Here is a 271,285-nt window from a genome sequence, read left to right as displayed (position 1 = left end):
CATCAACATGAATTTGCCATGATATACACGTGTTCCCCATCCTGAACCCCCCTCCCACCTCCCTCCCCGTACCATCCCTCTGGGTCATCCCAGTGCACCAGCCCCAAGCATCCTGTATCATGCATCAAACCTGGACTGGCGATTCGTTTCATATATGATATTATACATGTTTCAATGCCATTCTCCCAAATCATCCCACCCTCACCCTCTCCCACAGAGTCTAAAAGACTGTTGTATACATCTGTGTCTCTTTTGCTGTCTTGCATACAGGGTTATCATTACCATCTTTCTAAATTCCATATATATGCGTTAGTATACTGTATTGGTGTTTTTCTTTCTGGCTTACTTCACTCTGTATAATAGGCTCCAGTTTCATCTACCTCATTAGAACTGATTCAAATGTATTCTTTTTAATGGCTGAGTAATACTTCATTGTGTATATGTACCACAGCTTTCTTATCCATTCATCTGCTGATGGACATCTAGGTTGCTTCCATGTCCTGGCTATTATAAACAGTGCTGTGATGAACACTGGGGTGCACGTGTGTCTTTCCATCCTGGTTTCCTTGGTGTGTATGCCCGGCAGTGGGATTGCTGGGTCATAAGGTAGTTCTATTTCCAGTTTTTTAAGAAATCTCCACACTGTTCTCCATAGTGGCTGTACTAGTTTGCATTCCCACCAACAGTGTAAGAGGGTTCCCTTTTTTCCACACCCTCTCCAGCATTTATTGCTTGTAGACTTTTGGATAGCAGCCATTCTGACTGGCGTGAAATGGTACCTCATTGTGGTTTTGATTTGCATTTCTCTGATAATGAGTGGTGTTGAGCATCTTTTCATGTGTTTGTTAGCCATCTGTATGTCTTCTTTGGAGAAATGTCTGTTTAGTTCTTTGGCCCATTTTTTGATTGGGTCGTTTATTTTTCTGGAGTTGAGCTATAGGAGTTGCTTATATATTTTTGAGATTAGTTCTTTGTCAGTTTCTTCATTTGCTATTATTTTCTCCCATTCAGAAGGCTGTCTTTTCACCTTGCTTAGAGTTTCCTTTGTTGTGCAGAAGCTTTTAATTTTAATTAGGCCCCATTTTTTAATTTTTGCTTTTATTTCCAATATTCTGGGAGGTCGGTCATAGAGGATCTGGCTGTGATTTATGTCGGAGAGTGTTTTGCCTATGTTCTCCTCTAGGAGTTTTATAGTTTCTGGTCTTATGTTTAGATCTTTAATCCATTTTGAGTTTATTTTTGTGTATGGTGTTAGAAACTGTTCTATATTCATTCTTTTACAAGTGGTTGACCAGTTTTCCCAGCACCACTTGTTAAAGAGATTGTCTTTTCTCCATTGTATATTCTTGCCTCCTTTGTCAAAGATAAGGTGTTGATAGGTGCATGGATTCATCTCTGGGCTTTCTATTTTGTTCCATTGACCTATATTTCTGTCTTTGTGCCAGTACTATACTGTCTTGATGACTGTGGCTTTGTAGTAGAGCCTGAAGTCAGGCAGGTTGATTCCTCCAGTTCCATTCTTCTTTTTCAAGATTGCTTTGGCTATTCAAGGTTTTTTGTATTTCCATACAAATTGTGAAATTATTTGTTCCAGGTCTATGAAAAATACCATTGGTAGCTTGATAGTGATTGCATTGAATCTATAGATTGCTTTGGGTAGTATACTCATTTTCACTATATTGATTCTTCTGATCCATGAACATGGTATATTTCTCCATCTATTAGTGTCCTCTTTGATTTCTTTCACCAGTGTTTTATAGTTTTCTATATATAGATCTCTAGTTTCTTTAGGTAGAATTATTCCTAAGTATTTTATTCTTTTCATTGCAATGGTGAATGGAATTTTTACCCTAATTTCTCTTTCTGTTTTCTCATTATTAGCATATAGGAATGCAAGGGATTTCTGTGTGTTGATTTTATATCCTGCAACTTTACTATATTCATTGGTTAGGTCTAGTAATTTTCTGGTGGAGTCTTCAGGGTTTTCTATGTAGAGGATCATGTCATCTGCAAACAGTGAGAGTTTTACTTCTTCTTTTCCAATTTGGATTCCTTTTATTTCTTGTTCTGCTCTGATTGCTGTGGCCAAAACTTCCAAAACTATGTTGAATAGTAGTGGTGAAAGTGGTCACCTTTGTCTTGTTCCTGACTTTAGGGGAAATGCTTTCAATTTTTCACCATTGAGGATAATGTTTGCTGTGGGTTTGTCATATATAGCTTTTATTATGTTGAGGTATGTTCCTTCTATTTCTGCTTTCTGGAGAGTTTTTATCATAAATGGATGTTGAATTTTGTCAAAGGCTTTCTCTGCACCTATTGAGATAATCATATGGCTTTTATTTTTCAGTTTGTTAATGTGGTGTATTACATTGATTGATTTGTGGATATTGAAGAATCCTTGCATCCCTGGGATAAAGCCCACTTGGTCATGGTGTATGATCTTTTTAATGTGTTGTTGGATTCTGAATGCTAGAATTTTGTTGAGGATTTTTGCATCTATGTTCATCAGTGATATTGGTCTGTAGTTTTCTTTTTTTGTAGCATCTTTGTCAGGTTTTGGTATTAAGGTGATGGTGGCCTCTCAAGAGACCCACCTAACAGGGGACACATACAGACTGAAAGTGAAGGGCTGGAAAAAGATATTCCATGCAAATAGAGACAAAAAGAAAGCAGGAGTAGCAATACTCATATCAGATAAAATAGACTTTAAAACAAAGGCTGTGAAAAGAGGCAAAGAAGGACACTACATAATGATCAAAGGATCAATCCAAGAAGAAGATATAACAGTTATAAATATATATGCACCCAACATAAGAGCACCACAATATGTAAGACAAATGCTAAGAAGTATGAAAGGGGAGATTAACAATAACACAATAATAGTGGGAGACTTTAATGCCCCACTCACACCTATGGATAGATCAACTGAACAGAAAATTAACAAGGAAACACAAACTTTAAATGATACAATAGACCAGTTAGACCTAATTGATATCTATAGGACATTTCACCCTAAAACAATGAATTTCACCTTTTTCTCAAGTGCACATGGAAACTTCTCCAGGATAGATAACATCCTGAGCCATAAATCTAGCCTCAGTAAATTCAAAAAAATTGAAATCATTCCAAGCATCTTTTCTGACCACAATACGGTAAGATTAGATCTCAATTACAGGAGAAAAACTATTAAAAATTCCAACATATGGAGGCTGAACAACACGCTGCTGAAAAACCAACAAATCACAGAAGAAATAAAAGAAGAAATCAAAATATGCATAGAAGTGAATGAAAATGAAAACACAACAACCCAAAACCTGTGGGACACTGTAAAAGCAGTGCTAAGGGGAAAGTTCATAGCAATACAGGCACACCTCAAGAAACAAGAAAAAAGTCAAATAAATAACCTAACTCTACACCTAAAGCAACTAGAAAAGGAAGAAATGAAGAACCCCAGGGTTAGTAGAAGGAAAGAAATCTTAAGAATTAGGGAAGAAATAAATGCAAAATAAACAAAAGAGACCACAGCAAAAATCAACAAAGCCAAAAGCTTGTTCTTAGAAAGGATAAATAAAATTGACAAACCATTAGCCAGACTCATCAAGAAACAAAGGGAGAAAAATCAAATCAATAAAATTAGAAATGAAAATGGAGAGATCACAACAGACAACACAGAAATACAAGGGATCATAAGAGACTACTATCAGCAATTATATGCCGATAAAATGGACAACGTGGAAGAAATGGACAAATTCTTAGAAAAGTACAACTTTCCAAAACTGAACCAGGAAGAAATAGAAAATCTTAACAGATGCATCACAAGCACAGAAATTGAAACTGTAATCAGAAATCTTCCAGCAAACAAAAGCCAAGGTCCAGATGGGTTCACAGCTGAATTCTACCAAAAATTTCGAGAAGAGCTAACACCTATCCTACTCAAACTCTTCCAGAAAATTACAGAGGAAGGTAAACTTCCAGTTGTTTTAAATATGCAAGACCTGGGAGACCTTAGGTGGAAGCTAGCCACACAGACATTGATGACTGTTGTGCTGGGGAAGGTGGAGAAAGGTGAAAAGCCAGGCTGCCCTCCTGAGTCAGAGCACAGTGGTGAACAGAGCACAGCTCTTCATACCAGCCTGGGGCTTTGAGACCATCTCTACGGCTTAGTGGGCTCCTTCAAGCATCCACACCAGTGAAGAGGCATCCACCATTCCTAACTTGTTGTCTTCCCACTTTGGTCAGCGAAGGAGCCAACCTGCTGTGTTTTAAATATAGTTTCCTCCAGTATCTGAAAGTAGACCATTCCTATGAAATACAGCCAAAATTCACAATCACTACCACTATTATCCCCATTTTATAGATGTGGAAACTGAGTACAGAGCAATTAGGTCATTCGAACAAGGTCATTCCTTCCTTCGTTCATTCAGCAAACATGCATTGAGTACCTGCTTGTGTGTCCAGCATTGTGAGATGCTGGGAATAGAAATACTCATTATAAACTAAAATGTGTTTAATACTTACTCTTTGCTAAGTACTCTCAAGTGTACTTAGTACACTCAGTAAAGCCCTAAGTGAATCAAGGGCTTTACAAGTGTTGGCCTGTTTTTCTTTCCACCACCCTGTGAGAGGGCATCCTTGTCCTTGGTCAAGTTTTTCTCATGAGGTAAAAGAAGCTCAGAGAGTCCAAGTAATTTGCACAAGTGACACAGAGTATGTGATGAAAGCAATGCAGTGGTTTGCTTCGAGAGCCTGTGCTTCAAAAAAAAAAAAAAATTGCGGTGACTTCCCTGGTGGTCCAGGTGGCTCCGGAGGTAAAGAAAAAAATCTGCTTGCAGTGTGGGAACCCAGGGTTCGATCCCTGGATCAGGAAGATCCCCTGGAGAGGAAATGGCTACCCACTCCAGCATTCTTGCCTGGAGAATCCCATGGGAGAGGAGCTTGGTGGGCTACAGTCCATGGGGGCAAAGAAACGGACATGAATGAATGACTAACACTGGTGGTCCAGTGGTTAAGTCTTCACCTTCCAGTGCAGGAGGTATGGGTTTAATCCCTCTGGTCAGGGAGCTAAGCTCCCACATGCTTCAGGACAAAAAAAAAAAAAGACAATAACATAAAATAGAAGTAATATTGTATTAATAACAAATTCAATAAAGACTCTAAAATGATCCACATTTTAAAAAAAGCTTTATAAAAAGGCAAATTTTATGTTCCCATCAACAGTGTATAAGGGCTCCAATCGTTCCTAGCCAACACTGGCTGTTTTTTGCCATTCTAACAAGTATGCAGTGGCCTCTCAGTGGGGTTTTGACTTTCATTTCCGTGTGTGCGCGCGCGCGTGATTTAGTTGCTAAGTCATGTCTAACTCTTGTGGCTCCATGGACTGCAACCTGCCAGGCTCCTCTGTTCATGGGATTTTCCATGCAAGAATATTGGAGTGGGTTACCATTTCCTTCTCCAGAAGATCTTCCCATCCCAGGGATGGAACCTGGGTCTTCTGTGTTGCAAGCAGACACTTTACCAACTGAGCTACGAGGGAAGCCCTTCATTCCCGTAGAGCCTGTATTTTTCAGCACCAGACTCGGTCTCCTTGCAGAGAGGTCCCTCATGTTCCCGGTCTTCAGGGTGCTCAGTGGATGGGTCTGGTGATCAGCATGCAGGGGACTTTTACACGAAGGACCATGGGATGAAGGTGAAGAGCGACGAAGTACATGTGGAGGGTCAGGAGGGTTCTCTGCAAGGGTGGGGCGGTGACTCGCTGAGACCTCACCTGCTTGGACCAGGCTCTCGGTGTCATAGTCACCTTCACCCCCCATAATAATGGGTGTCTGTCTCCTGGGAGAGGAGAAGGGGCTTCTGCCCAAGGCAGCAAACCACTTTCGAGGGCAAAGCCCTGCAAAAAAGCAGGAAGCAACTGAAAGCAAGCTCATGTATCAGTTACAAAATGTCCCCTTTCCAGAAGTGATGGTGAATTATGGGGTCACCCCGAGGTGGGGATATGAAGGTCTGTTTAGAAGGGTGGCTGTCCGCTAGAATCGACTTGTAATTGGGACAAGAGCCTGTATCACACGGGCTTTAGTGACACCACCCAGCGCAGCCCATATCCCAGCCCGGGATCTGAGAACCGCCTGACAGTGGCCTGCTTGCTGCACAGACAGAGGGGAACTTAAAAGCCAAGTCTGCGCTAGGGACTCCTTCACCAAAGACACTCTGTTTCCTGGGGCTCCTGGAACCAAGCCCCACACACTGAAGGATGGAAAACATTCTTCCTCTCAGCTCTGGAGGCCAAAGTCCACAGCCAAGGTGTGGGCAGGGCCCTGTTCCCTCCAAAGGTTCTGGGGTGGGTCTGTTCCAGGCCTCCCTCCAAGCTTCTGGAGTTGCTGGCAAGCCTCGTTCTCCCTCGACTTGTGGCGGCATCTGTCCAGCCACCACCTCCTCTTCTCACATGGCCTTCTTTCTCTCTGTCTGTGTGTCTGTCTGTGTGTGTGTCTCTTTTCCTCAGGACCTAGTCCTAGTGGATTAGGGCCACCCAACATCCTCACCTGAACTCAATTGCATCTGCAGAGACCCAGTTTCCAGATAAGGTCACGGTCACAGGCCCTAGGGGCAAGGGCTTCAGCCTATCTCTAAGGGACACATTTCTGCCCATCGCAGGGACCTTCACAGAGATACTGTGCCAACCGTGGAGGAGGCGAAACTGACACACAGCTGGGAGGGGCTGGGCTGGCTCCACCGAGGCGGGAGGGGGCAAGCGCTGCGTAGTTCGGATCAAACTCGACTGATCCCCAGAGCTCTAGCCTCCTGGTGACAGGCTGGGAAACGAGCTTTGGGGATGTGCAGTGGAGCGTTCAAACAGGCTAAACAATGATAACAAAGATGTCACTTCGAGTTCCTTGACTCTACAAGTGATTTTTTAAATTTATATTTTCTTACTTTTCTAGCAGTAAAACAGCTTGACATGACTGTAAACGAAGAAAAAGCACAGTTGATTTTTAGGAGATTGCAGGAGGAGCTGAGATATGAGCGATCTTCCATCAAACATGACTGTTTTGTTCAGTGTTTCTGTAAACTCTGTGTGTGCGTGCGGGGTGTGTGTGTGTGCATTCGCATGCATGCACCTGTTCTACAGTTTATTTGTGGGGAGATATAAGATAGAGGAGTCCAATGGGGAGATGTCGCCTTGAGGGGTAAGTGGGTTTGAAGGCTAGGTGTGCAGGTCAGACAGATGGACTGAGATGGGAAGGTGCTTCTGGATGGCATTTTGAAGGACAGAGGATGGGCAGACTGAAGTGGGGTGAACTGGTCTCCCACAGTGAACGTTTTTTCTGCCCCCTGAGAGTCAAGAACCCTCCTGGGAGCTGTGATGGGGTGTGGCCTGTGGTCCCAGCATGGCAAACACTCTCCGGGAGGGAAGTGGTTCCCAAAGGCTGGTGGAGACCTTCACCCTGCCTCATAGTAGGGGAGACAGGTTGCTTTGCCTGAAGGGTATTTCCTTAACCAGAGACACATCTACATTCCACTATGCAAGACATCCTGTCCTTTCCTGGGGGTAGTAATTTGGGGAAATTTGGCGGCAGAGTGATGTACTATGGCCTCAGGCAGAGGAGAAGCAGGGCTCTCAGAGGAAGTGAGCCTGGGTTCCTCGCAACAAGGCATTGCTGTCAGAGGGGGCTTGACTGAAGGCTTTTAGGAAACACTTTCCCAACTGCTTGACAGAGAATAGACCTGTGGGCTAGGATGAGTGCAGCCTCCTAGCAGGGACGCTCTTGGTCAAGACCAGGAATCGGATTGACGTCATAGACTGACGACCCGCTCCAGTGTTCTCGCCTGGAGAATCCCAGGGACGGTGGAGCCTGATGGGCTGCCGGCTATGGGGTTGCACAGAGTTGGACACGACTGAAGTGACTTAGCAGCAGCAGCAGCAGCAGCATAGACTGACGTAACGAACGTCATTACGTAATGTCTTTGGGGCATCGCAGTGGGTTCCGCTTCAGGCTCTCCAGATGCCTGACCTAGCGGCCCTACAGCCCAGCCTCGCAGTTCTGCGTAGCTCAGAGCCCCTTTACCCTCGCTGGTCTTTCTCCACTCGCGGTTTCCCTGGACGGTTTTCAGGGCCCCCCAGAGACTGCCCTGTGGCCCAGCTTCCTCCCAGAAGGGCTGTATTTTGGTAGACAAGGCCAACTATCTCAGTAGTCGGCTCTGGGATCCTCTCCTCTGGGACGCAGGCCCACGCATCCTGACGCACTTGCGCTCCCCACGCCGACTGGTCCTCCTGCACATTTGCCTAAGCCCAGGCCACCCCCAAGCCCAGGCTTGCCGACCACCTGGACTACTGATTTCTCCTCCCATCAGGTCTGGCCTCCAGCTATAGGCGAAGATCCGTCTAGCCAAAGTTATGGTTTTTCCAGTAGTCATGTATGGATGTGAGAATTGGACCATAAAGAAGGCTGAGTGCCAAAGAATTGATGCTTTTGAATTGTAGAGCTGGGGAAGACTCTTGAAAGTCTTCTTGGACAGCAAGGAGATCGAACCAGTCAATCCTAAAGGAAATCAGTCCTGAATATTCATTGGAAGGATTGATGCTGAAGCTGAAGCTCCAGTACTTTGGCCACCTGATAGGAAGAACCGACTCACTGGAAAAGACCCTGGTGCTGGGAAAGACTGAAGGCAGGAGGAGAGGAGGGTGGCAGAGGATGAGATGGTTGGATGGCATCACCGACTCAATGGGCAGGAATCTGAGCAAACTCCAGGAGACAGTGGAGGGCAGGGAGCCTGGTGCGCTGCTGTCCATGTGGTTGCAAAGAGTCAGATAAGACTGAGCTACTGATCAACAACAAAATGTTCTGAGTGCTTATTGTGACCTAGGCTCTTAGTTAATTCTCCAAAGTCCCCTTGGCTTATCCCCATTCCACAGGTAAGGAAACAGAGGTTTATCATGCTTGAGCACTTAGGGATGTGAGGGCCTTGTCTCCCCAGACCAGCTGGGGGCAGCTCCAGGGCAGGCCATCTTGTTTACTATCTGGATTCCCGGACCCACCTCACTGGGTGCTTGTTGAGCTGTGGAAGAGGAGCACACCCATCTGTTCTCTCCTGGGAGCTTTGGTGCCTAGAATCCACCTTATCAGTCAGAGCTTCGACTAAGTCAGGGTAATAGCCAAAGCACAGATCCTGGAGAGAGAATGAATATTCAGTGATCCATTTCCCCCTTGGCTGCCAGAATGCTTAAAGCTAAATTTACTGCTCAAGTGCCACTCTAGGAGATGTCTGGTGTAGCTCACATACTTTACGTTTTACTAGCCGTATGGTAACATATGGCCTTTGTTTGTCATTCCTCCAGATGCTCTATACCTGCCGTAGCAGATACAAAGACAGGCACACAGACACAGGGGAGGAAAGAGCCTCACTTGGCAGAGGGAACCAGAAGGGAAAGTAAGAACGCTGGTGTTGGAGGAGCCTGGGAATAGACCAGTGGTCCTTAAACTTCTGTGGACCACCAAGCAGATGGGTAAGATATTTGAAAACTCTCCCCAGAAAAATGTGCATAAAAACAGTAGACTGGAGACTCCCTTGGTGGTCCTGTGGCTAAGACTCTGAGCTCCCGATGCAGGGGGGCCAGGTTCGATCCCTGGTCAGGGAAGTAGATCCCACATGCTGCGGCTAAGAGTTCATATGCCACAACTAAGACATGGCACTGTCAAATAAGTAAATATTTAAGACAAACAAAACCAAGAATTTGCGTGTAATTTCAGAAGGCACATGGATCCTCCCACCCCCACCCAAGCCCACTCATCACCTTCAGAGTCTCTGAAGCTCTGAAATTTTAACCCCTCATCCTTCACATATAAGAACAAGTCAAGTCAAGCTACTCAGTCGTGTCCAACTCTTTGCCACCCCGTGGACTGTAGCCCACCAGCCTCCTGCGTCCATGGGATTCTCCAGGCAAGAATACTGGAGTGGGTTGCTATTTCCTTCTCCAGGGGATCTTCCTGACCCAGGGATCGAACCCAGGTCTCCCACATTGCAGGCAGAGGCTTTAACCTCTGAGCCACCAGGAGAGGGGCCCCTGGGGCTGAGGGTGGGAGGGAAGGAAAGATGGAATCCGCAGTTTTGCCAGGGCAGGCCCTACTGGCAGGTGTCCGGTTCTCCTTGTGACCCTGGGCCTGGGAGCACCCACCACAGGAGGGGGGAAACTGTGGGGCCAAAGTAAACAGCTCTTCAGCTCTGCAACACTCTTCTTGTTCAGCAGGCTTGAGAAAGTGGGGTATGCAAGCCTACAGCTAAGTGGGCTGAGACTGGGACCAGATTGAGAGTCTCCATTAGCCAGAGGACCCTGAGACCTCGCCCCTGGGCCCAGATTGAAGGCTCCCCCTACCTGGCTGGGCGTGGAGGCTGGAAGTACAGCCTGGGAGGTCCTGCTTGGGTCGGAACCAGGAAGCCCAGGGCCTGCCTGCCCGTGAGTTACCCCTTCCTCGTGAACAGTCTGATGAGGGCTTTTCATTTCACAGCTGCAGCAGCTGCCGGCTCCACCCGCTCCATCTCATCTGGCTCTGTTGTGCTTTGTTTCAGGAAGAAGAGAAAGCAGTGATTACTCGCCCCCATTTCTATTCTCAGTCAAGGTCACAGGCTTCTCCTCTCCTCCTGGGGTCAGTGCTAGTCATCTCTTATCAGGGTTTCGAGAACAGTCTTCTGAGCTTTCCACAGCTCTGTGAAAGCGGTTGTTTGGGGACCCATCGCTGTGGGGTCAGGGAGACGCTCAGGAACTCTTGTTGTCTGTCTGAGTTCAGGTAGGCACTTGAGAGAACCTGGGGGAAATCAAGGGCTTTTCCACTGTCACCATGGGGACCTGCCTTTTGCAAATGTATCTGGTTTATCAAATGAGCTGCACCGGGTGGGTAGCAAGCAAGAGGCAACTTTATTTTTTCTTCCATCATCATGTTCAACCCCCTTCTGTCAGACCCACCTTCTTTACTGTACCAGATTTCCACTGCTGCCTGATTATCACCGACACCGAGTGACTGAAAACAACCACCTCTCACGTGCGCACAGTCCTGCGGATTAGCAACTTGAGACAGGCCCCGAAGGACAGCTTTTCGGCTGGTGCCACCTGGGGTCCTTCATGTTGTTGTTGTCGTCTTGTGGCTTTGAGGCTCGATGGGGCCTGGATGGCTCCAGATGGCCGGTCCACACATCTGGTGGTTGGTGCTAGCTCAGCTAGGCCCCCTCCTGCCCCAGCTTTCCTGCTGCTTCATTCACATGACACTGCCTCCATGTTTTAAAGGTCCCGCTGTCACCACTGGGGGTTCTGGCTGCAATGCAGGAGATGCAAGAGATGAGGGTTCGATCCCTGGGTGGGGAAGATCCCCTGGAGGAGGGCTTGGCAACCCACTCCAGTACTCTTGTCTGGAGAATCCCATGGAGAGAGGAGCCTGGCGGGCTACAGTCCATGGGGTCACAAAGAGTCAGACGTGACTAAAGCGACTGAGCGTGCACACACACTGCCACCATCAATCAGATGACTGACTGGCTTTCTCAGTTCCAGTTTCCTAGAGGAGAACATGGGACAGGCTAAGTTCAAGTCAAGTTTATTCAGGTTTGATCAGCCATGACCGGGTGGATGCTGTCTCGTGGTTGTTATACGAGTGTCATGTTCTGCTCTGTTTATGGCAGAAATGGAAATTCCTAAGGAGACACGTGGCCATGGGCTCCTGGGCTGGCCAGACAAGCCCAAGAGGCGTGTGCTGCAGTGGGCACTGCGACCAGAACCAGCCCCGAGCTGACCACTCATGATAACAGCTCCCACAAGCCCATCAGGCTGATTAATTCCGAAATCATTGGTGGTTACTTAGAGAGCTACTTCAGCAAAGTGGTGGGAGCAAAAAGCAGATTATGAGTGGCTGAAGGTAAGTTGGAGCGAGGAAGTGGAGGCAACATTTACAGACTGTTTGAATTCATAGGGTCAGAAAGTTCACTGGTAGATGCTGGGGGCTGGTGGGGGCGGTGAGGAGCGGGGATGGGTACTTAGTGTTTAATGGGATGGAATTTCAGTTTCAGAAGGTGAAGAATTCAGGAGGTGGATGATGGTGAGAGATGTACAACAATCTGAATGTACTTAGCGCCACCGAACTGTGCAGTTAAAAATGGTTGAAAGAGTATGTTTTAGACTTTTGTTGCTGTTCAGTTGCTCAGTTGTGTCCGACTCTGAGACCCCGTGAATGGCAGCACACCAGGCTTCCCTGTCCTTAACCATCTCCCAGAGTTTGCTCAGACTCATGTCCATTGAGTCGGTGATGCCATCCAACCATCTCATCCTCTGTCACCCCCTTCCCCTTTTGCCCTCAATCTCTCCCAGCATCAGGATCTTTTCCAGTGAGTCAGCTCTTCACATCATGAGGCCAAAGGATTGAAGTGTCCGCCTCAACATCAGTCCTTCCAATGAATATTCAGGGTAGATTTCCTTTGCAGGATATTTCCTTTTCAGGGCTTGATTGCCTTACAGTCCAAGGGACTCTCAAGAGTTCTTCTCCACCACAGTTTGAAAGCAACAATTTGTCAGCGCTCAGCCTTCTTTATGGTCCAACATCTGTACACAACTACTGGAAAAACCATAGCTTTGACTGTGCAGACCTTTGTTGACAAAGTGATATCTCTGTTTTTTAATACACTGTCTAGATTGCCATAGCTTTTGTTCCAGGGAGAAAGTATCTTTTAATTTCATGGCTGTAGTGACTATCCAGAGTGATTTACCACAGTAAAAAACATTACCAAAAAAAAAAAAAAAAAAGATGTTCAGACTGCTCGGAATAGACATCTTTCACTCATCCAGCATATCCGTCCTTCTGGGGAGAGCTTCGCCGTTACTCCTCCTGCTTCACGGACGTGGCCGGGTGGAGTTGCCATGTACTCACATGGTCCTGCTCCCTGTAACAGTTGGATGAGGCCCCCCCAACTCCAGCTGGGCCCATTGGAGCCCTTCCGCAGGGCACAGGACTTTGCACCATGAGTGGGGAAGCAGAGGCCGTACTTGCCAAACTCGGAAGCTTCTATAGGACATTATTTTCTTATCATGTGGACAAGACCGGTCTTCAGTGAAGGACCATGGAGGTGACCACAGAGAGGAACGGGACTGAGAGATGGAGAGAAATTTGGCATCCGATGAACCATAGATTCCGGACATTTCTGAGGCCACATTGCATTCAAGGCTTTCTGTGGCAGCTATGAGATGCGCCTCGTGGTTTTCCCTCCCAAACCAAGGCCATTCCATGTGGGTGAGTTCGGCCCGGTCAGCCTGCTGCTGCCAGTGTCTCCAGAGTCCCCTTCAGCTTGTGAGCTGAGACTCAGCTCTCCCCAGGAAGTCCCTGCCAACTGGAGGGTGGCGGTCACTCAGGCCTGGCCTTTTCTGACCATGTGGACTCAGGCGTTGCCGTCTGAGGTCCCACCTGCACGATTCTGTTCCCCCACTTTCCTTTCCGAGGTGTCAGAGCCACATTGTGCCTGAGACTGTTTGCTCCCTTTTAAAAAGATCTTCCAAAGGAATTGGGCTTCCCTGATAACTCAGTTGGTAAAGAATCCACCTGCAATGCAGGAGACCCTGGTTGGATTCCTGGGTCAGGAAGATCCCCTGGAGAAGGGATAGGCTACCCACTCCAGTCTTCTTGGGCTTCCTTTGTGGCTCAGCTGGTGAAGAATCTGCCTGCAATGCGGGAGACCTGGGTTTGATCCTTGGGTTGGGAAGATCCCCTGGAGAAGCGAAAGGCTACCCACTCCAGTATTCTGGCCTGGAGAATTCCATGGACTGTATAGTCTATGGGGTCGCAAAGAGTCAGACACGACTGAGCAACTTCCACTTTCAAAGGAACTACTTTCCAATATATCTCTTACCCCCGCCTACGCCTGCTTTCAGAAGGGCTTATCTGACACCCCTTCCTATGAATTCAATGAACCAATATAGTTTCCCTTTTTATCTTGGCTAGTTGAGTTGGGCTTCTGACCTTGCAATCAAAAGAACCCTGACATTCTCTTCTTGGCTTACACAAGCAGTATTAAAAACATGAAGTGGGTTCCTCAGCCTCTTGCCCAGGACTCCTGCCCTTCCTGGAATCTTCTCCTCCCACCACCAGAGGACCCAGCTGGCCTGGTTTCCCATTCAAAGAATAGCCCTCCCAACCCCTGGCTTGTTCCTACTGCCTGGAGTCCAGAGCTCTGCTCCATCAGCAGAGAGTCCATTCCTGTGATGTTCATTGGAAGATTGGAACACAGATTTGTGGAAAAACCCACTCCCCTCTCCTCCTAGCCACTGATTCTCAGAAGATGGAGGCTCGCCGCTTCCTCTTCCTCCAGGTGAAACAGCAGTGGATGGGCTCAAGAGCCCTACTCAGTGGGAGCCCAGTTACGTGCAGGCCTCTAAGCGGGTGGCAGAGCCCGACACTTGCAAGCTTCCAGCTGGGATCAAGGTTATTAACACCCCAATGTGCCCAACATCCAGGCAGTAACCATCCCTGGTGATGCCACTATTGGAAACGTCACTGCATGCCTGGCTGCTAAAGGAAAAGAGGGCTTCCCCGGTGGCTCAGCAGATAAAGAATGCCCTTGCAACGCAGGAGCCACAGGAGACGTGGGTTCAACCCCTGGGTCAGGAAGATCCCCTGGAGAAGGAAATGGCAACCCACTCCAGTATTCTTGCCTAGAGCATTCCATGGACAGCAGACCTTGGCAGAAAAAGAAGGTGGCAGCAATGGGCCCTGTAAGTTCTGTCAACTTAAAAACAAAGAAACAAACAAACAAACAAAAAACCCAGCCACAACCTAAGAGTGGAGAGTTATGTTTTATATGGTGGAAATTTTTAGGATTTCAAGCTCAGGAGACAGCATCTCCGGTGACCCTGAGAAAATTGCTCTGAGGAGGCAAGTGGAGGAGCCAGGTTATATAAAAGTTTTACTGCAAAGGGTAGGTAGGCTGAACATCAAGAGATTATTGTTCATTAAAGAAAATAAGATATCCCAAGTTAAGGAGTGTAGCACTTTTCTATGTATGGGAAGTTGCAAGAGTCTGGGCTCACCAAAATCATTCCTTTCATATTATCTTAGCAATCTGAGGCCAATACATCCTGAGTTCCTCAGTGCTCACCGTTAGGAGTGGCTTCAGCCTGGTGACTGCTGGATCTCAGGTATTGTTCTCATTCCCAGGTGTCTTCAGGACTCACAGATTCATCTTTGGATGGCTGGAATTGCTGATGACTGTGACATCCTTGTTCACTAATACAGCAGATGGTAAAGAATCTGCCTGCAGTGCAGGAGACCTTGTTTCAATCCCTGATTTGGGAAGATCCTCTGGAGAAGGGAATGGTAACCCATTCCAGTATTCTTGCCTGGAGAATTCCATGGACAGAGGAGCCTGGCCAGCTACAGTTCATGGGATCACGAAGAGTTGGATGCAACTGAGCAACTACATTTTCACTTTTCACTCCATTGCTCAGTTGCTTTTCATCAGCCTGCCTTCCAGAACCATTGTTGTTGTTCAGTTGCTTAGTCGTGTCCGACTCTTTGCAACCCCATGGACTGCAGCACACCAGGCTTCCCTGTCCTTCACCCTCACCTGGAGTTTGCTCAAACTCATGTCCATTTAGTCCATGATGCCATCCAACCATCTCATCCTCTGTCACCCTCTTCTCCTCTTTCCCTCAATCTTTCCCAGCATCAGGGTCTTTTCCAATGGGTTGGCTTTTCCCATCAGGTGGCCAAAGTACTGGAGCTTCAGCATCAGTCCTTCCAATGAATATTCAGGGTTGATTTCCTTTGGTTTGATCTCTTGCTGTCCAAGGGACTCTCAAGAGTCTTCTCTGGCACCGCAATTCAGAAGCATCAATTCCAGAACCATCCTCCAAATCAAACCAGCATGATACCACAGGGACAGAAATGATAACTGAGGCCCTCAGGCCAGGGCCTGCAGCCAGGGATACATCCTTTCCTAGACCACCTAGAGCCATTTCCAGGCAAACATGGGAGAGCCCGCGAGTGAGGCAGCCCTCCCTCTTGACTGGAAAGACTGGCCTCCGGCAGCCTCAAGCAAGAAATGGAAGAGAAGGAAAACCTTCCCTGGAGTGGGGCCTGTGAAGGAAAAGGAGACCCCTGGCAGGCCTGTGCGACAAGAGGGAGAGCACATGATTCAATGTGCCCCCAGCATGACTGGGAAGAGAGGACCCAGGGAGAGCTTATCTGACACCAACTCAGCCCTTCCCCTCACCCTAGCTGAGCAGGTGACTTAACTAAGCCTCTACTTCCTCTCGGCAAAATGAGGACAAAGTGACGCTGGAGGAAATGGAATAGTGCGTCATTGATGGAGCACAGGGCCTGGTGCATTCTGGGTCTGAAACTATCTAATGTTAATTAAAAAGCACATTAATTCTTATTTTACAAAACTCATTTGGGGCAGGACTATTCTCAAATCTTTCCAAGCTAAGTCCTCATGATTGTGAGCTGCTGATAGTAAGTGCTTCCCTTGTGGCTCAGCTGGTAAAGAATCCGCCTGCAATGCAGGAGACCTGGGTTCGATCCCTGGGTTGGGAAGATCCCCTGGAGAAGGGAGTGCCTACCCACTCTAGTACTATGGCCTGGAGAATTCCATGGACTGTATAGTCCACGGGGTTGCAAAGAGTCAGACACAGCTGAGTGGTTTTCACTTTTCACCTTCAGTGAATGGTAGCCAGTGATGGTTTTGTTCATTTTGTTTTCTCCCCGGAGACAGGAGGTTTTATTGATGCTGATGGGGTAGGAAGGGCCCCAGGAGCTTGGAGCAGGTGGCGGGGCTGAGTCAGTCAGCAGATGCATAAAGCCTGGGCACGTGGGGGTGGGTTAGGGCACATCCATCTGTTTAGGAGTCTTCTTTTCAGGGGTCTTCGTGGTGGTGTGTGAGATCTTTGGTTGTGGCATTTGGGATCTAGTTCCCTGACCCGGGATTGAACCTGGGCCCCTGCACTGGGATTGCAGAGTCTTAGCCACTGGACCCCCAGGGAAGTCCCCAGCTTTTCAGGATTCTTTGGCTCCTTCTTTGGGGAGGGGAGGGAGCACCTTGACAGGGAGCAATTTGCAGAGTGGCGAGCAGGAAGGTGGGGATGACTGAGAGCTCCTGACCTGAGAGAAGTCCCTGCAGCAGGCAGGAACATCTGTGGACGGCTGGTTTAGCTGGTCAGTAGGGGAAAGGGAGGTGGTACTGGGTTGGCACAGGCCAGTTCTCTGTGAGTGACAAGTGCGTGCTGCGGCTGAAGGTCAGGCCAAGGTCAGAGGCACATTCGTTGAATGTGTCTTGATAGAGGGCTTCACAAACAGAGGTCACGGCCAGGGTGGAGAGGCCCTAAGTGAAGAGCCGTGGTGATGGGAGAGTAAAGAAAACAGGATGGATTTTAGGAGAGAAGTTGCTGGTTAGAAACATTCGTAGGTTTGGGGGCGTGTAGTTCATGCGAGGGTCATCAGCAGTAGGTCACACAGCCCAAGGTCCAAGTTCACATACCAGCCAAGTACTCTGACACTGCGGTGTCCCTCTTGGTGGAGGCATCTCTCCGTCTCTCTCTCTCCCCACACCCTCCCTCGTAGCATCAGACAAAAGTCTGATCCCCACAGCAGACCAGCTTTCATCAGTATGTGCTGGACAAGTGCCAGCCACGGGTAAACAGTAGGCCACCTAACATGCACGTGGGATGGGGTGGGGCTGGAGGTGGCAGCTGAGGCTCCCTCCTGCCCTTGTGTCCACGGCGGGCACACAGGCTGCCACTCGCCCGGCTAGCCCCACATGGCCAAGGAGGCTGGCAGGGCCAGGGGGTTGAGCAGCACGAGCGCCAGTAGCCACCCACCCCCAGCTCCGCAGTGGTCCACGCCACTAGGCAGCCCCCTCACCGGGCTGCACCCCCCCTCTCTCTCTCCCTTTCCTGGGGGCAGGGACTTGAACAAAGGCTCAGGACCCCTCCCCAGCCCCTCTGCTTGGATCCGCATCCTTTCCCCAGGCTCAGGGAGGAGACTGTACATCTGACATGCTCCCCGCACCCCCGCCATGAGTCAGGGGCACTCTGCTGGTTGGAAATCGTGGTTCTCAGCAGAAGCCTCTCCTCTCCCCAACTACTTCCCTGCTCCTGGAGACCCTGAACAGCCTGATATAAAACAATGGAGGACACTCAGCTCCCCCTGGACTGGATGAAAGTATTGAACACAAGATCAGTCATGAAGAAATAATGAGTCAAATTCAGATAATGGGATGTTGTACAAGACAATGTGCTGACCCGTGAAGAACTGTCAACGTCCTTAAAAAAACAGAAGTAGAGTTACCATGTGATCCAGCACTCCCATGCCTGGGCATGTATCTGGAGATATCTCCAAATATACAGGCATATATCTGGAGAAAACTCTAATTCAAAAAGATACATGTACTCCAGTGTTTATAGTAGGACTGCTTATAATAGCCACGACACAGAAGCAACCTAAATGTCTATTGACAGATGCATGGATAAAGAAGATGTGATATACATGACGGAATACTACTCAGCCATAGAAAAGAATGAAACAAAGGCATTTGCAGCAACATGGATGGGCCGAGAGATGATCATACCTAAGTGAGTCAGACAGACAAAGACAAATATCACTTATTTGTGAAATCTTTAAAAAATAGTAGAAATGAGCTTAGTTAGTTACAAAACAGACTCACATAGAAAACAAACATGGTTACCAAAGGGGAAGTTGGGGCAGGGATACATTAGGAGTTTAGGATTAGCAGATGCTGCTGCTGCTGCTGCTAAGTCACTTCAGTCGTGTCCAACTCTGTGCAACCCCATAGACGGCAGCCCACCAGGCTCCTCCGTCCCTGGGTTTCTCAAGGCAAGAACACTGGAGTGGGTTGCCATTGCCTTCTCCAATGCATGAAAGTGAAAAGTGAAAGTGAAGTCGTTCAGTCGTGTCTGACTCTTTACGACTCCATGGACTGCAGCCTACCAGGCTCCTCCATCCATGGGATTTTCCAGGCAAGAGTACTGGAGTGGGGTGCCATTGCCTTCTCCGCAGATACTACCATCTATAAAATAGATGAGCAACAAAGACCTCCTGTATAGCACAGGAAACTATATTCAGTATCTTATAATAACCTATAATGGAAAAGAATCTGAAATATATACATATATTTATATATGCTATATATGTATATATATATATAAAACTGAATCACTTTGCTATACACCTAAAACTAACACAACATTGTAAACCAATTATATACTTCACTGAAAAGAGAAAAAAGAATTGTCAATGTCATGGAAGAAAAAGTGCAGAAGAGGTTCTACATGAAAGAAGACAAGAGATGGGCCAACCAAATGCAGTGCATGACATTCAGTTGAACCTTGGACAAATATAAATTGTAAGTCATTACTGGGACCACTGGGAAAATTTGAACATAGACTGCATTATACAATGATATGTCAAAGTTAAATTTTGGGGGTTGTAGTAGTAGTATTCTGATTATGGAGAAGTTTATCCTTAGGGTATCAGTCCTGTCCCCCAATAGTCACTCAGTCGTGTCTAACTCTTTGTGACCCCATGGACTGTAGCCCACCAGGCTCCTCTGTCCATGGGATTCTCCAGGTAAGAATACTGGAATACAAGAGTGGGTTGCCATGCCCTCCTCCAGGGATTCTTACGGTATACATGATGAAATATTTCAGAGAGAAATACCATGATGAATGTATTCCATGATGAATAAAATACCATGACACTACATTTATGAATGATTCAGCAGAAAAAAATATATATACATATATATATATGGAGAGAGAGATGTAAAGCAATTGTGGCTAAGTTTTTTCTTTTTTAAAATTTCTTTGGCTGCACCAAATCTTAATTGTGGCATGCGTGATTTTGTTGTGGCATGTGGGATCTAGTTCCCCGAGCAGGGATTGAACCCAGGCTCCCTGCATTGGGAGCACAGAATCTTAGCCACTGGACCACCAGGGAAGTCCCACAGTTCAGTCGCTCAGTCATGTCCATCTCTTTGCGACCCCATGAATCGCAGCACGCCAGGCCTCCCTGTCCATCACCATCTCCCGGAGTTCACTCAGACTCACATCCATCGAGTCAGTGATGCCATCCAGCCATCTCATCCTCTGTTGTCCCCTTCTCCTCCTGCTCCCAATCCCTCCTAGCATTAGAGTCTTTTCCAATGAGTCAACTCTTCGCATCAGGTGGCCAAAGTACTGGAGTTTCAGCTTTAGCATCATTCCTTCCAAAGAAATCCCAGGGCTGATCTCCTTCGGAATGGACTGGCTGGATCTCCTTGCAGTCCAAGGGACTCTCAAGAGTCTTCTCCAACACCACAGTTCAAAAGCATTAATTCTGTGCTCAGCTTTCTTCACAGTCCAACTCTCACATCCATACATGACCACTGGAAAAACCAGAGCCTTGACTAGACGGACCTTAGTCGGCAAAGTAATGTCTCTGCTTTTGAATATACTATCTAGGTTGGTCATAACTTGTCTTCCAAGGAGTAAGGGTCTTTTAATTTCATGGCTGCAGTCACCATCTGCAGTGACTTTGGAGCCCCAAAAAATAAAGTCTGACACTGTTTCCACTGTTTCCCCATCTATTTCCCATGAAGTGATGGGACCGGATGCCATGATCTTCATTTTCTGAATGTTGAGCTTGAAGCCAACTTTTTCACTCTCCACTTTCACTTTCATCAAGAGGCTTTTTAGCTCCTCTTCCCTTTCTGCCATAAGGGTGGTGTCATCTGCATATCTGAGGTTATTGATATTTCTCCTGGCAATCTTGATTCCAGCTTGTGCTTCTTCCAGCCCAGCGTTTCTCATGATGTACTCTGCACAGAAGTTAAATAAGCAGGGTGACAATATCTGTAGCTAAATAACAACTGGTGAATTCTAGGTGAAGCATGCTTGGATTTCATAATACCATTCTCTCACATTTTCTGTAGGTTTGAAATTAAAGGTAAAGATATCAATTCCAGTATACTACAAGATATATTTTGTGGAATTGATATGTTTTGCTAGTGCTGAACGTCTTTCAGAAAACATTTGACTTCCCCTGTCCAGAGCCCTAAGATGCATATTCAGTGATTCTATTTCAGGGGACTTCAAAACAGGAAAAAAAGCCTTGGGCACTGCAAGCCAAACACCAATAGTAAAAATATGTTCCCACAAATGATGGTGCCTCAGTTGCATGGAATATTATCCAGTGATTAGAACCGTAATGTGAAATGGTTCACACAGTCACATTAAACACTCAAGATAGACTCACTTCTGGCTGCAGGAATCATACTGGAGGGCTTTATAAGAACTTTGAGATTTATTAATAACAATGTTGTTGCTTAGTCACTGACTTGTGTCTGGCTTTTTTGTGATCCCATGGATTATAGCCCACCAGGCTCCTCTGTCCACGGGATTTCCCAGGCAAGAATACTGGAGTGGGCTGCCTTTCCCTTCTCCAGCGGATCTTGCCAACCCAGGGTTAGAACCAGTGTCTCCTGCATTGGGAGGCAGATTCTTCACCATCTGGGCCACTAGGGAGGCTCCTTGCTAATACAATGGACTTTGAAAAATAAAATGTGAAAATTGAGAAAGGATATTTCTGGCAGGGGGAACAGCAAGGAAAACGGTGAATGCATGGGCTCAGGTATGCGGAAGGAGCCTGGCTGAAGTGTCAGTTCTGGAGAAGTGAGCGCGTGATAAGATTGTTCAGCCAAGTCTGTGGATACCAGCGGGAGGCTTAGGACTTGGTTCCGCCCGCGAGGCGGAGTCTCGGAAGGATGCTGACCCCACCCCACCCCCCCACCCCCCCACCCCCCCACCCCCACCCCCAACCTCTGCCAGCAGCAAGGTGGCAGCAGTATCCAGCCCTGCTTTAGGGAGAGAAGCCTGGCAACAGTAAGACGAGGACTCACCCCACATCCAGGAAGCACACCCAGGATGACCTCATGTGTGGGCAGTGGAAGCTTTGAGGGTGTCCTTCAACTTGTTCGGAAATAGGAGGGGCCGAGGTCATGGCTTCTCAGCCTTCCCTTCAGCCCTAGGACCACACTGGTTGCAGCTTTGATCTGTAATTTCTTACCCTTCCCTGCAGGTGGCACCGAGGCCCTGGGACGGACGCCCCTTCTACCAGATGCCAGCCATTGCCTCCTAAACTGGAATTCCAGAAACGCAGCCACTCTGCCTCGGTTTGACAGAGCAGGTGGTTCCCATGCAAGGTGATGGACGGTGAGAGGCACCCAAGACTAAGGAGAGCCTCCTTCTCTGCTCACCACTGCCTGCGAGGCAAGGGGTGATAGAGCGATAGACAGACCCCAATGCCAGGCCCCTCCAGACCAATGGAATCTGTGTGCCCAGGGATGAGGGCCACTGTCTAGGGTCTTGTCCTTCGTCACCTTAAAGTCCAGATCACCGCCAAGCCAGAAACATTTACAACCTTTAGAGCGGAGAGGATGCAGTGTCAGGTCCCATGCTGGGAGGACACAGATGCTCCAGGATCAGGAAACAAAGTTCCTAACTTGTTTCCTGTCATAATGTGTGGCCAGCCTGTTAACAGATGGTGCAGTGGTAAAGAACCCCCCTGCAATGGCGCCCCACTCCAGTACTTTTGCCTGGAAAATCCGATGGACGGAGGGGCCTGGTGGGCTGCAGTCCATGGGGTCGCTAAGAGTCCGATACGACTGAGCAACTTCACTTCCACTTTTCACTTTCATGCATTGGAGAAGGAAATGGCAACCCACTCCAGTGTTCTTGCCTGGAGAAAACCAGGGACAGGGGAGCCTGGTGGGCTGCTGTCTATGGGGTCACACAGAGTCGGACACGACTGAAGTGACTTAGCAGCAGCAGCAGCAGCAGCCAGTACAGGAGACAGGTTCAATCCCTGGGTCGGGAAGATCCCCTGGAGAAGGAAATAGCTACCCCACTCCAGTATCCTTGCCTGGAAAATTCCATGGACAGAGGAGCCTGGTGGGCTACAGTCCATGGGGTCGCAAAAGCATTGGACACGACTGAGCGACTCAGCACACACAAGCTGTTAACACGGGGGAAGCAGAAACACAGCGCTGAACCCCAAGTGTTGACGGTACAAGCTCACAGTTTCAGTTAGAATCTGGAGGTTCTATAAACCCTTGGGAAATTTCAATGAATTCATATCAATACCCTCGTTCTCTGGTGTCTCAAATCCAAATAAGAACATTATCCAGGCTTTCAGTGCATGTTGATTGAAGCCCTACTATGTCCCTGACCCATTGTTTGTACAGAGATATGATTTGTATCCACCCTCATTCATAGAGCTTACACAGTTGGGGATGGGGAGCAGACGGTCAACAAATAATGTACAAATAAATATTCAAGTTAGTAGTTGTAAAAATCTTTTCTCTTCCTCCCTGAATTGCCTCAAATGTGACGGTACAGCTTTCAGTATGCCCTTGCTCTGGATGTTTTAGGCCTAACTTTGCTCCGAAGCCAGATTACCCAAGCTCCCAGCACAGCTTCATCCCCTGGTGGCTGTGTGACCTTGAGCAAGTTTATTAACCTCTCTGTGCTTCAGTTTCCTCATTTATAAAATATGAATGAGATAATAATAGTATTTACAGCTATCTAAACTGTTGTGAAGAATGAAGGAACTCATAAAAAGTGCTCAGCAGTTTTCACCGTATAAATGTTTGATGGATTTATTCCTAGATATTTGAATTTTTTAGTAAAGTTAAAAATTGTTTTCTAAATGCCAGCTGTTGGTCTATGCAAATACGACATTTCACGTACTGGTCTTTAGCCAGTTACCTTATAAACTCTCTCATTAATTTTAATAGGTTATCTATAGATTCTGTTTCAACTGTCTATGTATAGAGTCCCGTCACTTGTGAGAAACAACTCCTGTTTGTTTCCTGTGTCTCCAAACTTCGTCTTTACTCGCTGTCCTACCTGGGACATCCGCTGCAGTGCTGAGTTACAGTGTGAAAGCCAGCCTTCTTTTCTTGTTCAATACGTCATCCTTATGTATTATGTTTGCTGTAAGATCCCCCCCTTTTTGGGGGATAGATAATCTTTATCAAATAAAGCAATGTCCTTTCAAAAGGGCATCATGTTATTATAGGAAAGAAGTTAGAAACATTCTTTCCTCGTCCTGGAGCATCTGTGTCCACCTGGCATGGACCCGACACTCCATCTTCTTTGCTCTGAATGTTGTCCATTCTCACTTAGCACGACTTGGATGTGCCAAGTCGTGTCCATGACTAAGTGTTTCAATTGTGTCTGACTCTTTGCCACCCCATGGCCCAGGACCCAGTCCATGGGATTCTCCAGGCAAGAATATTGGAGTATTGCCATGCCTTCCTCTCTTCCTGACCCAGGGCTTAAACCCACTTCCCTTAAGTCTTCTGAGTTGGCAGGCGGGTTCTTTACCACTAGCACCACCTGGGAAGCCCAATCTGGTTAGCATATTTATGGATGTAGGCTCTTATCAAATGATCTTTATGCAGCTCTTGATCATGTGACCTTTCTTCTTTATTATGATGAAGGGTTATGACTAGTGATTTCCAAACGTTAAAACCATCTGTGAATCTCTGCAATAAACCCAACTCAGTCATGATGTTTTTTTCTTTTTATAAACTGCTGATTGTTGGATAATACTCTGAGATTTTTGCGTCTTTGAACGTTTTTGGAAACTAGCCTGTGACTTTCTTCTCTTGTACTGTTCTCAAGTTTTGGTTTCAAGATTATGCTAGTTTTACAAAATGAATCCAAGTATTCTATATTTTTCTATTTCTTGGAATACTTTACATATTACTGAAATAACCCCCTTAAATGAGGCAGAACTTACCAGTGAAGCCTTCTAGGTCTATCATTTTGGGGAAGGTGTTTGATCATCAGTGCAATTTTTCTAATGGCCTGAGACTAGCCAGGTTTGCTATGTCTTCCTGATTCTCTCTTGGTAAGTTGTATTCCTGTGGGAGTTGTTTGAGTTTTTAAATTTTTGGCAAAGTTTGCAATATTTTTATCTTCATATAGCCTATACCAGAATCTGCAGTGACATGAACTGTTTCATTCTTGAGATGGGTGATTTCTGCCTTTTTTTTTTTTTTTTCAGTGATGAATCACACCACAAACTGGTCAATTTTATTAGTTTTGTTAAAACCAAAATTTCTGGCTTCCTTAATTATATCTATTTGTGTTGTTCAGTTACTAAGTCGTGTCCGACTCTGCTACCCCATGGACTGCAGCATACCAGCTGTCCTTCACTATGTCCCAGAGTTTGCTCAAACTCCTGTCCATTGAGTCGGTGATGCCATCCAACCATCTCACCCTCTGTCATCCCCTTCTCCTCCTGCCCTCAATCTTTCCCAGCATCAAGGTCTTTTCCAGTGAGCTGGCTGTTTGCATCAGGTAGCCAAAGCATTGGAGCTTCAGTTTCAGCATCAGTCCTTCCAGGAATATTTAGGAACTGATTTCCTTTAGGATGGACTGGTTGGATTTCCTTGCAGTTCAAGGGGGCTCTCAAGAGTCTTCTCCAATACCACAGTATGAAAGCATCAATTGTTTGACGCTCAGCCTTCTTGATGGTCCAACTGTCATATCCGTATGTGACTCCTGGAAAAACCATAGCCTTGACTATACAGACTTTTGTCGGCAAAATCATGTCTTTGCTTTTGAATATGCTGTCTAGGGAAGCCTCTGTATATATTTATGTTTATGCTATTTCAGTAATTTCTACTGTTTAAAAAAATTAATTTAATTGGAGGATAATTACTTCACAGTATTGTGATGGTTTTTGCCATACATCAACATGAATCACAGCCATGGGTGCACCTGTATCTCCCCAAATTTCTCTTACCTTTACATCTCCTTAACCTTTAGGGGGATTTCCTTTATTGTCCTGTTTGTAAATTCTCAGCCTTACCTTTTTTTGTCCTCAACTTAGGCCTACCCATTTTTAAGTATTAATTTAGCTTAATCCTACAAGTTTTGATATGTGGTACTGAAGCAACAGTTAGAACTGGACATGGAACAACAGACTGGTTCCAAATAGGAAAAGGAGTACGTCAAGGCTGTATATTGTCACCCTGCATATTTAACTTCTATGCAGAGTACATCATGAGAAATTCTGGGATGGAGGAAGCACAAGCTGGAATCAAGATTGCCGGGAGAAATATCAATAACCTCAGATATGCAGATGACACCACCCTTGTGGCAGAAAGTGAAGAGGAACTAAAAAGCCTCTTGATGAAAGTGAAAGTGGAGAGTGAAAAAGTTGGCTTAAAGCCTAACATTCAGAAAATGAAGATCATGGCATCCGGTCCCATCACTTCATGGGAAATAGATGGGGAAACAGTGGCAACAGTGTCAGACTTTATTTTGGGGGGCTCCAAAATCACTGCAGATGGTGATTGCAGCCATGAAATTAAAAGACGCTTACTCCTTGGAAGAAAAGTTATGACCAACCTAGATAGCATATTGAAGAGCAGAGACATTACTTTGCCAACAAATGTCCGTCCAGTCAAGGCTATGGTTTTTCCTGTGGTCATGTATGGATGTGAGAGTTGGACTGTGAAGAAGGCTGAGCGCTGAAGAATTGATGCTTTTGAACTGTGGTGTTGGAGAAGACTCTTGAAAGTCCCTTGGACTGCAAGGAGATCCAACCAGTCCATTCTGAAGAGATCAGCCCTGGGATTTCTTTGGAAGGAATGATGTTAAAGCTGAAGCTCCAGTACTTTGGCCACCTCATGTGAAGAGTTGACTCATTGGAAAAGACTCCGATGCTGGGAGGGATTAGGGGCAGGAGGAGAAGGGGACGACCGAGGATAAGATGGCTGGATGGCATCACGGACTCGATGGACGTGAGTCTGAGTGAACGCCAGGAGTTGGTGATGGACAGGGAGGCCTAGCATGCTGCGATTCATGGGGTCGCAAAGAGTTGCACACGACTGAGCGACTGAACTGAACTGAACTTATAGTTCAGTTTAAAATATTTCTTATGAATTCCTCATTGACACACAGATTATTCAGAATAATTCTTTTCTAATATATAAGAATTTTTCATTTTTTGTTATTTGCTTCTAGCTTAAAGCTAGAGTATGGCCAGAAAACATACTCTGTATAATTTTAATACTTTTAAATTTGTTTAAATTTGGGCTTAGTATAATGTTAATTTTTGTAACTGTTTTACATATGCTTGAAAAGAAGGAATTTCCGTAGTCCTGTGGTGCAATGTTCTAACTATTCATCAATCGAGCCAATTTTGTTAACTGGTTTGCTCAAATCTTCCACATCCTTCCTGCTTTGTCCAATCAGTTTCTAAAAAAGAAAAAACTATGCTAAAACTTCCCAAATACGATTGTAAATTTGAATGTTTCCCCTTGTAATTCTTTAAATGTTGAGGCTCATCAAGGGGGGAAAGAATGACTCAAAACCCACAACACTGTCAGTAGGAAAGAAGCCCCCTGCCCGAAACGAGTGAGACAAAAACATCAGCAAAAATTAGATGGTATATTCAAATCTCAATATATCAACAATAATATTACACAGAAGTGGATTAAGGGCTCCGACTAAAGAATAAAATTTGTCAAGTTGGATTAAAAGACAAAATCCAACAGGAGGCTGTTTACAGAAGCCACATCTGAAACACAAGGATACAAGAGGGTGGAGAGCAAGCCTGGTCCGCCCGCCTGACAAGCTCCTTCCAGAGAGTGGTGACATCGTGGGGTGTCTCCGACAGGGGGCTAAGGCCCCCCATTCTATTGGACCCTTGGAGGGGCATCTGGAGGCTTGGGACCTTCCCACTTTCCTGACTCACAGGGGCCTCAGGCTGACAGGCGGTGCTCAGGACACAGGGGACTCTCGTGCGCGAGCGCCTGGGGAGGGAAGGTTCTCTGGCCCCCATCTCTGACCCCAGGAATTCCTGAGTTCACAATAGTCTGTGGTTTCTCCTACCAAAGTGACCACACTTCCTCACCAAGTAGATGGAGACAGACACAGGACCAAACTCCTAAATTGCCAACGGGTTTTTCTGCCAGATCAGTGGTTCTAGAAGGCTTTTCAATTCATGACTTGGGAGGAGTGTTGTCCACGTAGCAGTGGACCAGGGGGATGAACACAGCTTCAGCTCACAGAACCTCCCACCGTCCACTTCATGGCTGACTTTCCACATTCTTAAACAAGGATCTGAACTTCCCACAGGGTCCAGCTGGACTGGGAGCCCCCTGGCCTGGGTGGCATCAGGGCACGCACTGTCCTAACTCGGCTGGAGGAAGGCTGTGCATCCCCGAGCAAGCCCCTCGCCCTCTCTGAGCCTGTGTGCTCCTCCACGCCTGCGGCACAGGGTGGTGCAAAGGCTGGTAATTGCAAAGCCCACAAAACCGAGCCTTAAAATGCCACACGGGCACGTATGGCAGGCCACCCCCCGACTGCTACTACGGAGGATGAGCAGAGGGCCGGACAAGCCCTCCTCCTTCCAGCCCGAGCCCCTGGTCCATAGCGCTGACTCCATCAGACCCTTCCAATGGCTCTGAAATGGCCCAGCGTCACTCCCTACCCAGCCTGGAAACAGCTGGACTCATCTTTCTAGGCAGAAGGCCTAGACCTCTTCTGTTATTCTTCAAGTTATGGCTAGCTGTGAAGGCTGCATGTTTAAACAACCTACTTAAACTCATACACCTAGCTTCTGAGACAGACATCGAGGAACTTGCTCCAGTCCTGGAAACGTTCTAACACCCACTTTTGATGGTCTGTTTAGCCAGCACCTGGCTCTCCCGCCGTTGGCATCAGTGTCTGCTCCTTCCACAGGGACCATGAGCAGCACAAGCCAGGCCCTGAGTGTCCCCCAAAACCCGATTTTAGGGGCACACTGGGCAAACCAGCCAATGGGCCCCCCTTGAGCACTCACTGCAGCTAGTCCCTCTGGGTCCCAAGCCGGCTTGGGCCTCAGTGCTGCGCCCGGTTCCCTGACAGCACAGCCAGGCAGGGCCTTCCCGGAGTGCATGGACTGATCTGAGCTTGGTGGGGAAAGATCGGGAAAAAAGATCGGAACTGCAGTGATGACAGGCAGGTCACTCCTGATGCCCCAAGTGAGGGGTGGGCCCCAGGGCAGCCTGGTGGCCCCAGGAAAACAGGCTTAGTGACCGTGGTGATCTTCCCTCCTCCCACCAGGACCAAGACAAGCTCGGTCCCTCATGTGTGGTCGGGGTTGGATTGTGCACTCCTGTCCCCAGATTCACACACTGGAACCCTAACAGCCCCAGGACCACGAACGAGACCTGAGTTAGAGATGAGGTCTTTACAGAAGCGATCGTGTTAGAGGGAGGGCATGAGGATGGTGTCCTTAGACAAAAGGGACACTGAAGGGCATGAGCAAGGGGAGAGCGCACTGGGAATGCAAGAAGAGTCAGCGACCGGCCCGCAGAGGGGCCTAGGGCAGACTTGGAAGGAACCAGCTCTGCTGACACCTGGCCCTCTAGCCTCTGAACCGGGAGGATGTAAATGTGTGTTGTTGGAGGCTCCTGGGCTCTGGACTGTCACTGCGGGCCCAGGAAGCTAACACGTGCGCCACTCTCTCCCTGGGGGTTGGTGGGATTCTTCCCCTAACATCAGGCAGGCTGCCAGATTCTCTGGAGGAGGCGGGAAGGCAGGAGCCAGCTTGTCCCCAGTGCTGGTGACGACCACACGGCCACACTCTGCTGCAGTCCCTCTGCGTGCCTTTCTTCCCCTTGGCAACCACCTTCAGTAACTCAGAATGCACACAGGCACACCCAGCCTCAGCCAGGGCGCCGGGGCGATCTGCCTCAAAGGGAAGCTTCCCGTGGACCGGAAAGACGGGCACCGCACTCCCCAGCGCTGAAATCAGGATGGCAGGTGCTGAGACGAGGTGATCTCGTGGCCCCTCTGCAGCGGCTCAGGGCACCCTGGGCACATGTGGCATGCCCGCACATGGCACACACACACATGTGGTTGCACACCACCCCCCTGCCCGCCTTGTCGGTTCTGGTGGGAAGGGCCAGAGGGGGAAGCAACATTTAAATGAACCTGAGTCAAGAAAGCCAGAGGCATGGTTGGGGAACGCCACCCCCCCCAAACCCCCTGAGCAATGGTCACCCTGGAGTCAGGGGCCCCTTCACGGCCTCAATGTGGGGAAGGTTCTGCTGGAGGGGGGTGAGGTGTCCGGAGGTGGGGCACCCTCCGCGGGGCTGAGTCCACGAAGGTGGCGGCTGGGGGGTCCCCACGCTGGGTCCCTGTGCTCCCCGCCCCACTGTTCACCCTCGAGGGCTCTCTGGAGCCCCACCAACACGCCGCCTGGATTCTTGGGCCACCTTGGGGTCCTGGGTGGGGCAGCCACCACACCCTGCGGTTCTGCCTCTGCAGTGCCCACCGGAGGAGCCACCTGGGGGGGCGGGGCAGCCGGCAGTGAAAGGGGAGGGGGGCTCTGGCGGCCCTCGGGGTGCCCGAGGGGGTGACGTACAGTCTGCACAGCAGGGCCGCTGCAGGCTAAGGAGTGAGGCTGCCAGGAAGGGCTGGAGCCGGGCCCAGGGGCCTCCGCTGAGGGGGTGTCCGGAGGCACCCGACGGAGCCTCCCATTGGACAGGCCCGATGACAGGTCCCCAGCCCTGCAACCTTCGGCCGGGCCCCCCCGCAGGATCTTTGGTCTCGGCCTAAGGGGGCCCTTGTGCCTCCAGTAGGGTGGGTGTCTGTGGGCAGGGCCGCTGGCCAAGCGAGGGCCCCGGGGGAGGCCCTTGGGTCCCGCGCCCCGTGGGCGCCGCCCGAGTCGATCCACCTGGGTCCTCATGGTAGCCACCTCCTGAGCCAGGCCGGCCAGGGCCCCAGCCAGCCGGTCCAGCTTCTCCGAGAGGGCAGCGCCCAGGTTGTGGAGCTCTTGCTGCAGGGAAGCCCCACAGGGGCACGGCGGCCGCGGAGAGGCACCAGGGGAGGCACCAGGTGAGGCCCCAGGGATGGTGGCTGCAGGCGCTGGCTGGGGCACACCCCCAGGAAGGGGCCCCCCTTCGGTCCTGGCTGAAACCAGAGCGGGATATGATGAGTGTGATCAGCTGCCAGGATCTTCCCTCCCCCGAGACCCTCCAGCTGGTGTGTCTGTCACCCTGCCCACTAAGGGAAGGAAGGGTCCTGGTGACTCAGGCTGGGCAACGTGGAAGGCTGCTCCCCTAATTCACGGGCAAGATAGATCACAGGCTGGTCTCCACAGAAACCAAGCTGGCTTAGGACAGTGGCCTCCCCACTTCCTAGGAAAAGGACTGGTGTGTTCCTATGCCACCTCTGGGCCCTACTGCCGCCTCAGAGCAGCTAATTCTGCCTCTGGAGGGTCAGCGGGCAGGGCCCAGAGAAGCTGCCCTGAGGCAGGGCCGTGGGCAGTGTCTAGAGAGGGCCCAGGTGTTTCCAGCGAAGAGGCAAAGGGGCCGCATCAGCACCTAATGCTATTTGCTCTTCAGTCACTAAGTTGTGTCCAACTCTTTGCAACCCCATGGACAGCAACACACCAGGCTTCCCTGTTCTTCACCAGCTCCTGAGTAGCTCAAACTCATGTCCACTGAGTCAGTGATGCCGTCCAACCATCTCATCCTCTGTCGTCCCCTTCTCCTGATTTCAATCTTTCCCAGCATCAAGGTCTTAGTCATAAGCAAACCACAGGGGTCCCCACCCCCTCCTGACCTTTACCCTCCCTAATCAAATTACAGACATAGGACTTAAGTTACTTTAAAAAAAAAATAAAAGTCACCTACTCCTTCACCCAAACTTCTCCCGGACCTGGTCTTCACCCGAGGCCAGCCTCATAAGGAAGCCCCATTACCACCTGGAGCCACAGGACAGACCTGGTTTCCCACCATGTCGGAGTCCCTAGACCAGCTCCGGCCTGAATCTCCCAGGACCCCCAGGGCTTCAAACTGCAAAAGTGGAGACTGGAGCCCAAGGACTCAAACGCTGCCCAGCCACGTTCTTTAGGAAGGATCTCAGCTAAGGGTCAGCAACGGTGCTGGTGTCCCGGGTGTCTTTCTACTCAAGCTGGGGCAGTGAGTTCATGGGCCTCGGGCCAGCTCAGCACTCCTAACAAACAGCTGCACCTCCAGGCAGGCCAGGCCCGTGACAGGCCGGAGCCCCCACCGCAGGCTTCAAGCATGAGGATCTGGGTGCACGGCCCAGAGTGGACCAGGCACCGAGCCCCGCTCGCCCACCTCTGCCATGGTCTGGAAGACCTTCCCGGGGTCAGGGTACAGAATGCATCTCTGGGGACCTCTCCACCTGGTCACTCACTACTGACCCTCATTATCCCTACCTGTTCTCTAAAGTCGCCTCAAACCCCAAACTTTGATCCTGGATGCATCTATTCAGTGTTTGTTTTGCCTCTAAGAAGTGTCTGCGTACTTTCATAAAATAGCCAGCTATTCCTATAGGAAAACCCTGAAATGAAATAAGCCAGCTGAAGTTGACTGGATGTGAGGCTCTTCCTACTTATGACCCAAAGGAGCCTGGAAGGCTGTTCAGAGAAAGCCTACCCCAGGCTGTAACCCCAGGGGTTCTCACCAGCCCACCCTGCCAACAGGAGCTGAGCAGCGGGGAAGGAGGCAGGGGTGACCGTGCAGACGCTGAGCCCCAGCCGCCCCCCCCCCACCCTGTGCCTGTGGGGCTCCCGATACTTGGGGGGCCGGGAGACCCCCAGTTCACCTGTCACACCTGGTCTTCTGTCCCCAGGCCCCAGGCCCCTGGACTCTTCACCAGCCGTCAGTTTCCAGGATTGGCACCCATGGGCTGAACCAGGAGGCTGGCAAGGCCCAGGCCCCGGCCTTCTTCCCAGCTGAGTGGTGGGGCAGGGATGCCCAGTGGACCTCGCAGGAAGAGCACAGAGCATTTCCGGTGTGGATACGCATGGCTCCGCCACGGCCACACTGACAGGGGATACTTGGACACGGCCTAAAACAAAAGAAAACTTTGAACTTTCAAGCACTGGTGAAATGAGACGCAAGAGGGTTACACTGGGCTTGCCAGGAAGCCCATCTCTGGTCAAATGGCTGGCTGGGGCCCGCAGGCTGAGTGAGGGTGGACATTGTTTCCAGAATCTTCTGCGGCTCCAGCACGAGGCCTCTGGCTCTCCCAGGAGGCTGGAGAGAGCAGGTGGAGAGGGCCATGCCCACAGGTCCAGCCTCCGGTGAGGCTCCTCCAGGGATGTGCTGGGGGTCCTGTGGGTCCATGCCCGGCCCACTCTGCTGTCTCCTGTCAGGCCCATGGGCAGGAAGGAAGGTGGGAACCAGCCAGGGCCTGTTCAGAGGCCACGGACTGGGTGGAGTCACTGGCCTGAGTGCAGCAGGGGGGCCCCCTTCCCGGACCTGGCGACCCACCCACCCCTACCTCCTCCAGCGCTGCCTAGGGGGCCAGGCGGTCCCAGGGTCTCCAAGCACACCTCTCTCCAGGGCAAGTGGGACCTGCCTCCCACCTTCTCTTCTGCTTTTCCTGCTGGGAATGATCACTGAGTCAGGACTGGACTGAGAAGCAAGGAAGCGTTGATACATATATACATATATATATATATATGCATGCGTGCATGCTAAATCGCTTCAGTCGTGTCCGACTCTTTGCGACACTATGGACTATAGCCCGCCAGGCTCCTCTGTTCATGGGATTCTCCAGGCAAGAATACTGGAGTGGGTTGCCATTTGCTTCTCCTATATATATATCAAGTTTACTGGGCTTCCCTGGTGGCTCAGATAGTAAAGAATCTGCCTGCAATGCACAACACTCGAGTTGGATCCCTGGGTTGGGAAGATCCCCTGGAGGAGGACATGGCAACCCACTCCAGTATTCTTGCCTGGAGAATCCCATGGACAGAGGAGCCTGGCAGGCTACAGTCCATGAGGTTGCAAAGAGTCAGACATGACTGAGCGATGGACACTTTGACTTTCCAAGCTGATTACCAGGTCTTTAAACACACTTGTTTGACACCCCTGGGGCCCCAGGGGCCTCAACATCTCCACCTTCTTTTCTTGGACACGGCTCATCCTATGGGGAACTCAAGTGTGACAAAGGCAGACAGCCTTCTGGCAAGAGTCAGGCCAAGTGATGAGTGGGACGGTCCCTGCACCCATGGCCATCCTGGGGGACACGCCCCTTCCTCCAGAGACCCCGGGCTCACCTGCACTGAAATCGCAGCGGTGCCCAGGCTCGAGTCTCCTCAAGCCTTCCCCAGGGCTGCAGCCAGCACGGGGGCCACCACGTTGTGGGGACAGGGTGCCAAGGCCCTTACCGCTGGGAGGGTGGTCCCTCTCTGGCAGAAACAGAGCCGGGGTCAGGGTGGCGTTCACACACTGAGGCCGGGCTCCCAGTCCCCCTCTTGCCCCGTCAAGCTCACCCTGCAGGAGAGGCTGCCAGAGCTCAGGTTCCGGCCTCAGGTCTTCTCCTTCTGAGCTGCTGATGCTCGAGCTGGAGCTGGAGCGTGGGCTGGGGCCCAGGCTGGCCAGGCAGCCAAAGCGCAAGGGCCCCTCGGGCAAGATCCCCTTCAGAGAGTTCTCCAGGCAGTGGAGCGGGGAAGGCTTGGTGGCTGGCCCTGGGCAAACGGCAACCAAAGAGCCCTCCCTCCGTGAGCCCAAGGACAGGCCAGAGGGCCTTGGCCTCCTTGGGCGGGCACGCAGAGCTGGTCCCCCTCCAGCTCAGCCCCACACAAGCCCTGGGGGAGCCTGAACAGCATCCCGTGGCCACGGGAAGCAGAAGGAAGCAAAGCCAGACACTGGTCTGGCCCCCAGCCACTCTGGAAGGCCGCGGCAGAAACTTCCAGAAGCCTCAAGAGCCTGGAGGTCACTAACAGTCTGGTTCCAGCCAGGCTCTGGGTCTCATAAGCCAGGCGGCCCTTTCTACTTGTGTTCACGCAGGACCAGCAGCCTGCAGAGAGGCTCAGTCAAGTCCACGGGAGGCCCCCAGAACAGCGCTTGCCTGGAGGGAGTATGACAAATACCTGCACTTTCTCAGTTAGGTCAGGCCTGACCCATCCACTTCAGCAAATCTAGACAAGGATTCTGCTGTAAGTTCAGCTGAACTGCAGCAGCAGGAGGAGGAGCCCCCTCCCCTCCCACCCCGACCTCCATCCCCAGGCAACGAGAATTAAGGAAATAACCGGTGCTTCGCCCAGAGAAACCCAGTCTCTGGATGAGAGCAGTGCTTTCCCCACTTGCTTTCAGCACACCTCGGAGAGCTCCAGCCAGCAGGCTTTCGGAGATGCACACACACACCCTCCAGCCAGCAGTCCAGGAATGGCTGAGACAGTGAAGCAGTGGAGGAATAGGAGGGGAAAGGGGAAGTCTATTTTCTCACCAGAGATTTTACGCAGAGGGGAGGAGACATGCGAGCAAGTCCCTGGGCAAGAGTCCCGCTCACCGTCTCGAAGCCATCTCCACTGTCCTGGCCTGGCTGCCCCGAGGTCTCTGGGGCCTCTTGGGGAGCAGGTGGGCAAGGCACCAGAGGCAAGGGCCTGTGGGCTAGACAATCGGAGGCTCCTGGCGGGCACATCACCCCCACGCTGTCCCAGGTGGGCTGGTTCACAGGCCTCGCCCCTCAGTCCTGTTTCAATGAAAAGCCAAGAGGCCCATCAGCTGGGAGCCCTGAGTTAGCTCGCAGGCCAGGGAGGCGCTGTTCAGAAGACAAATTCTGGTCCAGGGTGTTGGATGATGCTACCGAAGTGGGACACACCCCGGCCCTGCAGATGTTCCCAGGGCCACCTTCACCCTCCAGAATCTCGTTATTTCTGGACCCAGCTACCCAGCCTCCTGGGAGCCCCCACAGCTCAGCACCATGCCAGAGACCAAGGCCAGGATACAGACACCCTGCTGCCAACGCCCTGGCTCAGGCCTGGACTCGGAGCAGCACTGGGGGCTGGGTATCCAGGCCCGCTGCACCCCTCCGCCCAGGACAGCAGCGCTATTGGCCTTGTGGCCTCCCACGAGCCTTGGCCAGGCTGCTTCCAGAAGGTCATCTCATCTCAGGCCAGGACATGGGCCCGCCCACGTTACCTTCCATGCCTGCCGCCGAGTTCCTGGGCTCCGCTCGCTGTGGCCCTCCGTCTCCAGCCGAGGAGCAGAGCCAGGCAGGCTGCAGCCGGGGCGCAGGTATCTCTCTGAGACAGTTCTCCAGGCCCTGGAGTGGGGAGCTGCCCACAGGGCTTCCTGTGAAAACCCAACACTCGCGGTCCTGGCCGGCCAGAGCTCAGTCCTTCGAACCCCAGGAGCCTTGCCCGTGCCCCAGGTCCACTGCAGCTGGGGCCCGGGGCCTGGCATGCCAGCTCAGGGCACCCAGAGGGAGACCTGGCCCCAGACCCGTGTCAGCCCGGCCTCTGGGTGGCCCTGGGAGAGGCCCCTCATCTTGACTGCCTACACAGAGAAGCCAGTCAGCAGGCCACTGGGCCAGTGACGGGGGAGATGGGCCCCGAGGGTGGAATGTCATCAGCTACTCACTATTCACGTGACTAGTCAAAGAGGGGAAAGGGTACAGATGCAGCAGGTGAAGGAGAACATGAACGCATTTCAACTCGAGGATAAAAACACACTGCAGAAATCCTATTTCTAGTGACAGCGCTGGAGAAGCTATAGCCACTACACGAACTGAAATTCTAGATAAAGGAAAAGCCCTCCCCTTCCACATCTCAGCCACGCTCTTCCCTAAGAAGCATCTTTGCTGATGCGGGCGTCAGGCAGAGAGAGGGAGAAGAGAGAAGCTGCCAGAGGTCCGGGCGTCGTGGGGCTGGGACCTCAGTGTCTCGAGAGGAGTCCTGCATGTGGCTTCCCCACAGACGCTGCAGGGTTCCGGGGCAGCGCTGGGAGAGCTCGGGGCCGAGCTGGATGCGTCCACAAGGCGGCGTGAAGTCGCCTGCTGTATGGGTGACTCAGAAAACCAGGTCTGCCGATAGAGAACCCTCGAGAAGGAACCACAGACACTGAGCAGCTGCAGGAGAGAGGGGAGGGGGCCCACGCAGCAGGACCCTAAGCCCAAAGGGAAGCGGGAAGATGGGAGCTGGGTGGAGAAGCCGCGAGAGGGATGCTCGCCCGCGCAGCGTCCCTGGAAGCGCAAGAACTGGCAGCAGGGATGGCTCAGGGGACGAGGGTGCTAGAGGGCGGGGGAGGGAGGCAGACGCCACGACCCTCTGCAACCTAACCGCAGCTTTTCAACAAGACTAAACCAGCACAGTACCTACTAAAAATTAACAAGCAAAGTCAGCTGCCTGTTGGGAGCTAAAACCTCCCCTACCCGAGGGGCTGAGCTGTGGTGGGCGCAGGAACGCGGTCCCCAAGCCCATCCGATGGCCCCGGAGGACCCAGCACAGAGCCCCAGGGGGACTTCAGGCCTTTCCAAAGACAGCGTGAGGCCACAACACAGAGGTGAGCCCCGGGGAACCAGGTGTCCATGAACAAGACGGGGAGCCCTGGGATTATTGAAGTGGAGAAAAGGGTTGAGGTCCTGCAAGGTCCCTGCAAGGTCCCCTCAAGGAGGGACCCGGGGGAGCACGCACCAAACACACCCTCTAAGATGGTGTTACATGTTTTCTCTAAGTTGGAGAGTCAGTCAGATGTTACAGACACTGACTTCTTTGAGGCTGGGATAAGGAAGTATTTGATGCTTCTAGTGAAGTGAAGTGAAGTCGCTCGATCGCGTCCGACTCTGCGACCCCATGGATTGTAGCCTACCAGGCTCCTCCCTCCATGGGATTCTCCAGGCAAGAGTGCTGGAGTGGGTTGCCATTGCCTTCTGCATCAAATGCTTTCTAGAGATCTTTGTTGTCCTGCCTCTTCTGAGCCAAGCCACTAAAACAGACCCCCGCCCCCTAAAACAGGTGTGTCTGTTCTCTGTGGCCGCACCGGGCATGGAGGCCTGGCTCGGACACTGGTCGGGTCGGACGCATGGTGGTGGGCAAGGCTGTGCCCCCCTGCCCTTACCCAGGACCCACTCCCAGCCTCAGGATGGCCAGCTCACCTTTTCCAGGCCGATGCCCCTGGCTGCACTCAGGGCTCTGGAAATCCAGGTCCCCGTCAGAGCTGCTGGACGACGAGAAGCTGCTGGGGGTGCCTTGGGAGCCCAGGGGCAGGGCAGGGCTGTCTCTCGTGCAGCCCTGCAGGCCCAGAGCTGGGAGAGGCCCCATGACCACCTCTGTGGGGAAACAGCACGGCTGGCATCGAGGGAAAACCATGGGCCAAGAGGTCCCCTGGGCGCCAGGCTGCGAATGGGCGCTGGGCTGCGAACGGGCGCCCAGCCCTGCCCCAACGCCTCTCCCATGTGATCTCCCCTGAGGTTAGAGTGCTCATGGCCCTGATTAAAATCCAGTAGCTTGTTAACCCACATAAACCCAACTGCTGGCCTCAGGAGCCTAGAGGGTCAGTGAAGCTCTCAGAGGTGGAAGGGGGCAGAGTTTAACTGGCTTCCACCAAACACAGGGGTTGTTGGGGGGCAGGCATGAGAAGGAGCTGGGAGACAGGGGCATGTGTGCCCCCCACTTTGGCCTGGGATGAGGAGGGGGGACCTAATGGCATCCTCAGCATTCCCCCCACCAACCCCGTTCCATGCACAAGGACAAACGCCACCCTGAGCCCACGGCGCAGGCTACCTTTGCTGTGTGGTCCAAGGCGCGGCAGCTTGGGCCTCTGAGACCCGGGGTCTCCTGACTGGGGGCTCCGGGACCAAGAGCTGGCCGGCGGCTGGGGAGGTAACGACCCACTCAGGGGAATGCCCCTCAGACAGGCCTCCAGGGCTTCCAGGGGTGAGCTCGAGGCGCTGCCGGCTGGGACGGGGAGATGGCCCGTCACCATCTCTGGCCCATCTTCCCCTCCGGCCCAGCCCTGGCTGACTGCCCGGCCTGCCTGCCTTACGCAGGGGTGGTGAGTCCCACATCAGGCGTGGGGCCTGCCAGGCAGGACGCCCTTCCCTCAGTGCCGGCTCCCATCAGCTCTCTGCTCCCCAGTCTGGGGGAGTGATGCCAGCCAGCTGTACCCAGGCCCAAGGGTGGGTGGAAAGAGAGCCACACGCATTGGGCAGCTTCCTGACACTTGGGGATTCTCTGCAAAACCAAGGCCCTTCTAATGGAAGGCTCCATGGGCAAGGGCCTGGGTTAAGGAGGATGGAGATTAAAGGATAGGATTAACCGCTTGGGACCCCAGAGAAGGAAATGACAACCCACTCCAGTATTCTTGCCTGGAAAACCCCATGGAGAGAGGAGCCTGGCGGGCTACAGTTCATGGGGTCACAAGAGTCAGACACGACTTAGCGACGAAACCATCACCACCACTACTGCTTGGGAAGGACGCCCAGGTGGACGCCTCTGTCCACGCATGAGACACCCAGATGCCCCTTCCCTGTGGGCTGGCAGAACCTTGTTGGGGGCCTGAGAACCCCACCCGGGAGGACTTGAGCTGACGAGCCCAGGCCTCACCTTGAGCTGCAGGGCCCCAGCTGGGCACCCGGACCTGGGCGGGGGCGGTGTCTCTGACATTCCTGGGGCTGCTGGCGGCAGAGGGGCCGTGGGGCCGCTTGCTGAGCTGACAGGATGTGGGCTCTGGGGATCCCTGGGGCCAGCTGTCCTCCACCTTCACTGCAGAGAGCATGCTGCCAGCTCCAGGCCCAGGCCCCGGAGGAGGAGTCTGGAGGGGTCGGAGTCCTGTGGGAAGTCACTCATGAAGTCTCTACAGGGTCAGGATGGGGTTTCCACAGCCCCCAGCTTCCACAGCCATCTCAGCTCCGACAGTCACTGCCCAACCACCAGCAGATGGACTAAATCCCACCTCCACATCTAGAGGTTTCTACAGAGGGGTGATGCCAAGCCAGCCCGCCCCAGGAGCACTGAGTCAGGGTCCTGCTTCCGAGGCCAGCAGCCAAACGGCTCTCAAGAGTTCTGGAACACTGACGACCCACAGTGAACCCAAACAATCACAAGAACCCCCACATCAGAACGAGCCCCAGCATGTGCACCGCCCGGAGCTCTGCCTCCTGCTTTTTGTCTCTCCTTCCCAGCCATTCCCTCCTTCCTTCTGGAACCCTCAGCTCCGACTATAAGAGCCAATCTGGAACGTTTTCGCACTGATGCGCCTGCCACACGCCCAGCCCCTTCTATAGCGTGAGCCCCCACGTCTGGCCACTCCAGCCGACAGTGACGTGTGGGCCCGAGCGACTGGTGGCGGAAGGTCTGCTTGGAGCAGAGAAAGGAAACAAGCGATACCCAGGGGCTCCCTGCCTAGCTGGCAGCCTTTACCTCCAGAATTCCTTTTCCAGGCCCCTGGGTCCTCCCGCAGCCGTGGGTCACTGGCTCCTGAGGGGCTGGGATGCCTGTCCCGAGCCTCAGGGATCTCCTTCAGACAGTTCAGCAGGCCCTGGAGGGGACAATCTCCCGAGGCTGCCTCTGTCTTCACTACGGGAAAAAAGGAACACGCATCCCCCTGAACCCAGTGACCTCAGTCTTGGTGACAACAACCGAAAGAGGGATCGATTAAAGGTCCAAGGCCAGAAACCCGAGGATGTGGGTCTTCTTGCAACTCACTCAGCCTTGCCTGGGGCCACTGTCTTCTTAGCGCTTGGTTTAAAAATGCCTGGCTACACCTCCCAGAGCTGGCTGGGTAAAAGGAAGATGAGGTTCTGCTCTGAGAACAAACGAAGGAAGTGAGCCAGTGGGCCTGGCTCACTACTTGGAGACGGTTCTCTTGGCCTTGAACAGAACTTAATTTGAGGACGCCCAAGCGTTTTACAAACACTTATACACACATCATTAGTGTGCCTAACCTCAGGACAGTCCTCTAAGGTGAGAACAGTTACCCCTTTGACAGACGGGAAACTGAAGGCTCGAAGCCTCAAGGAGCTTTTCACATTCTGCCCGGCTACCAAGCTTCAGAGCTCAGAGCTGGGGCTCCAGCCCCCACCATATCACTCCCATCCTCAAAGCCCATCCCAAGGATCCTGCTTAGTGTCAACAAGATTCTCAGATGTCCCACCTTAGGATGAGTCAAGAACCCATAAGAATCCAGGGCAAAATCTATTTCTGGTTTTCTACGAGCTGATGATGCTGACCATGCCGTTCCCTTAACACAGCCATCTGGCTCCAGAAATGCGACACCACAGATACTGGAGCAGCCAAGCTGGCAAGGGTCCTTAGGGAAGACGTCATATTTACAGAGAAGTATCTACGGAGAGCAACTGGAGCTCTCCACAGGCCCGAGGAGACAGGTCCGCAGGGACTCACCAGCCCAGGGCGGGCCCCCAGGCCCTAGCTCTGTTCTGGTCAGCTGGGAGGCACCCAGGCTGGGGGCGGGTGGTGGTGGCGAGCTCCGTGGTCCCTCGGGGCCCTGGGGCCCGGGCTCAAGGATCTCCTTCAGGCAGTTGATGAGGCCTTGCAAGGGGCTGTGCCCAGGAGAGATGCCCGCAGCTCCTGCAAGGCCAGCCGCGGTCAGGTTTCCCACCCATGACCACAGGGATGCCGTCTGCCAGGTAGGACCATCAGGAGGCCCCAGGTGGGGGCCACATGATGCCTCCCCACCTGCCCCCCATCCTCAGCCCCACCCTCAGGAAAGCCAGCCCCTCACCTGCCCCCAGGGTCCCTCTCTCCGGATTCCTGCGGCTCTTGCTACTGTCCTGACTGCAGGTGGCAGCAGGGCTGGGCCTCCGGCCAGGGGCTTCTGGGCTCCCCTCCTCCACAGGCCTTGGCTTGTTGGCAGTTTCTGTTGCAGCAGAGACAGGCAGGCCTTTCCAGCTCAGGCTCCAGAGCCTGAGAAATGGCCCCTCCCCAACACACACACAGAGGATGGGCCTTCCCAACTTCTAACTGCTCCCCAAGGGACAGCTGAGTCCTGGGAACTTGGTGGCTCAGCCAGCTACGACGGGCTTGTTCCCAGAGTCCATCCTAAGGGTGGCAGGGTCCTTCCCCATTTCCTTCCAGCGTGAATGTAAACACAAGACTGCTCACCCTGGGGACCCTCCCATGAGGGCAACCTCTGATTGCCTCCGCAAGTCAGGCCCCTGCCTCTCACTCAATGTTTCTCAAAGCTGGACACGTGGGACCCCAGAGAAAAGGTGCCAGCTGACGCCTGAAACTACGGGCTAAATGGGGCATGCTTTTCTTTTTTTCTGGTGGCCACCGGCATGTGGAATCTTAGTTCCCTGACCAGGGATTGAACCCACGCCCTCTCCGTTGGAAGAACGGAGTCTTAACCACTGGACCACCAGGGTTAAGCCCCTAAACAAGGTTTTTTTTTTAGCACTGGCTATTTTATGCCATATTAATTTAAAATAGTTTAGATAAAAATAGGCATTTAGACAAATGTAAAATCCACAAGCATTTTAAAAATAAACTGGGACCCAGAGAAATTCCAAAGGCCACCCTTGTCTTCTCCCACTGTTAGGGCTGCCCTGATGAGAGGTCTGAGAGTCAGGTCCACAGACACGCTGCACACAGCACTCCACGAGTGAGGCTAAGCATCCTGAATCCTTGCTGGTCCCCAGACAGAGGCCAGCACCAGGCCTGCTCTGCACCTCCCCCAACTCTGCCCCCGTGAGGAGCTGAAACCAGTTATAAAGGAAACCGAGTCCTGGAAAAAAATCAAGAGAGTGTGGGCCCCCTGCACTGGGTCCTACTCACTGATGGGGAGGGGGCTCCCCGGCCCCCCGGCTCTGGGGGTGCTGCTGGACGAGCTGCCGCTGGGTGTGGTGGCCAGGCCAAGCAGGCCCATAGGTGTATCTGGAAGGCAGTGGAGCAGGTCTCGAAGAGGGCACGTGTCCTCCATCACAGCTGGTGCGGGGGGGGGGGGTGCGGGTGGCAGGAGGACACTAGAATTAAGCCTGGCAGGAGGTACAATGCCCCAACACTGCCCCATGCTGGCCCTTCCTTGCCATGTTCCACTAACAACAACCAGGATGTCAGTAACCTCTGCCTTGCCATCCCTGGGCTCCGAGATGTAGACTCAGGCTGTGGCCTTGTTCTGATAAGATCATCCCCAGCTGACCATCAGCTGAGGGGATGCAAAGAAACCCCGCAGGCTTGCGGCTGGGGGGAGAAACTTCTGGGGAGGTGGGAGAGCCTTGAGAGCTTGGGAGAGGAAGAAGTCTGTTAAGATAAGGAGAGCACAGGCTGTGGGGGACTCGGCCACTGGGCACTCATCTACACAACAGGGACGGCCTCACCCGCCACTGTAGGGCAGGATGCAACGGGGGCCCCAAGGACATGGATGAAGCCAGGTCAAAACCACTAGAGAAAATCAGAGGCCGCAGTCTCTCCCCCATCAGGGGACCAGCCTGCAGCCAGACATTCACATTAACGGGTAACTCCACCCAGGGTCCAGGCCGGCAGCTTGAACTCGTCTGTGGGATGCAGCGGGGCCCGTCGTCAGACTCACCCTGGGGGCTCGCAGCCACCCCATCCAGGCTGGCTCCCCCACTACTCTCGGGGCTGCCTTCCCCGAACAGGAACTCGGGGATCTCCTGCACGAGCTGCACCAGGGCGCTGAGGTGCAGGCTGTGCTGGGGGGCTCCTCCTGCCAAGAGACCACAGTGAACTCCCGCCCCCCCCATCAGTCAACACGTGCTGAGTCTCACGTAATCCTCCACCACGGGAGGGGCTGCAAAGGTGACACCAATGTCTGCAAACAAAGAGGATCTGGGTTCAGGGCAGGTGCCCCACGTGTGGGCACAGCAGGACCAAGATGCCGGGGGCTGCGGGTAACAGAGCTCCTCTTTGCTCTGTCCCTCGGTCCCTGTTGGGCCACGGAGGAGACGTCAAGGAGGGCTGCCTCCCCATCTCCGGCCACCATCCAGGCTCCTGCCTCTCCCGCCAACCCCTGGACCACATCCACCCCCGCCCCCTCGAGCTCTCTGGACCTTCAAGGGCTGCAACTGGCTCTGCTCGGGTGGTGGGGGAGGGGGCCTGAGGGGCAAAGACTCCCGGGTGAGCCCAGGCGAGCCCAGGCTGCTTCTGAGCGCTTCACACAATGAGAAACAGTATACCAGGCTCCTGGTCCAGAGGGGTCGGAGGTGAAAGGTCAGGGAGGGGTGGGTGTGGCGAGGTGGGGAGTGCTGAGGTCACAGTGTCCTGTACGGAATGAAGCCAGGGAACGAGGACCACACGGCGGAAGGGACGTGAGTGAGTCCACTGGGGCCCAGGCAACCCAGGGGGTCCAGGACCCCCCGAGGGGCTCTCATCTGCACAGATTACTCACCCAGGGGACCTCCTCCTTGGGGCAGCTCCTGCCTGTCTCCAGCACGGCTCCGGGCCCCCACAGCTCCTCCAGGCTCTGAGGGAGATAGGAAGGCCGAGAGGGGGAGCAGCTCCGCTGTCCCTGGGAAAGAAAAGAGGGACTGTCCCCGGGAGTGGAAGCCAGCCTCTGCCCTTCTACATCATCACACCAGAGGCCCAGGCACCCAGACATCCAGGCACCGATGTACATGTATGTATGTGTGACCATCCAAACCCCTTGTACAGGTGTACATGCCTGTCTGTGTGACCACCCAAACCCCATGTACATGTGTGTACATGTGTCACTGTGTGACCACCCAAACCCTATGAACATGCATGTACATGTCTATCCATGTGACCTCCCAAACCCCACGTACATGTGTGTACACGTCTACCTATGTGACCACTCAGACTCCATGTGCATGTGTGTATATGTGACCACCCAAAAAACCCTGTGTACATCTATACATGTCTATCCATGTGACCCCCCCCACCCCATGTAATGTGTGTACATGTCTACCCATGTGACCACCCAAACTCCATGTACACGTGTGTACATGCGACCACCCAAACCCTGTGTACATGTGTACACACATTTCTGTGTGACCACCCAAACCCCATGAACATGCATGTACATGTCTATCCATGTGACCACCCAAACTCCATGTACACGTGTGTACCTGACCACCCAATCCCTGTGTGCGTGTGTACACGAGTGCGCTCGTATGACCATCACAAACCCATGTACATGTGTGTACATATGTGTGTCTGTGTGACCACCCAAACCCCAGGGACCGTCAGAACCTCCAAGACCAGTGCCATTGTGCCAGCTCTTTGGCACCCCTGCCAAATCGCACCCAGACCCTTGGTACAGCCCACAGTAACAATGGCATGAAAGACCCAAGGGACGCCCCCCACCCCAGCTCAGCGCCGGCTCTCGGACACCACCTTGCTGTGTGAATGAAGACTGAGGCCCCACGAGCCGCCTGAGCTCCCAGGCGACTCTGGGCCCTTGAGGTGCTGCGCCAGCGCCCTCCCGCCCGCTCCTCACCCAGGGAGGCCAGCGTGTCGTAGTTCTCCCGCATCACGTCCAGGTAGAGCGCCCTCTGGCCCTCCCCCAGCAGCCGCCACTCGTCCTTGGAGAACCGCACGGCCAGGTCCTGGAAGGCGATCGACACCTGTGGGTACAACCTCAGGGCAGTTGGCTCGTTCCCTCCCAGCAAGGCCACCCAGGAGTGGTCCTTGGCATGCTGACCCAGCCCTTGTCCCCTGGTGGACACGGCGTGGGCACCTGGCTCGTGGGAATGGTCAAAGAGGCAACGGGACAAGAGACGTGTCCCCAAAAAGGCACGCTGATGTCTTCACCCTGGTACCCGAGAATGTGGCCTTATTCAAAACTAGGGTTGCTATAGATGAAATTAGTTAAGTTAAAGTCATAATGGAATAAGGTAGATCTTTTATTCAATATCTGGAGAAGGAAATGGCAACCCACTCCAGTACTCTTGCCTGGAAAATTCCTTTGGACAGAGGAGCCTGGTAGGCTACAGTCCATAGAGTCGCAAAGAGTCGGACATGACTGAGCAACTTCATTTTCACTTTCTTTCACTTTAATCCAGTATGACTGGTGGCCTTATAAGAAGAGGAGCAGAGACAGACCCACAGGGAGGAAAGGTCCACGTGACCAGGGAGGCAGGGGTGATGGGGCCACAAGTCAAGGAATGCCAGGGCCACCAGATGCTGGAAGAGGAAGGCATGATCCTCTCATAGAGTCTTCAGAGAGGGCACGGGCTCGCCAACATTCTGATTTTGGACTTCTCCCCTCTTGCACTGTGAGAGATTAAATTTGCTGTTTAAGCCCGCACCCCCGCTTTGTGAAAATACTTTCATGGCAATCCAGGGAAGCTAATACAGAGAGTCTCGTGGCCTGCAGCTCAGGCCCAAGAAAACATTGACTCCAGGATGGGAACTCCAGCCAGCCCTGAATTCACCATGCTATAACAGGTTTTTTAAAATGGTGATGGAGGAGACAGGATGGCTCTTGAGTACAAATAAATGATTAATAAATACAAATAAATGTGTGTGTGTGTGTTAGTCACTCAGTCGTGTCCAGCTCTTTATGACTCCATGGACTGAAGCCCACCAGGCTCCTCTGGCCGTGGAATTCTCCAGGCAAGAATATTGAAGTGGGTTGTCATTTTCTTCTCCAGGGGATCTTTCCGATCCCGGAATATTCACTGGAAGGACTGAAACTGAAGTTGAAGCTCCAATACTTTGGCCACCTGATGTCAAGAGTCACTCATTAGAAAAGACCCCGATGCAGAGAAAGATTGAGGGCAGGAGAAGAAGAAGGCAACAGAGAATGAGATGGTTGGATGGCATCACCGACTCACTGGACACGAGTTTGAGCAAATTCTGGGAGATAGTGAAGGACAGGGTAGCCTAGTGTGCTGCAGTCCATGGGGTTGCAGAGTTGGACACGACTTAGCAACTGAACAACAGCTTCTGCATTGCAGGCAGATTCTTTACCATCTGAGCCACCAAGGAAGTCGCTGCTAAATGGCTGAGTTTAACAGCACGGCTGTGGCTGTAGCAGCAAGTGGGAAACCCAGCAGAGCTGAGTGGCGATTCTGTTGACCAGCTAGTTCACGCCAACAGATAGCTTCTCTATTTAGCAAACCAGGTGAAAAATACTCTGCGTCCTTATCTTCTCCCATCAGAGTTTACTACCTAACAACTGAAAACACAAAAGAGCTTTTAGGTTCAAATAAGGCTCACAGTTCCCTTTATTGAGGACTGAATTTCTCACCTGATCTTAGATAGACTAAATCACAATTGTGTTCAGTGCTTTCAGAATCGAGAAGCTGACATCTTCAAGCTTCCCAGATGATTCTGACACATTCTAAGTTTAGAATCAGAGGGCTGAGGAAGAGCTGCTGTCCAGTTACTGGCTGGAGACTGGGCAGAACCTGCCTGGGCTGCCAGAAATGAAAACTACTCCGGTAAACGGGACCCTCTCCTCCCCCCGGGGGCGAGCTGTCCACTGTAGCATGTCCGTGAACTAGAACTCACCGACAACTGCAAAATACCTTTAAGGGGCAGTGAACATTTAGTGCCAACTTCTAGGCTCACACGGTAAAGAAGCTGTCTGCAATGCAGGAGCCGCAGGGAGATGTGGGTTCTATCCCTGGGTCAGGAAGATCTCCCAGGGAAGGGAATGGCCACCCACTTCAGTATTCTTGCCTGGAGAATCCCATGGACAGATGAGCCTGTTAGGCTACGATCTACAAGGTTGCAAAGGGTTGGATACCACTGAGTGACTAACTCATTCATTTTTTTTTTTTTCCATTTACAATAGGGGGCTCTTCAATTTCTACTTGAATACCCATAGCAACTGTGGGGGCTCACCACAGTCCTATGGCTGGCCTAATCTGGCGTTAAGAAGTTCTGGGACACAAACAGGCAGAGTGTGGAGGTTTGAGCTTGACCCCAGGAGCCAGGTGGCTGGAATTCCAATCCCTGCTTTGCTTCACATTTAGCTCTGGGCCCAGTAAACTCATCTATGAAAGGAGGATCATAAGAACCTCTCTCAGAGGGATGTTGTGAAGAGTAAATGAATTACTGTAAGAACAGTGCCCAGAACAAATGCTGGGATGTGGTTAAGTGCTATGATTCCTGCTCCTGCAGCCAAATCTGTCTGCCTCACATCCACTGGCAGGTCACAGTCGGCCACCTCACACACCACTCCTGACCCCAAATGCCTCTTTGTCTCCTGGCTAAATATACCAGCTCTTTTAGACATCCGGAAGAGATGGTTTCCAGGCCACTCGCCACCTCAGCCAGAAGATAAACTCTTGTCCAACAAAGTTGGGAACAGGAACTGACTGTGGCCAGGGTAAGTGGGTCCATCGGTAGCCACCCCCACCCAGAAAAAACAGAGGAGTGTGTACGTGTGTGTGTATGCACGTGCACAAAAAAGGTAGGGAGTGAGCACAATGTGCAAACCCTCAGGTCACAGACTCGGCCTGCGGGTCCTTCCCAGGGCAAACCCACTCTCCTGGCGTGTTTCAGACTCAGCCCTGAGCCTCCAGATCAGACCCTGGGCATTTGGGAGTCACAGTAGACAGGAAGACAGGAGGCGCACCCTGTTCCTCTCCGTCTGACTGTCACCTACCAGCCGCCAAGGCCATGGCCAGGCACTTTTTCCATGAAGACACACAGTGTAAGGACACACCCCAGGACATCGGATCTGAACGATCAGTGATCCAACCCCTCGCTGCATAGAAAAGGAAACTGTGGTCTGAGGAGGCCTGAGCATGGTGCCCGTGGGCACATCTGAGCAGAGATGGGGGTGATGGTGGAGGGTGTCCTTCGGCTTCCTAACTTTCCAGCTAGATCTGAAGAGGAGACTGCCCCTGCTCCCACAGCAGCCAATCTGCCTGTTGTCGTTCAGTCGCTCAGTCGTGTCCGACTCTTTGCAACCCCATGGACTGCAGCACACCAGGCTTCTCTGTCCTTCGCCATTTCCCGGAGTTTGGTCACACTCACATCCATTGAGTCGATGATGCCATCAACCATCTCATCCTCTGTCGCCCCCTAATCTACCTGGCTTCTCGCTTTTCCCCGGGAGCTTGTGGGGCATTAACGCCATCAAGGTCTTGGCACAGTGATGCTCTGCCTGGCCACAGACTGCCCCAGCCCCTCATCACCTGGGCCCTCAAACCGTGGAGTCGGCAGTTGCCAGAGGTTGGCCGGAGCTCTCCAGGGGGCCCCAAAAGGACGTCCAGCAACTCCCCATTGGTATCATCAGGTTTCCTGGCACCTTCACTGCCCTGCACACAATTTGCACCCGACAAACTGGCCCCAGGCTATAACAGATAGGGCTCCCCCAGTAGCTCCCCCAGTAGCTCTCCGACCTACACATCTCGCCTAATGGCTAAAAACCTGGGACCCTGTTCATGCCCTCCCCCAGCCGGGACCCCAGGATCCTACCAAGAAGGAAAGTGCCCAGATTTACTCTTTCTCCTTGGGCCTCCATGCCCATCGCTCCCAGGATAATTTATAATTAAAAGCCACGCCAAGAGAGGGTGAGCCTTAACCCAAAGGAGTTTCCAAAGATGGAGCTGCGGCTCCAAGTCCGCTTACACGGCGGGGACGGGGAGAAGGGAAGAGGGGGCGTCCCAGATCCTGGACTTCCCTGCACCAAATCCTGCGCACCCCAACCCCCCACGCACCGCGCCCGGCCAAAGTTGGCGGGTCCCAGGCTCGCCCCTCGCCCTCGAGGCCCGCACAGCGCCGCACGGGGCAGGCCCGGCCGAGGCGATCGTCTGTCCTCCCCGGCTGCCGGCGGGGTCCCGGCTCGCGCGGCGCGGTCCGGGCTCGCCTTACCTGGCCCGCCATCCCAGACTCAGTCTCCGCTCCCGACTTCCGGCACGGCGAGGGGAGCACTCGCTCCGTCAGCGATCTAGGTCGGCGCTGGAGGAAATCGGGCCCCGGGGAGCAGGCCGCAGGGGAGGGCGCAGGGTAAGGTGGGAGTCCGGAGCAGCCCAGCTCAACGCATCCCAGGAAAAGGGGACCAGCCCCCGCGGCCCTCCGGGCGCAGGCGCGAACTACATTTCCCAGAAGGCGCCGCCTAGCCGGCCGAGAAGGCAGGGGGCGAGGGGAGGGCGGGGCGAGCCTGGCGGCGCCCCCTCCCCGCTGGTTCTGCCTAGACCCGGTGAAGCTTGCCAGGGGAGGGGCTTGGCGCCGGGATCGGCCTTGTGGCCAGCTCGGAGTGCTTGCAGGACTAAACCCGTGCATCCACACATCCATCCATCCATCCATCCTTTCTTGCATCCAACTTTTACTGAGCGACTCCTATCCGCCAGGTGGGGATGCTCAGATTAAACGGGACCCGTCTCTGCCAAAGGACGTATCCCGCAAGCCTACCGTGACTAGGGAAGGGGTAGGGGAAGCGGACCCCGAGAGGAGAGGAGGGGGCTGCAGGCTGGACCCCTTGACTTGGGTGGTGGATGGGCCGGAGTGGCCGCCAGACCCCGGCGCGCTCTCAGGTTTGTCCCCCGGCTCCCGCGCTCACCCTCGCCTTGACCCGGGAGCCACTCTACCTGTGTGACTATTTGCTGCTCTGTTTTGTGATTTGTAGACGTTCCTGGCATGGAGTAGGCCCTCAGATAAATGTGTTGAATGAATGAAGCGCGAGCCCACCATTCTACAGGTCAGAAAGGACGCAGAGGGGCTGGGGGAGAGTTGTGGACTCGGTGCGGGGAGACGATCCCCGGCTGGGCCTCATCCCGGGTCTGGTGAACCCTTGTTAGAACAGCTCAGAGAAGGCGGGCTCGTGGGGCTAAACCTGCGGTTTGCAGGGGCCGAGGAAGCCGGGGCCCAATAGGAGGCGACGCCTGCGCCCCGACAGTTCTCTTCCTCTGGACTCTTAGAGAAAGGGAATTTCTTGCCCAGAAATCCCAGTGTTGGTCCCTGTGGGTCTAACCTCTGTGCGTCTCCGCTGGCCTTGCTGCGGGTCACTTCCCAGAACTTCGGGGTACAATGCTGACCACCTTGGCCTGGCCTCCAAGGAAAGACCGCGTGGGTAGGACACCCCCAGTGACTGTCCAGCCCCTTCCCTGGACAAAGCCCCCCTTCTCCACACCCAGGGAATCACTGACACAGGACCCATGTCTGTGAAGCCCACGGTACTGGGTGGAAAAAGGCAGGTTCAAATTCAACATCTGCTCTCAGGATTCCTCAAGGCCACAGCGCCCCTTGGTAAGTACCTTACCTGTGCTTGGTGCCTAGGGCCCTTCTTGCTGAGGTCAGCTTCCTCCTGGTAGGCATCCCTTCTCTCAGCTCATCCCACATGCCACCCTTAGTTTCAGAATCTGTAAACTTTAAAATCCCTTCACTTAAAAAAAAAAAAAAGTAATATCTGTACCCAAGAAAGATATGTTTCCTTTAGCATGTACAGGCTTGGTACCTCTTTGATTCAACCTCCCCCTTACCTGACCAGGCTGGGGCCCCAACTGTAGACTCTGGGTCAACAATTGCTTGAAACAATTCACCAACATCCTATGTGCTGGAATGACCCGGTTGCCAAAAATCAATTTGCAAATGGCCAGTTCTCCCAGTGCCTGAGAAACCTCTTTCCTACCTTTAAATTTTAGTCATACCTCCCACCCCGTGCCGGCATCCACCTTGGCTTCTGTAACTGCCTTGTGAAATGATTGTGGAGAACGGTCCTAAATTTAGATCAGCATTTATTTGCCAGTTCTACACACAAACAAAGGGATGAATGCAAATGGAACACACTTTTTAAAGATTTTCAATAATTCAGATTGGTTTTTCAGCAGCTCAGTGTTCAGTGGCTTAACTTTCATACACTTTGCTTTTGGCTCTCTGGGCAATTGGTGAACTAGCCAGCTACAGTTTTCCCAAGTAATTTAGCTAGCTTCCTGTAGAGATGCTATCTACTTCTCCTTGTGAAAACAGCCACAATCAATTTGAGTATTTAAATATTTTCTGATTTTTGTTATTTCCTTTTCTATCTATTAAAGTATTTTTAGTTTCCAAATGTATGTCTTTAACAATGCTATATTTTTGTAACGGAGTTTTGCCCTGCATTAAAAAAAATGTAGTATGTGGTGCCCATATTTTTTTAATTTTAATTTTAATTTTTTTTTAATTTTAAAATCTTTAATTCTTACATGCCTTCCCAAACATGAACCCCACTCCCTGGTGCCCATATTTTTAAGGATTTTCTGATACGCACTTTGTGTTCAAGTTATGCAATAAATGTTTCAAAGTGTCCTATGTTTGCTTTAAAAGAGTACATATATTTGTGTGTATGTGTGTATGTGTGTATGTAGGGATCAAGTTAGTTCTATTACATCAAGCTTGGGTTGTGTTATTTATGTCTTCTATATCATTTTTTTTAAACTTTTGATCTGTCAATTACTGAGAAAGATGTGTTAAAACCTCCTATCAATCTTGTGCATTTGTCAATTTCTTCCTGTATTTCTGACAGTTCTTGCTTTACATATTTCGAGACTGTGTTTACAAGTTTAGAATTGTATTTTCCTGGGAAAGTGTTTATTTTATTATTATGAATTAATTCTCTTTATCCTTAATAATACTTTTAACCTATACTCCATTTTGCCTGACTTAGTATTGCTACATTAACTTTATTTTTGATAGTATTTGTTTAATATATCTTTTCCCATCCTACTTTCAAATTTTCTGGATATTTATATTTTAGTTGCCTGTTTTATAAGAGCATGTAGCTACATTTTGTTATTGTTGTATAATCCAATATGACAATCTCTATCTTAATTGGCAGATATTTACCTTTATTGTGTTTAGTAATATGTTTTACTTCATTTCTACCATTTTATTTCTTGCTTTCTATTGATAATGATTTTTTCTGTGCCTTTTCTCCATTCTTTCCTTCTATTGGATTGGTTAATTTTTCTTTACTCACCTTATTTATTCTACTGATTTGAAATGCATGCCTTCCTTTTCTATGCTTTTAGAAGTTAATCTTTAAATTTTTTATACACATATCTGTTTTGCTGCTGCTGCTAAGTTTTGTTTTAATATAGTCTAACTATATTTTACAGTTCACTCTCCTTCTAAACAATAGAAGGACTTTAGTATATTAATTTGTATAATCTATGCTGTTTAGATTTACCAACATGGTTGCTAATATCTTCATTCACTATTTTTCTCTTCTTTTTCTTTTCTTCTGGGTTCTATGTTTTTCTTTCTGAAGTACAGCTTTTCAAAGTTCTTATAGCAAAGATAGATATGTTAGAAGTAAATGATTTCAGTTAAATACCTTATTATTCTCTCACTCTTGAATATTTGAGCTAAGTAGAGAATTCTAAGTTAGTTACTCTTGTTCTGTTTAGTCTTTGCCACCCCATGGACTGTAATCCACCAGGCTCCAGTGTCCATGGGATATTCCATGCAAGAATACTGGAGTGGGTTGCATTTCCTCCTCTAGAGGATCTTCCTAACCCAGGGACTGAACCCATGTCTCCTGTGTCTCCTGCATTGGCAGGCCGATGCTTTGCCACTGAGCCTCTTGGGAAGCTCCAGTTACTTTTACACATTTAATATTTTATTTCATTGTCTTCCAACTTTCATTGCTTCTGTTGAAAAGTCTGCTGTCAGTCTAATTGTTAGTCCTTCTCACAAGAATTGTCTTCTCTGACTGCTTTTAAAATCATCCTTTGTCTGTGGTATTATGAAGTTTCTCTGCAATGTACCTAGGTATGGATTTATTTTTATTTATCTTGCTTGGAACTCATGGTTCCTAAATCTGAGGCATTGTATTTTTGTACAAGTCTGGAAAATCTCAAACATTATATCTTTTAATAGTGCCTCTCCTCCATTATTTTTTCTGTTTGTAGAATTCATATGTGATATTTGTTGGAACTTTCAATTTTATTCTCTACCTTTCTTAGCCACTCCTTTATGTTTTGCATTCTTTTAGACCTCTGTGCTTTGTTCTTGGTAATTTTTTCTAAGATTTCTATCCCATTTCATTCCCAGATTTCTCTTTTCTCTCTCTCTGTCTAAACTGCTCTAAACTATTAATTTTAATTATTGTATTTTTTATTTTAAATGAATGTCCGTCATCTCATTAGAAATCATCTATTCTCATATATTCAATTCCTTATATCTCCAATAACATTAACCATACTTAATTTATAATACCTGTTTGATAATTCTGCTATCTGACATTCTTTTATTTGTCTAATGGTTTTCATTCATGGTAGATGGATTCCTCATATATTTTACTATTTTGAACTGTGAACTCATCTTAATCCAGGTTTCATCAGTAGAGTTCTGTGGGGCCTCTTGAAGGCATGCCCCTAAGAGTTTGTGTTTGCTTCTTCTGGGTACTCCAGAATCATTGTTAGCCTGAGTGCACTTTTTACGTTAACTTTCAGCTTGGCAACTTTCTGAACCATGCAGATACTGTAAATTCAAAGCCATAACATATGTAGGAGTAAATCCGTGGCTATAAATTCTCAGGGGAGATGCCTTCTTCCTCCTGAAGAAAGAAAGGCCCCCTGTCCTCTTGTGCTGGTATTTTCCTAGTCCACCCTTTCACTAATGGTGTGGCTGCTACTGCTAAGTCACTTCAGTCATGTCTGACTCTGTGTGATTCCAGAGGGGATTAAGACCTAATTTCCTGGACTGAAATGGCTATTAAGACTCAGGCAAGTAGGTTATATCACCATAACCATCACAGTCCTTCTTGGAGGGTTTTAGTTCACCCTCCACCCCCATTCCTAAAAGATCTTTACTGCTGTGAGAGCTCAGCAAGACCTACGAATGGATATTTGCTCTCTTTTACTTTACATTTCTGGACATTCTGAAGTAGGAGGAGTTTTAGAAGATCAAGTTTAGCATATTGCTGGTTACAGAAATCCTTTTCTTTTATTTTTTTTCCTTTTTTCCCCTTTTCTTTTAAATTAGAACCTTTCTTCATTTATCTAGTTATCCTTACATTCAATTGACCATTTCTTCATTTGATTCCCTTGCTCACCACAGACAGTTCCTGCTGAGCTCTGTCTCTCCTGTGTCTGGCATCAAGTAGAACACAAATATGTCTTGAGTAAATGGATGATTCTGTGATAACCATTGCTCTTATTTCTGCAAGCTTTGTGAGGATAGCGTGGGGGTCAAAGAGCCTATGCCACTGTAGGGAAGATGGGTCAGGAGCAGTGGTGTGCTTGTGCCCACTTGCTTCAGAGAGTCACCTGTCAGCATGTCTTCCCAACACCATGATCAGCGATCTTGTGTTTGTGGCTTGACATTGGACTTGGTGAGATTATTTATACCGTGAAGTTGGAAAACACTGCAAATCAGTGCTTCCCCTCCCCTCAAGAGCTGGTTGTTAAACACTTACCAACACAGCACTGACTTAGGGCAATGAAAACACGTAGAGACAAGCCTATGTAGAACAAGACCAGTGGTAAGTGAAAGAAAGAGCCGTTGTTGGAGGAACGTATCACTCTAGAGTTGTGGTGTCAGAGACAGGGTTTTCAGTTACCCAGATTTGAGAAGACTTGGTATCCTGAGGTCCTGGATTAGGGAAAGGAGCTGAACCTTCAATACCAGCTCCAGCTAGCAAAAATGAAGGACAGCAGGGGGCACCTGGATTTGAACCAGGGACCTCTTGATCTGCAGTCAAATGCTCTACCCCTGAGCTATACCCCCTGATGTAAGTAGAGGCCTTAGTACTACCTTTTACCTGTGTCGCCATGCCCAACATTCCTATAAATTTTTGCCACAAGATGTTCACCAGGCTGGGCCTGCTCAAAGCTGCCAAACCAGCCTCACTATAATTTTACTCCCTTGATGCAAAACAAGCAACAGGTTCCCCTCCCTGTAACCACCTCCCTGCTCTTTCTGGAAAAGCACTGACACTGGTATTCATGGCAGGAGAGGCCTTCAGGGTCACTGGTCTATGCCCTTCACAGTGGGCATCTGAACACGGAGATTCAGGATTTCTGGTCTGCCCAAGCACACACAGCTCCTTACAGATAAACTCAGGACCTGAATCCACTTGTCCTGACTTTGGGTTCAGGACCTTATAACTAAGCCAGTGAGTCTCTTATCTTGCTCTTTTCCCTATCCTCTATCAGTCAAAAAATGGAAAGGCTACAGAGGAGGAGCGTTTTACTAGATTAATGATGAGTTGGGACCATCAGGGGAACTAGAGTGTGGGCTTAGCAGAGACACAGTGCCATGCAACCGAAGGACCACAGGGAAAAGCTAACGGGGACACCAGATTTGACCCTGGGCACGCTGCACCCTTCGGGCCAGTCCTCAGATTTCCTGTGCTCAGGAAGCATCTTGGGAGCTTGTCAAACATGTAGATGTGATGTGGGGTTAGGAACAAGCTTCTTATCGAGGGTCTGGGGGATCCCGCTTTGAGAAACACCTGTCACAGATCTATATCGGCTCCCTTGTGCGCCACCTGCAGGAAGCCTTAGGTACTGAACCCCCAGGAAGGGAGGGGTTAGGAATTCTAGCACCTGCCCCAGGGTCGGACTGAGCTGGTGGGCAGTTCAGTTCAGTTCAGTTGAGTCTCTGTCATGTCCGACTCTATGGAACACCATGAATTGCAGCACTCCAGGCCTCCCTGTCCATCATCAACTCCCGGAGTTCACTCAAACTCATGTCCATCGAGTCCGTGATGCCATCTAGCCATCTCATCCTGTCATCCCCTTCTCCTGCCCCCAATCCCTCCCAGCATCAGAGTCTTTTCCAATGAGTCAACTCTTCGCATGAAGTGGCCAAAGTACTGGAGTTTCAGCTTTAGCATCATTCTTTCCAAAGAACACCCAGGACTGATCTCCTTTAGAATGGACTGGTTGGATCTCCTTGCAGTCCAAGGGACTTGTAAGAGTCTCCAGCACCACAGTTCAAAAGCATCAATTCTTCGGTGCTCAGCTTTCTTCACAGTCCAGCTCTCACATCCATAGACGACCACTGGAAAAACCACAGCCTTGACTAGACGAACCTTTGTTGGCAAAGTAATGTCTCTGCTTTTCAACATGCTATCTAGGTTGGTCATAACTTTCCTTCCCAAGAGTAAGCGTCTTTTAATTTCATGGCTGCAGTCACCATCTGCAGTGATTTTGGAGCCCCCCAAAAATAAAGTCTGACACTGTTTCCACTGTTTCCCCATCTATTTCCCATGAAGTGATGGGACCAGGTTCCATGGTGTTAGTTTTCTGAATGCTGAGCTTTAAGCCAACTTTTTCACTCTCCTCTTTCACTTTCATCAAGAGGCTTTTTAGTTCCTCTTCACTTTCTGCCATAAGGGTGGTATCATCTGCATATCCGAGGTTATTGCTACTTCTCCCGGCAATCTTGATTCCAGCTTGTGCTTCCTCCATCCCAGAATTTCTCATGATGTACTCTGCATAGAAGTTAAATAAGCAGGATGACAATATACAGCCTTGACATACTGCAGAGGCAGGATGAAAACCAAGGACCACAAACAGATTGCTTATCCTCTGAACTCTGCTCTAGACCCATGCTTCTTAATTTGGGGGTGCATCAAAATTACTTGGAGGACTTGTTAAAACAGGGATGCCTGGACTTCCCCCTGAAAGTTTCTGATTAACAAATTCTCAGGTACCACTGATGCTGGGAGTCTGCGGCCATGCTTTAAGAACCACTGCTCTAGATCCACCCATCTGTGACCAGGCCCTTTCACACTCGCAGCCACACCCAGGGCACCTGTTCACCCTTCCCTCATCTTGTGTTTACTGAGCACTGGTGCCTCCTCCACTCCATCAAAGATCCATATCCTGAGACCCCCCACCCTTTTCTCCTATTGCCTGCTGGGAGCCCCTGGGAGGGCCTTCTTTGTCATGGATTAGCTCTCTTCCCAGTTTACCATTCAGGAAACTAAATCTAAAAAAGCTTCTGCCAATACAGGGAAAACTCATTCAAGGGAATCAAGGAGATCCAGCTCTTCTGTCCAGAGCAGCCCGATTCAAGTTGAAGATCTCAGTCTGCCTCAGAAAAATTCAGCCCAGGGGGTTGCATTGTGACTCCTATATTGCAGAGGAGGAAACAGAGGATGGGAGAGTATCTTTGGCCCCACAGAGGCAAGTAGCTCAGGAGAGAAGGCAGCTCCAGATGTCCCAGGGGTGTCATCCTTCAGCTTTGCATTTCCTTGTTTCTCTCTGGGTTCATCTCCTTTCTTTATCCTTAATTCATTGAGGTTCTGATCCAGTTAATGGTCTTAGGTTTGGCACATCTGAAATGTCTTTCTTTTGTCCTCTTGCTTGAATGTCAGTTTACCTGGGTTCAGAATTCTAGATTGAGTCTATATCCATAGCACCCTGAACACACCCGATCTTGTCAGAAGTCTAGGTTGGAAGTTATTTTTCTTTATACTTAAAAATTTATTTTATAATACTATAAAGTATCAGTAAAGACAACTTTATTATTCAGTTGCTCTTCTCACCAAAGTATCACATTTAAAAATTTTTTGAAATGCACGCATGGTTCATGGGTCTGGCTACACAGCTATTTAATTTTACTTATTTGTGCCTATATTTTCACTTACACGATTTTTAAAAATAACATTTTCCTAATTATGATAAATAATAATAAAGTGCTGTACTCAGTATATCAGCAAATCTGGAAAACTCAGCAGTGGCCACAAGACTAGAAAAGGTCAGTTTTCATTCCAATCCCAAAGAAAGACAGTGCTGAATAATGCTCAAATGACCATACAGTTGTGCTCATTTCACATGAAAGCAAGGTAATGCTCAAAATCCTTCAAGCTAGGCTTCAGCAGTACATGAACTGAGAACTTCCAGATGTCAAAGCTGGATTTTGAAAAGGCAGAGGAACCAGAGATCAAATTGCCAACATGCATTGGATCATAGAAAAAGCAAGAGCATTCGAGAAGAACATCTACTTCTGCTTCTTTGACCAGTTTAAAGCCTTTGACTATGTGGATCACAACAAACTGTGGAAATTCTTAAAGAGATGGGAAAACCAGACCACCTTACCTGTCTCCTGAGAAACCTGTAGGCAGGTCAAGAAGCAACAGTTAGGGTGAAAAAATTGGCTTAAAATTGAACATTCAAAAAAACAGATTTTGGCATCCAGTCCCATCACTTCATGATAAATAGATGGGGGAAAAGTGGAAACAGTGACAGACTTTATCTCCTTGGGCTCCAAAATCACTGCAGGTAGTGACTGTAGCCACAACATTAAAAGACACTTGGTCCTTGGAAGGAAAACTATAACAAACCTAGATAGCATATTAAAAAGAATATCACTTTGCCAACAAAGGTCTGTATAGCTGAAGCTATGGTTTCTTCAGTAGTCATGTACGGATGTGAGAGTTGGACCATACAGAAGGCTGAGCACCAAAGAATTAATGGTTTTTAATTGTGATTGCTGGAGAAGACTCTTGAGAGTCCCTTGGACTGCAAGGAGATCAAACCAGTGAACCCTAAAGGAAATCAACCCTGACTATTCACTGAAAGGACTGATGCTGAAGCTGAAGCTCCAATACTTTGGCCACCTGATCCAAAGAGGTGACTCACTGGAAAAGACCTTGATGTTGAGAAAGACTGAGGGGAAGAGGAGAAGGGGACGGCAGAGGATGAGATGGTTGGATGGCATCACTGACTCACTAGACATGAGTTCGAGCAAACTTGGGGAGATGGTGAAGGACAGGGAAGCCTGGTGTGCTGCAATCCGTGCAGTTGCAAAGAGTCAGACACAGCTTAGCGACTGAACAATAACTATTATAAAGCAATAAAAAGGTATAAACCCACAGGACAAAAAGTATGTGGATGAGATAATTAGTTTCACATGGAAGAAAAAACAAAACAGCTGACATAGTCTGTAGAGAAATCATCCAAGAAGTATTCTGTGGGAGACACAGGGGAGGTTGGAGACCAGAGGGCGTTACTGAGGGATGCCATTCTACAGGTTCCCACTGGCTCTCAGAGAATGGATGGTGATTGCCATCAACTGCATACCTGGGTGTTATGACATAGTGAATTGGTGCTAGTTCAGAACCTAGAATGGCCTGGGGGTATAGCTCAGGGGTAGAGCATTTGACTGCAGATCAAGAGGTCCCCGGTTCAAATCCAGGTGCCCCCTGCTGATTTTCTTTCCATCTGGAGACCACATACGTGGTCACTGTAGATTAGATCTTAGTACCACCAACCTTCACCTCCACCCCCAACCCCGCTTGTTGGGAGGCTTTTTAAATTAGGCTACTTTCCTCTAGGGGGGCTTAGCAAACAGAACATGGAAGGAGTAAGGAGAGGAGAGGAAAGGTAGGAAAGGTCATCTTCTGACTCAGGAAATGGTTGGAAGTTTTCCTCATCCAGCGTTAGAGGCTTTGTCTTGACCCTAAGAGCTGTGTGTGTTTGGTCAGCTCTTCCAATTGCTATTTATATTATTATTTCTCTTTTCAAGCGAGTTAGGAAGGTCCAAGGAGCCAACTGAATTAGCAGCTGTGCCCCCGCAGACTCTGGGGATGAATCCGAATACTTTTATTCGAAAAACAACACATTCTCTGCTCTTCCTACGCGACCAGCACTATCTACCCGATCAGACACATTTGGGGAGAGATGACACTGGATGATTCTCAAGCGCATTTTGCCTGAACGTGGGCTTCCCAGGTGGCGCAAGTGATAAAAGAACCTGCCTGCCAATGCAGGAGACTAAGAGATGAAGGTTCAATCCCTGGGACAGAAAGATCCCCTGGAGGAGGGCATGGCAACCCACTGCAGTGTTCTTGCTTGGAGAATCCCATGGACAGAGGAGCCTGGCGGGCTACAGTCCGTGGGGTCGCAAAAAGTCAGACACGACTGAAGCGACTTAGCATGCACGTATGATTATCAAAGCCAGTGCCCTCGACAGGGCCAGGAGCAAGGAGGGAGAGGGCAGACCTAGCGAGAAAGTCGTGCTTCTGCCAGAGGGCAGACCCCCAGGTTCTGGAAGCCCACAAACACCTGGGTGACTGGCTGTGCTACTGTTCAGGATAGCACTGTGGGTGGAAGGATGCTTTTTAGATAATAATGGCTCAGAGTTAGATCATTTAAACACAGATCACAAGGTCTAAGATCCATAATCCAAGTAACCCTACTGCTGTCACTTTAAAAAATTAATAGACTTTATTTTTCAGAGTAGTTTTAATTTTACAGAAAAATGAGCAGAAAGTGCAGAGAGCTCCCCTCCATCCCCTCACCTCAGCTGCCCCCTCCCAGGTGCCCCATTATTAAATTTTATATCAGTGTGGTTGTTGTTGTCCAGTCATCCAGTCATGCCTGACTCTTTGCGATCCCATGGACTGCAGCACGCCAGGCTTCCCTGTCCATCACCATCTCCTGGAGCTTGCTCAAACTCATGTCCATTGAGTCGGTGATGCCATCCAAACATCTCATCCTCTGTCGTCCCCTTCTCCTCCTGCCTTCAGTCTTTCCCAGCATCAGGTGGCCAAAGTATTGTAGCTTCAGCTTTACCATCAATCCTTCCAATGAATGTTCGGGAGTGATTTCCTTTAGAATTGACTGGTTTGATCTCCTTGCAATCCAGGGGACTCTCAAGAATCTTCTCCAACATCACAGTTCAAAAGCATCAATTCTTCTGTGCTCAGCCTTCTTTATGGTCCAACTCTCACATCCATACATGACCAGTGGAAAAACCACAGCCTTGACTAGATGGACCTTTGTTGGAGAAGTAATGTCTCTTCTTCTTAACATGCTGTCTAGGTCGGTCATAGCTTTTCTTCCAAGGAGCAAGAGTCTTTTAATTTCATGACTTCAGTCACCACCTGCAGTGATTTTGGAGCCCAATGAAATAAAGTCTGTCACTGTTTCCATTGTTTCCCCATCTATTTGCCATGAAGTGATAGGACTGGATGCCAAGATCTTAGTTTTTTGAAAGTTGAGTTTTAAGCCAGCTTCTTCACTCTTCTCTTTCACCCTCATCAAGAGGCTCTTTAGTTCCTCTTCACTTTATGCCATATGGGTGGTGTCATCTGTGTATCTGAGGTTATTGACATTTCTCCCAGTAATCTTGATTTCAGCTTGTACCTCATCCTGCCTGGCATTTCACATGATGTACTCTGCATAGAAGTCAAATAAGCAGGGTGACAATATACAGCCTTGGCGTATACCTTTCTCAGTTTGGAACCAGTCCACTATTCCATATGTGGTTCTAACTGTTGCTTTTTTACCTGCATACAGGTTTCTCAGAAGACAGGTAAGGTGGTCTGGTATTCCCAATCTCTTTAAGAATTTTCCACAGTTTGTTGTGAAAAATTAAATGCACACAATTAAATGCTTTAGCGTAGTCAGTGAAGCAGAGGTAGATGTTTTTCTGGAATTCTCTTGCTTTTTCTGTGATTTCTTGCTTTTTCATCAACATCTGCTAGATGTTGGCAATTTGATCTCTGGTTCCTCTGCCTTTTCTAAATCCAGTTTGAACATCTGGAAGTTCTTGGTTCATATACTATTGAAGCCTGACTTGGAGAATTTTGAGCATTACTTTGCTAATGTGTGAAAGGAGTGTGATTGTGCAGTAGGTTGAACATTCTTTGGCATGGCCTTTTTTGGGACTGGAATGAAAAGTCCTGTGGCCACTGCTGAGTTTTCTAAATTTGCTGGCAGATTGAGTGCAGCACTTTCACAGCATCATCTTTTAGGATTTGAAATAGCTCAGCTGGAATTCCATCACGTACTCTAGCTTTGTTTCTAGTGATGCTTTCTAAGGCCCACTTGACTTCCCACTCCAGGATGTCTGGCTCTAGGAGAGTGATCACACTGTTGTGGTTATCTGGGTCATGAAGATCTTTTTTGTATAGCTCTTCTGTATTCCTGCCACCTCTTCTTAATATCTTCTGTTTCTGTTAAGTCCATAACATTTCTGTCCTTTATTGTGCCCATCTTTGCATGAAATGTTCCCTTGGTATCTCTAATTTTCTTGAAGAAATCTCTAGTCTTTCCCATTCTACTGTTTTCCTCTATTTCTTTGCATTGATCACTTAAGAAGGCTTTCTTATCTCTCCTTGCTATTCTTTGGAACTCTGCATTAGATGGATATATTTTTCCTTTTCTCCTTTGCCTTTCACTTCTCTTCTTTTCTCAGATATTTGTAAGCCTTCCTCAGGCAACCATTTGCCTTTTTTCATTTCTTTTCCTTGGGGATGGTTTTGATCACAGTCTCCTGTACAATGTTATGAACCTCCATCCATAGTTTTTCAGGCACTCTTTCTATCATATCTAATTCCTTGAATCTGTTTGTCACTTCCATTTTATAATGGTAAGGGATTTGATTTAGTGTGACCTTTATTAAAAATAGCAAATGAATGTTGATGCACTAATATTAACCAATGTGCATGGTTAACATTAAGGTTCATGCTTGGTATCGTATGGTTTTGTGGGTTTTGACAAATGCATAATGTCATGTACCCGCAATTAAAATATCCTTCAGAATAGTTTCACTGCCCTAAAAATTCTGCTGCTATACCTCTTCATCCCACTCTCCCACCTCAAATCCCAGGCAACCACTGATCTATTTGCTGTCTTCACAGTTTTTCCTTTTCCAGAATGTCATCTAGTCGGAAATGTACACTATATGGCCTTTTTAAACTGGCCTCTTTCACTTAGCAATATGAATGTAATATTCCTCCATGCCTTTTTGTGGCTTGATAGCTAGTTACTTTTCATCACTGAATAATATTCCTCTGTTTGGATCTGATATGGGGTGTCTGGAGGTCTGCAAGGGGACAGGCACACACAGGACCCAGGATCTCCCACCGCAGGCCAGAAGGAAAGAGCTCTGACCACACAGCAGTGCCCCTTGGTCCCAGCCCGTGGGTCCCCAAATAACCACCTTTACATCTGGTCATGAAATTGAAAGACGCTTGCTTCTTGAAAGAAAAGCTATGACCAACCTAGACAGCGTATTTAAAAAGCAGAGACATTACTTTGCCAACAAAGGTCCATCTAGTCAAAGCTATGGTTTTTCCAGTAGTCATGTATGGATATGAGAGTTGGACCATAAAGAAGGCTGAGCACCAAAGAATTGATGTTTTTGAACTGTGGTGTTGGAGAAGACGCTTGAGAGTCCCTTGGATTGTAAGGAGATCCAACCAGTCAATCATAAAGGAAATCAGTCCTGAACATTCATCGGGAGGACTGATGCTGAAGCTGAGGCTCTGATACTTTGGCTACCTGGTGTGAAGAACTGACTCACTGGAAAAGACCCTGATGCTGGGAAAGACTGAAGGCGTGAGGAGAAGGGGATGACAGAAGATGAGATGGTTGGATGGCATCACTGACTCGATGGAGTTTGAGCAACCTCTGGGAGTTTATGATGGACAGGGAAGCCTGGTGTGCTGCAGTCCACGGGGTCACAAAGAGTCGGACACAACTGAGCAACTGAACTGAACTGAACTGAACTGAACGCCTGGTCTTAGGTTCCGCGATTGTGCACCCCAAAGGATCTTGGCGCCACCTCTCCGCGTGTCTCCCCTGGGTTCAGCCCCTAGGACACCGCCTCAGGCGGGGACCAGGCCTGGAGAGCTGAGTGTGCCATGGAGGGTCAGGCAAGGAAGGAGGCTGAGGCAAGGAGGCTGGCGCAGAGCAGGGGGCGGAGTCAGAGGAGCTAGGGGAGGAGGGAAGGGAGGAAGAACGTGGAGGAGGCGGGGTTTCAACCCTAAAAGCCGTCTTTCTCAAACATGGTGCCTCCCTCCCCACCGCCAGCAGTGCTGGTGGCAACTAGAATGGAAAGGTACCTCTTAGACAAGGGCGGGGCCTCGGGGGCTGCAAAGGTGAACTCATGGCCCGAGAATGGCCTCCAGTCAGTTTGTGGTGGCTTTGCCAGTTTCAGAGGTGGTGAGGAATGGATAGAATTTACAGTAGCTATGGAATGCTTGGGTGTGGTAACACACTTGAAGTAAGGTATTGAGAAGCTATTGTGGAGCAAGGGGGTATAGCTCAGGGGTAGAGCATTTGACTGCAGATCAAGAGGTCCCCGGTTCAAATCCGGGTGCCCCCTGGTAGCTTCCTTTCTTGCCAAATGGCTTCCCTGACAACAGATTTTTCACAACCCAGCCACTGCTCTTCCCCAGAACTAGTTGTCTTTCCAAGTGCCTTCTCTCCTGTGTCAGAGTGAAGTGAGGTAGACTGACCTAGTGGCTGTGATTCCCTTCTATCCTTTCTACCCCTGTTGTTTTGTGACCTGTCTTTGCTGCAGAAGCCGGTGTGCTCTGCGTCCCTTTGCTCTGGGCTCTGCTGCAGTTATCAGCCTAGGCCAGTCAGGAGACAGAAACTACATAGTACTTTAAACAGGGACTTTATTTTAGTTTTTAAAATAAAGAATGATTGTGCTAAAGAACGATTGTGCTATGAAGAGGGAATAACTATAAAGGTGCAAAAGTGAAAGAAAGTGAAAGTGAAGTTGCTCAGTTGTATTCGACCGTGGGATTTTCCAGGCAAGTGTCCTGGAGTGGAATGCCGTTTCCTTCTCCCGGGGATCTTCCTGACTCAGAGATCAAACCTGGGTCTCCCACATTGAGGGCAGACACTTTACCGTCTGAGCCACCAGGGAAGCCCCATAAAGGTACAAAGAAAACCCTAAAGGTATCCCTGGGGTGAAAGGCCCAGTCAAGGGCGAATTTGGAAAGGGAACCCTTCACCAAAGATAGGATTCAGACCTCATCGAGGAAGGTGGGGTTGCAGCCCGCTTACCACATTGCCCCAGCCAGAACAGCTCATGGTTTCCAAGCAAGCAGGAAGCAGCCTTGGGGGACACAGGTAAGCCTTGTGGAGGTGTGAGGCCTGAACTGTGCAGTGTCCACACTGGGAGGATGTGAAACCAGACTTCTGGGCAGAGGCAAGTCGAGGCTGGCTGGCAGGTGCATGGGGCGGGGAGGCTGGCAGGTACAGGAGTGGTCACCCACTCAGCTGGGGCTGCAAGGTCACCAGGTGACTTGTCCTTTGGGTGTGTACCTGGGGCAGAGCATCACCAAGTGTCCTTACACACCCACACCACTCCCCAGCTTGCAACAGGAGGGCCAGGGGCAAACACCTGTAGCAGGAACTAGGCAAAGGACCGCTTTCTCCTGCAGTGTCCCTCCTGCACCTTCTACTGACAACTGGTAATATTGTGCTCACTTAAAGGAGAAACAAAGAACCCAGTCCATTATCCCACAGCAGGTATGGAAGGGCGAATTTGGAGCTGAGAGTCTTGATAACCGGCACACCATGTGTTTTGGCCAACAGGATGTGGGTAGACATGATGCAAGCAGCGCCCTGAGATCTACTTGCAAGGCTGGGTTTGCCCTCTGGCACTTCCACCCTTACCCTGAGCCAGGCTTTCCCTGTAAGCTTCTCTCCTTCCACCGGGCCCCTGAATGAGCACAAGACCCAACCCTGAGCCCAGCTCACTGAGAGGTGCCAAGGCCAGCTGGCCCAGAGCTTGAAGCCCACTCACCCAGCCCAGCCCAGCCTAGACCAGCTGATTCCTGCAAACCCATGGAGGCGACAGTAGATGCTCATTGTTGTGTGTTACTGGTTGGGGGCGGCTTGTTATGCAACACTTTTCTAAGTAAGACCAGCCAGTACTGAAATCAGTGTCTCAAAGGAGGCTCTGGCTGTACCCAACGGTAGAAGGGCACATGTTGGTTTCTTCTGCATACTCGTATCTGCTTCCTGTCTTGTCCAGTCTGTGAAAGTAGGTGTTTATTGCAGTAAGTCTACTGCAAGTGGTCCACTGCTGTGAGTCTGCAGTGTCCTGTCACTGGATTCGGGCTGCGAGAGGGGTGGATAACTCAGATCATGGTGTACATGTGTAGCTGCTTCAATCATAGCTTCCCGGTGCCTCACTCGGACCTAATGTAGATCCTGAACTTTGTCTGATTGAATGAGGCTTTCAAGACTTGGGATAAAGCTGAGTATATTTTGCATGTGGTAGAGCTGTAAATAATTATGACCAAGAGGGCAGATCATGGTAGATTAAACTTTTCCCCCACCTTGTTCACTTATTCTGTCTTGTGCCCTTTGCCACAAGGCTTTTCAGATCCTCCCATTAGAAGGAGGTATGTTTCCCTGCCCTTGCTTTAGGGCTTAGTCCTATGACTTGTTCTGACTGATGGGATGTTAGCACATGTGATACAAGCAGAGGCTTGTGATCTGCTTGCGTTGTCAGACTTGACTTTTTGCATTTTTGCCATTTCCAAGAGAAAGCTTCCCCTGCTAGCTACTACTCCTCCAACTGGGACTCTGGAATGAACAGACAGGGAGCAAACCTGAGCCCAGTTCACAGAAACCGAGCACAGATGGACCCACAGCTTGAAGCGGGGCCACCAGGTAAAGTCCAGCTGAGATCCATCATTGTTTGGCATCTGTGCTGCTGCCCTGTGAACATGAAAATAAATACTTATGGTTGCACGAATCAGAATCCTGGGATTATTTGTTTTGAAGCATTACTGTGGGCGTCGCTAACTGATACAACTACAGTTCTTACAGTCTTCTCTCCCCCACGACAGTGCTCACCAGCTTCTGAGTGAGGGGAGAGGATGAGACTTCAGTTTTTGAAGAAATTCGGTTTGTGGCTAGAGGGTGGAAAAGTGTTGATTAGACAAGTGTGGGGTCTCTGGGGAACAGAAAAAAGATGAACTCATAGACAGAAGTCAGTCTCTACCCAGTTGGTGGTGGGTCCGCCAATGTCCACAGTCTGCTTGGGAATGAACAAAGTTTATAGCACACTATGGAACTGGTTGGTGTGGCAACACAGGTGAAATAAGCTAAGGAGGACCTTCATTTAGATAAGGGGGTATAGCTCAGGGGTAGAACTGCAGATCAAGAGGTCCCTGGTTCAAATCTGGGTGCCCCCTGTGGTAGCTTGCTTTATTAGCAGATGCAGATAAAGGACCCTATTTAGCGTTTTCCACCACCTTCACCATCGTCACCACTCGTCCACGGTCTGTGTCAGCTTTCTCAGGTCCCCCGTGTTCTCTGACACAGATCATGGTGTGCGTGCATAGTCGCTTCAGTCATGTCCGACTATTTGCGATCCCATGGACTGTAGCCCACCAGGCTCCTCGTAGTTCTGTCTTTAAGGATCTGTGTGTGTTTCACTTCTTCATGAGTTCCTCTTCTTTAAAATTTACATTATGGAGGACACACTGAATCACAGGTTACCCAGCTTGACTGCACCAGAATTACTTAGGGACATTATTAAAAATACGGAGTAGCAGGAGAACGGGGCAATGTTGGGTAGGGGATTAAGAGGTACAAACTATTCGGTTATAAAATAAGCTACAAAGAGATATTGTACAACACAGGGAATGTAACCAATATTTTATAATAACTGTAAATGGAGTATGACTGTAAAATTTGTGAATCACTGCATTGTACACCTGTAACGTATTGTACAACAACTCTATTTCAATAGAAAATAAAATTAAAAAATTTTGAAATACAGATTAGCCCCAGAAATCCTGACTTAGAACTAATGAGGGGCATGTGAGCTTTGTTTTGAGGAAGGACACACTCCCCTGCTAACCTTGACCCAAAAATCCAGTGATTCTAAGTGGCTAGAAAATTATTTTGGAACTTGAGTATGCATGTAAGTCATTCAGTCGTGTCCAACTCTTTGTGACCCTGTGTGTAGCCCGCCAGACTCCTCTGTCCCTGGGATTCTCCAGACAAGAATACTGGAGGGGGTTCATGCCCTCCTCCAGGGGATCTTCCTGACCCAGGAATTGAACCCAGGTCTTCTGCGGCTCCTGCATTGCAGTTGGATTTCTGTTGAGCCACTGGGGATGCCCTGTGGAACTTATACCCCTGTATGATGCTAAACAACCTCTGGTGGCAAACCTCAAGGGTCCAGCTGATGCCTTTGGCCCAGGACTGAGGGAAGACAGGGTGCAGGGCTGTAGGCATAGACCACGGCCAGGTGTGCAGAGGTGGGAGAATGTGGGACCGGGGAGAAGGGCACAGGCATGGTAGAGTGGTGACAGGTTATAGCGGCACAGTATTGCCAGGTGGGGTGACTGCCCATAAGTAGTAACTCAGCTCCCTTCGTTAAAGTTCAGCATTGAAACAGGCTTATAGATGCCACTGGTTGTATCAGAGTAAAACATCTGATTGATGATTCAGAGAATCCTTGTTTATAGGCAGATGCGGTGCTTCCTTTTCCATTTTTCCCCAGCCTTTCAACATTTTTCCATGTTTTAAGGGTTCCCTATTGTGTGAGCACAAGCCCTGGTGGAAGAAATGCCTCTGCTGGCAGCTGCAGAAACCAAAATCAAAGGCTATTTCCTCCCTCTGTCCTCCTGGCATCTCCGACTCACATGATATCCGTAGACTGAGTGGCACACATCCCAGGGTTGGCAGGGCCCGAGCACCGTCCATGAGTGCCCTAACCAGCGTGACTTGCCCAGCAAGCTGGCTGGGTTCCTTCCCTTGGACCTTCCCGTTCATGAACCCGTGTCTTCCACCTTCCTTTAGTGCCATGAACTCTCCCACATCAGACAATGCTTACCTTTCCAGTTTCGCTTTCTGTGACGCTGTGCCTAGGATAAGGCAACAGTCGGAGTGGGTTGCAGACAAAAGACTTTAAAGAAAAATAGGGCAGATGTAGGACTGGTTTTCTGCCCTAATTGGGACTGAAGAAAGTGGAAATCCTTTGATTCTTCAGGGCCAAGAAACCAGGAGCCCAGGGCTTCAGTGGCAAAGTAGCTGAGTAATTGATCACACAGATGCAACTGACCGTCCGGATTCGAGGCTGGTTATTCATCCGGAAGGCACTTAATGGCTATTTATAACTGGCATCCATTCTGATTGGTCAGTGTCTGTGGTTGCCATTGAAGGTTTTGAGTATCACCTCTTCTTGGACAAAACTTTTAAAGACCAGCTGCTATTCTGAGAACGGTGTGAAGGGCCAAGTCCGAAGGCTTTGGGAAGCTCGAAGACACATGGTGGAAAGCTCAAATGTCTGCATTCTCTTTTCTGACTCAGGTGGAGATGGTCAGTCTTCCCAATGACTGCACTGAAAAACTCAGCTCGTGCTGCTCAATGACGGAGACTGCTGGAAAATGAAGGCACAGTTGCCAAATTACAATCCTAGTTGGGTTCGTTGTTTTCCCCGCTTCTGGTACCAATTGCCGCTTCAGTGACGGCCACTCCCACAAAGTTTCAGAGACTCTCGGGACAACTCCTCACACTTGAAACACAAGTTGCTGCATCCTGCCCTCACCTTAGCTTCTACTGGGAATGTTTTCTGTTCCTCAGGTAATGGTTAAGGATGTTAAAACACTTTGACACAAACACGGTCTCCCTGAGTAGCTGTGTAGAGCCAGTGGTTACTAGTTGCCAAGTTCTACATCTATGTACATGTGTTTTCATATTCGTAGTAATCCCAAAGTTTTTTTAGAAAAATATTTAACTCATACATGCACATGCACACGCATGCACGCACACACACACACACAAACACACACACACACGACTTTGACATCTCCCATTTGAATGTCTGTGGTGGCTTAGACTTTCTCTTTCTCATCCAGTAACATCTAATAATAAGTTGAACTTTGTAATAAGAGAAGGGCCTCCCAGGTGTCTCAAAGAATCTGCCTGCAATGTAAGAGACGTGAGTTCGATCCCTGGGTCGGAAAGGTCTCCTGAAGTAGGAAATGGCAACCCACTCCAGTATTCTTGCCTGGGAAATCCCATGGACAGAGAGTCAGACATGACTTAGCAACTAAACCACAACAGTAAGAGAAAGAGCCTTGGTATTGAGTTCAAAGGGATATTTGGCAGAAGCAAAAAGTACAGACTAGGAAAGCACTGGTCTCCCAATTTCTCTATCCTCTCAGATGTCCGGTTGCAACAACTATTACTATACTGTAAACACAGCGACTGCTTCACATTTCTTGATGCAAATATCTCAATAATAACTAACGTTGTGGATGGAGGGGGAGTACTCTGACTTCTCAATCTCCATTTCCTCGTCCTAGTAGCATTCTGGTTTCCACTTGGATCAAATCTGGTAAGGAATCTCAGACCTTTTATAACTAAGAAGTGGGCATGCCTTGATACTAACTAGGTCATGCAAATGATCCCTCTTTGGAAGGAATCTGAGCCTCAGGCAAGAGACAAAGCACCCAGATTGGCTGGTTCTGGATTCTGCAAATGCATTTCCCTGACTGCTCCAGCCTCACGGTGAGATTGCTACTGCAGTATTCGAAGCTGATTTCAGAATCTTGGAGTTTGACTTGGTCCTGCCTTTCACATTGTCGTGGCAATTTTGTGATGTGTTTCCAATAAATTACTCTCTTAAATTAGGAAAAGAAGTTCACTGAAAAATGGATACAGCTGTCTTCACGCTGTTTTTACTTTCTGGCAACTGGAAGATCCAAGCGGTGATGTGCTTGGACCAGCGGTGGGTGAGGGTCAGAAGCTTTGTGAGAAAAACCTATCTGGTTCTGCAGAAATGCAAAAACTCTCTCAAATAATAAAACCACTGGAGTCACCAAAATGAGGTCAGAGATCCTGAGTCAGGTGTCACTGCGCGATGAGACAGCAGCCTGGATGCTGCGTCTTCTGTGCAACACGATCAGGAAGAAAGGTAAAATCTGGGCAGCCAGGACCTGTCTCCGTTGACCCATTTCAATCCTTATTCAAATCAGTTTTTTTTTTTTTTCAGATGAAAGCATTTCTTAAGTGACACTGACAATTGAAACCATTGCTGTTTTAAAAAGCAAGACTGAATTGTCTGGAAAAAAGCAAATAAGTCATTTCAGAGATAATACATATTTATAATATGTGTATAATTTTCTTACAACAATTAACTCTTCTTCCTGTTTTATGATGATTTTTAACAATAGAACTCTTGATTACTTTTTCATGCCAATTAAAAAAAAAACTTTTCAGGACACCTTTCATAGTAGCTGCATAGTATTCTATATGGCTGCTGCTACCATTTATTTAGCCAGTCCTTTGTTGGATATCTGTGCAGTCTCTAATTCCACTCCTATAGACAGCTCTGCAAAGGGTCCTGTTGAAGATGTGTCTCTGTTTCATCTTACTTTATCATAAATTCCTAGACATGGAATTTATGCATATGCATATTTAAGCCATTATATTGTGAAATTTTTCTCCAGAAAAGACATATAGACACATACTGTCAACATCAGAGTCTGAAAGTACCAGCAAATAGATTTTCATTGTGAAATATACATATAGAAAACTTATATGTACTATTTAATACAGTATTTAATAAACACTTATAGATAGCCCTGTATCCACTGCCGAGGGGAAAATAAAACATTGCTAGCCACCCCCTTCCCCGGTGGCTCAGCAGCAAGGAATCTGCCTACAATGCAGGAGACGCCGGAGATACGAGTTGGAGGAATCCAATCCCCTGCAGGAAGGTCCCCTGAGAATCCTGCAGGCCACCTCAGGGTCCATTTGCGTCCCCTTTACTTATCACGACACCGTCCCTTCTCACGTGCATCCTGATCTTTGTGAAAATAGTATATATGTATCAATTAGGCCATGGTTGCCAGCTCTGTTATGGGCCCTCCACACACCACTGCCATATTGTTTACCTGTCCTGTAAGTTATTGAGAAAGGTAAAGTCTCCTCAGTCCTATGATTGAGGCTTTGTTTATTTCTCCTTTCTATTTCTGTCCATTTTGTTTTATATGTTTTGATACTATGTTATTGGGTGCATTTAGATTTAGAATTGTAATATTTCCACTGACTTCCTTATCATTTTTTAGCAGATTAGAAATCATTCCATTTTATTAACATATACCAAGTAGTCTGAATAAAGCCTTTTAAAACTTACTGTGAAATCCTTAATCAAAATACAGATTATGGGAAGAAGTAAAATTATTATTATATGCAGATGACATGATACTCTATATGGAAAACCCTAAAGATTCTACACAAAGACTACTAGAACTGATAATAAATTCAGCAAAGTGGCAGGATACAAGATTAACATACAGAAATTATTTCATCTCTTTATGCAAACAATGAAATATCAGAAAGAGAAAAAATTCCCATTAAAGATTGCGTTTTAAAAAACACCTAGGAATAAATCTGAGTGAGGAGGTGAAAGACATATGCTATAAAACATTGACAAAGGAAATTGAAGATGATTCAAAGAAATGGAAATATATCCCCTGCTCTAAGATTAGAAGAATTACTTATTTATCGTGTGTGACTTGCCCGTTCAAACAATGATTCCCTTCACTAAAGTCTTATTAGAAGATGCATGGGTGTGTGGAGCATCTGCGTCCTTGAAATACATTTTAATAGCTGTTCTCTATAGACAGGGATACTTGCTGGAGATCTTACAGTGGGGAGGGATTCTCTGATTTCAGTGGGGAGGATCCTAGGGTGTTAGAGTTCAAGAAGTGTGACTCTTCACCTCCAGATGCAAGTTAGAGGTTACTGTCTGGTCCATGCCACACAGAACATGGCTGTGCATGACTGGTCCTGAGGTCCTTGGGGCTGACGATGGGAAGCCCGCCCCCGTCCTCTCGACTTGTAGCACAAGGCGATTCCTGACCTCTCATCCGGTTCCCAGATCTGAATCAGTTCAGAGGCCTGGCATCCCTTGAAAGGGAAATCTGAATAAACTTGAGTAAAGGATTCTTCCAAAATATCCAACCATGGGATGTGAACTTACTCCTAGATTTCCCCAAAGTGCCCTTCAGCCGTTTACCTGGAAACTCTTTACTAGGGAAAGACAAATACCCACGTATCTTCCAGATTATTGGTGTCTATTGCCTCTGTGAAACTTCTGGAGGTCTAATATTTGAGGGAACATCAGCATATCCCAGGAATGACGACATCCTATACCTTGCCCTGTTGAACCACCGCAATCACAGCTAATAGCTTCCCCTGGAGGATCCCATCAAAGCTGAGGACCAGAGGGAGAAAGGACAGCAGCAGATGCGAGCTGAAGCCTAGATCTGTCTGGTGGAGCCCAGGAGGAGGTCGTGTGGGAGGCGGGGTCCTGAAAGGGTCAGAATGGATACAGCGCAGGATGGAGGGAGTCTCAGTACCAATTACAAGCCATGGCTTTACGAGCAGTGCCTTCAGCCTGGAATTTGAGATGACTGCAAAGAAGGAATACTTTCTTTCTTCCCACTACCCCCTTCTTCTTTTTACCTCCCAGAACTTAGCCGTGTTACAAGAATAATGAGTCCTGCTTCTAACACACCTTTGCCGCGGCCCTCCACGGCCCCCTGGGTGGCAGCCATACAATGTTTTAGCTGCTAAGAAGGGTCAGTCAGTGACATCGCCAGAGCCTGTCCTTCGGTGGTGGGTGGTCTGTCCTGCTGCAGAGCAGGGCTTGGCAAGGAGAGGCCTGTCTCTAGGGCCCCCAGAGGGGTCAGCTCTTCAGCCGGGCCAGCCTGCTGGCTTGCGACCTCCTGTGGAAAGCTGGAGCTGCATTTGGGCCTCGTGGGGAGGCTGCAGGTTTTGTAGCCAAATACCTGCCCCGGTGTCCACCAAGTCTCTGCAGACTCTGCCAAAGCCCTGGACTTGGCCACGGATGAGGGAAACACCGCAGAGGAGGAGATGGCCCTGGAGACCCAAAGTCCATCCGTGCTTCTAGAGGGCGCAGTGTGAGGCCGCAAGTGGGTGCTGAGAGAAGGGAGCTTCAGGTCAGTGCAGAGGAGTGTCCGGGCCCCATGAGCACAGGAGAACTGAGCTCATGGCCAGAGAAGGGTCAGTTTGCAGTGAGGTCCGTCTGCCAGGTGCCCAGGAAAGACTAGGGATGAACAGGAACAACAGTGTGCTGGTGAGGGTGGGGAGCACACACCCCAGGAAAGGGGTATAGCTCAGGGTAGAGCATTTGACTGCAGATCAAGAGGTCCCTGGTTCAAATCCGGGTGCCCCCTAATAAGCCTACTTTTATCCGCTGAAACAGCTCTGTCCCCCAAACTTTAGGAAGAGAGAAGGAGGGGTCAGGATCACATGGTTATAGGTTTTCCTTTGTCACAAAGCCAGATGGGTTCCAACACCCAACCCCGCTGCACTAGGTCAGTCCCTTTCTCGTGGCTTCAGGCGGACTTTTGTCTTATTATTTGCCAACCCATCACCGGAACGTTCTTCTATTTTAGCAGAAGAAGTTTCTGAGTGCTCAAATGAGGAGCGTGGAGGAACAAGAGCTTATGGCAAGAAGAGGGTGGCTCAGCCAGGCCATAGAGCTGACCAGGGAGAAACAGAAATGACTGGGGTGTGGAGAGACTTCCCTGGTGGTCCAGCGGCTGGGACTTTGCCTTCCAATGCAGGAGAAGCAGATTCAGTCTCTGATTGGGGAGCGAAGATCCCACATACCTCTAGGCCAAAAAAAGCAAAACATAAAACAAACAATATTGTAATAGATTAAAAAGTACAAACTTAAAATACAATGACTGGGAGACTGGAGGACCCTCCCTGGGGAGGCCACAATCATGAAACAGTGTCACACAGGAAAGGGTCAGAAGTGGGCTCCTGGCTCAGGGGAGGGGCCTCTGGCTGTAGGTTTAAAGGGTTGGATTTTCAGGCCCGTGCAAACTTATTTCATTTAGTACCAGACATCAGGTGGAGGGCTTCCCAGGTGACTCAGTGGTAAAGAATCCACCTGGAACGCAGGAGACATCAGAGACACAGGTTTGATCCCTGGGTCGGGAAGATCCCCTGGAAGAGGGCATGACAACCCACTTCAGTATTCTTGCCTGGGAAATCCCATGGATAGAGGAGCCTGCCAGGCTACAGCCCACAGGGTCACAAAGAGTCAGACATGACTGAACAACTGAACACACACACACACATGCGCGCGTGCGGACATCAAGTGGAAACCTTTCAGGTCATCTCTGGGGAAGGTCTATCTCACCCCACCCCGTCAGGGCTCGGCCAAAAGAATGGGCAGCAGATGAAGGCAGCGGGCAAGGTTGTGCCCTGCCCCGGGGTGTTGAGGGCAGGAAGAGCCTGAGAACCAGCCGTGTGGATCTGGTCCCAACCCTATTATTAATCAGGCGTGTGCACACAGGCATGTCTCTTAATTATGTCTCTTAATTCTTTTTGAGCCTATAATATGGAACACAAAACTAAATTGGTGATTCCCAATTCTCCCTTTCTTTGGGGATCTTCTCCAGAGTTTGTTAAAAATAGAATCTTTGGGGACTTTCCTGCTGGTCCAATGGCTAAGACTTTGTGTTCCCAAGGCAGAGGGCCCAAGTTCAATTCCTAGCTGGGGAACTAGATCCCACATGCCACAGCTATGACCTGGTACAGCCAAATAAATTTTTTTAAAAATTCAAAAGAAATGATCTTGCCAAAAAGTTTATATTTAAAAATATAAAGGACTTCCCTGGTGGTCCAGCAGTTAAGAATCCACCTGCCATCGCAGGGGACCCGGGTTTGACCCCTGGTCCAGGAAGATTCCACATGCGGCAGAGAAGCTAAGCCCCAGTGTGTCAACTACGGAAGCCCACATGCCCTGGAGCCCATCCTCTGCAACAAGAGAAGCCCCCGCAATGAGAAGCCCACACACCGAAGTTAGAGAGTAGCCCCCACCTGCCACAACTAGAGGAAGCCCGTGCAGCAAGAAAGACCCAGTATAGCCATAAATAAATAATTTTTTAAAAAACGATGGAGTCCTTTGCTTTCATGGCCAACCCTTCTGATTCAGGAGGTCTGACCTGGAGCCTTGAACTTCATGTCCATGAAAGCACATCCTACTTTCCTGCCTCAGAGGCCTGTGTGTGATGGGCAGCCCAGCTGGGGCACTGTGGCCTCAGTTTAATCCAGAGGCCCTCCATGACACAGCCATGGACTTCTACTGATGGCTTGGCCCTGGATGGCTGGCCGGGGGCAGAGGATGGTGCAGAAGGGGATGACAAGCAGGGATGCCTTCAGGGTGCAATCGAGCAGGGCTCCTGGGCTCCCTAGACACAGGGCAGCTCAGTGTCTGGAGGACTGCTGGCTACAATCACAGAGGCCAGGGGTCTCCATTTGGCCAGAACAAAGAGATGAGCTTTTAAGGACAGCTGCGTCTTGCCTGTTCTTATTGTGATCCCTGTTTCCTTTCTCTGGCCAGAGCCGATGATGTGGCACAGAGGAGAGAGAGAAAAGAGGCAAGGAGGGTCAGGCAAGTCCTTCCACCACCCCTTCACTCCTTGGATTTAATCCCACAGCCGAGAAGCATTGGCTGGTCCTGTTCTTCCATGGGCCCTGTTCTCTCTGGGTCTGTGAGTCAGAGCAGACCCAGTGGGAGCTTTAGGACCTGGGGACATGGACACTCAGTCCAGGACCTCTGACCTGCAGCCCAGCATGAGGGGCTCAGGAAACTGATACAGAGGCTTCTGTCAGTTCAACAACTTCTGCGTCATAACCCACGTGGGGGGTGATGGAGACACACCAGCCCCCTCTGTGGAGAACGTGCGGATCTGTGGAAGGTGGAAATCTCTGGCTGGAGCTGAGGCAGAGCCGGAAGAGCTGGAGGAGGCAGGGATCTGTGCGTTGTACACTTCCATTTTCATACAAGTCACCTGAAGGGCACCTTTAAATTCAGATCGGGTCTGTATTTTCCCAGGAGTTGTGAATCAAAGGGTTCGAACGGTTTTGTCTTTCTTCTCCAGGTGTCCTGATCTGGGGAAGGGGGGTGCGGACAGGTAATGTCAGACCCACTTTGGGATTGAAAATGAGAAAAAGGAGGGGGCACCTGGATTTGAACCAGGGACCTCTTGATCTGCAGTCAAATGCTCTACCCCTGAGCTATACCCCCTGACCTGGTGGAATAGTATAATTAATGCCTTTTACTGGGTTGACATACCAGTATTCCATCTTGCTGGTTGAGATGTTCGGTCAGCTCTGCTTTTTTAAACCCTGGCCTCCCAGCTGCCAGGGATCAGCCTTTGTTTCCCCATCACTTCTATGTGCATCTGGCTAGGGGCCCCCTGGTAGCCTGGTTGACCTTTACAGGTTGGGAAACATTTCAAATCATCCAGATAATCCCCTTGGGTGCTGACAGTCACTGAGCATCTACTGTGTGTCAGGCATGCTGAGGTGACAATGTAACTGTGACATGGTGACACTGTCTTCTCCCACTTGAAAGAAGTTCACAGCCTATGCCCAAGAGTTATTTAAAGACATAGAAGAATCTTCATGAAAGTTCATCAAGTGAAAAGGCAGTTACAAAAGTGTGTCTAGGAAGAATTATAGGTGATTTCAACTTTTTGTGTTTTTTCTCTTCCAACTTTTCTATATTGAGCATGTTGCCATGGTAAAAAAAAAAATGTTTCTTAGGAAAAATGATACTCTAGAAGAGCGCCACTTGCAAGAATGTATCCTTCAGAGATACTCATGAATGCACAGTGAGTGGTAGAGACCCACTGTAACCTTTTTCTGTATTAGCAGTGAACTGGAAACCACCTCAATATCCACTGACAGGGAGACTGGCTATAAACATTATGGTGCGGTCATAGGAATATGATGCAACAAGAAAAGATAAAATTGGTCCAGAGTGTGTCATGGAAAGATGCTTAACAATACCACTAAGTGAAAAAACCCAAATTGCATGACAAATGCACGTATGCTCGCATGACAAATGCATGTATGCTGTGAGTTCACTTGGGCTTTTTAAAAAGCTACTGTGGGACTTTCATGGTGGTCCAGTGGTTGACTCCACACTCCCAATGCAGGAGACACAGGTTCAGGTTCGGGTCCAATCCTTGGTCAGGAAACAGAGCTCCTGCGTCCATCCCCATGTAAGTGTCTGAGAATAATTAGAGGAAAGCTCAACTCTGAGGCTAGTTGAGCCTTGCAATACAGCAAGTCTTCTACTACGAACCTTCAAGTTTTGAACTTTCAAAGATGTGAACATGCGTGCCAGCCCCGGAATACCAGCTGCTGTAGTGCCCTACTATACTTTTCAAGGTACTGTACTATAAAATTAAAATGTTTCATTTTTTGTTTGTTTTTTATGTACAGATTACGTGTGTGAAAAGTATTATAAGCCTATTACAATGTACCACTAGATAGTCGATTGTTAGTTGGGTACCCAGGCTAACTTGGCTGGACTCAGGAACAAATTGGATTTATGAACACGCTCTCTGAATGGAACTCATTTGTCTGTAGGGGACTTACTATAAATGGAAAGGTGGATGGCAGTGTTTTTAAAGGCAGAGAAAGTTTTTTATATTCATTCTTGGAGCAAGGTATTCAAGGAAGGGCCAGGCCCCAGCTAAGTGATGAAATTATATACACAACTGACAAGGCCTCCCCCCAGCCAGAGGGAGACAGCTGGGGGTGGGGTGGGCCCTAGGGAGCCTCCTAAAGGGCAAGAGACAGGCAGATGCAACTGCCTCCCACACAGAGCCTGCATGCTCAGTCCTGCCAGACTCTGATGGCCTGGTGGTTAAAAAGAAAAATCCTCCTGCCAATGCAGGAGACTCAGGAGACTTGGGTTCAATCCCTGGGTCAAAACATCCCCTGGAGGAGGTAGTGGCAATTCGCTCCAGTATTCTTGCCTGGAAGAGTCTGTGGGCAAAAGAGCGTGACAGGCTACAGTCCAAGAGGCCGCAGAGTCAGACACGACTGAGGACGCAGACGGGAAAGGTTAAGAAGGAAGGGATCACCCGGATCAATGAGACTCCAGACTGATTTCAGGGCTGATGGGTCAGGTTGCAGGACCAAAAGGAGCAAAGAGGGGACAAGACAGAGGTTGCCATCAGTGACATACTCTTCACTATCAGGAGGCATCCAGGGAGGGCGAGGACAGGAAAGGGACCAGCAACCAGATTCTAAGCCAAAAGTCCAAGTGCTTATGAACCTGGAATAACAATCGCCACCTCCCTAAGGAAAAAAATACTAATTTAAAAATTCAAATCTCTTGTTAACAAAATCAACAAGCTTTAATGAAAGAGGAATTAAAGCACAGCCCTGAAAATTAAAGAAGTTTTGTTTTTACAGGCGCGTATGCGTATGTTGATAAGATAACTCCTGTTGAACAGAATAGTTACAACACAGGAAGTTAGACAAAGAGCTATTTGCCAACTTATCAAGTTAGACAAAGTCTCAAGGAAAACTAGAGCTGGCCATGCTCTGTCTTAAATGGCTATTTCTCAATAGAAAGAGATTAAGACTTTCTTGCAGTCAAACAGTTTTATTATGTGAGGCTATTTTTAGCCCATATAGACTTCTGCTGTTTATATAACCTGAAACATCAAGAGATGTATTTCAGGTAGTTGTAAGAAAGGTCGTAAAAGATGGTTAGTGTCAGGGATAATAAATTCAAATGATAAAATTCCCATGAACTGTACTTCTGAATTACATGCTAAGCTCTGAACCTACAATGAATTCTCAGATCATCAACCAAAACGTTTGTTCTCCAAGCCAGAAAGTCATGGAGTTCTTTAGTTTTGAGATAGTTGATATAATTTCCTTCTGCAGAAGTTTACTTGTAGAGCTTGAATGAGACATAAAATTGTCTTTAATAATTACACGACCCAAACTTACACTTTCACATGTGGATTTTTCATCCTCTGTGCACTCTCTGAGCCCCCCTCAGGGAGGGCTCACTCCCTGAGAGCCACGGGTCCTGGTGGTTTGGCTTGGAAATAGATCAGTTCCACCTCGTCCCACAGAGAATGACTGGACTGAAACAGGGAAAAATTAAGGAAACCAAGAAATGCTGAAACAGCAATTGTTCCTGGAGGATGACTTTAAGGTCAAGTGACAAATGATACCCTTCAGAATGGAGGAACGCCAGAACACAAGATGCTGGGCAGGGAAGAAGCCAGTTCTGACTCCATGTTGGAAACTGTTTCTTTGGCTTGTTTTTGGTTGCTTTTGTTATTATGTGTGTGTGTGTGTGTGCTTGTGTGTGTTAGGACTTCAGTCACATCTGACTCTGTGACCCTATGAACTGTAGCTCACCAGGCTCTTCTGTCTATGGGATTCTCCAGGCAAGAATACTGGAGTGGATTACCATGACCTCCTCCAGGGGATCTTCCCAACCCAGGAATCAAACCTTTTCTGTCCCCTGCATTGGTGGGGTCTTTATCACTAGCTCCACCTGCAATCATACATAATAGCCTGCCTCAGAGAACCGTGCCCCTCTGCCTGACTGTAAACTAAAGTGCCTTTGCTCAGCTCCTAGAGTGATAATCTGACCCTGACCACCTTGTGAATAGCCACAAGAAAAAGAAGAGATTAACACACCCCTCCAGCCATTCCCAAAAATGTTTTTGAAGAGTGAAAGGCTGAAGACCCTTTCACTTTACTTCTCCACTGCTTCTCTCTCTTTATTCTGCCTTTTGACTTTAGTTCATTGCTTCTATCCCTCTGACTCTGTAAAAGAACTTGGCATCCAGACCCCAACAAGATGGTTACTCTGAGACATTAGTCTGCCATCTTCTCGGTCAGCTGGCTTTCCAAATAAAATATTCCTTGCCTTAATACCTTGTCTGTTGGATTCACTTGGACTCAGTAACAGACAGAGCTGGGATAAGGGAACCACTCTGAGAAGGTGTCTGAGATCTCTGCTAAAGGTGGTTTCAACTTAGCTGCAGACTAGGAGCTTTGGGGAGAGTTTACTATACCTGGGCTCCACCTCAAATACACTGATTTAACTGGTCTGGGGTGGGGCCTTGGAAATGGTACTTTTATAGACTCTTCAAGGGATTCTAATTTATACTCAAAGTCAAGAACTGCCAACTATCATAGTAAAGCTTCACAATTTTCTGGTTCTAAAACAAAAACAAAAACAAAAAACTTTACATTGACATCTAATAAGGAAGAAGTTGAAATGCTGTACCAAAAGGGAAAAGTTAAGAATAAGTAGGGGGCACCCAGATTTGAACTGGGGACCTCTTGATCTGCAGTCAAATGCTCTACCCCTTAGCTATACCCCCTTCTGTGATGGTGTGACTTAATTAATGTTGTTGTCTATCCAGCCACACCCAGATTACCTGTAAACCTGTGAGTTGCCACTTCAGGATGGACCTCTCTTGGAAACCGCAAACTCTGCCGCTTGAAAACTGATCAACCTGCTACAGAAAAGGCAGCCAGCTCTCTCCTCAAAAACCACACAGCCTGTGTCCCCGTCTCACCACCCCGGCCCCCAGCCTACAGCCCCAGGGTGTGGGCAGCAGCCTGGAGAACCCTAGACACTGACTGCAGAATGGCCTTCAGAGTCAGATGACTGTGCCCATCACGGTGGGCACCTGAAGACCAGAAACTGGAGGTGATGGAGGTTATCTGTCCAAATTCACTTCATGAGGTCTAACGCTCAGGGGCTGACACTCAGTTCAGGGAACTTTCTGGTAAACTCAGTCAAGGACACAGATGACTGTATCAATCTCTGCTTCTTCAGTTAATAGAGATGTGACCACGGAGAGTCACTACTCCTAGGAACAGGCAGAAGTAGGTGAAAGAAGCCAGTCTGAAAAGGATACATCCTGTATGGTTCCGACTACATGACATTCTGAAAAAGGCAAAGCTATGGAAAGACCTTAATGACCCAGATAACCACGATGGTGTGATCACTCACCTAGAACCAGACATCCTGGAGTGCAAAGTCAATTGGGCCTTAGGAAGCATCGCTACAAACAAAGCTAGAGGAGGTGATGGAATTCCAGCTGAGCTATTTCAAATCCTAAAAGATGATGCTGTGGAAGTGCTGCACTCAATATGCCTGCAAATTTGGAAAACTCAGCAGTGGCCACAGAACTAGAAAAGGTCAGTTTTCATTCCAATCCCAAAGAAAGGCAATCCCAAAGAATGTTCAAACTACCACACAATTGCACTCATCTCACACGCTAGCAAAGCATTGCTAAAAATTCTCCAAGTTAGGCTTCAACAGTACATGAACCAAGAACTTCCAAAAGTTCAAGCTGGACTTAGTAAAGGCAGAGGAACCAGAGATCAAATTGCCAACATCCCTTGGATCATACCAAAAGCAAGAGAATTCCATAAAAACATCCACTTTTGCTTCATTGATTATGCTAAAGCCTTTGACTTTGTGGATCACAACAGTTGAGTTCAGTTCAGTCTCTGTCATGTCCAACTCTCTGCAACCCCATGGACTGCAGCACACCAGGCTTCCCTGTCCATCACCAGCAACTGGAGCTTGCTCAAACTCATGTCCATCGACTTGGCAATGCCATCCAACCATCTCATCCTGTGTCGTCCCCTTCTCCTCTTGCCTTCAATCTTTCCCAGCATCAGGGTCTTTCCCACTGAGTCAGTTCTTAGCATCAGGTGGCCAATGTATTGGAGTTTCAGCTTCAGCATCAGTCCTTCCAATGAACATTCAGGACTGATTTCCTTTAAGATACACTGGTTTTCTCTCCTTGCAGTCCAAGGGACTGTCAACAATCTTCTCCAACACCACAGTTCAAAGCATCAATTCTTCAGCCTTCAGCTTTGTTTATGATCCAACTCTCACATCCATACGTGACTACTGGAAAAACCATAGCTTTGACTAGATGTACCTTTTTTGGCAAAGTAATGTCTCTGCCTTTCAATATGCTGTCTAGGCTGGTCATAACTTTTCTTCCAAGGAGCAAGTGTCTTTTAATTTCATGGCTGCAGTCACCATCCGCAGTGATTTTGGAGCCCCCCAAAATAAAGTCTGTCACTGTTTCCATTATTTTCCCATCCGTTTGCCATGAAGTGATGGGACCAGATGCCATGATCTTAGTTTTCTGAGTGTTGAGTTTTAAGCCAACTTTTTCACTCTCCTCTTTCACTTTCATCAAGAGGCTCTTTAGTTCTTCACTTTCTGCCATAAGGTTGGTGTCATCTGTATATCTGAGGTTACGGATACATCTCCGGCAATCTTGATTCCAGCTTGTGCATCATCCAGCCTGGCATTTTGCATGATGTCCTCTGAATATAAGTTAAATAAGCAGGGTGACAATATACAACCTTGACGTACTCCTTTCCCAATTTGGAACCAGTCTGTTGTTCCATGTCTAGTTCTAACTTTTGCTTCTTGACCTGCATACAGATTTCTCAGGAGACAGGTGAGGTGGTCTGAGAGCCCCATCTCTTAACAATTTTCCACAGTGTGCCCTGATCTATACAGTCAAAGGCTTTGGCATAGTCAATAAAGCAGAAGTAGATGTTTTTCTGGAACTCTCTTGCTTTTGCTATGATCCAGTTGTTGTTGGCAATTTGATCTCTGGTTCCTCTGCCTTTTCTAAATCCAGCTTGAACATCTGGAAGTTCACAGTTTCATGTATTGTTGAAGCCTAACTTGGAGAATTTTTAGCAATGCTTTGCTAGCATGTGAGATGAGTGCAATTGTGTGGTAGTTTGAACATTCTTTGGGATTGCCTTTCTTTGGGATTGGAATGAAAACTGACCTTTTCCAGTCCTATGGCCACTGCCGAGTTTTCCAAATTTGCAGGCATGTTGAGTGCAGCACTTCCACAGCATCATCTTTTAGGATTTGAAATAGCTCAGCTGGAATTCCATCACCTCCTCTAGCTTTGTTCGTAGCGATGCTTCCTAAGTCCACTTGACTTCACTTTCCAGGATGTCTGGTTCTAGGTGAGTGATCACACCATTGTGGTTATCTGGGTTATGAAGATCTGTTTTGTATAGTTCTTCTGTGTATTCTTGCCACCTGTTCTTAACATCTTCTTCTTCTGTTAGATCCATACCATTTCTGTCATTTATTGTGCCCATCTTTGCATGAAATGTTCCCTTGGTATCTCTAATCTTCTTGAAGAGATCTCTAGTCTTTCCCATTCTATTTTTTCCCTCTATTTCTTTGCATTGATCACTTAAGAAGGCTTTCTTATCTCTCCTTGGTATTCTTTGGAACTCTGCATTCAAATGGGTCTATCTTTCCTTTCCTCTGTTTCGTTTCACTTTTCTTTTCTCAGCTATTTGTAAAGCCTCTTCAGACAACCATTTTGCCTTTTTGCATTTCTTTTTCTTGGGGATGGTCTTAATTACTGTGTCCTGTACAATGTCACGAACCTCCGTCCATAGTTCTTTAGGCACTCTGTCAGATCTAATCCCTTGAATCTCTTTGTTACTTCCACTGTATAATCATAAGAAATTTGATTTATGTCTTACCTGAATGGTTTAGTAGTATTCCCTACTTTCTTCAATTTAAGTCTGAATTTTGCAATAAGGAGCTCATGATCTGAGCCACAGTCAGCTCCCGGGCTTGTTTTTGTTGACTATATAAAGCTTCGCCATCTTTGACTGCAAAGAATATAATCAATCTGATTTCAGTATTGACCATCTGGTGATGTCCATGTGTAGAGTCTTCTGTTGTGTTGTTGGAAGAGAGTGATTTCTATGACCAGTGCGTTCTGTTGGCAAAACTCTGTTAGCCTTTGCCCTACTTCATTCCATATTCCAAGGCCAAATTTGCCTGTTACTCCAGGTATCTCTTGACTTTCTACTTTTGCATTCCAGTCCTCTATAATGAAAAGAACATCTTTTTTGGGTTTTAGTTGTAGAAGGTCTTAGAGGTCTTTATAGAACCGTTCAACTTCAGCTTCTTCAGCATTAATGGTCAGGGCATAGACTTGGATTACTATGATATTGAATGGTTTGCCTTGGAAATGAACAGAGATCATTCTGTCATTTTTGAGATTGCACCCAGGTACTGCATTTTGGACTCTTTTCTTGACTATAAGGGCTACTCCATTTTTTCTAAGGTATTCTTGCCCACAGTAGTAGATATAATGGTCATCTAAGTTAAATTCACCCATTCCAGTCTATTTTAGTTCGCTGATTCCTAAAATGTCTCTGCTCAGTCTTGCCATCTCCTGTTTGATTACTTCCATTTTACCTTGACTCATGGACCTAACATTCCAGGTTCCTATGCAATATTGTTCTTTACAGCATTGGACTTAACTTCCATCACCAGTCACATCCACAACTGGGCACTGTTTTTGCTTTGGCTTTGTCTCTTCATTCTTTATGGAGTTATTTCTCTACTCATCTCCAGTAGCATATTGGGTACCTACCAACCTGGGAGTTCATCTTTCAGTGTCCTATATTCTTGCCTTTTCATACTGTTCATGGGGTTCTCAAGGCAAGAATACTGAAATGGTTTGCAACTGGATCACAACAAACTGGAAAATTCTTCAAGAGATGGGAATCCCAGACCACCTTACCTGTCTCCTGAGAAATTTGTATATAGGTCAAGAAGCAACAGTTAGAACTGGACATGGAACAACAGACTGGTTCCAAATTGGGAAAGGAGTATGTCAAGGCTGTATATTGTCATCCTGCTTATTTAATTTCTATGCAGAGTACATCATGGAAATGCTGGGCTGGATGATGCACAAGCTGGAATCAAGATTGCCAGGAGAAATATCAATAAGCTCAGATATGCAGATGACACCATCCTTATGGTAGAAAGTGAAGAACTAAAGAGCCTCTTGATGAAGGTGAAAGAGGAGAGTGAAAAAGTTGGCTTAAAACTCAACATTCAGAAAACTAAGATCATGGCATCTGGTCCCATCACTTCATGGCAAATGGATGGGGAAACAGTGGAAACAGTGACAGACTTTATTTTGGGGGGCTCCAAAATCACTGCGGATGGTGACTGCAGCCATGAAATTAAAAGACACTTGCTCCTTGAAAGATAAGCTATGATAAACCTAGACAGCATATTGAAAAACAGAGATGTTATTTTGCCAGCAAAGGTCCATAGGGTCAAAACTATAGTTTTTCCAGCAGTCACGTATGGATGTGAGAGTTGAACCATAAAGAAAGCTGAGCACCGAGGAGTTGATGCTTTTGATGTTGTTGTAGGAAAGAGGACCCCTTCCAGGGCCCGAAACTGGGCTCTTGTCTAACACTCGGAAATGAATTGTCCGAGGAGACACATGTGCTGACAAAGCAAGAGATTTTATTGGGAAAGGGCACCAGGTGGAGAGCAGGAGGGTAAGGGAACCCAGGAGAACAGCTCTGTCACATGACTTACCGTCTCGGGTTTTATGATGATGGGATTAGTTTCCGGGTTGTCTTTAGCCAAGCCTTCTGACTTAGAGTCCTTCCTGGTGGTGCACGCCTTGTTCAGCCAAGATGGATGCCAGAGAGAAGGATTCTGGGAGGTGGTTGGACAGGTGGTGTCTCCTTTTGACCTTTCCCGAACTCTTCTGGTTGGTGGAGGCTTGTTAGTTCCCTGTTCCTTACCAGGACCTCCTGTCGTAAAACAACTCATGCAAATGGTTACTGTGCTGCCTAGCCAGGGTGGGTGGTTTCAATCAGTGTGCTTCCCCTAACAGTGTTGGAGAAGACTCTTGAGAGTCCCTTGGACTGCAAGGAGAGAAAACCAGTGACTCCTAAAGGAAATCAGTCCTGAATGTTCATTGGAAGGACTGATGCTGAAGCTGAAACTCCAATACTTTGGCCACCTGATGGGATTGAGAACCCTGCTGCTGGGAAAGATTGAAGGTAGGAGGAGAAGGGGACGACAGAGGATGAGATGGCTGGATGGCATCACTTAGTCGAAGAACATGAGTTTTAGCAAGCTTGGGGAGTTGGTGGTGATGGACAGGAAGGCCTGGCATGCTGCAGTCCATGGGGTCGCAAAGAGTCAGACACGACTGAGCGACTGAATGGAATGGAATGTAAGGTGGCTGAGTATATTTAGGAATCCCCTAGATCATGAATGGACCTAAGCTAACATAAATCTAAGACCAAGAAATGCTGCTGGAGAAGAACCACATTCTACCAGAGGCTCTGTGATCTGTGGGCAAATGTGTAAGATGAACTCACTTTGATTGGCACCCTCCATCTCCACGCCAAGAAGCAGGTAAACTTTCTTTGCTGCAAACTGTCTCTCCCACCTTTGGAATCTCTCCCTTTCACCTATCAGCTTCCCCCTTGGGGCCTTGACACCCCAGCAGCTACCTCCCCTCCTCTTGAGGTTAGGAGATAGATGGGTGTCACGTTGGACATTTACCATCAGCCAGCCTCCTCTTTGCATTTCGTGAGATAAGAGATAGGTGGGCTTTAGTTGAGGAATTTATGATCAGCCCCCTGTTGACTGGTAAGTAGCCAGTCTTAGTCTCTTGTAAACACTTCAAGGGAATAATTGTGGCAAGGACAAAGAGAAGAAAAAATTCCTGAGTAAAAGATAAGGGGACACTCCACATGCTCAGAGAGACTTGGGGTCAAAAGTCAGAGGATAATTCCAGGCCAGAATGAGTCTTGTTCCTCCCAGAAGCCTTCACTTTGAGATCCATCTTGGCTAAGGTGTGCACACCCCAGGGGAAGGTCCTGAGACAAATTAACCAGAATAAGGCAAGGGGGAATAAGGCATGGGAAGACAAAGACCCATAGAACTGCCCCCTTATAAAGGATTTAAACTTCCCAAAGGCGTAACTCTCTCTGAGCTAGCCCGTCTCCTTTTAGCATGTACTTTTCTTTTCAATAAAATTTTTACTTTAACTTTACCCATTTCCTTCTGCCTCCTTGCCTGAATTCATCTTGACTAGGCAGACACTACTAGGAACCTTAGCCCTAACTGCTGGCTCCTCTGGCCCAGTTTTAGGACTCCCAGTCTGGGAAACTAAGACCCTGCTTCCAACACTGCCCACAGTGCTTGCTGCAAGCTGCCACTTACGCTGCACATGTCTGATGCTGGGAAGATTGAAGGCAAAAGGAGAAGGGGCGGGCAGAGGATGGGATGGTTAGATAGCACCACTGACTCAGTGGGCATGAATCTGAGCACACTTTAGGAGACAGTGAAGGACAGGGGAGCCTGGAGTGCTACAGTTCACGGGGTCACAGAGTCGGTTAGTTAGTGACCGAACAACAACAAATATATGTACCATTCCTCTGTTGATGGACATTTAGGTTGCTTCCCTGTCTTACCCATTGTAAACAGGGCTGCAGTGAACAATCACCATTGAGGGGCATCTTTTAAAAAAAACTTTTTATGTTGTATTGGGATATAGCTGATTAACAATGTTGTGATTGCATGTATTGTTCTGGATTAGAGTTTTCTCAGGATACATGCCCAGGAGCAGGATTGCAGGATCGTATTGTAACTCTCTTTTTAGTTTTGATTTACCTTTTTCTAATAATTCGTGACATTGAGTATCTTTCCCTGTGTCTGTTGTCTTCTTTGGAGAAATGTCTATATAGATCTTCACCCTTTCTTTTGATTGAGTTTTTTTTTCTTAATATTAAGCTGTATGAGTTGTTTGTATACTTTGAAAATTAATCTCCTGCCTATTGCATCTTTTGCAAACATTTTCTCCCATTCTGTGGGTTGTCTTTTCAGTTTGTTTATTATGGTTTCCTTTGCTATACAAAAGCTTTTAAGTTTAATTAGGTCTCATTTGTTTTATTTTTGTTTTTATGTCCATTACTCTAGGAGACCAGTCCAAAAAGATATCTCTGCAATTTATGTCAAGCAGTGTTCTGCCTATGTTTTCCTTTAGGAGTTTTATAGTATTTGGTTTTGAGTTTAGGTCTTTAATCCATTTACAATTCATTTTTGTATGTGGTGTTACAGAATGTTCTAATTTTACTCTTTTTCATGTAGCTGTCCAGTTTTCCCAGCACCACTTATTGAAGAGACTGTCTTTTCCCCATTGTATACTCTTGTCTCCTTTGTTGTAGAGTAATTGACTGTAGATGCCTGAGTTTATTTCTGGGCTCTCTATCCTGTTGCATTGATCTACCTTTGTGCCTTTGTTGACCGCCTTTGTGCCAGTGCCAGAACCAGGGACCTCTTGATCTGCAGTCAAATGCTCTGCCCCTGAGCTATCCCCCAGGAACACCAGCACAGTCTAATAAACACCTTTCATCCATGTGGTGACACTAAACTCTGCAAAATTAAGTTATAGATCTCCTCCAGGACTGACTTTCTGGAAGCTGCCAGGCCTGGCTCCTAGTAAGATATCTTCCATCCAGTCTACAACTTTCCAGGCCTCAGTTGGTGTGTTGGGTCATCAACAAGGAGAAAGGGAGAGAAGTTGCCTGATGAACCCCCAACCCACTTCTGATTGCCTTGCTTTAGCCCAAGAGCTGCCAGAAGATCTCCATAACTGCCCACACACCCCTCCCTGGGCTCCCGACCCTTTGTTCCCATAGGTCTGACCCCACCCCCACCCCCGCTCTGCTGTGCCAAACTGTTTTGGATGAGGGTGGTAATTTAGGGTTACCATTTATTGTCTGTTCCTGGGAAGTCAGCTGTATCTACAACTTTCTAGCCTGCCCTAAAAACACCCATCAGTCTGTTTTGGGGGCCTTGCCTTCTCTTTGAGGATCCAACGGAGCTGGAGAAATGAGAAACACACAGAAGAAGAAAACGCAGATGCCACAAGGAAGCGGGATACCTGGAGGGTTGGTGCAGGAAGACACGGGAAGGGGTGTCCACCCAGGCTGCTCCTGTACTAGTGCTGACCTGAAGCTTCCTGTTTCAAGGAGGATCCAAACTGGTGGAGAAATGAAGGAAAATGGAACAAGTAACAGTCTCCATGAATGAAAAATCCAATAAGGCAGGGGGCACCTGGATTTGAACCAGGGACCTCTTGATCTGCAGTCAAATGCTCTACCCCTGAGCTATACCCCCTTACTTATTATAGGTGTCTAATAATTACCTTTCACCTTCATAGTCACACCCAGGACTCCTGTAACATACTGGAAGTTTCTATTGGTTTCTAGGAAGCTGGTAAGACCAGCAACTCATTCCTCTACAAGCTCAGCCCATAGAGGTCTCCCCTCAGGCCCTGGAGTGCCCCAACCCTACCGCTTCACATGCCTGCATCTCCCCCTTCTCCTCCAGGTGTGGTGACAGCAGCAGCCTGGGGAAGCATGGACATCTACTGCTGGAAGGGCCTTGAGAATTGGTCTTTCTCTTATTCTGCACTGCAAAACAGCGAGTTGAAGAGATCCTGCCAATCTCTAGGGAGATACTTGCAGTACTTACACCAGAAGGCGTCTCTTCAGCCTGTGTATCTGTGCATTAAACCTGGGGGTGCTGGTGGGGACGCTGGGGAGGTTGGTGAACTTCTTAGTCCCTAACGTGGATCTTTTTTATTTCCCTAAAGTTAGTGGTAACCTCATGTCTCTTAGGCAATATTTTATATAACTAAGCAACTTGCAGCTACAATGATATTACCGTTAGTTGCTCAGTTGTGTCTGACTCTTTGGGACCTCATGAACTGTAGCCCTCCAGGCTCCTCTGTCCGTGGGATTCTCCAGGGAAGAATACTGGAGTGGGCTGCCATGCCCTCCTCCAGGGGATCTTCATGACCCAGGGATCAAACCCAGGTCTCCTTCATTGCAGGTGGATTCTTTACCATCTGAGCCACAGGGAAGCCCACAATTATATTATTAGTGGTTATTATTATTCCCTCACTTTGGAAGAGAAAACCTGTCAGACAGTATGATTTTCGCTTTTAACTATTGTGCTGCAGTCCATGGGGTCGCAAAGAGTCGGACACAACTGAGCAACTGAACAACAAATTGTTGAAGAAATGGAAAGGAAGAGCAGAGTGAGAGGATCCGGAATTTCAAGTGGAATAAACAGGGCAGTAAAGTCTGTGATGTTCAAGCTGGTTTTAGAAAAGGCAGAGGAACCAGAGATCAAATTGCCAACATCCGCTGGATCATCGAAAAAGCAAGAACGTTCCAGAAAAACATCTATTTCTGCTTTATTGACTGTGCCAAAGCCTTTGACTATGTGGATCACAAGAAACTGTGGAAAATTCTGGAAGAGATGGGAATACCAGACAACCTGACCTGCCTCTTGAGAAACCTATATGCAGGTCAGGAAGCAACAGTTAGAACTGGACATGGAACAACAGACTGGTTCTAAATTGGAAAAGGAGTCTGTCAAGGCTGTTTATTGTCACCCTGCTTCTTTAATTTCTATGAAGAGTACATCATGAGAAACGCTGGGCTGGAAGAAGCACAAGCTGGAATCAAGATTGCTGGGAGAAATATCAATAATCTCAGATATGCAGATGACACCACCCTTATGGCAGAAAGGGAAGAGGAACTAAAAAGCCTCTTGATGAAAGTGAAAGAGGAGAGTGAAAAAGTTGGCTTCAAGCTCAACATTCAGAAAACAAAGATCATGGCATCTGGTCCCATCGCTTCATGGGAAATAGATGAGGAAACAGTGGAAACAGTGTCAGACTTTATTTTGAGGGGCTCCAAAATCACTGCAGATGGTGACTGCAGCCATGAAATTAAAAGACGCTTACTCCTTGGAAGAAAAGTTATGACCAACCTAGATAGCATGTTGAAAAGCAGAGACATTACTTTGCCAGCAAAGGTCCATCTAGTCAAGGCTGTGGTTTTTCCAGTGGTCATGTATGGATGTGAGAGTTGGACTATAAAGAAAGCGGAGCGCCGAAGAATTGATGCTTTTGAACTGTGGTGTTGAAGAAGACCCCTGAGAGTCCCTTGGACTGCAAGGAGATCCAACCAGTCCATTCTGAAGGAGATCAGCCTTGGGATTTCTTTGGAAGGAATGATGCTAAAGCTGAAACTCCAGTACTTTGGCCACCTCATGCGAAGAGTTGACTCATTGGAAAAGACTCTGATGCTGGGAGGGATTGGGGGCAGGAGGAGAAGGGGATGACAGAGGATGAGATGGCTAGATGGCATCACGGACTCGATGGACGTGAGTTTGAGTGAACTGCGGGAGTTGGTGATGGACAGGGAGGCCTGGTCTGCTGCGATTCATGGGGTCGCAAAGAGTCAGATACGACTGAGCGACTGAACTGACTGAAGTCTGTGAACTAGCTAGATGCGCCCCCATGTGGTCATGATGTGAGTTTATTGACCTGAAATAACAGGAAGATCCCCTGGAGGAGGGCATGGCAACCAAACTCCAGTATTCTTGCCTGGGGAATCCCGTGGACAGAGAAGCCTGGTGGGCTACAGTTCACAGGGTCACAAAAGTCAGACACGACTGAAGCAGCTTAGAGTGCATGCATGCAAGAGCTTCCTCGGGAGACAATTGGCCCGCCGTCTACAAGGTGCCACTGTGAATAACAGCATCCACTAGAACAGAATGGAAACCACTGCCTTTCCCAGCTTTCCTCCAATATTCCATAAAAAGTCCAGAGCAGTAGGGGGCACCCGGATTTGAACCGGGGACCTCTTGATCTGCAGTCAAATGCTCTACCCCTGAGCTATACCCCCTTACTTATTATGGGTGTCTAATAACCACCTTTCATGCTTCTCCAGTGGCTCAGCAGTAAGGAATCCACCTGCAAGGCAGGGGACGCGGGTTTGATCACTGGGTTGGGAAGATCCCCTGAAGGAGAGCATGGCAACCCGCTCCAGTATTCTTGCCTAGAGAATCCCATGGACAGAGGAGCCTGGCAGGCTACAGTCCATGGGGTCACACGACTGAAGCGACTTATCACGCACACAACTACCTTTCACCTTCATGGTCACACCCAGGACTCCTGTAACGCACTAGAAGTTTCTACTTATTTCTGGAGAGCTGGTAAGACCAGCAACCTATTCCTAAACAAACTCAAAACTGAAGCAGTCACCTAGATCATCTTCCTGAGAAAACATGTTGGAGCCCACTCACCGACCCCCGCCCCACGGGCCCTGTGAGTCTTTGCTGCTCGGACCGAAAGCCGACACCCACAGTACATTTCCAGGGTCCCTGTTCAAGGCAGGTGACTGAGGTTCCGGTGGAAATGTAGCCCAGGGTGCAGCACTGGATCGCAGGACTGAAAGTGGATTGCAGCCCCTGCTGTGTAGCCACCAGTCACCGTCCACATGCTCCCTTAACACTGCCCATCACTGCCACCACTGCCCTTTCTTTAGTCTCTGCTCTGTGCAGACCCTGCTGAAGCAGCTCGGGGTGGAGCGACCGGAGATCCGAGAGCCTCCTGTAAGCACCTCACTGTGCTTGGTTACAGGGGGAGCATAGGAGAGGCATCAAAGACCCCAGTTCCCCCCAACGGTGGTGCGTGTGCGTGGTGAAGGGGTGATGAACCCACAGGAAAGGTGACGTCTGCAAGGCTCTAAGATAAATGTTAATGGGCATGGGGGTCCAGTCAGCCCTGGAGAAGTTCACCTGGGGCTGCAAGAAGCTAGAGAGGCTTTCTTTTAGGTCGGACCTAAACTATCCGACCTCTCCTCCATCCTATGGAGACTCATTCCATGGGACCAGAGGCTAAAAAAGGCATTTTTTTCAGTCACAGAAAACTAACTGAAAGGGAGTTGTTGGAAGGTGGAGAGACCAAATCACATCCTCTGAACCGAGAAGGAATTTTAACAATGAAAAAAGAAGCAGACAACTCCATAAAGTACAAATACAAAAGTTTATTGTGGATGACCTTCACAGGCAGGACCTGGAGGATAACGATCCAGCATCCTTCATAGTGGTCCCTGCGCTGCTGATGGGGTACCCAGGGAATTACAGGGGCCAAAGCTAAAGGCAATCCAACCACTACGGGAGGAAGACGTCCACACCGACAGGAACCAGGGTTTTGTCCTCCCCCGTGGGGGTCTCATGACCAGTAACCACTGGATCAGCAAAAGGCACTCTTCCATAGTTTATCTCAGATGGAGGCAAGGGTAAAAGCTGATGGAGAATTTATCTGTCTTGGACACATTCCTTATAAGTGAGCTAAAGGAGGGGAGGGGATAAGACTGCTGGCCTGAGATGGAGCTGAGAAAATGGGGTCCCTGTGGTTCAACGCCCAGCCCCTTCCCTTGTTATAATTGTAATCTCAGCAGCGCCTTTCTTTCTACTTTCCGTCAGCCCATGAGGACACCTCCACTGTGATTCCCTCTCCTTCCCCTGAGCCTGGACCCCCTTCACCTGGAGGCCCTGAAGCTTCTCCCCACCCTTCAATTCATATGCTTCAATCCATGTCCTTCAATCCAAGTCCTCTAAAGCGACTGCCATTCTCCAAGAAGGGCTTTCAGGATGATCCAGTATAGGAGCTGCTAAATGTGGCCCCAGGGGGGGGAAAAAAAAATCATCTCATGTTTCTGTGATGTGAGTGGATGAAAGGAAGTTTCAGGACGGAACTGAAAGGAAGTTTCAGAAAGGAACATCAGTGGATGTTTTACTGCTGAAAACAGCCAAACAAAACCCGAATCTCTGGAGACAGGCCCAGGGAGGATGTATGTGTTTATATGTTTCCGGGTAGTTCTAGTGCTCAGATGAGCCTGGAGTCCCCATGGTCTAGGATAGAATCATCTTGCTGGTTCTGGGACTTTCCATTGCCCCACCCCAGGAGCTGAGCTTGACAGCTTCCTTTCTACTTTACCAATTCCTTTGCCACCACCTCCTTTACCACCTGTTGCACACCTCAATCTGCCCACCTGAAGGTGTAATTTGGTGTAGGTACTAAAACAAGACTTACTTGAGGGGGCACCTGGATTTGAACCAGGGACCTCTTGATCTGCAGTCAAATGCTCTACCCCTGAGCTATACCCCCTTGCTTATAAGTGGTAGCTAATAAATGCTTTCTCACCTGTGTTGAAATGCCCACACCCACTGTGCACTGAAATTTCTACTGATTCTCAGATAGTTCTGAAGATATGGAAATTTTGCCTTACAGAAAAGTCGCACTTTTTGGCTCTCCTCTTCCCCATAGATCTCCCTCCCAATTTTAGCCCCCAGAAACTTCTGCTCACAATCTTGCAGTCTCATTTTTCTTGGTACCACCATGAAGGCACCAGCTAGAAAAATAACTGCTAAGCGCTGGGCCTCCTTTGCCTTCCTCCCTTTCCTCAGTAGCTCCATCTACCAACTTACCCCCAGCTCGATTTTCATCTTCCCAACCTTCACCCCAGTCCTGAGGGGTGGACTTGGGGGCTCTGTTGCCCATCTCAGCCTTTCCCCTCTTCTTTCCTCTCATCGCAGCTACGTCTTGACTTTTGGCAGGATCTTGACTGTTCTTTGATCCTCCAACTCCCTCTTCTGGACTTTCACTTCAGGATAAATTGTGTAAGGCTCTATAATTCCCTTGTTCAATAATACTTAGGGTGATTTTGCTTCTCGGATGAATACTGACTGACACATCTCATTGGGTCTTTTTTTTTTCACTTTTTCATTTGTGCGTAAAATGTACAGAAAATGCATAAATCCTAGGCATTCCACTTTATGAATAATAATAATAAATACACCCGTGTAATCTCACATCCAGATCAAGAAATAGAACATGACTCGGGGAGAACGGTAATGAGATGTAAGGGCTAGAGTAGAGAATTGGTCCTTCCTGAGTGTACACTTTTGGAGAAGGCGATGGCACCCCACTCCAGTACTCTTGCCTGGAAAATCCCATGGACGAAGCCTGGTAGGCTGCAGTCTGTGGGGTCACTGAGAGTCTGGCACGACTGAGCGACTTCACTTTCACTTTTCACTTTCATGCATTGGAGAAGGAAATGGCAACCTACTCCAGTATTCTTGCCTGGAGAATCCCAGGGACAGAGGAGCCTAATGGGCTGCCGTCTGTGGGGTCGCACAGAGATGGACACAACTGAAGCGACTTAGCAGCAGCAGCAGAGTGTACACTTTTATATAGCCTCAAATTTGAATCATTTTAATGTTTTATTACATTTCCAAAAAAACAACTAAATTATGGAAAGACTAACCTGAAAATATAAACAAAACCCAGAAACCCAATGGTATGTCCCACTGATAATTTGACCACAAAGAAGAAAGTACATTCAGTGGTATATATACTAAGGGGAAAAAGATACTGAACTTTACTTAGAAGTAAAGTTGTTTTACTTTACTTGATGTGAGAGTTGGACTATAAAGAAAGCTGAGTGCTGAAGAATGAATGCTTTTGACTGTAGTGTTGGAGAAGACTCTAGAGAGTCCCTTGGACTGCAAGGAGATCCAACCAGCCCATCCTAAAGGAAATCAGTCTGAATATTCATTGGAAGGATGCTGAGGCTGAAACTCCAATACTTTGGCCACCTGATGCGAAGAACTGACTTATTGGAAAAGACGCTGATGCTGGAAAGATTGAAGGCAGGAGGAGAAGAGGACGACAGAGGATGAGATGGTTGGATGGCATCACTGACTTGATGGACACAGTTTGAGCAAGTTTCGGAAGTTGGTGATGGACAGGGAAGCCTGGCGTGCTGCAGTCTGTGGGGTCACAAAGAGTCGGACACGACTGAGTGACTGAACTGAAAATTGTTTGGTACAACTTACAAAACCTATGTTTTTGAGCAAATGAATAAATTTTTGATATTTGGGGGAACCAGGGTTCTAATCCTGAGACAGGAGATATAAATATGGAATGGAGACAGGCAAGGAAGAACTGCGGAGCTGGACTGGAATTGTCAGTAGCTATGCGAATACATGCCCACAGTACACACATACGCTTCTTAACTCTGCTCTCTGAAGAGCACTAGAAACATCTCCGTTGCAGTGAGCGCTCCTCATGCCCATATTGTAGTTATTAAATACCATTAAAAAGAGCCAGAAACTTGGAGACATGGCTGATTCCAGGGCTGGACAAAAATCCTAAAAGGTGAACTATGGAACATTTTGTGCTAGGAAGTAGGAAAGTGCCCCAAAACTTATGGGGACACGTCAAGAGAGCACAGGGCCAGCTTGAAGAGGCTCACCACTAGCTAAATCTGGGACAAGTTGAGCATCAAAACAAATAAAGGAATGTGTTATAGCTCACTGGGGCTTTCCAGCTGTTGCTAGTGGTAAAGAACCTGTCTGCCAGTGCAGGAGACATAAGAGATGTGGGTTTGAACCCTGGGTCGGGAAGATCCCCTGAGGAGGGCATGGTGACCCACTCCAGTATTCTTGCCTGGAGAATCCCATGGACAGAAGAGCCTGGCAGGCAAGGGTCCACAGGGTTGCAAAGCGTCGGACACAACTGTAGCAACTTAGCACACACGCACAAACATTGTAACTCATTACAGAATCCATAAATCCATGTTACTAAGGTTTTTAAAATTTTTTAGGTAGAGAAAAGAAAGCTTTACAAAAGTCTTTACCAACAAGTCAATTAATAAAGGTAAAAAGAAGGACTGAAATATAAAATCATCAATTTATGACTGTCATTGTAAAAACTTAGATAAGAATCATTAACGGATGCTTAATTTGTTAGATGAAAAGTATCAGGGAACAGGATACAGAAAAATCTGCCAAACACCACTTCAATTCATTATCCAAATTCAACTTCATCAATAATGTAACAAACTAACATCATTTCCCTTTTTTCTAATTTTTAAATTTTTTTTTCATCATTTTCTTTTGACGTGAGGCACAGAAGACATAATATCACTTGTGTGGTCATTTTGCTAAGATACTGAACTTTAAATAATGAGGGGACTTCCTTGCTGGTCCAGTAGTTAAGAATCCACCGGCCAATGCAGGGAACACAGGTTCATCCCTGGTCCGGGAAGATCCCACACGCCTTGGAGCAACTAAGCCAACACTCCATGTCTACTGAGCTTGCGCGCATAAAACCCATGCTCTGCAACAAGAGAAGCCACTGCAATGGGAAGCCGTGCACCACCATGGAGAGTAGCCCCCACTGGCCGCACCTAGAGAAACCCTGTGCCCAGCAACGGAGACCCAGTGCAGCCAAAAATAAATTAAAATTTTTTAAGTCCATCCAAGTATGACTGGAGGTGTAACACACAAATTTTACATCTGTTCTATGTTTATCGGCATTCGTTTCAAAGTATTTTCTAATTTCTGTGAGTTCTTGAGAAGAGTGTCATAATCCACCATTCCTCATGCTTCAGACTTTCTGATCCCTGTCTGGAATGTCCCTTGCCCCCCACCCTTTGTCTGCTTAGCAAATTCCTACTGACCCTGTGTGCTCTAAGAAACCGCCCTGCGCTCGCAGGAAGGACCTAGCACACCTCCTGAGCGAGGCGGGATGTTGTCTCCCCGTCCCTCGTGGAGCTTCAGCCTGAGCAGTGTCAGTGGAGCAAACCGCCTTGTGTGCTTATTTTTGGGAACAATCATCGTTTCAGATATTCTCTTTTATCCAGACGAATCCATGAATTGGCCCAGGTTTTTCTGCTTCGAGGGTCCAAATTACATTACCCAGACGATCTCTTGGCACCAGAAAGTGACATAAAAATTCTTTGTTATACTGAAAACCTGGGAGTTTTGTTTACAAAATGTGGTCACCTTGATTATATACTCTCCAGGCTGACGACCTGCAGGTACGCAGTATGGGCTTGTTGACTAAGTGCTACTGAGTAAGTTTTGTCCCTTGCCAAGCTAGAAAGGACTCGGTGTCCCTATAAAATACTCCTAATTTCATCTGACTAGCCTTTGATGTGACTGGCTTCACCTTCAAAGCCAGAGGCGGCATTATTCTCATTACAAGGTCATCAAAAATGGCTGACTCAAGGGCCAGCCTTATAAAACTTCAACGTCTTTTGTAAATATGAGTCATAATCTGAGTAATATTGTTTCTCTTATAATTAATGATGTCATTGCTGGGGTAGGCCATGATCTGCACAGTAAGTGTTCGTGAATGTACATGGTAAGAAATGTTTGGGTTTGTTTTTTTTCTTAACTGAAACACCATTCCCAAAATCTGCGGGGAATTTAGTTATGGGGAAATTCAATAACCTTAGTCATTCTTTATCGGAGAAGGCAATGGCACCCCACTCCAGTACTCTTGCCTGGAAAATCCCATGGACAGAGGAGCCTGGTAGGCTGCAGTCCAGGGGGTCACGAAGAGTCGGACACAACTGAGCAAATTCCCTTTCACTTTTCACTTTCATGCAGTGGAGAAGGAAATGGCAACCCACTCCAGCGTTCTTGCCTGGAGAATCCCAGGGATGGGGGAGCCTGGTGGGCTGCCGTCTATGGGGTCTCGCAGAGTCAGACACGACTGAAGCGACTCAGCAGCAGCAGCAGCAGCAGCAGTCATTCTTTAAAATAAACTTAAAAACAAACTCTGATGCTGGTATGAAAATATGTCTGGATTTTTCCACATGTGGGGTTTGCTTAAAGTAAGGCCCACGTAAGGGTTGTCCTTAGTGGCTCAGTGGTAAAGAATACACGTGCGAGACGCAGGAGATGAGGGTTTGATCCCTGGGTTGGAAGGATCCCCTGGAGGAGGGCATGGCAACCCACTCCAGGATTCTTGCCTGGAGAATCCCATGCACAGAGGAGCCTGATGGCTGCAGTCCATGACATCTCAAAAGAGTTGGATACACCTGAGCACACACGCAAGGCCCACTGAAACTCTCGCTGTTCGTCTCACCTTTACTGGCTCAAGGTGACCTCACTTCTGCTCAGGGGCTGATCCAGGCCTAGAGGCTTTGCCTCTGCTGAGGGAGCCTGGAATCCCCTGGGGTTCAATTCTTCATTCTTGAGGCTCATAGCTCTGATCCCAGGGAAGCCGCAGGAGCCCTGGGACGAGTCAGTGTCTAAGCTGTTGTCAGGCACTGACATCCTCAGTGTAGGCAAGCTGACACCTGCGTATCGAAATAACTGAGGCCATTGAAAGTTCTAGAAAGCATGAGGGGCAATCATGGATGCCAGGGCACTGAAGCATCCCTACACATCTGCCGCATGCCCATCTGGCCCCTGGCTCTCTAAAGCCACACCAGGAATTCCCTCCAGGTTGGCTGAGGGTGACTCCATCTCGGGGGAAACTGAGCCTCCCTGGAGCTGTGCTGCGCAGACTGAGGCAAGGGGGGAGTCCCAGAGTGAAAGTGGGGAGGAGCGAGGGAGGCCACGGGAAGCCTCGAATCACCAACCTTCTTCAGTGGTTCATATGGCAAACAATGTTTAAAAATTCAAATAATCATAGGAGCGTTACAGAGCGATAACAAGATTTACCAGTTCAGCTCAGTCGCTCAGTCGTGTCCAGCTCTTTGCGACCCCATGGACTGCAACATGCCAGGCCTCCCTATCCATCACCAATTCCCAGAGCCTACTCAAATTCATGTCCCTTGCGTCGGTGATGCCATCCAACCATCTCATCCTCTGTCATCCTTTCCCAGCATCAGGGTATTTTCCAGTGAGTCAGTTCTTCACATCAGGTGGCCAAACGATTAGAGCTTCCACTTCAGCATCAGTCCTTCCAATGAATATTCAGGACTGATTTCCTTTAGGATGGACTGGTTGGATCTCCTCGTAGTCCCAGGGGCTCTGAAGAGTCTTCTCCAACACCACAGTTCAAGAACATCAATTCTTGAGCACTTGACTTTCTTTATAGTCCAACTCTCACATCCGTACATGACTACTGGAAAAAACATAGCCTTAACCTTTGTTGGCAAAGTAATGTCTCTGCTTTTTAACGTGCCATCTGGGCTGGATCGTTAAAGCATGGCCACTCAATACAACTTCCGGTTTGCTAAGAGTTTTTCAGGCAGTGCTCAGACCATAGGACACACACAGGCTTGTCTGGCCTTGAGCACCACGGTGTCAAACATTTGTGAAGTGCTGGTCTCCAGTCTATTCATCCCCTTGTATCCCACTCCTGCTTCGTTTGGTCAGAACTCACCTCACCTCACGCTTGGACTCTTGCAGTAGCAGCCGCCTGACCAATGTTACATCCCTCTCAACCCCTCCTGCCCATCACCTTCAGGGACATCTCTGTGTCAGCACCGTGACTGGCTTATTCCCTGCTTGACCTTTGTTATCTAACCCAGGGCCCCCCACCCCCAGAATAAAGTCTGTAAAGCTTGTTATAATACGACTCAGTCCATTTTCCTTTGTGACTCAAAGTCCTAACTGATCACGTTCCTTCTCTGAAACGGGCTTTGTACCCTCTGGCCCCCCTTCTTTCTATGCTGTTCCCCAGCTCACATCTCTGCTACCATCCTCTGGTCTGGGATGCTCTCTGATTATTAACATCCTTCAAGATCCAGTTCAAACATTATCTACTTTACAAGGTTGACTCTGAAGAAAAAAGAAAAATCTGTATATTTAGTATATGTGTGTGCCCACGCATGCACACATGCACACACACATACACTTTCCTACCAGTTGTGTGCAAGGCTGTCTGCCCATCTTGGGGAATACAAAGAGGAGCAAGTCACTGTCCTTGCCCAGAGATGTACCCAGTGCAAAGGGCCAGAGTAGATGAGGACTGACACCGGACGAGGCTCACAAACTCTATAGGCTTTTCATGCCCACAACTCTCTTTGGAGGAAGGTAATCCCTGGTAGATCTCTCTACATAAAGCTGCTGGCTATTTTGCCAAGTACAAAATGTTAGCCCAGCAGTGCTCTTCTGCCCTCCAACCAGCTTTGAGGGCCTTGGCTTGGGGCACCACCTATTAGATGAAAGAACCAACCCGATCAGATCTTCTCTCCTGGGAAGAATTCACACAGATGGTCACTGAAGGCCAGGCTGCATCTACCCCCGTGCTGTTCTCCTCCTCCACAAGGCAGGTGATGGGTCCCATCATAGAAGCACCATCACCATGGAGGTAACACCTCTGTTTCCTTGAGAATGAAGAAGCCCCTTCTCCAAGGTAATCTGGGAGGTGATTGACACATGGTGTCATGAGAACATAAGTGTTAAGTCACTTCAGTTGTGTCCAGCTCTTGCACTCTGTGGACTGTAGTCTGCCAGGTTCCTCTATCCATGGGATTCTCCAGGCAGGAGTACTGGAGTGGATTGCCCTGCCTCCTCCAGGGGATCTTCCCAACCCAGGGACCAAATCTGAGTCTCTTCTGTCTCCTGCACTGGTAGGCGGTTCTTTACCCATAATGCCACCTTGGAAGCCCAAGCTAGTACATGAGTCACCACCAGACAGGCCACAGTGAGAGGAGCGGACCCAGTAGTGTTCAGCTGGGTCCAGTGTCAAAGCAGATGAGTGCAAAAGAAAGGCCAGACCCAGGAAGGTTTGCAGAATAGCCTGATGTAATCTGGGTCTACATGTGAGCAAGGAGAGCCCCAGAGAGGCTGGCAGATGGGCCCAAGTAAATAATAGAACCAGTAAATAATAGAACTTTCACATCCTAGAACCTGAGTTCTCCCCACAGTAACCCCATTGCACAAGGCCCAACATAGACAAGACTTGGCTAGGTTCTGACAGCCTTTTTTTTAAAATCAAGGACTTTTCTGTGAAGCTAAGGAAGCTTCAGACAGCATCCCTTGTGTCACCTGTGTATGGACTTTTTAAAACTTGGAATTTTGTGAAGATTTTTTTTTCATATTCCCCAATTATACAAGCTTCAGGGATGCACCCTTGGTACAGGGGATGGGTTATTTGGGAAGGAAAGATGATATGGAAGAAAAGCTAAAAGGAAAAGAAAAAAAGGTAAAGGAGCCTGGGGCAGATTCCAGAACATTCTCCTGCAGTTTGTGGGTCGACTTTTCCTGCTCACGAATTTCCTCCAAAAGGCCAAAGGGTGCAAGGGCTCCAATTAGGAATCCCCTATCCCCCATCACACTCCCACATTTGAGAGGCAAGGTCGGAGGGTGGGGCGCACATCAGAAACCAGCTGGGCTAGCTAGCATCAGTGAGAAAAAGAAAGTCAGGCACCCGAAAAGACCTCCCGCAAAGGCAACACTGTGAGTAAAGTGTCGCCTCCCCCACACCCTCTCCTCCTGGGGAGATTCCACGTTCATACACAAAGTACGCATGCGGGATGACCCCCTTGCGGCATGTTCAGCTCCAGGCGATGGTGAGAAAACAAAGGGCACCTTAAGGCCCGGGGCGGCCAGAGCCGCAGCCCTGCGGAGTACCGAGCACGTGGTGCGCAGGTCCCTCTCCGCCCAGGAGTCCGGTTTAGAAGAAATGCTGGGTGGCAATGCATCTGCACTGCCACACGGGGGCGTCAGTCAGAGTCGCTTTCTGTCCGCCCGTTCCGGTTCGCCTTTAGAGGAGTTCTGCGACTTATTTTTCTCTCCTCGTTTAAAAAATACTACTCTTGCTATTACAAAATATTTTTAAAACATTACTGTCGTTACTACAAAACGTAAAGCATCTAAGTTAGAAAATGCACAAAAATGGCTTGTGGTCTGATTGTTAGAGAACTACTTAGACCATATGCTTCCAAACCTTCCAATGATTATCTATGTAATCATGATATACCTAATATATATTATATACATAATATATAAAATCATATAACCATCCTTGACAGACTTCTCTTAAAGTGTCATGAACATCTTCCCTTACCAACTTTTTGAGCGAAATAATTTCAGGTATTGGTGTTGTGTTCCGTTGTCCACTGCATTAAAAAACATTTTTATAGGTCACCCGCACGTTAGAGAAAGTTGCAAGTGCTGCCTACCGGGATATAGTGAACTATATTCTTATTGCTGGAAGGACGTTTTTCATTTCAACTCGAAGGTGAACAGGAGGGACCGCTGGCCAAGGAAGTGAACACACAGAAGCCCCGAGCGCGGGGGCCGGGACCCAAAGCCGCAGAGGCGACGTGGCTGCGGCCCCTGGGGAGACGGCGCGGGCCTCCCGGGACTGGCATGGGGAGGGGCGGCCCGGCTGGTCCCTGCAGCGGGGAGATTCCCTCGGGGCGCAGGGGGACCGAAGCCCGAGACGCTCGTGGCCCCGCGGGCAGGTCGGACGCTGAGTCCAAGCGGCGAGTCTAAGCGCGCGCCTGGCCGCGGCCGGTGGGTCCGGGCGTCGGGGAACCTGGGGATCGGAGTGTCGGCGGGGTGGCGCGCCAGTTGGCCGGTAGATCGAGGGAGCCGGAGAATCGGCGGGCCGGTGGATCGGGCGGCCGGTTAGTCGGTGGGTTGGCGGGGGCCGGGAGCTGGGGTGAGGGGGAGTGTGGGCAAGTCGGCTGGGCAGGGGTTGGGGGAGTCGGGGGTTTGCTGGGCCGGCGGGCAGGGCAGCGTCCGGGGGCTCGGCGGGCAGGCGGGCCGTGGGGCGGGGCGGGGCGGGGCGGGGCGGGGCGGGCGCCGCGCCTGCCGTTCGCCTCTCCGGGCTGCAGGTGGGGCTGTGCGGCCGCGCTGCCTCCAGGAAGCCTCACGGGCCTGCGCCGGCTCCCAGGATGCAGTGTGGACCGGCCGGGCGCTGACGGCGGCGGCGCGTCTGCGGGCGGAGCGGCGCGGGCCGGCCAGCGAGAAGCGCGGCGACGCGGGCGGGGACGGCGGGGCCGAGCGGGCGCCGCCTGCGGAGAGGCCGGGGGCCGGCCTGCGTGGGGCCGCGCGGCGGCGGCGGCGGCGGCGACGACTTCCTCCGGGCCGGGCCGGACAGCGCAGGGCCATGGCCGAGGCGGCCGCGGCTCCGGTAAGGGCGGCCCGCGCGCACGGACGCGCGGACTCGGGGGCCCCCGGGGCGGCCGGGGCCCAGCACACGGCGCCGCAGGCCCTGGGGAGGAGCTCCGGGGGCCGGGCCGGGCCGCCGGGCCTGGGGCTCCGGGCGAGCGGGACACGGGGTACGCCGGGGCCTACGGCGCCCGCCGGCCGGCTGGGCGCCCCCATCTCCCCGTTCTGGGCCGAGCCTGAGCCCGGCGGAACCGGTCGTCCCCGCACCGCAGGCCGCCCCTCGCCGAGTTCCTGCTGCCCTCCGGGCTTCCTGCCCCCGCCCCATCCGCTGGCCCCCCCAATCGCGCGCGCCCCCCACCACCACCACCCCGCGTCTCCTTTCTCTGCCCACCGCTCGCTACCCCCCAGCTCCCCCCAGCGGCCTGGTGGCACCTGGGAGGTGTCCGGAGCGGCCGCGACTCCGCAGGCACCGAGTCCCCCTCTGCGCGCCCAGCTCCTGGGGTTGGGGGGGTGGGGGGCGGTTCGGGGCGGGGAGACAGCTGCTCCCCCCGGTTTCGTAGAGGTAGGCGCTGCACCAGCCGTTAGGCGTGATTTTGTCCGCGCAGCAAACCTAGGCGGGGGTAGGTCCTCACTGTCATGAAAAACCCGAGGCCTAGAGAAGTTAACTTGCCCAGGATCGCACAGCTGGCAAGTGCGTGGGAAGAGAGGGTCGCTCTGTGTGCTGGACACTCGACGCCTCTGGGCAAGCAGACAGGTACACTTGGTGATGGCGAAGGGAAACACGAAAGAGGCAGGGGCCCGGGCCTGGGCTGCTGAGATGCGAGTGGGGCTTGCAGGGGAAGGCTCGGGTTTCACCAGCCTGTGCGCGGACCCGGGGGAGCTTTCCCGATAGGATAGGAAGCTTGGACACGGAGAGGCGGGCCCCGGGCCGGCGTGTTCGAGGAGGAGTCCGTTTGCCTGGAAAAGGTGGTTTAGGTAGGGAGGCAGGGGGAGAGGAGGCCGCGGGAGAGTTGGAAGGGGTGTGAGGGCCTGGACTGCATCATCCCGGGTGGGGAGCCACTGAAGGCTTTGGCCGTTCTCTTCCCATCGGTGGCTCCCAGGCGGAGAGTTTCCGCTTCCCTGGCAGGAGCCTTGCGGCCAGCCCCATGTGTCCGCTCACCCTTCAGTGAGGAGAGGGCCTTGAGCAGTGGCCTCCTCCCACCAAATAGTGTGGAAGCCTTCTAGGAGGCTCCCTGGGCCCCCGTTAAAATGTCAGAAAACTGGGTGGTGCCTTTGTTTATAAGGTCAGAGTTTATGCAAAGGCCCTTTTCTTGCAACACAAAGATGATAAGGGCAGTCAGATGCTCTTGGAGGAGGTTAAGTAGGATTTTAGGAGATATGGAGCTGGGCAATAAAGTGAAGACACTTGTTAGTGTCTGGGGCCCTATGTCAGGGACTGGTCACCAGAGGAGGACTGAGGGGAAGGGAAGAAACGTCGCCCCGTGCCCAGGGGCGCCTCGCACTCAGAGGCAGGGCTGAGCCAGCCCAAGGTGCCAGGCTGGTGCGGTCCCCACAGCCTCAGGGCAGAACCACCTACCTCTTGAGCAAGAGACCCACCCACATCCAGTTGTTTCTCTACCAGTCCAGCTCCTCCCCATCTTTTGAGATCCGTCTTCCTTCTTCAGGTCAGAGGTCGTTGGTCCAGCCACCTTCCAGACAACCCCAGGATCCCAAATGCTCCGTCCTCAACAGTTTTTCCAACCTGTTTTCAAACTGTCTTGTCACTGTTTTCTGAGGTGTCCACCCGTGTCCTGGTTCTCAGCCACTCTCTAAATGAATCCTCACAGGTTCCTATGAGTCACCATTTTAACTTTGCAAATAGTCACCAGACATTTGGTTAGGAATGATTTTCAGAATGTTGTAAGGTACCATTGACCCTCAGACACTGCCAGATGGTATAAATATCAGGTCTTCTTCCCTGACTCATGGGTCCTGCCTTCAGGGGTGTGTGTGTGTGTGTGTGTGTGTGTGTGTGTGTGTGTGTGTGTGTGTGTGTGTGTGTGTGTATGTAGGGGGGTGTCTAGTGGTCCAGCCCACCCAAAGCAAAATGTGTCAGGCAGGTCACTGGGGAGTCTCCACGTCTTTATGATGGTTGCAGCACATATAAAGTCTAACCTGATGGCAAATGTCTTACCTTCCTCACCTGTCTGTAAGGTGCGTTACTGATCCTGGGGCAGCACCAAAAATGTCTGAAATTGATTTTCCCCTTGTGAGTGGTGGGGACAGTGAGAGGAAACAGTCAGTCTCACCAGGGCAGGGCGCTTGGGTTGGATCGGAGTCTTAACTCTTGGCTGGGGGCAGAGCGGGAGGGAGGAGATTTGCAGTCATGGTGATTTTTACTTTGAGGGGGGTAGTAATTGAGAAGGGGACAAAATCAGAGTGTCCTGGGGTGGAGAGGAATTGGTCACTGGATTTCCATGTTCATTAAAGAGACACGAGATGCTTCTTTGAAAGAGCAGTTGAGCAACGCTCGTGTTTGTGTCGTTTCAGTGAACCAGCTGTTTTTTTTTTTTTTTTTGCTAGGTCATTGTCAGTAGACAGATCCTGTGCGGTTATGATGGGAGGTGCTGGCTGGGCGCTAATAAACCCGCAGTTTACTATTTCTCCACTAAAACATACCAGCAGCTTGCGGTCACTATTTATCTAACACAATTGCACTGAACGCCTACCATGGGCCCCTGTGTGCTGTGAGCAGATACAGCACTGCCTTCAGAGACAGAGGGGGAGGTAACTGTACAGGGTGCTGAGAGCCGTGACTGGGGTCTCTGTAGGTGGGCTGCAGAGGCCTGGAGGGACGGTACCCACCCAGAGGAGCTGACCCCCCAGGCGGAGGTCTGGCCTGAACACCCCCCACCCATCCCGCCATGCGCACTACTACCCCCTCCCAGCATAGCTCCCTGACGCCTTGGGGAGAGGGGGCTTACGGAACACAGCAGGTGGAATGACTGATGCTGGTCTGCTCTCTGTTTCTGAAAGATTTCTCCCTGGACAATGGCAGCCACGATTCAGGCCATGGAGAGGAAGATCGAATCACAGGCCGCCCGCTTGCTTTCCCTAGAAGGCCGAACAGGCATGGCCGAGAAGAAGCTGGCGGACTGTGAGAAGACGGCCGTGGAGTTCGGGAACCAGCTGGAGGGCAAGTGGGCCGTGCTGGGGACCCTGCTGCAGGAGTACGGGCTGCTGCAGAGGCGGCTGGAGAACGTGGAGAACCTGCTGAGGAACAGGAACTTCTGGATCCTGCGGCTGCCCCCGGGCAGCAAGGGCGAGGCCCCCAAGGTAAGCCCTGGGCACCGGGGGTGGGACAGCCCGCGGCTCCTGCCCGTCGGCGTGCGGGTGAGCCTGCGTGACCCTGTGGTTCCAGGTGCCCTTTGATGATGTGGCCGTGTATTTCTCTGAGCAGGAGTGGGGCAAGCTGGACGAGTGGCAGAAGGAGCTGTACAAGCACGTGATGAGGGGCAACTACGAGACGCTGGTCTCCCTGGGTAAGGCTTGCAGTTCATTTCCTGGTTAAATGTGATTTAAGGAGGTCTCAGGGCTTCCCTGGTAGCTCAGCTGGTAAAGAATCCGCCTGCAATGCAAGAGACCCCAGTTCGATTCGTGGGTCAGGAAGATGCCCTGGAGGAGGGCTTGGCTACCCACTCCAGTACTCCTGCACTTCCTTGACAGTAAAGAATCCACCTGCAATGTGGGACACCTGGGCCTGATCCCTGGGTTTAGGAAGATCCCCTGGAGGAGGGCATGGCCACCCACTCCAGGATTCTTGCCTAGAGAATCCTCATGGGCAGAGGAGCCTGGCGGGCTGCAGTCCACGGGGTCACAAAGAGTCGGACAGGACTGAGCGACTAAGCACAGACAGCCCGGGGAGATCTCAGTCTCTTTCTTGCTGCTGGTGGCTTTTTATCGCAAGGACACGTGAATCACTGGGACCCTTGACCATGGACAGTCATCTCCCTCTTACTGAAGTTGAGCCTGGGGTGACTGAGTCAAAGGCCATCTTCTGCCTGGTGAAGTTCACAGGTTGCCAAACCGAGAGGCATAGCGACCCCCCTCCTAACCAGGCCCGGAGCACAGCCGTTTCTGTCTCTTGCTGAGTCCTGGAGTGGAGGAGGCTCCTCTGACTCTCAGATCCTGTACGATCAGTCCACGTTTGAGGAGGGCTTTTGCTCTCGCCTTCTCTTACTGAGACGTGAGGCTTTGACCGAGAAGAATATGGGCAGACCAGGCTTCTCGCAGCCCGTGCTGCCTTCATACCTGGAGGCTTCCCTGACCCTGGGGCTGCCGCCGCTACCCTCATGCAATACCCCCCAAGAAGGCCCGTCTACCTCTTCGGGTGGTGTCTGTGTGACCGCAGGTATGAAGGCAACAGGGCATGCTTATGAGGCGGGAGCAGGAGCAGGTGTGAGGTGATATTCCGGTTTGCAGGAATGCACTGCTTCTTAGGGGCTTCCCTGGAGGCTCCGTGGTAGAGAACCCACCTGCCAATGTAGGAGATGCAGGTTTGATCCATGTGTTGGGAAGATCCCCTAGAGAAAGAAATGGTAACCCACTCCAGTATTCTTACCAGGAGAATCCGATGGACGGAGGAGCCTGGAGGGCTACAGTCCACAGGGTCGCAAAGAGTCAGACACGGCTGAACGACTAAACAACAACTGCTTCTTAACCTGGAGACCCTGTATCAATGTGTCTTATGCTCAGCACCGCATCTTGGGCCAGATGAGGCTTTGTTTTGGGGACCGTCCTGGGCCTTGTAGGACGGCCATCAGCCTCTTGCCAGCGGATGCCAGAGGCACCTCTGCCCCGTCCCCAGTCTCGACAACCAAAAACATCTCCGACTCTGACCAGTTTGCCCCTGGGAGGCAGACTCATCTGTGCTTGAGTATCACCGCCCTATACCAATCGAGAGGTGTGGTTTCTAGGCCATCTTGGTTTCCCGGGCTGCCTGTCCCCACCTCTTGAGTGGAACGTGGCCAAAGCTAACCCTTCCGTTCTTCTTCAGACTACGCCATCTCCAGGCCCGAGGTCCTCACCCAGACCGAACAGGGGAAGGAGCCGTGCTGGCGTCGTGCTGGCCCCAAGGTTCCAGATGTTCCCGTGGACCCGAGTCCAGGTGAGGGGTGGGGATGGCCGGGAAGACAGGAGGGGGTTAGATGGACCCAGGGGAGGACACGGCCAGGGCGGGGGTGACCTTCTTTCCAGGGAGAGCTGAGGAAAAGCAGCAATGCTTCAAACCTGAGTTTTCTTGTGACCTTTAGCACGTCCAGCTTCCCAGCATGGAAACAGGCAGCAAACCGAGTTTTTAGGAAAGAGATGGCGCCCATGGCTCAGAATTAGGGGAAGAGGGGGCAGGACGCAGACAGGAAGGCAGAAGGTCATGAAGACAGGATTTAGTTCATTCATAGCTTTTCAAAGAGTCAGCCTTGCCTCCACCTGAGAACCAGATTTCACTGAAACCCATTAGCAGTCACAGAACATTGACCCGTTAGTCACGTTTCAGTCCAGCCAGAGCCACCGATTTATTTCAGGTGAATCTGGATACCCGACACCACAGTCTCAGGTTTTCCTGGGCCAGTCAGCACCTTTGAAAGTTAAGGGAAGGACGGGTGGACGCACGAGAAAAGCCAAACAGCTGACGGGAAGACCTTGCTGGGCTGGGGGTCTGCGACAGTCTGTCTGTAAGCAGGGGCAGCCCCTGCAGCCTCAAGCCAGCCTCCTCCCAAGACCTCTTGTCTGTCTGCACCACCTGCCTGGGGCATTCCTTCTTGTCTGAACACCTGTCTTAGTAAACAGTCTTATGTGTTTGTGATTTATGAAATGTGTCTTCCATGTGTGCCGTTATCACCACAATTCGATTTGCTCTTTCCCAGGGGCAGGCTGTGCCCAGAAAGCATTCACCCGTCTAGGTCAACAAACATGTTTTGAGAGTCTCCCAGGTGCCAGGGACTGTGCTAAAAGTGAGACCTTGACGAATAGCAGAGTGCTACCTGGATGGGGAAGACAGTTAGGACACACGGGCAGCCAGCTGCTCACCAGGGTGGGAGGCTCCCCGTAGGTCTGTTTTATTGCACTGACGACATCCGTGGGGAGGCCTCCCTGGCTTCTCCAGCACGCTAAGAGAGTGAAATAGGGGCCTGGAAATGCGGTGGCTTCTGGCGAGACCCTCCCCCGCGCCCCCTCCAGGTACTCATGTTCCCCTCTCTTGGCCTTGAGCTCCTCTGCGGGAACTCCTGCCAGGTGGCCCCCCATCCCCTCCCAGCCTGGTCCCTGGCTCGCCCTCCCCGGCTCAGGGCTTGGTGCAGCCCCTTGACAGACCTCCTCTCCACTTCTCCGCAACCCTGAAGTCCTCCCACAGTAGTGCTCTGTGGAACTCAGTCCCCAGCAACCCACCCTCCCACCCCCCACCCCACGTCCTCAGGCTCTGCCCCAAGAGTCCCGCCTGCTCCCCTCCCCTCCCCCTCCACCGGGCACCAGGGGGTGCTTCTCCTGCTTTTGCTCCTGCCTGTCCTTTTCTATTTCCGGCACCCCCCTCTTCTGACCTTTTATGGTTGGAGTGCCCTCCGTGTGCCCTCCCACACTCACACCTAGTCATCCTAGTGAGTGCTCTGACTGGGACCTCTCCCCTGAACTCTGTGGGGTCCATGTCCCCATGGACAGGTTACGGATGTCCTGTTTGGAACACGTGCCTCGCCAAGCTCCTCATCCGCCATCAAAACCCACTCTTCCCAGGCAGTAGGCAGCCTCCATCCTCCGCTGCGGCCCCAAACCCAGGGTTATCTCTGACCCTCATCCACACCCGTCCGCCCCGACAGCGAAACCCTGCTAGCACTGCGTGCAGACTCTCAGGTCCCTGGTTTCCTGCGTGGCCTGTGGCAGGCACCTCCTGCCCCTCTCCCTGACCCTCCAGTGTCTGCTCTCCCACGTTACAGCAAACAGCCCTGCTGGCTTTGCACCAACTCGCACCATCGGGCTCGTCTCCCCTGGCCCTCCACTCCCTGTCCCAGCCTCCCTGCTGCTCTCCCAAAGCTCCACACTGGGCCAGCCTCTGAGCCTTTGCACCTGGTCCTGCCTTCTGCCAGGCATGCTCTCCAGATACTATTTTATATTCACGGATTTTATGTGGACAAGGATATTATTATGTATGTAGAAACAGAATATATTTCGTATTTATAGAAGATACATGTTTCATATTTATAGATTTGCTTGTCTGGTAACCACCCCCACCTTCGTTAGGATATAAATCTCAAGAGGATAAGAACCTCTATTGATTTTGTTCATATAATCATTCTGGGCTCCTAGAATACTGCACAGAGTATATATATATGGCACAGAATAGGAATTTAATATTTGTTGAACGTGTGCCGTGTTTCATCATTCGTATGTATGTATGAAAATATATATTTCTGATATAATCTAAATTCCTTTTCAGCTCTCTCAATCTCATTCCTCCCCAGGATAACCAGTTGTCCAAAAGTCGATGTCTGTCCTCTCTATCCACATTTTAAAACTTCTATTATGTACATGTGTAGCCATAAACAATACAGAATATGGTTTTGTGTGTCTTGAAAACATCACATAAATGTCATGATATCTATGAGTACCCTGTATTTCATACTTATCTCTATTGATGCATATAAATCAAGTTCATTCATTTAAAATGGATGTTCAGTATTCCAAAAGCAACTATATCTCAATTTATTATCTATCCCTCCATTGAGTTGTGCATAAGTGGTTTCTAATTTCTCACCGTCACAAGTGGGAGTCGAGTGGACATTCAGAGGCGTCTCTCTGTGTCCAGGTGCTGGTGCTCCTCTAGGGAACAGGCCAGGAAGGGCATGCCAGCCTGCACCTCTGCCTTTGCCCTTAGCCACAGATCACCCGCCCTGTGGTCACATGGGCATCTGTGCTTCCCAGCCCTTACGGGTGGTGCCTATCTTCTTACTTCCTTGCCCAGTTTTCAGAGTTAGATGTTTGCCAGTCTGATGGAAGTGAAATGGTATCTTGTTTTAATTTGCATATCCCCAGTTGCAAGTGGAGCTGAGCATCTTCTTCAGATTGTTATTTGGTTTCTTCTCCAGTGAATTATCTTTTTCTGTTTTTCTGCTGTTTTCATTATCTTACTGATTCAGGACCTCTATGTAGTTTGGGATATGAACGCTTTATCTGTTATTTGCATTACAGATTATCTTCTCCCAGGCTGTGGCAGGTCTTTTAACTTTGTAGTCCTTGGGTAAAAGTTTTAATTTTTGGCAGAGTCGTTAACCCCAGTCTTTGCCTTTACGATCTGTGCTTTTTCTGCCTTAAAATATCCTTTCCTGCCTCCCTCTAGTTTTGCTTTTCACATTAAAGTCTTTAATCCAACTAGAATTAATATTTGTGTAGATTGAGAGGGAGAATTCTTTCAAAGTTTCCCCACAAGACATCTGACTTTCCAGCAGAGTTCACTGGATATTCTTCCTTTTCTCCGTGTGTAATGTCTGTCCCATCATGAACCAGACTTCCATACACGCATGCGCCGTTTCTCTGTCTTCACTCATTTCTTCTGTCTCAATCTCTGTACCAATTCTCACCGTTGTTAGTTTCATAATAAGCCTTGAAATCTGGTAGACTACACGTTCCCTACTTGTTCTTCTAAACTTTTCTTGGCTCTTCCTGGACCTTTGTTCTTCTATATGGATTTCAGAATCTTTATGTCAGGTTCTCAGAAATCCTCTTGGAATTTTGACTGGAATTGCATTTCCTTTATAATTTCACTTCTGGAGAACTCCTGTCATTGCAATATGGAGCCCCCTTATCCACAGGAAGACTTGTTTATTGTCGCCTTCTGTGTGTGCCTGAATAAGGCTTTAACACTTTTCTCCTGATCATTGTTTCTATTGTGGATGAGATTTTTAAATTAATTACATGTTTTAAATAGTTGTTGCAGGTGTGCAGTTATGCCGCTGACTGTTTAGTGAAAGAAAACATTTTCTCAACCTCTCATTACGTCTAATGACTTGTCAATTTAGATTCCCAGGTTTTTTTTTTTACATAGACAGTTGTGCCGTCCGTGGATAGCACAAAAGTTGCCTCTTCTTTTGAAATTTTCTTAACTTTATTTTTCTGGTTTCGCAGTGGGTATAGGACATGGTTAAATATTAATAGCAGCCATGATAGCTGGCATCCCTGTCTGTGGAGTTTCAGCATTTAGGTGATTTTTTTGCCATAGACTTTTTGTTTTTTAATTGGGGGATAATTGCTTTACAATATTGTATTGTTTTCTGCCATACATCAACATGAATCAGCCACAAGCATATATATGTCCCCTCCCTCCTGAACCCTGCTCCCACCTCCCACCCCACCCCACCCCTCGAGGTTGGCACAGAGCACTCGGTTGCGCTCCCTGTGTCACTCAGCGAATCCCCACGTGCTGCCTATTTTACATATGGTCCTGGATCTGTCTCCATGCTCCTCTCTGTTTGCCCCGCCCTCTCCCCACACTCTGGCCACATGTCTGTTCTCTGCGTCTGTGTCTCCATCGCTGCCCTGCAGATAGGTTCATCAGCACCATCTTTCTGGATTCCATATGCATGTGTTAATATATAGTATTTGTCTTTCTCTCTCTGACTCACTCTGTATAATAGGCTCTAGGTTCATCCACCTCATTAGGACTGACTCAACATGGTTCATTACTAGAGAAACGCAAATCAAAACTACAATGAGGTTTCACCTTGCATGGGTCAGAATGGCCATCATTAAAAAATCTGCCATAGACTTTTGAAGATAACTGTTAGTTTAAAGATGTTTCCTTCCACTTCTGGCTACAGCTTTTAATCCTGAACAGATTTGTCATATTATACCAAATGCTTCTTTTTAAAATATTGTTTTATTTCTTTCATACATTGTTACTATGTTTTATATAACATAAAAAATACATACAGAATATACATAACATTAACAAAATACATAAAGTTGAGAGAACAATTAGTCAGCATCCCCCATATTCCCAACCTCTAGCGTAAGAAATAGATCATAACCAAAACCTTCCAACCTTCCAGAACCCATTGTCCCTTCCAGACCCCACACCCTCCCTTACTCTTCACAGATAAACAGAAATGCAGACCTCTGAGATCAGTCCCTTCTTTTCTTTACCTTTTATTACCTGTGTATATATTCCTAAGTAACACTGTTTAACCACTTTTTGAACTTCTATGAATGAGATCATAATATATACATTCTTCAACTTGCTTTTTTCGTTTGACTTTACATTTTTGAGAGTCATCCACGTTGATGTAGTATAGCTGTAGTTCATTCCCTTTCATGATTTTCACCCCTAAAGTTTGTATTTTTGAATATAACGCACGATGTGTTTTTCCCTTCCACTGTTGATGGGTGTTTGTGCTGTTTCTAACTGTTTTGCTTTCAGGAACAATGCTGTGCTGGAAAGTCTTACACGCGCGTAAGAGTTTCTCAAGGTAGACGCCGGGCAGCAGAGCTGCTGGGTCATAGGAAAGTGCACACATGGCTCCTCCTGGTAGCATCCCAGTGAGCTCTCCAGCCATAGCGGGCCCGTCCTCAGCCCTAGAAATGCCGTCTATTTTTATTTCTGCCCATCTGGTAGCAGTGAAATGTTTTAAAATTTATAGTTTCAAATGTGTATTTTCCTAATTAATGAGATTGAACATTATATCCTCTGTTTATGGGCCACTTATCTTTCCTCTTCTGTAAAATGTCTGCTTATGCCTTCTGTATACTTTTGTTTCCCCTTCTGTATTGACTTGTAAGAGTTCTTTACTGTTCTGAATATTAATTCTTTCCATATATATATATATACACATGTATATACATATATATTTCCCTATATATATATATTTCCTTATACACACACACACATATATACACACATATATATCTTCTCCATTTACGGTAGATTTTAAAGAACAGATGCTTTTTATTTTAACATACCTGGACTTTCTAATTTTTTACCTTTACGGTTTGTCCTTTTTATATCTTAATTAAGAAATTTTCCCCTACCTCATGGTCATGATACACCATCTTATTTTTCTTCTAAAATGTTGCCTTTCATGGTCAAGTTCTTAATCCATCCAGAACAAACTTTTATGGCCACAGGAGGTTGGAATGCTGGTACTTTTTCACTGGCACTCTGGGCTTCCTTTCCTTTGTCCTTTCAGGTAAACGTCCTAATTGCCTTACCAAATTCCATAAAAAATCCAGTTGGGATTGTGGTTGGAACTGCACGCATTCTGTTAATCATTTTGGAGAGAACTGACCTTTTTACTATATTAAGGGTTTTATTTGTGAAAATCATCTGTAACATCTCAGTGAAGTTTTATAACATTTTCTCGTTATATCTTTTATTCCTCCATTCTTTGCATGTTTTGAGTCGCTGTTGTCAGTGGTGCCTTTTTTAAGGTGCATTTTCTGTTTGTTGATGGTGTGTGCTGGGGTCGTGGGGACAGGGAGCACCCTTTCCCAGTGCTTTTTCTCCTGTGACAGGGCTCGGTTATGTAACATCCCACTGTCTCACATAGTTAGGCATCCCACCAGGGACGCACCTTGTCGGGGAGTTTGGGAGCAAGGCTTGGACATGCACGGTCCCTGCCGACCCTTCTCCCCTTGGGCAGCTGGCTGCCCCCAGGGATGTGCTGCTGTACTGGGGAAAGCCTCCTTCACCAGGGTCCAGTGGGTGACTTCCTGATCCAGGGTCAGTACTGAGGACCCCTGTTGCCACAGATAAAAGCTGCATCCCTGTTTATCAGTTATAAGAAGAGTTTATCCTCACCAGCCTTCCTCCTGGGTTTTAGTTCTCTGATTGTAAGATCTGTGACAGGGAAGAAAAATGGTGATTGCCGTGCTCCCTTAAAACCCTAGGAGTAAAGGAAAATGCAGTTGTCTTTATTTATTGATATTTCTAAGAACTTTGCTAAAATTCTCATTAGTCCTAATAACTTTTATAATAATTGTCTGATGATTCTCGTTTTCTAAAAAGATCATCATATCCCCTATGAGTAATACGAATTTTTTGTTTGTTTTCAAATCTTTTAGTTTTCTCTTGTGTGCTAGCTGAGAACTCCCAGAAAATTCTTATACAGAAGTGATGACAACAGGTGTTCAATTGGTTCATGATGTTAAAGAAGATGCTTTTTAACTTTTCACACTGAGTCTAATATTTGTTAAAGGTTTTGTTGATCAGTGTCATTTATCAGGCTAAAAGAGTTTTCCCTATTTCTGGTTGACTAGGTATTTCTAACAAGAATAGCTATGAATTTTTATGGAATGCTGTTTTGGTATCTGTTGAGATGATTATAGTCTTCCCTAGTGGCTCAGATGGTAAAGAATCTGCCTGCAATGCGGGAGACCTGGGTTTGATCCCTGGGTTGGGAAGATCCCTTGGAGAAGGGAAATACCCACTCCAGTACTCTTGCCTGGAGAATTCCATGGACAGAAGAGCCTGACAGGCTACAATCCCTGGGGTCGCACAGAGAGACAATTATATGATTCTTCTTTAACCTCCTAGAATGGTAAATTATGTTATTTTTCTAATGTTGAACCAAGCTTGCAACCTTGGGGAAAAGTCTAAGTTACCCATGATCCTCTATAAACAGTGCTAGACTTAATATGCTAAGTATTTTGTTTAGAATTTTGGAATCTTTCTTCATGAGTGAGCCTGGCCTATACTTTTCCTTTCTTAGACTGGCTTTGTGTGATTTTGATATTAAAGATCAAAGTTATGATGCATTCCCTCTTTTTTTAATTTGCTCATAGACTTTGTGTAATATTGGAATTATCTATTCTTTGAATGTTTTTCTTTCTAGGGGAGATTTTTATCTACTGATTTAAGTTCTTTAATAATTATAGGACCTTCTATTATTTTTAATTAGTTTGGAAGTTATGTATTGTTTCTGTTCTTTTAGAAGTAATCTGGAGATGTTTATCTTCTAAAATACACACTTGTCATTTGTATGTGTGTGTGGATCTGGTTATGATAAAAACTCTCAGTTGTGTGGGTTTGTATATGTGTTTATATGTGCCTGAAAATGTCCTTCCTCCATTTCTACATTTGAAGGATGTAATTCTAGTTTGATTGTTAGCTTCTTTTAGCCCTTTGAAGATAATTTGCTAGCCAATATTCTTGTGGGTAATCTTTTTTCCCCTACCTTTTAGATATCGGTCTTGGTGATCTGCAGTTTCACTACAGTGTATCAAGGTGTGGATTTCTCTTTCTTTATCCTGCTCTAATCACTGATATTTTTCAACAAGCTGGGAAGTTTTGCAGCACTGTCTTTGTGAATACTGCCTGGCCCCATTTCCTCTGTCCTCCTATTCTGGAATGGTTCACATCAGTTCATAACTTTGACCTTCTCTTCACATCTTCCTCTCCGTCCCTTCACTGAGCTCTGAAACATCTCTTCTGATCTTTTCTTCTAGTTGGTTCACCTCGCTCTATCCAGTCATTTCCGTTGTTGTTTAACCTCCAGGTTGGGTTTCTAAATCTCAATTATTTTATGTTACAACTGTTTTGTCCATCTCTTATTCGTTATGCTCTCACTCCCTCTATTTATTTCAGTGAGTGTATTAAACTTCAAATTCTGTGTATGAGGTTTTCCATATCCAGTTTTTGTGGTTCGTATTCTGCAGCTGATGATTTCTGATGGACTGAGGTAACTGGTTTTCCTGTTGAGGTGGTGGTTTATATTTGGGAGTTCTTTAATGCCTGAGAGCTATTTAAAATGCTGTCCTGAGAATCTCTGTCTGCCTTAGCTTGTCATCAGGTCACGACAGTGTTGGCCTCGAGGTTTTGGGGCCATGCTGTTGTGTGAGGCCCAGCACCAGAAACCCTTGAGCACCCACCTGGGCTGTGTCAACTCCCAGGGAGGCTGTTCTTCCCATTCAGCCAAGACCAAAGGCTAGAATGGGCAGTCTCCTTCCAAGGGGCAGGTTTTCACCTTAAGTTTAGTGCACTGGGAATGTTGCCTTTGGGCCCAGGTTTATGTGTGTGGTGGTGGTGAGGGGTCTCCAGCCCAACCTCCCACCCTGCTTGAGCCCCAGGCTTCTCACAGGTGGGCCCAGTCCATGACAGCCCAGCAGTAGAGCAGAAAACGCCTGGCAATTTACCATGCTTGACCTAGGCTTTCTTAGAGGTCATCCATGGTTAAAAACTTTGGGGGTTTTACACTTTACCCATCATTTTGGATATTCCGTACTAAGAAGAGTTTCTCTGCACAGCTAACCAGTCAGACAGAAACATTAGAAGTGAGTGTTGCCTCTGTGTCCGTTGAAATGACTGTATGGTTTTCTCCATTAATCTGTTTGTGAGTGGTGTTACTGCATTTTCCAGGAGTAGCTTCTCCTTGAGTTCTCAGGATAAATCCGGTTTGTTCTTAATGTATTGTCTCTTTTACTTTTTTGAAAACATATCACTGGACTTGATTTGTAATTCTTTCATTTAGGATCTTTGTGTATCTGTTCATAAATGATCGTTTTATGAATTGTTTCTCTAGTTTGTGCAATGAAAATTATATCAGCCTCATAAAATGAGTTGAAAGCAATTTTCCCTTAGCATTTTGAAGATATTATCTTCTTCCAGAAGATATTATCTTGCTGATAGAAATCTTTCAATCTGAATGTCATTCTTTTATCTTTGGTGTCCTTTAAGATTTTCTCTTTGACTTTGCTCTTATTCCATTTCACATGAGTACTGTCTAGGTTTGTATTCTTTCTTACTCCCTACTTAGGAATTGGTGTGTTCCTTCAAACCATGGGCTCACCATACCTTCAGTTTTGGAAAATTGTCAGCCATTATTTCTTTCTACCTGTTGCCATGTATCCATTTCTCATTCCCTCCTGAGATTTCTACCAGCTTATGTTGGAACTTCTCGTTGAATCCTTTGTGTCTCAGCTTCTCTTTTATATTTTCATTTCTTTATGTCTCAGTGTTGTGCTCTGGACTGTTTCCCCAGTTCCATCTTCTGAGTCACTAAGTTTCTCTGCAGCTGTGTTCATTCTGTTGTTAAGCCAGCCATTGACTTTTTCATACCCATGACCGCTTCTGTCATTTCTAGAATGTCTGTACGGTTCTCTTTCAAATATGCCTTTTTAAAAATAATTTCCTGTCCTTGCCTTAGAGAGTCTTCCTTCATTTCTTTGACTGTTTTAAACATACATACGCTATTATATCCTTCTAGCTATTCTTTTTTTCCTGTAGTTTGTGGGAGTGAGTTCTGCTGTGGCTCTCATGCCAGTTGGCTCCACTTCTGATTTGTGGGTTTAGCCTGTCCTGTAAGGCCTGTCTTGCGGGGATGCCCTAATGGGCAGGTTTGCATTTGCCTTGGTTTGGGTGTCTCTTGGGTTGCCATGGTTTTCAGTCAGCTTTTCTGTGAATTTCTCAACTTAGGGCTTCTGCACCATATGGGTAGTATGAAGTTACTTTCTAATTTCTTTTAATTTCTTCTGGATGGCTTTCCTACCCATGGCCCTGGACAAGAGACAGCTTCCTCATACCTTGCCTTTCCTCACAGATGGTCTTAGTCCCCATTTCCCCGATGGGATAGAGCCTCATGGCTGCTGGATGATGCAGGCAGCTCAGCCCTGCTGCCTCCTCACTTGGACATCAAAGCCCAGCCCCTAAGGCCTGCATCCTGTTTCAGCAGCTCTAGTTGGCTTCTCACTCAAACTCTTAGTTTGACTTTATGTTCTTCCTTTGACTCTTATATATCTGGACTCTTTCTCTTGTGCTCACGTAAGTACATGTATATGGGTAAGGTTGTGGGGACAGGGGGTAGATTTTATGTGGGTTTAAAATGAGAACAGGACCTCCCTAGGGCAGTTCAGCCTTGCTCATGGACCAGAGATCCAGCCCTGAGCGTGTGTTCTGTCTTCCTGCCTGACCCCTGTGCTCCATACCATGTGACCTCGTGCTCTGCCTGGAAGGCCTCTCAGTTCCTCTTTGAGCTCTTGCCTTCCCTTCCCACCAAGCTCTTTCACCTTTGCAAGGCCCTGTGCGCCTTTCCTTGGCTGGAAGTGTATCCACCCCAGGGCCGCTGATGCTGTCACTCACGCATTCTCTATTTTCTCAGGCTCGGGGGCCCCAGTTCCTGCCCCTGACCTCTTAATGCAGATCAAGCAAGAAGGTGAGCTCCAGCTCCAGGAGCAGCAGGCTCTGGGTGTGGAGGCATGGGCAGCCGGACAGCCAGATATCGGGGAGGAGCCGTGGGGCCTCAGCCAGCTCGACTCTGGAGCAGGAGACGTCTCTACCGATGCTGCCTCTGGTGAGTGGCCAAGGCTGCAGGCAGACAGCGGGAACCAGATGTAGAGACTGAGGGCAAGGCCTGGGAGGAGGAGTTCCTGGAAGCATCGTGGTGGGGCTGCAGGCTCTGGAACATCTTGCCTGGCTAGTTTAGGTTTCCCACCTCGTGGCAGGGGTTGCTCCGGATGACATCTTGCGAGTCCCTCTTGGCTCCGAGTTGCTCTCGTCCTGGTATTTCTCTGCTTCACTCTCACCAGCCATACCCCTGTTCTTCTTGCCCCAGCACTGAGCATTTAAATCACCAGCTGCCTCCTAAGAGGGGCTATATGGAGGTAGAGAACAAACTTAGGGTTACCAAGGGGGTAGGGACGGGGAGATGGGATGAACGGGGAGATCGGGAATGACATGTATACACTATGTATAATAGACAACTAATGAGAACGTACTATGCAGCACAGGGAACTCTACTCAGTGATCTGTGGTGACCTAAATGGGAAGGAAATCCGAAAAAGACAGAATATGTGTACACGTATAACTGACTCACTGCTAACACAGCAGAATCTAACACAACATGGTAAAGTAACTGTACTTCAAAAAAAAGAAAAAAGGGGGGGAGGGGGCTGTATGACTAGAGTCAGCGACATCTGCGTTTCCTGGTGCCTCAGAGAAGGGGGCAAAAACTGGTTCAGGAGAGGTGGGGCCGTGATGCTCGGGCGGGAAAGCTGCCGCTGGTGGGGTCCCCGGGCGCCTGCCTCCCCGTTCTTTCCCTGACGTGCTCCCCCCCCCCCGCCCCGCCCCGCTCTCTCTTCACTGCAGGCGTCCATGCCAACTTCTCAACCACTATCCCGCCCACCTCCTGGCAGGCCGACCTCCCTCCCCACCACCCCTCCTCCGCCTGCTCAGACGGGACGCTGAAACTCAGCACGGCCGCCTCCACAGAAGGTACGGGGCATGGCGGGAGGACTGAAAGAGGGAGGAACGGAAGTGCTCTTGGGGACCGGAAGTGCTCATGTCTGCCTCTGAGGCGCCCGACCCGCCAGCTAGGAGGTGTTTAGGGGCCAGTGATGCGAGAACTCTGTGCAGTCTGGCCTTTCTCTCCTTCCAAATTCTTAGACTTGAACAGCCTTTCTTGAGAATGTCCACAGTTCCTTTCTTGTATTATTAACCAGTCCGTCCTGACAAGCTGATGATCCCTTGAGAGAATATATACCTCTTGCCCAGACTCAGCAATCCTGGCCCCTCTCTGGCCTGGAAAAGCCAAACCCAACCGGAACCAATTCTTAGGTATTAGCACTACCAAAGACAGAGGTCCACCAGCTCAAATTGGAAAGAACTGCCATCAGTTCAGTTCAGTCACTCAGTCGTGTCCGACTCTTTGCAACCCCATGGACTGCAGCACACTAGGCTTCCCTGCCCCTCACCAACTCCCGGAGCTTACTCAAACTCATATCCATCCAGTCGGTGATGTCATCCAACCTTCTCATCCTCTGTCGTCCCCTTCTCCTCCTGCCTTCAATCTTATCCAGCATCAGGGTCTTTTCAAATGAGTCTTTTCAAAAAGAACTGCTGTATTTATGTATTAATTTTCTGTTCTGTTTTGAAAACCAGTTAGCTGTTACTTCAATAATTTCTGTCATATTAACACCCCCAAATTGTGCTGAAAGCCTAGATCTCTGATATAAAACTTGAAAGTGTGAAATTCAAGTACATTTAAGTAAAATCAAACATTACTATTTCATGACTATTTTTATCATTAGCTAGCTGGCTGCATTTACTGAATGCTTGCTGCATGCAAAACCAGCATGCTCAGGGCTTTCACGTGTGCTGCCTGGTTTAGTCTTCATGCAACCCTGTGGAAAAGGGTATTCACAGAGGAACTTGCCTGAAGTGGCTGCTGCTCTATGGGGAGCCAGGGTCCAGTCTCAGATGTGCCTGAGCCCAGCTCTGTGCATTGCCACCAGTGGTCTGAGTTCCTTCCTTGGAATAGCTTCATGATTAGCCTTACCAACCAAACTGAAAATGAGAAGTGATGGGGAGATACAGTGGTTCCTTACCTGTGGTGAAGGCTCTAGAACAAGGTGAGCAGATATGATGGTTGCTTTACCTGTAGAGAAAGTTCTGAAACATGATGTCCTCACCCACAGTTTGAGGCAGTTGCCTGACCACCTTGGGCCCCTCTGCTGAACTGGATCCTGAGGCTTGGATACTAGGGCTCAGAGTGGCCTTGGTGGGCTGAATATCCAGATGAAAGTATCAGATCTTCCCTTTCTAAGCAGGAAGGGGGACAAAATGATACCTGTTCTTTCTCTCTTTCTCAGCAGATGTAAAAATTGTGATAAAAACAGAAGTCCAAGAAGAAGAGGTGGTGGCCACACCAGTGCACCCTACTGACCTAGAAGCCCATGGGACACTGTTCGGACCAGCCCAGGCCACGAGGTTCTTCCCCAGTCCTGTCCAGGAAGGAGCCTGGGAGAGCCAGGGCAGCTCATTCCCCAGCCAGGACCCCGTGCTGGGGCTGAGAGAGCCCGCCCGGCCAGAGCGTGACCTAGGGGATCCCACCCCCGCAGTGACCCAGGACGAGACCCCTCCAGGGGACTGGCTCTTCGGGGGGGTCCGGTGGGGCTGGAATTTCAGGTGTAAGCCTCCTGCAGGCCTCAACCCAAGGACCGGGCCCGAGGGGCTGCCCTTCTCCTCCTCCGACAATGGAGAGGCCGTGCTGGACCCCAGCCAGGCCCCGAGACCCTTCAATGACCCCTGTAAATACCCCGGCCGGACCAAAGGCTTCGGCCACAAGCCGGGTCTGAAGAAGCACCCGGCAGCCCCCCCGGGGGGGCGGCCGTTCACGTGCACCGCGTGCGGGAAAAGCTTCCAGCTGCAGGTCAGCCTGAGCGCGCACCAGCGCAGCTGCGGGGGCCAACCCGATGGGGTGCCCGGGGCCGCGGGCAGCACGCGGGACGGCAGCGGCCTGCGGTGTGGCGAGTGCGGCCGCTGCTTCACGCGGCCAGCGCACCTCATCCGGCACCGCATGCTGCACACAGGCGAGCGGCCCTTCCCCTGCACCGAGTGCGAGAAGCGCTTTACCGAGCGCTCCAAGCTCATCGACCACTACCGCACGCACACGGGCGTGCGACCCTTCACCTGCACAGTGTGCGGCAAGAGCTTCATCCGCAAGGACCACCTCCGCAAGCACCAGCGCAACCATGCGGCAGGCGCCAAGCCGGCCCGGGGACAGCCCCTGCCGCCGCTGCCCGCCGCGCCCCCCGACCCCTTCAAGAGCCCCGCCGCCAAAGGACCCTTGGCCCCCACGGACCTCGTGACTGACTGGACTTGTGGCCTGAGTGTCCTGGGACCCACCGACGGTGGGGACCTCTGAGCCCTGCGCGGCCGCCCAGCCCTCGGGCCCCCGCAGGCCCCGGTGTAAAGAGTCGCCTCTCCAGACGGCTGGGCGGCTGGGCGGCGTGCGCAAAGCCTCGAAGCCAGACGGATGGAGCCTGGAGGGGAAACCAGATTCCCATTTGCCGAAATGCTCACCGGAGCAGGAGAAACTCCCAGACGGCCCAGCTTCCACCTCTAAACAAAGTAGAATTCTCTGATTGTGAAACTGAGCAGCATAGAATCTTAAGTAATTTAATTACGAAACTTTTTTTTAATTCTTGGAAGACAAAGCTGGAAAATAGTAGTAGCACCAGTTTAAACTTTAACAGTGTACCTTTGGTTTCTGGATTGCGTGTGTGTTGTGGGCTGTGTCCTTATGGAGTCTTGACAGAGCCGCCGGGAGGTTGGCTGGCCGGGGATGCAGGCGAGGAGGCACTTGGACCTTCCTGGCCCCAGTGGCCCCCGGGGGACGGGCCGGTTTCAGCACGCACACAGCCCCAGGGGAGTGGAGATCCGGCTCTGCCCGAGGCCAGCAGGGCGCCGTGGACTCCAGCCGCAGCTCGGGCGCGAGGAGGACTGAGCCGGAGCGCCCCGCGTCTCCCAGCACCTGTAAAGGCCCCCTGCACAAGTGCCAGCCCTGCGGTGTGCACCTGCCACCCCAAGGCCCTGGGACGCACGTGACTCCGGGCCTCGTGATGGAGGGCTGTCTGAAGACACTAGTAGGGCTGCAGAGGTGAGGCGCGGGGTAGGGGGCGGCGGGAGCAGAGCCGGCCACAGAGCCAGACCTGCCCACCACCCCGCCACGGGGAATGCTGCCCTCTGCTCCAGCCCGAGGCCCGCTTCCTTTTTTCGTGTGGTGTCTTCTCCCTGTCCAAATGCTTCTGCTCCGAATCTCATTTGATCGTTCCTGTGACCTAGTGAAGCACGCGGAGGAGCATCCTTTCCCGTAAGAGAAGAGGCAGAAAGTTAACTCTGAGGAGGGACTCAGCTCAACCTCGCTCACCCCCCTCTCTGTGTGCACAGTGAGTGCAGACAGCTGGCAAGGGCCTGGGGTCAGATGGGTTGGCGCGCGGCTCATCCTCCTGGGCCAGCAGTCTGGGGTGGACAGCTTTTCACGCTGCCCTCTTAAAAGATTTGACCCCTAACTGCCCGAGCCAGAAGTGGTCAGGCCTCCTCACACTTTAGCTGAGAGCTGCCGCCTCTGTGACGGGTGGTTGCGCTTCCTTTCCCTCCCACCCCAGGGGCCGGGGCAGGGGTTGCTCACCCCCTGGCTGGCATCTTAAAAGAAGGTGGAATCAGAAATGAGCTCAGGTTTGTTGATCCCACCCGAACGCTGTCCCTGCCACACGAGTATCCATTCCTGTTTTGTTGAGGCAGACGCTGGTTCTTTGATCCCACCGGGATCTCCTTTCCCTGAGGACGGGGAGACCACGGCTCCTGTTCATTCAGCTCCCTTGTGTGTACTTTTATTAGGCAATAGACTAGTTAAGAAAATTGTTTCTATGTACTGTATATTTTGTACCTGTTTACACTTCTAATATTGATATAACTGATATTTTGAAAAAAACAAATGAAGAGGAGACATCCTGTTAAAAATAAAACCTAACCAGCACCGAGGTGGTTTGGTGGGTTCCATTCTTAAACCTGGTCTTTGGCGCTGGTGCCTCTGCACGCATCACCCACGGTCAACTTCTGTACCCTCCTTCTGCTCAGGGTCGCTGGGCCCAGGGAGGCGACTGTTTCTGAGAGCTGGGATGGGAGAATCCAGAGAACTTTGACTTTATGGTGATAAAACTGACATCCGAGAGAAAATAAAGCCACATCCAGTCCGTTTGCTTCAGGATATAGTCATGGTTTTTGTCATTGAGTCTAATATAATATGGTACCATGTACATGAAGATAGGAAGAAAAAAAATTGCAGGATAAAAAAAAAAAAAAGAAACCAAGCTGGATGTTTTCTCTTTGCATCTTTTCTTGGCTGGGCAGAGGCGAGGAAAGGATCCTGGGTGCCTGTAGTGGCCGTAACCCTGATCTTGGAGTGAAGTCTAACTGATGGACTTGAGCCAGGCTGGCTGACACCCATATTCCCACCAACCAGAGTTGACAGTTGTTAGCAATCCTATCTCATGCTTTGGTTACACTCTCTCTTTTTTTTTTAAGGAAACGAAAAGATAAAAAAAATCCCCGTTTGTCACCAGGGGTATGGGAGGCAGAGAAGGAAGGGGAGTGGAAGTCATCTAGACCTGTGGTGAGATGGCAGGAACAGGCCATGGCGTCTCTTTCCTCCTTAGCAGCTCTGACCTGTCTCCTGTGCTTCTGGCCCACCCTGGCCCCCGCTGGCCATGTCTCAAGTGCTTGGAAGTCAACCGGGACACTTCTGGTGTCTGCCCAGCTCGAGGTGCCTCTCTTCCACCACCACGCCCTCACCCATCTTCATGGTGTCCTCATATCCCCCGACCTACATGCTGCGTGCCTGTTATGCTACAACCCCATGGCTCACGAATGGACGACTCCTACGTTCTGGCTTGGGTTCATCTCCAAACAGACGGCATGGGAGGAAAGGGTTTAGGTAGCGTGGAGGGGAGATGGGAGTTAGTTCAGTCTCAGACATCCAGAAGGGGGCACTAAGTTAGGGAGACCAGACACACTGTGGAATGGGGGCCACCAGCATGACTCCCAAAGGATTCCTGGGAACCCTTCCTCTGCCACTACTCTAGGAATCCCACTGAGGCCCAAGCACAGTGGTCTTTATGTATTAGTTTCCTATTGCTGCTTTAACAAATTACTGCAGACTTTGTGGCCTGAGCTAACATCAATGGGTTAAACCATTTCTAGAGGTCAGAATTCCAAAATGAGTCTCATGGAGCTAAAATCAAGGACTGAATTCCTTCTAGAGACTAGAAGAGAATGCATTTCCTCACCTTTTCCAGCTGCTAGGGGCTACCTGCATTCCTTGGCTCGTGGCCCCTTCATCTTCAAAGGGAATCAGTCCAACTTCTGCTTCTATCATCACATTTCTTTTTGACCTGGATCCTCTTGCCTCCATCTCATACAGCCTCTTGCAATTTCCTTGGGCCTGCCCAGGTAATCAGAAATGAGCTCTCCATCCAAAGATCCTAATTCAGTTTTATCTGCAAAGTCCCTTTTGCCATACTATAAGGCCACACAGCCACAGGTTCTGGGAATTAGGGTGTGGACAGCTTCCCAGATCCCAGGATAACCCTCAGCACCTCTTCTCAGTTCAGTTCCATTCAGTTGCTCAGTCGTATCCGGCTCTTTGTGACCCCATGAATCGCAACACGCCAGGCCTCCCTGTCCATCACCAGCTCCCGGAGTTCACCCATGCTCATGTGCATCGAGTCAGTGATGCCATCCAGCCATCTCATCCTCTATTGTCCCCTTCTCCTCCTGCCCCCAATCCCTCCCAGCATCAGAGCCTTTTCCAATGAGTCAACTCTTCTCATGAGGTGGCCAAAGTACTGGAGTTTCAATCTCAGTATCAGTCCTTCCAATGAATACCCAGGACTAGTCTCGTTTAGGATGGACTGGTTGGATTTCCTTGCAGTTCAAGGGACTCTCAAGAGTCTTCTCCAACACCACAGTTCAAAAGCATCAATTCTTCGGTGCTTAGCTTTCTTCACAGTCCAACTCTCACATCCATACATGACCAATGGAAAAATCATAGCCTTGACTAGACGGACCTTTGTTGGCAAAGCAATATCTCTGCTTTTGAATATGCTATCTAGGTTGGTCATAACTTTCCTTCCAAGGAGTAGGTGTCTTTTAATTTCATGGCTGCAATCACCATCTGCAGTGATGCTGGAGCCAAAAAAAATAAAGTCTGACGCTGTTTCCACTGTTTCCCCATCTATTTCCCATGAGGTGATGGGCCAGATGCCATGATCTTAGTTTTCTGAATGTTGAGCTTTAAGCCCACTTTTTCACTCTCCTCTTTCACTTTCATGAAGAAGCTTTTTAGTTCCTCTTCACTTTCTGCCATAAGGGTGGTGTCATCTGCATATCCGAGGTTATATTTCTCCCGGCAATCTTGATTCCAGCTTGTGCTTCTTCCAACCCAGCGTTTCTCATGACGTACTCCATATAAGTTAAATAAGCAGGGTGACAATATACAGCCTTGACGTATTCTTTTTCGTATTTGGAACCAGTCTGTTGTTCCATGTCCAGTTCTAACTGTTGCTTCCTGACCTGAATATAGGTTTCTCAAGAGGCAGATATCAGGTGGTCTGGTATTCCCATCTCTTTCAGAATTTTCCATAGTTTATTGTGATCCTCACAGTGAAAAGCTTTGGCATAGTCAATAAAGCAGAAATAGATGTTTTTCTGGAACTCTCTTGCTTTTTTGATGATCCAGCGGATGTTGGCAATTTGATTTCTGGTTCCTCTGTCTTTCCTAAAGCCAGCTTGACCATCTGGAAGTTCATGGTTCAGGTATTGCTGAAGCCTGGCTTGGAGAATCTTGAGCATTACTTTACTAGCGTGTGATGAGATGAGTGCCATTGTGCGGTAGTTTGAGCATTCTTTGGCACTGCCTTTCTGTGGAATTGGAATAAAAACTGACCTTTTCCAGTCCTGTGGCCACTGCTGAGTTTTCCAAATTTGCTGGCATATTGAGTGCAGCACTTTCACAGCATCATCTTTCAGGATTTGAAATAGCTCAACTGGAATTCCATCACCTCCACTAGCTTTGTTCGTAGTGATGCTTTCTAAGGCCCACTTGACTTCACATTCCAGGATGTCTGGCTCTAGGTGAGTGATCATACCATTGTGATTATCTGGGTCGTGAAGATCTTTTTTATTTTTCTGTGTATTCTTGCCATCTCTTCTTAATATCTTCTGCTTCTGTTAGGTACATACCATTTCTGTCCTTTATCAAGCCCATCTTTGCATGAAATGTATGAACAGTATGAAAAGGCAAAGTGATAGGATACTGAAAGAGGAACTCCCCAGGTCAGTAGGTGCCCAATATGCTACTGGAGATTAGTGGAGAAATAACTCCAGACAGAATGAAGGGAAGGAGCCAAGGCAAAAACAACACCCAGCTGTGGATGTGACTGGTAATAGAAGCAAGGTCTAATGCTGTAAAGAGCAATATTGCATAGGAACCTGGAATGTCAGGTCCATGAATCAAGACAAATTGGACGTGGTCAAACAGGAGATGGCAAGAGTGAACGTCGATATTCTAGGAATCAGTGAACTAAAATGGACTGGAATGGGTGAATTTAACTCAGATGACCATTATATCTACTACTGTGGGCAGGAATCCCTTAGAAAAAATGGAGTAGCCATCGTGATCAACAAAAGAATCCAAAATGCAGTACTTGGATGCAATCTCAAAAACAACAAAATGATCTCTGTTCATTTCCAAGGCAAACCATTCAATATCACAGTAATCCAAGCCTATGACTCAACCTGTAATGCTGAAGAAGCTGAAGTTGAATGGTTCTATGAAGACCTACAAGACCTTTTAGAACTAACACCTAAAAAAGATGCCCTTTTCTTTATAGGGGACTGGAATGCAAAAGTAGGAAATCAAGAAACACCTGGAGTAACAGGCAAATTTGGCCTTGGAATATGGAATGAAGCAGGGCAAAGGCTAATAGAGTTTTGCCAAGAGAACGCACTGGTCATAGCAAACACCCTCTTCCAACAACACAAGAGAAGACTCTACACATGGACATTACCAGATGGTCAAACCAAAATCAGATTGATTATATTCTTTGCAGCCAAAGATGGAGAAGCTCTATACAGTCAGCAAAAACAAGACCAGGAGCTGACTATGGCTCAGATCATGAGCTTCTTATTGCCAAATTCAGACTTAAATTGAAGAAAGTAGGGAAAACCACTAGACCATTCAGGTATGACCTAAATCAAATCCCTTATTATTATACAGTGGAAGTGAGAAATAGATTTAAGGGACTAGATCTGATAGACAGTGCCTGATGAACTATGGAATGAGGTTCATGACATTGTACAGGAGACAGGAATCAAGACCATAGCCAAGGAAAAGAAATGCATAAAAGCAAAATGGCTGTCTGGGGAGCCCTTCCAAATAGCTGTGAAAAGAAGAGAAGTGAAAAGCAAAGGGGAAAAGGAAAGATATAAGCATCTGAATGCAGAGTTCCAAAGAAAAGCAAGGAGAGATAAGAAAGCCTTCCTCAGTGATCAGTGCAAAGAAATAGAGGAAAACGACAGAATGGGAAAGACTAGAGATCTCGTCAAGAAAATTAGAGATACCAAGGGAACATTTCATGCACCTCTCCTAGGCTAGGCCAAATCCTCCTGGGATGCTCAGGTGTGTTCTGACACTGAAATAATGTGCCAAAGTGAGAACGTTTGAGATTCATCATTCCCAGTCATTCCTTCATCCTGGCCACCCTCTGTTCCCCATCAAAAGGTATCCATCTGCTGCCTGCCTCCTGTTGACATCTTTCTTTACCTTCATCTTTCTACAACTTTGTTCTCATTCCTGTGCTTCCAAAAATGGTCTGCATCCCGTCCGACTCTCCATTAAGCAGTAGTGCCACACCACTGTCGTGTTTACAGGCAGACTGAGGGCAAGGGGTGTCAGCTGCACCCTAACCACTTCAACAGCACCCAGATCCTTGGAGACTGCACTGGCTGCGTGTAACCATTACTCTTTTATGTCTCCCTCCTGGGGAAGATGTCCCCTCCTCTAAAGTTCCTGTCACCTTGTCTCTTTTTCTCTGTTTATCAGTCTTTCTTCCACATCAGTGAAGGCTTGCCAGAAGTCCTTCTGGGCAAGTCTGTGATTCTGACCCCATCCTGCATTGCTGCTTCCCTCACATAGACATGGGGTGACCTTTCTAACTGGGAGATGTGATCCCTCTCATTCCAAGTTAAAGTCCTCCAGGGACTCCACCACCTGCATTGAGAATCTAAACTTCAGTGCAGCAACTCAGGTGGCTCCTTCCCTGCCCCACCTCCGGCAGCTCCCCTTGCATCTGACCTTGTAGGTGAACCCACCTGCCCTTCCCAGAGCATCATGCTGTTCCTAATCTCTGCAAGTGCTGTTCCCCCTGCAGACCATGTCCTCCCTCCCTTTGCCCCACCGCCCTCTTCCACCTGGTGTATCCCTTCTTACCCCTCAGATCATGGTGTCACCCAGCCTTCCCCAGTCTCTGCAGGTGGGATTAATGCCTCCCCTGTTTTCCATAGACACTTGCTCAGACACCATCTGTCATTTCATTGGACTGTCTCCATATCATGTGTTCCTGGAAACAGTATAAAGGTAAATGTGTAAAAATGAAGCAATAAAATGATGCAACCAACAAGGGGGTAATTTCCAAACTATGCAAGCAGTTCATACAGTTCAATAAAGAAAAAAAAAAATAAAACCCAATGAAAAAATGGGCAGAAGAGCTAAGTAGACATTTCTCCAAAGAAGATATACAGATGGCCAACAATCACATGAAAAGATGCTCAACATCACTAATCATTAGAGAATGCAAATCAGAACAGTAATGAGGTACTACCTCATACCAGTCAAAATGCCCTCATCAAAAAGTCTACAAATAATAAATTTTGGAAATAGTCTGGAGAAAAAAGAACCCTCCTATACTGTTGGTGGGAATATAAACTGGTCAGTCACTATGGAAAACAGTATGGAAGTTCCTTAAAAAAAAATTAAAAATAGGCTTATCATATGATTCAGCAATCCCATTCCTAAGCATATATCCAGAAAATACAAAAAGTCTAATTTGAAAAGATACAAGTACTGCACCATTCATAGCAGCACTATTTATAATAGCCAAGACATGGAAACAACCCAGATGCCCATAAACAGATGATTGGTTTAAAAAGTTGTGTTATACATACACAATGGAATATTACTCAGCAAGAGGAGAAGGGGGCAACAAAGGATGAGACAGTTGGATGGCATCACTGACTCAGTGGACATGAGTTTGAGCAAACTCTGGGAGATAGTGAAAGACAGGGAAGCCTGGCATGCTGCAGTCCATGGGATCACAAAGAGACATGACTTAGCGACCAAACAACAACAACAATAAAAAATAATGAAATACTGCCATATGCAGCAACATGGATGGACCTAGAGATTATCACACTAGTCAGAGAAAGACACACACTATATGATATCACTTATATGTGGAACCTAAAAAAATGATACCAGTGAACTTATTTACAAAACAGAAGTAGAGTCACAGACATACAGAACAAACTAACAGTTACCAAAGGGGGAAAGGTGAAGAGAGAGAAAGTACGAGTATGGGATTAACAGATACACGCTACTATACATAATCAGTTCAGTTCACTTCAGTTCAGTCCCTCAGTTGTATCTCTTTGTGAACCCACAAATCGCAGCACAGCAGGCCTCCCTGTCCATCACCAACTCCCAGAGTTTACCCAAACTCATGTGCATCGAGTCGGTGATGCCATCCAGCCATCTCATCCTCTGTCGTCCCCTTCTCCTCCTGCCTCCAATCCCTCCCAGTATTAGGGTCTTTTCCAATGAGTCAACTCTTCTCATGAGGTGGCCAGAGTACTGGAGTTTCAGCCTCAGCATCAGTCCTTCCAACGAACACCCAGGACTGGTCTCCTTTAGAATGGACTGGTCGGATCTCCTTGCAGTCTAAGGGACTTGCAAGAGTCTTCTCCAGCACCACAGTTCAAAAGCACCAATTCTTCAGCACTTAGCTTTCTTCACAGTCCAACTCTCACATCCATACATGACCACTGGAAAAACCATAGCCTTGACTAGATGGACCTTTGTTGCAAAAGGTCAGTTTTCATTCCAATCCCAAAGAAAGGCAATGCCAAAGAATGCTCTAACTACCGCACAATGGCACTCATCTCACACGCTAATAAAGTCATGCTCAAAACTCTCCAAGCCAGGCTTCGGCAATACCTGAACTGTGAACTTACAGATGGTCAAGCTGGTTTTAGGAAAGACAGAGGAACCAGAAATCAAATTGCCAACATCCGCTGGATCAAAAAAGCAAGAGAGTTCCAGAAAAACATCTATTTCTGCTTTACTGACTATGCCAAAGCCCTTGACTGTGTGGATCACAATAAACTGTGGAAAATTCTGAAAGAGATGGGAATACCAGACCACCTGACCTGCCTCTTGAGAAACCTATATTCAGGTCAGGAAGCAACAGTTAGAACTGGACATGGAACAACAGACTGGTTCCAAATAGGAAAAGGAGTACATCAAGGCTGTATATTGTCACCCTGTTTATTTAACTTATATGCAGGGTACATCATGAGAAATGCTAGGCTGGAAGAAGCTACAAGCTGGAATCAAGATTGCCGGGAGAAATATCAATAACCTCAGATATGCAGTTGACACCACCCTTAAGGCAGAAAGTGAAGAGGAACTAAAGAGCCTCTGAATGAAGGTGAAAGAGGAGAGTGAAAAAGTGGGCTTAAAGCTCAACATTCAGAAAACGAAGATCATGGCATCTGGTCCCATCACTTCATGGGAAATAGATGGGGAAACAGTGGAAACAGTGTCAGACTTTAATTTGGGGGGCTCCAAAATCACTGCAGATGGTGACTGCAGCCATGAAATTAAAAGATGCTTACTCCTTGGAAGGAAAGTTATGACCAACCTAGATAGCATATTCAAAAGCAGAGATATTACTATATATAATACAGATGAGCAAATAGGACTTACTATATAGCAAAGGGAACTATATTCAATATCTTTTAATAACCCATAATAGAAAAAAATCTGAATCCCTTTGCTGTCACCTGAAACTAACACAGTACGGTAAATCAACTATACTACAATTAAAAAAAAAAGAAGCAATAGACTTACAAGTCATAAGGAAGATTTTATTCCCTGACAGTTGTAAAACAAAGTTCCTGATTTGCATATCAAATTTCTTTTCACCCTGAGTATTGTACAATTTATACATGATTATTTAAAAATCTTAAAAGCACAATTTAGACTTAAAGCTCAGCATTCAGAAAACGAAGATCATGGCATCTGGTCCCATCACTTCAGGGGAAATAGATGGGGAAACAGTGGAAACAGTGTCAGACTTTATTTTTTGGGGCTCCAAAATCACTACAGATGGTGACTGCAGCCATGAAATTAAAAGACGCTTACTCCTTGGAAGAAAAGTTATGGCCAACCTAGATAGTATGTTCAAAAGCAGAGACATTACTTTGCCGACTAAGGTCCGTCTAGTCAAGGCTATGGTTTTTCCTGTGGTCATGTATGGATGTGAGAGTTGGACTGTGAAGAAAACTGAGCTCTGAAGAATTGATACGTTTGAACTGTGGTGTTGGAGAAGACTCTTGAGGGTCCCTTGGACTTCAAGGAGATCCAACCAGTCCATTCTGAAGGAGATCAACCCTGGGATTTCTTTGGAAGGAATGATGCTAAAGCTGAAACTCCAGTACTTTGGCCACCTCATGCGAAGAGTTGACTCACTGGAAAAGACTCTGATGCTGGGAGAGATTGGGGACAGGGGGAGAAGGGGACGACCCAGGATGAGATGGCTGGATGGCATCACAGACTCGATGGACGTGAGTCTGAGTGAACTCCGGGAGATGGTGATGGACAGGGAGGCCTGGCGTGCTGCGATTCATGGGGTCGCAAAGAGTCGGACACGACTGAGTGACTGAACTGAACTGAACTGAACTGTACTGAGACATTAAGTATATATACTTAAATAATTTGTCTTAAGAAAGTTATTAGTCAAAAAGTAATAAATATAAAATACTGAGCACACTCCTGATACAAATACCTAGAAATTCCAGATGGGATATAGTAAATGTAATTTCAAATAGAGAGCTAATATAAAAAGGAATAAAGGGAAATCATATTGTGCCAGAAATGAAGATAAAAGAGAGCAGCCATGTTGGAAGCCTGAGATTAGCGGCCGTAGGTACCTGGAGTGGGGGTGGAGAGAAGAGTAAATAGGCCTGGGCCCCTCAAGGTGAGAAGCTGGAGCTAACACCTCCAGATAAAGTCCCCTCAAGGCCTCATCTTCAGAAAATGTATGGATCAGAAAAAAATGCATCCTAACCCAAAAAGACAAAATGTTATTTTGGGCCTTGGAAAGTGGGTGCTGAGACATAGTTTGAAGTACAAGAGAATTATTGGAGAATGATGCCTATAAAGGTAAAAGGAGGAGGAAATGGGGTTTTGCAGGCAACATCTCAGACCAGGACACAGATCCAGCATCTGTGAAAGGAAAGTGAAGAAGCAGGTTTGGGCAGCAGGATTAGACCATGAGGCAGCCTTGACAAAGTTTCAGCCCACTGAACAAAGGATTCTAGAACAAATATTGCCCATTAGAGGAGTCCTGTGTTGGGCAGAAATGATGCTTTTGAACTGTGATGTTGGAGAAGATTCTTGAGAGCCCCCTGGATGGAAAAGAGATCAAACCAGTCAATCCTAAAGGAAATCAGTCCCGAATATTCATTGGAAGGACTGATGCTGAAGCTGAAGCTCCAATACTTTGACCATCTGTTGCCAACAGCCGACTCACTGGAATACACCTTGATTCTGGGAAAGATTGAAGGCAGGAGAAGGGGACAACAGAGGACAAGATGGTTAAATGGCATCATCAATTCAATGGACGTGAGTTTGAGCAGACTCCGGAAGATGGTGAAAGGCAGGAAAGTCTGGCATGCTGCAGGCCATGAGCCATGACTGAGTGACTGAACAACAACATTAGTAACTGGTCAGTTAACTGCACTTCTTATAGCTGAATAATAAGTAAGCCCTTGAACAGAGATCTCAGTGGCATGACTCCATGGCTGCCAGAGATGACAAAAGGCTTTCTATCTCAAGCTAAGCTCTGAGCTTAGCTGATGGTTGGATGGCATCATCGACTCAATGGACATGAGTCTGAGTAAACTCAGGGAGTTGGTGATGGACAGGGAGGCCTGGTGTGCTGCAGTCCATGGGGTCACAAAGAGTTGGACACAACTGAGCAACTGAACTGAACTGAACTAAAGCTCTGAGTGATGGTAACGGATGGGGCGATATCTTCCTTGAGAATCCAAAACCACAGCTAGTACATTATGGAGACTGGGATTCAAGTTTATATTACCCTCAGGGCTGATAAACTGACATTAAAATTGGACCTAGGCCAGTGAAAGCACTTGAGGTTTCTGGCTGAAAGAAACAAAAAGAGGAGGAACTACCCCACAGTCCAGACCACAAACCTGGCTCAATATAAGCTCACAATCAGAAACTCCAAAATCCACAAGGAAACAAAAGAGCAAGTGTAAGTATGCAAGAACTTGACTTTAGGTAAAATAATTCAAAATAGACTAGAATGTTACTATTTTTATACTTTATAAAAACTAAGGACAGGGAATTCACTGGCCATGCAGTTGGTTAGGACTCTGTACTTTCACTGCAGAGGATGCAGGTTCAATCCGTAATTGGGAAAATAAGATCCTGAAAGCTGTACAACTAAAAGTAAAGAAACTTCTTACATTGTTATCAAAAACAAAACAAAACAAAACAAACAAACAAACAAAAAAAAAAACCAAGGGCAAAAAGGAAACAGCATAGAAAAAGCAAGGTTAATAGAAATCAACAAACCTTAAGAAAAAACAAGATACTATTAAAAAGAAACATTTTAAAAAGAAAACAAGAGAAGAAAATAGAGCCACTGAAAACTAAAAAATCAATGGACTTGTTAAGGTTAAGCAGCACATCTAGACACAGATTGGAAGAATTAGTTACATGAAAGATAGATGAAGAAAGTACCCAGAATGAAAGCCAGATATAATGATGGACGGAAACACAGCATATGTTGAGAACACAGACTAGGAACATCTACCATACATCTATCAGATCAGATTTTCTCACCTAGAAAGAGATAATTAGGAAATTAGAAGAAAATAAATATTTTCGAGAGAATAACTAACATTCTTCAAGAATTAATGAAAGACATACATCCTCAAATCTAAGAGACACAAACGTAAATCCACATGTATAAACACTGTGGTGAAATGAGAGCACCGAAAGCAAAGCAGAAATCCTAAAAGTAGCCAGAGAAAAAGGCAGAGTGACACCAAAGAGAGAACTATTTCTTAGATTGACAATAGGCTCTTCTATGATGAAAGCGGAGGTCAGAAGACAATGGACAAACACCTACAAGAGTGGTGAGGGAAAATAACTGTCAACCTAGATTTCACACCCTGATCAATTTATCACACACAAGCAAAGCCAAATAAAGACATTTTCGGAAGATAAAAATTGGAAATATACCATTTATAAAACCTCACTGAAAAACTACTGAGGACTATACTTTGAGAAGAGGAAACTTGAATGCAGTAAGAAGGACACAAGAAAACTGATGAGCAAAATAAATTTAGTAATCATGGGTAAATCTCATCATGCATTGACTTTATAAGACAATAATAAAGACAAGTCTAGGAGATACAAAACAAGTGGAACTATAACACCAGACAACATGTAAGAAGGATGGAGCATAACTTCAATGAAAGCCCTGGTGATCTCATGAGAAGGGCAGAGAGAGAGACTACATTTAGACTTTCTAAGTCAAACACACATATTTATTATGTTCATAATAGCTGCTAAAGGAAAGAGGCAGAATGGCTCATAGCAGAGAGAGAACAGGTGACTAAGGAAAATCTGATTAATTTAACAGAAGGTAGAGAAAGGGGGGAAGAATCAAAGTTAAGGTAAAATAAAGATCACAAAACAAGATGACAGAAAAAAAATCAAATATATCTATATTCACTATAAAGAACATAAGCTCTTCATTTGAAAGACAAATTGTCAGGGACTTCCCTAGCTTCCCTGGTGGCTCAGGGGGTAACGTGTCTGCCTGCAATGTGGGAGACTGGGGTTTGATCCCTGGGTCGGGAAGATCCCCTGGAGAAGGAAATGGCAACCCACTCCAGTATTTTTGCCTGGAAAATCCCATGGACAGAGGAGCCTGGTGGGCTATAGTCCATGGGGTCACAAAGAGTCACACACGACTGAGCGACTTCACTTTCCCTAGTGGTACAGTGACTAGAACTCCACACTTCTAATGCAGGGGTCCTGGGGTCCATTACTGGTCAGGAAACTATATTCCGCAAGCCACAGCTGAAGAGTTCCATGCCACAACTAAGAGTTCACATGCTGCAACTAAAGATCCAGCGTACTGCAATGAAGATCAAAGGTCCCACGTGCCAAACCTACGACCTGGTGTAGCCAAATAAATAAATGTCAAGGAGACATACTCTCAGATTATAAAACTATGCAAAAATCCAGCTCTATGCTTTGAAGTTTTATGAGAAATATTAACTCACTGGGGGCCTAAACATGAAATAGTTTCCCCTTTTCCAGTGACTGCCCCATACTTGTGTTATGTCAGCCCTTCTTTCCTTACTGGTTATTCAGTACAATAATGACATCTTTTTGAGATTCCAAAATGTTTCAAAAACTTTCTGTTGTCAGAAAGTCTCATTCCAGCCTCCAGTGTGAACCATGTTTGAACTCAGAGCCGGGGCCCCTACTACTCCAGTTCAGGCTTTATCTGTCTGGGGCACTAGTGAGCGGCTTGAAGTGAGGAGAGCACATGATCTGCTCATCAAACCCTTCCTCCTTTCTCTGTCCTGTCTTCCAGGCTTCCTTTACCCACACTCTAGGTTGTGTGTGTGCGTAACAAATCGCTTCAGTCATGTGTGATTCTGTGTGACCCCATGGACTGTAGCCGGCCAGGCTCCTCAGTCGGAGGGAATCCCCAGGCAAGAATACTAGAGTGGGTTGTCATGCCCTCCTCCAGAGGATCCTCCCAACCCAGGGATCGAACCCAGGTCTCTTACATCTCCTGCATTGACAGGAGGGTTCTTACCACGAGCACCACCTGGGAAGCCCACACTCTAGCTTAGACCTTTGCAAAGCCTCACTTTGGGCCAAGGCATGGTGCATTCGGAAGGGAGCTGAAGGAGAACGTGGCTGTGTGTACTGACCAGAGCCCTCCCTCCCCTGGGTTCCACCTGGAGGCCACAGGCCTGTGCTGCTACGGTGGCTTCTAGGGACGCAATAGGGGAGGTTATCTGGGGGCAGGGCTCAGCTTCACCCTGTCCTTCTCTCGCACTGAGACTCACTCCCAGAGGGGTAACTAGAAACGTCTGCCCCTAATTCTTCCCAGGGGCAGGTGCCCGTTACTTGGTCTGTGGCCCTATGTAGACGTGGACAGTGGCAGTGTCCCTGTCCCACCCCATCTAACCTCTGTGCTCTACAAGAAGGCGAGGAAGCTGCTTGGGTCTACACTGCACCATCAGGGATTGAGGGGAACTTGAACCGGGTAGGAGTGGCCGCATGTCTTCCTGGTGATGTAGAAAGCCTTCAGAAATTGCTACATTAAACTGTCTGCTTCCACGTTCCACCATTCCCACAGACTTCAGGAAACAGGCATCACCTCCTCGCCTTGTCCTCCCTGTAATGGGAGAGAGCCCTGAGCCACACTCCCGGGCTCCACAAAAGGGGACCCAGATCTCTCTTACTCGGTGGAAGGGGAGGGACGGCCCAGAAACCCCTTCTCTTGCAGTCCTGTTTATGCTGGGGGGCAGGGGAGGGGAGCTGCAGGAGGGACAGGGTCAGTTCGAAAGTGGTGCCTCCTCATAAGCTCTGTAGGTAACTGACTGTCCCCCTGCCTTCAGGCTGCACAAAATCAAAATGTGGGGTGCTTTAATACCTTTTGTCCTCAGCTCTGGGCCTTAGCCTTGATTCCCAGACAAGGGTAAAACACACTTGATATTATGTAAACAGCATGTGACTAAATACCTAAAGCCTAAGGACACAGTATAGTGCAGAGTAAAGAACTGAGAAGGAAAAAAGGCACATCACCAAACACTGATCAAAAGAAAGCTGGCATAGCAATACGACTGGATAAAGCAGGCTTTAAAGCAAAAACCAGTGCTAGAATAAAAAGGTCACTGTGTTGTGAAATAGCGGCAGGCTTTATTTTGGGGGACTCCTAAAATCACTGCAGATGGTGACTGCAGCCATGAAATTAAAAGATGCTTACTCCTTGGAAGAAAAGCTATGACCAACCTAGACAGCATATTAAAAAGCAGAGACATTACTTTGCCAACAAGGTCTGTCTAGTCAAGGCTATGGTTTTTCCAATAGTCATGTATGGATGTGAGAGTTGGACCGTAGAAGGCTGAGCGCCGAACAATTGATGCTTTTGAACTGTGGTGTTGGAGAAGACTCTTGAGAGTGCCTTGAACTGCAGGGAGATCCAACCAGTCCATCCTAAAGGAAATCAGTCCTGAATATTCATTGGAAGGACTGATGTTGAAGCTGAAACTCCAATGCTTTGGCCACCTGATGTGAAGAACTGACTCATTTGAAAAGACTCTGATGCTGGGAAAGATTGAAGGCAGGAGGAGAAGGGGACGACAGAGGATGAGATGGTTGGATGGCATCACTGACTCACTGGACATGAATTTGAGTTAACTCCGGTAGCTGGTGATGGACAGGGAGGCCTGGCGTGCTGCAGTCCATGGGGTCACAAAGAGTCGAACACAATGGAGTAACTGAACTGAACTGATGTTGTGAAAAAAGTAAGGTACAATGTACCTTGGAGAAGGAAATGGCAACCCACTCCAGTACTCTTGCCTGGAGAATCCCATGGATGGAGGAGCCTGGTAGGCTGCAGTCCATGGGGTCGCAAAGAGTCGGAAAGGACTGAGTGACTACACTTCACTCACTTCATATTTTATCACTGGAGAAGGAAATGGCAACCCACCCCAGGGTTCTTGCCTGGAGAATCCCATGGACAGAGGAGCCTGGCTGGCCATGGTCCATGGGGTCGCAGAGTCGGACACGACTGAAGTGACTCAGTACGCACAATGTACTTAACGGCATGAACTCAAAACACAAAAAGCAAAGAGTGACAGAATGAGGGAAAAATAGGAAAAAAATCACAATGGCGTGTTTCTATATACCTCTTTCTCTGTAATTGATAAAACAGACAAAAATTAGTAAGAATATAGAAAACCTGAAAAACAACTAGATATTTTATGTTCTTTTTAAATATACATAGAATATTTACAAAAATTGGCTACAAAGCAAATTACAACAAATTCCAAATAATTTTATTCAGATCACTGTTTATAATCACAATGGAATAAAATAAGAAATAAACAATAAAATGATATACAAAATACATATTTTTAAAGATTAACCACTTACTTAAGAAAAAACAGAGACTTCCCTGGTGGTCCAGTGGCTAAGACTCCAAGCTCCCAATGCAGGGAACTTGAGTTTGATCCCTGGTCAGGGAACCAGATCCCACATGCCATAGCTAAAAGATCCCCTGTGCTACAACTAAGACCCCACATAGTCAAATACATAAACATTTTTAAAGAAGAAAAGCAAAACACATTTTGCTGACATTTTAATACTGCCTTACATGTTTGTTTTTTGGAACAATTCCTATTGTAATAAGTTCATAGCAAAAAACTTCAACTGATTACACAATATTTACTATTAATGTGTCAAATATACAACTGTTAATCTCGAGGGAGAAAATATAGCAGAAGTTTATATAATTATAGAACTAAATTCATAGTGAAAAATATGTGTGTGTTAGTCGCTCAGTTGTGTCCGACTCTTTCCCACCAGGCTCCTCTGTCCAGGGGATTTCCCAGGCAAGAACACTTGAGTGGGTTGCCATTCCCTTCTCCAGGGAATCTTCACAATCCGGGGATTGAACCCAGGTCTCCTACATCGCAGGCAGATTCTTTATCATCTGAACCACCAGGGAAGCAGGGAAATGCAAATCAAAAGCACCATCAGATACCACCTCATACCTGATAGAATGGCTACTATCAAAACAAAACAGAAGATGATTAGTGTTGGCGAGGATGCATAGAAACTGGACCCCTTGTGCACTGTTGATAGGAAAGTACAACAGTGCAACTGCTATGGAAAACATTATGGTGGTTCCTCAAAATATCAAAAATGGAACCCATATGATCTAACAATTCAGCTTTGAGTACATACCCCCACAGGATTGAAAGCTGCGTCTCAGAGATATTTATACAACCATGTTCATAGCAGCATTATTCACAATAGCCACGGAGGAACGGACGAGCAAAATATGACCTACACATATAGTGAAATATCATTCACCCCTAAAACGGAAGAAAACTGTGACATATGCTACAACATGGATAAATCTTTTTTTTAAATTTTTGGTCATATGTAGGACTTTAGTCCCTGGAGCAAGGATCAAATACTCAGTCCCTGCATTGGAAGGTAGAGTCTTAACCGCTGGACTATGGGGGATATCCGCAAGGAGTGTGTGCTTATTTATTTATTTTTGGCTGCACCTGGCTGTTTGTAGGAGCTTAGTTCCCTGACCAGAGATGGAACCTGGACCCACAGCAGTGAAAGCCTATGTCTCAACCACTGGACCACCAGAGAATTCCCAACAAGGATGAATCTTGATGACGGACATTATGTTAAGTAAAATAAGCCAACCACAAAAAGACAAATAATGTATGATTCTACTTACATGAGGCACCTAGAATAGTCAGATTCATAGAGACAAAAAGAAGAAAGGTAGTTGCCTAGAGCTGGGGCTAGGGGAAATGGGGAGTAATTGTTGGATGGGTATGATGTGTTAGTTTTGCAAGATAAAAAGGGTTTTGGAGATTGGCTACACAACAGTGTGAATGTACTAAATACTACTGACTTTGAAGTGTACACTTTAAAATGGTTAAAATGCTAAATTTTATATCATGTGTATTTCACAGGAATTAAAAAAATTTTAATGGGCAAAGATTCTGAACAGACACTGCTCCAAAGAAGACGTACAAATGACCAACATGCACATAAAAAGATGCTCAATATCATTAGTCATTAAGGAAATGGAAATCTAAACTACTGCTGAGGGGCTTCCCTGGCGGCTCAGTGGTAAAGAATTCACCTGCCAGTGCAGGAGACACAGGTTCCAGCCCTGGTCCAGGAAGATCCCACATGGTATGGAGCAATGATGCCCGAGTGTCACAACCGCTGAGCCTGTGCTCCAGAGCCCACGCGCTGCAACTACTGAAGCCCGCCTGCCCTGGAGCTCACACCCCAAATGAAACAAGAGAAGCCACTGCAACGAGAAGCCTGCGACAATGAAGAGCAGCCCCCAGTCGGCACAGCTAGAGAAAAGCCCAAGCAGCCACAGAGACCCAGAACACCTAAAAATAAATTAAAATTATTTTTTTAAAAAGCAAAGTGAGATACCACTCCGCACCCAGAGATCGCTATAATAAGAACGATAATTAAGTACTGGTGAGGATATGGAGAAGTCGGGACCCTCTTACACCGGCTGGTAGGAATATAAAGTGCAGCTTCTTTGGAAAACAATTTAGCAGTTCCTGAAAATATTAAGTAGTTGGTCCAAGTAAGAGTAATCCTACTCTCGGGTTTATACCTAAGAGAAATAAGAATATCCATCCGTACAAAAATTTGTCCACAAATATTCACAGCAGCGTTTTTGATAACAAAGAGTAGAAACAATCTAAAAACCTAGCAAGTGATGAACTGATAACTGAAATTGGGTCTATCCATACAACACAGTACTATTTGGCAATAACAAGGAATGATATACTCTCATGCTACAATGTGGATGAACCTTAAAAACATTCAGTTCAGTTCAGTTCAGTCACTCAGTCGTGTCCGACTCTGCAAGTATAAAAAGCTAGTAAACACTGACCACATACTACATGATTCTATTTATTTGAAATGTCCATATAGGCAAATCTACAGAGACGGACAGTGGATTAGTTGTTACCCAGGACTGAGTAGGAGTGGTAGGGGCAAACGGAGAATGATTGCTTTTGGGTACAGGGTTTCTTTTTAGAGTAATGAAAATATTCTACACTTGGGCCATGGTGATGGGGGCATAACTCCGTGAGCATAATAAACCACCGAATTGTACACTTTACATGAAGGGATTTAATGCTATGTGAATTATATCTCAGTAGAGATGCAACTTTTATTAAAAGCTAAAAGAATCGATTCTAGATTAAAGACCTGTATACAAGTTAAACTGTAAACAATTTAGAATAAAAAATTGAGACATATCCTTAAGGCATTGGATAGGGAAGAAAATAAACAAAAATAAAAGTACAAACCCTAAAGTACTAAATTTAATTATATTTAAATGCAAATATTTGTGTAACATATATAACCATGAAAAATGTTAACAGAAAAGACAGGGACTTCCGAGGTGGTCCAGTGGTTAAGACTCCCAGCTCCCAGTGGAGGGTGCCTGAGTTCCATTCCTGGTCAGGGAACTAGATCCCACATGCCCAAACTGAGTTCACATGCCACAGCTAAAGAGTCAGCATTCTGCAGAAGACCCGGCGCAGCCAAATAAATACTTTTTAAAAAGAAAGAAATTTCTTTTCTGAACAATTTAAAAAGAAAAGACAGAGACTGGGAGAAGATATTTGCTATGTGCACGACCAACAATGTAGTATGCTGGTTATAACGTCTAAGAACAACAGCCCAAGGGATGGTGGATAAACTATAAGGTTAAGCACACAGGTGCAGTGGTATAATTTACGTGAAGCAGGCTGTTGAAACTTTAAGATGTATATTGTAAAATGTAGGGCAACCATTAAAAATGATGTATAACTAATTAGTGACTGATGAAAACAGAATTACTAAGAAAAATACTCAATGCAAACACAGGGAAAAGAAAAGGAAAAAATATGATTGAATGCATGGAACACAGAAAACAACTATGGTGAGTAAGTAGTAAGATGGAAAACTTAAATGCATCACCTTAGTGTTTGGTGATAGAATTAATATCCAGAATATGTGTTTTTATTTTTAAGCCTGTAAACCAATAAGACTTTACAACAGAAATTTTGGCAAAGGATATGAAGAGAAAATTCAGAGGAAGAAACCAAATATCTAGCAAACATGAAAAGATGCTCAACTTCCTTACTAATCAGGGAAATTTAAATACGTAAAATAATGAACTGCCATTCCACACTCATCCTGCTGGCAAAGGTTTAACGTCCATTATCAGGAAGTGCTGGTGAGGATGCGGATCTAGGCACTGCTGGTAGGTGTGTCACTGGGCCCCCCTCTCTTTGGTGAGCGCTCTGGGGAGTCCGAGGAAGATGAAAGCGCTCCTGTCCCCAGCCCTGAGTGTCTGTGTCCCTCCAAGAGCCACTCTGCCCAGTGGGCAAAGAGACATTTACGGGGATTCCCCTGTGGGGAGTGGAAAGTAAACAAGGTTATTTAGTCAATGAAATACTATACAGTGGTTAAAACGAATGACCCAGGCATGCTTGTTCAAGCATGACTCAATCTCAGAAACATAAGATGCATGGAAATCAAGCAAGTTCCAACAAGATATGGACTGACCTACATTATTCAAGTTAAAGTCTTGGATAGGAAACCAGTGCACGCACTGTTTACTGACACATGGTAGGAAAAGCACCGGGGAAGGGAAGGGAGAAAAAGGATTCCGTGGCCCTGGCCTTCTCTCCACCGGCTATTTTTCCATTTTTTAAAGAGAGATCTGACAGCCGACCAAGTCTGGTTCTTGTTGTCTCTCAGGGCAAGCCCACCGGCCCTGACCACCCCTTCCCCCATCCGGGGTCCCTTTAGGTAAACAAATAGACTCTACTTTTCTCTCTCCTTCAGTTACTTCGAGTTGGGTTTTCATCGCCTGCCTATACTTTCTTTTCCGTGTCATTTCCCGCCCTTGCTACCTCGGTAGGTACTTCACAAATACGTGTGTGTGTAGGTGAACCTGTCCAGGAAAGAGGGAGTCGCCAAGTCCACGCTCTCCCCCAATTCTTCTTGGGATCGCTCTCCCCCACCCTTCGAAAGAGCATTCCTCCCAGGGACGGAAAGAGGCACTGGAGGTAAACAAGTCACGTCCCGCCACCCGGCCTCAGTTTCCTCCCAGACGCCGGCTCGGGCCCCCCGCCGCCGCCCGCCAGCCCCCCAGGCCCTCTCGATCCTCCCTCCGCATTCCGTCCTTTCAGGTCGAAAACAAACACCCCGGACGCGTCTCACAAAAAAAGCACCCAACCCCCTGGCTCCCCGGGAACCCCGGCTGCACAGAGCCCGGTCACATGAACTCCGGGCTTTTTTTTTTTTCTTTGGTGTGACGGGCTTCTCAGATCCCTTTGTGAGGCGCAGGTTTTTGAAAAGGGAACGACCCGGGTTCTGGGTTTGAGAGGAGCCGGGGGGGACCCGGCGGGAGGAAGGCTGTCGGAGCCAATCAAGCCGCCTCCAGACCCCAGCACGTCGCCTCTCGGCCGCGCGCGGTTATTCCTCCTCCGCTCTCCCGCCTCCGGGTCTCGCCCTAGGGTGGCCGGCAAGGCGAGGACCCCAGGTGAGAGGCCGGGGGGCGAGGGGGCGGCCCACGGGGGTCGGGGAGGCGGGAGGCCCGAGCGGTTCGGCCCGGGCGGCACGACGGGCTGGCCCCGGGGCTCAGGGCGTGTCCGTCGCCGCCCCGGCTGCTCGCTCGACACTGTTCGCTCCTACCGGCTGTAGATGGAGCTGTCTGGGTTCCTGCAGCCTCCGACGAGCCTCGGAGTGTTTCTCTTTAAACGGCCTGAGAGGGACATGCCTCCCAGGATGCAGTTTGTATCAACATGGCAGCTGCTGTGCAGCTCCCCTGCTGAAGAGGCGCCGGGACGGCAGCGCAGCTCGCAGCCCGGGGCCGGGGCCGGAGCCGGGGGGTCGCAGCCGCGGCCGCTGAGGGGCCGCGCGCGCGCGGGCCGGTGCTGAGGGCCGGGGCCCAGCTCGCGGCCGGGGTGCAGCCCGCCGGGGCCACCCGCACCGCCGCGCGCCCCGCTCCGACGCCGCCGCCGGGCTCGGCCGCTCCGTCCCCGCCCGCCCCGAGCAGGCCGGGCCCGACGGCCGCGAGAGCTCGGGCGGGGAAGGCCGGGCCGGGCGGGCGCCGCCTGCGGAGAGGCCGGGGGGTGGGGTGGGGGGGTCCGGCCTGCGTGGGGCCGCGCGGCGGCGGCGGCGGCGGCGGCGACTCCGGCTCCGGGCCGGACAGCGCAGGGCCATGGCCGAGGCGGCCCCGGCTCCGGCGAGGGCGGCCCGCGCTCGCACGGACGCGCGGACTCGGGGCCCTGGGGACGGCCTGCGCGTTCCGGGCTCGGCGGCCCGGCCTGGGGTCTCGGTAAGGGACGGAAGCGCCGCGACGTGGGGGCGGGGGGCCAGGAGGGCTCGCGCGCCCCTGCTCGGGAAGGCGGGGGGCTAGGGGGGCGGCTGCGGGCGCGGAGCCGGGCCGGGAAGCCGGCGGCCGTCCGGGCGCGCCTGCGGGGACGCCCGGGGCCTGGCACGCACGCGGGCCCGGAGGCGGGCGCCGAGGCGGCGCGCCTCGTTCCCTGCGGAGCCGGCGCCGCGTCCGTCGGGGTTGCCGCCGCACGTTTTCCGCAGAGCTCGGCCCCGCGGAGCCTCCCGCGGCCGGAGCGCGGCGCTGACGCGGCTCTCCCCATTTCGCAGAGCGGAGACACTGAGGCACGGACTTCTGGCGGCGACCGGCCCTGCCTGCCCCCAAGGTCACGTAGCGAGTCATCCGTGGCTCGGCGCCCGCGTCCGCAGAAATACCTGCCTCCGGGCCGCCGCGGGCCTGGACGGGGAGGGGGCGGCCCTGGCGGCGGCCTCCTCTGGGGCGGGGGCCTGGGCCGGCGCGCTGGGGCCGCGGCCCGTCGAGGTCGGGGGGAGGTGATGGCCGGGTGGGAGGCCGGGCAGCGCCCACCCGAGCGTCTCTGGCGTGGGGAGCAGGTGACCCTCGGGCTCGGGCGCCTCGGCCTCCAGCCTCTCTGCGTCCGGAGGCCCGGTCGAACTCTGAGTGTCCGGACGGTTGGGGTCTGGGGAAGCGAGCTACGAAGGGTTTGGGGGTTGGTGTGCCCCTATCAGGGGGCCGTTCTTAAAAATCAGTCTCCAGAGCTCCCCGCAGACCTGCTCTTTAAAATGCAGTAGTCGTGCTGGGAGGAGGATTGCTGCATGGGAGGCAGAGCCCTGAGCCTCAGTTTCCTGTTGGGTACAGGAAGGGGTCGGGATATAGGGCTTTTCTGAAGAGCCTCAGGTCTTAAAATAATAATAATGATAATAAAAGCGACGCTATGAAAAGTAAAAAATGGTTGTTAAGTGCCTAGGTCTCCAGGACTCTTGAATAGTATATAATTCTGGGTGAACCACATTGGGTCATAGGAGACAATGGCACGGCTTTATAAGATAGGTATGATGAATTTTTCTAATGAATGAATCCTGGAGACCCCATCCGTTTAGGATACATGGGGTTGGGAGGGTGGGGTTAAATCCTATGAAATAAGAACCAGAGGAATTCTCTCCCTGTCCCTAACAGTTTGAAAATGTAAGCTTGTTAATCTTACATATCATATTTACAAGCTCCGTTTCCCCCCTTTGGCCATTTCTTTTTGCTTAGCGTAATATCAAGCCACAGGTTTACTGGGACTGATGAAAATAGAGCCCGGGGCTCTTATTTGGGGGCGGTGGAGAGGATGTGCTTCTGTGGCCCCTCATGGCTCTACAGTGCTCAGAATCCGGAAATGGATAGAGACACTCTAATAATAGAGAGCAAATAACTGGTATTTTCCTTTGAGCTCTGATTAGACTACTTAGTAAAGATGCCTTGCTCTAATGGCTTTATATACTGTCCTGAAGCTTTTCTTCATTGTTCCCAGTTAAACCCCTGGATCACACCTGAGAGACTCACTTTGCCCCTGGGGATTTTCCCTTCTTCCTACTAGTTGTAGGCAAATACCCTAAACCCCTGGGAGGACAGGGCCATACCTGTACCTATTGTGTTGTGTTAGGCTCCTCACTTTCCCTGTGTCTGAGACTCCTATCTCAGATGGTTGTCTAGTCACTCCCTCGCCTGTGAAGAGTTGAGAGGTGGCTTAGTTGTTGATGAGCCTTTGGGTTCAGGGGTCTGTGATGCCCTTGAGAGTGCTTGCTGAATTTTGGGTATGTGCTCATGTGTGTTTTTGAGGGGGAGAATCCATAGTTTTCACGAGCTTTTTGAAGGGGTCCCTGACCCCACCATTAAATCGGAATGTCCATGGGCAGGGCCTTCCCACAAGTCTTTGTTTAATCTCCAAGCCTTCAAATTTTAGAGGTAAAAAGGATTCAGAACACACACTGACCAGCTGTCTCAGTTGGTACATGAGGCCCAGAGGCAACCTGCAGCTTAGGCTGAAACTCAGACTTTGGAGCCAGACGGCTGTGTGACCTTGGGCCAGTTCCTTAACTTCTCCAAACCTCCACGCCGTCCTGTGCTAAGTGTGGATAAGAATTCTAATTGTCCCTGTTTATAGGGTTTTGTCGGAGAAGGCAATGGCACCCCACTCCAGTGTTCTTGCCTGGAGAATCCCAGGGATGGGGGACCCTGGTGGGCTGCCGTCTATGGGGTCACACAGTCAGACACGACTGAAGTGACTTAGCAGCTTAGCAGCAACATAGGGTTTTGTGAAGAATGAATTAGATAAACCCTGTAAAACACAGTTCATGGCACATAATAAAGGCCAAATAATTGTCAGCTTTTACCTGACTAATTAGCCATCACATCTGGTTCCCTGTGAAGCTGTTGGATTGTACTACCTCAGAAACCTTTTGCCTGAACAAGGTCTTAAATCTTCAGTCCTTGTCTTAAAAGCCTGATGCTGTCTCAGTTACGCGCTACACATGAATGAATGAACAAATGAAAGAAAGCATTAGAAGGTGTAAATAGGTTTAGATGAATCATCTTTGATGATTCAAAGAACTTCATTATTAACTCTATTTTTCCTACTTTATACTGTACAGTCCATGGAATTCTCCAGGCCAGAACACTGGAGTCGGTAGCCTTTCCATTCTCCAGGGGATCTTCCCAACCCAGGGATCGAACCCAGGTCTCCCATTTTGTGGGCGGATTCTTTACCAGCTGAGTTGCAAGGGAAGCCCAAGAATACAGTAGTGGGTAGCCTATCCCTTCTCCAAGGGATCTTCCCGACCCAGGAATCAAACTGGGGTCTCCTGCATTGCAGGTGGATTCCTTACCAACTGAGCTATTATGGAAACCCCCTCATTGTTAACTCTAGTAACATTTTGTAACCCTGTCATTTATACTTTTCATTCAGCAGACATGTGTTGAGCACATACTGTGTTTCAGACTGGACACCAGGGATATGCTAATTTTCAAATGAAGAAAAAAGGAATTTCAGTTACTTTAAAGATAACTTCTATCTGGCACATAATAACTGGCCTTTCAGCAGATTCATTGAAAGAAGAGTGTGCTTGACAAACATAGATAAAGAAGAAATTCTTTTCAGTTCCAATAAACATATTGATTGTCTGGATAGATAGAAACAGCGCTGGTCACTCAGAAGACCTTGGTTTCACCTCCATGATGATACAAGCTTTCCTTGAACATGGACATAGCAAGGCAGGGAATGGGGGAGAGAGTGAATAATTGAAACCCCCTTCAAGTAATTGAAGGATCTTTATTTTGGCTCCAGTCCCTACCAACCACGACACAGGTCACGAAACTGGTTGACTTCAGCTCTGTTTCCCATCCTGCCAGGCCTCCGTTTTTCCTCCTTCCCACCTCATGAACCATGGGGAGGACCCCACCAGCCAGGGTCCACCTACCGCTGGGGACCCTCTGCCCGGGAACCTTGGCTCTGAATCGCCATGCCCACACCTGTGTCAGTCTCTCTCTTCTCTGCATGCCACAGGAGCCAGCCCGCGTGCCCAGTAGCCCATTCAGCCTCTCCAGCAGGGGCTGGGTCCACAGTGTTTCAAAGGCAAACCTATACTGTATCAACTCTGAGAAATGTTATTAAGTCAACAATTCAGCTATTATCAAAAGGTCTGGGAAGCTTAAGGTAATTGTGTGTCCTTACCGTTGGACAAAACAAGGGAAAGAACATGGGTGCCATGTCTGCCTGATGATACAAATAGAAGCGGTGGGGCTGGATGTCGAGTTCAGCTTGGAGGCAAGTTCCTTCGTAGAACCAGCCCCACCTTGCTGGCAGTTTTCGGCTAGCCCGGCATTGACAAGATTCTGCTCTGTTGCTTTTCAGAGCTTTACTCTATATTTAGTGCTCACTGCTTGAAGAACTCAGTGAGGTAGCAGGCGGGTGAGATATTATGACCCTTTCTAATGGCTGAGGACTCTGAGAACAGAGAAGTCAAATAGCCGGGCCAGGGAAACCCAGACAGCTTTGGTATAGACAGAGGCTGAAAACCAAATGTTCCAGTTCAAGGCCAGTATCCTTTTTCCTCTCCCACACCTCTACTCGCAAGATGCCTCCTGCATAGTGTATGTTGTGAAAAGGAGACGGCTCTGTGGAAGCAGAGGTGGTGTTACCATCTTTTATCTGTTGTTAATGTAGTTGTATCATCCACACGTAGATCAGCATGAGGGTCTCAAGAAGAGACTCATGTCCATGGAGCGTATCGTATTGTTACAAAGCCTGAAGCCCCTTTAATGTGGGTGTTTATCTTCGGAATTTATTTGCCTACTGGAGACCCTTGGCCTTCAACACTGTCCTTTCTCCCCTTGAACACAGGTCCAGCAGTTGGACATGGAGACCCAACGCTCCTCCCCTCTGTCATTCCCCAGCGTCCTGCAGGAAGAAACTCCGCGTCAGGCCCCGGCCGGACTCCCTCGAGAAACTCTGTTCCAATCCCACGTGCTTCCCCCCAAAGAACTCCCTTCTTTGTCTCCCTCTATCTCCCGGCAAGGCTGCCTACCCCAGACTCCTGGCGCCCCCAAGCAAGAGACTTCTGGCCGAATGCCACCCGTGCTCCAGAAGGGACCCTCACTCCTGTATCCTGGCGCTTCCGAGCAAGAGACTCGGATCCAGGGCCCCTTGACTTCCCCAGAAGAGCCCCCGTATCCGCCCCCCACCACTGCCGAACAAGAGATGTCCCTTCTCTCCCACTCCACCCACCATCAAGAAGCCCCACTCCACTCCCCCGAAGTTCCTGAGAGAGACCCCCTGACCCTGTCCCCCACCGTGCCCGAGACCGACATGGACCCCCTGCTCCAGAGCCCGGTTTCCCAAAAGGACACCCCCTTCCAGATCTCTGCTGCGGCCCAGAAGGACACCCCACTCCCAACGGCGGAGATCACCCGCTTGGCCGTGTGGGCTGCCGTCCAAGCGGTGGAGAGGAAACTGGAGGCCCAAGCCATGCGGCTCCTGACCCTGGAGGGCAGGACTGGCACGAATGAGAAGAAGATAGCTGACTGCGAGAAGACGGCAGTGGAGTTCGCCAACCACCTGGAGAGCAAGTGGGTCGTGCTGGGGACCCTGCTGCAGGAGTATGGGCTGCTGCAGAGGCGCCTGGAGAACATGGAGAACCTGCTGAAGAACAGAAACTTCTGGATCCTGCGGCTGCCCCCGGGCAGCAACGGGGAAGTTCCCAAGGTAACCTTATCCCAGCTGGGGCTTCCCAAGGAGTGACCAGGACTGGAATGGATTTTAGGAATTTAGTATCAAAGAAAGGGAAAGCTGTGGGTAAGAAGGAAAAGAATCTGATGATGTCTGGTCTCCAACTCCACTAAGAACAGGACACACCCAGACCAAATGATTCCTCCTGTTGATGTAAAGCATAGGTTATAGATCAGAGAGACGTCCTAGTGACGGGAGCTGTCAGGGTAGAAGGAAGTTCAGTTGTGATGTCTGGGGATAAAAGACACATTGAAGGCCAAGTGGTTGAGCTGTGGACAAGTGTGGACCAGTGTGGTTTCCCGTCAGGGTGGAGGGAAGACTCTGTGGTGTGGTTTCCCATTGGGGTGGAGGGAAAACTCTGTGAAATGTTACAGGGCCCTGTTGTGTGCAACATTTGTATCAGTTAACTTATAAGTCATGTTAATGCCAGTAAAAATGTGATTTTCAGAGATGTTCGAAAACACCAGGGGACAGTTAGGTTTTAATATTGTTTCCCAGAAGAGAGCACTTGAACGTGGACTGGTTTTCTTTTTGGTTTTTGTTGTTTTTTTTTATGCTACTGCCTCTCTGCGCAGCCTCAAGGCAGGGCCGGTGTGGGGACTGGGGACAATGCATGGACTGTGTTGTATACATGAATCACCTGGACGTGTGTGTCTTAGTCGCTCAGTCGTGTCCAGCTCTTTACGACCCCATGGACTGTGGCCTCCTGGGCCTCCTCTGTCCATGGGATTCTCCAGACAAGAATACTGGAGTGGGTTGCCATTCCCTTCTCCAGGGGATTTTCCCGAGCCAGGGATCGAACCCAGGTCTCCTGCATTGCAGGCAGATTCTTTGCCATCTGAGCCACCAGGGTAAGTGGCTGAATCACCTGGGGATCTTACTAAATGCCGAGTCTGAATCAGCTGGTCTGGCGTAGGGCCCGAGAGTCTACATTTCCAGCATGTTCTCTGGTGGTGCCATTGCTGGTCTGCAGACCACGCTTTACAGCAGCAGGGATTATCCTGTCAGAGGAGAAGGGGACCAGACAGCCCGGGGCCCTGACTGTCTCAGGCCACGACAGTGGCTGAAGCCTTCTGATTTCTAGAGAGGTCCCTGGTGAAAACTCATAGCTGGGCCTTTTCTGCTCCAGGCCTGAGAGTTTTGACCCAAGCCCAGGGGGCCGGAGCTGTTCTTGGCTTTGGGATCTGGCAGCCCCAGGCCCTATGACGCCTTCCAGTGGGTCCACACTGAGCAGTTGTGTGGTTTCAGGTCCCTGTGACGTTCGACGACGTGGCCGTCCATTTCTCGGAGCAGGAGTGGGGGAACCTGTCTGAGTGGCAGAAGGAGCTGTACAAGAATGTGATGCGCGGCAACTACGAGTCTCTGGTTTCCATGGGTAAGAAGACGGCTGTCTGCCCACGGCTTCCTGCTAGCCTGCTGGGGGCTCGTTAGGAACCTTTGGGGCCTCTGAACGCCCAGAAGTCATTTTTAAGAGCCCAACAAAAAATAACAGGCACCCATATACCCATACACACCAGTGCAGCATAGATCAGCACAGTCTGTAAACAGAGAAACCACACTGTGGAGAAGCCACAGGGGTCGGGGGACAAACTTGGACATCAGCAGTGTGTGTATACGTATATATATGAACCTTAAAATTAGTTTGTCCAGCAGACCCTTACTGAACAAAGTGTGAGGTGCCTTGTGAGAACGGCACTTAAACAGCACATCCTTCCTGCTCGGGAGTTAGGACAGCCCTGAATACTGCTGTTGATTGAGAGCTCTTGTCCCCCTTGTGCAGAGATGAGGTATGACCCCGGGGGTTAAAGGAACATCCTAGGTCCCCACCGGGAGGTCACGATTTCACCGAGATCTCTCCTCCCCCCAAATCTGTGTATTCTTGTTATCTTTGTTAATAAGGGTATTTGAGGATGAAGACTTAGGAAGATAAGCTTTAGAATTATATGTATCCTTTTCTTTGATGTGGGGAACTCTTCGGACACACGCCCACACCCACACACAAATGCACACATACAAAATTAGAAAAACGTTAAATATGCTGTTGCATAGAAAATTTAATCCTTGCTGGAACTGTTACTTTTATCCATCTATACCTCTCCATGGGGTACCTTTTTCTCCCTCACTTTTCTTTCTCAAGTATGCGCGTCATTGTGCGAAGGCAACAATTTAGGTTTGTATGATAATGATCAGCCGCCACCCTCTAGTCAGTGCCGCTCCCCCAAGGGACCCACCGTGGACCCTGGGGCCTATACTGTTTCTCATCATCTTGTGCACTCGTGCACGTGTGGTTTGTGGTTGGCACAAATGGGATCCCTCACTTACTTTACCAACGGTAGTGAGAGACAGCTCCTGTGTCAGCCCACAGGCCCGCTTGAAGGGCAGTGCAGTGTTACTGGTGAACCATTGTGCTGTTGATATTGAACTATTGATGAGCGGCAGCCTGGATCTGTCTTCTCACTGCTGCAGAAGGTTGCAGTCAGGCTCTCTCTGTGTTTGTGCACTTCCGAGAGTATTTCAACAGGATGGATTCGGCGAGGTGGGCTTGCCAAGGAAAGGTGCTTGTGTACAGCGTCACAGGCGCTTCCATGGGCCATCCCCAGGGCTGTGTGTGTTCACCTAGCAGTGTGACAGCGCCATCTCCACACCCTTAGCCCAACCAAGGTTCTCCTATTGTAAAGATTTGTCTTTTCTGATGGACAAAATATGATACTGACTTGTATCGGTATGGGAACTTGTGCATCTTTTATGTGTTTATTAATTACCTATTCGTAACTTTGATATTTTTATTTCAGTACCCGTAGAGGTTATATCGGAGAAGGCAATGGCACCCCACTCCAGGACTCTTGCCTGGAGAATACCAAGGACGAGGGAGCCTGGTAGGCTGCCATCTATGGGGTTGCACAGAGTCGAACACGACTGAAGTGACTTCAGTTCAGTTGAGTTCAGTTCAGTCGCTCAGTCGTGTTCGACTCTTTGCGACCCCATGAATCGCAGCACACCAGGCCTCCCTATCCATCACCAACTCCCGGAGTTCACTCAGACTCGCGTCCATAGAGTCAGTGATGTCATCCAGCCATCATCTTCTTTCGTCCCCTTCTCCTCCTGCCCCAAATCCCTCCCAGCATCAGAGTCTTTTTCCAGTGAGTCAACTCTTCGCATGAGGTGGCCAAAGTACTGGAGTTTCAGCTATAGCATCATTCCTTCCAAAGAACACCCAGGGTTATCTCCTTCAGAATGGACTGGTTGGATCTCCTTGCAGTCCAAGGGACTCGCAAGAGTCTTCTCCAACACCACAGTTCAAAAGCATCAATTCTTCGGTGCTCAGCCTTCTTCACAGTCCAACTCTCACATCCATACGTGACTACTGGAAAAACCATAGCCTTGACTAGACGGACCTTAGTTGGCAAAGTAATGTCTCTGCTTTTGAATATGCTGTCTAGGTTGGTCATAACTTTTCTTCCAAGGAGTAAGCATCTTTTAATTTCCTGGCTGCAGTCACCATCTGCAGTGACTTTGGAGCCCCCAAAAATAAAGTCTGACACTGTTTCCGCTGTTTCTCCACCTATTTCCCATGGAGTGATGGGACCAGATACCATGATCTTCGTTTTCTGAATGTTGAGCTTTAAGCCAACTTTTTCACTCTCCTCTTTTACTTTCATCAAGAGGCTTTTTAGTTCCTCTTCACTTTCTGCCATAAGGGTAGTGTCATCTGCATTTCTGAGGTTATTGATATTTCTCCCGGCAATCTTGATTCCAACTTGTGTTTCTTCCAGTCCGGCGTTTCTCATGATGTACTCTGCATAGAAGTTAAATAAGCAGGGTGACAATATACAGCCTTGAGGTACTCCTTTTCCTATTTGGAACCAGTCTGTTGTTCCATGTCCAGTTCTAACTGTTGCTTCCTGACCTGCATACAGATTTCTCAAGAGGCAGGTCAGGTGGTCTGGTATTCCCATCTCTTTCAGAATTTCCACAGTTTCTTGTGATCCACACAGTCAAAGGCTTTGGCATAGTCAATAAAGCAGAAATAGATGTTTTTCTGGAACTCTCTTGCTTTTTCCCTGATCCAGCGGATGTTGGCAATTTGATCTCTGGTTCTTCTGCCTTTTCTAAAACCAGCTTGAACATCAGGAAGTTCATGGTTCATGTATTGCTGAAGCCTGGCTTGGAGAATTTTGAGCATTACTTTACTAGCGTGTGAGATGAGTACAATTGTGCGGTAGTTTGAGCATTCTTTAGCATTGCCTTTCTTTGGGATTGGAATGAAAACTGACCTTTTCCAGTCCTGTGGCCAGTGCTGAGTTTTCCAAATTTGCTGGCATATTGAGTGCAGCACTTTCACAGCATCATCTTTCAGGATTTGAAACAGCTCAACTGGGATTCCATCACTGCCACTAGCTTTGTTTGTGGTGATGCTTTCTAAGGCCCACTTGACTTCAGATTCCAGGATGTCTGGCTCCAGATGAGTGATCACACCATCGTGATTATCTGGGTCGTGAAGATCCTTTTTGTACAGTTCTTCTGTGTATTCTTGCCATCTCTTCTTCATATCTTCTGCTTCTGTTAGGTCCATACCATTTCTGTCCTTTATTGAGCCCATCTTTGCATGAAATGTTCCCTTGGTATCTCTAATTTTCTTGAAGAGATCTCTAGTCTTTCCCATTCTATTGTTTTCCTCTATTTCTTTGCATTGATCGCTGAGGAAGGCTTTCTTATCTCTCCTTGCTTTTCTTTGGAACTCTGCATTCAGATGCTTTTATCTTTCCTTTTCTCCTTGGCTTTTTGCTTCTCTTCTTCTCACAGCTATTTGTAAGCCTCCCCAGACAGCCATTTTGCTTTTTTGCATTTCTTTTCCATGGGGATGGTCTTGATCCCCGTCTCCTGTACAGTGTCACGAACCTCATTCCATAGTTCATCAGGCACGCTATCTATCAAATGTAGTCCCTTAAATCTATTTCTCACTTCTACTGTATAATCATGAGGGATTTGATTTAGGTCATACCTGAATGGTCTAGCAGTTTTCCCTCCTTTCTTCAATTTCAATCTGAATTTGGTAATAAGGAGTTCATGATGTGAGCCACAGTCAGCTCCTGGTCTTGTTTTTGTTGACTGTATAGAGCTTCTCCATCTTTTGCTGCAAAGAATATAATCAGTCTGATTTCAGTGTTGACCATCTGGTGATGTCCATGTGTAGAGTCTTCTCTTGTGTTGTTGGAAGAGGGTGTTTGCTATGACCAGTGCGTTCTCTTGGCAGAACTCTACTAGTCTTTGCCCTGCTTCATTCCGTATTCCAAGGCCAAATTTGCCTGTTACTCCAGGTGTTTCTTGACTTCCGACTTTTGCATTCCAGTCCCCTATAGTGAAAAGGACTCTTTTTTGGGTGTTAGTTCTAAAAGGTCGTGTAGGTCTTCATAGAACCATTCAACTTCAGCTTCTTCAGCATTACTGGTTGGGGCATAGACTTGAATTACTGTGATATTGAATGGTTTGCCTTGGAAATGAACAGAGATCATTCTGTCGTTTTTGAGATTGCATCCAAGTACTGCATTTCGGACTCTTCTGTTGACCATGATGGCTACTCCATTTCTTCTGAGGGATTCCTGCCCACAGTAGTAGATATAATGGTCACCTGAGTTAAAGTGACTTAGCAGAGGTTTCATATATATATAATTGTGGATGTTAACCCTTGGCCTTATATTTTACTAATGTATGTGAGATACTATTTTCTTCAAGTTTCATCATCTTTTGACTTTATTTCCAAAGAACTTGAAACTTTTTGTAATGTAAAAAAACCTGTCAGTGTTTTGTTTCATGACCTCTAGATTTTATTAAGGTTAGTTTTTTCATTTATAAAACTTTATATGTCTTCTGCCTTTGTCATGAAAATCCGAGCAGGCATTGGCCACCTGAGAGCCACAGATGACCGAGGGCCGGTTTCCATCGGTTGGCAAGTGCGCCCCATTGCTGGTCCCGCCAGGAGGACCTGAGATGGGTTCAGCACACACACACACACACACACACACACACACACACACACGTGCATGCACATGTGCACACTCAGCATGCCCTGAGGAGAAGGGCTGGAAACTTGGCCCTTCTGTTTGCAGCACTCCGGCCTCAAGTAGGGCAGCTGCTCTTGGTGTCACATGCACACAGGTGACAGTTTTGTAGCATCCAGTGCGACCTCACCCCATAGAATATCTTCTTTTCTTCCTCCTGCCCAGACTATGCAATTTCCAAACCAGACCTCATGTCACAGATGGAACGAGGGGAGAGGCCGGCCATGCAGGAGCAGGACGACTCTGAGGAGGGCGAGGCGCCTGCTGATCCCAGTGCCGGTGAGTGGCTGCAGGCGATAGTGGCCTTGGCGCCCGGGAGTCCCAGCGTGGGGTGTGTGGCCCACAGGAGACCCCCGCGGGCTATGTCAGCAGGCCAGTGCAGGAGGGCGGCCCAGAGGCCCTGGGGCCTCCGGGTCACCAGCAGCCCCGGTGGCGGAACTAGGAACACTGTGGTCTCGGGGAGCTTTTGACCTGACTGAGCGTCACCTCACTCTCTACCGGAAACAAAACCAGAACTGACAGAAAGGCGTTCCCTTGTCAGGATGCTGACGCTGGTGCAGCCTCGAGCTCCCCAGAGAAGGGCCACGTCCCTGGGCCTGCGGCCGGTGAGTGGAGGGACTTGACCTGAACGTCCTCCAGTGTGCGGGCGGGGTCCAGACGAGGCGGCGAGGTGGCGGCGGCAGGGAGATGCAGGCAGGACCACCGTGGGCTCGGGAGCAGAGCCTGCCCCTGAACCCCGGCCTTGCTGCGTCCTCGCCATGGTTTCAGTTGCTTAGCCTTCTGGAGGTCTGCTTTCTCATCTGTGAAACAGGACGGGTGCTGAGAGCCAGGGCCCAGTGTGCCGACCCGCAGGGGCCAGCAGCCTGGGCCGCCAGGCACTGTCTGTCCTCATGGGGAGCAGTTCCTTACACAGAGGTCACTCAGAAGCCCCGACACTGGCACTGCGGTGTTCTTGGGGTACAGGTGGTTTCAGAGCCCCTTCTTCAGCATTGCTTTTGGGCTTGCGTCACTCACCTGAAGGTCTTCTGTGGGGGCAGTCCTTGTCTTTTGTAGCCAAATGTCATTAGTGATCCTGTCTTTCGCAAAAGGAGGATAATCTGGCTGAAGAGCCCACTGGGGTCAAAAGCCGGGTCTTGTATGAAGGAATGTCACTGGCTCTGGGACCGGTAGGAGGTGGCCACGTGGAGTAAGAGCTGAAATAACTTCAGGAAGAGGCGGACCCGGAGGAAAAATAAATGCTGGCGTGTTTCAGAGAAACCCTAAAGCATCGATACTTTGTAGAGATTTGCCTAGAGATTTAAATGGAGGGAAGGGGCTAGTCCTGAGTTCATTCTGGCAGGCAGAAAGATGGATTTAAAAGTAGATGAGGTGAGAGAGGGGTTTGGGGACAAGGTGTGACATTTGTTTGGAGGAAAATAAGTCTGGATGTCAAAGGTTTGAGTGGCTGCATCCAAAACCAGTGTCACTGCAATGGAGAGATGCAAAAGAGGGGAAATCAGAACGAGGACTTGGGAGGCAGAAGACGAGAAGGGAGAGGCGGTCTGCAGTAAAGATCCTAGAACGCCGTTGATGTCTCCGTGGGGTTTTGTAGTCCGGGTGCTGCCTTTCTAGCATCTTCTTTAGAAGTGCTGGGACGGGCACACGGACCCTGTCCACGATCAGCCTGTTCACACCCTCATCACAGGTGGGCCTCCCACTGAGTGGGGCCAGAATCAAGAGCAAATAACTAACCTCAACTGGCTCGGCCCCAGGTGGGGTTGGTTCTGGCACAAGGGCATCCAAGCCGGAGCGTCTGTGGGCAGCGGTGGCCTCACAGAGGCTGCCTTGTGTGGCTGGAATGTGCCATTTGTTCCACTAACCGTCTTCAGCCACCAGGAGCCCGACTGGAGTGGAGGACAGGAGCAGAACAGGAAGCACTGCCCACAGGGCACCCCTGTGTGCGGGGCCCTGGCCTCGGGGCCGCAGGCTTGTCCTGTGAGTACAGTTATCAGAACCCCAAACATGCCAGCGGTTACCTCTTATTCGCGTGTCCTCTCCCTCGGAAGGGCGGCCACAAGGCCAGCCCTGGGCTAGACCTGAAAGTGTGATACCAAGGGGGAAACAGCTAGAAGACAGAACTGTCAGGGTTCTAAATACACCAAACATCACCATTTTATGAATTGGTTGAATAAATGCAATCCATAAGCTGTCATTTATAGTTCAGATTCCTAAGGGCAAGGAGGCCTGAAGGTGACTCAGATACTGGCCCTGCTCAAGTTCCCCCAAGCCAGGGCTCCTGTTCACAGCCCTGTAAGGGTGAATGGGGGCCGGGGGAGCCAGAGACCACTGTTGCCTGACAGATTAGCAGAGTGAAGCAAACACACCAGAAGCCATGGCTGAAATCCAGGTTCTCAGATATTGTACGTGGCTTCAGCTTTCTTACAAAGCAGTTTGATATTTTTTGGACTTAAAATATGTTTATAAATGAATATTTAAAATATTTAAATATAATAAATATTTAAAATATTCATTTACTTAACCTGATAATTTCCTTTCTGAGAGTCTGTAGCCTAGAAAAATATCCCAAAATATGGACTAAGATATACAAATATCAGGGGACCTCCATGGCGGTCCAGTGGTTAAGACTTCGCCTTCCAGTGCAGGGAGTGTGGGTTTGATTCCTAGTTGGGGAGCTAAGATTCCCACATGCCTCGCAGCCAAAAAACCAAGACCTAAAAGAGAAGCAGTATTGTAACAAATTCAAAGAAGACTTTTAAAATAGTCCATGTCAAAAAAATCTTTTAAAAATAAGGATGAACAAATATTATATTACACCACGATAGACGGTCATACAGCCACTGAAATCATGTGAAGCATTTTTGCACCGTATTTTCACTTGTCTGTTTATTATTTAGTTCATCCAATACTTTTTGTACCATGTACTATGTCAAGAGAATGGTGTTAACAATCTAAACGCCCCATGTATAGAAAAATACAGTCGGCCACTATGGCAGTGCGGTGCAGAGAGGCTCCGGGGCTCTGGGACATACAGTGGTGAAGGCCTTACTGAGCCCATGTGGTTGGCAGAAGCCTCAGCGGAGGTGGGATTTTTAGTGGAAACACAAGTGGGAGTTCCTGGAGGAGAACTCCTCATGTGGAAGAAGGACTGGAAGCCAGGAGGCTCTCTCCATAGGCCAGGTAGGACCTGGCCTAAGCCAGGGACAGACACGGATGTCCGTGAAGTGTGGCTGGTGGATGTGGAGTACGAGGACAGGGGCTCCTGAGGATGACTCCCAGGTCATGACACGAGTGAGGGGGTAGGACAATGGGAGGCTCCAACCCGGAGGAAAGACAGAACACATTAGGTGTGAGATCTCAGGACATGTCCAGGAGCTGGTACTGAGTGACGGAGACGGGCTCCCAGCAGGAACCTGAGCTAGAGATGGACCTGGGGGCCTCGATCGTGTGGACAGGATCATCTTTCCCAGCCTGGACAGGGGAAGAGGAGGAGCACAGGATGTGCCCCCAGAGTCCTGACTTTCAGAGCAGATTTGGAATATAGTGGGCCGGGTGGGGCCCAGGTGTTAGTATTTTTTAAAAAGCTTCTAAGGTGATTCTCATGTGCAGCCCAAGGTGGAAAACCACTGTTGTAGGGTTTGGGAAAAGAAGAAACCAGAGGAATCACAGGAAAGGTAGTAAGAAATTAGGATAGTGTGTCAACGTTCAAGAGAAGAGTATTTCCCCGGGAAGGGAGCAGGGTGAACAGTGTTGATGCTGCATTGTGGTTTAGTAAGACAAAGCCTTTCTTCCTTCCTTACTTATGGGCTTCCCTGATAGCTCAGTAAGAATCTGCTATACACTCCAGTATTCCTGGGCTTCCCTTGTGCCTCAGCTGGTAAAGAATCTACCTGCAATGCAGGGGACCTGGGTTCAATCCCTGGGTTGGGAAGATCCCCTGGAGAAGGGAAAGGGTACCCACTCCAGTAGTCTGGCCTAGAGACTTCCATGGACTAAATAGGCGATGGGGTTGCAAAGAGTCGGACATGACTGAGCGACTTTCACTTTCAAGGCAAAGACTGCCAAGTGTCCGCTGGATTTGCACATTAGCAACATCAGTGGTCTTAGCAAGAGAAGCACTGGTGGTGTGGCCAGGGTGGAGGCCTGTAGAGTGGGCTGAAGGGTAGACAGATGATGAGGAAGTGGAGGTTATCCCAGTGTAGCTGTGAGTGCAGAGCAGCTGGCAGGGTGGGTGGGGTAAGGAGCCTTGTTTGCTTAAGATGAGGATTGCCCAAGCCTGTTTGAAGCCAGTTGATATGAGATGTGGATATAGAAATGGATGATGTAGGGAATTTCCTGGAAGTCCAGCAGTTAGGACTCTGTGCTTTCACTGCCGAGGGTCCAGGTTCGATCCCTGCTGGGGGAACCAAGATCCCAGCAGCCGGGAGGCATGGCCAAAAAAGAAGCAGTAAATGCAGTAGGAAGTCAATGACGTCGACAAAAGATAGGGGAAAAACTGGGTGGAAATATAAACCAAATCATATTTCACTATGCTTTCTAGAATTTTCTAAAGTGAGCATATATCACTTCTTATTCACTAAGAATAATTTAAAAAAAAAAAACAAAACTCCAATTAAAGGTGGCAGATTGAACATGTACTTACTCCCACCTACCCCCCTCCTCCTAAAACAAGAGTGAAGGGACTTTTTAAAGGAATGGACGAGGAGACGGCAGCAGCTGAGTTTTGGAAGGCTAAGAGCAGATGGCTGAGCGGTCACTGATTTAGAAAGCTGAATCCAAAACTGGTGTCAAGGAAGCGGGGAGGAAACCCAATCTGCAGTCTACCCCAACCGTGCTCAAGACCCGGCAACTAGCAGCACCAGAGATACCAGGTAGCTTTGGAAATGGGGGTAAAAGTGAGGCTAAAAGCAGAGCACTAGTCAGGCATCTTGAGAGTCCATTAAACACTACCACTTCCCTCCATGGCCTCACCCAACCCTGCTGGGTGACCACGGCTTATTCTCTGAAGACAGAAGCATCTCTGGACGTGGACACCAGGCACAATTGAGAGGATGGGTACCATGTTGAAAACAAGGGAATGAGTGAAGCTTACAGACAGATCTTGAAATCTCCAGCTTTCTTCCCTAACCTGACTCCCAAGATTATGCTCACATCCAGGTTTAACCCTCAGGGCAGGGTACTGGGAAACTCTTATCTGGAGACTGTCAGGGCCAGCCCAAAAGATTTCCCAGTGAAATGACCTAGCCAAACCATCCTGCTGGGAAACCACACCCTACCTGGATGCACCAGATTTGCAGTTCACTTTTGAGTACTCAGCTTTTAATATAAATGGATAACCGAGAACCAAACTTATTTTCTTGGGCTCCAAAATCACTGCAGATGGTAACTGCAGCCATGAAATTAAAAGACGCTTGCTCCTTGGAAGAGAAGCTGTGACCAACCTGCTGCTGCTGCTGCTGCTACTAAGTTGCTTCAGTCGTGTCCGACTCTGTGCGACCCCAGAGACGGCAGCCCACCAGGCTCCACCGTTCTTGGGATTCTCCAGGCAAGAACATTGGAGTGGGTTGCCATTTCCTTCTCCAGTGCATGAAAATGAAAGTGAAAGTGAAGTCTCTCAGTTGTGTCCAACTCTTCGTGACCCCATGGAATGCAGCCTACCAGGCTCCTCCATCCATGGGATTTTCCAGGCAAGAGTACTGGAGTGGGGTGCCATTGCCTTCTCCAGTGACCAACCTAGACAGCATATTAAAAAGCAGAGACATTACTTTGCCAACAAAGGTCCATCTAGACAAAGCTGTAGTTTTTCCAGTAGTCATCGAGAGTTGGACTATAAAGAAAGCTGAGTGCTGAAGAACTGATGCTTTTCAACTGTGGTGTTGGAGAAGACTCTTGAGAGTCCCTTGGACTGCAAGGAGATCCAACCAGTCCATCCTAAACGAAATCAGCCCTGAATATTCATTGGAAGTACTGATTCTGAAGCTGAAACTCCAATACCTTAGCCACCTGATGGGAAGAGCCAACTCATTGGAAAAGACCCTGATGCTGGGAAAGATTGAAGGCAAGAGGAAAAGGGGACGACACAGGATGAGATTGTTGGATGGCATGACCAACTCTATGGACATGAGTTTGAGCAAGCTCTGGGAATTGGTGATGGACAGGGGAGCCTGGCGTGCTGCAATTCATGGGGTCACAAAGAGTCGGACACAACTGAGTGAATGAACTGAACTGAGCAGTGTTTAATAAAATTGAGTATATGACCCAGGAAAATAGAACAAAACAACAGAAAAGAAAATAGAGAATAAGAAAATCAAAAGATGGAAGTTCACCATCCAGATAATAGAAAAATCAGAAAAAAAGAATAGCAGATTTTCAGGGAGGAGAGAATTAGTGATGAAAGATCTCAAGGAAAACTCCCAGCACTTAAACCCATAACTCTCCAGGTTGAAGAGCCACCAACTGTCCAGAACAATGGGTAAAAATTGATGTCGCCTTAAATACTTGAGCAAGGATTTGCGAAACAGCTGAGGACCCAGGAGATCTGATAAACTTCTGGGAGAAAATCCACGTTCATACAAAGGAACGAGAATTAGAATGACTTTGGACATTTCAGCAGTATTGAAAACTACAAGACAGCAGAGCAATGCCTTTAAAGTTCTTTACATTAAGAAGAGGTGGCAAGAATACCTAGAAGAGCTGTACAAAAAAGAGCTTCACGACCCAGATAATCACGATGGTGTAATCACTCACCTAGAGCCAGACATCCTGGAATGTAAAGTCAAGTGGGCCTTAGAAAGCATCACTACAAACAAAGCTAGTGGAGGTGATGGCATTCCAGTTGAGCTATTTCAAATCCTGAAAGATGATGCTGTGAAAGTGCTGCACTCGATATGCCAGCAAATTTGGAAAACTCAGCACTGGCCACAGGACTGGAAAAGGTCAGTTTTCATTTCAGTCCCAAAGAAAGGCAGTGCCAAAGAATGCTCAAACTACCACACAATTGCACTCATCTCACACGCTAGTAAAGTAATGCTCAAGATTCTCCAAGCCAGGCTTCAGCAATACATGAACCATGAACTTCCTGATGTTCAAGCTGGTTTTAGAAAAGGCAGAAGAACCAGAGATCAAATTGCCAACATCCGCTGGATCAGGGAAAAAGCAAGAGAGTTCCAGAAAAACATCTATTTCTGCTTTATTGACTATGCCAAAGCCCTTGACTGTGTGGGTCACAATAAACTGTGGAAATTCTGAAAGAGATGGGAATACCAGACCACCTGACCTGCCTCTTGAGAAATCTGTATGCAGGTCAGGAAGCAACAGTTAGAACTGGACATGGAACAATAGACTGGTTCCAAATAGGAAAAGGAGTACCTCAAGGCTGTCTATTGCCACCCTGCGTATTTAACTTATATGGAGTACGTCATGAGAAACGCCGGGCTGGAAGAAACACAAGCTGGAATCAAGATTGCTGGGAGAAATATCAATAACCTCAGATATGCAGATGACACCACCCTTATGGCAGAAAGTGAAGAGGAGCTAAAAAGCCTCTTGATGAAAGTAAAAGAGGAGAGTGAAAAAGTTGGCTTAAAGTTCAACATTCAGAAAACGAAGATCATGGTATCTGGTCCCATCACTTCATGGGAAATAGATGGGGAAACAGTGGAAACAGTGTCAGACTTTATTTTTGGGGCTCCAAAATCACTGCAGATGGTGACTGCAGCCATGAAATTAAAAGACACTTACTCCTTAGAAGGAAACTTATGAGCAACCTAGACAGCGTATTTAAAAGCAGAGACGTTACTTTGCCAACAAAGGTCCATCTAGTCAAAGCTATGGTTTTTCCATTGGTCATGTATGGATGTGAGAGTTGGACTGTGAAGAAAGCTGAGTGCCGAAGAATTGATACTTTTGCACTGTGGTGTTGGAGAAGACTTTTGAGAGTCCCTTGGACTGCAAGGAGATCCAACCAGTCCATTCTGAAGATCAGCCCTGGGATTTCTTTGGAATGAATGATGCTAAAGCTGAAACTCCAGTACTTTGGCCACCCGATGCAAAGAGTTGACTCATTGGACTCTGATCCTGGGAGGGATTGGGGGCAGGAGGAGAAGGGGACGACAGAGGATGAAATGGTTGCATGGCATCACTGACTCAGAGTGAACTCCGAGAGTTGATGATGGACAGGGAGGCCTGGTGTGCTGCGATTCCTGGGGTCGCAAAGAGTCGGACACGACTGAGTGACTGAACTGAACTGAACTAAACATTATAAAATTGGAAAGTATTTTCCAACCTTGTTGAATTTTATATCTAACCAGAATCATCTAATTAGATATGAGAATGAAATCAAGATATTGAGATGTTCAAGATCTGCCACACTCCCTTTCTCAAGCTGAGGCACGTACTTTGCCAAGTGAGGAAATAAACCAAGGAAGAGGTGTAAGGAGCTCCAACATAAGACAGGTGAAGGAATCCCAAAGGGGATCCCCAAAAGACATTGTGGATCTGGAGGCACAAGTCCAGACTGGAGCATGAATTTGAAGAAAAATTTTCAAGTCGGTAAACCTGAGAAATACCCATTATGCTTGGATATTTTGAGAGGAGAGTTTTAGGAAGGGTCGGGGGAGACTTTGGAGCCGACTGAGTGGTAATTAACAGGTTAATCAAAAGAAGGGGCTTCATCAGTGGCTCAGTGGTAAGGAATCTGCCTGCAATGTAGGAGACTTGCAGGAGACTTGGGTTTGATCCCTGGGTCAGGAAGATCCCCTGGAGAAGGAAATGACAACTCACTCCAGTGTTCTTGCTTGGGAAATCCCACAGACAGAGGAACCTGGCGGGCTACAGTCCATGGGGTTGCCAAAGAGTCAGACACAACTGAGCGACTAAACACCAATAAGCAAAAGAAAAGAAAACAACCTCCAGGGAAATCAAAAAGTGTTTACAGGCATAGAAAAGCACTTATAAGTGTGCTACATGATTCAGTTTTAAATGGCATTTCATAATCCCATAACGAAAACACCCATTATTAACCCAACCAGAATTACAAACTGGGAAGAATCAGGGATTTGGACAAGATGTGGATGGATGAGGAAGAGATGGTCCTCACCTCCAGCTCTAGGAAGTCAGTAGATAATGTTTAAACTGAAAACTCAGGGAGTAGCAGTGTCATTTTGTTACAGAGAGGTATGAAGGTGAATAACAAAAGAATCAGCTAGAAGGGTGGGAAGTGACTGCCTCTGGGAGCAAGTTGAAGGATGGTGGGGAGCTTTTTAAAAGTGAGTTTTTAAGAACTCTTCAACCCTCTGACCTATGTGCATATATAAACTTTTTTTTTTTAATCTTTAATTCTTACATGCGTTCCCAAACATGACCCCCCCCATATATAAACTTTTTAAAGACGATTTAAAAAATTAATATACCAAAGTTTAAAAAATCTAACAAATTGTACCCATGAGAAGGTCGGACAGCCCGTGTCAGCCATCATTTCTGTGCTTTGAGCTGGTGGAGAAAGTTAACGGTGGCAATGCTGGTTTTCACTTTCCAATGAGCTTCTGAAGTTGCATCAACATAATTCAAGAAGAAAAAAAGCTGAAAGAGTGAACGTTTCCATAATTCTCTCTCAAGAGTCAACAGCTTGGGACCACCCTGGAGGTCCAGTGGTTAGGACTCCACAGTTTCCCTGCGGAGGGCCCAGGTTCGATCCCTGATTGGGGAACTGAGATCCCACAAGCCACACAGCACAGCCAAAAAAAAGAGCAGCTTATCCCTTTCAGTTCATGCGCATGTAGTCAAACGCATGTACACAGAGCCTTAATTATGGAATAAATGCTTCCTCATTGTTAAAAAAGTTTTTTCAGACAGTATAGAAGTACATTGTTTAGCAACTTGCTTTTTCCAAAAATATATCTTTGATGTCTTTATTTGAAAATTACAAAATGTAAATAATTAAATGTTTAACTGTCTCCCAGAATAACATTATACCCGCTTCATTAATAATTAAATGTGTTCACAACATTTAATACCTTTGAAAACAATTTGTAGCAGAGATTTTTCCCATCTCAGAAGAGTTCTTATGAAGAAATGTAGTTGCAAGATTAAAAACCAATCACAAATATTTCTTATCACTGAACAATGTCAAGGCAAATCTACAAATTTTTTTTCCAGAAAATTTACACCAAAAGGTTATGGTTGATTGCACATTATACTAAAGATTATAGTATTGTGCATATTCGATATGTTTGGTGTAACTGACCAGGTAGCTTCTGGAAGGAATCTTTGAAGTCCCAGAGGGTCTCAGAGTAGCCAGTTCCTCAGCTCAACATTGTTTATAGAAAGGAAGGAAGAGGGGCCGGGGGAGGGGGGAAAAACTGTGCTTTTTTTCCCTAATCCTAGTGTGATTTCATTATTTATGTCTAAAGTTTTATTCATCCATAATTTATTTTGAGGTGAGATATGTGAAGATTTTTTGTTTTTTCTTCTAGTCAGGAAGCCAGTTGTCTCCACTCCACTTACCTAATCCCTTTCCAATGGTTTGAAATGCTACCTTTGGTCATAAACTATGTTCCCACAATGTATTTGTCTTTGATTAATTTTTTCTAAATGGGAGAACAGATTACTACTTATGAATGCAGTCTGGCTGTTGGTTGTCAGTACTGTTTCTCAAAAGTTGTTCGGTGCGGAGAGAACTTTTCAGTGGGAAGCACTGGCTTCTCTGTGCCCCAGAAAGTAGGGGAGAGGTACAGAAATGTCTACCAGCTGCTGCCCATTTCAAGGGGAAAAGAATTAGATGCCACAGAGGAGCAGACAACGGCTTGGGTTCACAGAGAGTCACACTCATGATGGGCTGAGAGCCGCCTAGGACGTCTGGTGCAGTGAGCGTCTTAAAGGAGGACATGAAAGAGGAGAGTGAAAAAGCTGGCTTAAAACTCAACATTCAAAAAACGAAGATCATGGCATCTGGTCCCATCACTTCATGGCCAATAGAAGGGGAAAAAGTGGAAGCAGTGACAGATTTCATTTTCTTGGGCTCCAAAATCACTGTGGGTGGTGACTGCAGCCATGAAATTGCTCCTTGGAAGAAAAGCTATGGCCAACCTAGACAGCACGTTAAAAAGCAGAGACATCACTTTGCCGACAAAGGTCCACATACTCAAGGCTATGGTTTTTCCAGCAGTCACATACAGATGTGAGAATTGGACCATAAAGAAAGCTGAGTGCCGAACAATTGATTGTGGTGCTGTAGAAGACTCACGAGAGTCCTTTGGACAGCAAGGAGATCAAACCAGTCAATCCTAAAGGAAATCAACTCTGAATATTCATTGGAAGGACTGATGCTGAAGCTCCAGAGCTTTGGTCACCTGATGTGAAGAACTGACTCACTGGAAAAGACCCTGATGCTGGGAAAGATTGAGGGCAGGAAGAGAAGGGGACGACAGAGTTTGAGATGGTTGGATCACTCAACGGCATCACTCAATGGACATGAGTTTGAGCAAACTCCAGGAGATAGTGGTGGACAGAGGAGCCTGGCATGCTGCAGTTCATGGTGTCGCAGAGAGTTAGACGTGACTTAGCGACTGAACAACAAAGGGATGGGAAGGCTTTGTGGTCTTCAGGTTGGAACACCCATGCCCAGGGGGTACGAGTGGCTTTCCCAGAAGGCACAACACAGGTGGATTTGTGGGTCCTGGTTCCAAGTCTTCGTCCATCTGTTCTCCTTCATAAAACGCATCATCGAGGGTGCTGGACGCTTGCGGTCCCAGCAGTGCTATTCCTTAGCTCCTAGGTCTCCCACTATTGAAAATAAAGAACAGGCACCTCCTGCCCATCTTGCCTTACTATGGAGTGTTTCTCTGAGGTATAAAACGCCCTTGGGGTCATGAAACAAAGACACAAGCTAGACTGTGGCAGGGATGGGGACCATAAGTGCACGGCTCAGGGGTCTGGATGGTGAATTCGTTCAGAAGTCAGATATTTGGAATACCTGACTTTCAACAAAATTGAAAGAGAACCTAATTAAGTTGTCAGCTAATAGGTCATTAAAAACAGCTTTTGATGATATGTTAACCATGTGCTTTTGCAGCATTGTAATTCAGAAGTTCACAGAATAGAGGGATGATTCCATAACAAAGCTCCCGCCAGCCCATCTCCAGATCTATGCAAATGAGCTCTCCCAATGGTTATATTTATAAAAATGAAAAGTAGGAATAGAATTTATTCTGAACCCTGTCTCACTCAAGAGATAAGAATATTCACTCTCAGATAAGTGAACTAATTGGGGGAAAAGTCCCTATCCATCCTTGTAAGAGATTCACTTCCTCCAGGTTTTTGGTTTCCCATCTTGAATAATTATTTTTCATTCCACAATAGTAATAACTAAGGATGACTTAAACCAGGCAGAAAAGTAACTCTTAGAGCCCTGTGGTTATTAGAAATGAAAGCAAAATTAATCTTTCCATTTACATGCACATTTCTGTGGCAGAGTGGTAGATGAGGTGATCAGTAAAAGGCATCTGAGCACAAAAATATGTTCTATTAGGATAAAATTCTGTGGGTAAAGTGGGAACGGAAATAGAAGTCCAAGGTGAAAAGGAATGATATTAAAATTTCGAGTATCAAAGAAGAACTTGTTCATGTATTTTTTAAGTGAATAATGGTGGGTTTTAAATTGCCAGAGTTCTAAGATTCCATTGGCAACATTAAATGGCAATGGAAGAGTTTATTTTAAAATATCAATATTTACAATACTCCAGAAATTACATCTTTTGCAGCGATTGAAGCATTTTATGTATTTATTCAGGAAGGTGCAAATGAGTACCTGGTTTTAAAAAATTATCTCAGGGAGAAGGCAAGCAAAATATTTCCAGGAGTTTCTGAAGTCAGGGAAGATATTTTTCTGATGCTGGAGCCACGGTTGTGATGTAGTAGAGAGCCCAGAAGAGGGGAGGCCGGAGGAGGGACACAGGAGGCCAGGCGATGATGTCAGGCTGGAGCAGGAGGAAGCCAGGGTGTAAGTGTGGATGACTTATCTCTTTTGTAAGACAGAGAGTGGGACGAAGACTTCTCCAGCGGCTCAGTTCGGAGGGAAAGCAGGCTCGGCTTCGTGGAAGGCTGTCGGACTGTTTCCTGTGCGGGGCACTCCCCATCGTTTGGGACTTAGTTAGGCAGCTGATCAGAGAGGAATTAAAGGATTGCCAGGCATCAGAAAGAACCCAGCTTTAGGCCATGTGCCATCAGTTGCTAGTATGATTAGTGGTCCACTTCATTCGGGCGGGACGAGGGAACATGGCAAAGGACAGTGAGGAGCTTCATCCACTGGGATCCTGGTCCCGTTTCTTTTAACACAGCACTTACGCCTTGTAACACACCATCTAGTTTATTAATTATGTTCATTGCCTTATGTGAGATGTAGGCAGGCAGGGAGCTCTGTTTTGTTCCCTCGTGTGTTCCAGCGTTGGAACACGCATGGCATGTGGTTGGTGCTCAGTAAATAACTATGGGATAAATGTTCAAAGAATGAGTATGTTCATGCATTGTACATTTACAATTTCCCTAATTAACACAGTGATTTGAGGGGATTTATGCTGGCATAGCTCTATCCATATGCAAGAAAATAAAGTGGAGCCCCTACCTCACACTATACACAAGATGAAAGCAAATTTCGGGTGGAATAAAGAGCTAAAGGTAAAAAAATAAAATGATAAGGACTTGGGAATAAAATCTGGGAGACCAGATGAACCACCTAGGGCCAGAGGAGACCCCCTGCTTAACTCCCATAAAATAGAAAACCCACAGGCCATAAAAAGGGAAAGGGACATAACTGATGAAATGAAAACTGTAGGAAAGTTTCATGATAAAAGGTAACACAAAGGCAAAGACAAATGATGAATTTGGGAGAAATATTTGAAATGCTAGTAAGAGAAATAGGTTATCTTTAATACAGGAATCAAAGGTCTCTGACCGATTGACAGAACACAGTTCGCAAAGAATCCACTCTCAAAGACCAAGGATTGACACTCACATTACCCTCATCAGGGAAGCAGAACTATTAAAGTATCAGTAAGTTATCACTTTGTACCCATCCGACCGAGGAAAGTTAAAAAGAGCAGTGATGTCTTCTGCCGGGGACGTGGGGAAAGTGCTGATAGAGATGTGAATTGTCACAGCCCTGTGGATAAGCAGGCTAATGACATGTGTCAGAATCGAAAATATTTTTAATTTTTGACCCTGCAGTCCCACTCCCGCCACTCTCCTAAAAATAAAAGCACTCCTTTTGGTTAGAGATATAAATAAACACATGTTTACGGCAGTGCTGTTCACCAGGGCAAAAGCCTAGGAGCAAAAAGTGAATGCTGTCAATAAGGAAGTGATTGAACACATTGCTGTATGATCGTCACTGTGGAATATTCTCAGCTTTTAAAAGGCTGCATTAGCTTACAGAAATTGCCGTGAAGGGATTTCTACAGTATATTTGAGTGAGAAAGGAACATAGAGGATTATGTATAAGGCAGTTTTGTTTTTTGCAACCAATGGCTAGAAAAGAAATGTAAATGTGCTATGATAAATCATTCCATAAGCACAGAGAAAAGTGTGAGGTCCCTTACGGGAGTGACCTGAGACCTTTGTACTTGTCAAGTGAGGAGCGAGGGGAAGGGGAGGCAAATTAAAGGGGAAAAATACTGCACTGAAAACCAGAAATGTGTGCTATAATCCCATTTATGTAAAGTGATGCCTGTGTGTAACAACATTTGAAATTAGCCTACCACAGACATACAAGTAGATTTTTTTTTAAATGTCAGGGCCATGTGTGTAATCAGATGCTATTTAACTAAAAACAACCCGGTGGCCCCCTCTTGTGCCTATAAATGGAGGCTGGGAGAGGGGACTGGGGCGGGGCTGGGGGTGGGGGTGGGAGGCCTCTGGCCTGTCGGTATAGGACACCTGGCCAGGACTTGAAAGGGTGTGCAAATGACCAGATGACTGTTGTCATTGTTTAGTCATTAAGTCATGTCCGCCTCTCTAAGACTCCATGGACTGCAGCCAGGCTCCTCTGTCCATGGGATTCCCCAGGCAAGAATACTGGAGTAGGTAGCCATGTCCTCCTCCAGGGGATCTTCCCCACCCAGGGATCGAACCCAGATCTCCAGCATCGCCGCCAAATTCTTTATCACTAAGCCACCTGGGACGGAGAAGGCAATGGCAACCCACTCTAGTACTCTTGGCCTGGAAAATCCCATGGACGGAAGGGCCTGGTAGGCTGCAGTCTATGGGGTCACTAGGAGTCGGACACTACTGAGCAACTTCACTTTCACTTTTCACTTTCATGCATTGGAGAAGGAAATGGCAACCCACTCCAGTGTTCTTGCCTGGAGAATCCCAGGGACAGGGGAGCCTGGTGGGCTGCTGTCTCTGGGGTCGCACAGAGTCGGACACGACTGAAGCAACTTAGCAACAGCAGGAGCAGCAGCAGCAAGCCACCTGGGAAGCCCAACCATATGATTAGCCTTGTCTTGATTAAGTTGGTTGAGGTGGAGAGAGAGAGAGTTGGTGTTGGCTTTGTTCTGGCCTAACCTGAGCAACTTCACTTTCACTTTTCACTTTCACACACTGGAGAAGGAAATGGCAACCCACTCCAGTGTTCTTGCCTGGAGAATCCCAGGGACGGGGAAGCCTGGTGGGCTGCTGTCTATGGGGTCGCACAGAGTCAGACACAATTGAAGCAACTTAGCAGCAGCAGCAGCAACCTGGGGAAAGGAATTGGGGTCTCTTTAAAAGAAACCATGACTATCTTATAAAATTACAAGGGGTCGTGGAAACAAACTGCCTCTATTTTAACTTGACTCCAGTTTATATTCAAGGCTACACGGTGTCCAGAAAATTTTATGCCTACTCACCGCCAACTCGGGATATTTCTTCAGGGTCTCTAAAATAAGGCTTTTTGAAAATATAAATTCTAGGGCTGCAAAAACCTGAGCAGGTGGAATGAACATGTTCTGGATTCTTTTGTCCTCTCCCGCCCCCACCCGCCCGCCTTCTCAGCTCATGATGGGATCGTGATTAAGATCGAGGTGCAGACCAACGACGAGGGCTCGGAGAGCCTGGAGACGCCGGAGCCCCTGATGGGCCAGGTGGAGGAGCACGGCTTCCAGGACTCGGAGCTGGGGGACCCATGCGGCGAGCAGCCGGACCTGGACATGCAGGAGCCGGAAAACCCGCTGGAGGCATCCACGGAGGGCTCAGGCGAGTTCAGTGAGCTCAAGCAGATGTTGGTGCAGCAGAGGAACTGTGCGGGTGAGTGGGGGGAGCTGGTGTCATTAGGCCTGCAGAGGGGGCAGGGTGGGGGGTCCTGGGGGAAAGCCGAGGTCTCCTTCAGAGAGGTCACTGACGCAGAGGGCTCAACAGTTGTGACCGAACCAAACAGGGCCTTAGGTCCAGGTCCCCTGCCCTGGGACTTAAAAGCATCCGTCCCTGGGCAAGGAAAGAGGGCGTTGCAGCCAAAGACCAGGTCAGATGAGGACCTCTGGGGATGGCAGAGATCATCTCTCCGCCACCTCCCTCGGCAGGCCGAGAAGGTCACGCACTGGTGGCAAGGCGAGAACTTCCGGCTCCTGATATGTCTGTCCTTGGTCATCCCTGTGTCACACTAGAAGCCTCAACCGGCTTGAAGATTTCCACCTTGGATCGCACATCTTTGCAAACGGCTGAGACCATGCTGTCTTTTTCTGGCGGAATCTAGGCCTCATTTCTGTTTACTCTCAAAGCCTCGGGGTCACCAGGCTGCACACCCTTGCTCCCTGTGAGGATGTGCGCTCTCAGGAGCACTGCCAGGACGGCTTCTGTGACGCTGACCCGTCCATGCAGGCCTGGGAAAAGCCCCGTGTGATCCTCATGGTGTATTTTTTAAATACACTACTAGACTTAGCTACTAAGTCGACTTAGCTACTGTTTTACTCGCGAATTGTACAACTATATGCATATATGAAATGAACCTGAACTTTTCTTGAATCATTAAGATTATACTAGACTTACCAAAGTCTAGTATACTAGGAGTCATTAGCCATCGTATCAGTTAATATTTATATGGAGAAATGATTATTAAAATTTTTTTCACTTTATTTTATTCCCTTGCAGTTTGTCTTTTTGCACAAAATAATAAAATATCATGGACATTATTCTTGGTCAAACAATGTGGATCTAACTGTTTATTTTTAAATAATTAACTGCATGATAGTCGAGAAACCTTTTTAACATACCACGTTGTCTTTCATTAGAGAATAGTGAAAGACACAAGGCAAATCGTGAGGCTACCTTGCATTGATTGCCCTGTGAACATTCCCGTTACTTTTATTAGTACCACTTAGTAATACTCTAAGATTCTTTGTGGGATTTCAAGCCCTGAATTTTAGGGCCAACTGTATCTTCTTATTTTGTTAAGAAAATACAACTTTGAAACCCAAGGAGAGTTCCAATATTCTACAGCCCGTATTTCCCTTTTGCCTTTCATAACAACCCTATTTTCAGGATAAACACCAGGGCAATGAGTTGCCAACCTCCGAAGCTGCTTCCTCCTTCCTGATCTTTTAAGCATCATGTTCCAGGGATGTTCTGGGTCACTTCCTGCTGAGCATCCTGAGTGGACTGAGGCAGCATTGTCTTATAGCCGGGGATGCCTGAGCTGGGACTCGGCACACCTGTGTTCTAATTTTAACACTGCCACTTACAGGGTGCAGAGGAGTAGCTGGAGGTGCTGTGGCCTAGCGGTCACTAACAGACTTACAAGACTTTGGCCAGCTCACGAACACTGCCGTCTTCAGTTTCCCTGTCAGTTGAGGGGACAGACTAGCTGGTCCTTCAGTTGCAAGTGCTGAAGAGGTCTCAGTTTATTTACTTTATTTGGAAACGTTACGTGACAGCGGTAAGCTTGGGTGCCGCATGTCTGTGAGACAGGGATAATTCTTGCTTGACATCTCCTGTGATAGGATATTGGGAACATGAGAGAGTGTGGGTGGAAAGTGTTCTGGAAAAGTTTAGTTGTTTGCTCCTGAGAACTCCACAAATGTCAGACGGTCACATCTTCCCTATCACAGGCGGACTCAAAAGTGAATGCCTTTCTCATGTCACACAGTTGGCCACTAAGAATAGAGCTCCCCAACTCTGTTTAGAGAGGGCCAGGTAAGAACAAGGCACTTGAGAAAATTCACACAGATGCTGGCGGACTCTCCCACTTACGTTCTCCAGGAACCCTGTAAAACAGACAACCTCTTAGGCAAGAGGGCAGAGCCCCAGGAGGAAGACATCACCATTTGGGGTGTTCATGGAACACTTACCTCAGACCCCAGCCAGCTCCAGGGTCAGGACCGGTGGAGTCCTCCTGCAGTGAGCCATCCACCCATGGAGGTGAAGGCTACCTCAGGAGGCACCCCCACGCCTGCTGTGGGCTCAAGAGGGCTTGAGGGATACAGGTTGGGAAGGCCAAGGAAGGTTTTCTGGGGGAGACAGGATTGGGGCTGGGTGTTAAGCAATGGGCAGGATTTGGAGACACCACCCCCCCCAACCCGGCCTCAGGAGGGGGAATTTGCTGGTGGAGGGGCAGTGAAGGCACCTGAGGAGAAATCTGCAGGTGAGTTCCAGAAAGGACGCCAGTAAGGCTGAGCCGAGTTCAGGCAGAGGAGACCGCAGAGGGGGAGACATTGCCAACTTGATGAGTCAGGACCCTTGCATGGTAGAAACCCGACCCTCAAGTGGCCAAAATAAGACAGGAGTGTTCATGGGCTTGGAGCGTCGTGGGTCCTGAGGGTGCCAACCTCTGGCTCCCTGGCCCCGAGGGCCTCCCAGAGGGCTCTGCGTGCAGGCTCCTTCTTACCTGCGAGTCCCTGCCCGCTAGAGGTGCCAGGCGATGGGCACACGCAGCGCCCGCGTCCCCACTTCCCCGCAGAAAATTCCAAAATAGGGCTCTGACCCGCCTGTTTTGGGCCTGGTCTGACCGCCCGAGTGGGCCCTTTCCTGAGCTAAGACCCGTGGCTAGCCCGGGTTCCCTGGGCCGTGGGGAGCGAGCAGGCGCGAAGGCTTGGGGCCAGCGGTGCACACGCAGTGTGTGTGGGCGAAGGGTCTGCCTCACCCGGTCAGGGGCGCCAGGCGACACCTAACGGCATCTTGTCTCTCTCCCCCACCCCCCGTCCCCCGGAGCAGAGGGAATCGTGATCAAGACCGAGGAGCAGGAGGAGGAGGAGGAAGACGAGGAGGACGACGAGCTGCCGCAGCACCTACAGTCCCTAGGGCAGCTGTCCGGGAGGTACGAGGCCAGCCTGTACCCGACACCACTGCCGGGGGAGCTGTCCCCCGAGGGCGAGGAGAGCCCCCCGCCGCTGCAGCTGGGGAACCCAGCGGTGAAGCGGCTAGCGCCCCCGTCGCACGGCGAGCGGCACCCAGGCGAGAACCGGGGCTCGGGCAGCCAGCAGCAGCGGAACCGGCGCGGCGAGCGGCCCTTCACGTGCATGGAGTGCGGGAAGAGCTTCCGGCTGAAGATCAACCTCATCATCCACCAGCGCAACCACATCAAGGAGGGCCCGTACGAGTGCGCCGAGTGCGAGGTCAGCTTCCGCCACAAGCAGCAGCTCACGCTGCACCAGCGCATCCACCGCGTCCGCGGCGGCTACGCGTCACCCGAGCGTGGCCCCAGCTTCACTCCCAAGCACTCGCTCAAGCCGCGCCCCAAGTCGCCCAGCTCCGGCGGTGGCAGCGGCGGCGGCCCCAAACCCTACAAGTGCCCCGAGTGTGACAGCAGCTTCAGCCACAAGTCCAGCCTCACCAAGCACCAGATCACGCACACAGGCGAGCGGCCCTACACGTGCCCCGAGTGCAAGAAGAGCTTCCGCCTGCACATCAGCCTGGTCATCCACCAGCGTGTGCACGCGGGCAAGCACGAGGTCTCCTTCATCTGCAGCCTGTGCGGCAAGAGCTTCAGCCGCCCCTCACACCTGCTGCGCCACCAGCGGACTCACACGGGCGAGCGGCCCTTCAAGTGCCCCGAGTGCGAGAAGAGCTTCAGCGAGAAGTCCAAGCTCACCAACCACTGCCGCGTGCACTCGCGCGAGCGGCCGCACGCCTGCCCCGAGTGCGGCAAGAGCTTCATCCGCAAGCACCACCTGCTGGAGCACCGGCGCATCCACACTGGGGAGCGGCCCTACCACTGCGCCGAGTGCGGCAAGCGCTTCACGCAGAAGCACCACCTGCTGGAGCACCAGCGCGCGCACACGGGCGAGCGGCCCTACCCCTGCACGCACTGCGCCAAGTGCTTCCGCTACAAGCAATCGCTCAAGTACCACCTGCGGACCCACACGGGCGAGTGAGCGTGGCCCGGCCCGCCGGCCCGGCCCGAGCCCAGCGGGCGGGCACGGGGCGCCCCCAGCCCGTTTGCCGTGAGCCCTCCCCCACCCCCTCTCCCTTCGTCCCTCCTCTCCCCCCTCCCCCCCGACACAGGGCAGCCGCGTCTCCCCCGGGGGGCCCCAGTGGGGGGCGGGGCTAGCGCGGACCTGGGGAACCCCCTTTGGGCTGTTCATTTCCTTGACAATAAAATGGATGAAACCAATCAGCACGGGGGGCGTGATTTGGCCGCCGGCCACTCGGAGGGGCGGGGCGGGGCCACTTAGTTGGGGATAGAACTTTATAATGACATTTTGGATACTGTGGTTCTATTTGATAATAATAGAGTAATTTTTAAAAGACGAGCGTTTCCTGTTTGCCGTTTTTGTTTGGTCGTAAAAGGGGAGGGGTTGAGGAGGTGGCCGAGGGGCGTGTGCCCAGTGTCAGTGGCCAGGTTCCGTTGAGTCCTTTTCTGTGCCGCCTCCTCGTACTGGGTGGCCCAGGGGGCGCGGAGAGGCAGGCCTGATACGTGAATGAGCCGACTGGAGGGTGGAGCCCCCAGCGCACACCATCCCTGCCCGGGCAAGGGAGGACAGTGGGGCTTAGGTGGGAGGCAGGGAGAGGGGACAGGTTTGGACGAGGCTGGAAGACCAACAGCAGAAGCTGGACGCTACCCTCAGCACGAGGCAGCTGGTGGAAGTGTGGCTGTGGCCCGGGGCTGAGGAGGGGTGTGGGTAAGGGAAGGGATGCAGAGGCACCTGGTGCCAATTTGGGAAAACCACAAAAGGCACCAATCAGAGCACTTCTCCTGTGTATGTTGCATCAAAGCTGCTCTCCTTGGATGTGTTAAAGGCGCCAGTGCACCCTCATTGCGCTAGGTATTGATTCCAATCCTCCAGTGGGGCTCAGAAAGAAACTTCGAGCTGGTTACTGGCCCACAGAGCGATCTACTCTCGCTCCCCTCCTGAGTTTGGCAGGGTTCAGGCCATTTGAAGGGACAGTTCATGGAGGCGAGCAGAGTGCCTGGCTCAGCGGTGGGACCTGGGGAAGCCAGACTTCTGAAGGCAGAGAGCCTGAAAGCCAAGAGCTGCTGAAGGTAGAGGACTGAGTCTTGAGTCTGGAAGCGGAGAGCGGAAGATGAGATGCTCTCAGGGCATTCGGAAAGGGGAAGGAACAGGTTGACTTTGAAGGGGCCATGTGCATTTGCGCTCAGCTGTGTCCGACTCCATGGACTGTAGCCTACCAGGCTTCTCTGTCTGTGGAATTCTCTAGGCCAGAATACTGGAGTGAGTTGCCATTTCCTACTCCAGGGGATCTTCCCGACCCAGAGATCAAACCCACATCTCTTGCGTCTCCTGCATCGGCAGGTGGGTTCTTTACCACTGGGGGTCATCAACACCCTCCTTTATAAAGATGCATGAAGTAAGGCATGAGAGAGGGGACCCGCTGGCCCAAGAGCTGGAAAGGATATGATATGTTCGTTTCCACTGAAATTTTCTAAAAGGATGGGAGGACATCAGGGCCAGAAGCCAGAGGCGGGGCAGAGGCCCTGGCTGGCGTGAAGGGCTAGAGAGGCGGCCAGTTGGGCCCTGACCTGCAGAACCGGCTGGAGAATAGATTCAGATCCAGGAACAAGTCGTTAGGTTTGTGTGCGGGAAACACGTGCCAAGCTCGTCGTAAATGCATGGCCAATCTCGGGAGCGGACGGCCTAGACACAGCACAGCTCTGCCTGCAGAGGTGGGATCTGGGCTGGAGGATTTCACAGATTTGAGGCAGAAGGAAGGCCTTCCAGCTGTGGGTATTCTTGATGGCTGAAGCATGGAAAGTGAGCCCAGCTGAATCAGGGATCAGTACCTGATGAAATCGATGAACTGGAGAAAGGGCTTGTGAAGAGAAAACGGAGCCAGACGGGCTGGCTGAGGGTAGACAGTGTTGCGGAGGGAGTCTGGGATCTGAACTGGAGAGTGTGGAGTTTGAACTTGATCTAGTAGGAGATGCCATTGCCGACTGCTGAGCAGGAGAGAGACAGGGTCAAGTGGGTACTGGGGCTGCTGCAATGGGGCCAGTCTGGAGTCAGACATGACGGGAACTGGAGGTGGTCAGAGGATGGGTCTGCGGACCATCTGCTGCTGGGGGTGAGGGGCGTGACAGAGGACACAGGGATGTTTGACGCCTTGAAGAGATGTGAGCAGAGGTGTTCTGGAGAGGTTTGGCGGAAAGCCACTGCTGCTCAAAATCTTAACAAGTCTTGGAATTTGAGACCTTGGGGGTGCCTGGGCTGCTCAGACCTGATTGGGAGACCCCCTCCTCATGCTCATTCCTCCTTGCAGCCCAGCACCCTGGACTCCAGGTCATTCCTCCCTTTTCCCGACTCCTGGACACCTGTGTGATCCCCACTCTCCATCTGCCTGACAGCAGCCACAGACCAGCATCAAACAGAGGGATCACTATAAGTATAGACAGACCCTGGAGTTGAACAGATGTGGATTTAAACATGATAGCTCTGTCAGCTTAAACAAGCTAATTAACTGACCCTGTCCTCACCTGTGAACCTCGGACACTAAACCATTGTTCTGAGGCTTAATAACAATAGAGTAAATATGTAGCAAAGATGCCGGCACATCCCAAGGTCTGAATGAAAGTTTGCTAATTTCAGATTAGTTTATGGCTGTGAAAGTCACTCAATCACGTCCAACTCTTTGTGACCCCAAAGACTGTAACCTGCCAGGCTCCTCTGTCCATGGAATTATCTATGCAAGAATACTGGAGTGGGTAGCCATTCCCTCCTCTAGGGGATCTTGCCAACCCAGGGATCGAGCCCAGGTCTCCCTCATTGCAGGCTGACTCTTTAGCGTCTGAGCCACCAGGGAAGCCAATGATAGCTTAATTTTAGTAAAAGCAGAAGTTTGGGCAGGTAGTGAACTGGTGTTGTGCCCTAAAAGAATGAACCTCTGAGAAAGGCAATTTCCCCACCAGCCAGAAAATTACTTTGGTGGAAAGACGTTCAAGTTAAATCACACAGACAACTGCACTTAGTCTTGAAGTGGGAGTGGAGAGGGGTTTGCTCACGTCTCAGCCACATGCCAGCACCTGCAGTGGGTAGGACCCACCTTCCTGGGTGGCAGTACCCTCATGGCACTTCCCCAGGACCTTTAACTTATTAGAAAGCCAGACTCAAATTCCTGAATTGTCAGTTGCCATTGGCCCCACTGGGTTGTGTGCCCAAGAGAATAACGGCCATTTATTGAAGTCCTTTCACTTTTGAAGGTTTTACGTACCTTCTAAGGCCTTGTAGCTCAGATGTGTACAGCACATGCTCATTTTCTAAGTGAAGTGTTTGAGGCCCAGAGAGGTTTGGTTGGGCCAGTCACACAGCCATCAAGTGGCAGAGCCAAGACTTGAACTCAAGCCGTCTTGGCACCAAAGCCCAAGTGTTTGGCCACGTAACCAAATAACCTTTATGGTTATTGACAAAAGAGAAGTCGGAGCCTCTCTTTTCAGAATTACTCCATTTTACCCTCAGATTTTAAAATTTAAGGTACAATCAAGGGGATCCGTATACCAAGCAGAATTTTGGTCTGTGCCGAACGTTTGCAAGAGAGTAAATCATGAACATAGCAAGAGAGTAAAAAAAAATAATCTTAGGGGCCAGAAAGGCCTTAGGGTCAGGGAGCCCCTGTCTGCAGCTGCAGAAATGGAGACGGGGAGGAGCGGGTGGTCGCTGCTTGCAGCTGGCTCACCCAGGAGGGGGCAGTGACCGAGCCGGCCGCGGGGCTGGCACCGGAGCGGGTGCTCGGCAGCACACGGACGCCGTACTTATTAGGCACCCCTTGTGTGCAGAGCATTGTGCTGGGCTCCATGAAAAAACAAAAGGATTAGGAGACCCTGCGCTGCCTTGACAGCACTCAGAAGCCACCGCAGACTGCGGCCTGATTCTCCTGTGAGGCCTGTGAAGGCTGACGGAGACCTTTAGGCCGCTGTCGGGGGCAGTCAGGGCCACGCCGCCATCTCTCCCCTGACCCTCCTTCCAGGCAGGGTGGCTGTAACGAGCCAGGTGTCTGTGGGGACCTCTCCGGGGGCGGTGTTGTGGCGGCTCCTCAGATTAAGGGATCAAGGACGGAGGCCTCCAGGCCCTCCTGTTGCCAGGGCAACAGTGAGTCAGGCCGAGGCCTCTCCTCGGGCTTTCTGGAAAGCGTTTTCAGCTGCTGAAGCCTCTTACTGTTGTCGCCGGGCGTCGTGGGGACTTCTTAATGTAGGTTTGCAATCAGTTCTGCGCTGACCACTTCTCACTGGGTTCCTTGAAATGGGTGTTTTTAGCTAAAACACCAGCTAACCCTTCTATTTCTGCTTTCTACCAAACGTAACTCCAGGCTAAAATAATTTTTCAAGCAAGAAAAGACAGGAAGGAAGAAGGAAGGGAGACAAGGAAGGAAGGAAAGAGGGAAGGCGGGAGGGCAGAAGAAAAACAAAGCAAAACACTGAGTTAAATCAAGGGCTAAGATAGTAAGGGACCTACTGTGAAAACTTCCAGTCAGAAATCAGATCTAGCCTTGAGTTTATTAGGCATTAATAGTAATTATCAGTATGATTCACTGGGTCCTACCACGTTCCCGGCTCTGTGCTAAGTAAACGCTTTCATTTTCTCTTTTGACATCGCGTGAAATCAGGATGCATAGTCCCTCTTACAGATGAAGTTCGCAGAGGTGAAGCGATTAGCCCCAGGTCAGTCATGTGGTCAGAATTTAAACACAGAGTGGGTGCTGCTAACTGCTGCTGTAGCCCGCCTCCCAGTTCCTTCTTCGTGGATCCTCAATACAGAAGGCGAAACAGTCCTTTTTCTCGAATTGCAGCTCTGACTCTCCCGCGGACATGGCAGACAGGCCAGGCCAGCCCAGCAGCCTGGGGACAGCACCGGGCTCACCAAACATGAAGGCAGAGATGCTGAGCGCCAAACCAGGCCCCCTCGTTCTGGACCAAGCTCCCCTCTTCTGTGGGGACTTCGGGAAGAGGCTTAACTGCTCAGGTGAGGGGGTCCCTTTCTGTGTGTGTTTCTACGTTGGGACCTGCGAAGCCATTCAACAGTCAGAGAAGGAGTTGGGTGACGGAGATGAGCACCAGGACCACACATCTGCTCTACAATAAAACCGAATTCCTGCCCTAACTCACTCGGTTCGGGCTTGGGCTACCTCTTGGGTCCACACCACCATTCCTTCCGCTACAACCGATAAATGAAATTCACTGCTTCCCTTTGCGAAATTATCAAACCAGTTCTCAAAATAACTTGAAGATGATAAGATAGGAGCATCACTATTGACCATTATCTAGGATAAGGAGAAACTAATTTTTTTCTATTTTGGAGGTGCTACATGGCTTGCTGGATCTTAGTTCCCCAGCCAGGGATTGAACCTGGGCCCCCTGCAGTAGAAGCACGGAATCCTAACCACTGGACCGCCAGGACATTCCTGAAAAGTTGAATTTTAGTGACAAAATGTGCCAATACAAATTTCTATCCTTACTAGCAATTTTATTTAAATAATGAATAGCGGGACAACAAATTGTTTCCTTCTAGAGTCAGTATAGTCTAATAAGCATAAAAGCTTTTTAAGAACTACATTCAATCAATTCTTTGTTTACAGAATACACAAATACGAAAGTTACGCCCTCAAAGGATTGAAATTCACTGGATTTGAGCTAAATTCAATTAAGAAAATTAAACAGGTTATGAAGCATGACATTTGCTTTTCTCCCACTGAAGGTATGATCCAAGAACCACGGTTCCATGGCCAAATTTTCTGCACATCAAGTATACAAATTCTAAAGCCTAAGATAAAAAATGGGGGTAAGTATTATCTTACATGGATTGATTATCATCGCTGAAAATCGCCTCATTGATTTTGTCCGAAAGCAAAAGCAGCAAGCTGGTTTGCAAAGTGACACCCTAAACAATTTAATAATAACAAATCTCCAATTAAAGTTATTACTCATTTCCTACTTTATCTTGAATTTATCAATGCTTTACCAAGCCAAAGGTTTGTGACACATTTTGAAATAAGTTTGGAAAAAAATTAAACCTCATGTCTCATAGTACTACTAAAAGAGCAAGTCAACATCCAAGTAACATCAACCTCTAGTATATTTAATTCAAAGGGTAGACATATTGAGAAGAAATAGACACATTTTTCTTGCCCAGATCTGTGCCAGCTCTTCAGAGTCTAGCAATAAGCATAAACTAAACTGCATACAAACATGCTTGGGTGTTCATTTTACCAAAAGGATTAACTTGCCTTAGCATGTTATTGTCATATAACTAACTTTCAAAATTTAATTTACAACCCTTTCCCCCCCAAATGAAAATAGCATTGTTGTTTTTTTTACTTACTGTAAAGGAAACGTCTGAGTCCCAGAGAATAAAAACTTATCTCAGAACTGAATGAGCCCATTATTTCTCCACGAGAAAGTATTAAGTCTCATCCGTAAATGTACCAGAAGAGGTTCATTTTATTTACCACCCAGTAAGAAGACTTGAAGCCATCTCCGCAACTGTGAAATTAAACGGCTTGCTTGGAAGTGTTCCCTTTCTCTCTGTAGAAACTAAATCTATATTTTAGAAACTCTTTCAGAGTCAGGACACAAAATCTTCATCAAATTTGTAACGATCAGCCAAGTTTTCTGCACGTCATCTGTCTGTTTTCAAGTTTTTGGTTTTAGCCCCAGAATTCCTTGTTTAAATAAAACCATTTTCAGAAGCTAAATATGTAAAATAGTTGGAGGCAGAGGGGCTGGGGTTGGGGGCGGGGGGTGGGCTGCTAAACCCACCTGTTCAGCCCTCCCGGCCTTGGGGGCTGCACTGAGGGGGTCTCTGAGGAGGAAGCTGCTTTAAACCCCACCCCATGCCCCCACGGCAAGTTCTACCAACCCCCTCCCTCGCTTCAGTATTTCCCAGCCTCAATCCAAACTCTGTGTGTTTAAGGTATCCATTGACACATTCCGTGCTTACTCCTTTGACAGGGCACAGGGTTTAAGCTGATTTCTTCCTTTTAGGGTACACCTACACCTCTGCTGGAGAAGGAAATGGGAAGCCAGTCCAGTGTTCTTGCCTGGGAAATCCCATGGGCAGAGGAGCCTAGCCGGCTACAGTCCATGGGGTCACAAGAGTTTTGGACGCGTCTGAGCAACTCAACAGCAACAGCACCTCTCTAGTCTCTATAACCTCTACGTTACCAGGCAGATGTCCGTATCAGGTTCTGCAGTGAGTCTCTATAAATCTCACCAGAGAAGTCTGGCGGGCTAACACCCACCACGAATTCCTGGAAGGCTGAAGGAAATAGCAGCACAGATGTCCAGAAAAGCCCTGTCAGAAGCTGTAAGGATCCCAGAAGTTATTTTTACAGCCATCACTTATTTCCACTGCAGAGGCAAGGGAGGATCAGGCCAAGTTGCAGCCCAAGGACCTCAAACACACAACCTGACTGCGGGGCATGGCGGGGGAGGGGGGGTCGGCTTTGAGGGTCTCTCTTCTCTGGGCTGCCCTGGGCTCCCCTCCGGGCTATCCTGGGCTCCAGAGCGTCCTGTCCCTGGCATGGGCCCTGGGTAGCCTACATGTACTCGACCTTCTCAAGGGCAGGCTTCAGGTCATCCCCATGCTGGCTCCAGCATCTGGTCCAAGCGAGGCACTCTACTGTTGAATTAAGCAGGGAATAAGACACAGGTGAAAATGTGCAGGAAAGAAACAAGAAAAATGCACAAATAAAACCCAGAACTTCTGTCCAGTTGGGATGCAGATGATCTCCTCATTCAAGCTAATCCAAGCCTGTAAAAGATGGCACAGAAAATTTATCCTTCCCTCTGATATCTCAGCCCAAATATCAGGTAGAATCCCCAGGTCACTGCCTGATCCTCTTAACCAGTCGCAGGGTGGCTTAGAGTGATGACAGAAATCCTTCTGGGCTGCCCTGCCTTTCCAAGGAAGGTCACCCAGCGACCCAATAAGGAGTCCAAGGGCAGGCAGGCAGCAGAGCTAGACTGCAGGGGCATGGAGGAGTGCCATCTCCCTGGCATTCAGGGAGGCCTCCCCCCTTTCCGGGGCTGGCTGAGCTGTTAGATTGTCACTCCTGTGTTTGCACAGGACAGCAGCGATTCCAGGGGCAACACGTAACACACACACACACACACACACACACATCGGGACCCCTGTGTAGAGTCCTCTCCCAATCCCAGGCCCCCAGCCCCTTGAAGACTTCCCTGGGGACCCTCCGAGCCCGCCGGGCTCCCTAGGGTACGGCCGCGCCCGTCCTCAGCCTCTCTCTACGGCCTCGCAGTTCCATCAATCTGGGCCCCGAGAGTCAGCCCCTGTGAAATGGGAACAGACGGCGTCTGTCTCCCCAGGGCTCTGTGAGCAACGCCGCAGGATGATGGAGCCAGGCCTTAATTTTTTTTAATCTATATATTTTTAAGTTAAAGATTGGATTTTTTTATAGCTTTATATAGTTATGTTCTAAATAAATGTGTATTATTTTGTAAACTTAATTTCTAGGGACCTGCATTTTTCAGATTCCTCGGTCGACGCGACCCCTCCCCGCTCACCAGCCGGCCCAAACGCCCTGAGCGCGCGCAGGCCACCGCCAGGCCCTGGGCCTCGCTCGGGCGCGGGCGCCACGTGGGATGGCGGCCGGCGCGTGCTGCCCCCTGCCGGCCAGAGCCCGGAGCCCGGAGGCCGCCGCGCCGCACCTGGCCGCCCGCGGCCGCTCTAGGAACGCGGGGGCCTCTCGGTGGTGGCGCGGGGCCGCCATCGCGCGCCCAGGAAGGGGCCGTGCCCGGAGCCCGGGGTCCGCTGCGCGGGAGCTTCTCGTAGGCGCGCCCGGCCTCCCCTACCGAGCTGGTGGCCCGCCGCCGTCCTGGCGCGCCCGGGGACCAGCCCCCTGGGGCCGAAGCCGCTCTGGTTTTCTTGTGTTTCTGCCCCCCCACGCTCCGGCGGGCCCCCGAGCGTCGCGGGGCGCGTTCTTTGTGCAGATCCGAGTGTTGGGAGCCCGCCGGTGCGGAGGGGAGGCCTCGGCTCTGAGGAGAGCGGAGCGCCGAGACGTGCCCCACCCCGTGGGCTCCAAGCCGCTCCGAGGAGAAGCGCGGAAAGGAAATCCCCGCAAATCGCGGGGAACGAAGGAGGAGGGGGTGGCCCCCGCAATGGACCCGGGAATTAGAGATGCGGACCCTGTCCCGCGCTGCGCTCCGTTTCGCCCACTTCTCTCCGACTCGAGTCGGTTGAGCTAGTGGCAGATGTATTTACACCAGGCGGAGGCGGACCTTGAGAAGCTGACGATGGGCCCCGACTGGTTATTTGTTTGCTTCTTGATGTATTTTCCAATATGTTTAGTTATTTCCAAAAGTTGGCATTGCCCTGTCAAAGGGTATTGGCCCTTTTTTTTTTAAGGCTTTTGATGTATGTTACCAAACCGTTCTCCAGGAGGGACACCGGCTCAGCTTCTTGTGGGGTGGAGGGAAGGTTAGGTAGGGTACCGGCTGGCCAAGCTGGGAAACTGGGAAGGTGGTCCCTTGGGCAGGATGGGGGTTGAGAATCACCCAGCATTTAAGGGCCACATGTGGTTCCCTGTGAGTGATGACCGGGTCAGCCAGTATCTTGGAGACCGTGCCCTGGGTCATACTGAGGGGCTGACTCTCAGTGGATGTCAGCGCTTCTGGAACACTGGGCAGCCAGAGGGAGCCTTTAAAAGTGCAGGTCCTCTCTTGGCTCTGTGAGTGAAATCCAGAATTCCATCAGGACCCTGCCTGCCTCTCGAGCACTAGGTTGGAAATCCTGTTTCCTAGGGCTGTGTAGCAAAGTACCAGAAACTGAGTGGCTTCACACAACAGAAATTTATTGGCTAAAAAAGTCCCAAATCAAGGTCAGGTGATATGAGGGTTGGTTCTTCCTGGAGGCTCTGAGGGAGACTGTTCCACGCCTCAGTCCTCCCTTCACTGTGGGCAACCCACCGTGTCCTGGGCCTGTGGACACATCACTCCGGCGTCTGTCCTCACCTGGCGTTCCCGTGTGTCTCTAGTTCTGTGTCTCTTTGTATAAGGACAGTCATCATGTTAGATAAAGGACTCACCCGGATCTTGTACGACTTCATCCTACTTAACTATCTGCAAGGACCCTACTTCCAAGGAGTGCCACATCCCAGGTTCCTAAAAGGACAAGGGTTTGAGGGGACGCTGCCCAACCCACAAGAGGCCGTCCCCTCTCCCTGCACTCCAGCGTCCTGCCTTCTCTCCATTCCCCTGGCTCAGCCCCCACCCCCTCGCCCATCCTGGACCGCTGATGTCCACCTCACGTCCCCTCCTCCTGCAGGGTGTTCTGGAGATGTCACTGCCTCGGGAAAGCTCTCTCGAGCTGCACAGACGAGGGTTGCCCTGTTCTGTTTTTCGGGCTCCCGGCACTCATCACAAGGACATCTGAGGAAGTGCGTGAGTCACAGCGTGTTGCTCTCCCGTGGGCCTGCTCCTCCAGAAAGTCGCCCTGGTGACAGCAGGAACCAGGCCACCTGGGTGAACACGAACAGACCGAAACGCGTGGCCATAGGTGCTTACAGACTGAGCTGGGGAGCCTGTCTCAATCGGACAGGCCCCATGTCGGGCCCACTGAAGAGCCCATCAGGAAGGTCTCCGAGGCAGGGGCCCCTGGACCCAAAGGGAGACAGACCTGCATTCACTGCAGGCTCCACTCTGACCCCATCAAAACTTACAAGACTTCTGTAGGCTGCCCCTACCCCACCTTGATGCCCTCTGTCTTGTCCCTTTATACTGTTTACATTCCTCCATCCATCCTGCCAAGCCAGCTCCCTCCTTAGGGCCTTGGTTGTCTCCACCCAGAGCCCAGAGCGCTCTGCATCCAAATTTCTACACCCTGGCTTCTTACCATTCAGACTTCAGCTCCAATCGTCACTTCCTGATGACCCCATCTCACTACCGCCCCACCCTGTCATCTTCCATCACATCCACCTGCTTTATTTTCCTACAATATTTTCAGTATCGGAAATGATTTTGTTCATTTGTTTGTTTTGCTGTTTGTCATTCTAACCTCTCGGGATATAAGCTCCATGAAGTCAAGGACCTTGTTTGCCTGTTCGCTGCTGAACCCTCAGTGCCAGACTAGAACCCAGAACACCATGGGTGCTTCCCAAGAGTTTGTTGAATGACCAAATGACAGTTAACCCCTCCAGTATCTGTTTTTCCGTCTACAAAATAATCTGAGCTACTTTATAGGAGAAAATAATTGTACCTACCTCAAAGGGAGGATTAGAAGAGGTACGTGCAGTCCCACCAAAGTAGTAAACACTCAACATATCGAGCCTTTATCAATATTTTATATTGATATCCAGCCTAACGTGGAGGGGGACCAGAGGGCAGATGTGGTGGTAACTGTTTCAGATCCCCGGAGGTGATTACAGAGGCTGATTCAACCCTTCTGTTCTTTCAGTTACCCAACCTTTGCTACAAAAGGATGGAAGAAGTATGGTTAACAGCCTGGAACTTGGACCAAGAGGTCTTGAAAATGAGTGTCTTGGAAATTTTCTGAGACTGTGTCCTCATCTGTAAAATGGACATAATTATTCCTTATCAAAGCTTTAGTGGGTTATATGTAAATTATAATGCATATTTCCCAAATTAGTATCCAGATGTTTTGTCTTAAAGCAATTATTGATTAATTATATCATAGCAAATGGTATTGTTTGCAATTACTGGAAGGGAATATGCTTAAATTTGTTTTTCTTTTCTGATTTTGAAAGTAATATATTATATTGCAGAAAATTTGGAGGATGTAGAAAGTATGAAGATGAAAGTTTTAGAATCAGCAATAATCCCCCCGGCTTTTAGTCCTCATCTTTATGCCATGGAATGAACGATGCAAATTTAAATGCATCAGCAAGAGGAACAGTGATGCCAGCAGGTCCATGGACTTGGGCATCCCAGAAGGTAGGTTTGCTTCCCGAGAAGCCATGGAAAGTACCTGCTTGATGGAGTCTCGGGAATGACTAGGCGGGAGAAGAGGTCAGGAGGAGGGACTGGTCTTTTAAGGCTGTGGCCTGAGAAGGGCATTTGAGTATAGATTAAGAGGCCCTGATTTGGATTCAGAAATATTTCCATGTCCTTAAAAGAAAAACAAATATTTTTTACATTTCTAGGTAGTTTATGAAAATAAAACAGTACTGAAAATATTTTTACATTTGAGATAATGCTCTGTCATTTAACACACAATCCCCTGGCTTTAAAAATATCAGTGACCTTGTCATTCACTCAACTGAGCTGTTCCCTTCTTCCTTGCTTTGGGGTTTTTTAAATCTCCCTCGGAGATTCTAATGGTGCTTCCCAGGTGGCTAGTGGTAAAGAATCCACCTGCCAATGCAGGAGATGCAAGAGTCACAGGTTTGTCACCTGGGTCAGGAAGATCCCTTTGCATAGGAAGTGGCAACTTACTTCAGTGTTCTTGCCTGAAAATTTCCATGAACAAAAGAGCTGGACGTGACCAAGCGACTGAGCGTGTGCAAACACACACACACAGATTCTAATATGGTCAGGACTGAGAAACAGGACAGCGTGTAATTTATGCATTATTGTGAACTATATGAAATTTAAATAGCTTGTGGTATCTTAGTTCCCCAACTAGGGAGTAAACCGGTGCCCCCTGCAGTGTGAAGTCCTAACCACTGGACTGCCAGGGAAGTCCCAATAGTTTTTGATCATGGAGATATCGCATACCTCACTTAACTACCTCTTTAGTATTGGGCATATCAGTTTCTATTTTATTTGCTTAAATATTTTAAATAACACTTACGGGGTCTTATATATCCTTGAGCCAACATTTGTTCATATTTCAGGTTTTTCTAAGGATGGATTCCAACAAAGGAAATTACTACCAAGTCAAAGGGAATTAATTATTTTAATCTCTGGTTTGACACTGCTGTTCCCCTCAAGAAAGACTGTATACCAATTACAGTCCCAATTTATACTACTAGTTCAGTTCAGTTCAGTCACTCAGTTGTGTCTGACTCTTTGCGACCCCATGAATTACAGCACCCCAGGCCTCCCTGTTCATCACCATCTCCCGGAGTTCACCCAGACTCACGTCCTTCGAGTCTGTGATGCCATCTAGCCATCTCATCCTCGGTCGTCCCCTTCTCCTCCTGCCCCCAATCCCTCCCAGCATCAGAGTCTTTTCCAATGAGTCAACTCTTCTCATGAGGTGGCCAAAATATTGGAGTTTCAGCTTTAGAATCATTCCTTCCAAAGAAATCCCAGGGTTGATCTCTTTCAGAATGGACTGGTTGGATCTCCTTGCAGTCCAAGGGACTCTCAAGAGTCTTCTCCAACACCACAGTTCAAAAGCATCAATTCTTCGGCACTCAGCCTTCTTCACAGTCCAACTCTCACATCCATACATGACCACTGGAGAAACCATAGCCTTGACTAGACGGACCTTAGTCAGCAAAGTAATGTCTCTGCTTTTCAATATGTTGTCTACGTTGGTCATAACTTTTCTTCCAAGGAGTAAGTGTCTTTTAATTTCCTGGCTGCAGTCACCATCTACAGTGATTTTGGAGCCCAAAAAAATAAAGTCTGACACTGTTTCCACTGTTTCCCCATCTATCTCCCATGAAGTGATGGGACCGGATGCCATGATCTTTGTTTTCTGAATGTTGAGCTTTAAGCCAACTTTTTCACTCTCCTCTTTTACTTTCATCAAGAGGCTTTTTAGCTCCTCTTCACTTTCTGCCATAAGGGTGGTGTCATCTGCATATCTGAGGTTATTGATATTTCTCCTGGCAATCTTGATTCCAGCTTGTGTTTCTTCCAGTCCAGCGTTTCTCATGATGTACTCTGCATAGAAGTTAAATAAGCAGGGTGACGATATACAGCCTTGACGTACTCCTTTTCCTATTTGGAACCAGTCTGTTGTTCCATGGCCAGTTCTAACTGTTGCTTCCTGACCTGCATACAGATTTCTCAAGAGGCAGGTCAGGTGGTCTGGTATTCCCATCTCTTGAAGAATTGTCCACAGTTTCTTGTGATCCACACGGTCAAAGGCTTTGGCATAGTCAATAAAGCAGAAATAGATGTTTTTCTGGAACTCTCTTGCTTTTTCCCTGATCCAGCGGATGTTGGCAATTTGATCTCTGGTTCTTCCGCCTTTTCGAAAACCAGCTTGAACAGCAGGGAGTTCACGGTTCACGTATTGCTGAAGCCTGGCTTGGAGAATTTTGAGCATTACTTTACTAGCATGTGAGATGAGTGCAATTGTGCGGTAGTTTGAGCATTCTTTTGCATTTCCTTTCTTTGGGATTGGAATGAAAACTGACCTTTTCCAGTCCTGTGGCCAGTGCTGAGTTTTCCAAATTTGCTGGCATATTGAGTGCAGCACTTTCACAGCATCATCTTTCAGGATTTGAAATAGCTCAACTGGAATTCCATCACCTCCACTAGCTTTGTTCGTAGTGACGCTTTCTAAGGCCCACTTGACTTCACTTTCCAAGATGTCTGGCTCTAGATTAGTGATCACATCATCATGAGTATCTGGGTCGTGAAGATCTTTTTTGTACAGTTCTTCCATGTATTCTTGCCACCTCTTCTTAATATCTTTTGCTTCTGTTAGGTCCATACCATTTCTGTCCTTTATCAAGCCCATCTTTTAATTTTTTCCTCACTTGATAGGTGGTAAACATTATATTTTAATTTGCATTTCTTTGGTCTGAGATCTACCCTGATTCACTGAAAGGAAGCCCAGGTGGCACAGTGGTAAAGAAACTGCCTGCAGTGCAGCAGACTTACAGGACACTCCCAGAAGTTACAAGTTCAATCCCTTGGTCAGGAAGATCCCTTGGAGTAGGAGATAGCAATCTGCTCTAGTATTATTGCCTGGAAAACTTGCAGGGACTGAGGAGCCTGGCAGGCCACAGCCCAGGGAGTCACAAAGAGTCAGACACAACTGAGCACGCACCATCAATGCACTGATGGCCTAAGTGGGCCCTTTACACATTAATTTATTTGCAATAGTTTGTGATAAATTACAAAAATATTTTCCCAACTTGCCATTAATCTCCCAGTTTTGTTCATATTCCTAAACTCTTCATGTTTATGTAGCCAAAACTACTGATATTTTCTGTTGGAATTTCTTCCATACCTTCCCTGCTGTTCAGACATTAGCTAGGTATTCATTTATATTCTCTTCTCCTGTATGTTTGGTTTTGTTATACACAATGCTTTCATCCTCTTGGGCTGTGTTTTGATGTACAAAAAGCAGGTGCGTTGCTACTTTAATTATTTTTCCCAAATAGCTAATTAAACTCTCCCAGTTTCATTTATGTAAATAACCTTTCCTTTCCCGTCTGAATTCACGACTGCTCTAACTCTGGGCTGTAAAGCACGGGGTTAAGTGTGTGGGCTCCAGCGCCAGGCGGCCTGCGTTTGCATCCGGCTTACTAATCACGTCTCCTTGGACTGCTTTCTGCACATCCCGGCGCCTCGCGTTCCTCAGCTCTGCTGCTGGGGTACCGATCGCAGCCCTGCATCAGAGGGTTGTTGTGACCGTCATCACTGCTCAGGCACTTGTGACGATCTTTCATCACGTTTGTAATGTTTTCCCGGGTCCGGGTGTCAGGTGTTCTTAGATGTTCTAATAATTACAATGGAAAAGTCCTCCAGTGCGCTCCTGTTATACTCACAATTTTCTTAGCTCCCTATTTCATTTTTGGAAATAAATGGCCTGTCTTGTATTTATTAGGCCTGGTCTTCCGATTACTTCTTAAGGAAGGAGTTTGAAAAAAGGGCACTGCTTGATTGGGCTGGAGGAAGGAGGACTAGCCGAGGTCTGGCGGTTAGGAGAGCAGAGCCCTGAGGGGCTTGGAGGGCGGTGGGAAGAGGAAAGGTAGGCAGCGAAGAAGAGGAGACGGAGGACGAGACCGAAGGGCAAAGGGCAGATAGAGCAGGACGAACAAGGCGGGCCGGACTCGGACCCCAGTTTGGCAGCGTGGGAGAGTTCCGAGCCACCTGCGTTTTCTCCTGGTAACCCGAGAGTGCCTCAACCTCTGTGCTTCTGGGTCAGAGGGCCTCAAACTCTGCGCTTCTGGGTGAGAAGTCCTCCACCTCTGCACTTCCGGGTGTGGGCTGAAGACTGACCGAATCGATCTTCCCACCAACCTGAAGAGGAAGACCGGTTGGGTTTCAGAGCAGGAGGGCCAGTCTGGAATGACCATGGGTGTTGGAGCCCATGGCGGGGGCTGCGGAGGTGGGCAGGGTCCAGATGTAGCTACAGCAGCATAAAGGTGTGAGTTGAGACTGTCCTATAACAGCAGGGGGTGTAGCTCAGGGGTAGAGCATTTGACTGCAGATCAAGAGGTCCCCGGTTCAAATCCGGGTGCCCCCTTCTGGTGCTCCATTTTGGAGTTTGGCATAGTCGACCTTCCTTGGGTCCCTGTAACTCTCTCTGTAGTTCAAGCAACCCCTCTACCCTGAAAACAACACCCACTGACTCTTTCCCATCTGAAGAGAGATTCCTTCCTGTCTTCGCACTGTCGTTTCATCCCCACAGGAGACCTGCAAGATCAGGATTTGGGGATGACAGTCAATCCAATCCTCTCAGTCCACCAGCCAGGTTGGTTTTCCCAAGGCCAAGGTCTCCACCAGTGCTCCCTCCAGGAACGGAATGCAAGCTACATATCTGAATTTACATTTACTAGTAGCCCCCTTAAATATTTAAAGTAAAAAAGGGAAAATGGGTGAAGGGTGTCAAAAGGTACAGAATTAGATAAATAAGTCTTGAGGAGCAATGTAGTACAGCATGGTGACTATAGTCGCTGTATTAACAATATTTTATTGGATATTTGAAAGTTGCTAAGAGAGTAGACCTTGAAAGTTCTTATAACAAGGGAGGAATGTAACCATGTGAGGTGCCTGATGTTAACTAGACTTATTGTGGTGATCATTTGTCAATATATACATGTATCAAATCATGCTGTACACCTTTGATATTACATTGTATGTCAATTATATCTCATTAAAACTGGGGGAAATGTTTTCATAAAAATAAAGTAAAACGACATCAGCAAAATGAATCTCCTTTTGTGGAGGGGGCGTGCTCTGCAGCTTGTGGGATCTTCGTTCCCCAACCAGGGAGCAAACCCCCCCACTCTGAAAGTGCCAAGTCCTAACCACTGGGCCACCAAGGAATGCCCCAACCGTCCACATTTTAAAATCCAGTATATCCAAAACATTATCGTTTCAGCATATGACCAATATAAAAATTTATAAATGAGGTAAATCCTTGAAATCTGGCTGCAATGTCCTCTTAAGGTACCTGCTCATCTGGACCAGCCGCCTGTGGACTGGGGGCAGCTCTGCAGCACGGGGAACCTTGCTGGCTTCTTGCCGTTTTCAAGGAAATGGGGAGCCAGGTGCTGGTCGGGGTCCTAGGAGGCTCCTCTTGCTCCCCAGGGTGTGATGGATGGAAAGAGCCCCAGGGAGGAGCCATCGCCCCACCTTTCTCATCATCACAAGGGAAGTTAGCCAGGAGCAGGGAGGGCTGCTCCCCACAGGACAGATGTAAGACTGGGGTCCAAGGCAACTCTGGGGATACATAGGAGACCCATAGGTTTCCAGGTCCCTGGACAGCCTATTTCAATTGTCTTTTTTCTGCAGACCAAGTATGTTTAATGAAAATACTTCTGATTCAGGTGCTGGAGTAACTGGTAAGCTCAGAACAAAGTAGGCTAATGGAAAAGTATTCTCAGAGACTTCCCCGGTAGTCTCATGGTCAAAATGCTATGCTCCCAAAGCCTGGGTCGCAGGTTCAATCCTTGGTTGGGGAGTTATAACCAGACATGCTACATGGTGTATAGCCAAAACACAAAAGAAAATTTTAAAAAATATTAAGCACTTTTAAAAGTACCCAGATGCAATTTTCTTATATTGCAGTATATAAACATTTTAGCCACAAAATTTCACAGGTCTTTCTTGTCTTTTTGCTTCCCTTCAAAGTACATTTCTTTAATTTTTTAAATTAATGGCCACATCATGTGGCATGTGGGATCTTATTTCCCAAATCAGGGATTGAAACTTCGTCCCCTGCATTGGAAGCACAGAGAGTCTTAACCACTGAACAGCCAGGCAAGTCCCTCAAAGTACATTTCTTCTACAAAAATATTTGTAAGACAGAGCTCTTGAAATGAGTATGATTCTCCTGACTATTCCACCAAATTTAGATGTTGTGAAGTCCCAAGCTTTGAAAATTTCAATCCCTTCAGGTACAGAATGGAAATTTATTCAATTGAAATGAAGAACGTCAGCCAAAGATTTTTTTCAGACTATGCAAGCCCAATTTTAGAAATTCAGAATTAAATCTTGTATACCATGTGAACTTTCATTGTTTAATGAGTTCAGTTCCTCTCTTGCTTTTGCAAGACTACGTCTCAATGTCTTTCTGTTTGCAAATTTTATTTTCGTTTATTGCAACTTTCTAAAGGTTTCAAAAGCTGAAGTTCTGGGGCACACATTTGTTGAAAACTTTGATTAAGGATTTCCAACAGGTTTGTGTAAGTGTAGCGTGTTAGTTGTTTAGTCATATCTGACTCTTTGGGACCCTGTGGACTGTAGCCCACCAGGCTTTTCTTGTCCATGGGATTCTCCAGACAAAAATACTAGAGTGGGTTGCCATTCCCTTCTCCAGGGGATCTTCCTGACCCAGGTATCAAACCTGGGTCTCCTGCATTACGGGCAGGTTCTTTACCATCTGAGCCACCAGTGGAGGATTGTGCAAAACACAATTCTGGGTGCCTATTTTTACAAAGAAAAAAAAAAAGGTTTAATACCAATACCAATACCATTGCAGGACACTTGGGTTAATTCACAAAGTAGTTCTTCAAAGGCTCAAACACTTCTAAAATCTTAGTGCTATTGGGGACAGATGTGTCTAAGATACTATACTGGTAGACCTACGATACAGGTCAGTTCAGTAGCTATTTGTACTTTCTTACACATACTGCTGCTTCCTCAGGTGGCACTAATGGTAAAGAATCCACCAGCTGATGCAGGAGACGTATGAGATTCAGGTTTGAGTTTGATCCCTGAGTTGGGAAGATCCTGTGAAGGAGGAAATGGCAACCCACTCCAGTATCTTTGCCTGGAGAATCCCTTGGACAGAGGAGCCTATTGGGCTACGGGGTTGCAAAGAGTCAGACACCACTGAAGCACACACACCCACATGCAGCCATCAAGAAATCTTTTCTTGTATTAAATCGGCCGTGTCACAAAAACAATTTAGTTTTTTAAAAACTTAAAAACAATTCAGCTTTTATATGAATTGGTAGAATATCACAGCCCGTTTAGATGCACTTTTGAATTATGTGTGCCCCACCGTGCCCACAACATTTCTGCTTCATTTGCTTAGAACTTACTGACAGCATCCCTGCTAAGAACATTGTTTACATTAAAATCTTGGGCTTCAAAACTTGCCTTCTTGTATTATTATAGCAAAAACAAAGTTCTATCTTCTATTGAATTCATTCCCCCCCCCCCCGTTTTTTTTGTTTGTTTGTTTTTTCCTGATGGACCAGGGATTGAACCTGGGCCCCCAGCATTGGTGGGGGCAGAGTCTTCACCACTGGGCCACTAGGGAAGTCCTGCTGAGCTCATAAATGGACTTTATAGCCGTCTTCACGATGCCAGGTACTTCACCTTGGACAAAATGAACTTCCAAAGCTGCATTTTGATTCCATGAACTGGATGCTGAGACAGCAGACCCAAAAGCAGGATCATCCCCAGGGACAGACTTAAGCGGCCCCATCTAACCAGACTGATGTAGTTCCTCAGCTTACCAGCTCGTGTCCCCTGGGATGTAGGTGCTCCTCAGAAGGGCTCCTCTCGCTGGCTGGTGGAGAGGTTGGAAGAGGGGTGGGATTCATGAAAGAGAGGGAGGCTTGACAAGATTCTGGAGCAGAAGTCAAAACCTCTGGGGCCTGGTCCTGACACTGTGGGTAGCCCGGACATGCCCGGGCATGAAGGGGACCGCAGACTAGTGCTTCTCAGTGGTTTGAGTTCCCCTACGATTCTTTCAAAGTTTCTACTCACATTTTAATAACAGCCTTAACTGTCTTGATACAGGCACACGGTGGCTTGTTTGCAGGGCCGTTTTATAACCAAAGCCCAGTGTGATGCACGCGCTCAAGTTGATCACATTGTCACCATGTGCTCAGTCGCTCAGTCGTGTCTGACTCTTTGTGACCCCATGGCCTGTAGCCCCCAGGCTCCTCTGTCCATGGGAGTCTCCAGGCAAGAATACCGGAGTGAGCTGCCATGCCCTGTCACCATGCCTCGCTGTAACACATGACCAAAGATCAGAGGCCGACTTTGAAAGCAGCTCTTGTGCCCCTTCCCTCTTTGCCCATTTCTGTCCCCCTCTAACTTTTTTTTTTTTAAGAATTATTTACTTTTTTGCCCACAGCATGCAGAATCTTGGTTCCCGATCAGGAATTGAACTTGTGTCCCCTTCAGTGGGCATGTGATTCTTAACCACTGGACCACCAGGGAAATCCCTGACTGCTTAACCTTGTAAAAACCTCCTCGTCGGAATGAGATCACTAGGCAGTTGAACCTAGCTCCTGACTTGTGCTCTCCATGCCTTGCCTAACCTGTTGATTCTTCTCCTAGATTAAAAGAAGAATTAAAAGATGACTAGTCCTCTACCCCCACAACCCCCTTAGCAATCCCGCAGGCAGATCGGATGGGCTGGAGAACACCTGGAGAGAGAGTTACACACAATGGGGGAGGACACGCAACCCAACCTCCTGCCTCCATGATTCACTGAGATTCTTCCCGCTTTTCCCCCCTTTACAGACTGTCAGGGATGAGCAGACAGTTCGGCGCCAGTCTCGGGGACATGAGTCCACCTTCTAATGAATCCACCAGACTTCCAGTTTTTCTGATTAAAACATATTTCCTTTCTACTGACGCTTGCCTCTTGATAATTGGCTTTTGAGCAGTGGGCAGCCAACCCTGAGTTTGGTAACAGCTTTAGCCTATGAGAAATGAGCCTTGAGAGTCAGAGGGCGTGTTAATAGAGGCAGTTAGCAGAGAAGCTGGGGGATCGCTGCATCTCTAGGCATGAGCAGCTTCACAAGCACATTGCAAAGAGCCTCTTCTAGCAAAATGATTTCATCTGCTATTCAAATTGCTGTTAACTTGAATGTTCCTGGGTTTGTGATTTTGTTTGTATTGATCTTCTAAAATTGTTTTGTCTTAAAAGTGTATAAAACTGTGAGTTTGAAGCATTTATATCTAGCTGTGTATATACACGTATGTACAGATACAAGCAGTACAATAAACAAAAATTAAGCTAACCCTGGGGTACTAAGAGAAAATGTTCCCTTTCAAAGGTGCACATGCAACAAGAAACCAGTAAAATGGCTCTGTGGTGGCTGGAAGACTGGGATGGAATGGAGTCTTGATTTTTGTCTGGATGCTATTTTGTACATTTTATTTTTTAGTTTATTATTGTTATTTGGTTGTGTGGCATGCGGGATCTTAGTTCCCCATGCAGGGATCAAACCCATGCCCTCTGTAGTGGAAGCATGGTGTCTTACCCACTGGACTGCCAGGGAAGCTCCTATTTCATACATTTTCCATTCTGTGCCATGTGAAAGTGTTACTTGTAAAAGAGTTAATTCATTCAGAAATTTAAGAAACTTCAGTTCAAGCCATCTGACTTCCAGAAGCTCCAGGTGGGTCATTTCAAGGCACTGGTTAGGTCTGTTTCCTAAAACTCCGTCATAAAATGGGGAGCATTTGCTGGGTTCACAGAGCAGGGAGGCGGCTCGGCCTCGAAGAACCAAGGCCCTGAAATTCACCTTTCAGGGCAGCTGAGGTAGCCTTTCCCTTCTCCAGAAGATCTTCCCAACCCAGGGATCAAACCCAGGTCTCCTGCATTGCAGGCGGATTCTTTACCAGCTGAGCTTAAGCTTTGTGATTTGGGGTGTGTGTGTAGTTGCTTCATTCATGTCCCATTCTTTGTGACCCTACGGATTGTAGCCAGCCAGGCTCCTCTGTCCATGGAACTCTCCAAACAAGTTGCTTCAATTCTTTGTGTCATTGTTACCTATAAAGAGTTGGTGGTAGAGATAGCACTCACTACTACAATAATTTTTAAAACTATATATGGTAAAAAAATTAAAAAAGTATATACAGTGTATAAAAATTTAGAACAGTTTATCTAGCACATTATAAATGCTCAGTAAACCTCAGGTCTTAGAATTATTACAGCTGTCACAGGTGTCTCACCAAAGTGAGAAGTTGTGAGGAGCAAGGCTAACTTTTCCAGTAGGGGTTATAGCTCAGGGGTAGAGCATTTGACTGCAGATCAAGAGGTCCTTGGTTCAAATCCGGGTGCCCCCTATAATTATCCCAAATTTCCCTTTGCTGGGCCTTGTGGCAGCACACCCTCTCCTGCGTAACCGGCAAGGCTGAGGGTATGGAAGCTTTCCTTCATTATTGCCTGGAATTATCCACCGTCCACCCCCACCATCCCACCCTTCATCCTTACTTGAGACTATATTCCCCATAGCACTGGGGGCTGGTTTGAGTCCTAGAAAAAGAAATGTTCCCAGGTAAGCAATGCCATGATTTACACAAAATTAAATTAGATGAGAAAAGCAAGAGGCAATAACATAGGATTGTTATGCTATCGTTTGTGTTTATAAATACAGCCAAGGAGAGACTGTGCATTCCTTACTGACAGGTGCAGACTATCTGGAAGAGAACATAAAAAAATGTTAACACAGGCTCCCCGGGGATGCTTGTAGAGAGTCTTGTTAGATGAGAGAGGGAGAATTTTCACTGCGTACTTTTTTTGTTCATTTTAATCTTTAAATGTATTCTTAAGATTTTTTTTTCAGTGTCACGTTCTCAGCAAAATTGAGAGGAACATACAGAGATTTCCCACATATCCCCTGCCCCTACATATGGATAACCTCTCGCATTATCAACATCCCCCACCAGAACAGGACATTTGTTACAGTGGACGAACATACAGCGACACAGCATAGTCACCAAGCCCATCATTTACATCAGGGTTCCCTCTTGGTGTTGTCCATTCTGTGGGTTTTGGACAAACGTATCCATCACTATGGGCTTCCCAGGAGGCACAGTGGTAAAGAATCCATTTGCCAATGCAGGAGATTCAAGAGATGCGGGTTCAATCCCTGGGTTGAGAAGAGCTCCTGGAGAAGGAAATGGCAGCCCACTCCAGTATTCTTGCCTGGAGAATCCCATGGACAGGGGAGCCTGGGGGCTGCAGTCCACAGGGTCACAAAGAGTCAGACAGGACTGTAGCACTCTGAGAACACGCACACATGCATCATTACAGTACAATGCAGAGTGTTTTCACTGCCCTGAAAATCCTCTGTGCTCTACCTGTATATCTCCCTCTATGCCCCCAAATCCCAGGCAACTGCTGATCTTTTTACTGTCTCCACAGTTTTGCCTTTTCCCGAATATTGTACAGTATTACTGTGGCCTTTCAGATGGACTTCCTTTACTTAGTAATACGCATGAAAGTCCCCTCTAGGTCTTTCCTTGGCTTGAGAACTCATTTCTTTTTTAATGTTGAATGCTATTCCATTGTCCTATGTAGCACGGTTCATTTATCCATTCAATAAGGACTTTTTAACTGCTGAAGGACTTTTGGTTGCTTCCAGCTGCATAAGTTTTCATATCTTTTGAACATTGTAGCATATGAATTCTGTGAGTTCATATTTATATTTTTAAGATACAATTTGGTATTTTAAAATAATCAAATTAAATGAGGTCTCACCCACTAAGATTGGTGGGGAATCCAGCACGGGTAGTTTGAACATCCTTCCCCTTTCTGATGCATTTTGCCAGAATCCAGAGTCTGCGCAGAGGTCCACCCCGAGCCCAGGCGTGCTCATTTTGAGGCAAGCAGCACCTCCAGGGCCACACACCCTCAGGGCCAAGCCCAGGACCTTTGCAGGGCCCTTCCTGGTTCTGCAGGAATTCTTCCTAAAGACTCCGTGTGCTGTTAGAAGTCAGCCTCCTCCAATGGTCCCTTCTCATCTTGGGAGGCTCCAACCAGCCATTCTCCAGTGAGTCCCATCTCCCTGCACCGTGCATCAAGCTTTTGAGCCTTTCCACCTTGCACACAAATCACTCTCCATGACTGGCCTTGATTTCTATTTAAAGTCTTCTCTTCGGGATTTTGCCGGTGGTCCAGTGGTTAAGACTCTACCCTTCCAATGCAGGGGCAGAGGGTTCAATCCTTGGTGGGGAGTCTAAGATCCCATATGTGGCGTGGCTAAAAAAATTTAAGGAAAAAATTTTTTTTGGTAAAAGTTTTTAAAGGCTTTTCCAGGGCATCCCACCCAGTCTGACAATTTCATTTGGTCTGCTCACACACAAACACACATACACATTGGTTCACACTCACGATAAAACAAGGGAATTCTCAAAGACTACTGGAGCCCTCTCTGTCAAATCTGGAGATGGTGAAGACGTCAATTCAGTGTCCTGAAAACTCATAAAGGGAAGAATCAAGCATGTTTTACCTCTTCTATATGAACTATATTCCAACAGAACTAACGAGTTAAAAAAAAAAAGTCTTCTTTATAAAAGAATTTAAGCTAATAAAGGTAGAGGATTGGAATAGAACCACTCACAACTCCTAAGGAGGCAATGGTCATAAGCCAGTGTCCCCAGAGCCTATCAAAATGATGAGATGAATGCTTGATGGGGGAATTTAAAATGCAGTTAACTACACCTCAACACACCAGTTAATCTCTTTCTTTTTTAAAGAGCTTTTGGTTTGGAGGGTGCTTTATTCTCCTAAGATTCCCTGCAGGATCTTAGTTCCCCTTGGACAAGTCACTGCGGTTTCTGGCTGCTGAGCGGCCTCAGTGGCATCACCAGCAGCACAGATGAGGTGACAGAGGTGTGACACCTGGGAGAGCTTCGGTGCCCCTGCTGCAGGCCAGGTGGGCCCTGTTCTCAAGGGTTCCCCCACAGCTCATCTCACCCAGAGACTGGGGGAAGTGCTTACCTCTAGTTCTAGAATGCCCCACTATTCAGGATGATGATACCCCAAACACTCGAAGAGGAAAGAGAAACTAGAGTCAGCAGGCAGTGGTGGGACTGGCCGTCAGCTGCCCCCAGAGGCCTGTCTATGAGAAGGGGGCCCAGAGTGATTTTTGCAGACTGGGTTTGTCACGAACAGTGACCTCTGTCTTGATCAGCGGGTATAACACCCTAACGGTCCAACACAGTGGGTGATGAGCTGTTATCTCCCAAATATTCTAGAAGGAAGTCAAACAGTAAGGAATTGGCTGATGTTTTACCTAGCACTGCCAGGCAGATACCCAATTCAGTCTGTGTTTTAGAGAGAATTCTTTCAATATGGTCACCCGCTTTAGTTCTGGAGTTAGACTATCTGAGTTACTGAATTCCTCTAAATTTTTATTTCTTTATCTGTAAATCAGGGATAATAATTACAGTAAGTCCCTTACATATGAATTGAGTGAGTTCTATTCTGAGAGTGCATTCGTAAGTCCAGTTAGTTTATAAGTCCAAAAGTCTAGCCTAGGTACCTGACTAACACAGTTAGCTATGTAGTACTGTACTCTAATAGGTTTATAATGCTTTTCACATAAGTAATACATAACAAGCAAACACACACACACAAAAAAAACATTTTTAATCTTATAGTACAGTTCTTTGAAAAGTACAGTAGTCCAGGACAACAGCTGGCATACGGGGGCTGGCATTGAGTGAACAGGCAAGAAGAGTGACTGACTGGAGGAGGGAGAAGACGTGGGAGACGGTAGAGCTGAAGGATCAGCTGCAGTTGGAGACGGAGGGCGAGCTGCGGTGTCGCCCGCAGCTGATGTGATGGATGACAGTGCAGGCTCACATCTCTGAAAGCTTGCAGCTTGACGGTTCTCAAGGAGAGGACTTGCTGAATACCTGTGTCATGGGGTTGGCTCGAAGACAAAAGGTGATGACTCATGGAAAACGTTTAGTACCATATCCTCCTAGGAAGACCCAGAGCCATCTGGGAAGAATGGAGAGTAACAGGGTCATGGAGGGGAGACAGAGAGCTCAGTTAGGAAGCTGGGTCTTAACAGAGCTCATAAGCCAGGTTTCCTGTCCTTGAAGGCTGCTCTCCCCACCCCACCCCCAGCCGCACCCCGTCCCACCCCCCCCACCACCCCCCCCACCCCCCCCCCCCCGCCACCCAGCTGGGTAAACCTTATGTCTTAACAACACAGGAGAGGGATGACCGTGTGGAAGGCAAGTTGTCAGTGCTCCGTTTTCAAATGCCAACAGTGTGGGTGCTGGGGGATTAGGGGAATAAAGATCGGCACCCACTCTGTGCTTGCGGAAGCTGGGGGAGGTTGCCTGGGTGTGGCTGGGAGAGCCAGGGAACCTGGGAGGAGACGCTGCAAGGACCAGGGTGGGATCAGAAGGTCACAGCGTGGTCCAGATGACATGGAGGACCAGATCCCACCCACCTCCAGCACTGTGGTACTGGGAAAGCCCTTTCATAACTCAGGTGTGACACTGGATAGGGGGGTGATGGCTGGGGGAGTCCTGAGGAGACTAATTAAATTTCTGCTGCTGGGTATAGTGAAAGTGAAAGTGAAGTCGCTCAGTCGAGTTCAACTCTTTGTGACCCGTGGACTGTAGCCCACCAAGCTCCTCTGTCCATAGGATTCTCCAGGAAAGAATATTGGAGTGGGTTGCCATTTCCTTCTCCTTGCTGCTGGGTATAATGGGGCACAAAATAGAGACTGAGTTGTTTTTGTAGAAAAACAGTTATCTCCATCCCTCAATCTGTGAATTACGGTATATCAACAATGAGCAGATCACAGAGCTGAGACACTAGGTTGGGGAGGGGAGGCACGTGGTCGAGGCCGGATGGCAGGATGCAGGGATCCAGGAAAGATGCCTGCGCACATGCTGACGTTCGCAGTTTAGTGACGGAGCATTCTGGCCTCTAAAGAAGGAATGGTACTTTGGAACAGGAATAATGCATAATCATTTTCCGTGGCCCGAGAAACCCTCAAGAGCATTCAATTCCCTTTTGCTCTGATTGCAGCCTCAGGAAGCAACCCTCAGATAGCTAATTTGGTTTCCGGGGTAACCTCCAGGGCATTCTGGCTTATTGTGCATCGGGCCTTCAGAGCCTGATTAGGGAGGTCGTGTGAGCCCGTCCAAGGGGTCTGACCCCGCAGGTCTGGGAGCCGAGCTCCAGACCTAATGACCACACGGAGATGCTGCCAGATTCGGACTCCAGCCTGGGGCAGAGTGCACGTCCTAACCTGGCGGAACTGTGGAGGTTGGGGGGTGAAGGGCAGGGCGCAGGGGAACCCCTGGGATTGGTGCCTGCTGATGGGCTGTAAGCCACAGCACCAGCCAGCTCCTCCAGGCCCTGCATGCGCATTCTTAGGAATCCACCCTGGGGAAATCATTTGAGAAGTGCACCAAAATGTATGTGCATGTTCATCCAGTGTTTTATAAATCTGGAAAAAATCACTCACTTACCAACACTCTTAGACTTTTTTTTTTTAATCCCCTCAAGAAGGGCAGACTGCCTTGCAGCGCTTCATTGGATGTGTGTGGAGTCTTGGAGCCTTGACAAGCCTACGTTCTCCTACAGGTGGATCTCAACAGTCTGTTTGGAGCTTCTAGCAGGGGCATAGCTACTCCCATACCCTTGGCCAAAGAACCACCTTCCTTCATGTGCGTGCTAGGTCGCTTCAGTCCTGTCCGACTCTTTATGATCCCATGGACTGTAGCCCATCAGGCTTCTCTGTCCGTGGGGATTCTCCAGGCAAAAATACTGGAGTGGGTTGCCATTTTCTTCTCTCGGGGATCTTCCTGACCCAGGGATTGAACCCAGGTCTCTTAGGTCTCCTGAACTGGCAGACGGGTTCTTTACCACTGAGCCACCTGGGAAGCCCTTGAAGGGTAATTTCACTTCAGAATAATCTCAAAGAAAGAGTAGAAAATCTTACCCAATTGGATAGCACATAACCAAGAAAGACGCGAACAGAAATGCAATGATGTCTTAATCCTAGAGACTGCCTGGCTGTACGGCAGGGGCTGTCTGAGTTCTAGAAGAAGCAGGCTGGAGTCGCACCCAGACCCTGGACCTGTGCTGACCTCTTGGCTCATCCCTGCTCACTCTTCTCCACCCCCTAGAAAGCTGGGGCTGCAGCTTTCTTGGCCAGGAGCCTTTCTTGAAGTAAACCAAGACTGTGACAGCCTCTTACAGGTCCCAGGCCTTGATCCCTGGAAAAGGAAACAGAACCAGAGAGTGGAAGATGGAGAAAAAGAAAAAAGAAACGAAGCATCTTAGACATTAAGGGGCTGGGTAGAGTTCCTCTTGCCCTCAGTATAATGATAATAGTGAGGGAACGGGTGAGAAGGGCTCTGGGAGGAGGGATGTTTGGTGGGCATAGGTGTGGAGACTCTGAGGACATAGGTGTGGAGACTCTGAGGGCATAGGTGTGAGTTCTGACAGGTGTGGAGGTGGGCACCCAGAGAAGCAGCTCAGGTAACTCCCTAGGGAGACACACAATGGTGAGAGCACAGCTTGGGAAAGACTGCAATTATGGAATTGTTCTGTGATGGCCATGTGGGTGGCTGGGGGTATAGCTCAGGGGCAGAGCATTTGACTGCAGATCAAGAGGTCCCTGGTTCAAATCCAGGTGCCCCTTGTGCCTTGGTTCTTTCCTTTTTTTTTTAATTCCAGTGGAAATTATACCTCCTACTTATACAGAGGCCCTCCTTCTTATGCATTTAGCCTCATGGAATCTAAATTTCCAACAAGTAGTAAAGCCTTCAGCTCCTCCTGTGACATTTCTCATGTGCTGTGTTTTCGCCTCCTCAGCCACATTGATTTCCTGGAGGGGTAGAGGAAGTCTGCCTGAAGCTTTCTCTGTGTTTCCCTTGTGTCTAATTATTACCATCCTGATTTTATTTGTTTATGCCAAGCTAGCTTCAAAAAATAGGATCTGAGGCAGCTTGCAATAAAAGATATAATAAAAGTCCACCAACGGAACAAGTATAAAAAGGCAAGGGCTAACTTATATGAAGTCTTCAAAATCAGAGAGACAGAAAGGAGACTGGTGGGCACCAGGGGCCGGCGGAGGTGGGGTGGCCAGCTATCGATTCGTGGGGACAGAGGTATAATTTGGCAAATGAAAAAGTTCTGGAGAGTGGTGATGGCTGTACAACATAAACATACTTAATACCACTGACTCGTATAACACTCAGTCGCTCAGTCGTGTCCAACTCTTTGCGACCCCATGGACTGTAGCCCGCCAGGTTCCTCTGTCCATGGGATTCTCCTGGCAAGAACATAGGAGTGGGGTGCCATTCCCTTCTCCAGAGGATCTCCCCAACCCAGACCCCAACCTGAGTCTCTTACATTACAGGCAGATTCCTTACCACTGTGCCGCCTGGGAAGTCCTTACTTAAACATTTGGTTAAGATGATAAGTTTCATGCTACATGTATTTTGCCACAATTTTTAAAAGTTGAAGGGAATAAATAAGGCAAGAACTAAACATTTGAAGAGGATGCAGATAATTATTCCCGAGAGCCCAGGTCAGGAGAAGGCACTGCTGCTGAATACAGGAAGCATCTCTGAGTTTTGGGGAATTAAACAGAAGTGAGAACACGCCACTTCGTCAGCAGAGCATAATATTTTATTCGCTCTTAAAGACACCAGGCATTCATATGATAGGTCTTTATAGACAGAAGGTTGGTGAGATAATGGTTATTTTCAAGGCAGCCAAGTATAATCACACAGGCCGTGTATTGCACAACTCCCCCAGTCACATACCTGGTGTCATGCAACATACAGACCCTAGGTATTGGCCATAGTTTATTCCCTTTACAAAAACAAAAAAAGCATGAACTGTGTTCCACACACACACGTGTGTGTATAAATATATGTGTTGTATATACGTGGCAGACTGACTAGCTAACTACCCAAAATACATTATTTCCTCTTAGTAATAGAACTCTTTATTATATACTAAGTGGTTATGTTTCCAGCTAAAAGATCACATTTTCTAGACTCTCTTTGGCTAGGACAGGCAAATGAAGAATAAGAAGCAGTCAGCAGACAAAGTTTTTGAGAAAGCTTTAAAGAAGAACAGACATGTCCCCTTTGGGGCCTTAACTCATGCTTCCTACTTGGAGCATAGATGTGATGGCTGGAATGCCAGCTGCCAACTTGGACCATGAGTCAAGCTTGAGAATGGAATCCACATTTAAAAGAAGACTGATCAAAAAGATGAAAAGAGCAGGTATCCCTAAAGACACTTGGAGTGGCCAGGTCACCAGACAGCCCTGGTCTGCTCTGCTCCACACACTGTTCTTCAAAAGAAAGACAGACATTTCTAGCATCCCTCAGAGAAGACACAAATCCAGATGATTCTGAGGCTCATGCCCTCAGAAAGGGTTCTGAGGCCCTTTCCCCATCAATGACTTTTCAAGCTCATCATCAATGACCTAGCTTAGTAGATCTGAGATAGCCAATAAAAGAGGTTTTTCTAACAAGGCCATTCCTGACACCAGGAACCTCCCATTGTTATGGTTAACCAGGTGCCCCAAGGCTCTCTTACCTCCCCTGTAAGGAGGTGAAGCAGTGCAGGGGAAATGTCCTCCTACAGATGCTCTTTCCGTGGTGCGCCCAGTTCTTCCTGGTGCACATCCACCTCTCTGCAGGATACAGAGAGCCCAGGGGACCGTGTGCATTTGGCTGCCTCCTTGCCTGTGCTGTGTGCTAGGTCCCTTCAGTCGTGCCCAACTCTTTGTGACCCCATGGACTGTAGTCCACCAGGCTCATCTCTCCAAGGGATTCTCTAGACAAGAATACTGGAGTGGGTTGCCATGCCCTCCTCCAGGGGATCTTCCCAACCCAGGGATCAAACCCGAGTTTCATATGTCTCCTGCATTGGCAGGTGGGTTCTTTACCAGTAGTGCCATCTGGGAAGCCCTCCTTGCCTGTAAGTCACCACCCTTTCTTGCACAATAGAAATGTATGGGGCAGGACAACCATGCATTTGGGCTGGGAGAAAATATTTGTAAGTGGTGCAACCAACAGGAGCTTAATTCCCAAAATATACAAAAAGCTCATAGAATTCAATTAAAAAAAAACTCAATCAAAAAATGGGCAAAAGACCTAAATAGACATTTCTCCAAAGAAAACATACAGAGTCCAACAGGCATATGAGAAGGTGCTCAGCATCACTAATTATTAGAGAAATGCAAATCAAAACTACAGGGAGGTACCACCTCACATCATCATTAACAATTCTACAAATACTAAATGCTAGAGAGGGTGTGAAGAAAAGGGACCCTCTCACTCTGTTGGTAGGAATGTAAATTGGTGCAGCCACTATGGAAAACAGCATGGAGGTTTCTCAAAAAACTGAAGACAGAGTTGCCACATGAGCCAGCAATCCCACCCCTAGACATATACCCATATAAAACTCTATTTCAAAAAGACACATATACCCTTATATTCACAGCGGCACTATTCACAACAGACATGGAAGCAAGCTAAATGTCCATTGACAGACAAATGGATGAAAAAGATGTGATATAATGTAGAGTGTATTACTCGGTCATTAAAAAGAATGGATAACACAGCAGCAGCAGTGGCTCCAGAGATGATCACACTAAGCAAAGGAAGTCAGAAAGAGAAAGACAAGTGCCATATGATGTCACTTATATGTGGAATCTAAAATATGACACAGGGCTTCCCTGGTGACTCAGTGGTAAAGAATCCGCCTGCCAATGCCGGAGACAGGAGTTCAGTCTCGGATCCGGGAAGATCCCACGTGCCTCGGAGCAACTAAGCCCGTGCACTACAGCCACTGAGTGTGTGCTCTAGGGCCCAGGAGCTGCGGCTACTGAGCCCACGTGCCGCAGCTCCTGAAACCGCACGCTCTACAGAGCCTGTGCTCCACACCACGAGAAACCCCCGCAGTGAGACGCCTGCACACCGCAAGTAGAGCAGAGCCCATGCAGTAACAAAGAGCCAGCACAGCCAAAAGAGAAATAAAATAAGTAAAATTAAACCGTGACACAAATGAACATACCTATGAAACAGACGCACAGACACAGAGATCAGACTTGTGGAGGCTGGGGTCGGGGAGCGGAGGAAAGACTGAGAGTTTGGGATTAGCAGATACAAACTACACAGGATGGATAAGCAAGGTCCAACTGTATAGCGTGGGGAACTATATTCAGTATCCTCTGATAAACCATAATGGAAAAGAATATGAAAAAGAATACATATGTATAACTGAGTCACTTCTCTGTACAGCAGAAATTAACATAACATTGTAAATCAACTATATTTCAATAAAATTAACAAAAAAAAGAAATGCATGGTCTTATGGTGAGAGAGCACAGGAGGAGCACAATAGCCATTCTCATTTCTAATCTGTTACCAGCAGCTGAATGTAGTTCTTCCAGCAGTCGGAAAAGACAGTTCTACAGAGGTCAGGCACAATAACTGAGCAGTTGTTGTTGTTCGGTTGCTAAGTGGTGTCTGACTCTGCAACCCCAGGGACTGCAGCACCCCAAGCTCCTCTGTCTTTCACTATCTCCTGGAGTTTGCTCACATTCACGTCCACTGAGTCAGTGATGCTATCCAACCAGCTCATCCTCTGCCACCCCTTCTCTTTTTGCTTTCAAACTTTCTCCTTCATGCATCACAGCCTTGTTGTGTTGGAGGGTCTTCTGTAATTCAATGAAGCTGTGAGCCATGCCATGCAGGGCCACCCAGGATGGAAGGGTCATAGTGGAGACTTCTGACAAAACATGGTCCACTGGAGGAGGGAACTGCTAACTACTCCAGTATGCTTGCTGTGAGAACCCCACGAATAGTATGAAAAGGCAGCTTAGCAGGGTGAACGTCATTCCTAGATTCCAGAGGAATGCGTGGTCAGCACAGCCCTCTGACCAGTGCTGCTCAAAGTGGGGTCCAAGAACCAGCCCACAGCCCCTTCATTTATGTTCAGGAATTCTACCATCTGACACTGGCCAGCTTTGGTTGCAGTGGGTCTCAAACTCCACAGGTCTGATGTACTCGTATTGAGCTGTGATAGCTTTTTAAGAAAATAAAAATAAAGCTTGTCCTTGACCAAAGGTAATGGGAAACTCACTGCTTTCATTAATGTCCTTCAAGGCCCTTCTCTCAGCATCCTAGGGCTGCTGCAGTATAGCACGACAGGCTTCCACTTGCTGTGGCCCTCGGGGCACTTGGGTGCCAGCAAGTGCACAGAAGGTAGATTAAGCTGCAAACATTTATGAAGCATATATATTTCCCTAGGTAGGAGTGGTGGAAAAGGAGTCTCCAGACTAAACTTCCAGGAACAGTGCCCTGAGCTAAGCTGCAGAACTGGCCTGATGGAGAACCAGCACTGGGCTGGCGTAACCCAGCAGTTTCCGTTCTCACCAGAAACCGGCCTGTGCGCCACACCTGCACCAAACACTCGAGCCCTGAAGGCTGGACAGGGACCCCATCCTTGCAAGCAAACTGGACTCTACACCTCCCTCTCCCCTCCTCAACCCCTACGCAAGCATATCTTATTATTGGTTGTTGCTGTTCAGTCACTAAGTTGTGTCCAGCTCTTTGTGACCCCATGGACTGCAGCATGCCAGTCTCCCTTACCCTCCATTGTCTTCCAGAGTTTGCTCAAACTCATATCCATTGAGTCAGTGATGCTATCTAGCCATCTCATCCTCTGCTGCCCCCTTCTCCTTTGGCCTTCAATCTTCCTGAGCATCACGGTCTTTTCTGATGAATTGACTCTTAACATCAGGTGGCCAAAGTGTTAGAGCTTCAGCTTCAGCATCAGTCCTTCCAATGAATATTCAGGGTTGATTTCCTTTGGGATTGACTGATGTGGTCTCCTTGCAGTCCAAGGAACTGTCAAGCATCTTCTCCAGCATGACAGTTCGAAAGCATCAGTTCTTCAGCACTCAGCCTTGTTTATGCCCCAGCTCTTGCATCTGTACATGACTACTGGAAAAACCATAGCTTTGATAGTACGGACTTTTATTGGCGAAGTGATGTCTCTGCTTTTTAATACACTGTCTAGGTTTGTCATAGCTTTCCTTCCAAGGAGCAAGCATCTTTTAATTTGGTCCTACAGTTACCATCCACAGTGACTTTGGAATCCAAAAAAATAAAGTATGTCACTGCTTCCATTTTTTTCCCTTTATATTTGCCATGAAGGGATGGAAGCCTGGACTTATTTCAGAAACTCAAAGGAGCCTGAGAACAGATTTTTGTAACTTCTTTTTTGAGAGTACAGGTCTTGCAAGGAAAGAAATTCTCCATACACAACAAGGGGATTTGAAAGGTTCTGCACAATCAGAAAACATGGAAATGTCCTTTGCAATTACATCAGATTTTTAAATACTTAGTACCAAGAATAAGAATGCAAATGATTTCATTATTGATTTTGCATATTAATTACATATAGCAGTGATAATATTTTTAGATATCTTGTGTTAAATAAATAGATCATTCAAATTAATTTCAGCAATTATTTTTGTCTTATAATGTAGCTACTAGAAAATATATAATTGTACCCGGGGCTTGCATTATATTTCTGCTGGACAGTGTTGCTCCAGATGAAGCATGACCTCAGAATATAACACCTAGATAGTGTCACCAATGTGGAAAGGATGGACTCTATAATTAGGGGTGGTGGGATAACTGGCTTCTAAAAAAGTCTCATAAAATCCTTACTTCACTCCATTACAAAAAAATTTCAGATGGATGAAAGACCTAAATTGGGCTCTCCTGGTGGCTCAGAGGGTAAAGAATCTGCCTGCACTGCCGGAAATCCAAGTTTGATCCTTGGGTCAGGAAGATCACCTGGAAAAAGGAATGCCAATGCACTCCAGTATTCTTGCCTGGAGAATTCCATGGACAGAGGAGCCTGGCGGGTTATAGTGCATAGGGTTGAAAAGAGTTGGACGTGACTGAGCAACTAACTTTCAAAGACCTAAATGTAAACTCAGACTTTTAGAAGAACATGCAGAACACAACTGTCTTAGTTTGTTGGGGTGCTATATCCAAATACCAGAGACTGGGTGGCTTATAAACAATAGAAGTTTGTTTCTCACGGGTCTGGAGGTTGGCAAGTCCAGGACATCTGATGATAGCCCTCCTTCTGGTTCGTAGGTGGCTGCATTCTTGCTGTGTTCTCAAGTGGCAGAGGGAACAAAACAGCTCTCCTGGGTCTCTTTCCGAAGGGCCCTAATCCCTTTCAGGAGGGCTCCACTGTCACGACCTAATCACCTCCCCAAGGCCCCACCTCCAAATATCATCACATTAGGGATTAGGTTTCAATGTACGAATTTTGTAAGGCAGGCTCACAAACATTGTTTATAAAATATGTATAACTCAGGGAAGGCTTTCTTAAACACAACTTCAAAATCACAAACTGTAAAAGATAAATTTGGCTGTATCAAAATTTACATTTTTATATGACAAAACATTCCTTAAACAAGAGACTCTGAATGTTGTAACACACATGATTGGAGAATAGATATGCATTAGAATATAAGCAAGATGAAGAGTTTGTGGAGATCTTTTGCAAAATATTATAAATATGCTTAACACTGTTGAACTGTCCACTTTAAAATGGTTAAGATGGTAACTTTCATGTGCTTTTTACCACCATTTAAATTTTTGTAATTATTTAAAAAGATAAGAATTCCTACAGAGCAATCAGGAAAAAAAAAAGCCCAATAAAAAAAATGGGTAAAGACAGAATAAGCAGTTCACAGAAGAGGGAATTTTTTTTAATGTTTTCTTTGTTTATTTATCTATTTTGGCTGGGATGGGTCTTAGTTGCAGCATGCAGGATCAGGGATAGAACCTGAGTCTCCCGCATTGGGAATGAGGAGTCTTACCTACTGGTCAACCAGGGAAGTCCCTACAGAAGAGATATCTTTATGACAAATAAACACATGAAAAGATGCTCAACATTGTTAGACATCAAAGAAATGGAAAGCAGTTAAAACGATAAAGAAGCACCATTTTTATACTCTTTCAGAATTTAGGATAAGTTGAAGTCTAACTAGATCAAAAACTGGTGAGGAGGACAATGGTACTTTCATTCGCTAACAATGTGAATATAATTGCTATACTCATGGAGAAAGTCTTAGCAATAAAAATAATAAAATAAATATTAAAAACTACATAAAACTGCAATCATAAAATTATAAGTGTGTGTAAAATCCAGATATTTCATTTCTGGGTATTTTCCCTTGAGAAGTTCTACATAAATGCATCAGGAGATATGTACAAAGATGTTCATTGCAGCACTACTGTTAATGTGCCAAAAAACAGGAAACATTCTTAGTGTGTCCTTTAATCAGTTCAGTTCAGTTCAGTTCAGTCTCTCCGTCGTATCCGACTCTTTGCGACCCCATGAATCACAGCACGCCAGGCCTCCCGGTCCATCACCAACTCCCGGAGTTCACTCAGACTCACGTCCATCGAGTCGGTGATGCTATCCAGCCATCTCATCCTCTGTCATCCCCTTCTCCTCCTGCCCCCAATCCCTCCCAGCATCAGGGTCTTTTCCAATGAGTCAACTCTTCTCATGAGGTGGCCAAAGTATTGGAGTTTCAGCCTCAGCGTCAGTCCTTCCAATGAACACCCAGGACTGGTCTCCTTTAGAATAGACTGCTTGGATCTTGCAATCCAAGGGACTCGCAAGAGTCTTCTCCAACACCACGGTTCAAAAGCATCATTTCTTCAGCGCTCAGCTTTCTTCACAGTCCAACTCTCACATCCATACATGACCACTGGAAAAACCATAGCCTTGACTAAACGGACCTTAGTCGGCAAAGTAATGTCTCTGCTTTTGAATATGCTATCTAGGTTGGTCATAACTTTCCTTCCAAGGAGTAAGCATCTTTTAATTTCCTGGCTGCAGTCACCATCTGCAGTGATTTTGGAGCCCAAAAATATAAAGTCTGACACTGTTTCCACTGTTTCCCCATCTATTTCCCATGAAGTGATGGGACCGGATGCCATGATCTTCGTTTTCTGAACACTGAACTTTAAGCCAACTTTTTCACTCTCCTCTTTCACTTTCAACAAGAGGCTTTCTAGTTCCTCTTCCCTTTCTGCCATAAGGGTGGTGTCATCTGCATATCTGAGGTTATTGATATTTCTCCCAGCAATCTTGATTCCAGCTTGTGCTTCTTCCAGCCCAGCATTTCTCATGATGTACTCTGCATAGAAGTTAAATAAGCAGGGTGACAATAGACAGCCTTGATGTACTCCTTTTCCTATTTGGAACCAGAGTTGTTCCATGTCCAGTTCTAACTGTTGCTTCCTGACCTGCATATAGGTTTCTCAAGAGGCAGGTCAGGTGGTCTGGTATTCCCATCTCTTTCAGAATTTTCCACAGTTTATTGTGACCCACACAAAGGCTTTGGCATAGTCAATAAAGCAGAAATAGATGTTTTTCTGGAACTCTCTTGCTTTCTCCCTGATCCAGCGGATGTTGGCAATTTGATCTCTGGTTCCTCTGCCTTTTCTAAAACCAGCTTGAACATCTGGAAGTTCACGGTTCATGTATTGCTAAAGCCTGGCTTGGAGAATTTTGAGCATTACTTTACTAGTGTGTGCGATGAGTGCAATTTTGGAGTAGTTTGAGCATTGTTTGACATTGCCTTTCTTTGGGATTGGAATAAAAACTGACCTTTCCAGTCCTGTGGCGAGTGCTGAGTTTTCCAAATTTGCTGGCATATTGAGTGCAACACTTTCACAGCATCATCTTTCAGGATTTGAAATAGCTCAACTGGAATGCCATCACCTCCACTAGCTTTGTTCGTAGTGATGCTTTCTAAGGCCCACTTGACTTCACATTCCAGGATGTCTGGCTCTAGGTGAGTGATCACACCATCGTGATTATCTGGGTCATGAAGATCCTTTTTGTACAGTTCTTCTGTGTATTCTTGCCACCTCTTCTTAATATCTCTGCTTCTGTTAGATCCATACCATTTCCGTCCTTTATTGAGCCCATCTTTGCATGAAATGTTTCCTTGGTATCTCTAATTTTCTTGAAGAGCTCTCTAGTCTTTCCCATTCTGTTGTTTTCCTCTAGTTCTTTGCATTGATCTCTGAGGAAGGTTTTCTTATCTCTCCTTGCTATTCTTTGGAACTCTCCCATTTGAATGCAGATTTCCAAAGAATAGCAAGGAGAGATAAGAAAGCTTTCCTCAGTGTCCTTTAATAGTAGAATAGATAACTAAAACTTCCTGAATTCTTATAATGTATAAAATAAAACAGTTAAAAGGAAGTTTAAGCTGAGTGACGAAGAGACAATAGGTATTAGGTCCCAAGGGCAGGAGGGAAACAGGTCCTGTGGAAATCTGAAGGTCAGGACTGATAACCAGGTGAGTCACCAGCCTGTGGCTGTGAGAGGGTCAGATTGCAGTAGGTCAGAGCATTGGTGAGGAACACTTTTCTGAAGAGAAGAGTCCTGAAGATCATCCTTAGGTCTAGCGAAGGGGCTTCGCAGGGTCCATTCAACGCCTTGGTCCACGCACCCGGAGTTGGGGTTTGCAGTGAGGTGTGTCCAGCACAAAGCTCTGTAGGTAGAGAGGAGCTGACCACTCTTGGGAATCCGCTTGTTTGACCAGAATGGGTGGAAACAGAAGGCACCCGAGTATTTTCCCCCAGGCCACGCAGGAGAGAGCCTTTTTGCAGCAAATCAAATTCTGTGCAAGGACAGGTCACAAGCCCCAGCAGAAAGAGTCTGAGCAACACAGATCGTGGAAAGCCAGGAGAAGAATGCTTTGCCAGGTCACGGGAGCAGTGGAATGGTCCCGATGGAGGCCTGGGAGGAATTTCATGGAAATGCCCGGGGATTCATTTCAAATACTTGCCAGGCCCAGGGAAAGCAAATGTTACCTTACTACAGTTCTGATCACGGGAGAACCTTCTCGTTCTCCTCACCTCTCCTCTCTCCCTTCCCTCCTCCCTATTCCTTGGGCTAGGAAAGAATACTGGAGGAGGAGAAAGAGGAAGGACTATGTCTCAGCTCCTCCCACTTCTAGGGGTGGAGAGAAGTTGAAGGCAGCCCTGCAGGAATCCCTTGGTGGTCTAGTGGCAGTGGCCCTGCACAGTCACGGCAGAGGCCCAGGTTCAATCCCTGGGTGTGGAGTTAATGATCAAGGAAAAAATGGGAGGAAGAGGTCTGGGTTATTGATTCTTACAGGAAGCAGGACTTTTCTCTTTTTTTTTAGCAGCACCGCGCAGCTTGTGGGATCTCATTGAACTGGCCACACACTGAAAGCACCCCAACCACTAAGCCACCAGGGAACTCTCGAGATTGGCTCTTTTAATTACGAATTCAGGAGGCAACTGCAGGACTTTCTGCTACCTATGCATGATGTTTAAATCACTTGGGCAGGGGAATTCCCTGGTGGTCCAGTGGTGAGGACCCGCCGCTTCCACTGCAGGGGGCAAGGGTTCCACTGTGGGTCAGGGAAGTTTCAGCATGCCACGTGGCACAACGATATTTTAAAAAGACGTCACTTGGGCAATAGAAACAGCTCATTGAGAAAGTTTAAGGGGATAGTGAAAGCAAAAATGAAGTTGCTTTTACTATTACCTCTTTCGTCCTACAAGTTCAAGGTACCAGATACAAGAACGACAACGATAGCTCTCAAAAATATGTCATGTGCAAAAGAATTCAAGCTACGGGAATTGCCAGGAGTTGGACTCTGCACTTCCACTGCAGGGAGCCTGGATTTGATCCGTGTTGGGGGAACTAAGAGCCCAGCAGAACAATACATTCTGCATTACCCAGTTTGGATTTAGTAAAGATACACAGAATGATGCTAAATACTGTTACTGAATATAGAAGTAATAAAAACGGGACTTGTATCTCAAATACATGAAGTGGTCAAAATTCAACCAAAAAATCCAATTAGAAAATGGGTAAAAACATATGGGCAGACATTTCAGAGAAAAGGATATACAGATGGCAAACAAGCACTTGAGAAAACGTCATCATTGTTACCCGTTAGGGAAATGCAAATTAAAACCACCGTGGAGTGTCACTACACACCCAGAGCATGACTAAAACTAAAAAGGTGATAACACCAAATGCTGGTGAGGATACAGACAAACTGGGTCACTCGTGTGTTGCAGCTAGGAATGCAAAGTGGCACAACCACTCTGGGAAACCGTTTGGTAAGTTCTTACAATACTAAATGTATGCTTATCTATGTGATGGTTAATTTTGTACGTCAACTTGACTGGGCCACGGGGTGCCCAGATACCTGGTCCAATGTGGTGGGTCTGTGAGGGTGTTTTTGGGTGAGATTGATGCCAGGGGAAGTCAGTGGCTGTGTCATGAGGATGCCCTGTTGTGTGGGAATCAGGCCTCCTGCCAACAGCTCATTAGGAATAGTCCTTTTTTTCCAACAGCCGTGAGAGTGAGCAGCTTAGAGCGGCTCCTCCCGCCCCAGTTGAGCCATCAGATGGTTGCAGCCCCAGCTGACATCTTATCCACAGCCTTACGAGAGACTCTGAACCAGAATTGCCCAGTTCAGCCACACCCAGATTCCAGAGTCTGAAATTTGCACGCTATGATGAAGACTTACTGCTCTAAGCTGCTGAGTTTGGGGGGGTGTTGTTATGCACCAATATCGAGTTAATATCGAGTCCTTCTACCTTCAACCCGACACTGCCCTAGCATCAGCCAAGCCCCTGGACCACTTTATGACACAAAAGAAGACGACTGGGCAATGAGAGAGAAACCCAAAGACACAAAAAGTTCTGAAAATTGACATCAGCGTGGATGGCAGGGGATGGCTAAAGGAAAGACAGGGAGGAGAAGTGAGCAGTGGTGGGAAGGATACATGAGACTGAAGGCTGAAGTAACAGTTAGAAAATTCAAGAGCCCTATACAGACAGAATCTGGAGGTGAGCTGGGAGAGAAGGTCAGCTCTGTCAAACATTACAGGTTATTTGAAAGTGATTGCAACTGAAAACTTGATGCTGAACATCTGGGCTTCATCTTAAGGTAGAGACTTCAGGGACCTTCCAAGTTGGAGCCAAGAAATGATGGTCCTTTTTGGAAAAGGAGGATGGTTATGGTATAAAGGGGGATGTGTACAGTTGAGCAGGACTGATGACTCTGCTGAGTCAGAATGGCAGCCTGTCTGAGTGGATTGTAAAGAACTTTGGTAATTATACATTCCCATTGTCATCTGGGGGTATAGCTCAGTGGTAGAGCATTTGACTGCAGATCAAGAGGTCCCTGGTTCAAGTCCGGGTGCCCCCTTCGAGAGTTCCCTTTTCCTCCTTGTGCTGAATTGACATTATGGAGTCTTAGAGACCACTCTCAAAGGAGAGCCTGGCTGGAGCACCCAGATGGCCACCCTTACGATTCAGGCTCCAGTCAGACACTCAGCACTACCTTGAAGATCAAGGACAAGACCAAACCCATCCCCAGTTTCCTGGGGCCCTATTGGTTTCAGATTCTGTATTATCCAAGGTCCAGTCCAGAGACAAAAACCACACTGGTCATTTTAACAGAATTTAATATAAATAATTGCTAGACTGGCGATTCATTTCTTACATGATAGTATACATGTTTCAGTGCCATTCTCCCAAATCATCCCATCCTCTCCCTCACCCTCAGAGTCCAAAATTCCATTCTATACATCTGTGTCTCTTTTGCTGTCTCACATACAGGATTATCATTACCATCTTTCTAAATTCCATATATATGTGTTAGTACACTGTATTGGTGTTTTTCGTTCTGGCTTACTCCACTCTGTATAATTGGCAGAGTTTGATACAGGATACAGGATGCTTGGGGCTGGTGCACAGGGATGATCCAGAGAGATGATATGGGGTGGGAGGTGGGAGGGGGGTTCAGGATTGGGAACTCATGTACACCTGTGGCGGATTCATGTCAATGTATGGCAAAACCAATACAGTATTGTAAAGTAAATTAAAGTAAAAATAAAAAATTTTTTAAATAAATTAAAAAAAATAAAAAGCAGACACATTAATTTGCCAACAAAGGTCCATCTAGTCAAGGCTATGGTTTTTCCAGTGGTCATGTATGGATGTGAGAGTTGGACTGTGAAGAAAGCTGAGTGCTGAAGAATGGATGCTTTCGAACTGTGGTGTTGGAGAAGACTCTTGAGAGTCCCTTGGACTGCAAGGAGATCCAACCAGTCCATCCTAAAGGAGATCTGTCCTGGGTGTTCATTGGAAGGACTGATGCTAAAGCTGAAACTCCAATACTTTGGCCACCTCATGAGAAGAGTTGACTCACTGGAAAATACCCTGATGCTGGGAGGGATTGGGGGCAGGAGGAGAATGGGACGACAGAGGATGAGATGGCTGGATGGCATCACTGACTCGATAGACATGAGTTTGAGTGAACTCCAGGAGTTGGTGATGGACAGGGAGGCCTGGCGTGCTGTGATTCATGGGGTCGCAAAGAGTCAGACACAACTGAGTGACTGAACTGAACTGAACTGAATGTCTTCTTTGGAGAAATGTCTATTTGGGTCTTCTGCCCATTTTTTGATTGGGTTTTGTTGTTGTTGTTGTTATTCATGTGTATAAGCTGTGTATTTTGAAAATTAAGCCCTTGTTGTTTGTGTCATTTACAAATATTTTCTCTGGTGGGGCTGATGCTTTTATTATCCCTATTTTACATGCAAGGCCAGAAAAATAAAATAACTTTCCCAAGTTCAAAAAAAAAAAAATTGCTAATCTGTGTGTCAGGTTCCTTGGGCCCTTGTAACAAAGTGCCACAAAATAGATGGCTTAAAACAACAAGCATTTACTGTCTCCCGGTTCTGGAGGCTACAAGACTGAAATCCAGCACTGGGCTCCCTCTGCAGACTCTCAGGGAGGCGCCTAACTGGCTTCCTCCTGGCATCTGGTGGTGGCTGGCAATCCTCAGCATTCCTTGGCTTGTAGACACATTACACCAATCTCGGCCTCTGTGTTCACGTGGCTGCATTCTCCCGTGTATCTCTCCTCTTCTTATAAGGACTCCATCCGACTGGATTAAGGGCCCACTGGAATCCACCATGATCTCGTCTTAACTAACCACATCTTTGACGCCCTTCTGTGAGTAAGGACACATTCTGAGGTTTGGGAGGCTAGGATTCAACACATCTTTTTGGGGAGGGGGACAAAATCGAATCAGAAATCAGAGAACTGAAAGGGTGAAGGGGAAGCCTAAGTATCAGGGAGGGAGGACCTGCAAGAGGCCTCTCCCACTTCCGGTCTATGGACACGGTCAGAGGAGGATGAAGTCTGGTCTCACAAGTCCAGGGAGGATCTCTGTAGATCCAGGACCCCTACCCCTAGGGAAGTGCCAGTGTCCCTGGGGAGACCCGGCAAAGCTGGCCTGTGAGCACCAATCTGCAGGCGGCAGTCCTCTGGGACGGACTGTCACTGCCAGGTGAGACGGACAGAAACCCAGCGGGCAGGAAGGACAACTACTCTTGCCCAGCAGCGGCCCCCAGAGCCCTGGGGGCAGGACCACCCAGGAAGCCAGCTGGCAAAGGACAAGAGAGGTTTACAGAGACCAGATCCCAGAGCAGGACACGGGAAGGCAGACTGGGAGCTTAGAGACTGTCACTGCTTCCGACAGTTCATCTCACCCAACAATTAAAGTGTTGACTCTGTAGAGATCTGGGGCAACGAGAGAGAAGCCAGCCTGCGTCCTAGGGTGTGGTATTGTGCAGAAACCTCTGACCCATATCCGGTCCACGTGTGTCCTGTCTCCAAGTTGTTGTATGCTTGGCCAGGCCAGTGGGGACTTTGGGTTTCAGGTGCTCAGCACGAAAACCTCTATTGGTCCTTCCAGCCTCAGGGCAATGCTCCCCAGGTTACGCCCTCTTCTAGGACTGACAGTGCAGAGGTTATGAGCTATGGGAGAAAGGAACCTGTTGCTTCTACTGGGGCAGGGAGGTGAGTTAGCAGTAGAGTAGGTCAGGCCACTCAGCAAACCCATCCTGAAGGGGCACCTAGGGCAGCTCGGGGTGTGGCAGCACAGGCAAAGGTGCTAATTGGACCTGGCTACCATGGCAGGGGTTATAGCTTGGGGGTAGAGCATTTGACTGCAGATCAAGAGGTCCCCAGTTCAAATCTGGGTGCCCCCTACTCTTTTAGTCACTTGAAGTGGGAGACTTCCAATTTTCTCTCCTCTTGCTGATTCTTGCTTCTGTAGCAGGTGAAGAGTTAGAGGAGACCCCTCTGACCCTAGCAAGGCAGCTCTGCTCAAATGATGCATTTGTCCCCCTCCTCTGATCCTCCCCAGGTCTGCCATGAGACCCAGTGTGTACGTCTTTCTCCTGGCTGAAGATGAGGACTTTGTCCTCTGAAGGTAGCAAGAGAGAAATCAGAGATCACCGACAGAGGAAGAATGGCTGAACTGCTGGCTGACTTCTCAACAATTGCCAAAGAAGCCAGAAGCTAGGGCAGTAACACAAGCAATATGTTGAGAGGAGACAACAGCCAGCTTAGAATTCTATTCCCAGCCAAACCATTCTTCGCGAACAGACGCAAGCTGTTGGAGAGCGTACAGCCAACAGACGCTCACTAAAGAAAATGCTAAAATACATGCTTTGGAGAAAAGTAAAGTGATTCCATATGGGAGCTCTGAGATGCAGAAGGGATGTTGAACAATGAACCTGGTAGATATGTTAGTAGATCTAAAAGTCATTGTCCAGAGAATGTTAATGTTTAATTTATACACTTTTTTTAAAGATGAAATGAAAATACTGGCTAACAATAATATTTCAGGAAAGCACTGATAAGAATTAAGATGGCTTTATGTCATCTGGGAAGAAGATGAAGATACTATCTTTAGAGTTTTAAAGTTTACATGCAGAAATGTCTAGTATATAATTCTAAAAGTTGTAATTTTGCCAAGGAAAAGGAGGTATGGAAATGGAGGGTATATATTGGCAGTCTTGCTAAGCACTCATTAATTCTAATATTTTGTTGATTCTTTTAGATTTCCTATGCAGATGATCATGTCATCTAAGAAATTTGAAATTTCTATTTCTTCTTTCCAATCTTTATTTCACCTCCTTTTCTTTCCTTATTAAAATGACTAGGACCACAGATATCATGTTGAATTAATGTGTTGATGGTGGATATCTTCTTTTATTCTGATTTCAAATGAAAAGTTTTCAATATTTCACCATTAAGTACATGTTGTGGACTATATTTTTTGTAAATGGTCTTTATCACATTAAGGAATTTTACTTCTATTTCTAGTATGCAAAAAATTATTTTATCATGGATCAATGTAGAATTTTATCAAAACCACCCTTTTTTTGTATCTACTGAGATATTCATATAATTTTTCTCCTTTAGTAACATGGTGAATTACACTTACTGTATTTTATAAAATTACACACAAATTTTCATTCCAGATATTAACCTACTTTGGTCATTTTGATATATTTGTGGATTCAGTTAGACAATAATTAAATTTTTTTGCACAGCACCTATGTTTATGTGTGATATTGACATACATTTTTAAACTGTTCTTGTTGGGTTTTGGTATCAAGTTTGTGCTAGTTTCACAAAAATTTTAGAATATATACATTTTTTCTATGCTTAGAAAGATTTTTATGTAAAAATAAAGTTATTTCTCATTAGTATATGATAAAACTCACCAGTAAAACCCTTATCTGAATTTTGGGGAGGCGGAGTTTCAAATATTTTTAATAAAATAACTATTTAAGACTTAGAGGACTAGTCATCTTTTCTGTTTCTTCCTGTGTCAACTTTGGTAAGTTGTAGTGTTTTTAAAGTACTTGCTAAATTTCCACATAACGTAATCATAAAGTCCTTGTACTCTTAAAACATTGATGGGTGGGTTCAGATTCTAGATTGTAACTGAGTGACCTTGGCAAACAGGTTTAACTCTCTCAGTCTTAGTTTTGTCATATATAAAATGGACATGATAATAGAAATGAGCAAAATAATAGAGCCTAGTTTGTGGAGTTTTGTGAGAATAAATACATTTAGTATTTTTTAAGTGTATAGAATTGTGCCTTTCACATGGTAAGTTCTCTGTACAGGTTTGTTAGATTTAAAATTTTGTACATTAGCTTTCATAATGTTTTATGGTTATTATTTTGAAGTCTAAAGATTGTGCAGCTTTTCTTTCTAATTCCTGCTTTTGGTTAATTTTGTCTGCTGTCTTCTTTTTCTTTTCAGTTTCATCAAAAGTTAATTTTGCTCTTCAAAGGCAAACTTTTGGTTTTGGCAGTCATCTCTGCTGTGTGTTTGTTTTCCATTTCATTGATTTCTTTTCCTGTATTTCCTTTGTTTCTCATAGTATTCTTTCATCCAGTTTTTCCCCTAACTTTTTAGATGGATTCTTTATTTATATTTATTCTTCTTTTCTAGTATATTCCTCAAAGCTGTATTTCTCTAAATGCTGATTTAGTGCCTGTCAGTGGATAAACAGATAAAGAAAATGTGGGGTGTATATATACGCAGTGGATTATTATTCAGCCAATAGAAAGAAGGAAATCCTGCCGTCCGCAATAACATGGATGGAACTGGAGGGCATTGTGCTAAGTGAAATAAGCCAGGCAGGAAAAGGCAAATACTGTATGGTATCATATGTGGAATCTAAAATAAAAACTTGAGGACTCTTTTTCTTGAAGAAAGAAAACAATTCAACTTCATTTTTGAAAAACTTTTGGTGGTGTCACACAGCATAAGGGATCGTGTTTCCCTGACCAGGGATCAAACCTGTGCCCCCTGCATTGGAGCCAGAGTCTTAACCACTAGACCACCAGGGAAGTTCCCAGCCATGAGTTCGTGCAGTGACTGTTTTCTTTCAGTTCTCCTGACTCAGGATCCCAGCCCAAAGACAGAGACACTTCTCCCAGTGTCTCTACTCCAGGTGGGGCCAGAATCCTGACGTTCACCTCTCTGGTCCTGAGAGGCTTCCGCAAGTTCCACGAGCATCCCAGTTGCCTCTTTTGGACTTAAAAACACACTCAGGGCCAAAGCAGCCTGTAGTTTGGAGCTTTAACTTCCTGTTTTCCCATCATTTTCAAATCTCCACCTCCCATTGTCTGCCTAAAGTTAGCTCTTTGATTCTTTTAATGAGCTGCTTTTAATAGTTTTCCAGCCTTTTAATTTGTCTTCATAGGAAAGAGTGCTTCAAATTACCTTGTGCGTTAAGGAAAGCTGTGCTGTGCTTAGTCGCTCAGTCATGTCTGCTCTTTGCCATTCCATGGACTGTAGCCCACCAGGCTCCTCTCTCCATGGGATTTCCCAGGCAAGACTACTGGAGTGGGTTGCCATTCCCTCTCCAGGGGATCTTCCTGACCCAGGAACTGAACCCAGGTCTCCTGCTTTGCAGGCTGATTCTTTACCGACTGAGCTATGAGGGAATCTTTTATACTATTTATTCTTTTGTTTTGTTTTACTAAGATTTTTTTTCCATTGCTAACATTTTTCTCATTTATTCATTGCCTCAACATATAAGCATTCATTGAGCAGCTACTTTGTCTAGATACAATGAAAAACGTAAAATGGAAAACAAAGAACACACCATCCCTGCCTTCTTGGAGCTTACAGTCAATCTATTAGAGGAGAAATGACATCACATAGTCATAGCAAGTGACGGGAAGAGACAGTGCTGAGAAACATAATGCATTTAACAATGAGCATATCTCGTCTTCCGAAATTGAGTTAAGGGGGTTGTAGGAGAGGCACAGCATAAGAGAACTAGAGTTCCTCGTCAGTTCCATAAAGGAGCAAAAAGTTAAACTGGAAATTTCTTAACACTGTCATTATTTGCCAAAGACATGATTGTGAATATAGAAACAGAATCTGATATGCTATTAGAACTAATCAATTAATACCGAGTTTGCCAGGAGCATGGTGAGTAAACAAAAATCCATTCTATTTCTCTATGCTAGTAGTAAAAAAAGAAAACACAATTTTAACGTGGGTCCCTATACCATTTATATGTCTTAAATATTTCATCTGGACTTTAGGTATATTGTTTTGGCCACCTGATGCAAAGAGCCAACTCTTTGGAAAAGACTCTGATGCTGGAAAAGATTGATGATGAGGGCAAGAGGAGAAAGGAGCAACAGAGGATGAGATGGTTGGATGGCATCCCTGACTCAGTGACACGAGTTTAAGCAAACTCCAGGAGATAGTGAAGGACAGGAAAGCCTGGCATGCTGCAGTCCTTGGGGTTGCAAAGAGTTGGACACCACTTGGCAACTGAACAGCTACTTCTAGGCATTCTCACTAAGGAAATACTGATTGAGAGTTAAAAAATAGAAAGTGTGGGGTCCTCTGGCAGTCCAGCGGTTAAGACTTTGCCTTCCAATGCAGGGGCGTGGGTTCCATCCTGATGAGAGAACTAAGATCCCACATGCCTCATGGTCAAAACACAAAACATGAAACAAAACCAGTATTGCGACAAATTCAATACAGACTTTAAAACTGGTCCTCATCAAAGGGAAAAGAAAGAAAGAAAGAAATGTGATAGGAGAAAAAGGAGGGTGAAGTTGTCAAATCTGTTGTGGGAGCAACACCTCAAGAAATTTCCAGGGAGAGGAAAGAGGTTTTGGTTTTACCATGGTTTTCCAATCACCATGGTTTTACAGTCGCCTCTGGAAACTAGGAAGACGTCTAAGCACCCTCCATACTTCTCAAGGGGTAGCAGCAAGAGCAAAGAGCTAGCCTTCTGCCTGGAGGCTACAGCGAGGTGGAGGAGATGAGAACGTGCAGTCTGCACACCGGCCATGAAGGGCAAGAGTCCCCTGGGGGAGGTGGGGGGGGGGGTCAGCCCCCTGAAGAAGATCACTTCTTCAGCCTCTTCAGAGAAATATGACCCCCTAATCTACCGTCTGTATGATGGTCAGGGGAGAATACTTGGAGCTGGTCCTAGTGTGAACCCTGAATTTTTGTAACAAGACATAGCACGTCAATTTAATGTTCAAATGTGGGAGGGAAGGGAAGGGGCTGAAATTACAGCCTCTGCTCCAGTAACTGAAAAATGTAATCAAGGCAGGGGGCACCTGGATTTGAACCAGGGACCTCTTGATCTGCAGTCAAATGCTCTACCCCTGAGCTATACCCCCTCTTACAACTAAGCTTGCATTGGCACCTTTCCACCCTTGGCACTGCAGCCAGGCTCTGTGCCTAGCCTTCACTTTGCTGTTTCCACATGTCCCAGGAGGTGGCAAGTCTTCTCCGCTGTAGTCTAGTTCCCCATCTTCCCCCTCCAGCCCTCCTCTTCCTCAAGCCATGATCATGGCGCCACCGTTTACACCTGGAAAGGTCATTTGAGTCTATACCAGTGTTTCTACCTCAGCCAGCACATGCGCATCAAGACAAGACTGGTTGGTTCCGGGTCTTTAGTGAACCTCAGACTCAGTGCCTCCGCTATACTCTGAGGACTCAAGAAGGGTGCTCATGGTTTCACTCATTCATTCATTCATTCATTCACTCAACAGACACTCATGAAGCGTGTTAGGTGCCAGGCTCTATCATCCATGTTGAGGACACAGAGACGAATACACTGTGTCCGTTCTTCAGAGTCTTAATCCAAATAAAAGACGAGCATATGAACTGAAGTATTTGCAAAGAGTGGCGGAAGCCCAAGCAGAGAGCTGTAGGAGCTGGAAGTGAGAGCTGAGAAGCTAGGAGGGACTTCTGGAGGCAATGGGTGAGGAATTTGCTGGAAGAAGCAGCAGGAGAGGCTTTCCAGACAAAGGAGGAGTGAAAACACAGACACATAACTGGGTCAGGTGTGTCTGGAGCTCAGACAGGCTCGAGGCTGACATCACATGGAGACTATGCTCTTCAGCCCAGGAGACGCTTCGGAGGTCAATGAGAGCGACTGCTAATGAGAGGGACTCAGCCATCACGACTGTCAGTGGAGGAAGGCTTGTGACACACACACAACCAGTCATAACCCCAGTTAATTAAAACCCTAGATGTCTAATTCTAGAGACGAGTAGGTACACAGGTTTGCCCAGGTAATGTGAAGAACCCCTCTTGTGTGTACTAGAACACCATTAAGGTGTACCCCAGGAAACCAGGTGGCATAGTGATAAAGAATCCACCTGCCAGTTCAGGAGACATAAGAGACGTGGGTTCAATCCCTGGGTCGGGAAGATCCCCTGGAAAAGGAAATGGCAACTCACTCCAGTATCCTTGCATGAGAGATTCCATGGACAGAAGAGCCTGGTGGGCTAACAGTCCGTGGAGTGACAACGAGTTGACACAACTGAACATGTGCGTTATGGAGTGCCCCAGGGCTCCCTAATTGACTTTGTATTTATTTATATTTACTACTTGTCACAGCAAAAAGTGTTAGCAAGGGGGCACCTGGATTTGAACCAGGGACCTCTTGATCTGCAGTCAAATGCTCTACCACTGAGCTATACCCCCAGACCTGTGTCCAGTGTTAATTACACCTCTTGATCTGGGCACCTGACTTTCTTATAGCCCTGCTCCCAGGAGCAGACAGCTTGCCCTATGACAGCCTGGCTCTCCCTGCCATCGCTCACTCACTCATCCACCCCTAAACACCTACTCGCCAGCTTCTGTGTGCCAGACACAGCCCTCTCCTCCCATTTCTCTGAATCTGTCTACCACCCCAGTGCCATCTGCCCTGTGATGGGCAGTCAGTGCTTTCTCCACCTAACAGAACTGTGGTCCCCTTATCCTCTCCTGCACTAGCGTGCTGAGGAGCAGAGGGGGCCCTGCCCAGGCAGGGGAGCAGGGACAAGAACCTGGCCAGGACTCCACCCCAGAGGACAGCTGACCCCCTCCTTCTCCCTTTACCATGCACTTCATTCTCTCAGCCCCCTTCATCTGCTCAACCTGCAAATATGGTGGAGAAATAAGGTGAGCCAGCTCTGGATTCCCTCTCCAGGAGGAAATTGATTTGTGCAGGGGGTGGAACACTATGAGAACTTGCTGGTAAATTCTCAGCTCATGGAAGATGGTGGGCAACAAGCTTCATAGAGGAGGGCAGGCGGCTCTGCATGAGCAGTGGGAACGGGGAAGCAGCTGGGGAGGAGAGTCCTATCATCCAAAAGGCTGGGTGTTGGTGTGGCAGAGAGCTGGACTCCCTGTCCCTGCCACTGACGGAGAAGCCCAAGCAGGCTTTGAGTCCCCCATCAACTCTTCCCAGGGCCCAGTCCTCTCCCCATGGAAGCATCTCCAGGAGAGTCTGTGAGGTTCATGGGCTTTGGTGGTGGTAGTGGTTTAGTCTCTAAGTCATGTCCGACTCTTGTGACCCCATAGACTGTAGCCCACCAGGCTCCTCCGTCCATGGGATTCTCCAGGCAAGAACACTGGAGTGGGTTGCCATGCCCTCCTCCAGGGGATCTTCCCGACCCAGGGATCAAACCTGGGTCTCCTGCATTTCAGGCAGTTGGGGAAGTAGCTATTTTGTCCAGAAATACTGAAGAGGGACCTAGTCCCCATGGACTGTTTTGTGGCAAGTTTTCCTGGCACCTGAAGTAACTGCACACCTATTGTACACTCTGCATCTCTCAAGGCCACTGGGACCCACCTCCCTCCATTGATATTTCAGATTAAGCTTCCATGTGGGAAGGGGGAGGGGGTGGGAAGAGTGGGGCAAGTGAGGGGAGGGGTGGGAGGTGGCACCAGCTCCAGCACAGCTGACGGAGCTGGAACTGGTCCCTGCCCAGGTGTCTTGGGACCCAACACCTTATATGAGCCCTCTCCCTGGCCAGGTGAGCCCAGGTCAGCCCAGCCTTGGGGGGTGGGCACTTTCCCTGGCAGCACAGCGTGGCAGAGACCTGGCAGGAGGTCACTGGCCGGCTCCTGCTCCACGTCAGACCCCCAGCCTATAGTCTCCACCCCATGATGCTGCCTGCCACTCCAGGCTCCCCCAGGAAGGGGACTTCTTTGACGAGCTCTGCTAGGAAATGGGCCTGAGGGGCTGAAGTAGCAAAGGGCATGCATCCCGGGCTTGGAGGGACAGGCCCAGGGGAGACAGCGCTCCGTAGGCCACCAAGAGGAGATACCCTGAGGGCAGTCTGTGGGAGAGACAAAGCCACAGAGACACTGGGATACGAAGGGGCAGCTCTCCCAAATTGTTCTAGTTAATAAAGCAGAGTCGAAATGTTCAGTACGTTCAGTTACTCAGGAAAGCAGAACATGGGTTCTAAGCTCTGTACGAGTGAAGAGAGTTCTTAGGACTTCCCTGGTCGTCCAGTGGCCAAGATTCCGCACTCCAGTGTAGGGGGCCCAGGTTCGATCCGCAGTCAGGGAATTAGATCCCACATGCTGTAACTAAGACCCAGTGCAGCCAAATAAATAAATAAATGTTTAAAAAGAGAGAGAGTGTTCTCGCTGAGCCACAGTCACAAGAACCGCTCCTCTGACGGGAGATAGGACAGAGAGGACCAGCTGGAGGGCCCTCCACCCGTTTGTTGCACAAAATGTTCAAAGGATGCTTTATGTTGGGGAAAAACCTGGCGGTTTTTACATCGTTATACCATAAAACAAATATTTTGACTTTTATTTAACAAACTTCATGCAGTATTTCATTATTATATCATATTTTCAACCATTAAAGAAAATTGTCTTCTTTAGGTTGGTGATGTGGCTTTTAGTTAAACAAGAATTTCACAGATATGATGCTGGAAGCTCAATTGGTTTGTCTTCAAAGTTAAGAACATCTGCTCTTTGAAGGGGTCATCCCTGCTAGCTCAGACAGTAAAGCGTCTGCCTACAATGCGGGAGATCTGGGTTTGATCCCTGGGTTTGATCCCTGGGTTGGGAAGATCCGCTGGAGAAGGAAATGGCACCCTACTCCAGTACTCTTGCCTGGAAAATCCATGGAAGAGGAGCCTGGTAGGCTGCACCCCATGGGGTCACTAAGAGTTGGGCTCGACTGAGCGACTTCACTTTCACTTTTCACTTTCATGCTTTGGAGAAGGAAATGGCAACCCACTTCAGTGTTCTTGCCTGGAGAATCCCAGGGATAGGGGAGCCTGGTGGGCTGCCGTCTATGGGGTCGCACAGAGTTAGACACGACTGAAGTGACTTAGCAGCATCAGCATTTCTTTGTAAGACACCGTTAGGAGAATGAAAAGACAAGTCACAGTCCAGGAGAAAGTATTTGCAAGCCATAGCTGATACAAGCCCAGCACCATAGTATGTTCACAACTCATCATAAGAAAACAAACCACCCAAATGAAAAAATGGATGAAAGATGTGAGCAGATACTTGACTACAGAAGATATATGATGGCAATAAGCACCCAAATGCCATCAGCATCATTAATAGTTAGAGAAATGCACATTAAAACCACATGAGTTACTACTGAGTTGGGCTGAAAAGTTCATTCAGGTTTTTCCGTAATATTGCATGGAAATACCCAAACGAACTTTTTGGCGAACCCAGTACTACATTACATTGGAATGTAAATGAGAAAGATTGACCATAACAAATGTTGGTGAGGATGTGGGGCAACCGGAAGATTCATACACTGCTGTGCAAACACAAAATGGTATAACCACTTTGGAAAACAGTTTGGCAGTTTCTTAAAAAATGAAACATACTCCTAGCATAGGATCTAGCTGTCCCACTCCTAAGTACTTAGCTAAGAGAACTGAAAGCATTTATCCATGTGCTTGTGCACAAATGTCACAGTAATGTTTTCAGTAAAGCCAGAAATTGAAACAACTCAAACATTTATCCATAGGTGAAGGAATAAACAAATTGTGGTGTATGCATGAAATGGAACATTTCTCCTCAATAACAATGAATGAACTATCAATACATACTACAATAGGCTTGCATCTCAAATAATTACCTTGAGTAAAAGAAACCAGACCAGAAGAGAGAAAGAAAACACAGAGAAAGAGAGAGAGTACAGGTGGCTTGATTCCACTTATATGAAGTTCTAGAAAATTAATTTTCAAAAATCAAATGAATCTGTGGCAAGATCAGTGGTTGCCTGGGGTGTTGACAGTAGTCTAAGGGACTATTAATAGTATTTTAATTCAAAAGCAGAGACATTACTTTGCCGACTAAGGTCCGTCTAGTCAAGGCTATGGTTTTTCCAGTGGTCATGTATGGATGTGAGAGTTGGACTGTGAAGAAGGCTGAGCACCAAAGAATTGATGCTTTTGAACTGTGGTGTTGGGGAAGACTCTTGAGAGTCCCTTGGACTGCAAGGAGATCCAACAAGTCCATTCTAAAGGAGATCAGCCCTGATTATTCACTGGAAGGACTGATGTTGAAGCTGAAATTCCAATACTTTGGCCACCTGATGTGAAGAATTGGACTCATTGGGAAAGACCCTGATGCTGGGAAAGATTGAAGGCGGGAGGAGAAGGGGACGACAGAGGATGAGATGGCTGGATGGCATCACCGACTTGATGGACATGAGTTTGAGTAAACTCCAGGAGTTGGTGATGGACAGGGAGGTCTGGCGTGCTGCAGTCCATGGGGTTGCAAATAGTCAGACATGACTAAGTGACTGAACTGAACTGAATAGTATGGAGAGAAGAAGCAGAGGAGAGGCAGGTTCTGGGCTCCACTTTGGACACAAGTGCCGATTCATCTCCCTCCCCCACCCCTTTCCCCTAATCTCTGCAGCCTCCCCACCCCTTGACCACCATCAGCACTGTCAGCACCAAGCAGAGCATTTGCTTTCATGCCTGGAAGGGGCACTGGCTGCTCCTGTCCACCCATCTTATGGGGAAAACAGAAGAAAGCAGAAGAGATTTAGGTCAACCCTTGGAATCATCTGCCCTTATGGGGTCCACAGCCTCTGGGTGCCTCCCTGCTTCCCATCTCCCTGAGCCTGTCATTATGGTTTTAATGTACGTTTCTCTAATTACTAATGATGCCAATGGCATTTTTGGGTGCTTACGAGCCTCTTGTGGAGAAGGAAATGTCAACCTACTCCAGTGTTCTTGCCTGGAGAATCCCAGGGATGACGGAGCCTGGTGGGCTGCCGTCTATGGGGTCGCACAGAGTCAGACACGACTGAAGCGACTTAGCAGCAGCAGCAGCAGCATGAGCCTCCCAGGGAGGTCATACCAGCTCCCTGAGGCCAGCTGAGCAGTGGATATCAGCCTCCCTCTCTTCTGACCATCTCTCAAGCTATTTGCTGGTCTTTGCTACCCCTCACTCCCGGGACACAGTCCCCACCTGCTCATCTCCTTTTGGCTGCCACTGTCTTTCAAGAACTTCTTTTCAAAAGTTCCCGCTTGCCACTGGCACAGCCCACTTTGCACCCCTTCGCTGGGCAAAGACTGGGCGGCCGCCAGAGGCTCCATCTCCAGCCTGGATGCAGCGACCTCTGCTCCCCGCCTCCTGCCTCTCTGGTAGTGCCGGGTAGCCTCTGCATCCAGGCTGGTGGGCCTCCCCCATCCCTGGTTCCCCAGCGCCTTGACCTCAGCTCCTCATTGGCCAGAGGACACAGCCGGGACTGGTCATTCCTAGAAACTGCCCCCCACGTCGTGGCCTCTGCTGGTCCCCACCCTGCTACAGCCTCGTCTCCTCCCCCCACCATCCCCTCGCTCTGCCCCCTGACTGTCTTCTGTCCTCCCAGCTGCTCACCTCTTCCTGGCTTCCGCCCACCTTCCCACCCAATGCTGACGCCAAGGTGGGTCACCCACCTCCACCGACTGTGCCCTCAGTCTAATCACTCATCACATCAGTCAAACCCAGGGCTCCTGTCTTCCCTATGTGTTTCTGAATCTCTGCAATAAGTCCCCTCAGTGCAAAACTGAGCCCTCTCCCTACAGAGCCCAATACATATCTGTTGGGTTACCCCCTCACCCGGGGTGGGACCTCAGCCCACAGTTCATCAGGCTCCCTGCCTTCCTTCTAGGGGTGAGGCACTCTGGGGCAGTCATTGATAACCCCCTTCTAGGGCCCAGCTCCCCCATGAGCCTGCTCTAGAACCAGGGAGCTCTTCCTGTGCTGAGGTCTGCACCCCAGTGTCCAGATCCCATGAGGTACCTCTGCTCTTGGGAGGCATCCCTCAGGGACTTCACCCTCTGGCCAACACCCTTCCCCAAACCTCCCTCTGCTGACCTTGGGTCGGCTCTATGTCCTCTCAAGCTACCTTGATCATCCCATTTGGGGAAGGACACCCAGGACAGTAGGGAGGATGGAAGGGATGAAGCTATTGTGAGTCCTGGTCTCTGGGGGACCTCAGTTATTGTGTAAAAACAAAAGGGACTCCTAGCAAGGGACCAGGGGCTTCCCAGGGGGCACCAGTGGTAAAGAATCTGCCGGCCAATGCAGGAGACCCAAGATACGCAGGTTCAATCCCTGGGTTGGGAAGATCCCCTGGTGTAGGAACTGGCAACCCACGTCAGTATTCTTGCTTGGAAAGTCCATGGATAGAAGAGCCTGGTGGGCTATATTCCATGGGGTCACAAAGAGTTGGAGCAAGAGAACCAAGTGAGCATATGAGCATACTGTAACAATAATAATAGGAACAACAGAACAGCAGCAGGAATCCTAGGGCCCTGGAATCAGAGAGAACTGGGTTGACTCCAGTCCTGAGTTTCAATCCTGGTTTTAACCACTTACTAGCAGTGGGATCATGTATAAGTCATTTCACCTCTATGAGCTTCTAATTCCCTATCTTTAAAGTGAGCAGCAGAGGATGAGATGGCTGGATGGCATCAGATTCAACTGACATGAACTTGGGCAAACTCCAGGAGAGGGTGAGGGACAGGGAGGTCTGGCATGCTGCAGTCCATGGGGTCGCAAGGAGTCAGACACGACTCAGTGACTGAACTCAACAGCAAAATGGGAAAACCAGTAGTACCTGTTCTGGTGCTTGAGTGGATGCTAAATGAAACAGGTCACTTAGAAGTCCCTGTAACAGAGTAAACATTCAACAAACATTAGCTCTCAGGACTATTGCTAAAATGTTACAAAATGGCCAAGTGAAAGTGAAAGTGTGAGTCGCTCAGTCGTGTCTGACTCTTTGTGACCCCATGGACTATACAGTCCATGGAATTCTCCAGGCCAGAATACTGGAGAGGATAGCCTTTCCCTTCTCCAGGGGATCTTCCCAACCCAAGGATCAAACCCAGGTCTCCTGCATTGTAGGCAGATTCTTTACCACCTGAGCCACCAGAGAAGATTCCTTAACAAACTCCCTGTCCATCACAAGTCTCCCTAAAATGGAAAGGAATTTGAAACGACCTAAATATCCAAGCTTTAGGTAACTGCGCAAGTCAGGTGTATCAGAGGATGACATGGAAAACCCCTCCCTGTCTTTCCAGCCTGGCTCCATGACCAAGCTCTTTTGCTGGTCTGCCAGGAATGTTCCACACTCTCCACCCCCAGAATCCGCCAACCAGATCCTTCTGGTCTCAAACAACTGTTGGTTAAGCCAAGGTCACGTGTCACTGTGTCTGTAGAGACCCCCACTCCCCCACTGCCTCCTGCTCTGACTCCCCCGTGGCCTCAGGCACACCCCCATCATCACACACGTCTCTGTATTCCTGATGGCTGGACTCGCACTGGGAAGCAAGACTGGGGCCAGGACCACTAGCGTGAATCATGGCAGACAACGTCAGTGCAGCCATACTTGTGCCTTCACCTTGGAGGTCTTGGTGATTCGAGGAGGAGCGTCGGAGCTTGTGGTCCTCTCCGTGCGGTGACTGATGGAGGAGGAGAGAGGCGGGTGGTGAAGTGTCCTGGGCGTTTGCAGCCCTGTTCTAGGAAAAAAGGGATGTTCCCAGGGTATCTGGGTGGGAAGGGGTGGGTGACAATGCCGTTTCATTGAGGTGGGGTGTGCTTGCCTCCACCTGGAGAGCCTTCCAGGAGCCCCCCAGATGGCTGCTCTCCCTGCAGGACACCAGGGTTGCTATCAAACTCCTGGGTTTCATTCCTATTTCAGTCTGCGCAAGGGGAAGCCATCAGAGGTTTGGAGTGGCAGGGGAACGAGATCTCGCTCTGGCCACTGGGGGAGAATGGGTTCGAGGGGAGGATGGTGCAACCCAGGAGATGAGGCTGGAGCAGTTGGTGGGGTGGGGAGCGTTCTGAAGGAGGAACTGCTGGGAGTCACTGACAGGCTGGGTGTGAACCCGGAGGAGGAGAGTCAGGGGCCACGCTAGGCTCTCGGTGGGGCAGCTGGGCAGGTTTGGGCCCGTGTGTTCTACTGCAGTAGGGTTAGGAAGGAGCAGACTGGGGTGAGGGTGGGGTAAATTAAGCTATAGAATCCCATTAGGTAACCCAGGGGAGGTAGGTATTCAAGTCTGGAGGGTAAGGAGTGGTCCAGGCTGGGGACGTAAATCATCGACATAAGTCACCAATGTGTTACAGGAATTTGAAGCCACAGGACTAAGAGATGAGAACTCAGGCCAGGACATCACCCTGGGTGTCCCAACATTTCCAGGCTGGTGGAAGAGGAGAGCTAGACAGGAAGGCAGAGAAATAGCACCCCGTGGGGCAGGATGGAAGCAAAGTGAGGTGTCTGGAAAGCTTAGCCTTCACAAGTTTTGAGGATGGAGTGGTCATCCTTGTAAAAGTGCAAGAGGCTAAGTAGAGAGCAGAGAGAGAGCTGGTCTCTGCTGTCAGCAAAATATTACTCAAATACAGGTCACTGATGACCTTGATGAAGGCCATTTCAAAGGACCAGGTATTAATACAATGAAAACTGGACTGGAGTGGGATATAAGAAAGTGGAGTCAGCGGGTACAGACAAGTCTTCTGAGCCATTTTCTGGGAAATGGGAGCAGAGAAACTGGGCAGGAACTAGAGGGGTCACGGATCAAGAGCTGCTGCTAAATCGCTTCAGTCGTGTCCGACTCTGTGCGACCCCACAGACGGCAGCCCACCAGGCTCCCCTGTCCCTGGGATTCTCCAGGCAAGAACACTGGAGTGGGTTGCCATTTTCTTCTCCAATGCGTGAAAGTGAAGTCGCTCAGTCGTGTTCGACTCTTAGCGACCCCATGGACTGCAGCCCACCAGGCTCCTCCGTCCATGGGATTTTTCCAGGCAAGCGTGCTGGGGTGGGGTGCCTTCACCTTCTCCAACAGATCAAGAGAGGCTTTTTCAAAAGTAAGTGCTAGGGCTTCCCCGGTGGCTCAGTGGTAGACAGTCCATCTGCCAATACAAGAGACACGGGTTCGATCCCTGGCCCGGGAAGAACCCACATGCCACGGAACAACTAGGTATGTGCGCCACAACTACTGTGCCTGAACTCTAGAGCCTGGGGGGCTGAATATGCTGAGCCCACACGCGGCAACTACTGCAGCCCACGCGCCCTAGAGACTGCACTCTGCAAAAAGAGAAGCCGTCGCAGGGAGAAGCCTGAGCACCACGGCTAGAGAGTAGCCCCTGCTCGACACAACTAGAGAGAGCCCACATGGCAGCAAGGACCCAGCACTGCCAACACTAAATATTAAAGAGAAACACCCAAAGCCTGAATCAGGACTTCCCTGGTGGCCCAGTGGTTAAAAAGATGGGTGATATTAAGGCATGTGGTGCGCCTAAGACAACACAATCCTGTAGAGAGGAATTAAACGTTGATGCAGGAGAGAGAAAACGCAGTGGGGTTCTTGAGGAGGCAAGAAGCGAGTTTAATTCACAAGTGATAGATTGACCTTGACAGATGAGAATGAAAACATTTCTTCTTAACAGAGCCAAAGGCAGCTGCTATGAATGCAGACAGACTGGTTGCTTGGAATTAATGGGAGAAAGGTGGAAATAGTTTTCATCTAATTGCATCCATTGTCTGAATAGTTAAGATATTCAGCTACAGTAGGGGAGAGGGAGGGAGTGTTGAGAATTTGAAAAGAGCATAGAAGAGGTGAAGAAGCTGTCTCAGAAAGTGAGAAAGCAAGCATATACAAGACTCCTGCATGTGTGTGTGTTTGTGTATGTGTGTGTGTGTGCTGTGTGCTCTCTCACATCTGATGCTGTGACCCCATGGACTGTAGCCCACCAGGCTCTGTCTGTGGGATTTCCCAGGCAAGAATGGGTTGCCCTTTCCTCCTCCAGGGGATCTTCCCAACCCAGGGACTGAACCTGCCTCTCTTGTGTCTCCTGCTTTGGCAGGCGGATTCTTTACCACTACTGCCACCCTAGCTACATCCAATACTGACTTGAGATTTTGGTCACAGGTGAAGTTTGTCAAGACGGCTGGGTGATTGTCCCCAGCAATGTCTGGCTGCTTGGATGTGGGCATGGAATAAGTGAATACCTGCACTGTGATTTTGCCAGGTAGATTCCATTCAGGGAGAGAGGGCCGGATACGTAAGAGATTTGAAAGAGAGCTGTTGATTCGCTGGGTCAATGGATCCAAGCTGTGTGGGCAAGAGGAGAGAACACGGGGAGGGGAGGCAGGTGATGAAAAGCCATATGGTGCCTTGAAAGAAGGCATGGCAAGGTCAGCAGACAGCGGTGATGGTCCGATACTGTGTTTGAAATCAAGACCTCGAAGGCAGCAGCCTCACTGATGAGCACAAGATACACATCTCAGGTGTCTGCTTTCTGCACCACAGTGGACCCATGCGCTGGTCCATGAGCCCCTTGAGAACAGGGATCCCACCTCACTTTTCTTAAGGATGCTCAACCCTGAGCCTGAATCTGGTACGTCATGTGTGCGTGCTAAGTCACATCAGTCGTGTCCGACTCTTTGCGGCCCTATGGACTGTAGCCTGCCAGGCTCCTCTGTCCATGGGATTCTCCAGGTGAGAATACTGGAGTGAGTTGCCATGCCCTCCTCCGGGACCTTCCAGACACAGGGATCGAACCTACATCTCTTGTGTCTCCTACATTGGCAGGCAGGTTCTTTACCACCAGCACCATCTGGGAAGCTCCAAATCTAGTACATAGTAAGTATTTTAATTTATATTTGTTAAATGAAAGACAGGGAAATAAATACTACATGAGCAGCTGTGCAAAGTGCCCCTAACTCCTCAAGGTGGGAAATGAGCTCCTCTGAGTTTAGGGCCGAAGGAAGGACAGGACTTGGGCCAGGTGGCCGAACCACACGTGAAAAATTCCTGGTACCTCTGTACAAGTTCAGTGTTTTTCTACCAGCTTGGATTCCCCAGAGCCTGGTGCTGACCTGCAGGACCTTCTCCAGGTGCCCACCCTCTCTCTGAACCTTTTCAGCAAGGACTTTGTTTCCAGATTTGCACCCGGGGAAGGCTGGGGGCAAGGCTGTAGTGAGAAGGGAAAGGATGCTGAAGGGACTCTGGAAGTCAGACATGGAGAAGGGGAGAGTGGGGAGGGCCCTGTAGCCAGGTCATGTCTTCAACAGATTTTTCTTTTTATCTTGGGCTGTGCCATGTGGGATCTTTGCTCCCCCACCAGGAATCAAACCTGTTCCCCCTGCACTGGGAGCATGGAGTCTTAACCACTGGGTCACCAGGGAAGTCCCTCAACAGACATCCTTTGAGCCCCTACCGTGTTCCCATCTGTGCCAGGTACTGAGGACCCCTGGCTGATTAAGGAGGTTCATGGTTCAGAGAACTGTGCCCACTGCAGATACAACCGCCGAGGGACAGCGTGATCATCGTGGTTTCAGCCCGTCAGGGTTAGTCTCTGCCCGCAAAGCCAAGAGTCCTTTGTGAACTGAGCCGAGATGTGCAGGCTGATGAGAAATTATTTTCTTGCAAACACCTTGTGCACAGCAAGAGGGAGGGGAAAGAGAAGGCAGCGAGAGCCGGGGCCCAGGAGAGGGAGCAGGGCTTGGGTCAGCTCCTCTTGCCATCAGCAGCAGTCTAGCATCTCTCCTTCCTGTCCTGTCTCCTCCAGCCCAGACGATGCAGGACCAGACGTGGTTTTGTCTCAAGTCTCAATCTGTTCACTCCCTCTAGTGGACATCTGTTGAGTCTGTTTACCCAGCATCCATCTCTCTAGCTCTTCATTTATCTCCCCTTTCTCACCTTTTCACCCCAAATACTCTCTCCTGAAAGATGAGCCCTAAGGTGGGTTCTGTGAGTGAAGAAAACAAGGGGGCACCCGGACTTGAACCAGGGACCTCTTGATCTGCAGTCAAATGCTCTACCACTGAGCTATACCCCCAGTCACAACTGTCTAGCTAATATTTCATGTCCAGAATCATATCATGCTAACACTGACAATCAGTGGCAGAGTTAAATATCAACTGATTAAACAAACTCAGTGGGTAAAGAGTCAGCCTGCAATGAAGGAGATCACGGGAGACCCAGGTTCAATCCCTGGGTCAGGAAGATCCCCTGGAGGAGGAAATGGCAACCCACCCCAGGACTCTTGCCTGGAGAATCCCATGGACGGAGGGATTGGACAATCCCATGGACTGGTGGGCTACAGTCCATGGAGTTGCAAAGAGTTGGACAGGACTGAGGATGAACACGAAAACAAATCTTTAAGAAATTTAGATCAGAGAAGAAACTGACTTTCGGAAATTCAAAAGTTATCAGGACTCTCCGTTCAGCTTTTTTCTTTGCTTCCTTCTCAAATTAGCTTTAATCTCTCAAACAAACCTCTCCAGGCAGCTGAGATTCCCACATCAAACACCTCTAGGTGTACATCACCACACTTGGGATGCCAGGGAGAAAAGTGTTTAATTCTGAAAAATCCTAGAGCCGGACCCTTATTGCCCTGGCTGGGGTTCTAGTGCAACCAAGGGGAGTTCAGTGATACCACTATTTCAGGAGTGATGTCATGTAAGAATGTATCCGCTCCCACTCAGAATCCATGTCTACAGTACAGGGAATGGGGGGTGACTCCCCTGAAAGAAGTCAAGGGGAGCCAGGACACAGCCCAGGGGGCCAACTCTGCAGCTCTGAGCTCACAGGTCAAGTCTACTGCGTGAAAGAGGAGAGCAGTCTATTGTTTCTGCTGCTGGAGTCAGCAGGCGCCCTACACGGCCCAGATTAGTTGCTCTGTGGGCATGCGGGATCATCCTGGATCAAGGATTGAACCCGTGTCTCCTGCATTGGCAGGCAGGTTCTTAACCACTGCACCACCAGGGAAGCCCTGTGCCAACTTCTAAGGCCCACCTTAAGAGCAGGGAATAATGACTGCTCCTTTTTCCTGCCCAAGGTAGGCACATTTTTTGTTGTTGTTGTTAAATAAATGAATGAATGGAGATCATTCCAGACCACCAATATCTAATGGCCCCCCAGATCTTGAAACACTATGCCAGATTGTGCTCCCAGGACTACAGGGTACAGCTCTTCCCTTTCTGTAGCTCATGGAAGAAACTTTGACACAGCCAGCCCAGCCACTTGCTCCTGGCTGCCACACTTTTTAAAAACGTTGTAGTTGACTTACAATGTGGAGTTAGTTTCAGGTGTATAACAATCTGATTCAGTTATACATATATAGACACGCATCTTTTCTTTTACAGATTCTTTCCCTTATGGGCTTCCCAGATGGCCTTAGTGGTAAAGAACCCACCTGCCAATGCAGGAGACATTATGAGACCTGGGTTTGATCCCTGGGTCGGGAAGATCCCTTGGAGGAGGGCATGGCAACCCACTCCAGTATTCTTGCCTGGAGAATCCCTTGGACAGGAACCCGGCACTACAGTCCATAGGATGGCAGAGTCAGACACGACTGACAGTTTATTACAAATTAATGGGTATAGTTCCCTGCGCTATACAGTAGGTCCTTGTTGGTTATCTATTTTATATATAGGAGTGTGTATGTGTTAATCCTAAACTCCTTATTTACCCCTCCCCCACCCCTTTCCACTTTGGTAACAGTAAGCTTCTTTCCTGTGTCTGTGGGTCTATGTCTATTTTGTAAATAAGTTCATTTGCATCTTTTTAGATTCCTGTGTAAGCAATATCATATGATATTATGATATTTGTCTTTGTCTGGGTTACTTCAGTTAGTATGATAATTGCTAGGTCCATCCCTGTTGCCACGAATGGCATTGTTTCATTCTTTTCAAATATATATATATATATATATATATATATATATATACACACAGCACTCACCTGTCAATGGACATTTAGGTTGCTTCCATGTCTTGCCTATTGTAAACAGTGCTGCAATGAACATTGGTGTGTTTTTTGAATTATAATTTTCTCAGGATAAGTGCTCAGGGTTGAGATTACAGGATCATATGACAATTTCATTTTTAGCTTTTTAAGGAACCTCCATACCATTTTTCCATAGTGACTGAACCAGTTTATACCCCTACCAACAGTATAGGAGGACTCCGTTTTCTCCACGCCCTCTCCAACATTTATTGTTTGTAGACTTTTTTGATGGTCATTCTGGTCTCGGTGTGGTGATACCTCACTGTTGTTTTGATCTGCATTTCTCTAATAATTAGCGATGTTGAGCATTTGGAGAAAGGGCTATTTAGGTCATCTGCCCATGTTTTGATTGAGTTATTTTCTTTCTTTTTTTTTTGATGCTGAGTTGCATGAGCTGTTTGTATATGTTGGAAATTAATCCTTCATTGGTCACATCATTTGTAACTATTTTCTCCTTTTCTGTAGGTTGTGTTTTCGTTTTGTTTATCGTTTCTTTGCTGTGAAAAAAGCTTTTTAAGTTTAATTAGGTCCCATTTGTTTATTTTTTGTTTTTATTTCTATTACTCTGGAAGACAGATTCAGAAGATATGCTGCAATTTATGTCAAAGAGTGTTCCGCCTATGCTTTCCTCTGGGAGTTTTATAGTGTCTGGTCTTACATTTAGGTGCTTAACCCATTTTGAGTTTATTTAATATGGTGTTAGAGAATGTTCTAGTTTCATTCTTTTAGATATAGCTGTCCAATTTTCCCAGCACCGCTTATTAAAGAGACTGTCTTTTCTCCATTGTATTTTCTTTCCTCCTCTGTCAAAAATTAATTGACCATAGGTTCGTGGGTTTATTTCTGGGCTTCCTACCCTGCTCCTTTGACCTAGATGTCTGTTTCTGTGCTAGTAGTATACTGTTTTAATTACTGTAGCTTTATAGGATAGTCTGAAGTCAGGAGGTCTGATTCTTCCAGTTTCTTTTTCTTTCTCAAGATAGCTTTGGCTATTCAGGGTCTTTTGCATTTCCATACAAATTTTAAACTATTTTGTTCTGCCTCTGTGAAAAATGCCATTTGCAATTTGATAAGGATTGCATTGAATCTGTAGATTGCCTTGGATAGTACAGGCATTTTAAGAATTTGATTGTTCCAATCTAAGAACATGCTATGTCTTTCCATCTGTTTGTGTTGTCTTCAATTTCCTTTATCAGTGTCCTAAAGTTTTCAGAATATAGGTCCTCTGTCTTCTTAGGTCGGTATATCCCTAGGTATTTTATTCTTTTTGATGTGAAGGTAAATAGGATTGTTTCCTTAATTTCTCTTTTTGATCTTTGCTAGTGTATAGATATCATCAGATTTCTGTGTGTTAATTTTATATCCTGCAACTTTACTGAATTCATTGAGTTCTAATCATTTACTGTTACTGGCTGCCACACTTAGATCAGGACTCTAACAACCAAGTTCCTACCACGCAGCCAAATCCAGGAGCTCCGAGGGTGCAGCTGATCAAAAGGTGCCAACAGGAAAAGGTCCCTAAGACATATTCCTCAGTGAAGACAGCAAGCTGCAGAATGATACACAGAGTATGGTATGTGTGCTTTTTAAACCCTGTGTTTTTCTGCACTACCTACCTGTATAAATATGCATGAGAAAGAAGCCTGAAAGGCTACACACCAGAAGGAAAATAGTAGGGGCCTGGGGGAGAGGGTGGGGAATGGAGGGTGGCAGGCACAGAGAGCCCTTCAGCTTCATCTGCACACATTTTCTTGGTGAGAATGTACTCTTGTGAAAACACATTTGCAGAATCAAAAAAAAAAAAACAACAACCACCAAACACTTTCAAAGGTTAGAGGCTGGTTAGTGTCTGCTCAGAGGGTTCTCCAGCCTTGGTTCTCCAATGTGGACCTGCCTCTGAATTCCCCAAGGAACATGCTAGAACTTTGTAACCCAGATCTCCTGAGGGAGAATGCAGTCTGCACCTTGCCTAGAGTCCCAGCAGGAGAAGCCGGCCCCTGGAAACATGAGTAAATAAAGCAATCTGCTCACGTACTGTCAGCCCAAGATTTGAGCCAGAGGGTGTGGAAGCAGCTCCCACGAGCAGGGCCTGTTCTGGGGGTCAGGCCAGGCGGCGGAGGGGCAGGCAGGAAGCAGAGCTATCTCCTGATGAATCTGGAAAAGCTTTCAGAGAGGGTGGAATGCAAGAAAGTAATTGCTGAAACCCCAGGGACCTCCTAGATCCCACAGTGGACCCCAGGTGCCCCTTGGACCTCATGCCTCCACCTCCTAGTGCTCACTTGAGCCCCCACTCAGGAGCAAACCCCCAGGCTCCACAGCTCAGCAGAGCTGAGCCGGGGCTGGGGGGCTTCTGCTCCCAGGGCACCTCAACCAGGCCTTGCCTGCTTGGCATCTCCATGGGAACCACCAAACAGCCCAGTTCTTCCACAACTACTGTAGGAACCCAGCCCTGGTGGCTATGGCTGACCACAGTGCCGGGCCCAGCTAACTCCACGCCCTGCTGTGCAGGAAGTGACACCCCGGTTCCTGCAGTAACAGCACTCACAGAAAGGTCAGAAACCACAGGGGCCACCCTGCCCCAGCAGGGGCCTGAAAATGCTACTTTTACCACCAGATTTATATGCGACCTACTCAATACCCTGGCTGAGTACACCACCTTCTTTCCAGGTCTGAGCTCATGGTGATTTAATTTACCTATTCAAAGGACCAGCTTAAAGGCAAACTTTTCTCCCCAAAGAAAATGTCAGAGTCTAGAAAGCAATGGACAGGTGTCTTGGCACGATTCTTTATGTCCTGAGAGAACAGGGCTCCGGGAGTCCTGTCCCCTGCTTCAGTCAAGGTGGTCCCACTTTGCCTTGTGTCATTTGAATAAAAGATTCCTCTTTTTTAAAAAAGCCTTGAAAACTGCACTGGGCCTTGGATCCAGTGCTATCATTTGAAAGATGGAGAATACGGAGCTCCTTTGGGTTCGTCCTTCATTTAATAAGCACTCATTGTTTGTTACTTACATATGTCAGGCACTGTGTTAAGTGCTGGGGACATTCCAGGAAGACTCAGCGCCTTCTCACAAGGAGCCTGAAGCCGAGGAGAAGACGGAAGAAAGCAGAAACTGGAGCTCAGAGTGAGGACTTGGGAGCAGGTGTGGAGAGATGTGGGGGCAGACACAGGTCAGAGAAGGTCTCAGAGGCAGGCCACTCTCCAGCCCACGATCGCCTTGCCATCAGGACTCTGCTGCATGACACCCTTCTCGACCTCAGGACAGGGTGTCTGGTCTGCCCTCCTCCACGCTCCCAGGACCATCTCAGGCCACGGTGACATTTGTGTGGTAAGTGGCACGCCGCTCCCTGGATCTGCCTTAACAATCGGCCATGTGACTGCAAGCGGCTTATCCCACCCTCTTCTGTCTGTTTTTCCAGAAACACGGACCCCTGACGCCAGGCTGCCCTCTGCAGGCAAAGGTGAGAGCCAGGCCCGCCCTCATCCTGAGACGCAGGCTCCAGGGCCTCCCCACACCATCTCCGCAAGGGTGGGCAGCAAGAGTTGGTGGTGGCACCCTCTATGAGGGAGGAAAGGGAGGAGGTGGGGTCAGCTCTGCAGGCCCGTCTGGTCGGTCACCACACCCTTGTCCCTTCTCGCGTTCTCCCACAGCACAACTGCTCCATCTCGGAGTCTGGTCTCTGCCCAGTGTAAGGTGTAGCCTGGAGGAGGCAGGTTCCGCCTTCACAGGTTAGGGAACAACAGCTGATCTCCTCACAAGTCTGGCCTCCAGGCATGGATCTAAACCACTTTGAAGTTATGTCTACCAGGAGGTGACTCCTCTACCTTCAGAAACAGAAAAATTGTTACCGAAACACAAGCTGATGTGTCCGACTCAGTGAAGCCAAACAATACCAAGATGTTGGAGTTTGGAACAGAGAAAGGTTTTATTGTCCCACAAGGAGACAAGTGGTTCATGCCTTAAAAAGCCCCAACTCCACGAAAGCCCTCAGCAAAGCCCTTTTCTAGGAAAGGGGAGGGAGTAGCTGGGTGAGTTGTTACAAACATCTTGGGGTCAGATCCTTTGTGCTCCGAGGTCAGGTCACACTCAGGTCAACATATATCTGTAAATCTCTAACAAATGTTATCCTCTATTCTGACAAGAAAGGGCTCGGTCCCCAGACGCAGCTTTCACCCTTTCAGGTCCGAGGGCCTGGTTAACAGGCTGGTCTCAGCTGGCTCCCTCAGGGCCGGGTCCCCAGACCATGCCCAGCCATCATCGCTGAGGGAGACTGTGTCCACGGCTCAGCTGGCCCTCAGGTCGCCCAGATGGCAGGGGCATCCTACAAAGACAGCTGCCGCCTTTAGATCACAGAGGTGGGGAAGGGGGTGAGGTTCAGCGCTGCCTCAAGGCCTGGGTCCTGTCAGTGGCCTTGATGAAGGCTCTGGAGCCCTGCTGGACACAGCCCCCAGCCTGTTCCCGGGGTGCCCCCTGCTCACCTCACTCTTTGCCTGACCACCACTACTCTACCAACAGCTGGCTGAACGGCCCGGCCCACTAACCGTCAGTGGTTCACTTGCTGTTGGTTGCTTGTGGGAGGGGCCCACTGCAGCAATGGGTGAGCAGGACTCCCCACCAATGGCTGAGCAGGACCACTAATGGGCCCTTCCCCTATAACCGTTGCTTGGCAACAGGACACAGATTAAGGGCACACATAGTAATGGCTGTGCTCTGTTACAAAAATCTTGATAGCCCTTGTCACACTGGCCAGGGATGGGCTCAGTCAAACTGTAACAGAGCAGGATGAGCACGGCCCTTGGCAGTCAGCCATTGCTGGGCCTCATTACTCTGCACCCTGTTACTAGGCAACAGGTCTTGCTCAGCCATTGCGTGGTGCCTCAGTGGGCCCCGCCCACAAGCATCCAACAGTCAGTGAGCCACACCATTAGTTGTCCTGCTCAGCTATTGGTTACCTGCCCACTGGTAACAGTCGGTGAGGGACCACTGGGGAAGTGATTCAGTCAAGGGTCAGCGGTGTGGTGGTCATCAGGTGGAGAGTGAGCTAAGAGGGAGATTCAGGCCTTCTTCTGGAGGCTCTTCAGCTTACCTATCCTTGTTGGGCCAGCAGGTGAGCAGAAGGGCTCAGGGAACAGACTGGGCACTGTCCTGAAGGGCTCCAGAGCCCTTACTAAGGCCATCAGCCTCGTTCCAGGCCTTGAGGCAGCGGGAACCTCTCCCCTGTGTGACCTAATAGCAGTGACCATCTGTCTGGTCATAGTCTGTGAGACCTGGTCTCCCTCTTTGGTCCGCCTGAGGAGACTGGGGGCCAGTTGGGTTGAAAGCCTGGCTCCCTCAGGGATGACAGCTGGGCAGGGTGTGGAACCTGCTCCTTCGACTGAGATCTGCCTTCTCTTAGGCAGGACTGGGACCTGGGAGGGTGAAAATTGTACCTTGGGGCTTTGCCCTTTCTTGTCAGGACAGAGAATAGCATTCATCGGTAGAGATTTATAGGAACATTGTTCCCCGACCATGACCAGACCTCAAGAACAAAAGATCTGACACTGAGTCTGCAACTAGCCACACCCACCCCTCACCTTTCGCTTTTAGAGAGACTTGCTGAAAGCTTTCAGTAACTTTGGGGTTCTTAGGGCAGGAGCTACCCATCTCCTTGTACAAATCCGTAATAAGCCTTTCTCTGTTCCAAACTCTAATGTTTGGTATTGATGGGCCTCAGCACACGGGCTTGCAAGTTCGGTAAAAAAACCAGAGGTTGAGACACTAGCCCCAAATCCTCTATGACACAGACCCCCTCTTGCAGCAATAGGAGGGACACCCTGGTGACTTGCATAAAAGAGTGAGCAGGCACCCAAATACATCCTGATAGGAATCAGAGTTGAGACCTAGAAGAGCTTTCTGGGACCCTCACACAGCTAGAGGCAAAATTGCTGACAGAAGGAAGCCAAGAACCTGGACTGGAGTGGGAATCACCTCCCCAGACAACATCACTGACCTTAGCTTAGGAAGGGGATGCTAATGGGGTCATGATCTCCCTGAGCTCATCAGTTAAAGGAAAAGTGAAAGTGTCAGTTATGTCGGACTCTTCACAACCCCACGGACTGCAGCCCACTAGGGTCCTCTGTCCATGGGATTCTCTAGGCGAGAATACTGGAGTGGGTTGCCATTTCCTTCTCCAGGGGATCTCCCAGACCTAGGGGTCAAACCTGGGTTTCCCTGCATGACAGGCAGATTCTTTACCGCCTGAGCCACAGGTAAGCCCTCAGAGGGGTGACAGCTAAAAGACAGATCCTCAGGAAGGGGCCCCTGGAGCATCTCTGGAGTGAGGACAGTCAGTTCATCCGCCCCACATCCCGATCCCGAGCAGGATCCTAGAATGTCAAAGCTGGCGGAAACCTTGGAAATGTGGTTGTCTGCAGGTGAGCAAACGGGCCGAGAAAGAAGGGATTTTTATCCTGTGAGCTCAGACACCCTTCAGCCTCAAGTGCTGTTTACGTCCCCTTTCCTCTACCCAGGCTATGGCTCAGTTGGTAAACAATCTGCCCGCAATGCAGGGGACCCAGGTTCGATCTCTGTCCCCTGCAGAAGGAAATGGCAACCCACTCCAGTATTCTTGCCTAGAGAATCCCATGGACGGAGGACCCTAGTGGGCTACAGTCCATGGAGGTCCTAAAGAGTCAGACACGACTGAGCGACTGACACTACCCAGGCTGAACCTCTCCAATTCCAGGGCAGGGTGTGGGCAGGGTATCCTCTGTGAGGGCCGCCCTCACGGGAGCTGGGCCACCTAGACCATGGGCCCAACACCGTGAGGCCAGGCCAAGGAGTCGCCGCCTCCACTGCGGACGCCTCACGCAGGCCAGCTCTTGGGCTCCCCGATTGGCAGTCTGCTCGAGGCACGTGGGAACACAAGAACTCCAGGAAGGACAGCAAGTAAACCAACTGAGCGTGGCGAAGGGTGCCCCAGGTCTGCAAGCAGGGTCCCGGCCCCCCGACCCCCCAACCAGGGCCAGAGGCAGCTCCCCATTGGCCGGACCAGGAAACCCCGCCCCCGTGCAATCCCAGAGCCCACCCCCATTGGCCGGCCCTGAGGCTCCGCCCCTGCGGCGTGAGCCCTAATGTGGCTCCCGGGGTCCCGCTGAGCAGTCCACTCTAGTGGGGGGCGGAGACTTCCCACATCGCCGCTGACTCCCAGAGAGCAGGAACCAGATGACGTGCACTCATTTGAGTCCAGCATATTTACTGAGCAATAAGGCAGCCAAGGTTCCGCCACCGTCACAGTTCTTAAGGGCCTTTAACACCAGAACCCCAACTTCTCCTTTACGAAAGAGGCACCCGAGACCCAGAGCTGAGTCTGGGGGTCAAACCAGGTTCCACCCTTCCAGGTCACGCAGTCTCCATTGATTCATTTTATTTTAAAGAAAGGTCCTTTGAACACCTATTGAGTGTCATGCAAACTCGCAAGGCCTAGCCTGGAGCCTGGCACACTGAGTGCTTTGGAAGAAGGGGAGCACCAACGCATAGCGATCACTCCTTCGGTCTGAGTCTCTGTATTTACATAGGGCATTAAGCATTAGAAAGGCCTAGAAGCTCTGAGCCCTGAGGCATCCCCAAGGAAACACCTGAGACTAACTCTGTAGCTGAGGGTTAAGCTCGCATCAGCTACACTAGCACCACATCCTGTGCAGTTGCTGACAGCCCAGTCCAGACTGTGGGGCCTCTGGCAAGGGCTGGAGGATGCAAGAGCAGACAGACAGAATCTATGGCAGGCCTGGCTGAGCTGTCATTGACGTGTATACTCTGTCCCAGAAATGAAAGCAGTGTTTCCATCTGCTCCCAACTCTGCTCAGGACTTTAGGAAAGGTAGGGAAGATCAGAGGGGGGCAACACGAAGTGGCACAGCTAGGGACCCAGGCACCTGGAAACAGGCTTGAACACTGGACACTCCACACAGTGCCAGACAAATAAGACAACAATCAGAACAGCTGAGGACCCACGATTGCAGCTTCAAAATCAGCCTAACCAAGGGCTGGTCTCTAGGTAGCACCCAAAGTGGTGTGATTTAAGAGGCACAAGAAGATAGCTGCAATCAGGACATCTCCTTGAGGCCCGATGCTATTGTCCAAACCACCCATCTGAACCTCTTTGCTTTGGTAAGTTTGTTTCACTGAGGTACTGAAGGCACCTGCGGGATACAGCCCAAAGGGAAAGTCTCATCTCACTCTGCACCCGAAGGACCTTCCACTCACTCCGGAAAATAAAGGTCCTTCTTGAGTGATTCTGAGTGGAAAAAGGGCTGGAGATGAAGGGGGCCCTGAAGGTGAAAGGAAGGTCAAAACTAGGCTGCCTATGGTTCTGTTGACTCCAAATCTATTATGACCGTGACTAATCTAAAGTGGAGGATGCATGTGGGTCACCTTTAACCGATAAGGAACGTGAGGCTGGTGGTGGCTAAAAGTTTCACCTAGATCTCTTGGCCTAACTCTGCCATGAGCCCCAAGTTCTAGAAGACATTCCATCCTTTAACATGACAAGTCAGGCCTGGCAAACCCACAGTCCACGCTGGGTCACCAGCCTCACTCTGAGTAGGACCTTTCCCTAGGGGAAGGACTTCCTGGGCCCATGGTGCACCTGACCTCCCCCCCCCCTACACTCCCCCAGGTATCAGGTGGGGTCTATGGAGCGTGCGCACCCATGAACACTGAGACCCTGGGGGAAATGTCATCCACTCCAGGCTTTAGTTCCCCCCAGTCTCAGCTGATTACCAGAGTTAATCACGGATGCGAACACCCACTGAGGAAAGAACGAGAAATACTGGGAATCACTCTGGGCCAAGCACACACATCTAGGAAGACACCTGGTTTCCAGGGCAGCAGCCGAGGCACCACCATCAGCAGGGATACCCAGCTGGTCTGCACAGTGCCTCTGCCATCCCCACAGAAGGAGGCGGCAGGCTAATTCCTGTCCCTCAGGAGATCTTGGTCCCCTTTACAACCACACACAATACTTAACAAAAACACTTAGAAAAACTATTAAAAAAGAAGTTTCAAAATAGTAACAAATTCAAATTTCCAGCGCCTCTTCTTCAGGCTTTCTGTCCACTTTGCTGTTTGTCTTGTTGATGGAGAAACCCCACGCCCTCAATGCCCCTATCACCCTGGCTCTCGTGTCCCTCCATGCTACTAATCAAAGGCCCCACCAAAGTGTGGACTCCCCTAAGCCTTAATGGAGCCGTTATAAGTCAGGAATGTAGCAAAGGCAGCAAAAAGTGACAAGGAACTGAGGCATCTGGTCACCCCTATACACTCTCAACATAAAGGCCACTGCTTCCCATTTGAATAAAGGGCGGGGGGGGGGGGGGGGCGGGGCGGGAATCTCTCCTGAGCCATCCGAGAAGGAACCAGCGTCAGGCTCGAGTGGAAAAGCTCCGTAGGGGCGGGGAAGAGAAGGTCCTCCCCGGGATGACATTGCAGGCTCGTGTTGGTCAGCCTTCCTCCGAGCGGCTGGGCCGGGGCCGGGGCAGGCTCCCCAAGAGGGTGGGGGGCCCGGGGCAGGGCGGGCCCACCTGGCCCCGGGCGTGCGTCTGCATGTGCATCGCTAGGTGGTGGTTGCGGTTGAAGGCCCGGCCGCACTGAGGACACCGGTAGGGCCGCTCGCCCGTGTGGATGCGCTGGTGCCGGAAGAGGTCGGAGGGCCGACGGAAGGCCTTGCCGCAGTAGGGGCAGGTGGGCCAGCCCTGGCTGTTGCCCGTGTGCAGGCGCTGGTGCAGCAGCAGGCTCTTCCGCTGCTGGAAGAAGCGCAGGCACTCGCTGCAGTGGTACACCTTGGCTGTCGCCGGCCTCCGCCCCACGAAGGGCCGGCGGCCCTCGCGCTCCTCGGGGAGCCAGCGGATGACCGGGCCGGGCACCACCACCTCCCCCGGCTCCAGTGCCGAGTGCGCGTCCCCCCACCCGGTGGGCGAGCCGCCCCGGGCCTCCCGGTGCTCCTCCTCCACGTGGCTTCGCTGGTGAATGGTCAGGTTGATCTTCAGGCGGAAGCTCTGGCCGCAGTCAGGGCAGGGGAAGGCCCGCTCCCGCCGACGCGGGAGGACACGGGGCGGCTGGGCCCCAGCCCCCGTGGGCCGGGGGTCCCCCGCTCGCGCCCGGGGGATGCCCCCCGCATGAAGCCGGCCAGAACCCCCGGTCCTGCTCCTGGGCCCTTTGGGGATTCCACACGCGGCCCGGCTCGGGGACGCCCCGGGGAAGGGCGGCTCTGGCGTCATCTCGTCCTCGGATGGTGCTTCCGTCTTGATGACCACAGCATCACCCCCTGGCAAATGGAGTCTGCGTTGATCTCAGGGCGGGGCACACCCCGCCCCCCAGCGGGCCCCCCCTCCCCGCACCCAAGCCGGGATCCGGACACACCAGCCCGGCCCACACCGCCTTCCCTGAGCCCCTGCTCCAGAGTTCTCACGCCTGAGGCAGGGAAACCACGCTGCAAAACCAGGAGCCCGGGCCAGGGCTCAGACCAGGGGACACAGATGGATGGAAAATGAAGAGGAGACAAAGACAGGCCCATATCCTCAACCCTGAGACATGCTGGCTTCACGGGACCCTCCAAAGTTCTGAAGACTTTAGCTCTGATCTATGACAATGAGCGCTGCGGGCCTCACAGCCCCTAGACTGTAAGAGGCTTCATGCCTGGAGCTGGCGAGTGACTCTGCCGGGTCAGAGCTACTGGCAAATCCACACCAACTGTCCACCGCCTGCCCCACAGTGTGCTCTCAGGTGACAGAAAGCAGGCACGAGGCCCGGCTTCCAGGCTGGGCCTCAGGGTGGGTCCCCCTGACTCTGAAGGCAGCGACTGGCGGTCTCAGCCCCAGCTCGCAGGGGTCGCCATGGCCGGTGGGGGGAGGGGGGCAGGCCCTGGCCTCAGTCCTGCCTGGAGCCCTGTGTTCTCCCACATCCTCCATCTGCTGCTCCTCTGGCTTCCTCTGGAGCCAGCCCCCAACCACACTCTTCTCTGACCGACCCCCACCCCCAGACCAGCATCCGCCAGCCTTACCTGCCAGACCACAGAGTCGGCTCCCCGGTGACAGCGAACCTGGACCCCTGCCTATGAGAACGAATACCTCCACCCTCAACAGGCAACTTCCAAGGTTCAGGACAGGAGTGATTCCATTGTCGCTGAAGCCTGAGCTTAAACCACAAGCTGGGAGACCACTGAGGATGAGAGCTGTTAACTGGTGAGCCCCCAGGGCAGCACCCGACAGCAAGACTGTGGGTTCTCTGCTCGCGGCTCACCTAGGAGTCCTCACAGATAACTCATGGCAGAACCTCATTTCTACGTTAGAAACGACCCACTGTTTTTAACTTAGTCCTCCAGCTACAGAATCATTAAGAGTCTAAGAATTATCTAAACTTTGAGGTAAAAAACCTTGTTGCTCTGAATAGGCTGCCACGGTATCCGCGGGCTTAGGAACCAGTGAGGGTCTCAGGCCCTCTTCTCTGAAGAGGCAAACCTGCCAGGTCTCTTCATCTGAGGCCGCCCACAACCCCACGGGGGACCCAGATCACGCACGTGCCTCCCCCAAAGCCGGAACCCGGGTGGAATGGGGGCAGGCTGGATCCCTTTCTATTGGGCCAGAATAGGCAATAATCGCTTTACTTTTTCCTGCTTATCAGGGTGTAAGGCCGGTTCACAGAATATGCACAGACTCTCAGCAGGAAGAACTAATTTCAATCACAGGCCTCCATACTCAAACTGTTAAGACATGAGAGGTGGTCCAGCTGGGCTGTGTCACAGGGCGGCCGTGAGGCGGCCTCTGCCACCTGACTGCCCCCTGGCAGCTCGCGGCTTGTCTGCAAGCAGCACCTTCCCACCCAGAGCAGACGTCGACGGGGAAGAACCAGACCACAGGTGACCGGGGTCCTCAGAGCCCCAGGAAGTAATACTTGGGGGTGAGGGAGGCACCCTTCAGAGGAAAGCCCTCCCCAGGTCCATCATGCAAGCCCACACCCACTCCCAGAGGGGCCCCAAGGTCTCCCGAGGCTCCGCTGAGGCCATGGGGCCTCCTCCCTTCACTCACCTGGCCCCAAGCTGGGCAGGATGTCCCTGGGAGGGCAGGTTGGTGACTCCCCATCTGAAGAATCTTCCTCCCGTTTAACTGAAGACAGAATGCTGACGCCGGCTGGGGGCCCTGTGAGAGAGAGTCCCGTGAAGGCCTTTCCCAGCCTCCAGCCCCAGAAGGAGACAGAGCCATCCCCCAGCAGGCCCAGGATGTGCTCCAGCTCCAGGGCCAGGAAGAGGAAGCACCACGTTCTGTCCCAAGGGTGGTGGCTCCCCACCTCCAGCCCCCCAACCTCTGCCTCAGAGGTGAGAGAGGTGTGGCAAAGGCCATACCCCCAGCTCTCACGTAGGTGGTGCTAATACCTGGCCCCTAAGCTTCAGGAGGCCTCCCTGATGGGCCTCAAAAGGACAGAGGGTTTGGGGAGGCCCCAGAGCCCAGTGCCAGAGCAGGGACAATAAGAAGGTCTAGTCCTCTGACACACTGGCTGGGAAGGACCGACACAGGGAATGGGGGGTTGTCACCCATATTCAGAGGGGCCCATAGCCAGTGGGGAAGCACAGAAGTAAACGGACAGAAAGTGCCCCAGAGACTGAATGGTCAGGCTGGCAGGGAGGGGGATCACCAAGTTAGCAAAAGAGCAGTCTGGAGACAGAAAACAAGGCTCTGGGTTATCTGCTAGGTGCTCTCTGGATTATAAGCCGTTTTTGTGACAGGACGGGCAAGAATGTTCCTCTAAACAAAAGCACAGAACACTGGGAGGGGTGACTGGAGCCACAGAGCCCCCAGAGACCTTCCGAAGGAGGACACTCACTGAGGGCCGCACAGGCTGGCACCGTGCCAGACACACAAGTCGTACTGCTCCACTGACCTGATGGTCCTCACTCCCTGCAGAGGCCCCACGCCCCCCTCCTGTGCCCTTCTTCACTCTAGCCAAACTGGTGTATCTGGCCCCCAGCATACCTGAGGAACTCACGCCGTTGCTCAGGCTGTGTTCTCCTGCCGAAAATACCCTATGTTCCCAGCAAAATCCACCTCTAAGACCCGGCTCGGGGCCGTTTCCTGGGAAGCCTGTCCAGCGCAGAGCAGCCTGGCCGCCCCCAGCCGTCTCTCCCACCCTCGAGCTGCAGCGCCTCTTCTCAGTTCCGCTTGATGGGCCCTGCTGGCACAGCCGCGCAGAGGCCCTCACTCACCAGCGCCCGGTTCCGGCGGGGTCATCCTTGCTTCCCAGTCTCGCTGGTGCTCCAGGGCCTGACCCTCTTTCGGCTCCTCCTGGGCAGGGCTGACTGGGCTGGGGATCTGCTCTGGGCATGGAGGAAGGCCTGGGGAATGCAAATCAGTGCCACTAAGGGCGACGCAGAGGTCTCCCAGGACACTGGGGAGCAGCTGACTGCAGTCACCTGGCCATGGGGTATGACAGTGAAGTGAACCTCACTGATTGTCTAGGAACTAGATTCCAGGCTAAAGAGAAAAGAAATGGTACATATAGTATGTTAAGGTATGCGACAGTACCGCGACACACAGGACCAAAGATCTGGCTTTTTTTAGGGAGTCCTGGCTCGAGACAGTTTAACAGCAGTTCCCAAACCCAAGTCCTCCAGCAGGCTGGTGTATAAAGATCCCCTGTGGAGCACCCCCAAGATTCCCCTCAGTTAGTTCTAGGTGGGCCTAGGAAGTATGCATTTTTTAAAAAAGCTTCTGAGTGGAAGAGACATGAATATTTCACAGAATGAAAAATTAAAATGGCCCATAAACAAAACTATACCAGTACCATAGCCAGACAGACACTACAAGAAAATTACAGACCAATATTCTTTACAAACATTGATGCAAAAACCCTGAATAAGATGCCAGCAACCTGAATTGGACAGCATGATAAAAAGGTTAAATAGCACAACCAAGTGGAAATTTATTCCTGGAATGCAAGGATGGTTCAACATGTGGAACTAGATCAATGGAATATACCACACTGAGAATGACGGGGAGAAAAAAAAATAAACATATGATTATCTCAGTTAATGCAGAAAAAGTGTCTGACAAAATTCAATACCCTTTTATGAAAAAAAATCACTCCAAAAATTAAGAATAGAAAGAAACTACCTCAATATAATAAAAGTCTTAATAAGGCAGAAATTCAAACAATATGCTATGACATAGATGAACCTTGATGATGTTACGCTAAGTGAAATAAGCCAGTCATACAAACACAAATACTTTATGATTCCACTTACATGAAGTACTTACTTAGAGAACTCAAGTTCAAAGGGACAGAAAGGAGAATTGTGGTTGCCAGGGGCTGACAAAGGGGGAGAGTCACTGTTTGATGGAGCAGAATTCCAGTCTGACGAGATGAAAGGGGTAAGAGATGAATGTTGGTGATGGCTGCACAACATGGGAATGTATTTAGTGTCACTGAACTGAACTGTATTTAGTATCACTTACAGTCAATATGGTTAATCTGTTTTACGCATTTGATTAAAGTAAGAAAAAAAATAAAGTGCTGATACACAGTACAATACAGATGAACCTTGACCACATTATAAATGAAAGAAGATAGACGTGGAAGATCATGTATTATATGATTCTACTTATAGGAAATGTCCAGAATCAGCCAATCTATAGAATCAGAAAGCAGATTTGTTGTTGCTAGGACTAGGGGGCTTGGAAGGGGTTCAGGTGATAGCTGAAAGATACAGGGCTTGTTTCTGAGGTGACAAAAAATGTGATAAAATGGACTGTGGCTGCACTTATCTATGAATATTCTAGGAACCACTCAAAGTGCAAGTGAAAGGGGGCTTCCCTCATAGCTCAGTTGGTGAAGAATCCACCTGCAATGCAGGAGACCCCGGTTCGATTCCTGCGTCAGGAAGATCCACTGGAGAAGGGATAGGCTACCCACGCTAGTATTCTTGGGCTTCCCTAGTGGCTCAGATGGTAAAGAATCCGCCTGCAATGCTGGAGACCTGGGTCCAATCCCTGGGTTGGGAAGATCCCTTGGAGAAGGGAAAGGCTACCCACTCCAATATTCTGGCCTGGAGAATTCGAGTCAGACTCGACTTTCTCTTTCCCTTTTACTAAACTGTATGCTTTAAATAGGTGAACTGTATAGTCTGTGAATTATTTCTAAAAAAATCTATTTTTTTAAACTACACTGAAATATGGAGAAGGCAATGGCACCCCACTCCAGTTCTCTTGCCTGGAAAATCCCATGGATGGAGGAGCCTGGTGGGTTGCAGTCCATGGGATTGCAAAGAGTCAGACACAACTGAGCGACTTCACTTTCACTTTTCACTTTCATGCATTGGAGAAGGAAATGGCAACCCACTCCAGTGTTCTTGCCTGGAGAATCCCAGGGACAGGGGAGCCTGGTGGGCTGCCATCTATGGGGTTGCACAGAGTCGGACACGACTGAAGCGACTTAGCAGCAGCAGCAGCGCACTGAAATATTCCTTACCTATCACGCAGACTAAAATCCTACGAGTATGACCACATTCCCTAGTGGCAAGGCTGTGGGGAAAGAGGCCCTCTTTCACAACACTGATGGGAATGTAAGTGATACATCTTGTGTGTCTGAATGCCATTGAAGTTACATCAAAATAACCTATAGGTCAACTTGAAGGGGTTCCCAAGAGCCAAGAATGGGACAATGTAAGCATGAAAATAATGGTTGCAAAGGACTGCATGTATAAAACATTCACCTACAAAGTTATAATAATAAAAAAAGGAAGAAAGAAAAGCCCAAGTATTGGCCACCATTGGAGACTTCTAAGGAAGCAACTCTTCATTCCAAAAATTGATGACAAGAAATATTTAAGCAGCTAACCTGCCTTTTCTGTACAGACTATATTTCAAGGTAATTAAAAGAGCTGGTTAGGGAAATTATTCTTTATAAAAGAATTTCAGCTACTAGGTGCTGATGCCCGCATGCTCAGTCATGTCTGACTCTTTGTGACCCCCTGGAATGTAGTCTACTCAGCTCCTCTGTCCATGGACTTTTCCAGGCAAGAATGCTGAAGTGGGTTGCCATTTCCTCTTTCAGGGGATCTTCTTGATGCAGGGATTGAACTTGCGTCTCTTGTACCTTCTGCATTGGCAGGTGGATTCTTTACCACTGCACCACCTGGGAAGCCCTCTCAGTCGTCTCAGACTCTCTGCGACCCCATGGACTGCAGCAGGCCAGGGCACCTAATAGGGAAGCCCTATTAGGCGCCAAAGTAATGACCAAATTTCACCATTTTACAACCCCTAATTCAGTAATGAATCCAGAAAGTCTTCAATGGCCATTAAACTCCTTAGGTGAAAAGTTGATGGGGAATTTTATAATAGAAAGATAAAGCTGATAATCACAAAAAGAAAGGCAACTGAGTGAGACATGAAACTACAAGACTCCTAGTAGAAAACACAGGCAGTTAAGCTCCTTGACATCAGTTTTGGCAAAGATTTTTTTTGGGATTCAATATAAAAAAAGGGACATCAGACTAAATATAAACAAGGGGAAATACATCAAACTAAAAAGCTTCTACCTAGAAAAGGGACCATCAACAAAATGAAAATGCAACCTACTGAATGAAAGAAAATATTTGCAAATCATTCACCTGATAAGGGGTTAAGATCCAAAATACATAAAGAACTCACACAATTCAATAGCAAAACAAAAATTCAATTAAACATTTGAAGATCTGAGTATCTGAACAGACATTTCCCAAAGAAGATGTACAGATGGGCAGTAGGCACATGAAAAGATGCAAAACATCACTAACCATCAGGGAAATGCAAATCAAAACCACAATGAGACATCACCTTACATGTCAGAATAGCTATTTTCAAAGACCAGAAATGACAAGGATATGGAGAAAAGGAAAACTCTGTGCTCTGTTGTTGGGGATGTAAAATGTCTCAGCAACAAGGGAAAACAGTATAGGGATTCTTCAAAAAATTAAAAATAGAACTACCATAAGATCCAGCGATGTAGGTATTTTTCCAAGGAAAACAAAAACTAATTCAAAAAGATATCTGCACACCAATGTTCACTGCACACTGCGGCATTCTTTACAATAGCTAAAATATGAAAATAACTTGAGGGTACCGATAGAAGAAGGCTGAGCGCCGACGAATTGATGCTTTTGAACTGTGGTGTTGGAGAAGACTCTTGCGAGTCCCTTGGACTGCAAGGAGATCCAACCAGTCCATTCTGAAGGAGATCAACCCTGGGATTTCTTTGGAAGGAATGATGCTAAAGCTGAAGCTCCAGTACTTTGGCCACCTCATGAGAAGAGTTGACTCATTAGAAAAAACTCTGATGCTGGGAGGAATTGGGGGCAGGAGGAGAAGGGGATGACCGAGGATGAGATGGCTGGATGGCATCATGGACTTGATGGACGTGAGTCTGAGTGAACTCCAGGAGATGGTGATGGACAGGGAGGCCTGGTGTGCTGTGATTCATGGGGTCACAAAGAGTCGGACACAACTGAGCGACTGAAGTGAACTGAACTGAACCAATAGATGAACGGATAAAGAAAGTGTGGTGTGTATCTATGTATATACATATATAAATATAATGGAATATTATTCAGCCATAAAAAAGAATGAAATCCTGTCATTTGCAACAAACTTTAGGGTATTTTGCTAAGTGAAATAAGTCAGACAGAGAAAGTGATCTCACTCATACATGGAATCTATTAAAAACAAACAAAGATGGAGTAGGAAATGGTAACCCATTCCAATATTCTTGCCTGGAAAATTCCATGGACAGAGGAGCTCGGCAAGCTACAGTCCATGGGATCACAAAGAGTCAGCCAGGACCGAGCACATCAGCACGTACCATGAACTAAAATGGTTGTTTCCTTTTGTATTCTTACCAGAAGAGTTTGGGACTTCCAGTTCTTCCATATCCTTGCCAATATGTTTAGTCTTTTAAAATTTTTGACCTTTTTAATAAATGTATAGCAGTAGGAGAAAAAACAAAAAAAACAAACAAAGAGGGGCTTCCCTGGTGGTCCAGTGGTCAAGAATCTGCCTGCCAATGCAGGAGACACAGACATACGGGAAGGATCCCTGGTCCAGAAAGATCCCACAGGCCACAGAGCAACTAAGCCCCTGCATCACAACCAGCACTCTATAGAGTGCTATAGGCAGCACTCTATAGAGTCTGTGAGCTGCAACTACAGAGCCCAGCTGCCCCGACTACTGCACCCATGCTCCCCAGAGCCCGTGCTCCGCGATAAGAGAAACCACCGCATTGGGAAGCCCATCCACGGAAACGAGAGAGCAGCCCCCCTCCTGCTGCAACTGGAGAAAGCCCGCACGCAGGAGCAAAGACCCAGCGAAGCTAAAACTTAACAAATAAATATTTAAACAACAAACAAAGACAAGATCACAGATACAGAGAATAGGTTGGGGGGTGCCAGAGGTGAGGGGCAGGGGGTAGGTAAAACAGGTGACGGCAGCCAGAGCGTGGCCTACCCTGAGATAAGGAGCCTGCGCTCCTTCCTGGCCTCACAGTGTGGGAAGTGCAGGAGGGCGGGGACACGCATGCACTGTCCCCAGCCCCGGCCACACCCCCACTCACCTGCACCTGGCCTCCTGGGGCATGCTTCCTCTCTCTCGTTCCCTTCCTCCCGGCCCCACGGGCCTTCAGGACAAGGTTCCTCTCCCCTCTCCATCCGGGTGAGGATGTCCGGTTTGGAGATGGCATAATCTGCGTGCAGAGTAGAGAGACAGCTGGGGTCAAGACTGGACACCCGCCACCCAGGTGCCCAGAGACGCAGTGACACCTGGAGGAACAGAAGCCAAAGCTGAGACACAGCCTGCAGGAGGCCCATCTGTGGGCAGGGGCCCCGAGCATCATCTGGAGCCTTACCCAGGGAGACCAGCGTCTCGTAGTTGCCCCTCATCACATGCTTGTACAGCTCCTTCTGCCACTCGTCCAGCTTGCCCCACTCCGGCTCAGAGAAATACACGGCCACGTCATCAAAGGTCACGGGCACCTGGAACCACAGGGTCCGCAGGCTCACCCGCACGCCGACGGGCAGGGGCCGCGGGCTGTCCCACCCCCGGTGCCCAGGGCTTACCCTGGGGGCCTCGCCCTTGCTGCCCGGCGGCAGCCGCAGGATCCAGAAGTTCCTGTTCCTCAGCAGGTTCTCCACGTTCTCCAGCCGCCTCTGCAACAGCCCGTACTCCTGCAGCAGGGTCCCCAGCACGGCCCACTTGCCCTCCAGCTGGTTCCCGAGCTCCACGGCCGTCTTCTCGCAGTCGGCCAGCTTCTTCTCGGCTGTCCCTGTCCGCCCCTCCAGAGTCAGCAGGCGGGTCAGGCAGGAATCCACCTTCTTTTCCAAGGCCTGGATGGCGGCCACCACCGTCCACAGTGTGATCTCCGTGGAGTAGAGGTAGGAATTCTTCTCAGCGGCCGGCTGGGGTGATGGAGAAGGAGTCGAAGGCCTTTCATCCCCTGTTAGTTTGTCCCTCTCTGGAGCCTGTCCAGCAAGAGCAAGGGGAGATATGATCACAATCATCCAGTGAGATGTCTATCTCAAAGAGAAACCTCAGAATGGCACCTTCCCAGGTGAAGCCCCACCTGGGATCCTGAGGACCCAGCAGGAAGTGGAGGAGAGGGAGGAGCAGGGGGGATATCCATCTTCAAGGAGAGGCTAGACCAGGGTGTTAGCAAGTGGGAATCAGGAGGAAAAGCATCTGTCACCTAGCACAGGTGACTTCCCTTCCTGGTCTTGGTCTCCTCCGCTGACACTCAGAAGCTCGGTGGCAGTGGTACTACTCACAAGCTGGCTGAGCTCTGCAAAGCTTGTTATGCATTTCAACTCCAACCCCACATCTGTAAAATGGGGTAATAATAATACCTACATGATGGGATTGTGGGAATTAACGATACTGGTGTAGTAAACACTTAACATGACGATGTCCAATGTGGCAAACGATAAACGTGAGCCCTGTGTTGTCGACAACGAGGAGGATGTTGAGCTGACGGTGGGTGCAACTCAGGGGTGCAGTGAGTCGCTCACATGGCCTTTCTGCTCCACCCTGTTCATTACATTGTCCTTCAGTGTCTTGGGGGCTTCCCTGATAGTTCAGTTGGTAAAGAATCTGCCTACAATGCAGGAGACCCCGGTTTGATTCCCGGGTCGGGAAGATCCACTGGAGGAGGGCATGGCAACCCACCCCAGTCTTCTTGGGCTTCCCTTGTGGCTCTGCTGTAAAGAATCTGCCCGCAGTGTGGGAGACCTGAGTTTGATTCCTGGGTTGGGAAGATCCCCTGAAGAAAGGAATGGCTACCCACCAACTCAATGGACATGAGTTTGAGTAAGCTCCGGGAGTTGGTGATGGACAGGGAAGCCTGGTGAGCTGCAGTCCATGGGGTCACAAAGAGTCCGACACGATTGAGCAACTGAAGTGAACTCAATGTCTTGGAAAAGGGCTTCTGAAGTACCTCAGCTGACCTCAGGGCCTGATGACCAGGCCTCAGCCCAGTTCGTCTCGCTAAAAGCCTTGCTGGATAGAGGGACCACTTCAGCCCTTCACTGTACTCATCCCCATGGTCAGATTACCATCAAGGCCTAACTGTGCATCTTCTAAAAGTATCTCAAGTCCACCCTTTTCTCTCCTACTCTGCCACGACTAGTCCAAGCCCCAGTCACCTTTGCCCGGAACCGCTGCTACTCTGCCTGGTTGGTTTCCCCAGTTCACCCTTCTTCCCTCGCAATCAATTTTCCACAAGCTGACCAGTAATCTTTTAAATACAGACTAGAGCATTTTAGTCCCCTGACTGATAGCTTCCTGGTGTACCCAGAATAAAATCGAAACGTCTTATCCCAGCCTACCTCCTTGACTTTATATCCTCCTGGGTACTAACTACAGGCCAGCTCCCCTAGCCTCTTGGGATTCTTACGATGTAACTGGCTCTCTCCTCTCCGTTTGCCTGAGCGCTTCCCTCACCCCTCTTTACGCCTGGCTCCCTCTTCTTTGAGACTCCAGCTTAAACACTGCCTCACAGAGACCTTCACCAAGGACACATCTAAACTAGGCCCCCTGCTGGCCCTTCCTGTTACGGCTTGTGTTGTTCCCCATGAGAACATAAGATCCATGAGGACATCAGCTCCATGAAGGTATGTATTATTCACCGCTGTATTCCCAGCTTCTAAAAGAGTGCCTCGTTCACAGCAGATGCTCAGTAAATGCCTACTGAGTGAATGAGTGAGTGACTAAACAATTAAACACAGTCATTCAATAACAATGACTGAACACCTGTCAACAGTCAGTACAATGGGGATGCAGAAAAAAAGTATGCCGTTCTTCCTTGTGCTGGAGAAAAGTTATGTACCTAGACAGTCAAATTAACAGTGTGATACCAGGGGCTAATGAAAGTTGAGGGCAAGTCTATCCTGTTGGGTGAATGTTTGGGGGATCTCAGGTTGCTGCAAGAGAGCAGAAGGAGAGAGGTGGATGAGAAGGGCCAGGAAAAGTGCTGAGAAAGTGGTCCTGGGCTAAGTGGGAGCTGAAGATGACACCTGTAGCCCCAGGGAAAGGCCTTGCTGGGGGCTTCCCCCAGGAAGCAGGGCTGTAAGTCCCAAGAAGGCCCATCCTCTTTTTCGCCCTTGCACTCAGAGAGCCCTTAAACACACACACACACACCGAACTCACCAAAGAGGAAAGAAAAAGAAAGTAAAAGTGAAGTCACGTCTGACTCTTTGTGAGGCCATGGACTGTAGCCTACCAGGCTCCCTGACTCAGGGGTTGAACCCATGTCTCCCGAATCGTAGGCAGACACTTCACCATCCGAGCCACCAGGGAAGCCTTCCTTAAGGAAAGAAAAGTTCCTCCTTAAAAAGTATCCAAAATAATCAGCATCTAGAAAAATCAAGGCTTCAAAAACCTTGTTATGATGTATTAATAATGGTGAGTTGATGTTGCAGTGGTAAGGAACCTGCCTGCCAACGCAGGAAACCCAAGAGAGGCTGGCGCCGATCCCTGCATAAGGAAGAGCCCCTGGAGAAGGAAATGGCAACCCACTCCAGTATTCTTGCCTGGAGAACCCCATGGACAGAGGAGCCCGTTGGGCTACAGTCCACGGGGTCACAAAGAGTCCGAGACGACTGAGAGACTCAGCAGGCTTGCACGGTGGATTGAGCTCTTCACAAATGTTTTTCTACTATGTCCAAAAAAAAAAAAAAAGGCTAAAAGGTTATTTTCTCCAAACTGGACACACTGTATATTATCAGCCAACATTCCAGTATCTGCTAATCTTTCATGAACCACAACAAAAAACAAAAACACCCGCCTACAATCCCTGCAGCAAACAGCACTCAACACCTTCTCCTAGCTGTCAGCGCACGTGTGCACCCGAGAGAGGACCCAGCTCCGGAGCCCCGGTGGGCGTCAGGCTCTGGCCTCAACTCGGTGTGCAACTTTGGGCACGTCCCGCTCCCCTCCCGCCCAGCCTCAGACCTCGGTCGTCAGAACCGATGGGGCCGGAGTGCCTGTCCACCCCCTCACCCCGCCCCACCCCCCGGCCTGTCTCCGGGCCGCCGGGCCTCCAGGCCTCCAGTGAGACAATGGACGGGAGGAGACCGCCACTCGGTTCCAAGACGAGGGCTTGTCATCAAGTGTGACCGCAAAGTCCGGCCGCTCCCCCGACGTCGGGGCGGCCCACCCGCCGCGCACGGCCTGGCGTTTGGGCCGCCCAAGTCCCGGCCGGGACGAGGGCAGCCGGGCGGCCCGAGCGGGCCGGACGCGCGGGCGCGGGGCGGAGGCGGCGGAGAGGAGGCCGCGCCGCGGGCCGCCGCCCGACCGAGACCCTCGCGGGTCCATGCGGAGGCCCGGCGCGGCTGGGCGTCCGCGCGCGGGGCGCTTACCGGGGCGGGCGCCGCTTCGGCCATGGCTGCCCGCGTCCCTCGCTCCGCGGCTCTCCTCCCGGGGGCCGGCGCGGCGCGGCGGCGGAGGCGGAGCGGAGCCGCCCAGCCTCGGAGCTCCTGCCGGGGCGGCCGCGAGCTGCGTCCGAGCCACGTGCCCCGCCGGCCCTTTAAACAAGAGCTGCGCTCGCGGCCGGGCCAGAGGCCGCGCGCAGCGCCCCCTGCAGCCCGAAGGACCGCACTCCCGCGGCCTTCGGTGTTCACCAGCCCCGGGCGGCCGCGGGGGTCCCGCCGGGCGTGGGGGGAGCCGGCTGCCCGCCCTCGCCTGGGCCGCGAGAGTGGACGCCGGGGCCGCACGCGCCGCGGGGCCCACCGGCCGGGCTTCCGTCGGGCGAAGCCGACCCTCGCGCCCGGGGCGGGCGGGGTGCTTGGGGGGGTGGCGGCTGGAATCCAGCCAGTGAGCTAACAAAGGAAACGCGTTGGAAACTTCGAGGTTTTGGGGTAAGACGCTCAGTCATCGCCGGGTGACCTCAACTGTGTATGCACTTGATCTGCCGTTTTAACACCTCTGATGTTTGGGTATACATTTTGCGCGGGGAAAACCAAGGTGGGGTGGGAGGGATCGATAAGTATTTTTAAACTTTTGTTAGTTTTCCGGAATAACGAAAACTGCATTTCGTTAAATAAACCAACCCTGCTTCCTTCGTTCCCTCTGGGGATCCAGGGTCTCCTCCGCCTTCCCTGGGGTCCGCCTTCCCAGCAGGTACGCGGCTGGAAGGCCCGCTCTGCCACATCCAGTTGCCACTCGCCTGTCAGCTACCAGCTGGGGGGTCCTCTGGATCGGGAGGACTAAATCCACCACTAACTCAGGCCCTGAGGCATTTGGAATAAACGACTCAGTCTGGGACCTACTTTCCCCTCATCTGCAACCCACAGAGCCTTATTCTGGAAAACCTCTTAATCACCGAATGTAAACTTAAATGGGCTTCCCAGGTGGCTCAGTGGTAAAAAATCCGTCTGCAAAACAGGAGTCTCGGGTTCCATCCCTGGGTCCGGAAGATCCCTTGGAGGAGGGCATACCCAACTCCCGTATTCTTGCCCGGAAAAGCCCAAGGACAGAGGAGCCTGGTGGGTTACAGTCCGTGGGGTTGCAGAGCGGAACATGACTGAGCCTGCGCTCATGTGCGTACACCTAGAGCGAAATACGCTTTACTTCCCTGGTGGACCGGTGGCTAAGACTCCGCCCTTCCAATGCAGAGGGTGTGCGTTCGATCCCTGCTTGGAGAATTAAGGTGCAGGGCAGCCAGAAAATAAAATATGCTGTATACAGTTTAAGCTTCTGCATTTCACAACAATCTCACTCTGTCCGACAATCCTGGAAACTCTTCCGGCTTTGGAAGAGTTAGACATCAGTCTGCAGTTTTGTTTCTTTATGTTTTCTTTCTTTTTTTCTCTTGGGAGGGAGGGAGAAGATGATTAGCCCGTATGTCTGATCCAAGCAAAAGTGAGGTCAGTTAACATAGTAGGAACGCAAATAAATTGATACCGTCTTCATGTCAGGTTCACCCCTAGAATCTGGGACAAGGTTAGGAACTATTACTTTAAGGTAACAAAAAATCAAATCTATATATGGCATGGTTCATCCTGGGAATCCTTGTTGAAATAACCTGATCTAAGACAGTTGGCAAACAAAAGAGCGCCCCTCAGGTCTCAGCAGGGGTCAGGCAGTGTATTAAGGATTAAAAATTTCTTATAATTTTATAAGTTGTGATCTCATAAAATTAGAGTTAATGTCCAAGGCAAACAGAAAGAGTCTGGAAAATGGATGGGAGAGGAAGAAGATGTTAGAATTTCACAAGCTTTGCCCTGGGAAGAGTGCTCTCATTTTTGACAGCTGGTCGGAGTTTTTTAGAAAAGAGTTTCCGTAATCAGTAATCAAGTTTCAGTATCCTGATCTCCTGGAGTGCTTATTAAAATACAGATTGCTGGGCACGAGTCTCAGAATTTCCAGGTCTGAGGCTGGAGTGGGTGGGGCAGGGGTGCATACAAAATTTTGTTTCTGTTTGCCATGAGATGTTGATTCTGCTGTTGAGTGATCACACTGCCTTGCCCATTCGCTCCCAAAGCTGCCTCCCGTTCCCAGGCTCTGATTTTATAAACATATTAAACAAAAAATACAAAAACGTGATAACATCATGTGGTTTCCTGAGCAGACCAGCCTGGGTGTCAGGCCAGGAGCAGCTCTAATATAAATTAAGATGGGGGTACTCTTTCTGCCCCCCTTGATGCCTATGTCAGAAGCTTTCTCTATCTCCTTTATACTTTAATAAAACTTTATTACACAAAAGCTCTGAGCGATCAAGCCTCGTCTCTGGCCCCGGATTGAATTCTTCTCCTCCAGGGGCCAAGAATCCCGATGTCGTGATTCAACAACCTTTCATCTTGGGGGCTCGTCCGGGATCCTTCAGGACAAGATGGGAGCTAACAATTCCAGCCTCACTCCTTTGAACTGTATCCTGAAAAACTGGGATAGACTTGATCCCCAGGGCTTAAAGAAGGCACACCTGGTCCTCCTATGTGATACTGCATGGCCAAGGTAAGAATGTAAAGAAAACTTTAAAGAATATCATCAAAAGGTGTGAGATTTGTCAGAAAAATAACCCAAAGACTGAAAAGCTAGCAAAATCTGGATTACAACGAAGTGGGAAGTATCCTGGAGAGGACTGGGAAATTGATTTTACTCACGTGCCAAAAGCTAATGGATATTCTTGCTTACAAGTTTGGGTAGATACTTTTACTGGATGGATTGAGGCCTTTCTCTGTTGTAGTGAACAGGCTAAGGAGGTTATAAAGATTCTCTTCATCAGTGGAAGGCTTCCCGTGGTGGACATCTCCACTTCAAGGAAAGGACTTTCTCCAAGTCTGTGAATACCTTTGACAACAATTACATGCGATGCCTCTTCTTCATCTGATGACAGCTACCAACCCTAAAATGGACTGGTACAACACTTTGTACTTAAACTATGGACATAATGTGACTTTTAATTTTGATTTTCACTTGTTTTTGCTATTTGCTCCCTGCATCTGTAATTGCATAACTGGATTTGTTTCTAGCCGCATGAAAGCTTTTAAGTTACAAATGGTTGCTCAAACTCCTGCTACTGCTGCACCTTTCTCCAACTACTATTTGGGGCCCCTGGATCAGATATCCTCAATATGAGGATTAGGAGAATATGTTGCCTCGCCAATTTAGGGACAACGCCCCTTCTCAGCTCCGAAGCAGTTATGGAAGGAGAACGATGCCCCTTTTCCCTAGGCAACATAATTCTTCTAAAAGAAAAAGGGGGGAATGAGACAGTCATTTCCTAGGCAGGTTGATAAGAAGTCTAGGGGTCCTCAAGGAGAGAGGGGTCTGGAATTCTCAAGGAGGAAGAAAGGACAAACTTTTTTTTCTTCTCTACATTCCTTAGGATTATATAACAATAATGTATTCTGCCTGAGGACAGTCACTGGATTAAACCTTCTGGCTAATTCTGTTATTTTAAAATGTAAATTATGGGAGTAGGTCTGGTGAGGTCTTTACAACCTCCAGACATTCTCTGGATTCATTGGAGAGTATATAACTTCATTGCTAACACTAACAAGGGGGTACTCTTTCTGTCCCCTTCTGATGCCTATGTCAGAAGCTTTCTCTATCTCCTTTATACTTTAATAAAACTTTATTACACACACACAAAAATAAATTAAGATGATGTGCATCCTTAGTCATTAATCTTTCTCTTGTGGATTTGCTCCTTTCTGGATCAGGTCTCCAGGGCCTGAGTACCTCTGGGTGAGCCAACAACACTGGATTTCCACAGTAAAGGCACAGACCCTGGAGGGACAGGGTGACTCCACTCAGGTGCAGGCCACTCTAGCACAGTCAACCATCGGCCTCTGCAGCAGAAGGTAGGCTTGTCAGAGGTTGAGGGCCACTCAAACAATACCTAGGGTCATGTAGGGTGAGGGAAGTGTCAAGGTACTCTAATGCTAGTGACCCCACCACCGCATCCTGCACCAGGAGATGGGGCAGAGAATTCCCATGCCCCCTACCTTTAGATTGGGAAGTGGACACCCCCTTCTAAAGTGGCAAGAGGGGAGGTATTAGCAGAGGGAGGCCAGAGGGTAACCAAATCCCCTTGCTCCACGAAGCCCTCCCTTGTTGACAGAGTGCTGGGCTCCCTGTTCTGCGAACTCCTGTTAGACCTATTCCCTCAGCGGACGTTCGGTGAGAACCTCCGTGCCAAGCCCCCAAGCTTGGAGCTGTGGAATCTGGATTCGATCGACACCTTGCTTTCAAAAAGCATCACCTCCTGTTGACTCTGCCTCTGTGATCTCGCCCACTGCTCTCTTCCAGCCACAGCTACACCCAATCAGACCTTCATCGGCTCTTGCTGGTCTTACTCAAAACCTCTCACGTATGCCCCATGCGCCCCCCGTCCTCAACAAAAACAAAAGCTCTTATTAGGGTAATCGTCCCAGTTCGCAGCTAGATACAAATCACTCTTTTGCTCAAAACTCTCAGCTCCCCATTACTAACTCAGTAAAATCCAAACTCCCTAGTCTGACCCCAACCTCTCTTTCCAACTACGTCCCCACTACTCCCCTCCTCCCACCCCACCCTCAGCTGAGTCAAATGAGTTGGTGTTTATTGGTACACACCCCATAATATCTAGTTTGGTCATATCACTCCTTTTTAGAATGTACTTCAACTTAAAGGTCCAGCTCAAAAGCATTTCTTCCAGCCCAAAGGCATCTCTCATAATGCCATTCCCAATGTCCCACAGCTGAATGTATCTGTTCTCTGAATTCTTAGATTTTAGCTTCACTTAGGACATATCGTTTTCCATCTTCTATTAGATATTCCTGACAACTTGTAAGCCCAAGAACAAAGTCTCAGATTTATTAACCTTTTATCCTT

The 271,285-nt window shown here is 48.6% G+C and overlaps 4 protein-coding genes, 1 long non-coding RNA gene and 16 other non-coding genes across 35 annotated transcripts in view; 10 read left to right on the top strand and 11 right to left on the bottom strand.

Moving 5' to 3' along the window:
- Positions 1-27,462: 27,462 nt before the first annotated feature.
- KRBA1 (KRAB-A domain containing 1) lies at positions 27,463-49,767 on the bottom strand. Of its 7 annotated transcripts, none has more exons than XM_069587059.1 (18): positions 49,557-49,767; positions 45,223-45,349; positions 44,155-44,274; positions 43,336-43,473; positions 42,582-42,731; positions 41,530-41,664; positions 41,190-41,375; positions 40,209-40,364; positions 39,393-39,617; positions 38,571-38,744; positions 37,943-38,116; positions 35,989-36,141; positions 35,294-35,539; positions 34,338-34,532; positions 34,122-34,253; positions 33,341-33,445; positions 32,660-32,905; positions 27,463-30,994 (listed from the first exon to the last, which is right to left on the bottom strand). In XM_069587059.1, exons 1-18 carry the CDS (start codon positions 49,566-49,568, stop codon positions 30,102-30,104), a joined length of 3,567 nt encoding a protein of 1,188 aa, XP_069443160.1. In that variant the 5' UTR covers positions 49,569-49,767; the 3' UTR covers positions 27,463-30,101. The 7 variants fall into 7 exon arrangements, with proteins under 7 accessions (XP_069443160.1, XP_069443156.1, XP_069443154.1 ...); XM_069587055.1 differs by having other exon boundaries at positions 42,582-42,680; positions 49,557-49,746; XM_069587053.1 differs by having other exon boundaries at positions 32,669-32,905; positions 49,557-49,650.
- A 5,552-nt stretch (positions 49,768-55,319) lies between these two features.
- Positions 55,320-55,391, bottom strand: TRNAC-GCA (transfer RNA cysteine (anticodon GCA)). Its single transcript has one exon. It is a non-coding gene; the product is annotated as a tRNA-Cys (tRNA).
- Positions 55,392-59,750: 4,359 nt separating this feature from the next.
- On the top strand, positions 59,751-59,822 carry TRNAC-GCA (transfer RNA cysteine (anticodon GCA)). The gene has a single exon. It is a non-coding gene; the product is annotated as a tRNA-Cys (tRNA).
- A 4,839-nt stretch (positions 59,823-64,661) lies between these two features.
- TRNAC-GCA (transfer RNA cysteine (anticodon GCA)) lies at positions 64,662-64,733 on the top strand. Its single transcript has one exon. It is a non-coding gene; the product is annotated as a tRNA-Cys (tRNA).
- A 9,797-nt stretch (positions 64,734-74,530) lies between these two features.
- On the top strand, positions 74,531-74,601 carry TRNAC-GCA (transfer RNA cysteine (anticodon GCA)). The gene has a single exon. It is a non-coding gene; the product is annotated as a tRNA-Cys (tRNA).
- Positions 74,602-77,399: 2,798 nt separating this feature from the next.
- On the bottom strand, positions 77,400-77,471 carry TRNAC-GCA (transfer RNA cysteine (anticodon GCA)). Its single transcript has one exon. It is a non-coding gene; the product is annotated as a tRNA-Cys (tRNA).
- A 4,057-nt stretch (positions 77,472-81,528) lies between these two features.
- Positions 81,529-81,600, bottom strand: TRNAC-GCA (transfer RNA cysteine (anticodon GCA)). Its single transcript has one exon. It is a non-coding gene; the product is annotated as a tRNA-Cys (tRNA).
- An 8,582-nt stretch (positions 81,601-90,182) lies between these two features.
- TRNAC-GCA (transfer RNA cysteine (anticodon GCA)) lies at positions 90,183-90,254 on the bottom strand. The gene has a single exon. It is a non-coding gene; the product is annotated as a tRNA-Cys (tRNA).
- A 2,513-nt stretch (positions 90,255-92,767) lies between these two features.
- On the bottom strand, positions 92,768-92,839 carry TRNAC-GCA (transfer RNA cysteine (anticodon GCA)). The gene has a single exon. It is a non-coding gene; the product is annotated as a tRNA-Cys (tRNA).
- A 2,198-nt stretch (positions 92,840-95,037) lies between these two features.
- TRNAC-GCA (transfer RNA cysteine (anticodon GCA)) lies at positions 95,038-95,109 on the bottom strand. The gene has a single exon. It is a non-coding gene; the product is annotated as a tRNA-Cys (tRNA).
- A 9,457-nt stretch (positions 95,110-104,566) lies between these two features.
- ZNF746 (zinc finger protein 746) lies at positions 104,567-126,310 on the top strand. 8 transcript variants are annotated; one of them, XM_069587047.1, is made up of 8 exons: positions 104,567-104,835; positions 107,829-108,128; positions 108,214-108,334; positions 109,417-109,755; positions 109,849-109,959; positions 120,923-121,114; positions 121,909-122,034; positions 123,411-126,310. In XM_069587047.1, exons 1-8 carry the CDS (start codon positions 104,812-104,814, stop codon positions 124,463-124,465), a joined length of 2,268 nt encoding a protein of 755 aa, XP_069443148.1. In that variant the 5' UTR covers positions 104,567-104,811; the 3' UTR covers positions 124,466-126,310. The 8 variants fall into 8 exon arrangements, with proteins under 8 accessions (XP_069443148.1, XP_069443152.1, XP_069443151.1 ...); XM_069587046.1 differs by having other exon boundaries at positions 104,637-104,835; positions 108,253-108,334; positions 123,414-126,310; XM_069587044.1 differs by having other exon boundaries at positions 104,657-104,835; positions 108,253-108,334.
- Positions 126,311-146,597: 20,287 nt separating this feature from the next.
- Positions 146,598-179,541, top strand: ZNF777 (zinc finger protein 777). 2 transcript variants are annotated; one of them, XM_069588661.1, is made up of 6 exons: positions 146,598-146,828; positions 152,026-152,886; positions 154,159-154,285; positions 159,135-159,248; positions 174,993-175,244; positions 178,143-179,541. In XM_069588661.1, exons 2-6 carry the CDS (start codon positions 152,041-152,043, stop codon positions 179,300-179,302), a joined length of 2,499 nt encoding a protein of 832 aa, XP_069444762.1. In that variant the 5' UTR covers positions 146,598-146,828; positions 152,026-152,040; the 3' UTR covers positions 179,303-179,541. The 2 variants fall into 2 exon arrangements, with proteins under 2 accessions (XP_069444762.1, XP_069444760.1); XM_069588659.1 differs by lacking the exon at positions 146,598-146,828 and adding an exon at positions 147,083-147,626.
- Positions 179,542-195,655: 16,114 nt separating this feature from the next.
- On the top strand, positions 195,656-195,727 carry TRNAC-GCA (transfer RNA cysteine (anticodon GCA)). Its single transcript has one exon. It is a non-coding gene; the product is annotated as a tRNA-Cys (tRNA).
- A 5,945-nt stretch (positions 195,728-201,672) lies between these two features.
- TRNAC-GCA (transfer RNA cysteine (anticodon GCA)) lies at positions 201,673-201,744 on the top strand. The gene has a single exon. It is a non-coding gene; the product is annotated as a tRNA-Cys (tRNA).
- A 6,266-nt stretch (positions 201,745-208,010) lies between these two features.
- Positions 208,011-208,082, top strand: TRNAC-GCA (transfer RNA cysteine (anticodon GCA)). The gene has a single exon. It is a non-coding gene; the product is annotated as a tRNA-Cys (tRNA).
- Positions 208,083-220,648: 12,566 nt separating this feature from the next.
- Positions 220,649-220,720, top strand: TRNAC-GCA (transfer RNA cysteine (anticodon GCA)). Its single transcript has one exon. It is a non-coding gene; the product is annotated as a tRNA-Cys (tRNA).
- Positions 220,721-228,479: 7,759 nt separating this feature from the next.
- TRNAC-GCA (transfer RNA cysteine (anticodon GCA)) lies at positions 228,480-228,551 on the bottom strand. The gene has a single exon. It is a non-coding gene; the product is annotated as a tRNA-Cys (tRNA).
- A 1,243-nt stretch (positions 228,552-229,794) lies between these two features.
- TRNAC-GCA (transfer RNA cysteine (anticodon GCA)) lies at positions 229,795-229,866 on the bottom strand. The gene has a single exon. It is a non-coding gene; the product is annotated as a tRNA-Cys (tRNA).
- An 11,538-nt stretch (positions 229,867-241,404) lies between these two features.
- Positions 241,405-241,476, bottom strand: TRNAC-GCA (transfer RNA cysteine (anticodon GCA)). Its single transcript has one exon. It is a non-coding gene; the product is annotated as a tRNA-Cys (tRNA).
- A 9,167-nt stretch (positions 241,477-250,643) lies between these two features.
- On the bottom strand, positions 250,644-266,723 carry ZNF783 (zinc finger protein 783). Its single transcript, XM_069587041.1, has 7 exons — positions 266,329-266,723; positions 262,537-262,938; positions 262,326-262,452; positions 262,035-262,163; positions 256,660-256,788; positions 255,488-255,598; positions 250,644-253,728 (listed from the first exon to the last, which is right to left on the bottom strand). Exons 1-7 carry the CDS (start codon positions 266,350-266,352, stop codon positions 252,905-252,907), a joined length of 1,746 nt encoding a protein of 581 aa, XP_069443142.1. The 5' UTR covers positions 266,353-266,723; the 3' UTR covers positions 250,644-252,904.
- Positions 266,724-270,207: 3,484 nt separating this feature from the next.
- The window catches only part of LOC138438957 (uncharacterized), a 2,977-nt gene continuing 1,899 nt past the window's right edge, over positions 270,208-271,285 (top strand). Inside the window, exon 1 of the long non-coding RNA XR_011256514.1 lies at positions 270,208-270,273. This is a non-coding gene — a long non-coding RNA (uncharacterized lncRNA). The remainder of the gene's footprint in view (positions 270,274-271,285) is intronic.

This window comes from Ovis canadensis, chromosome 4, assembly GCF_042477335.2.
Source record: "Ovis canadensis isolate MfBH-ARS-UI-01 breed Bighorn chromosome 4, ARS-UI_OviCan_v2, whole genome shotgun sequence".
NCBI classification, from domain to species: domain Eukaryota; kingdom Metazoa; phylum Chordata; class Mammalia; order Artiodactyla; family Bovidae; genus Ovis; species Ovis canadensis.
This window is presented reverse-complemented; position numbering and strand designations above follow the sequence as displayed.

Bases quoted from the DNA above. Each gene is read 5' to 3' on its own strand.
- ZNF783 (XM_069587041.1), bottom strand. From the start codon at position 266,352: ATGGCCGAAGCGGCGCCCGCCCCG. The intron at 256,789-262,034 runs GTGAGTGGGGGT...TGCATTCCCCAG, and splicing joins CCCCAGGAGGCCAGGTGCAG to GCCTTCCTCCATGCCCAGAG. The intron at 255,599-256,659 runs GTGAGTGAGGGC...TCTCTCTCACAG, and splicing joins CCCGCCGGAACCGGGCGCTG to GGCCCCCAGCCGGCGTCAGC.
- KRBA1 (XM_069587059.1), bottom strand. The intron at 43,474-44,154 runs GTGAGTAATCTG...GTCTCTTGGCAG, and splicing joins CCAAGGAGGAGGTCCCCTGG to GAGGAGCCCCCCAGCACAGC. The intron at 39,618-40,208 runs GTAAAGGCTGCC...GACTTCCCACAG, and splicing joins CTGGAAAAGGAATTCTGGAG to GACTCCGACCCCTCCAGACT.
- ZNF777 (XM_069588659.1), top strand. From the start codon at position 147,510: ATGGCCGAGGCGGCCCCGGCTCCGGCGAGGGCGGCCCGCGCTCGCACG. The intron at 152,887-154,158 runs GTAACCTTATCC...GTGTGGTTTCAG, and splicing joins GCAACGGGGAAGTTCCCAAG to GTCCCTGTGACGTTCGACGA. The intron at 175,245-178,142 runs GTGAGTGGGGGG...CCCCCGGAGCAG, and splicing joins GCAGCAGAGGAACTGTGCGG to AGGGAATCGTGATCAAGACC.
- ZNF746 (XM_069587047.1), top strand. From the start codon at position 104,812: ATGGCCGAGGCGGCCGCGGCTCCG. The intron at 121,115-121,908 runs GTGAGTGGCCAA...TCTTCACTGCAG, and splicing joins CTCTACCGATGCTGCCTCTG to GCGTCCATGCCAACTTCTCA. The intron at 122,035-123,410 runs GTACGGGGCATG...TCTCTTTCTCAG, and splicing joins CACGGCCGCCTCCACAGAAG to CAGATGTAAAAATTGTGATA.